We start from the raw sequence: 261,367 nt of genomic DNA, 5'->3' as shown, positions 1-261,367 counted from the left end.
CGGTAAACATGGCTAGTGACAATAAGATCTGGCTGGCCGGTAAACATGGCTAGTGACAATAAGAGCTAGCTGGCTGCTAAACATGTCTAGTGACAATAAGAGCTGGCTGGCCGGCTGGTAAACATGGCTAGTGACAATAAGATCTGGCTGGCCAGTAAACATGGCTAGTGACAATAAGAGCTGGCTGGCCGGTAAACAAGGCTAGTGACAATAAGAGCTAGCTGGCTGGCTGGTAAACATGGCTAGGACAATAAGATCTGGCTGGCCGGTAAACATGGCTAGTGACAATAAGATCTGGCTGGCTGGTAATCATGTCTAGTGACAATAAGATCTGGCTGGCCGGTAAACATGTCTAGTGACAATAAGAGCTGACTGGCCGGCCGGTAAACATGGCTAGTGACAATAAGATCTGGCTGGCTGGCCGGTAAACATGGCTAGTGACAATAAGATCTGGCTGGCCGGTAAACATGGCTAGTGACAATAAGAGCTGGCTGGCTGCTAAACATGTCTAGTGACAATAAGAGCTGGCTGGCCGGCTGGTAAACATGGCTAGTGACAATAAGATCTGGCTGGCCAGTAAACATGGCTAGTGACAATAAGAGCTGGCTGGCCGGTAAACAAGGCTAGTGACAATAAGAGCTGGCTGGCTGGTAAACATGGCTAGGACAATAAGATCTGGCTGGCCGGTAAACATGGCTAGTGACAATAAGATCTGGCTGGCCGGTAATCATGTCTAGTGACAATAAGATCTGGCTGTCCGGTAAACATGTCTAGTGACAATAAGAGCTGGCTGGCCGGCCGGTAAACATGGCTAGTGACAATAAGATCTGGCTGGCTGGCCGGTAAACATGGCTAGTGACAATAAGAGCTGGCTGGCTGGCCAGTAAACATGGCTAGTGACAATAAAATCTGGCTGGCCGGTAAACATGGCTAGTGACAATAAGAGCTGGCTGGCCGGCTGGTAAACATGGCTAGTGACAATAAGATCTGCCTCGCCGATAAACATGGCTAGTGACAATAAGAGCTGGCTGGCCGGTAAACATGGCTAGTGACAATAAGATCTGGCTGGCCGGTAATCATGTCTAGTGACAATAAGATCTGGCTGGCTGGTAAACATGGCTAGGACAATAAGATCTGGCTGGCCGGTAAACATGGCTAGTGACAATAAGATCTGGCTGGCCGGTAATCATGTCTAGTGACAATAAGATCTGGCTGGCCGGTAAACATGTCTAGTGACAATAAGTGCTGGCTGGCCGGCCGGTAAACATGGCTAGTGACAATAAGATCTGGCTGGCTGGCCGGTAAACATGGCTAGTGACAATAAGATCTGGCTGGCCAGTAAACATGGCTAGTGACAATAAGAGCTGGCTGGCCGGCTGGTAAACATGGCTAGTGACAATAAGATCTGCCTCGCCGATAAACATGGCTAGTGACAATAAGAGCTGGCTGGCCGGTAAACATGGCTAGTGACAATAAGAGCTGGCTGGCTGGTAAACATGGCTAGTGACAATAAGATCTGCCTCGCCGGTAAACATGGCTAGTGACAATAAGGGCTGGCTGGCCGGTAAACATGGCTAGTGACAATAAGATCTGGCTGGTAAACATGGATAGTGATAATAAGAGCTGGCTGGCTGGTAAACATGGCTAGTGACAATAAGAGCTGGCCGGAGGATGATGGATGGGAACAGGCTGCCAGACACCATTACTGACCTACAAAAGTATCAGCTCAGGAAATCTCCCCCATCTCTCTGCCACCAGCCTCTCTCTGCTCTGTGCCATCTCTCTGCCACCAGCCTTTCTCTGCTCTGTGCCATCTCTCTGCCCTTAGCCTCTCTGTGACCAGCCTCTCTCTGCCCTGTGCCACCTCACTGCCACCAGCCTCTCTCTGTACCCAGCCTCTCTGTGCCATCTCTCTGCCACAAGCCTCTCTCTGCCCTGTGCCATCTCACTGCCACTAGCCTTTCCGTGCCATCTCTCTGCCACCAGCCTCTCTCTGCCCTGTGCCATCTCACTGCCACTAGCCTCTCTCTGCCCTGTGCCATATCACTGCCACCATCCTCTCTGTGCCATCTCTCTGCCACCAGCCTCTCTCTGTCCTTAGCCTCTGTGCCATCTCTCTGCCACCATCCTCTCCCTGCCTTTGCGATAAGTACCACCACTATTTTGTGTAAGACTTCTACAAAGGGATTCCATAGTTTTTTTTGTTTTTTTAATTAACAGTGTTACACTATATCTGTTTCTTTCCTGTCTAAAAGGTGGCTACATAGATTCCCCTGGACTGGAGATTGGAACCAAATAGTAACACTAAGGAACTCTTTGTTAGGGATCGACCAATATAGATTTTTTTTTCAGAGCTGATACCGATACCAATAATCTGAACTTTCAGGCCGATAGCCGATAACTTACCGATAATCTGTACATTTACGATTTAAAAATAAAAATAAATAAAAAATCTACTGTTAACTGAACATGTTTATTATTTTTTTTTTTGGGGGGGGGGGGGGGGGGGTAAATGCACAAAAGGTAAATGCACAAAACATACATGCCAGTCAGAATTTTTTATGTTTTCAATAATGTGTGTGTGGTTGATGAAGTGAGAGTATTTGATTAGTGAAAGCAGTGTGTGTGTGTTTGTGTAGTGTGTATATAATGAATGCAGAGGGTGGGTTTGTGTAGTATGTGTATAGTGGATGCAGTGTGTGTTTGTGTAGTGTGTATATAATTAATGCAGTGTGTGTGTGTAGTGTGTATAGTGGATGCAGTGTGTGTTTGTGTAGTGTGTATATAATTAATGCAGTATGTGTGTGTAGTGTGTGTATAGTGAATGCAGTGTTTGTGTAGTGTGTGTATAATGAATGCAGAGTGTGTGTGTGTCTATCTCTTGCGGCCTGTGTGGAGCATTGCCATGGTAACCCTATGGCAATGATCTGACGGCCGCGGGACTTGCGAGAGTTACACAGGGGAGCTGAAGGGAATTGCTGGGAAGGTAAGTAAGAGTGTGCTGGGCCCCCCTGGACCCTGATGGTGGCTCTGGTCTGCATTATCGGAAATATTGGTATCTTTATTGGCCGATACGATATTGCTGAAAATACAGAATATCAGCCATACTCGGTCGATCCCTACTCTATGTCATCTATACCATACCCCCTGCAATCTTGGAATATATCCTTTTAAAACTATTTCTTATTTTGGTACTCACTATTCAGTATTTTATTGGCTATGCTTCCCCCCCTCAATATATTTTAGAAGGGGAAGATTGCCTAAACGCTGATACTTTTTACTTTTGTACTTGCTGTTTTTAGAAACTTGGGAAGGTTCTAGTATCTAGCTGCTTTTATTCATTGTATATTTTATATTACCTGTGCGCTCTCTTATAGTGTATGCTTGTACCATTACTGACCTGTCAGAGGGCCTGGGGGCACAGGGCGAGCATTTTTAGCCGTGGTTCAGTCAATTAAATGCACAATAAAGGAAACAAATACAAGTAGTTTCAAATCTTTCAAGATGAATTAAAATGGCTTATATTGTGTAAAAATGGGAATTTAGTCACACTCTCAGTATTTTTACTAAAGTGAAAATTCACACTGGATTTCAAATATAAATGGACACTACAGTAACCAGCACAAATTCAGCTTTAGAGACTGTCCCTGCAGGCTTTTTAATGTAAACACTGCCTTTTCACAGAAAAGGCAGTGTTTACATTGCTGCCTAGTAATACCTCTAGTAACAGTCACTCAGACAGCCACTCGAGGGGCTTCCTGGGTCAGTGCTGCACAATGTGCTCTGCTTCAATACTCTGAGTGCTCCCCCTAGACATGCATTGACTAAATACATTTCAATGAGAAAATGCTGATTGGCGCATAGCGGCCTCTTGACACACATGCACAATAGCCTCCCAATACTTTCCTTTAGGAAGGAATTGGATCTGCTCACATTGTCAAATTTAACGATCTCAGCCACGGGGTGAGACAGAGCAGTCAGCAAGACCGGCGCGGCGCTGGGAAAAAAAAAGTGAGTAAAATCATCTTTTTAAAGTAAAGAGAGGGGCAGTGACCTAACCAGTAATTTTACCACTATTGTGTCAGGAATACATGTGTATGTTCCTGATGCTATAGTGTTCCTTTAAGGCCAAAGCATAGATACCTTAGGTCACCGGCAGAGCGGAGAGACAGAGAAGAGGAATCTCTATGAGTTGGTTAGAGCTTTATAGGTAAGGGTTAGTATTTTGAATGGACACTGTGACAAACTGCCATTTGCCACTGGGCATTGGAGAGGACTTATTGCTAGCCTCCTCCCCTTGCGACTATGTTATTTTCCCTGCCGAAAGGTTTATTTGTACCTTTCTGCGGACTGTTAAAGCCATGCTACCACAGATAGCTATGCCATGGAGCCCAGCCGTATACTGAAAGACTGTATGAAAGACTTTGGCTCCATGGCGATTGAACAGTATGCATTTTTATGTCTTTTATTGTCCTTTGTCTGCCATGTGACTAATGGAGTTTTGCCTCTGTCCTTGGAGATAATTGGATTTCTTCTCAATTATCTCCAGGATAGAAGACTCTGAAACTGGTTTGGGCCGGAAAGCCATGCTTGCAGTGGGTTTTTAAAAATACTTTTGCTAACTTTTGAATCCCTGGTCTGATTCATGCCATTTTTTTAATATGTTATTCCCCTGAATGGATTGATTATGAAAATGTATGTTTTATGTTTGTGACATGTATATTTTAGAAGTTATAGAAACGTATAAAAATATATAAGTTTTAGCTTGGAGATAATTGAGTAGATACAGTAGGAAACTCAATTATCTCCCAAGCAGAGGGGAGGGAATATGTGGGTTGTAACCACTGTTTGATTGGTTAATGCTTAATTGCCTGTGGGCGTCTCCCTTGCAGGGGAGCACTGCATAAAAGCAGAGTCCCTGTCATTAAACATCAGAGTTCTTCTTGACCCTCAATACGTAGCCTTGTCTCGTTATTGGAGGGAACTGCTATATCACACTGGGGATTGCTATGCTCTGCATACTCCCTTGAGCTTTAATCACTTAGTTCTTGTTCCTGTTACGCTCTCCTTGGAGGAGAGGTCTTTCCCACACGGTCCTGAATGCTGGAGGTTCATTCAGGGTGGAAGAAAGACGGCGCGGCTCCAGTTAAGCTACGGCGGTTGTGGAGTCTGCAGTGGTTGAGGTGTCGTCTGCAGTGCGTGGAGTCCTCAGGAAGCGCTAGGAGCATCCGTCAACGGAAGGTGATCCGTTTCAGACACCTGTAGGATTCAGGAAGCCAGTGTAAGGATCGACAGAGGGGCGGGGTATGGGAGGAGCAACGGGTGAGAAAGATCAGCCTGACGGCAGCATTCATTACCAATAGTCAGAGTACAAAAGGGAATAAGAACTTCATAAGACACGCAGGTCATCAATGCAAAGTCATTATAACACATTACACAATGCCAATATCTGTCAAAGGTGGAGAAGTGTAGAGCATACCCCAACCACTGTAGTATTAGAGAAGTGGCAAAGTAGCTTTTTTTTTTTTTTAAACAGCTGGTCTGATATTGAGGCCGCTTTGATGTACCTCGTTCCCTTGATTAGCAGGGAAGGCTTCCCGCAATTGCACAGTACAAAGGGGTTACGATATGGAGGGATCCTTTCGCCCGCTACCCATGTTTGTGCGTATATTTAGTGTGATTCAAATTTAAGGTAAGGCTGTTCTGGGCCATTAAGGTATAGCAGATTCCCTCCGAGAGTTTAGAAATTATATCTTCTCCCCGGTTCTAACCGGGATGGAAGTCTGTAGGGCGTGTCTAAATAGAAATTAGAAATTGATAGAAGGAAAGAGGTGCAAGAAGAAGGGAAAGAATGTTTTAAAAAAAAAAAAAGTGTAGGAGTTCGAAAACTCAGACCAAATAGGGAGCATGGCCCCGGGGCATAACGGATGCCCCCTCCTCCCCCCCAGTCCACCATCCATCCCCTCTACCCATTCCTAAAGTCCCCCAGGATCCCCAGTCTTGTTCCGCCATGAACATAAACCATGTTTGCTACTATGGGCTTCAGTACTAAACATGTAGAAAGGTGGCAAAGTGTGCTGCCTCCGCAATTTGAATTTCCTCTAAAGTTGTTTTTGTTTTTTTACCCTTTAGCTGCTGGGGGTGGCGGGGAACCAGAGGGCTCTATAGTATTAAGAATACAGATTTGTATTCCTAACACTATAGAATCCATTTAAATAAGGCAATATGCTCTAAATCCACCAATATTACCTTAATCTAGCTCATAAGCAGTGATTTTTTTTTTTTTTTTTAATCAAATAGGTTTATTGTGCGGCCATAAATATTCTGTCATTATGTATTCATTTAAAATAGATACACATCTAATCATGAAGCTACAACCTGGCATTGTGATACGAAAAAGTAAAAGATTTGACTCCACTGAGTAAGAACTATTACAGCTGACATAATTACATACATACAGCAGGAGGGCATGGAAACAAAAATGAAAGGTAAGTAGATGCGGTGACTCAAGCAAATAGCACCCCCTTACAGTGGTCTAGAATGGAGAAAGATTATCTTCCCCCTTTCCTACACTGGACAAGGCATAGTAGTGAACCTGGGCAATGTTGATGACATATCTTATACTACTATGTAGCAGAGTACAAAGATCTCACATTGGACTCCAGAGGTACCACCATGGAAAGATTTGCAAATTAGCAGATGGGCTGGAAGACACTGAAAATGAGGCTTCTTCAACTTAGGTTTTCACAATAATAAGATGACTTGAGAAATGCAGAAAAGTTGAACCTTTACGCATGACTTTGAGATTATAATTAGGAAATACACTGCACGCATTACAGCCACTCGTTCACAAACAGAATTAAATGTTAGTCAGTTCGGTCAAGTTCTGCAGCCGAAGAGATTCTTTGAAGCAGCTCCACATTCCCCTCAATATGTAGTCTCTATCAAGATATAATCATGCTTGCGACTGCTGCAATGATGCCTGGGAGGTGTTCAGAATGTCCTGAGGAAGGCTTTCTCTGGCCTGCTGCATTCTCCGCCGTGCTCTCTGAAAGGCATCTGAAGAATAAATAAGATACTGGGTTAATATATCTTAAGAGTATATTTAAATATCGCATTGGACAGGTTGATCTTGTTATCAAAATTTAAATTACTAGGATCAAATAGAACATAAACAAATAAAAATACTAAGCATATACACAACAAGTCCCGCTGAGGTAACCGGGAACCCACGAAGTCCTCATGCCGAATTTAGTTACATAACAATCACAGCTAAGTACCGCTGAGGACAATTTGTGCGTTTGGTTCATGCGAACGGTGGCCAGAGAGCCCGCTTTCGGTTCCATCCGCTTGAAGGGAAAATGCCGAGCCAGGGGCACCCAGGGCAAGCTACTAATGGCCGTTGGGGGGCTTTGTATATGGCCTATAGTCCTGGGGCAGCTGGCTAGCTAGCAGGCTCCTCCAGGAGCTTGTGGCATAGGCACGTTTGTCACACAAACCTAATTAATGCTCCAGAAATTCATTGATTGAAATGTGCACTTTACATTCCACAAGCACTGATTATTTGATGTTTATTAAAATAATGAAAATCAAATATCTAATGCTAAAACACAACCAATGAAATTAGTTTGAATGTCTTGCATAATAAACAATTGCAATAAATCTCCACAACCACAAACCTTACGCATTCTGAGTACAAGTTGACAGTGTCCAAAACAATCCCAGACTACATACTATTTCTGAAGGCCAGTGGCCTGGAAGTCTCGCGGGGGCTACTGATTACAACACCACAGGGTTCTCTGATCACCCTTCCTTGCAGCACCTATAGAGTGACTGGGCTCTCGGTGAAGGATGCTTTCTTGAGTTGTGAGAACTGGCCAGTCTCATCACTGAAGGAGTCAGAATGTCCTGGTCAATATGAAAGGGTGACTGCAGACCACATGAAAGTATTTAAAGGGACCAGTACTTTGAGACACCTGATGTAAATCCTACAGTCAAGCTAAGAAAATAAAGGTGTGACAAACCCTGTAATTTCCCTGGGCCCTTTTTTTCTCTCCGCATTCGGTAGTTGAATCTACCGACCACCCCCTGGCTCATTTAACTTCAAAGTAACCACAAGAGTAAGTGCTTTCACTGAGCGGCCACCATTCGTATAACCGAACAACAAGTGCGCTGGAAGACGGCCATCTTGTCTCCCGACAGCAGGCAGCGGGACATAATCCTCGAGTGTCTGGAACTCTAAGCTGGACACTCTAACCCGCGAACACTGGTAAATTTGTACCAATTCCTGCTTCTATTCTTGAAAAGCCAGGAGAGCGCTGTTTGGTGAAAAGGTATGCATGAGCCAGGGAAACCGTTCAGTATTTTGGGACTACCAAAAGTGACCGACAGCTACCACTTGTCTCCACGTGGGCGGTCGGTCAAAACTTTACCCCGGTAGCGATTCGGCTGCATTCGTGGGATCTGAGTGCTATTTGGACACCTTAAGCGCTCAGATCCAGGCAATATAGGGGATATGGGACTCCTGGGGGCCCCTAGTAATATTATATATGTTTTAGGTTTCATATTTTGTACCTCTAGTCAGGGCCGCCATCAGGGGGTGACAACCGTGACAGTTGTCACGGGCCCGGCGGCCCTGGGGGGCCCGGACTGCTCTGGCAGTCCTGGGCCCCACTTTCCCTCTCTGCATACATAGATCGCGAATATCGCGATCTATGTGTGCAGCCGCGGGCCCCCGGCTCCCTGTTGCCGCAGAGGGGGCCCAGGCCTCCAGCCTCTTCTCTTCTCCTCCCTGCTAATAACTCTCGCGAGACCCGGTTGCCATGGCAACGCTCCGCGGGTCTCGCGAGAGTTATTGGAGGAGAGAAGAGGAGAAGCTGGAGGCCTGGGCACCCTCTGCGGTAACAGGGAGCCGGGGGGCCCCACCATGCCACCGGACCACCGGTGATGGAATCTCCCCCCTCCCTAGACACAGGTAAGCAGGGAGGGGGAGAAACAATTTATTAATCAATTATTTGTTTTTTTTTAATAATGTTAAAATGACCCCCCCTCCCCCTCCTCATTACAAATTTACACACACACACTACATACACTGACACAACACACACACACACACACTACATACACTGACATAACACACACACACACACACACACACTACATACACTGACATAACACACACACACACACACACACTACATACACTGACAAAACACACACTGCATACACTGACACAACACACACACACACACACACACACACTACATACACTGACAAAACACACACACTGCATACACTGACACAACACACACACTACATACACTGACACAACACACACACACACTACATACACTAACACAACACACTCTGCATACACTGACACAACACACTCTGCATGCACTGACACAACACACACTGCATACACTTACACAACCCACACTTTGCATACATTGACACAACACACTCACCGCATACACTAACACAACACACACTCTGCATACACTGACACAACACACACACCGCATACACTAACACAACACACACCACATACACTAACACAACACACACTCTGCATACACTGACACAACACACACACCGCATACACTAACACAACACACACCACATACACTGACACAACACACACACCGCATACACTAACACAACACACACACCGCATACACTAACACAACACACACACACTGCATACACTGACACAACACACACACTGCATACACTGACACAACACACACTCTGCATACACTGACACAACACACTGCATACACCAACACAACACACACTGCATACACTAACACAACACACTCTGCATACACTGACACAACACACACAGTGCATACACTAATACAATACACACACTGCATTCACTAATACAACATGCACTCTGCATACACTACACACTAACACACTCACTGCATCCACTATACTGACACACACTCTGCATTCGCTACACATTACCACACTCTGCATTCACTACACTAACACACACTCTGCATCCGCTACACACTAACACACTCTGCATTCACTACACTAACACACACTGTGCATCCGCTACACACTAACACACTCTCTGCATTCACTACACTAACACAGACTCTGCATCCGCTACACACTAACACACTCTCTGCATTCACTACACTAACACACACTCTGCATCCGCTACACACTAACACACCCTCTGCATTCACTACACATTAACACTATTTGGACACCTTAAGCGCTCAGATCCAGGCAATATAGGGGATATGGGACTCCTGGGGGCCCCTAGTAATATTATATATGTTTTAGGTTTCATATTTTGTACCTCTAGTGCCTGGGAGATAATTAGTTTAAGCAAAGTACACTCAATTATCTCCCAGACACAGAGACGCCTGGGCGTGTTTTACCATGTTTTTGCTGGAGACCCAATGCTGGGGGTCTGTGAATAAAAGTGGGCCATCTGGCCATAATACAACATTCCTGTTGTACCCTTCATCAAGTCACTACTGATGTTTGGGTATGCGAAAAAAAACAAAGGGCTGGATTTTCCCAACGAGCCTTGGATTTCGGGAGCATACGAACTAGCGTACTATGCGAACAGGCTATAATCCCTTAAGTCTCTAGCAGTTCGGGAGTGTGTGAACGAACATACTATACGAAGTACAAAGGGGTTCGTTACAAATGGTTCTCAGGATATTACATCTACTACCTATGGTTTAAAATAACTCCTAAAAACAATTCCTAGACCAAGCACACATCATAACATTCAGATTTAATTATTTTATGTTTTCAAATAACAAATACATATCGAAAAGCCAGGTCAATATACTCCTAAAACCATAGAGTATGACACACCTTGTGTTCAACCATTCTGTAAACAACATTACAATTGGTATAATCAATGGCCACAAGAGGTCAGTAGTTCTTACTCACTTTGAATATCCACTGCAGCATAAACAGTGACTATCCCTGAAATGCAACCACATAGTATACTACACTTTAATATAATAAAATAGCCACTAGGTGTCACTACTCTACGTTGAGCTTGAATGAAGTATACATTATACACAAATACTTTTGAGAGAGACAAAGGATCCTATTAGAATTCAGCCACCTGTTCTATGGTTGTCTCCAGAAGCAGTGATTCATCACCAGTGTTCCTTTTAACCAGGGGTGTCCGAAAGGTAGATCCCCAGATGTTTTAAAACTACAGCATCCAATCTAAAAAGGTATGCAAAGCATCATGGGAGTTGTAGTTCTACAACATCTAGGGATCTCCCTTTTGGGCACCCCTGCGTTAAACCTTTTATTGTCTTAGTGTTGGTAATATGTTATTTCTTAGGGTTTTTTTTTTGGTTTTTTTTAAGTAAAGTGGCAATAAAACCTTGTATTGTAACCAATTTGGTAACATGAATTAATGTACCATCCTTTTAACTCAGACAAAACCAAAAATGGACAAGAAATATAATATAAATTAGTCCTCACTATAGAAAGGCATACTCGGTCGATCCCTACTCTATGTCATCTATACCATACCCCCTGCAATCTTGGAATATATCCTTTTAAAACTATTTCTTATTTTGGTACTCACTATTCAGTATTTTATTGGCTATGCTTCCCCCCCTCAATATATTTTAGAAGGGGAAGATTGCCTAAACGCTGATACTTTTTACTTTTGTACTTGCTGTTTTTAGAAACTTGGGAAGGTTCTAGTATCTAGCTGCTTTTATTCATTGTATATTTTATATTACCTGTGCGCTCTCTTATAGTGTATGCTTGTACCATTACTGACCTGTCAGAGGGCCTGGGGGCACAGGGCGAGCATTTTTAGCCGTGGTTCAGTCAATTAAATGCACAATAAAGGAAACAAATACAAGTAGTTTCAAATCTTTCAAGATGAATTAAAATGGCTTATATTGTGTAAAAATGGGAATTTAGTCACACTCTCAGTATTTTTACTAAAGTGAAAATTCACACTGGATTTCAAATATAAATGGACACTACAGTAACCAGCACAAATTCAGCTTTAGAGACTGTCCCTGCAGGCTTTTTAATGTAAACACTGCCTTTTCACAGAAAAGGCAGTGTTTACATTGCTGCCTAGTAATACCTCTAGTAACAGTCACTCAGACAGCCACTCGAGGGGCTTCCTGGGTCAGTGCTGCACAATGTGCTCTGCTTCAATACTCTGAGTGCTCCCCCTAGACATGCATTGACTAAATACATTTCAATGAGAAAATGCTGATTGGCGCATAGCGGCCTCTTGACACACATGCACAATAGCCTCCCAATACTTTCCTTTAGGAAGGAATTGGATCTGCTCACATTGTCAAATTTAACGATCTCAGCCACGGGGTGAGACAGAGCAGTCAGCAAGACCGGCGCGGCGCTGGGAAAAAAAAAGTGAGTAAAATCATCTTTTTAAAGTAAAGAGAGGGGCAGTGACCTAACCAGTAATTTTACCACTATTGTGTCAGGAATACATGTGTATGTTCCTGATGCTATAGTGTTCCTTTAAGGCCAAAGCATAGATACCTTAGGTCACCGGCAGAGCGGAGAGACAGAGAAGAGGAATCTCTATGAGTTGGTTAGAGCTTTATAGGTAAGGGTTAGTATTTTGAATGGACACTGTGACAAACTGCCATTTGCCACTGGGCATTGGAGAGGACTTATTGCTAGCCTCCTCCCCTTGCGACTATGTTATTTTCCCTGCCGAAAGGTTTATTTGTACCTTTCTGCGGACTGTTAAAGCCATGCTACCACAGATAGCTATGCCATGGAGCCCAGCCGTATACTGAAAGACTGTATGAAAGACTTTGGCTCCATGGCGATTGAACAGTATGCATTTTTATGTCTTTTATTGTCCTTTGTCTGCCATGTGACTAATGGAGTTTTGCCTCTGTCCTTGGAGATAATTGGATTTCTTCTCAATTATCTCCAGGATAGAAGACTCTGAAACTGGTTTGGGCCGGAAAGCCATGCTTGCAGTGGGTTTTTAAAAATACTTTTGCTAACTTTTGAATCCCTGGTCTGATTCATGCCATTTTTTAAATATGTTATTCCCCTGAATGGATTGATTATGAAAATGTATGTTTTATGTTTGTGACATGTATATTTTAGAAGTTATAGAAACGTATAAAAATATATAAGTTTTAGCTTGGAGATAATTGAGTAGATACAGTAGGAAACTCAATTATCTCCCAAGCAGAGGGGAGGGAATATGTGGGTTGTAACCACTGTTTGATTGGTTAATGCTTAATTGCCTGTGGGCGTCTCCCTTGCAGGGGAGCACTGCATAAAAGCAGAGTCCCTGTCATTAAACATCAGAGTTCTTCTTGACCCTCAATACGTAGCCTTGTCTCGTTATTGGAGGGAACTGCTATATCACACTGGGGATTGCTATGCTCTGCATACTCCCTTGAGCTTTAATCACTTAGTTCTTGTTCCTGTTACGCTCTCCTTGGAGGAGAGGTCTTTCCCACACGGTCCTGAATGCTGGAGGTTCATTCAGGGTGGAAGAAAGACGGCGCGGCTCCAGTTAAGCTACGGCGGTTGTGGAGTCTGCAGTGGTTGAGGTGTCGTCTGCAGTGCGTGGAGTCCTCAGGAAGCGCTAGGAGCATCCGTCAACGGAAGGTGATCCGTTTCAGACACCTGTAGGATTCAGGAAGCCAGTGTAAGGATCGACAGAGGGGCGGGGTATGGGAGGAGCAACGGGTGAGAAAGATCAGCCTGACGGCAGCATTCATTACCAATAGTCAGAGTACAAAAGGGAATAAGAACTTCATAAGACACGCAGGTCATCAATGCAAAGTCATTATAACACATTACACAATGCCAATATCTGTCAAAGGTGGAGAAGTGTAGAGCATACCCCAACCACTGTAGTATTAGAGAAGTGGCAAAGTAGCTTTTTTTTTTTTTTAAACAGCTGGTCTGATATTGAGGCCGCTTTGATGTACCTCGTTCCCTTGATTAGCAGGGAAGGCTTCCCGCAATTGCACAGTACAAAGGGGTTACGATATGGAGGGATCCTTTCGCCCGCTACCCATGTTTGTGCGTATATTTAGTGTGATTCAAATTTAAGGTAAGGCTGTTCTGGGCCATTAAGGTATAGCAGATTCCCTCCGAGAGTTTAGAAATTATATCTTCTCCCCGGTTCTAACCGGGATGGAAGTCTGTAGGGCGTGTCTAAATAGAAATTAGAAATTGATAGAAGGAAAGAGGTGCAAGAAGAAGGGAAAGAATGTTTTAAAAAAAAAAAAAGTGTAGGAGTTCGAAAACTCAGACCAAATAGGGAGCATGGCCCCGGGGCATAACGGATGCCCCCTCCTCCCCCCCAGTCCACCATCCATCCCCTCTACCCATTCCTAAAGTCCCCCAGGATCCCCAGTCTTGTTCCGCCATGAACATAAACCATGTTTGCTACTATGGGCTTCAGTACTAAACATGTAGAAAGGTGGCAAAGTGTGCTGCCTCCGCAATTTGAATTTCCTCTAAAGTTGTTTTTGTTTTTTTACCCTTTAGCTGCTGGGGGTGGCGGGGAACCAGAGGGCTCTATAGTATTAAGAATACAGATTTGTATTCCTAACACTATAGAATCCATTTAAATAAGGCAATATGCTCTAAATCCACCAATATTACCTTAATCTAGCTCATAAGCAGTGATTTTTTTTTTTTTTTTTAATCAAATAGGTTTATTGTGCGGCCATAAATATTCTGTCATTATGTATTCATTTAAAATAGATACACATCTAATCATGAAGCTACAACCTGGCATTGTGATACGAAAAAGTAAAAGATTTGACTCCACTGAGTAAGAACTATTACAGCTGACATAATTACATACATACAGCAGGAGGGCATGGAAACAAAAATGAAAGGTAAGTAGATGCGGTGACTCAAGCAAATAGCACCCCCTTACAGTGGTCTAGAATGGAGAAAGATTATCTTCCCCCTTTCCTACACTGGACAAGGCATAGTAGTGAACCTGGGCAATGTTGATGACATATCTTATACTACTATGTAGCAGAGTACAAAGATCTCACATTGGACTCCAGAGGTACCACCATGGAAAGATTTGCAAATTAGCAGATGGGCTGGAAGACACTGAAAATGAGGCTTCTTCAACTTAGGTTTTCACAATAATAAGATGACTTGAGAAATGCAGAAAAGTTGAACCTTTACGCATGACTTTGAGATTATAATTAGGAAATACACTGCACGCATTACAGCCACTCGTTCACAAACAGAATTAAATGTTAGTCAGTTCGGTCAAGTTCTGCAGCCGAAGAGATTCTTTGAAGCAGCTCCACATTCCCCTCAATATGTAGTCTCTATCAAGATATAATCATGCTTGCGACTGCTGCAATGATGCCTGGGAGGTGTTCAGAATGTCCTGAGGAAGGCTTTCTCTGGCCTGCTGCATTCTCCGCCGTGCTCTCTGAAAGGCATCTGAAGAATAAATAAGATACTGGGTTAATATATCTTAAGAGTATATTTAAATATCGCATTGGACAGGTTGATCTTGTTATCAAAATTTAAATTACTAGGATCAAATAGAACATAAACAAATAAAAATACTAAGCATATACACAACAAGTCCCGCTGAGGTAACCGGGAACCCACGAAGTCCTCATGCCGAATTTAGTTACATAACAATCACAGCTAAGTACCGCTGAGGACAATTTGTGCGTTTGGTTCATGCGAACGGTGGCCAGAGAGCCCGCTTTCGGTTCCATCCGCTTGAAGGGAAAATGCCGAGCCAGGGGCACCCAGGGCAAGCTACTAATGGCCGTTGGGGGGCTTTGTATATGGCCTATAGTCCTGGGGCAGCTGGCTAGCTAGCAGGCTCCTCCAGGAGCTTGTGGCATAGGCACGTTTGTCACACAAACCTAATTAATGCTCCAGAAATTCATTGATTGAAATGTGCACTTTACATTCCACAAGCACTGATTATTTGATGTTTATTAAAATAATGAAAATCAAATATCTAATGCTAAAACACAACCAATGAAATTAGTTTGAATGTCTTGCATAATAAACAATTGCAATAAATCTCCACAACCACAAACCTTACGCATTCTGAGTACAAGTTGACAGTGTCCAAAACAATCCCAGACTACATACTATTTCTGAAGGCCAGTGGCCTGGAAGTCTCGCGGGGGCTACTGATTACAACACCACAGGGTTCTCTGATCACCCTTCCTTGCAGCACCTATAGAGTGACTGGGCTCTCGGTGAAGGATGCTTTCTTGAGTTGTGAGAACTGGCCAGTCTCATCACTGAAGGAGTCAGAATGTCCTGGTCAATATGAAAGGGTGACTGCAGACCACATGAAAGTATTTAAAGGGACCAGTACTTTGAGACACCTGATGTAAATCCTACAGTCAAGCTAAGAAAATAAAGGTGTGACAAACCCTGTAATTTCCCTGGGCCCTTTTTTTCTCTCCGCATTCGGTAGTTGAATCTACCGACCACCCCCTGGCTCATTTAACTTCAAAGTAACCACAAGAGTAAGTGCTTTCACTGAGCGGCCACCATTCGTATAACCGAACAACAAGTGCGCTGGAAGACGGCCATCTTGTCTCCCGACAGCAGGCAGCGGGACATAATCCTCGAGTGTCTGGAACTCTAAGCTGGACACTCTAACCCGCGAACACTGGTAAATTTGTACCAATTCCTGCTTCTATTCTTGAAAAGCCAGGAGAGCGCTGTTTGGTGAAAAGGTATGCATGAGCCAGGGAAACCGTTCAGTATTTTGGGACTACCAAAAGTGACCGACAGCTACCACTTGTCTCCACGTGGGCGGTCGGTCAAAACTTTACCCCGGTAGCGATTCGGCTGCATTCGTGGGATCTGAGTGCTATTTGGACACCTTAAGCGCTCAGATCCAGGCAATATAGGGGATATGGGACTCCTGGGGGCCCCTAGTAATATTATATATGTTTTAGGTTTCATATTTTGTACCTCTAGTCAGGGCCGCCATCAGGGGGTGACAACCGTGACAGTTGTCACGGGCCCGGCGGCCCTGGGGGGCCCGGACTGCTCTGGCAGTCCTGGGCCCCACTTTCCCTCTCTGCATACATAGATCGCGAATATCGCGATCTATGTGTGCAGCCGCGGGCCCCCGGCTCCCTGTTGCCGCAGAGGGGGCCCAGGCCTCCAGCCTCTTCTCTTCTCCTCCCTGCTAATAACTCTCGCGAGACCCGGTTGCCATGGCAACGCTCCGCGGGTCTCGCGAGAGTTATTGGAGGAGAGAAGAGGAGAAGCTGGAGGCCTGGGCACCCTCTGCGGTAACAGGGAGCCGGGGGGCCCCACCATGCCACCGGACCACCGGTGATGGAATCTCCCCCCTCCCTAGACACAGGTAAGCAGGGAGGGGGAGAAACAATTTATTAATCAATTATTTGTTTTTTTTTAATAATGTTAAAATGACCCCCCCTCCCCCTCCTCATTACAAATTTACACACACACACTACATACACTGACACAACACACACACACACACACTACATACACTGACATAACACACACACACACACACACACACTACATACACTGACATAACACACACACACACACACACACACACTACATACACTGACAAAACACACACTGCATACACTGACACAACACACACACTACATACACTGACAAAACACACACACTGCATACACTGACACAACACACACACTACATACACTGACACAACACACACACACACACACTACATACACTAACACAACACACTCTGCATACACTGACACAACACACTCTGCATGCACTGACACAACACACACTTTGCATACATTGACACAACACACTCACCGCATACACTAACACAACACACACTCTGCATACACTGACACAACACACACACCGCATACACTAACACAACACACACCACATACACTAACACAACACACACTCTGCATACACTGACACAACACACACACCGCATACACTAACACAACACACACCACATACACTGACACAACACACACACCGCATACACTAACACAACACACACACCGCATACACTAACACAACACACACACACTGCATACACTGACACAACACACACACTGCATACACTGACACAACACACACTCTGCATACACTGACACAACACACTGCATACACCAACACAACACACACTGCATACACTAACACAACACACTCTGCATACACTGACACAACACACACAGTGCATACACTAATACAATACACACACTGCATTCACTAATACAACATGCACTCTGCATACACTACACACTAACACACTCACTGCATCCACTATACTGACACACACTCTGCATTCGCTACACATTACCACACTCTGCATTCACTACACTAACACACACTCTGCATCCGCTACACACTAACACACTCTGCATTCACTACACTAACACACACTGTGCATCCGCTACACACTAACACACTCTCTGCATTCACTACACTAACACAGACTCTGCATCCGCTACACACTAACACACTCTCTGCATTCACTACACTAACACACACTCTGCATCCGCTACACACTAACACACCCTCTGCATTCACTACACATTAACACTATTTGGACACCTTAAGCGCTCAGATCCAGGCAATATAGGGGATATGGGACTCCTGGGGGCCCCTAGTAATATTATATATGTTTTAGGTTTCATATTTTGTACCTCTAGTGCCTGGGAGATAATTAGTTTAAGCAAAGTACACTCAATTATCTCCCAGACACAGAGACGCCTGGGCGTGTTTTACCATGTTTTTGCTGGAGACCCAATGCTGGGGGTCTGTGAATAAAAGTGGGCCATCTGGCCATAATACAACATTCCTGTTGTACCCTTCATCAAGTCACTACTGATGTTTGGGTATGCGAAAAAAAACAAAGGGCTGGATTTTCCCAACGAGCCTTGGATTTCGGGAGCATACGAACTAGCGTACTATGCGAACAGGCTATAATCCCTTAAGTCTCTAGCAGTTCGGGAGTGTGTGAACGAACATACTATACGAAGTACAAAGGGGTTCGTTACAAATGGTTCTCAGGATATTACATCTACTACCTATGGTTTAAAATAACTCCTAAAAACAATTCCTAGACCAAGCACACATCATAACATTCAGATTTAATTATTTTATGTTTTCAAATAACAAATACATATCGAAAAGCCAGGTCAATATACTCCTAAAACCATAGAGTATGACACACCTTGTGTTCAACCATTCTGTAAACAACATTACAATTGGTATAATCAATGGCCACAAGAGGTCAGTAGTTCTTACTCACTTTGAATATCCACTGCAGCATAAACAGTGACTATCCCTGAAATGCAACCACATAGTATACTACACTTTAATATAATAAAATAGCCACTAGGTGTCACTACTCTACGTTGAGCTTGAATGAAGTATACATTATACACAAATACTTTTGAGAGAGACAAAGGATCCTATTAGAATTCAGCCACCTGTTCTATGGTTGTCTCCAGAAGCAGTGATTCATCACCAGTGTTCCTTTTAACCAGGGGTGTCCGAAAGGTAGATCCCCAGATGTTTTAAAACTACAGCATCCAATCTAAAAAGGTATGCAAAGCATCATGGGAGTTGTAGTTCTACAACATCTAGGGATCTCCCTTTTGGGCACCCCTGCGTTAAACCTTTTATTGTCTTAGTGTTGGTAATATGTTATTTCTTAGGGTTTTTTTTTTGGTTTTTTTTAAGTAAAGTGGCAATAAAACCTTGTATTGTAACCAATTTGGTAACATGAATTAATGTACCATCCTTTTAACTCAGACAAAACCAAAAATGGACAAGAAATATAATATAAATTAGTCCTCACTATAGAAAGGCAGTAGACAAAATAAGTTCATCTCCACATATGTGCAAACATCATGTATACTCACTATATGCACTTATATCAAGAATTTCAAGAAACATTCCAGTTGTGGGAGGGTGGCTTCTTGTCTTGGCACAATAGATTAGCCTATTCCCCGAGTACCAATCACTTCTAAGATCACTGCAAACACCCCTTCCCAAAAACTTCTTGCAGAGTTTACAAAGAGCCAGAGTCAGATTCATATGGGCAGACAAGAAAGTTAGGATGGCCACTAGCATTCTCCAAAAACCTGTTGCTTATGGGGTTACCCAATGTGAAACTCTGCTACAAAGCTACCTTGCTGTCCTACCTCGTAACTGGACACAATACTGTAGCAAACCCTTACTGGGTCGAAATAAAGTCATACTGGGCACATAAACCTGGTTTGAAATACCTATTCTGGACACCACAGCATGCTCGCCCCAAGGCACAGCTGATACTTGACACTTCCACCCTGCTCCTCTGCACGTGGGATGCAGCACAACACACATTAAGCACCAGGGACCCGTATTCCTTAGCCACACCACTGTACAGCCATGTACAAGACATGGCACAATCACAGCTACACACACTTACCACTTGTACAACGGTACGCAATAGAAACCATTTATATAGAGTTACAACTCCAAACTAGAATATCTCATAGGGCTATCTTCTCCTACCTTCAACTCAAATCTCATCTGCAATAGACTACGAAGACATTAAAACCACCTACCTTAAAAAAAATGACAAAATGTGCTTAGTTACCTCTCCCAGCCAAAAAGTAATCTCCTCCATCTATGATATACTTAACTCTCAGGCAGGCTCACACAGAAAAAGCTTTGCAAAAGCCTGGCAGTAAGACTTACATAGGGAATTCCCTACTGAGCAATGGAGGGAAGCTTTCGTGGCGCACAGAGGCACTCATACAATACCAGTACCACTGGTACCTAGTCCCAGTGAGGTTAGCTCAAACAAGTGTTAGCGTTGTAGAGAGGAGATATTATTGATATTATTGATGCCTCCGAACCAACAGATGCAGCTGGGCCAGACATTAGACCCAAAAATTTACTAAACCAGTACCTTCTCCTCTGCAAAACAGGATGTTAACCATTGCACTACACGACACTACAAAGCAATTGCCGCCTCAGAATATCTGACCACTAGTAACGCAGTCAACTGAAACTTACAATGCTAACCAAAAGGGTATCTTGGCTTCATGTGTTGATCTCCTACACAGTATATAATAAGTTATATACGGATTTTAGAAATGTCATTGAAGAATCTTATTTTCACTTTATTACTCCCTCTTTCTTTTCTGTACCCCTCAAAAACCTAATAAAAATTGTCAAATTGGAGAAAAAAAAAAAAATTTAGACTGGAACAGCAACATTTCATGCCTCAATGGCACTTATCAGAGGCCTATAAAATCTGTTGAGCTTAAAGGACCACTATAGTGCCAGGAAAACAAACTCGTTTGCCTGGCACTATAGGGCCATTAGGTCCCCCCCCCACCCTCACGTAAGCCACTTACCTTTCTCCAACGCTGAGGAACTCTCCTCCCTCTGCCGACGTCAGCTCCGAATGCGCATGTGCATGCGCACGCGCACAATGCTTTCCTATGGACATCCAGCGTCAATGAGACAGCCACTAGAGGCTGGATTAACCCTCAGTGTAAACATAGCAGTTCCTCTGCAACTGCTATGTTTTCAGCTGCAGGGTTAAAACTAGAGGGACCTAGCACCCAGACCACTTCATTGAGCTGTAGTGGTCTGGGTGCCTATTGTGATCCTTTAAACGGACACTGTAGTCACTATAACAATTCCATCTCTTTGAATTGGTTATAGTGCCTGGAGTTCCCGAGCACTGTCCCTCCATTAAATGTTAAACTGCTTTAAAGCAGGTTAACACTAAAAGGGTCCCTGACCACCCATTGTCCAGCCCCTCCATTTTTACCTGTCTGCTATGAGAAAATGCACCTTATGTCTAAAATAAAATCTGTTTTTCCCATCTTTAATGTGTTCTAATAAACTGATCCTACGCTTACGTTAAATTTGTTTATGTCTTCTATCCACGGATCTCTCATTTCTCTGATCTTCCACACTTACATGCTAAACCACATAACCTCGCTAGGGGTCACTGTTCTACAATTAACTCTGTTTTCCCATTTCACATGTGTGTCCTACCTTATGGTGTCTAGACAGGGTAATGTTTGGGTGCATTTTTCACATGACATACACATTTGTTTAGTCACTGTATTGGGGATTGTGGAGGACTGCCAGAATTTCCTATTTCAGGCCAAAATAATGAATAAAATACCAACTTACCCATTTTGTGTCATTGCTATTTTAATCTATTCTCTGAAACATTCAGTTAAATGAATAAAAAAATGCGTGTTGGATTCTGTTTTAATATTTGTTTTTCCTGGGCGAGACAATCTTCCTCTATGTGGGGGTTTGTTCTATTTGCATTCAGGGGCATCTCTCTGAAAATCACAATCTTAAGGGTTATTTTGGAAGGTGACATGTAAGCTTTAACCCCTTAAGGACCAAACTTCTGGAATAATAGGGAATCATGACATGTCACATATGTCATGTGTCCTTAAGGGGTTAAAAAGCCTCGTTCTTTTCTTTTGACCTTGTTTCATAAAGGATTTTCACCCACAAAATTGCAGCTAGGCATTACGGAGGTTCTCTCTTTTGTGACACAATTCCCTACGAGTATAAGATTCTCGTCAGTTGTTTCTCAGAGATGAAAACACCTCAAGAGGCTGTAAGGAAGACCCTGCATGGTAAACACTGTTGTTTTTACATTGAGATGAAATGGTCTGCGTGACTTTAGTGATCCTTTAATAACTAGCCCTCATGACCATGTCTAGATTCATGACATATTGCAGACACATGAAAAAGCAGGTTTACTCAATAGGGCCACTTAGGAAAGGTTCCCATTGTAGCCAAAGAAAACCTAATCAATGGGGCTAAATGCTGATGTAGTATCAAATTACTGCTTAATCATAAAAACTGCCCTTTTTAGGAAAGCCTTCCAAAAACAAAAATGTCCATAACCCAGCTGAAGTGCATTTTGCGTGATGAGATCATTTAGTTTTCTCTCTCAGTAATGTTTCCTCAAGTCTGTCAAGAGAGAACTGAACAGGGGGGCGGAGCCAACAGCCGAGCTGAGCGGTCGCATGGCGGACGAGCTCCGTGCCAAAAATCCTGCTATAAGCCTGAATCCTGCCAAGAATCATAGCAAGTGGCCCCAAAAGCTGGTGCACTGTCCCTGGCGACCGGGGGACCACAAACATAGCAAACCGCCAGCAAGCTCTCAGCCGGTACTAATCGCCACGACCTGGGGATTGAGCTGCGGCCTACACGAGGCCTGCCTGAACGACATGGGGGAGACGGCCGCTCCCTCTGCCGAATGCAGCACCAACGACCGGAGATCTCCCCAGCATACTCTATCCCCCCCCCCCTGCCGGTGAGGGATATCCCGGCATAGAGTGTGACACAGGAGGGAAGCCCCAGCAGAGGCCTACCTGTCGCGAAAAACGAGGACAACCCGACATGGCGGATGAAGCATGGGACCCTGCATCTTTGCCCACTCTGGCAGAGCGGCTAGACCGCCTGTTCGACGCCTTCTGGGCCAAGCTAACCGTGCTCGATACCTCCAGCACTCACGAGTCAGCCGACCAAGCCACTCCAAACCGGGGCCGCCCAAATGACCGAAAACGGCAACGGAAACGACCTCTACGGGCCCCCGGAGCGGAGGGGCGGCGGATAAAACGCAAGCAGCGGGTGAAACGGATGACCGCATGCGACTCCACAGCCCAACATGCTACTCCTCCTAAGATCCTGTACGGGCACCCTCCTCCATACTCTGCCCCGCAACGAGCACTATCGAGACCACATCTGACCACAAGGAGCCAGGGAACAAGCTTGAAACCCACGAGGCCGACGTTTATGCACATATGCCGGACCAGGGGTCTGAAGCACCAATTCACACCTCGGCAGGGCACCCAGAGGAATCACCTCCCAAGCAAAATGCCCATGTCTCACAGCCTCACACTTCTGCAGTCCTCCTGCCTCATCAGTGCCAGATGGAATCGCTGGGATATGGAGGTTCAGCCGGCTGTGCCGCGGCGAATCCAGAGGTCGGGAGTGGGCTGAATGCCTATCAGAGACTGCCCGATGTTACCCCGCAACCACATCCTGACTCTTGGACTATGTTTTCTGCTATATGCCTTCTGTTTCGAACCTCTAACATCACACTGTCCACACTCCAACGCTGTCTGACACTTCACTCTTGTCCCATTCACACACCTCGCGCATCAGACACACTCTACTAGTTTTTCTCACTCACTCTACTTTAACCCACTGTTACTGCACGCTGTAAGTTTGCATGCCCACTACCTCTAACAAACCACTTCTATGCAAATACCTGAATGTTCCCGCTGCCCCTCTGGGACCTGTCACTTGTTGATAAGCGACATGCACGGCCTTGCTGCCTTTCACGGCCCTGGACACATTCCCTGTCCTATAGGCCTGATTTAAAAAGCCTGATTCAATTGCCTGATTTAACTGCCACATTTAAAAGCCCGATTTCAAACCCTGATTTACAAGCCTGACTTACAAGCTTGATTTACCAGCCTGATTTATGAGCCTGTTTTATCTAAGCTTGATTTATAAGCCTGTTTTATATGACTGTCTTCTAAGCCTGTTTTATAAGCCTGTTTTTCATGAATATTTAATAACAAAAAAAGTGCATTGTCTATTTACCCCTACTGTAACTAATGTCCTGAAACCTGCATATGGAATGCCGTTGGGGTACCATATGTATGACTGTGATTAATATACGCACTACAAAAATAAAGAATTAAAAAAAAAAAAAAAAAAGAACTGAACAGTCTCTGTCTCATGAGTATTGTCTTGTCCTTGACCTAAACAGAAGCCTTTATACTAGGCTTCACCAAACTCCTGCCCTCCAGAGGTTGCTGAACTACAACTCCCATCATTCTATGAATGAAATAGATAGGCTGAGAATCATGGGAGTTTTAGTTCAGCAACATCTGGAGGGCCGGCGTTTGGGGAAGGCGGCTTTATACAATATCCCAGTTTTGGTACCACCTGATTGGTAATCCCTGATACACCATTATCTCAATACTTTCGGGCTATAGCAATGCCCTTTATACATGCTTCCTCTTGAAGCTCATGGAGAAATGTCAGGTAGTCTAGAACACAGCAGCCCTAAAGTTATTAGCTGAGATTACATTCTAGAACTTGTTATTGGAACTGTATAAAGTAGGCATTTTATAAAGATTAGATTTATAAAGCACTTCACAACCTAAGATCCTGTTTAAAATAATGTCTAATCCTAGCAGCTGCCAGGCAGCTATGCTCTCAGAACAATAGGGTCAGTATGGATCCACGAACCTAGATTTCTACATTGGATTGGATGGTCAGCAATTTGTGTGAGCAGAATTTATCCTGCAATTCAACAGTTTACCACCAGGTGGGCCTGTGCTATAAAAAGAAAGTTTTCAAATCCACTCAAGTGGAACACGTACCAAGGACATTGTGAATGGAGCTTTGCTGGCTGGTGCCCCCTAGACGATCCAACACGCTCTGCATCCTTTTCCTCAGAGAGCTATTGTCAAGGAAAGATCTGCAAAGCAACACATACTTTAATGAAGAGAAGTTACTGCTCAGAGAATCAAAGAAAAAAAAAAAAAAAGTATCCTACTAATGAATACACCGTATACAAAGATGTGTTAAAATGAAGTGGTTTTAAATTACATATATCCCGTGCTATGACCATTAACACTCCAGTTAGTGTAAACTGTGGTGGTTCCATGAGGCTCAATAAGTGCAGAATCATGGAATATGTAATTCACCACATTTCAAGCAACACATATTAGCTTAAGTATTCTAACACAATGCATGTTTGGCAACTAAACAGTGTTTTTAAAAAAATGAACTATGCAATGCAGGACCAAATATGGCCAGGCTAAAAATATAAGTGAGCATTGTTGAGTTCTCAGGTTGGACAGATTAACACTTTATACTGCAGAAGTGTAGCTTGCACAGTATCTTTGTGACTGAAGAGGGAGCAGGCTAGAAATGCAGAGGAAAGCACTGGCTTTTGTCAAAGTGCTTCAAAACAGTTTGACAAAATAACAAATGAAGGGCCATGTAGTTGCTATGCTGCCTCTTAAGATGAGCAGTACATTTCACCCCATTAAAAAGCCAAGGTTGTTAAAAAGTAGCAGTCGGAATGCAAAATTACATTTTGTAAGCCATGAATTTAGTACATACACAACGAGCTGCTCTGGGATGCCAGTTTTGCAAAATGCAAGCCATTTATTAAAAAATAAAACCAATAATTTTGCATAAAGTGATCTTCAGTTGTTACTAAACAACAACTCTCATCATGATGAAGGTGTAAAATAGTAGTTCATCTCAGGAGTAATTAATCGGCAGGCTACTAAACGTATTTAAAAGCAATAACGTATAGAAAGATTATTTTTTAACATACTGCAGAGTTTAAAGAAACAGATTTACTCTTACCGCGATTGGTGTATACAATTGAATCTGAATGTTACTTCTCCGGTTGTCTCTGTCCTGAAGCCAAATCGACTGAGACGATTACCCTGTGGACAGAAAACAGCACTGAGCCCTAATAAACTACATCACGTAGATTCCCCCCGCCAATATTTGAACGCACACAATGTCAGATAGCTTTGAAATGTCTACTAGCAAGGGATGATAGTAATGTATCCATTAATGCACTAGGTAGCTGCTGGTTCACTAGTAGTTAGGAGTAGGTAGTAGGTAGTTCACTAGATGCTGGTTTAGTCTTTGATGCGGTGGCGGTAGTAGACTAGGTTTCCAACAATGAGGTGAATTGTTGGCCGAGAATGAACGACAATATAATCCATAGGAATTGCAGGATCTAAGGTTAGCGTTTACAGTCATACACATATGAGAACCAAGTGATGATATTACTGCTAAATTGGGATACAGTGGTGTTATTTGTGAAACATGAAAATTAAATACAATGTATCACATCTGCGAGAACAGTGTGCACTACCCCCCCCCCCCCCCCTGGTTATAATTTGCTTAGCCTAAGACAGTGGGGAACACTGTACAGAAAACCAGAGCTGCTGACTCCAGATTACAGACATGAATACCCATCTCCCAGGTGGAAAACATAGAACTGGTTCCAGCTTTAAAACATGGGTGTTCAAATTAAAATTGCTTTTTCAAATGTTGTGAACTGGCCAACTCACCACTTTGACTATTTACACAAAGAAAGAATTATACAAAATATCCCTTCCTCTAGGGGGGCGGAGCCTAGCAGCCAAGATGGACAGACGTGCTGTCCTTTAGCTCCAGCACGATCCAGCACAGAGAACCCTAAAACTACAAAACCCCACGCTGGTTACAGCAAACCAACCACGGAGGACTGGCCGGTAAAGAGTGGGAACAAAACGACACTTGGAAATCTGTGCCAACAGCAAAGAAACTGAAGCATATGGCTGCGAGGCCTAGCATGTGTGGTGACCTGATGCCTGGGGGAGGCGGCCGATCTCCCGACATGGGGCTCGCTCCACACGACAAACCTCCTGCCGACCCGCTACCCCCCCCCCTCTGGACCGGCGGGGGATATCCCGGTCCCCACTGGGGAAGCCTTACCTACAAGAGGGGCATCTCCCGATGCATCGACCGCCGCATGGCGCGCCTAAGATGGCCGCCGAGCCTGAATGCACAACCCACTCGGAGAGCCCTGAGATCCAAACCTGGAGAGCAAATTTCGAGAACAGATTCGATATGGTGTGCCAAGCCTTCTGGGAACGCATCCGTCAACGTACCCAGGATACCGTCCTGCCTGCAGATCCAGGGATCCCAGCTCCTACCTTGGAGGGCCGACGCGAGTCTAGGTCAAACACTTGCAAAAAGGGGAAGCCCACCAACCGCATACGCAGCCTACAGTACCCTCACAACCCGAAGATACCTCGGGCGAGCAACCCAGAAAACAGGAGACGAAAGCTCCCGACGCAAACAGGGAAGACTCTACCTGGTGCACAGAAGCCGGAGAGAGCCAAGCTCCGACGCTGCGGCCCATACCCAGCCACCAAACCGCAATATGATACCGGGCCCCACCAAGACACCAGTGGACTCATGCCCTCCAAGGTCGACAGCCTGCCACAGATAGGCGTCGGTTAAACAGCCTCATGCAGGTCCCTTGGGGTCAAGCTTTATATTAAGGGCTTGGGATATATTGACTTGCTGCTCCACCATAAGCAATAACTCTGCTAGCCTAGTTTCTCTCTCTGCCCGATTTACTGTGGGGGTGCAACCCAGTGGTTATTTTATTTTATTATATTTTATTCCGTCCTGCATCTTATCTAACCGTATAAAGCATGTATTTGTTATGTTTTACATTATTGAGCATCCATGTGAGTAAAATCCATGGCGCCCAAGCAAAGTTAATGTTCCTTACATGTAATCTACGTTATACCTATCGTGCCTAATAACTTGCATGACTTTAGACTACTATTCCCATTTAAGCATCCTCAGGCATCATCCTGTTTACTTACAAAAATGTGCAGTACAATCCCACGAATACTCTACTGTTAAATGCAAATGTTTTAAAAAAAGAAAACAAGTGCTGTGAACCTGACATATTATGTATGCTATTAGATAATCTTTTATGATGCCCAGCGCAATGTCTCTGTTAATGTATATACCCTGCAAAGCACTACAAAAATAAAGAATAAAAAAAAATAAAAAAAAAAATATCCCTTCCTCTATACACATTTGCTCTTAGAGATGTAGAGAGGAAGGCAACGTGCGTCACCTGAAAGGTCCCTGGGATTCTGGTATAGGACATGTCTTCCAGTTCTGGAGATCCGCCTATGAAAAACCTTCGGAGCTCTGAAATGGTTCCCAATTCCACAGGCCGCCACGTATGAGTAGTGACAGTATGCATTCCTGAGTACAGAATAAGTATTATTACTAATCTACATTCAGGTTATCTGTGATGGTCACGAAAAAGGAACATTGCTCCATCTAAAAGCTTGTTTAGTTACCATTTCACAGGATTCTTCAAAAATGATATATCTATACAAGCATGACATTCTACGGAGTATTAAATCATAACTTAAACGTTGATCAAATCATAACAAATTAGTTAAATACTACAGAACAATCCAAGAAGCCAAATATACAATGCATATCTACACACTTCATATGGTTAACGCAGGGCAGTCCTACACTATTAACCAAGCCAAGTTTGGACAGTCCGCGGTACACTCATATGGGGGTGAATTTCTAGCCACTCAGGCTAAATTTTCATTCATAAATGGCTAGTAGAGAATTTAAATTTCGAGCCCTGGTCAATGCATGTCTTCTGGTGTCATACGTACCTGGTCTGTCCGGTAAAACAACAGATCCATATCCTTCCACTCGATATCTCTGCCAAAAATCCAGTGACAGAACCTCAAAGTACAGAACTGGCCACTGTGGGATGTCTGAAACAGCAATAAATACCTGTTAATGAATGCACTCCATGTGGGATAGGAAGGATTCAGTATCTGTCAACTTACCCTCAGATGCCACCTCCTCAGAAAGGAATACTTCAAAACTGAAGGGATGACAGAAGTATGCAATGTTCTCCTACATAAAGAAAACAGACTGTGGTATTCCAGTGTATTAAATTGTACCATAGCCCCTTTTGTATGTTAATCTTAAATAAAACAGCAAACAGTCTTACAACCTGTGACAACGCTCCTTCCCACGTACGTTTGCCACGGACTCCTGGGAGGAGTGTAGAAGTCGGCCTCCTGCCCACCGACTATGGTTCAGGTCTGGGACACAGGTCTGGCCCAGCCGCCATTAACAGCTTTCCCTGGTTAGGCACTTTCCCTTCATCCAAACGCTGGCTCTCTGGCGGACATTCGCATGAACCAAACCCAAAAACGTAGACGCGACCGCTATGGAACTAAATTCGGCATGAGGACTTCGTGGGTTCCCGGTCACCTCAGAGGGACTTAGCCGCGAATGTTATGGAACTGTTTTCGGCATTAGGTGACCGTGCGGTTCCACAACAACTTAGTTCACGGTTTTGAACCACTTCCGCCAGGAGAGCACTTTTTGGAGGGAAGGTGTCTGAGGCTAAGTGGAACAAACACTACCTAAGAGTCAGCCGAAGCACCATGTATTGCGGCCGCAGGAGCTCCTGAACATTGACCGGCAAAAGCAAACGCCCTGGAACTATTTTGGGCATAGGACCACATGTGCAGCCGGTCAGAACATTAACACGGTTGTATTTCCTCTACACTGCATGGATCTGAGCGCTATTTGTAGAACCTGGGTGCTCAGATCAGGGCTATTTAATGATGTATTATGTGTGGGGTTAATTTATATTTTTATTATGTTTTGGGGTATTTTTATGTTTTATAGTTTTATGTTTGCCTCTCTGTTCCTGGGAAATAATTAGCTAACTGGTCTTAAACGCAATTATCTCCCAGGCCCAGAGATTCCTGGTAGGGGCTTGTGCTGAATACAATGGAGACCCCCTGCTGGGGTCTGTGTATAAAAAGGCTGTGTTTGGATGCATTAAAACAGTTGTACTCCCAGAGCTATGTGTCATCTAGTTACTGGGAAGGGTATGGCTCTAATCACTGCTTAGCACCTTGTTCCAGCTCGTGGAGGATTCAGCGGGGAAAGTTCTTGTAACGACTAGAGCTCCCAGGACTGTGTGTCGTCCAGTCCCTGAGAGGGAATGGAGCTAGTCCCCTATCCTGCTCCAGGACGGAAAGGCTCCAGGAGGACCCCAGTCAAGCCACAGCGACTGGGGTAGAAGCGCTGAGGCTTTTCCCCTGTTCCAGTTAGGAAGCGGTCCTTGGAAGAGGTACCAAGCCGGGGTACAGGGAGCTCCGTTACACAACCCTTGCTCTGTCTATGTGCCACATTTTCAGCCTGAGAGTCTAGCAGTCAAATCCTTATTGAGACTTGGTATACACGTTACCCATGGGTTAATTCTGCTCATTCTTGGATTAACTTCCAAATCAAAAAATATACAGGTCTCAAATTAACTACAAGATATTAATTTCACAGACTGCTTGAATCTATGATACAAATAGTCCCCTGTAGTTTAGCTGGCTGACCAGCAAAGTTGGCTCAGATCATGTTGGAACATACCCTTTTATGGGTTTTGGTTTTGCAGCTTTGTGTGACTCCCGAGAGCTCCTGAAAGCCAGGACTTGACCAGTCTACAAAGTAAAAGAAAAGAAAATAGATAGCCCATGGCAGAACTAAATAAACATACAGAAAAATAAAATATTTAGAGTTTGCATATGATGTATACCCTTATGTTTGGCAAAGTATAGAGCTTCTAACATATATATGCTTGTAAAAAAAACAAAAATAAAAGCTGCGCCAAATTAGACCAATAAAATTATATATTACAATAAGAGAGTAGTCCAAATACAAAAATCTTAGCTGAATAGATCTTCCTTAGATCAAAGTCTGTAAAGTGCTTGATCAGGAATAATATCCTCGCTGTCCTTCCCCAGGGGGATCCAATAATATAAAAACAAATAGAAAACCAAATAGTGTGGTATAGAAATAAAAAAAAAAAAAAAAAATATATATATATATATATATATATAAATAAAATGGTACTCACAAGGATGGAGCAGGCAAACTGCTCCTTGATGGTAGCGTTGGTGGTATGATCCCCACCGAGGATTACTTGGAGTCCAGGATAATAAAAATGCCAGGTAAGAACAAAGTATAGAGTGTATTTAAAGATGATTGGCACAATAAAAAGTGCCAATCATCTTTAAATACACTCTATATTTTGTTTCTTCCCTGGCATTTTTATGAATCTCCTGCCTCATCTTGTTATTAAGCGCTTACTCTCTTCTGTTTATATATGCTTGTGTTTCTAGCTTACATCATGTCAAAAATACCACTGCTATTTTACAGCCAATAGCAGGACTTCATAATACTAACATGTAAAATACTACCGTCATTGCATAGCCAATAAATAGCAAGACTCAATAATACTAACATGTAAAATACTACCGTCATTGCATAGCCAATAAATAGCAAGACTCAATAATACTAACATGTAAAATACTACCGTCATTGCATAGCCAATAAATAGCAAGACTCAATAATACTAACATGTAAAATACTACCGTCATTGCATAGCCAATAAATAGCAAGACTCAATAATACTAACATGTAAAATACTACCATCATTGCACAGCCAATAGCAAGACTCTAATATCAACATGTAAAATACTACTGCCATTGCACAGCCTATAGTAATACTCCATAATATTAACATGTAAAATACTACTGCCATTGCAGCCTATAGTAAGACTCTATAATCATTATTAATCAGTTGAAACATATGAGCAGGCTAACGAGATGGCTCAGTAGTTCATGCTCCAGTTGCAAACTCCCCATTACTTATTGGAACTGCAGGTTAGAGTCCTATCAGGTGAAATTAACACCCCATCAATAGCTGAAGACTCATTTGAAAACTGCTGAAATTTAAAATGTATTTTCCTAGCTAATTTAATTTTATATTCTTTTTAGGATCATTACACAAACACCCATTCTAATTATACTAAATAGTGTTCCATTTACTGTGAATCACTGATCACTAAGAGAGGGAAAAAAACCCAATAATTTCTTGACTACAGATAAAGAAATACTGAAAAATGCAGTAAGTACTTACATTTGGGCAGCTCCATAAAGAAGTGTATATAAAGATTATCATAGTCATATTTCTGCGCAGAGACTGTGTTGAAAGAAAATAAATACATAAATAGGAGGTACTTACAACACTCTAAGAACGTGATCACAGAATAGTAAATTGGAATCCACTCACCAATTTCTCCATTAATAAAGAAGCGCAGAGTACCAGCAGGAGCCTATATTGTGAGAAGATTTAAACTTGTTAGCAATAGTAGTACACTAACCAAAACAAGCTTGAATGCTAGAATGTAAAGTATATAATTTAATACATACACACACACTATTATATTATATTATATATATATATATATATATATAAAAATTATACATTGCTAAACACAAATACACACACCAGTCAAGCAATACGACTTGCTATTCCCACAGAAATCTCACTTTGAACAGCTTTGAACCAACTCAGGAAGAGGAGCAAAGCCAGTGAACCACTCATGGACAGCCATTTTGTTGTTAATGCAACTCATTAGCATGAGGTTGCTTACTGGCTTGCTACAGAGGCTTTGTGGTTACTTGTAAAGTACATACCAAAAAAGATTTGTGGTGGGAAAAATAAGTGTGGATGAAAACCCTTTCCACCTGAAGTAAGCTGTTGTATACAGCAAACACATACTACAAGGAATCCATGTATAAAGTGGAATTATGAGGCAAAAATGTGGTTCTTTGTTGAGCTCATTTGCATACACCTACCCAGAATCCCTGGTAGTAGTGAGAGCACTGTTAAAGTGAGATTTCTGTGGGAAAAGCACGTCTTATGGCTTGACTGGTGTGTGTATTTGTGTTTAGCAATGTATTAACTATCCACTTACTTCAGGTGGAACGGGTTTTCATCCACACTTTTTTCTCCCACCACAACTCTAAATATAGATACACACACAATTTTAGTAATATTTAGAAATTGCATAGTTATACATAACTATGCAATTTCTAAAAATAGGAACAAGAGAAGAGAGAATATAATTAATAATGTACAGCAATGTTAGGGTTAAGCCCATATTTGTCCAATTTAAACAAAATATCAGTACAGAACTTTACCTTTTGGTGGGTACTATCAGCAGAAAGCATAACTCTGATAAACAGATAACTATAAACCAGGCCTAGTTATTTTGGGGTTCAACTCTAAAAAAGTACCCTGTATCAAAGGTTATATAAATAGGGATGATTGGCTGCTGGCACATGAAACTTATTCAAGTTCTAACCTGCCACCAAAGGGATTTAACTCCTAAATGTCAGAGAATTGAGCAGTGAGACTGCAGGGACATGATTTATACACCAAAACTGCTTAATTAAGCTAAAGTTGTTTTGGTGACTATATTGTCCCTTTAAATCCTAAAGGAAACAGCATCAAATTAACACACGTTAGAGGTGAATTTCAAAGTTATTTTCAATGGTGTAAATTCCTAAGAAGTGACAGTTTGCCCTTAATTAGAGGCATTTTAGTGTTCTTTTTCATCACTTACTAGCGAAGAATCTAGAGTGTTTAAGATACAAGCTAGAGTAGAACAGAAATGAACAAGAGAATATATATTTTTGCTTCACTTACCATTTCAAATTCAGAACCCACAAGATTGTTCAAGTACTCCTTGTGTCGGTTGTACAGCTGGGGAATAAGGTACAACAGTTATTATCTTTGCTTTCAAACTTTTAATTATCACAGTTATTCCAGGGATAAACAAATTTTCCCCCAGGATTAAAAACAAAACCCAAAAAAACACTACTGCTTACTACTCAAAGGGAAACTATAGGCTAGGAATACTGTAGTACCCTACAGTAAAAACGCTTAATTTACCAACCTGAACCCAGCGCCGATGTCCCTCGACACTGGGTCAGGCTCAGCCTCCGCTCTCCGTTGGGGAGTGCAGAGGGAAACTATACTGTTAGGAATACAACTTTTGTATTGTTAACACTATACTATTCCTTTAAACTTTGACTTACATCATTGTATATATTTCTTTCTCGCTCCTGTTCTTCTTGGTCTACTGACTCTGAGACATGCTGCAACGTGTATTTCCACAATTCTCGCTTGTGGCCTTCCACCTCCAACCTATGGTGACAAGGGTATTGTTAGTTTTGTAATCAGATTTATCTTACATCATCCGTCACATGGGTTAATGCACTGATGTGTATCAAGAAGGTAGTCAAACAAAATGACAGCAGTTAACTATCTATATAAAAAGAAGTTTATATAGTGGCATCAATATAAACAATAGAAAACAAAAGCTTTCCCCTTTAAATTGAGAAAAAGAAATGCATTCATTAAATTTATAGTTTGCAAACTTTTACAATGCTGAAAAGAATTGGCTTACCTGTAGGGCCCTTTCAAGCCAGTGACATCAGGTTTCAATGTAATGACACCATTACCATCAACACGAATAGTACACAGGACATGTTCATTCTCCTTGCAACCATGGCTGGACAGAAAGAACATGCATTAAGTACCTGGGTCAAGATATGAAATATTAAACACCAACATGGTCGGTATGTGTGTATTTTGTGTCTGTATTTCCTCACATCCCCATTAAGACATTTATCTTTTTTTGTTTAGGACAGGTCAGACAACATATATGTATCCAAAAGAGAACACACTTTATAGTTTTGCTTATAATAATTTATAATATAAGAAATTATACACAACTGGTGAAACTACACAACAACAAAAAAAATAAAATACAAAAACCCTCCATAGTCAGTCTAACATGTTAAAATTCTTCATGTCTCCATTATGTAAATAATTTTCTGTAAGCTATAGGAAAAACATTGCAAAGAGCAAATTGTCACAAAATTCAAAACCGCTAAACAAAAGAATTTATTTGGCAACATTAGTAACATCATCACGGCACGTAAACAATTGACGCTCACGCATGTGCACTGCACACAGCTGTGAAGGGGGCACGATCATTTATTCTAATTATTTTGCTATAAATGTGTGTTTTCAATGATCTGAAAGGAAAGTCCCGGACGGGGACTGAAACACCAATCTACATGTTTTAATGATTTACCAATAAAGTAAGGAACTTATAAATACCAAAGACAGTGAGTGCTAGCCTATCACTATTTGGATATTAAGCCCTGGGCTTTCAGCACCCAGAAAAAATATTTGGAGCCTGGAGTGCAAGGAATTTCTAAATTCTGCTGCATCTGTCAAGTAAAGCATTTTGACACATGTATACCTTTGATAGTTTTTTGGGGAACTTATAGCTTTACATCAACTTAAGATATTACTCACTTTCCACTTGGAGCTAGATCTGCCATGATATACATGGTCTGAACTGGAGTATTAATGATGTGATTATTTTTTATAAACTCATCTGATGGCTTCCATGTCACCAAACGATTCCTCATTGTGACTCCATCCCTGTAATGCAAGATAGCCAAAATATTTGTTACTTATGAAATACATTTGAGCTACACTAAGAGGAAAGTCTATACACAGCACAGTCTTACAGCTGCCTTTTATCCTGGCGTCTCCGTCGTACGTTTGCCATGCGTTCTGCTAAAAATGTTGGAGACTCGTTATGAGAAGAAGTCACTGATTGACAGTGCTAAAAAAAAAAAAAAAAGAAACAACAAAAAAATAATAATCAATGTCTGGTTCACCAAAAGAAAAGAAGATAGAGTAAGTTCATATGCTAACATATGTAATAAAATCTTTAAAGGGGCTCTAAGCACCAAAACAACTTTAGCTTAATAAAGACGTTTTGATGTATAAATCATACCCCTGAAGTATTACTGCTCAATTCTCTGCCATTTAGGAGTCATATCACTTTTGTTTATGCAGCCCTAGTCACACCTCCCCTTGTTATTTTGTAGATAATATTGAACAATTCCTAACATGTGGGTGAATGCTTTATACAGTCTTTACTACAAGAGGAATGACATATTAGGATATTAGGGCTCTGTGCTGTAACATTTGAATTACTCTTGGCATGCAGAGTTTGGTAAGGCCTGGTGGCTAATTCAAAAGAAAAGAAAATGGAGCTAAAATGAGCACAGATCGGTTATGAAATGGGAGGTAGTTCCCAACTATGGGGACTAAAAATGAGCGGAAACACAAAACTAGGAATTCAAACTTAGCCTTTAACCCCTTAAGGACACATGACATGTGTGACATGTCATGATTCCCTTTTATTCCAGAAGTTTGGTCCTTAAGGGGTTAATAAACATATTTCAAAAACAGTTAACCGAAATATAAGGAGAGTATGATCAGTCCAACACCTATATAGCATCTTCAGAGGGAAGATACAGCAAGATGCTGTGAAAAAAAAAACTGCTACAATTTCCTATTCCAAAGATTATATAAAGAAACAGTGAAAGCCTAAATTCCTTGTACTGGTTGAAAAATTAATAATAAATATATAATAAAATCATAAAAAAACAGCCCAAAGAAGAGAAAGAATGAATAACTCCCCAGCATACATTAATCACTGCCAGTCCTTAAATGGGCCTTTGTGAACACCGAAAATAAGGTAAATGCTTAAAACCAGAGCTTGTTGGCACAAGGCTAGACTGTCCCTCAGTATTACAGAAATTCTATTTTACGTTACGATGAAAATAGTACAAATTGCTGGCATGGGAAAGAGAAATTAACTTCCAAAGTGATATGAAGTGATAAATCAAACAAAATGAATCAACACCCCCCCCCATGAATCAATAGAAAGTATACAATAAGAACCATGACATGCGTTTTGATGGTGAGGTGGCTCTTCAAGAGGGAGAAATGCCAGAAACACATACTCTAAAAAGTACACTCACACCACACAGTTTAGAATAATAACCAACAGAAAACTGGTGAGAAAATAATAGATAAAAAACAAGGCGTGCAGCTATGACATCCCATGGACAGGTGGGATAGCACATGAAAGTAGGTTGAGCTCCACTCAAAGGAGATTGAACTCCTTCAAAAAAAATTACTAACGTTTGCCCCAAAAGAGACAACTGACAGAAAACCATGCTGCCAAGTGGAAATACCTTATAGGTAGAGTTCTACAATCAATATACCAAATCATCAAATGTACCAATATAAATGTTATTTAATTTTTTTTAACCATTACATACCTCCTCTAAGTTGGTGTATCGATCATGGTCCGTGTATGTGAATATACGTCTGTTTTTCCGTCCACCACTACGCTCCAGGGCAAGGACATCTTGGTGATATTGTCGATCAAGAGGGGAATGGCAAACGGCATCGTTTTTATACAACTCATATTCAAACTGGGGGGCGGGGGAGAGAAAACGTAACAAAAACATAAAAACACATTTTTTTTTACAGTTTTGTATATAATTTCCCATATATAATGAATTTTAATCAAGAGTTTCACACACACACCTTATATTCTGCTGCATCGACTGAGCAAAGCAATACAGCACACCTATATATTTGTCAAGTTTTTGTGGAAAATTATAGGGCAAAATAACACACACATTTATGTCCCATAGACACTCCTGACACTATACGGACCAGCATCAAACTTTGACAGTATATAATTCTAGCTATCCCACAACTAAACAAAAACTAAAGCAGAGGCAATCCCTAGCTAATGTCACTACTGATATCAGCAGAAGGATTTCCCCTGGTCTTTATATAGTTTGTTTAGCGCTCTATATTGATGCCACTTCATCATTAAGATGTCTGCCTTTAAGCTAGTCATCAGTATTACATATCCAATTAAACGTGTCCTGCTAAGGCGCTTGATATCCTATAATATAATCATAAGTTATCCTGATGCTACTGCTGATATATCCACACTTACCGCATTTTACCAGTGCATTATCAGATATTAATGAAAAATCTCACTAGGGCATGAGAGACCCATGAGTGTGACAACATGAAATAGTGCAATATGCAGAACCACTTTAATAAACATAAGAATGGTCAAAGGAGACTGATGTGAAAATATAAAGTACCGGTAACTTGTGAGGAATAAAATAGCCGATATAAGGAAAGGGGAATGATGTTGAGGAAAGGTTACAGTTAGAGTGGAAAGGGAAAAAATGGGTCCGGTGCACTTTATGTTCTGTTTCTTGATTTATGTTGCAGATTTGGCACTCAAACATAAAAACACGTACTATCACTGTTTTATCATTGGTTTAATTTACAATGTGTTACTGACCCAAGATCAAATGGCCGGATCACATATTTTTTAAATTTAACATAAAATATGTTCAGTATCCTACGTATATTGACAAGTTATGAAGAGGTCACCTGACTAAAGAGTTTTTCCTGCCAGGAAATGACGATTTCTTCTTTGTCATCACCTGGGCGAAGATCCCCTAAAAAACAACGGAGGGGAAAAGGCAAATTAGTGGTGCCTAAAGCCCACTCTTACCTGGTGTTGGACTACAACTCTCATAATTCCTTATCAATTGAAGTCTGATGTTCATTTAAAGGGCAGTTTAAGTACCATACAGTGTGACAACACTGGAAATAGTTGGAGTTTCCCTCTTGTATTAGATATATCAATTCTGTCCACATTAGGGTGGATTCAATTGGCTGAGAGTGTCAGGGGACATTGATAACAACAAAGAGGAAGTAGACAGCGCTGCTAGAACGATACCTATAGAGGGGATTGGACCACTGTCGCCCTGGTGATTCTTACTTCTGTTGGTGCTATATAAGTGGCAATAAAAATAATAATAATATATCAATTCTGTCCATATTAGGGTGGATTTCATTGGCTGAGAGTGTCAGGGGAAATTGATAACAACAAAGAGGAAGTAGACAGTGCTGCTAGAACGATACCTAAAGAGGGGGTTGAACCACCGTCACTCTGGTGATTCTTACTTAGGGGACAGTGCCAGTAACGACTAGTGTGTGCGCGCACTGTAGTGGCGTTGGTGCTTAGAGTGACCTGTTAACCCAAAACGCCTGTACAATGAAAAAAACCATTCGGAAACTATAAAAACGCATCTCGGACATACAGAATCCAACACACTCCCTCTCTCTCACTAAACAGCGGCTTCAAAGCTCACTAAATTGTGTATTGTAACTACTGTATATCCCCATGTTTAATTTTTATTTTTTTGCCCAAGTAAGGCAAAAAAAAAAAAAAAAAAACTTTTACATTAATACAATAACAGAGCTTGTGACAGTACAGCGGTGTCAAATAGGTTAATGGTAATTTGGCTCAACCCAAACCCCATTATCCCTACAGACATCATGAGAGTATAATAACTATATATTAAATATTAATAATAATGTCCCGTCCCCCCCCCCCCTACTCACTGTTGGCAGAGTTGGCATGGAGGGTCCTGAGTTCCAGGCCTCCTCGGTCTCCATCTCCCTGGGGCACCCGGTGTACCAGGGCACTGACCGGGGTAACTCGCTGGAGCGCCACCCTGCGGACAGTCACAGTTAGACAGACAGCAGATATCAGATATTACTCCAATCACTCACAATACCCAGAGCGCGCCCAACTCACTGGATCCGCAGGTTGTTCACTGGGTCCCGGGACCGGTACACGGCCTCCCCGGTATCTAGATTCCAATCCTCCGCCATGACTGGGCCCAGCGTCCCGCTCTCCAAGGCAACCGCAGCGAGCACGCTGATTGGCGGGCGGGCGGGCGGGCGGGTCACTGGCAACGTAGAGCTCTAAACACCCTGTACGGCGCCTTGAAGCAAGCGGACGTAATCGCGGCTTGCACCAACAGCAATGAGCGGGGGGCTGTTGGACTCCAGGCAAATGGAGGTCAATACAGCTTTTGGAAGGAATATGTATGGATGGTAAGAGTGTGCCTGTGTTTTGACTACCAAACTTCCCAACCATAGGAATGCCAAATAGAGACATGTTTTCTTGGATACATATCATTGTAAGGACAACTGTCAACTCAAAATTATTTTTAATATAATAATCCTTACTTGCTGTATTGAAAGGATTTAGAGTTGTTGTTGTGTTTTTTTTTGTTTTTTTTTAAATAAAGTTGGCTGTCCCCACTTACCGACCAGGTTCCGTTCATACGATCCGGTCGTAAAAAGAAATTGGTCGGTAAGTGAAGATGTGTAAGAGAGCAGATTTATGTTCCGGGGAATCCGTTGACTAGCGCATGGAATCCTGTGAATCTGTGTTTGGGAAAACTTCCCCGAACACATATTGGCTCTACCAGACAGCCACTAGAGGTGCTTCCTGCTCTGTAAAAAGATGCTGGACGTACTCATATTTTAGGATGACCAGCGTCTTCTATATCCCCACGGAAAGCATTGATTCAGTACTTTCCTATGGTGAAGGCCTAATGAGTACATGGCATGCACAATAAGTCCCCCCTTTGTGATAATGTCAGAGGAAACTGAGCCGTTGCTGAGCTGCAGAGGCGCACCTAGGGTCTCCAGCGCCCTTGGCGAGGAGCTGTATCGGCGCCCCATCCCCCTTTTACACACAAATGCACCCTATCCTGAAAAAGTAAACATTTTTTTTTCTTTATATCAATTTCAATTATTTTCTATTGTCTGCATTTCCATAGTGAGCATAGTACTCTCATTTGAGCATAGTATTCAAATGAGATTTAGGCTAAACACGTGATATCACATTCAGAAGATTTGAAATATGCACATGAAAAATCAAAGTTCCATATATAATGCTTTCCCAATAATGCCAATGATCTGTGTTCTTGATATAGATCCAATGTGATCTTTGGTACATTCAAGGGAGCCCAAATTATTATTTCAAGTGAACTTGGAGAAGTGTGAATTAGACACCAGACACTTGTTGTTAATCAAAATAAGCCTCCGACCTTTATTTTGTCAGTTGTGTTTTTATACATTAAAAAGTAAGTGCTTACGTGCAAATACTCATAGGACAGTAGTAGGAAGGGAGTGAAAGGTTGAAAGGAGTACAGTTAAGACATAGGGATGAATGTCATGTACACATAACAGATAAGATAAGAGAAAGAACAGACTGATTTAGGAAAGACAGCTCAGGTGGGGGCTATCTGCTCTGGGAACTAGACATATATGGTCTTAAGTGTCATTTTAAGCATTCCATGAGTCCAAGTTAGCCAATTTTAATATAGGATATCTAATATGACCCCTATAAGCTTGAACCTTGGAATCAAAGTAACCCAAATGTCCAAGGTATTTCCAGGCCTGCTAGCCAAAGCCTGTGGGACTTTCATTTATTTCTTCACCACTGTTCCCTTGGACTGAGAGACCACCAGAATCAGCTGAGTAGAGTTCCTTCATTTGTTTGGTGAGGTAACATCGTAAAAACCTTCCGAAGTTGGAGCTGGAATGTAAGTTAAGGTACGACCAACAGTAGATTTGTTTTTACATAGAGAGGTTAGTAGACATGAGAAGAATCTAAAGGTTAGAAAAATGGCCATAATAACAAATATGGCTAATAGCAAAAAGTAAATTTTTTTTCTTAATTAGTAAAGTCAACCATGTTCCTAGCCCAAATGTCCAATCCCCAAAGAAGCTAGTATCCTGTTTGATATCCTGTACTAAGTCATGCAAATCTTTTTTATATGTTTATGGATCATAGTGCCATGGTCAGATAGGTTAAAACAGCACATACCTTTAATAGCTTCACAGCCTAAGTCGTGTTTCATTAGTAAGTAGTCAATGGCTGCTTTATTCTCAAGGATTGCCTTCTTATTTGCCTGGGTGTCTATAAGTAGCTCTTATAGGGCCTGGGAAGTGGCATTTAAACCCTTTGCAAGGGAACAGGCTACAGCATTAATTATTCAGGTATTATACAGTGCTAAGCCTGGGACTCCTACCATAGAGTACGCAAGGGCAGAGTATTCGAATTTAGATAAGATTTCAGGGTTACAATCTGAAGCAAGGGTGTTCTTAACATCTCTCCTGTATCTCTCCAGTTTGTGTAGCTGGGTTGTTTCAGGGATCAGGTCAGATTTGGAAAACATGGTCATGGTTAGGCGTGAGATTGCACAGGGACCTCCTGTAATGTTACGTGGGACATAAGCATAAGTAATATTTTGACAGGAGAAAATTCATCCTTTAGGGAGATTGTCAGGGTATTTATATCGGCAGACATTTTGTGCTATGATAGAAATTAAAATGTATATTGTCAGTCACTCTGAACAGACCAGACTCCATTTTGTTATTTTCAAGTTAACAAAAGACACAAGAATTCTATCCCTTCTGTAAAACTAACCACTTTGCCAGAAGCTAAGGAATGCTTAGTATATACAAACCTGTTGATAAGGAATGAGAACGGGGGATGGACAGACTGTCTAAATGCTAATGGAATATAATCAATTCTAAACCCAGACATTTGTGACAGAGAAGATTGAATAATTTTATTTTACTTTCGATCTTGTATAACGTCCCATTGTAAGTTTAGGGGTCATACTTAGTTATAACTGTCATATTAGAAATTATAGCAGAATTTCCCAGACACATAGTCCGAAGAAAGCCCAAAGAAACTGTTTGATCTGACAGAAAACGTAAATTATAGACAACTATAAAGATAAGGTAAATGACGTCAAAATAGCCACCAGGAAAAGTTAACTCTTTCCTGGATAGGTATGTTTAGTGGGACGAGACTGCCCTCTATAGACCAAATACTTAAATTGTTATCTGGAAGGTAACCACACCCCCAGTGTTTCTATTGGTCTATCACCTAGTGAATTTTCCTTTTAAAAAAGTTAAGACAAAGGGAAGAGAGAGGTATGCAGAGGAAGCAGTCGGAAGCAGGCTAAGTCAGGAGACAGAGAAAGAGACCCATGACATTCAAATTCCTGAGAATACCTACTAATCTGATGAAAATATCTTTAACTGGTAAATATACTGGTTTCATTTAATTAATCTCAATGAATTAAAATGTTCTAATAGCATGATATATGCCTGGATAAATCACGATCAGATTTCGATATTTAGAAATCTTAGTTACTAAAGAATATATAATTATGAAATCCCAATCTGCAGATGGGAAAAGATTAATTATGTATTTAATGTGACATATCAAATGTTAGCATATCGTGATGTTTATCCAGGTGTATTAATTTGCTCTAAAATAAGATAAAATATCTGTTTAGGCAAGTTAAAAATTCAGCTTGTAGAATTTGGTAGATTACTCTTATTGGATGGTTCCAGGAAATGACTAATGAGCTGGTATAAATGTTATTTTATTTAAAATCACATGAGAATAGGTCTTAATTACCTAGGAGGTCTAGCCAGCATTGAAAGGGTTATTCTAACTGTAAGCTAAAGTTTTTATGGCTATTCGCTGGAAGCTTTCTCTGTGTGAAACTTTCGTTTCTCTGTGAAGCCCATCATAAATCATTGTCTTGACAATTGCTATGTTAGCCAGTGGAATGTATTGCCATTAATTGCATATCATGTTATACTGAAAATTCATTGATTATTACCACGCATGTTACATATTATTTAATTTGTCACAATAAATTGTATCTATTTTTATAACAAATTGTGATTTTATTTATATGAAATACATTTCACTTACACGATAACGATCTTTGGGATCTGAGAATTGAAATAGTGGGCAATTCTCAACTGTTTACTATTATTATCCCATAAATTATCTCATAACTTGGTGAGTTTTGGTACATTTCATAGTGGTGCTCAGGGCTCTACCGTTCGTGGTATTTTTCCACCATGTGGGGCAAAACAGGGATTTAGTATTATGGTCTCTTGAACAATTACATGAAAAAGACCAACATAGTTCAGCGGCTGTTACATTAATTGTCTTCAGGGCTAGGGGGGGGGGGCTTGCCTGCCAGTGGGTTGAAAGCATAAGAATATAGTTGTAGAGATTTATGGGGTCTATGGGTATGAAGGTAGAGACAGCTATACGACAATATTGTATGATTTTTTTCATCCGAACCCAGAAGGGGTGGCTCGGAGCCCGGACGGTTGTCAGACAGCTGCAGCGGGTGAGAAAAAGCTTTTATTTTTATACCTTTAATTGATTCACTCTCTGGTGCTCTTTGAGGACCCTGTCCGGGTGGGTAAGGAATTTAAAAACATCTGATCTAAAGAACTTGTTTTCTGTGGGTGATATTATGGTTATATTCAGGTGGATGTTGTGTTATGTCTTGTGATAAGAATCTTGAGATAGTGGAATATATCTGTGGGTTTTAAGTCATTTTTATTGTTTGCTTTGTCATTTGCTTTATAATTCGAGTTAGAATCCTCCAAGGGCAGATCTCCTGATCTGTGTTTAGAATAAAGAAGACATTCTTAACCTCAAATCATAAATATATATTTACACACACATATTTATACTTGTGTGGTGAAGGAATGCTTGTCACCAGATTGCAAGCATAGTACAGGCACATCACATCTAATGACAAGCATAAATCAGGCCATTACACCTTACTGCAAGCACAACATAGGCAAATCACACCTTTTTACAAGCATAACACTGAAACATCACACCATATCAGTGCCGGACTGGGGATAAAAACCAGTCCTGAAATAATTTTATACCAGACAGATAGCATTGTGTCATTATACCAGCCCCATTTCATAGAATTATATTCTTGTTCACAAAAGGGAAAACCGTGTATTTTAAAACACATTTGAAGAGTGTGTTATTTATCGATAATACTGATATATACCCCTGCAGAGGGCAATATATACCCCCAGTATGTACACAAGGTTACATCTCACACACTGCCCTAAAATATATACCATGTGGCCCAAGTGTCTAACGCAGGAATCTTATACACATCATTCCGCATCACTAACGGGATTAGACAGGGATGCCCACTGTCCCCCCTGTTTTTTGTCCTATCACTAGAACCCTTAGCGCACAAAATTAGGACACAGAGAAATTAGTGGAATCCAGGTAGGCAAACTGGAATACCGGTTATCCCTATTCGCTGATGATATCCTATGGAGCAATCTCCTATTACAAGCTAAATCGATCCAAGACGCAAGCTCTACCGATAGCCATCCCAGCACAAACAATACACACACTCCAACAAACGCACTCCTTTGACTGGCGAACAAAACATATCACATATCTGGGAATTAAGATAGCCCCGACAGTCGGGGAATTATTTGCATACAATTTTAAACCACTGCTCACACAGTCCAAGGAGGTATTCCTCACACAGAAGTCAGTACACCTTTCCTGGCTGGGGAAAAACACCACAATAAAAATGGTCTTACTCCCAAAAATGTTATATATTTTTCATATGCTACCAATACACGTCCCTCTCTCATTTTGCAGGCAGCTACAGACGGTTTTTGCAACCTTCTTGTGGGCATCACGCAAGCAGAGAATCCCTGCAACCCTTTTGCACTGACACATTTCAAAAGGAGGAATAGGATTACCTAATATTTTAATATATTACAAAGCCACCCACATGGAGGCAGCAATGAAATTACATGCCCCTGGCAATGTACTCCAAAGGGTAGACATGGAGAACAAAAACTATCCTAGAGAGACAATTAGAGATCTCCTGTGGACCCCCAAATCACTACGCCCCAATGTACCACATCTGTTTCCCACCACAAAATTAGCGTTACACTATTGGGACCTCTTCCAGAAACAACATAACACACATCTTCAATTCCATCCGTATGCCCCTCTCACGTCCCTGAGCACAGTCAGCCCATGGCTCACCTTTCAGAATTGGGACATTTGGTATCTTTTCTATTGATACAATGACACAACACCACAAGGTCCTTCCCTTTCCAGAGCTGAAAAAAAATACATGGTTTACCGAATTCATATGTATTTTCCTACTTGCAACTCAAGAGCATAATTGCAACACATGTATACACATCAGCGGACCTATCTCACCCTGGCCCCATCGAGGCCCAAGAGATATGATAGGTGTCGCAAAATGCCTACTAAGCCTAAAGCTCTTTCATTATGTTACAAAACCATTATGCAGAGAATTCCACATCCAACACTTACTTTTATGGCCCATTGGGCAACAGAAACCGGGTTTACCTCGTCTGAGGCAGACTGGATTAGCTCTCTCAATGCTGTGAAGGGACATACCCAGTGTTACTCACACGTAGAAAACTAGTATAGGAAACTAGTGTATCGCTGGTACTTAACACCCAGTAGACTCCACAAAATCTATCACAATGTACCGAGTTTTTGCTGGAGGTGTGGGGAAACTGAGGGCCATATGACACACATCTGGTGGAGCTGCAAAGCCCTCCAACCACTGGGATGCAGTAAATGCCCTCTTCGTAGCTATAGACCTGTAAGGATCTTACCTTGAGAGTGGAGTCAATACGCAGAGTTAAAGCACCCTTTGCAATTATACACAGACCAAGGGGACTCTAGGTAGAAATCGCCAAGGCTGTGATCCAGTGCACTGGGGCTGATAATCATCAGTGCTTCCAAGAACGAGATACAGACAAGGGATATCCAATAAACGTAGTCAGGGACGGAACCAAGGGTCAGGACAGGCAGCAGACAGGCAAGAACGAAGGACAAGCAAAAGATCAAAACCAGAGTCAGATGAATAGCAAAACAGGAACCAATAGGAACAAATTGTCTGACAAGGATCAATAGCCAAAGCGGGGTTTATATAGGCTGGAATCAGCAGACAACAGGTGAGTAAAGTCCAGGAGTGCAGGTTCAGGCTACTGGATACCAGGAACAAGCAGTATTAGCCAATGATATGTGGAGCCAAGGATAAGGTCAATGGCTGGAATGCAGGAGACTCGGGTTTGAACCCAGCCAGGACCAAACCCACAAATATTGCGGAGGGCACGATGACAGTCGTGACAAGACCCTAATATTCAGCCCATAGATATAATCAGGTCTATTCCTGACCCTCCCCAGAGACATCCATGCTACACACAGACAACCATTTCTGCTCACCCTCCCCAGAGACATCCATGCTACACACACACACACAGACAACCATTTCTGCTCACCATCCTAGCGGCCAGGAACCAAATAGCCCTGCACTGGAAGCAACCTAAATGCCCAACTAAATCGCTCTTGCTAGATAAACTAAGACAATACTATGATGCAAGAAAAAAGACGATGCTGCAAGGTCTCGACTTGAAACAAAATATGAGACCCTCTGCATCCCTGGATATAAATGTGGCAATGTAGAAATCAGTAAGGAAGTATATATATGTGTATGTGCTACCTACACCACAGCATAGTAGAGGTCATAAGGACCCAAAGAAATACAGAAAATAAATAAAGTATATACAAAAACCTCATACCACTGCCAGGGGCGTTTTTTGTCTCTGGTTTCAAATCATGGCTTTCGGACAATCCTTGCTCCATGTACTGTGTAGCCTGATTATGATTTGATAACCCTATACTATCTCTTTATTTCCTTTTACCACTATCTCTATCCAGCTAGTTTAACAGGGAGAGAGGCTTGATAATTTAAATCATTAGTTCTGATACCGGAGAAACTGACGGAAGCGAAGCACAGAGAGATGGACACAGGTTTCTTCAGGAAGGAAGAGATTCTTTATTGGATCACCGATCGGGACTCAGAGGGACTAGCGTCACCAAAATACCACAAGTTCTGAGCCCCGGACAATAGTGCAGGCTCCTTATATAGGCACATAACTCCTCCCATATTAAGCTCCACCCGCACATTCTCTTGACCAATCAATACAAATAAGAATTAACTTCCTGCTTGACCGCATGGCTTGACCAGCACAATGGAGGAGGGGAATACTACATCCTGTATTCTTGCACATGCTCCGTACACTACTGATCGTATCTTGCCTCGTGCAACCAACTGATCGATACGTCAGCATATGCACGTACACATGCCACGTGGTAATCTCGGCCTACTAAATTTATTTTTACCGAGATTCCACCACATTCCCCCCCTTTGATGCCTCTTGATATTTCACAATTACTTGAGGCATCACTTAACCTTGGTTTGCATACACCGCAAGTTACCTTGAACCAGACCAGACTTATCTTATGATGTGAATCTTCAACACTCATCTTCCTGCATTGGTTCTCCCTGATCTAGAGCCTTATACTTATAAATTGCCATTATCTGTGCAGCAGCCTTCCTTTCTGCTATATTTTCTATCAGGCTTTGCACAGACCTAACTACTAAGGGTATAAGACACGGCAGGAGTAGACACAACATTAAAATCAGTAGGACTCCACCTACCACTGCCTTAAGCCCTCCAAACCACTCATACCAGCTACCAAACCAACTACTTGGATTATACCCTTTCCATACCTGAGTAGGCACATGCGCTAGTTTAACCATATGGCTAGTAAGCTCAGCTATTGCTTGCCCTTCGTCATCTATTTGAAGACAGCAATTGCTCAGGTTAAACTTCCCACATACACCTCCCTCTACTGCCAAAAGGTAATCCAAGGCTAATCTATTTTGGTAGACTGCTGTCCTCATCCTGGTATTATGCTTCGCTAGAAGATTGAGCGCTTGTGATGTCTCGTTAGTAATAATCTCAACCACCGCCTGTAATCTTATAATACGGTTGAGCATATAAATAGGGGTTCTATAACCAAAGGTACCATCCTCTGCCCACGTGGCTGGCCCATAATAATCTATGATACGCTGGGGAGGCCATTCATCATCTTCCCAGGCGCCTATCTCTATGGGTCCCCTTTTCTTCCTATGATTCACATCATACACTTTAACACCCAAAGTCTCACCTGTTTCAATAGGTAACAAGAAGAAGGATGGTTTGAGCATACCCAACACACATGCCCCTTCCCAGTCCTGTGGCAACTCCGAATAGGCTTTCTTACCACAGATCCAGTACAAATTTGCTGGGGCTCTCCAGGTAGATGTGATGGATAAATCAAACCACACATCCTTTAAATTGGCGTATCTAGCAAACGGGTTAGATGGTTCTGAGACATTTGAAGCCGACCACCAAGTTGTATTCTTTGTATCATCATCATAAGCTTTTTGCCCTAGACAAGTTAATTCTCCTACAGAAGTATTATACATTATTCCTTTCCTTGCTATGCAAACATAACCTATGATGGAGGTCTTTAATCTCCACTCAGATTTACCTCTAACACTCATATGATAATCGGCTTGTGTAGATATTAGTTGGTCAACTGCCTCAGAACCGGACATTACCTCCTTTGCTTCCCAAGGCCATTGGTCTCCCATGTTAGTACCTCCACACACATAGCAGTTGGTAACATTAAGACTACCGGCAATACTTTCAGCTAAATCGATGAAAAGGAATGGTATACTTGATGAGTTTGGGAGGATACCGTATCAGTCTCTATCCCTATAAACAATACTGTCCCAGGATCTAAACCCGTCCCGTATATTTGAAACCCAAATAAATTGCCATATTTGTCTAAGAACTTATCGGGGTTATTTATAAGTATATGGATGGGATTGCATTCCATAGACTTACAATATGGGCTGGTAGGCAACTTAGTCACTATCATGTCTTTGTCTACTGTCTGTCCCCAAGTCGCCCACCCCACACAAGACCAATATGGACAAAAGTTATAGTCTTTATTTGGGCATCTAGGACTCACATATTTATTTTTACTACTGGGACAAATATATTTATCATTAGACCCATACGTCCTCTCCCATCTAAGATCCCCACATACATTCCACGGCTTTCTACCACTTGATATCGCCTTACACGCATCAAATAGCAGAACACCCGAAGAATGTACGGATTCTAACACCGTCTTATTAATTAGGGTCCCCTGAGGATCTCCATTCCTGAGAGTCAACCAAATTGTACGGGGTTGATACTCTGGACTGAAGCACTTAGGTTCTCCTACTCCTAAATGGCACACACTATAGTCTATATTTAGGTATCTACATCTTGATACATCTCCTTTACACTCGTATTGTGAATGCCAAATTAGGGTTTGGGAAATATGGTTACCTGTTCTTGTAGTCTTAATGCATACCTCACAGCTAGGAGTGTCGGTACCTCTACCTTCCTGAATATAAAAATACACATAAATAAACACTATCATCAACACATCTTTCGCCGTCATCCTCAGTCTTCGTCCGTGCGAAGGCACCTCAGCTTCCAGGATGTAAGGGCTGCAGGGAATGGAGTTCTGCTCGTCTTCACAGGAGTCCCTTCGAGACTTTCCCTGGCTTATAAACTATACGTCGGTGGGCGGACAGGCTTTATTATGGCCTTCTCACTCACGCACCAAATCCCAAAAATAATAAAATTTGTAATCCACAATAATTCCTCGTTACTCCGACTGAGTAGTGCGTTTTAACTGGATCTTGCAGGGATTCTCTGGATCTGCTGTAACTTGCCAAGAATCGACTGCTGCTGGTTTAACCCTGGAGTGATGTATCCACGGAGTCACTTCGGCTACTTTTATCGCTGTAGGGGTAGACAAAAGAACAACATAAGGACCTCTCCACTTGGGCCCTAACGGTACATTATTCAACTCTTTAATCCACACTTGATCTCCTGGATGATAACTATGAACTGGGGGATAAATATTCACAGGTAATCTATCTTGTACCCATTTCTGTACCTCCTCCATAGTCTTACCCAACTCTACAACCTGCTGCCGGGTAATTCCTTCTCCCAACTGACTCAAGTCCCCCCTTAAGTTACCAAGTACGGGAGGTGGTCGCCCATACATGATTTCAAAAGGAGAGAGGCCCATCCTTCTGGTAGGGGTACTGCGGATTCGCAATAAAGCTATGGGTAAGAGAACGTTCCACTTAAGTTGGGTTTCCTGACACATTTTAGCCAACTGATTCTTAATAGTTCTATTCATTCTCTCTACCTTACCAGAACTCTGGGGTCTATATGCTGTATGAAGCCTCCACTTTATACCAAGCATATGAGTCAGTTGTTGTAGGCACTGATGAACAAAAGCTGGACCATTGTCCGATCCTATAGAACAGGGTAGTCCATATCGGGGTATTATTTCTCGTAGCAGGAATCTCACAACTTCTCCTGCTTTCTCTGTACGAGTAGGACATGCTTCTACCCAGCCTGAATAGGTGCACACAATTACCAGCAGGTAACGATGTCCACCCGATTTAGGCATCACTGTAAAGTCAATTTGTAAATCGGACATGGGGAGTCCCCCCATAAACTGGACTCTTGGTGGCTTTACTGGTCCTTGTCTTGCATTATTTTTAGCACACGTTACACATCTTCGTACAATGGCCTGAGTCAAGTTGGACAATCTTGGTATGTAGAAATGTTTTCTGAGAGATTCTTCTGTGCTGTCTCTCCCAGAATGTGTCCCGTTGTGATAATTTTGGACAATTTCTACCGCTAGTGATGCTGGTATGACTATTCTTCCATCTTCTAGCTGATACCATTTGTTCTCCAAATACTTTCCTGGTTCAGTCTTTAACCACTCCTCTTCTTGAGCTGTATAAACTGGAGTCCATTTGGACAGTGGAGTTGGTATAAGAGCAGCTATATGCCCCACATATTCCTGTCTTCCTGATTCAGCAGCACGCTTAGCTGCACTATCTGCCATCCGATTTCCTTTGGTTACATCACCATCTCCTCTCAGATGCGCTCGACAATGTATGATACCGACTTCTTTCGGCTCCCACACTGCTTCCAATAGTTGTAGGATTTCAGCTGCGTACTTGATTTCTTTGCCTTCTGAATTCAGTAGTCCTCTTTCTTTATACAAAGCTCCGTGGGCATGAGTGGTTAAAAACGCATACTTGGAGTCCGTGTAGATGTTCACTCTTAAACCTTCAGCCAATTGTAACGCTCGTGTCAGTGCTATCAATTCTGCCTTTTGTGCTGATGTTCCTTTCGCCAGTGGCCGAGCTTCTATCACCTTGTCTATTGTTGTTACTGCATATCCTGCATAGCGGATCCCTTCTTTCACATAACTACTGCCGTCGGTATAATATTGAACATCGGGGTTCTGGATGGGAAAATCACGAAGATCTGGTCTACTTGAGAATACTTCATCCATTACTTCCAAACAATCATGTTGACTTTCAGTAGGTTGTGGCAAAAGGGTAGCTGGATTTAAGGTGTTTACAGTCTCTAAATGCACTCTTGGGTTTTCACACAACATTGCTTGATACTTGGTCATACGGCTGTTACTAAACCAATGATTTCCTTTGTAATCCAACAACGTCTGTACTGCATGTGGGACTCGTACATAAAGTTCTTGACCCAGAGTGAGTTTATCGGCTTCAGCTACTAGCAGGGCGGCTGCAGCTACGGCTCTTAGACAAGGTGGAAGTCCGCTGGCCACTGCATCCAATTGCTTAGACATGTAGGCAACAGGTCTTTGCCATGATCCCAAGTACTGTGTCAATACTCCCACAGCCATTCTTCTTTGCTCATGTACATACAGGTAGAATGGTCGTGTGTGATCAGGTAGACCTAATGCTGGGGCACTCATCAAAGCCTTCTTCACATCTTCAAATGCCGTTTGCTGTTCTTGGGTCCATAAGAAGGGGTCGTGCTCTGTACCTTTGATAGCTGCGTACAGAGGTTTTGCCAGTATCGCGTAGCTGGGAATCCATATCCTACAGAAGCCTGCTGCCCCCAAGAATTCTCGCACTTGTCTTCTATTCTTGGGTATCGGTATTTGGCACACAGCTTCTTTTCTCTCTGGCCCCATAATTCTTTGACCTTCAGAGATATGGAATCCCAGATATTTGACAGTTGGCAAACACAACTGAGCCTTCTTTCTAGACACCTTGTATCCGGCCTTCCAGAGAATGTGTAGTAGATCGTGCGTTGCTTGCTGACAGATTTCTTTTGTAACTGCTGCTATCAACAAGTCATCTACATACTGTAACAATACACACTCTCCTGGGATGGACTCGAAATCCAGTAGATCTTGACTTAGAGCTGAACCAAATAAGGTAGGTGAATTTTTAAACCCTTGGGGCAGTCTTGTCCAAGTCATTTGGCGTTTTGAGCCCGTTACAGCGTTCTCCCATTGGAAAGCGAAAATACATTGACTTTCTGCGGCAATTCGGAGGCAAAAGAAGGCATCTTTGAGGTCTAAGACTGTAAAGTAAGTAGCCCCGCCCGGAATTAAAGCAAGCAGGTTATATGGATTGGGTACAACTGGATGTATACTAACAACCGCATCATTGACTGCTCTCAAGTCCTGCACAGGTCGATACTCATCTGTACCGGGCTTTTGAACAGGCAGCAATGGGGTGTTCCAGGGGGAAGTACAGAATTTTAGGATACCATACCATATGAACTTATCCAGATAAGATTGGATGTTCTTCTTAGCCTTCTGCGGGATGTGGTATTGTCTTAGGCTTACTGGATAAACCCCAAGTTTTAGTTCAATTTTTATAGGTGGAATATTGCGGGCCAGTCCTGGTGGGTTGTTCTCTGCCCAAACTCCTGGTATGTTGAATAATGACTCATCACTCCTAGGGTTTTGGCTAGTCAACGCTGTATAAAGTCGCCACTCTTCTTCCTTTGGTACGGATAATGTCATAATACCTGAAGGTCCATTAAACTTTAAGGATGTTGTTCCATTTGGTAGGAACGTAATCTGTGCTTGTAATTTTGATAGCATATCACGTCCCAGCAATTGGACTGGACATTCAGGCATATAAAGGAATTGATGTTTTACTACGTGGCCTCCCAATGTACAGAGTCGACTTTTAAGAACCGGTTTTTCAGCACTTCTTCCAGTTGCTCCTATCACAGTAATAGTCCTTCCAGATGGAGGAGCAACTAGATTAGTCACCACTGAATGTTCAGCACCAGTGTCGATCATGAACGCACTCCTTTTTCCCCCTATTGATACATCGACCATAGGCTCCGCTCGACCAAGGGGGATGGAGCCCGGTCGGTATCAATAGTCCTCCATGACCGTGTCAGCCAATCCTACAAAGTCCCTGCCTTCTCTATCGCGGGACCTTTGCGCTGCTGGGAAATACCTATCTTCCCTAACACTTCCTCTGTTCCCATTGCTCCCTCTATTACCATTACTCCCTCCGGGGCCTCCTCTACCTCTCGCTCTGCCTCTAAAGTTTCCATAACCTGTCCTAGGTCTGTCTCTCTCACACTGTTCTCTTCGAGGACACTCATTTCTCCAATGCCCTTCTTCCCTACAGTATGCGCACTGATTTCTACTTAGAGGTTCCTCATTCCACTTACTATCGCCTCTATCTGGGCCCCGTCTATCTACGCCTGCGATCGCTACCGCTAGCATGTCTGCCTTTCTACGCATCTTGCGCTCTTCCTCTTTCTTGCTTTCTGTTTCCCTGTTCATGTATACCTTATTCGCTACCTCCATTAGTTGGGTGATGGACATACCTGCAAACCCTTCTAACTTCTGTAGCTTGCGCTTAATATCTCCGTAAGCTTGGCTGACAAAGGCGGAGTTCACCATTCGGGAATTATCTGCGTCTTCCGGATTAAAGGGGGTATACAAGCGGTATGCCTCCAATAATCGGTCATAAAAGACACTGGGCGCTTCATCACTTTTCTGAATCACCTCAACTGTCTTCGACATATTAATAGCTTTCTTTCCTCCGGCTTTCATGCCAGCAATTATAGCGTCTCTATAGGCTCTGAGTTGAACCATATCAGCACCATTTACATTCCAATCGGGATCGGTGTTGGGATAATGTGTTGCGGCCCATGCTGATGGATTGGCTTGGTTTAAAGTACGGGCTTTATCCTCTAGTGCTTTAATGGCCGCTTGATTAATTCTTGTCCTTTCCTCATTGTTGAATAAAGTCATTAATAACTGCTGGCAATCAGCCCATGTCGGGTTATGTGTCTGTACTATTGAGGTGAACAGATCAGTCATAGCTTGTGGTTTCTCAGTATACGAGGAATTGTGGGTCTTCCAATTTAAGAGATCGGTTGTCGTGAACGGGACATATACAAAGACCGGGTCAGCATGTGCCATTTGGCCTGCGGCATCGATATAGGCTGACCCAGGATTCAGACGAAGAGGCATCTGATAGTGTTTTAATTGTTGGGCACCGGTCAATTGTCGGGTTTGTATGGGGCTACGTGGAGGGGCGTCAGTCATAGGTTCCAGTCGGGGAGAAATAGGGTATGGGGATGTGGGAGCTTGGTTTTGGGAAAAGGTTGTAAATAAAACACTTCGAGTCGAGCTAGATGAAGCTTGACCGGAAGTCTGAAGTGGCGCCAAATCAGGATATTCGGATTTAATGGGGGTTGGTTCTGATTCCGGAAGGGGAGATTTAGTACGAGAGGGGGTGGATTCTGTACTGGAGGAGGAAGCGGAAATGGATGAGGGTAATGAGGGGAGGGTTGCAGGACTTCCTGCATTTGCGTCACTTCCTCTTAACGGAAAGTAAGGGGGCGGCAAAGGGATCTCGGACTCAGGGGGCGTGTCCAAAATGGGCCTAACACCAGACCTAGTGGACAAACAAGTCCTAGCCACCATGAGGCGACATTGCTCCTCGTGGCATGTCTGAAGCCATTTTGGCGAGTCATTTACGGCCTGTCTCCAACAATCAATATAAGGAAACTGGCCGTAAAGTTCAGGCCTACCCGATACAGCCACGTGTAAGCGCTGTACCAGAGTTGGATCCAAACTGCCACGTGGCGGCCATGCCGCAACCAAAGTAGGCCACTCCCTAGTACACAAAGTGACCAAACGTACAGGAGACATTTTAACCCCAAAATCACATGTCTTGAATCCCTTTTTAAAATTCTTCACCATACAACCTAAGGGATCCGGAATCGTTGACTGCGACGCGCCCATACTTATCAATGGAACGTCGTTGACAACGAATACTATGCACGCGTACTATTCAACAGTCACACCCGTTTCCTCTGGCAACAGCACCACGTGGTACAGTTACCAAGTGAAACGTATACAATAACACAATAAACACTCAGGGAATTCCCGTACACACACAGCTGTTACACCAGTCACTAAATAATCAATATTATGCCCTTTGGCGAAACTATACAGTCACCCACGCTATAATTCTCTATATACGAATTACCCGTCTATAACACACCCCAGTAACATCGTCTTTTACAAATAGCGGTTACAGTACGGTTAGCATAGGTCAAAGCACAAGTTAAGGTCACAATACAATTATTAGTGGTTATGGTGTTAAACATGCAATGGACGACAATGATTAGTACTTATATACAGTGTCAGTAAATATACAGGGTTATGGTACCGTGCACTATAATACAGCAACACACTATTAACACTCTCGCTAGACGGCTGAGCTCGCGCTATCTAACAAGATATACACTTTACTAAACAATCTTTATCACATTTACAATTCCCAACTAAACTATTGGCCAGTACCTTGATGGACTACCTAAAAACAATCTACATACGTTTTGGTTAGCCACACTGCCCAAGCACCACATATAGCGAGCTAGAGGACCGAATTTACACAGACGCCTCTTAGTCGATTACTATCAAAAATCTAGTGGGTTCCAAATTTACACGCCTTCCCACTTAGCCAAGATAGGTTGAGAGCTAGCGAACCGAATTTACACAGACGCCGCTTAGTCTCCCGGTCCCTCCGACCTAGCGAACAAAATATACACCCTAGAACGCTAGTCTAGATAAGACACCGGTGTCCGGCTAGGGCTATTTACACCAGAGCCCCGCCTGACTAACAAAATCAAACGGTCTGACTAAAGAGCGTTCGATCGAGCGGTGCGCCTTCGCTCCTTCCCTCCGACAGAGGGGGCAGATTCCATACACAAATAACCCCTTATGGGCCTACCGCACAATCGGTATACCCCTAGTGGGTCTGCCGTCTAAAACAGCAGTTGTCTTACCTCCTCGTTCCTGAACCTGAGTTCACACTCATCGACGGGGACACCCCAGCACTTCTCACGTAGAGGCCGATGATCTCCTGGACAACAGACCAGTGGCGCCGAGACGAAGGGAGGTCCACGCAGAAGTTCAGGGGTGCAGCCGTAGAGAACGTGGGCAAAGATAGAACGTCTCACGCCTCTGCCTCTCAGCTACCGTTGAACGATGAGCTTCCCGGCCAATGCACCAAATGATACCGGAGAAACTGACGGAAGCGAAGCACAGAGAGATGGACACAGGTTTCTTCAGGAAGGAAGAGATTCTTTATTGAATCACCGATCGGGACTCAGAGGGACTAGCGTCACCAAAATACCACAAGTTCTGAGCCCCGGACAATAGTGCAGGCTCCTTATATAGGCACATAACTCCTCCCATATTAAGCTCCACCCGCACATTCTCTTGACCAATCAATACAAATAAGAATTAACTTCCTGCTTGACCGCATGGCTTGTCCAGCACAATGGAGGAGGGGAATACTTCATCCTGTATTCTTGCACATGCTCCTTACACTACTGATCGTATCTTGCCTCGTGCAACCAACTGATCGATACGTCAGCATATGCACGTACACATGCCACGTGGTAATCTCGGCCTACTAAATTTATTTTTACCGAGATTCCACCACAGTTCATCTTGAACTGATTTTCTTATTACTTATTCTTTCTCCTACCTCCCCCTTTATTCTATATGCTGCATGTCTGTTATGTGACAACTGGGATATATGGAATCTTTTTATTTATTTATTTATTTGTTTACTTCTTTTTTTGCTGCACCTCAGGAACCTATCTCTCATATTACCCATTTTGAGGGATATAGAGTGTGTGTGTATTACCAGTACTTTGCATTTGGAGTTTCTACTCCTTTGGATTCCTACCAGTTTTCTGGACATAGTCTGTGTGGATATATTAAGGGTTTCTGCTGGGACTGATATTTATACAGGGAGTGCAGAATTATTAGGCAAATGAGTATTTTGACCACATCATCCTCTTTATGCATGTTGTCTTACTCCAAGCTGTATAGGCTCGAAAGCCTACTACCAATTAAGCATATTAGGTGATGTGCATCTCTGTAATGAGAAGGGGTGTGGTCTAATGACATCAACACCCTATATCAGGTGTGCATAATATTAGGCAACTTCCTTTCCTTTGGCAAAATGGGTCAAAAGAAGGACTTGACAGGCTCAAAAAAGTCAAAAATAGTGAGATATCTTGCAGAGGGATGCAGCACTCTTAAAATTGCAAAGCTTCTGAAGCGTGATCATCGAACAATCAAGCGTTTCATTCAAAATAGTCAACAGGGTCGCAAGAAGCGTGTGGAGAAACCAAGGCGCAAAATAACTGCCCATGAACTGAGAAAAGTCAAGCGTGCAGCTGCCAAGATGCCACTTGCCACCAGTTTGGCCATATTTCAGAGCTGCAACATCACTGGAGTGCCCAAAAGCACAAGGTGTGCAATACTCAGAGACATGGCCAAGGTAAGGAAGGCTGAAAGACGACCACCACTGAACAAGACACACAAGCTGAAACGTCAAGACTGGGCCAAGAAATATCTCAAGACTGATTTTTCTAAGGTTTTATGGACTGATGAAATGAGAGTGAGTCTTGATGGGCCAGATGGATGGGCCTGTGGCTGGATTGGTAAAGGGCAGAGACCTCCAGTCCGACTCAGACGCCAGCAAGGTGGAGGTGGAGTACTGGTTTGGGCTGGTATCAAAGATGAGCTTGTGGGGCCTTTTCGGGTTGAGAATGGAGTCAAGCTCAACTCCCAGTCCTACTGCCAGTTTCTGGAAGACCCCTTCTTCAAGCAGTGGTACAGGAAGAAGTCTGCATCCTTCAAGAAAAACATGATTTTCATGCAGGGCAATGCTCCATCACACGCGTCCAAGTACTCCACAGCGTGGCTGGCAAGAAAGGGTATAAAAGAAGAAAATCTAATGACATGGCCTCCTTGTTCACCTGATCTGAACCCCATTGAGAACCTGTGGTCCATCATCAAATGTGAGATTTACAAGGAGGGAAAACAGTACACCTCTCTGAACAGTGTCTGGGAGGCTGTGGTTGCTGCTGCACGCAATGTTGATGGTGAACAGATCAAAACACTGACAGAATCCATGGATGGCAGGCTTTTGAGTGTCCTTGCAAAGAAAGGTGGCTATATTGGTCACTGATTTGTTTTTGTTATGTTTTTGAATGTCAGAAATGTATATTTGTGAATGTTGAGATGTTATATTGGTTTCACTGGTAAAAATAAATAATTGAAATGGGTATATATTTGTTTTTTGTTAAGTTGCCTAATAATTATGCACAGTAATAGTCACCTGCACACACAGATATCCCCCTAAAATAGCTATAACTAAAAACAAACTAAAAACTACTTCCAAAAATATTCAGCTTTGATATTAATGAGTTTTTTGGGTTCATTGAGAACATGGTTGTGGTTCAATAGTAAAATTAATCCTCAAAAATACAACTTGCCTAATAATTCTGCACTCCCTGTAGATAAGCCTCACTCTAATAAAGCTTTATTCTAAGAGTATCTCTCCTTCTAAAAGACACAGCAGTCAGGGCTTTTTTTCCCCCCTTATATCCATTTGGAGAGGCAGTGGTATGAGGTTTTTGTATATACTTTATTTATTTTCTGTATTTCTTTGGGTCCTTATGACCTCTACTATGCTGTGGTGTAGGTAGCACATACACATATATATATACTTCCTTACTGATTTCTACATTGCCACATTTATATCCAGGGATGCTGAGGGTCTCATATTTTGTTTCAAGTTGAGACCTTGCAGCATCGTCTTTTTTTCTTGCATTCTATCTATTTAGGGGTTAAGCCCCAGGAGACCCCTGGAGTCTCCAGGGCGGTACACAGTTTAGTGGGTGTAGACAGGCACTTCACCCTCGGGATCTAGCGCCTTAGTTTGTTTCTCGCTCTCCTGTTTTTTTCCCGTTTGTTTTTGGTAAGACAATACTATGTATACGAGAAGATGTCTCTCCCATCCAAGAAACGTGCTGCAACCTTCGATGCAGTGTGGAAGCCCTGGAGGAATAGAGGGTTTATTGGTAACAGCCTGAGATGTTTGAGGTGGTACTGGTAAATCTAGACACAGCAAGGTCATCGACCTGCACATAGACAGCAGGCATTATAGGGTCTGCTTAATATGTAATGTATATGTATGGTACACCAATGTATAACTTAAACCCCTCCTAGATTAGTCTTCACTATGCTAGATAGCCCATTGATTCCAATTTCTCTGTGTATTGAATATGTATGATTACATGTCTCCCCACCCCACCCTCCACTTTTTTCATTCTGTACCCCCTCCCCCCACTTTTATTTCTCATTTCATACAGTATAAAACGAAATAAAACTTTCAAATTAAATATATATATATATATATATATATATATATATATATATATATATATATATATATATACCATGCACAGGGCAATATATAGTCCCCAGTATGTACACAGTTATTTACCCCTGAAAAGGACAATTCATATATCAGGGCAGTGTGTGAGACATAACCTTGTGTATATACTGGGGGGGATATACTGACTTACCCAAGCATGCAGATTGCACTCACAGGACTTGTCCCCAGCACTCAGGACTTACTCCCCAGCACAGAGTTTGCACTCACATGACTTGTCCTAGTACCCACGACTTATCGCAGCAGTGAGATTGCACTCACAGGACTTGACCCAGGACTTACCCAGCACAGATATTGAACTCAAAGGACATGTCCAAGCACCCACCCTAACACTGAGAACACACTCACAGTACTTGTCAAGCACCCAGGACTTACTCCAGCACTGAGATTGCACTCATGGGACTTGCCCTAGGACTTCAAATAGCCTCCTGCATGCACCATGCAGAAGAAAAAGATGCCGGATATGAGATTTCGGGTGGCAACATCGCATTGGCCACGAGAATGCTCTATCACACTCTTGCGACCGTATCTGCATCTCACCACGGCCAAATTCTTTAAGGCTGCATCCCACAGCGGCCCCAGGGCAGTCCGGCCTTGCACACTAGGAGTCTTTACTGGTGTTAATACATTTTTGTTATAACTAACAAATACCTGGTTGTAACGGATGAACTCAGGCTGTCTGATGTATTTATGTGTGGTGTTATTAAGCGGTGTACATGTGATGGAGACTGTGTGTTAGGATTGGGCTGGCTGTGTGATGAGAATGTGTGTGTGTGTGATCATTTTCTGCTGTCAATGTGTGATGATTTGGGGCTGGCTTTGTATGGTGGGACTGATTGTCTTTGAATGATAGTAAGAACCCCTGATGAGTAGATAGCATCATGTAACTGGTCATCTGTGCTGCTTGTGACCTGTATAAAAGTTAGTGAATATTAAACAAACTAAAATTACTTGTTTAATTCTCATGCGCACAATGGGTTATCCTGAATACATACATATCATTTACTCAAACAGCACTGTCTGGATGTCCGCTCGGCTCACTCCCTTGGCAAACTGAAGTGTCAGCGAGGTAGGTAAGGTGTCACACCTTAGGTGTAGCCGCACTATCTGCTCCGCTAGCTCCCTAGTCCCTCTGCAATCTCCAGGCAGGGTATGGTGTGACTGCACTCTCCGTTCGCTTCTACCCCCCTTCCATCCATGGCTCCGTTTCCCTCCCTTCCATGGTTTTCTCCCCTCTCTTCCATGGCTCTGTTTCCCTCCCTTCCATGGTTTTCTCCCTGCTTCCATCCATGTCTCCCACGCCCCCATGTCATCCTCCAATTCCATCCATATCTATCCTCCCCCATGTCAACCTCCCCTTCCATCCATATCTCTGTCCCCCCCACGTCAACCTCCCCTTCCATCCATATCTGTCCCCCCACGTCAACCTCCCCTTCCATCCATATCTCTGTCCCACCACGTCAACCTCCCCTTCCATCCATATCTCTGTCCCCCCACGTCAACCTCCCCTTCCATCCATATCTCTGTCCCCCCACGTCAACCTCCCCTTCCATCCATATCTCTGTCCCCCCACGTCAACCTCCCCTTCCATCCATATCTCTGTCCCCCCACGTCAACCTCCCCTTCCATCCATATCTCTGTCCCCCCACGTCAACCTCCCCTTCCATCCATATCTCTCCCCCCCTTTCATCCTTATCTCTCCCCCAATGTCTCCCTCCCTTCCATCCTTATCGCTCCCCCATATCTCCCTTCCCCTACCATCCATATCTCCCCCCCATCCTTAAATATTTTCCTCCCCCTTCCATATTTCCCCCCCATCCTTTAAATATATCCCTCCCCCTTCCATATCCACACATGCCAACCTCCCTTTTTCACCCCTAACTTTCCCCATGTAAACCTCCCCCTTCCACAATACCTCCCTCCCTCCCAGGCAGGCAGCACTCCTCTGCTGTTTTACTTGTCATGGTAGCGGAGGGGGGCCTCTGTGTCCGGCGCAGCGTGCAGTGCCTGCATCAGAGTGAGCGCCAGGTAGTCACGTGACACCCGGTGCTCCTATGCAGTGTGCAAGGGGTAAGCCCTCCCCTGTGAGTGTATCGTGCGTGTGGCTCCCTTTTGGAGCCGCACACAACCTGGGGGTGCAAAACTCACTGGTCACAGTGACTACAGATTTTTGCGCCACCGGTTTCTCCAACCCCACGGTATGCCCATGCTGAGATGAGTGGTCACATGTTTGGTTTTTTTTTTTTAAACCCTTTCGTTTTCGCGGGGGAAAGGCGGGCAGAGAGACACTATAGTTTTAGGAATGGCTAAAACATCTTGTCATATACTACAGGTAAGGATGAGCATTTCTCAATTTTAGTTTTTTTACATAGAACTTCATTTAAAGAATATATTTCCTTTCAGCACTTGATGAAAGGATTATTATATTAAAACTTTTTTGAGGTATCAGCTGTCCTTTAAATGCATTTGTGGACACCATTTCAAAAGTTCTGTAGTATGTGTAATGCTTCAGTTCTTAGTCCACTGCTTTTTAAGGTTTAATTTTTGCTCATCATACGGAAAAAGCACTATGCAGTTTGTTGGAGTTACAGAAATGCCAATAATAATAAATCGCGCATACCTAGACATTTTATATTTATTTTTAAGAGGGCCATGTACTCAAACAGCCTAAAAAAACAAGCCGAAGTGTATTTGGACTGAACTTTATACCGATCTCATTAATTAGACAAAAACATCTTTGGATACTTACTTGCCATACTCTGCACATTTCTCAGAAAAGAAAAAAAAAATTAACATGTTAGAACTTCTCTGAAATTCTCTCTGGAAACTTCTAGAATTAGTTTGCCAATTTCTACATCTCAATATTTTGTAATAAAAGCAGCAAACATTTTTCCAAATAACATTTATTTATTAAAAATATTCTCAGTTGTGCAAAATGCACACTTATAGCTACAAAACACATCACAACAGAATGTTCTGCAGCATGAAGCAAATGGTTGGACCTCTCTGTTTTCCTATCATGAATATTTTCACTGGAGAAAATTAAGGTTTCCGATTAAGGAATAACATACGGTGAAATTGACGGATGAACTGACTAAATGGTATAGTTTTTTTTTTAAATGTATTTGGTTGCCATCAACTGTGGACATATACAATTGGGTGTTACCTATCTGGCTGCCTATCATGTTGGAAGTCCTTCTGCACATCAACATATGTGCTTTCTGGAGAAACTCTGAGGATAATAGATATGCTGGATGAGCAAGACTTGAAATATTTAAGGGATTGGGGATGCAGAGAAAATACAGGTTTTTAAGAGCAAATTACCATAATATAGATCTAAATGGATGATGATGCTGTTGATACTGAACAATTGCCTGGTTGTTATTTTAGAGTAGGCACTAGAACTGAAGTCTCTGAGTGAAGAGTAATCAACAACTGCATTGACCATCTGCAGGTCAGGGAAAGATGTATTTCTGGCATAGAAATGGTGAAAGCAATAGTGCAGTGTGGCTTCTTTTGAAGAAGGAGAAAAAAAAAAAAAAAGGGAGAGAGAAAAAAAAATTCTTTATTCAAAGCAGAACTGAGTTTGACTCTTTCCGTTGTGCCTCTGAGGCTGGACGACATTCCTTCAATTAGTAAGTGCATTTGGGTAATTACAACATCCAGCCACCAGTGCAAACATTGTCAGCTAAGGCTCTCCAAAGGCTGTCACAGCAAGACGAATAAGTGCAATTTATGGCAGAAATTAACTCTCTGAAGCAGCGGGGAGCTCTGAAGGCACATCTCGGCATACCCTCTTCAGAGGAGGGGCTCCAGAATCGTCCATCTCCTCACTCTGTCAAAATAAAACAGAATATTTTTGGAATTGCCACATTAATAAATTCTAACACATGGCTCAAAACTTCCACTTGTCCTAGCCACTGGCAAGTGAAAATTCAGTAGCCATTTAATCGCTGGTATGTGGACCATACAACCTCCAGGCTTGCAGTAGTTTGCATGGCTAGTAGCATAGGACTAGAAATTTAAGCACTGCCTAACACATTATATATGCTATATTCTGGTCACCACCTCTTTCCGCCAAGCCAATGGCAGTCAAACCTTGTGCACAAAGATATTTTAAATATTAAAAAAAAAACAAAAACAAAAAAAAACAACAATACTGTGGTTCTAGGCAAAGCACACTGGTGTTTATATGACTAAGCTGTTCTATGCATTTTCATTACATGGTTTGAGACATTCACATTGGAATACTTCAGACAAGGCTTGACCCCACTCACTAACAGATGCAAGTTATCTTGTCACGTGCCAAACCACCAAAACCAAGTGTCTTGTGGATAGACCTAATCTCAATATCTGCACCACGTGGTAACGTTCAGTTTGTGTAGGCCCATTTCCAAAACCCACATCACCCAGCATCCCCCACTCCAGTTTCTGTGTTGCCTGGGAGCATCCATACCCAGTTTTGGAATCTTCATTAATGACAAATCTTTGTGTGATTTTCGCTCTGTTAGGAATCTCATATATATATGTTCTCTAAAAAAACCACAGAAGAAAAAACATTGGCTGTTAGAGATAATTTCACATCAATAGTGAGCTTCCATCACCATTGAATACCTGGGAAGCAGAAAGGGCTGGCTCCTCCTTTGTTAGAGTGGGTGGTTCATCAATCAAGTCTGAAGAAGGCACACAGGATTCTAGAACAATTACAGACCCAGATTAGCGATAAAAGAACCATAAGCAGTGATTACATGTATGGTTGGATTACAGATAAACATAGGCAGATCTTTTATCGGTAAAGTAGAAAATATTGAGAAATAACCATGGGATTGCAAATTTTGATCAAAATAAAATCAATATATAAGGACCTGAAAACAAAGATTTAAATAAACTTCGAAATAGCCAATACTTTAATTTAGAGGCTAGTTACCAAAGCTCTCTTGTCCTAGTGTTGGAGGTTGAGAGTCTGAGTTGTGCACTGGACTCTGGGATTCACTGTGTGGTGGGCTGGGGCTAGAAGTACTGCTTTCCATCTTCAGTTGGTAAACATCTTCAAGCGAGCTCTGATTGCTGGTCTCATCTGCTGGATGGAAAAACCAAAGTAAATGGCAGACACATATCAAAACAGGATAGTGCTAATAACTCAATGTTCAAGGATAAGCTTGACCGTTGCATTTGAGCAATTCATAGTTTCCAAATAACATGTACAATTATATCGATGAAAAGGTTACCGTTTATCTACATTTATGTTTAAGAGTGATGGGTAATTTGTATAAATTCAAGGTCTGCTTTACTTAAAATGAAGTGAGTCAATCAGCAAATTTGGAGTGCATTTTAAGTACCTTGGATTGTAGGTATAGTTCACTCTGGGATATGTAGAATGTAATGGCCATCATCACAACCCTAAACGCTCATAATACTAATCCTAATCTGTAGCCTCAGCTCCCACAACCCCTAGCCTACTACCAAGACCGTAAATTTGGCATATTGCAAATGATAGGACTGCATGTTGTGAGGTCCACAGCAGGTGACTAAACCCTAAATACATCAACAAAGACTGCGCTGAAGTGGAGTTTTTCTAAAATTAATGCAGTAACATTTTGATTCACCCCAAGCAGATGTCAACATTTGAATACGATACATAGAAAATACTAAACGTCTACACAGTAAGAAGAGGGGAAATAAAATCACCTCAAGGCAGTCAGCAAAAAGGTTTGCTGCCATTTTCTTGAAAAGAAACTTCTTTAGAATGGTATGTACAAGAGTCAGTTATTGCAATTTGTTTTCAGATCGGAGGGGTGAGAATACATTGAGGCTGGAGAATTTTTCAAAAGAAGTCATATTAGCCTACATTTTGCAATTTGAGTTTTAAAGCACTACAATTTGGTATGCGGTGCGTAAACGCCGTTGTGAGAATTGTTTATTTATGTGGTTTGTCCTAGGGACCACTGCCATTCTCAGGAAAATGGGAAATTCAACAAATAGGACATGCGCTAGAAGATGGTGGACATCAGTGGGCTGAACCACAACAATAAGAATCATGTATAAGCAAAGATTTATAAGTCAAACATTTAAGCAAGGTTTGTGCATAGACTTATCCTATGTCCAGGACTGTGCTGTGGACAATAAGCATCGAGTAACGCTGGAACTTACCCTGAAATTCCAGGAGGAGGGAGGAGTTGGCAGTGGATGAAGCGCTGTTTAGAGCTGTGGTACACTTCTTGTCCTTCTGGAAACACAAAGATTTACATTAGTCATAAAAACCTTATGTATCCAAAGAGTATGGAAGCTGAAAGGAATCAACCCAAAGTAATTTGATTGCACATATGGCAACAAGATATCACTCCTCCCACAGCAACAACGCTGCACCAATATATACCTGCTCCATATCAAAGCACCTGACAGCCCTTACAGAACCCATATGCTAGCACTATCAAACCATAGCCCTTTAATCCTTAATCCCAACACCAATCAGCTTCACACCTCAGCACCCCATAATCCAGCAACATGTGCGTAATCCCCAATAAATGTTAATGATTAAAGTGTTATCCGTGACGTCACTAGGGGCAGGTTGAGTGCATAGATTAGGTGTATTACAAGGACAAGGATGAATTGGATTTTGGTATAGGGGAGTCAGTGGTACTTGCATGTTATGTTAAGGGGGGAAAAGCATGTGCAGTCTATAAAATCAGCACTTATTTTGGATGAGAACTCCATATGTGGGAGCAAGGACTAGAAAGAGTATCCTGTACATGCCAAACACCATAAACACCACTGCAAACTGTGCCCCGCCTCCAATGTAAGTAAACCTCTTTCTAATGGTTTAGCTTCTTACCAAATGGTTTAACTACCGTATATACTCGAGTATAAGCCGACCCGAATATAAGCCGAGGCCCCTAATTTTACCCCCAAAAACTGGGAAAACTTATTGACTCGAGTATAAGACTAGGGTGAGAAATTCAGCAGCTACTGGTAAATTTCTAAATAAAATTAGATCCTAAACAAATTATATTAATTGAATATTTATTTACAGTGTGTGTATAATGAATGCAGTGTGTGTGTGTATGAGTGGTGTGTGTGTGTGTGTGTTGCAGAGCCTTGGTGGGGGGGTGGGAATTTTTTTTTTTTTTAAATTTTAATTTTATTTTTTATTATTTTTTATTTATTTAATAATTAATTTTTTTTTATTATTACCAATTTTTATTTTTTTTCGTCCCCCCTCCCTGCTTGATACATGGCAGGGAGGGGGGCTCTCCTTCCCTGGTGGTCCAGTGGCATTGGCAGTTCAGTGGGGGGAGAGGGGTGCTGGCAGAGCTGTAACTTACCTGTCCTGCAGCTCCTGTCAGCTCCCTCCTCCTCCGCGCCGTCCGTGCAGCTCCCTCTGTCAGCTCCCAGTGCTGAGCTGCAGGACAGGTAAGTTACAGCTCTGCCAGCACCCCTCTCCCCCAGTCTGTATTATGGCAATGCAAATTGCCATAATACAGACTATTGACTCGAGTATAAGCAGAGTTGGGGTTTTTTAGCACAAAAAATGTGCTAAAAAACTTGGCTTATACTCGAGTATATACGGTACTTACATTGGGGTGTGCCAGGGCACTCCAGACACCATAACCACTACATACTGTTACTTATGAAGTGTTTTTTTTTTTTATTATACTTCACATTGCTACACTGTACATTACTCTCTACTGCCTGTGTAACAAACAGTCAAGACAGAGAGCAAGATAAATACAATTTTGGGAACAAAATTAATTTAAAAAAAAAAAGCTGGTCTTAATCTTTTACGGATTTACAAACATTAAAACCAATATTTGACTAGCGACTGCAAGAATTTCTTTAGGTTTCATGCCAGTAACTTTTCTGTCAAATGGTACTTTATGTCAAGTGGCAGAGTGCTTCTTACTGGCCATTTATACTTGGAAACACCACTGCAGCTATCTAGAGGACTAGATTTGTTGAGTAATTTAGAGATATTGAGCACTTACATCTCTTCCATCGATTACAGGAACCCACTTGAATATTCGCAGCGAAGTGTCACCAACGGTTACCCATTTCTTCTCCCTGAAGAGAAGCACAATATTTTAGGACATTAATATAATGTATTCCATCACAAATAGAAATCGGTTAGCAAAACTCAAAGATAGTTTATTTAAAAAAATAATTTATAAGTAAAGGTTTATTTAAAAAAATAAAAATAAAAAAACAAGCCAATAATAATTCTGCACAGAAAGTGGTCAGCTTGATAATGAAAGCTGTAAAGCACACAATGCAGATAGGTTCATTGATAGCTTTTATCCCATTGTACAGCACTACAGAATTTGCTGGCGCTATATAAATAATAATAATGATATCACTATACAGCTTGCACTAGAATGTTTATTGCTAAACTACAGCTTCCATAAATTATGTGCTGAGCAGGCCCACAGAAAGCTATCAAACCCCAATACTGCTGTAAGAAAGTCAGTGCTCCATCAGCTGATCATCTGCAATAAGCAAAGGTAGCCTTCTGGAAGACCACACTAAAACCATCATTTATATGACTATGACCTAACACATTACAGACAATGTTGTATTAAGCTGTCTCTGCCCCATCTACCTTGTCCCCATCCCAACCCATGCCCCGTATCCCTGTTCATTAAAACCCCCCCATTCCCCAAAACTAATCTTTCAGCTGATAGCTTTGCATGTTACTTTACGGAGATAGAACAGTTAATGAATGAATGAATCCCCCTATCTCAACCTCACTTTGACAGTACCATCCCTACCCTCCAAGCCATTCCTCCAGCTACTGAACAGGAGGTGGCTGCACTTCTCCTTTCCTCTCGTCCCACCACATCCCATCTCACCTCATCAGATCTCTTGCCCCTTGTCTTGTGCCATCCTTAACACACATCTTCAACTACTCTCTCCCCTCTGGTGTTGTCCCTGCTCCTCTTAAGCATGCTACGGTTGTACCTGTCCTAAAAAAGACATCTTGACCCAGCTTCTCCTTCCAACTATCGTCCCATATCCCTGCTCCCTTTTTCCTCAAAGCTTCAGGAAAAACTTGTCTCTACCCGTCTGACTTGCTTCCTCAATTCTAACTCTCTCCTTGACCCTCTTCAGTCTAGATTTTGCCTCCTGCACTCCACAGAGACTGCTCTTATTAAAGGAACACTATAGTCACCTAAATTACTTTAGCTAAATAAAGCAGTTTTAGTGTATAGATCATTCCCCTACAACAGTGATGGCGAACCTATGGCACGTGTGCCACAGGTGGCACGCCGTGCCCTCTCTGTGGGCACGCGGCCACAGGTCTGCCATCACTGCAGAGTAGGCACCTGCCTGCCCGAAACGGCAGGCGCCTACTCTGCTTCCGTGTCGGGAGGCAGGGGGAGGGATCTGTGAAGCAGCTCCCCTGTCCTCCCGCGCGATGCTGTGTGGAGCGTTGCCGGGCGTTACCATGGCAACGCTCCACACAGCATCGCGCGGGAGGACAGGGGAGCTGCTTCACAGATCCCTCCCCCTGCCTCCCGACACGGAAGCACTGCCTGCCACCACCGGACCACCAGGGATGACGGTACCACCACCGGACCACCAGGGATGGCTGTCCCCCCCCCCCCACACTTCATTAATGGTACGAAGGAGGGATGGGGGGAGGGATACTGACCCAGCAGTACCCCTACTCCCCCACAGCAGCACCCTTACCCCCCAGCACCCTTACCCCCCAGCACCCTTACCATCCCCCCAGCAGTACCCCTACCCCCCCCAGCAGTACCCCTACCACCCCCAGCAGTACCCCTACCACCCCCAGCAGTACCCCTACCACCCCCAGCAGTACCCCTACCACCCCACACACCACCCCTACCCCCCCACACACAGCACCCCTACCCCCCCACACACAGCACCCCTACCCCCCACACACAGTACCCATACCCCCCACACACAGTACCCATACCCCGCCAGCAGTATCCCTACCCCCCACACAGTACCCCTACCCCCCCAGCAGTACCCCTACCCCCCCACAGCACCCGTCTCACACACACATACAGCACCCCTACCCCACGCACAGCACCCGTCTCACACACATACAACCCCCACACACACACACGCACCCCCCCCCCCCCCCCCACACACACACGCAATTGCCGCGTTGGCACTTTAAGGAAAAAAAAGTTGGCATGTATTGCGGTTTGGGCACTCGAGCTCAAAAAGGTTCGCCATCACTGCCCTACAATTTCACTGCTCAATTCACTGTCATTTAGGAGTTAAATCACTTTGTTTCTGTTTATGCAGCCCTAGCCACACCTCCCCTGGCTATGATTGACAGAGCCTGCATGAAAAAAAAAAAACTGGTTTCACTTTCAATCAGATGTAATTTACCTTAAATAATTGTATCTCAATCTCTAAATTGAACTTTAATCACATACAGGAGGCTCTTGCAGGGTCTAGCAAGCTATTCACATAGCAGGGGATAAGAAAAATCTTAATTAAACAGAACTTGCAATAAAGAGCCTAAATAGGGCTCTCTTTACAGGAAGTGTTTATGGAAGGCTGTGCAAGTCACATGCAGGGAGGTGTGACTAGGGTTCATAAACAAAGGGATTTAACTCCTAAATGGCAGAGGATTGAGCAGTGAGGCTGCAGGGGCATGTTCTATACACCAAAACTGCTTCATTAAAGGGACACTATAGTCACCTGAACAACTTTAGCTTAATGAAGCAGTTTTGGTGTATAGAACATGCCCCTGCAGCCTCACTGCTCAATCCTCTGCCATTTAGGAGTTAAATCCCTTTGTTTATGAACCCTAGTCACACCTCCCTGCATGTGACTTGCACAGCCTTCCATAAACACTTCCTGTAAAGAGAGCCCTATTTAGGCTTTGTTTATTGCAAGTTCTGTTTAATTAAGATTTTCTTATCCCCTGCTATGTTAATAGCTTGCTAGACCCTGCAAGAGCCTCCTGTATGTGATTAAAGTTCAATTTAGAGATTGAGATACAATTATTTAAGGTAAATTACATCTGATTGAAAGTGAAACCAGTTTTTTTTTTTTCATGCAGGCTCTGTCAATCATAGCCAGGGGAGGTGTGGCTAGGGCTGCATAAACAGAAACAAAGTGATTTAACTCCTAAATGACAGTGAATTGAGCAGTGAAATTGTAGGGGAATGATCTATACACTAAAACTGCTTTATTTAGCTAAAATAATTTAGGTGACTATAGTGTTCCTTAAGCTAAAGTTGTTCAGGTGACTAAAGTGTCCCTTTAATTTAACCACCATGTACATTTATTTTATATATCCTGTGTGCATTGTATATAGTCTTGCCTTTATATCCTGTCTGTCATGCTAAAGTGTAGTTTTGCTAGCCCTGTATGTATTGTATTCACCTATATGCATTCCTCTATTTCCCCTCTGATTTCTGACTGACCTCTAACCCCTCCCTTCTTTTATTGATATGTTTGTTTTTATTTGAATAAACACCCCTTCATCTCTGTGCCTAGATACATACCCCCTCCCTCAGCTTCATTGCAAGGCTATCTGACCCTCACATATCTTTATTCAACAGCCTGATTTCAAAACTATCAAGCCCCAATACTGCTGTGAGGAAGTTTGATACCCACCCTCCCCTCACCACCGCATGCTCATTTATAGATTTAGTCACACCCAAATGTTAGATAAGTAAAAATAACAGGTGTACTCACTGCCTCTTATTAGTACACTCCTGCACTTTCTTAACCCATAAAACAGAATATTTACCCTACCTTCACCTGCTCTTGATATTCCAATTATTTCCAATTTACATTTTCCCAGTTTAACAATGATCTGTCTTCTCCTCTTTATTTCCTCCTTCTCCCGCAGTATAAAAATCTCTCATTACACCCACTTCACTCATTCCCGCATCCACAATTACATATGCCCCTCTCTCCAACACTCCCCCTGATCTCATCTCATGCTTTGTACTCATTTTTCTACTCTCTCAGTCCTACCCACAATCGATCTCATCCTAGACCCCATGCATACAAAACCCATTCACACTTCCTGTCACTTTCTCTCCTCCTGCTTCTAGCAGTTGGTGAGGTCTCTCCCAATCCAGGACCCTTTACCTTCTCTACACACACTAAGAAAACCAGAAGCCCCACAAAACCACATCACAATACCGTGCACTTTACCCTCACTTACCAACATTTAGTGTGCACTCCGGAACGGCCGCTCCGTCTGCAATAATTTAAAAACAACCATACACAACTTTTTCATCTCAAACTCACTCACAGTACTTGCACTTACAGAGACCTGGCTGTCCCACTCTGATAGCGCTACTCCTGCCTCTTTATGTTTTGGTGGGCTACAATTCTCACACTCCCAGACTCAACTGTAAAGGAAAAACCAAAGAAAAACATGTTACTTGCGCTCTATCCTTTATCCCTATGTATTTTTAAAACAAATGGAGGTCTTTTAGTTACCTCCAATGGCCATGAGAGGATTGAGCCCACCTGCCACATCAAGGCAGACCTGGGTCCTTGATGTGGCAGGTGGGCTCAATCCTCTCATGGCCATTGGAGGTAACTAAAAGACCTCCATTTGTTTTAAAAATACATAGGGATAAAGGATAGAGCGCAAGTAACATGTTTTTCTTTAGTTTTTACTATGTATTGGGGCTGATGTGTACTGTAGTCATTGCAGCCGCCCAGTAGTGATGGGAGTTGAGCGCAGGACTTTTCTTTCTGCATTTGTATTCAACTGTAAAGGAGGTGGTGTAGGCATCCTTCTCTCCCCTCAATGTACCTTTCAACCAATCCTAACTCCCCCACCGATTTTTTTTCTACTTTTGAAGATCACACTGTTCGCCTATTTAAACCCACTCCTTTGAGAATCATACTGCCCCCCTCCCCTCCTCCTCTCCCCCCACATCATGGCACCTCCTGCATTCAAATGCAGCAAGCGCCCCCAACAACCTTGGCACACCAAGCTGATTCAATACCTCCAAAAATGCTCCAGAACTGCTGAATGCGGTTGGAGAAAGTCTCACTGTGCGTCTGACTTTCTCCACTATAAATTTATGCTGCGCTCATGCAGCTTGGCTCTTTCCTCTGCAAAAGAAAATTACTTCAATACCCTCATAAAAACACTCTCCTGTGAACCCAAACGACTATTTCACACATTTAACGCTCTTCTTCGCCCTATTGTTCTCTTCTCCACCACCACCACTGAAATTCTGGTCTTTCCTCCCTCAAGTATTGCAACTCCTGTGTCTGTCTCCCTCCAAGTCAACGGTGCTACCATCAGCTCCACCACCCAGGCTCGTTGCCTAGGTGTTCTCTTTGACTCGGACCCCTCCTTCACGCCTCATGTTTAGTCTCCTCTCTTAATGTCCCTCTTTACAAAGAGCTCCATAGTTTGGGTTTGCTTGAGTGTATAACAGAGCTCCACAACAATAATGCTCACAGTAATGTGTCTTTAAACTGATAATCTGTTAACTTTTAGGCCGATAGTTTACCAATACCGATATGCTTTACATTTACGGTTTTGAAAAAAGACTATTTGTACAAAAATCTACTGTTAACTGAACATGTTCAATTTCTTTTTTTTTTGCACATTTTTTTTATTAAAGCGGCACGGTCATGACGATCTTACCTTTCCTCAATCTGTTCCTCTTCTCCCCCTCTCTCAGGATCTGTTCTTCATTCCTGCTGGTCAGAGCAATTTTCCCATAATTCTTACCTTTCCTCTGATCTCGCGATGCTTCCGGTCATTTTAGACGAAACTGCCAAATTGCGTTCTAACTGAATGAGAACAGTATGTTTGTTTGTTTTACAACGCAATTCGGCACTTTGTTTGTAACGGAATTTCATTTGAATTAATGAAACTCCGATTCAGTTTGTGCCGCGGCTGCATCTTGCGGTATTAGGGAGTTATCTTCCAAAAGGCTGAAAGACCTATATTGGTCTTTCAGCCAACTTTACTAATACTAAGTAAAGATTACTTAGTATTAGTAAATGATCTGCCCCTACTCGCTATACCGCGAGTAGGGGCATGTCTAGAAAGCAGTGAGCCGGTGGCTGCTCACTGTAAAAAAAAAAAAAATGAAAAACCTATTGGCCCCCACCCCTAAACAGTGGGTGGGGGCCATAACGGACAATCAGGGGGGGGGGGGACCTACTGTCCTCCCACCGGCCCTCACCCCTGTGCAGTGGGTGGGGGCCATAAATTACAATGGGGGGGACCTATTGACCGGCCCCCACCCTTGAGCGGTGGGTGGGGGCCATAAAGATAATGAGGGGGATGGAAGACAGTAGGTCCCCCCATTGTAATTTATGGCCCCCACCCACCGCTCATGGGTTGGGTGGGGGAGAACAGTAGGTCCCCCCCATTGTAATTTATAGCCCCCACCCACCGTGCGGGGGGGCCAGGGGGAGGAGACAATAGGTCCCGTCCCCCCCTTATTGTTAATCTCCCTTATGCTATTATGAGAGTCATATTGACCCCCATAGAGTGAGGGGGGCATTGGATGGCTTAGGAAGTGTCGGGGAGTACTGCTCCCTGACGCTTCTATTTTTACATATTACAAGGAGGGAGCTGCTCCCTCCTTTTAATAAACTGCAGGAATAAACGAACACTGATACTCAGTGTTTGTTTGTTCGTCTGAAATATCCATTCATTCATCTATCTGACGAATGAATGAATAGATGAAATTCCCGTTCGCATGCCCAAGTGTTTAACTGGGCATGTGCAGGAACCTCACAGGCTATCTAGCGTAGGCAGATGACGCGTCCCACGGGGACTTCCTCTACCCACACAAAGATGGTGGCGCCCTGAATATAGATCGGGGCAGAAAATTAAAAAAGGTAATATGGGGGGCTTAGGGGCATTTGGGGGTGACTAGGGGGTCAGTTAGATGTAGTGTAGTCGGGAGGGGGGTTAAAAAACAACAACAAAAAAACAACACGGGATTCGGCCATGACAGTGCCGCTTGAATAAAAAAAAAATATCCATGCCAATCAGATTTGTTTTAGGTTTTCAAGAATATTTACTGTTCCTTTCCCTTCACCTCCTCTCCTGGTCCATTAGTGTACCTCTCCCAGCCCTATCCCTCTCTCAATCCCTCAGTGTTTCTCCAACTTCCTGTCCTTTAGTGTGTGTGTCCCACCCCTTTAGTGGTCCTCTCCCCTCCCTGGTGTGTCTCATTACCTCTTATAGCGTGGCCAAGCGCAGCGGACCACAGTCCAGTAGCTCGCGTCCTCTCGGTATGCCTGGGTATGAGATGCCAAAACTTACACTCCCTGCTCTCCTGTACACCCCCTGAAATTTACATTGAATCACTTGTGACGACTGCTGGATTTAGGCAAAAGTTAGTCTCCACCTTTTGTCAACCTCAGACTTACCCATAAGACAATATAGTCCCTACTCAGTTTTATAGATAGTGTTGACATTTCAGTGAAATTACAATGCAATCAGCTTTAGTATTTTCATATTGATTATATCTTTATGAAATATTAAAAAGTGACAGAGCTCCTCCCAGAGGAATATTGGGCACCGTAGGTGCATGCGCAGCACTCACTAATCTGCCAATGATTCTGTCCTAGGAAATCAATGAATGCAAGACAAGCCGGCACTGCGCATGCTCGCGTCCTCTCAGTATGCCTGGGTATGAGAGGCCAAAACTTACCCTGCTCTCCTATACCCTCCCCACTCTCCTATATACCCCTCCCCACTCTCCTATATACCCCTCCCCACTCTCCTCAAATGTGAAATGGACATTTAATTTCTGATAATTCACAATTATATCAACAACCCTGAAGAACCTCCCAAGGAAAGTGATACAATGGTAATTTCAGTAATATTTTCATATGTGAATGTAGTTGTCCACGACTGCGTCGAGTTACACAATTAAGACGATTTCCAACATTCTGACGTAACAAAATGACGTCATAAAGTACGCAATGGAAGTGACGTCACGAAGACCACACACACCACTGAACGCTGTTCTCCAGAGCGGAAACCAGTTGCCGTAGCAACGACAAAAACGAGGGCGGGACCTATGCCTCCCATAAATAGTTCAGCCTACCACAGACTTTCACGAGCGTCTACGTCATCCACAGAGAGCCCGCCCCTTTCACCAGCCCCTCTGAGCTGTCACTGTCCCTCATTTTACTAGCGGTCCCATCAGGACGAGCTGCAATAGGCTGCAGCTCCTGTCAGTCAGTGGCTCCTCCAATCAGGGCTTTCCCACGGCAAGTTATTTGCCGGCTCTAGTGTGTCTGTCAGCAGAGGCGCGAGCCTCCCCCCCTCCTCCCACCATTACTTGGCGGCTCGGTTTACCCGTCGCGTCTCACCATCTGCGGACTTTCTCGATGGCCGCCATCACTTTTTTGATATCATCTTTGGCCCGGCTGCGGGTCTCGGCTCTCACTGAGCGGCCTGACATTTTCCTATCGACACCGCTGCTTGACGCCGGCGGTGGGCGTGCTTTTAGTGCATTCCGCTGGTGTCGTCACATGGAGCGAATGCACGCTAGCAAGGAGAGGGGGCGTGTCACATGCTGTCAATCATTAAATTGCCACGCCTAGTTCTGAGAAATAATGGCGCGTGCGCAGTCTGGAATGCTTTAATGACAATTCAAGAAAATTATGTAATTTCTCATACACCCGGGAATTTATTTACTAAATTCGGAATTAGAGCAAAGTAAATCCAATTTTCAAAAACTGAGGCCAAAATATCTTATTAGGAAAAATTCCCATCTTCTGCTTGCAGCCTGGTTATATTAGCCTCAGTTTTAAAATCCATATTTAATTTGTTAAAATGTGGAGTTTAGTGTACACCTCCCCCATGATTTGTAACTAATTACAATGTAATACAAAGTATCTGCCAGTATAGGTGACTGGGACCTTTGACATTTAGATTTTGTATGCCACAATTTAGAGTTTATTGAATAAACTTGTCAAAGAGTTTTTTGTCACTTGTTTTTGTTTTTAATTATCGACATGTAAATTAATAAGGGATACTAACCGTAACAAAGCAAATTCATCATGTAGTGGTTTTGGTGCATATATATATATGTCATTTGTTTTCTTGCAATGTAAAACATTGATTGCATTTGCCAAATAATGTGCCATTAAGGCTGACAGCTACTACTGTACTTTGTGATGACGACCTCTGAAAGTAGGTGTTAACATTCAGAGCCATCTCACCCAGCATGGTGACCCTAAACCATAGAAAAGCATTGGACTCAATGTGTCAAGTAGCTGTGAGAAGCATTTGATTGGCAGTCCAAAGGTTCTCCATTACTCTTCTATTACAAGTATTGGGCTGGACTAGATTATTACAGTTGACCGGCTCTGGGTTACATATACGTTTTAATGATAGTTTTTTTTTGATAATTTTAAAGTGGAATTCCAACATTGTTAATGGCAAACAACACTCTTGAAACATGTGCTTGTATGGAATTTCTCTGAAAGTGCCCATTTACACCCAACGCGCCAGGTTGCCCAGAAGCACAACAAAGTTTTTTGTTTTTTTCCCTTTACTTCCCACCCTTGCATTTTTTTTTTTTTTTACTAGGCTGAAGAATGGGGACTGCAGAGCTGATCAGTCACATTGGCATTGGCACCAACTTAACCTTAGTTCTCCCAATCCCCCAACTGGTTCTATCACTCAGTGTTGGAAGGATTGTAGTTGTTGAAATGCACCCCTAATTAAAATTCAGGGCATTTAAGCCCATCATTATGGTGTACATGAGAGCTGGGATGGCAAGCCCCTTTGGTGGAGGTGAGGCACATTTGAGGGTCATTGCATCATGGACACCATTGCTGAGATCATTAAGAACAAGGTATTTCTTGATGCGGTAGTTTGGCATCATAGAAATAGCATAGTGGTGTTCCTCCAAAGCAAGGTATTGTGGAGCCAGCCATCCCCATCTATCTCTTTTACAGTTAATCTCAGGCAGTCGTGGTGCCTTCATTAAGAACAGCAGACCCCATTATACACACTGTACATGGTAATCTGAGTGTCTACTTTTTGTTTTTGAAAACTTGTGAGGCTGTTAAATAATAGTCTGAATTACTCCTACACACCCATACAAATTCTTTGACCGTTATTCTTAACAGTCCTATGCTGTGATTAATAGCGTATTCCCCATTTTAATACTGTCTGCAAGGATCAGCTATCAGTGGGCTATTGATGGCTGCCAGATTACCAACAATAGTGACTGATCGGCTCCCACGCTGCAGGATCACCCTGGGCACCAATCACACTCTATAGTTGTCAGTTAAGGCAACGTGATCACTCACAGTTATTTGCTGTTTTATTAAAAGGGCACTATAATAACAAATCCCTGCATGTGACGTACACAGCCTTCCTAAACACTTCCTGTAAAGAGTCATCTAATGTTTACACTTTTTTTATTGCAAATTCTGTTTTATTTTGAATTTCTTACCTCCTGTTCTACTAATAGCTTGCTGTATCCTGCAGGAGCCTCCTGTATGCAATTAAAGTTACATTTAAAGAGCAGGAGATACAGACTTTTAAAGTAAGTTACATCTGATTGAAAATGAAACATTTTGTTTTCATGTAGTCTGTGTCAGTCACAACCAAGGGAGGTGTAGCCAGGGCTGCATAAAGAGAAACAAAAGTCATTGAGTAGTGAAATTGCAGAGGCATGATCTACACACTAAAACCGCTTCATTTAACTAAAGTTGTTTTGGTGACTTTACGGCATTACATTTGACTTTGGTCAGTATGGTGACATAGTATGTATCATTTAACCCCTTAAGGACCAAACTTCTGGAATAAAAGGGAATCATGACATGTCACGTGTCCTTAAGGGGTTAAAGTAATCATTTTAAGGGACACCATAGCACCCAGATCACTTCATCTCATTGAAGTTGCCTTGGTGCAGTGTCCCTGTCAAATTGAAGCTTTAAGGAAACTGCAATGTTTAGATTGCATGATTGCATGGTTAAAGTTGCCACTAATGGTGCTTCCTGCATTTACACAAAGTTTAACTCCAAGAAACAACACTGGACATCATCAGGCTGCTTATGAGGATGTCCAGCGTTTTTTAAATTCCCATAGGAAAGCATTTAAATTTTTTTTTTTTTTTTTAAGCACCAACAAATTCCGTAGTGCTGTACAATAGGTGGACTAATAAACAAGTATTTGTAACCAGGCAAGTTGGACGCACAGGAACAGAGGGATTGAGGGTCATGCTCCATGTGCTTACATGCTAGAGGGAGTGGGGTATAGTGACACAAAAGGTAAGGGTAGGGTAAAAAAAAGTAGGTTGCTAGGATAGTATTCATTGAGGGCTTCATGTTTTGTTTTGATGACAGTTTCACGAGAGGAATCAGGGAAGGAAAGCTGCTCACAGTTTCATTAATATGCTTTCCTGAAGAAGTAAGTTTTCAAAGATTTTATGAAGGAGTGGAGATGATTGGGTGAGAGTCTAACAGAGAGGGGAAGGGAGTTCCTTAGGAGCTCTAGAGAAGTCTTAAAGGCGATCATCACAGGTAGGTGTACGAACAGAGGTTAGACGTAGGTCTCCGGCAGAGTGTAGGGGCCTAGACGGGACATATTTGTGTATTGGTGAGGATAAGTAGGTCGGAGCAGCATTGTGTAGAGATTTTTAAGCAATTATCTTGATCTTAAAGGGAGTCTTATATATTACAGAAAGCCAGTGTTGGGACTGACAGAGGGGGGAAACGTGGGAGCACAAGAAGATGATGCCGCATTCATTATAGACTGTAATGGGCCAAGTTGGGAACACGTAAGACCACTGAGAAGCGGAATTACAGTAGTCAACGCGAGAGAGGATAGCGGCATGGACAAGCACCTTTACCGATCAGGAGTTAAATAGGGTAGGATGGGCACAATGTTTTTAAGATGGAAGCGCTAGATTTGGCAAACGATTGGACAGGAGGGCTGAAGGAGAGGTAAGAGTTAAAGGCAGCGAACCTTAGAGGTAGAGCAGATAGTAGTGCCATTGACTTGAAGCAAAACAGACAAGGGAGTAGCAACACTTGAGGGAGGGAAGACCATTGAGTCAATGCTTTCCAATGGGGAAGAACTAATGCGTGCACAGTACTCGCCGCGTATGGCCTGACTGACTGATGTTGGAGGAACTCGGCACTGGAATCAGGTAAATGTTGAAAGTGCTATATAACACGTTTGTGAATATATGGGGGGGGGGGGGGGGAGGTTGTTAGGTTGGGGAGGCAGAAGGGCACAAATTCTGTATTCCTAACATTAAAGTGTTCCTTTAATGCATTATGCAAAAAACGGTAGAAACATTGCGGATTAGGAAGGAGTGGCAGGAGAAAAGAACCCAGAGTATGAAAATTATTTTTCACCCTTTTCCTCCATTCCTATGTAGGTTACATCAGTTTACTCCTAATTAGCATTTACCAGTAGAGCTCAATGATTAGCAAAGCATGCTACAGTCACCGTATTTCCTTACTTATCCCATCACTCATGCAACTATTCTTCGGATCATAGTTTGGAACATCTGCTGCATAGATCTGATGCAGTGGTGTATCCTGGTTTTGTGCTGCCCTAGGCAGGCCAAAACACAGGCGCGCCACCCCCACCCAACCCTTCCCCCCCGCCCCACATTCTAAATACACACACATTCACTGACAGAATCACATACTCACTAACAGATACACACGCTAGCAGACACACAAACTCACTCACATTAACACTCACTTTATTTTTATTTTTTTATTTAACCCCCCCCCCCCCCCCAGCCTCCTTACCTTTAGGAATGCTGGAGGGTTCTACCTCTCCCTGGGGCTGCTGGTCAGGCTGCTGGGCTGGCAGCGCTGGCGAGGGAGCACTTTCCCCTGAGCTGTCTGCTCAGCTCCCTCGCGCGCCGCCTGCAGAGTGAGGCCGGGAGCCGGAATATGACGTCAGCAGCCAGCCCATCAGCCCGACCGGCATGTCAGTTAGCCGCAAGGCTAACAAGGCATTTGCCCTGGGCATTTGGGGGGTGGCTTTTTTTTTTTGCTGTCCCCTGGAAAATACCGCCCAAGGCAAATGCCTTGTTTGCCTGGCGGCTAAAACGTCTCTGATCTGATGTAACCAACTGAGATTTAATTCTGTGATTCAATAGGGAATACTTACATTTCACTCCAGTCTAGCTTCAATGCTCATTCTTTTAGTTGTTTTACCTGGTAAGGAAACATTGTAACAAATTTTCCATCTGAAGTGGTCTGGGTGGCTATAGTGTCCTTTTAACCAGTTTAAAATGCTAATAAAGACTTTTTTTGATTATTTTTTTTTTTTACACTTACGAATACAGAGTTATTCATGAAAGAGTGTATTTTAGAAAGAGGAAGTTCAATGTAAATTTAAAATATTAGACCAATTCCTTGATTCTCTATTACAGTCCAACATCTGTATGAAGACAAACCAAGCTCTAATTTATGTATGTTTGAAACACACCAGCACCACTGCAAAATGGAAACTATAAAACATGTAGCAATCAGAAATATATGATTCAACTTCACTAGGCAGGGAAAAACCTTTTAATCGGATAGATTTCAGTTGTTTGGAAGTACATTTCCTTTATAGTTGTTTACAACACAATGATAATCTCACGTTTATTAGAGTCAATTAAAAAAATGAATTTTAGAAACCATTTGTGTCTCTTATTAATAAATCACCTGACATGTTTTTGTTTCCTGAATGTGTTTTGGTGAATCCTACAGATGTGTGAGGGTCACCCCTATCCTGTCTAACTGGTCACTCATAATTCTGAGGTAGCACAGTCAGCCAGCAACGTGTGGCAGCAGACTGGAAGCTCTTTCTCTGATAAAACATACTAGGTTAACTGCAATAAATAGGTGGTGATGGAAACACCAATAAGGCACATGGCTGGAAATTCCACAGGAAGATTTGAAACCGCGAATAAATCTATTATGTATAAAAAACAAAAATTGCTTGAGATGAAAAGTACATCAATTTTTCTTTTTCATTACAGCATTCAATGCTTTCTGAGCTTCATTGATCTGCTGTTGCAGTCTTTCCTTTGTGCCTTTATTCGTAGCTTTCTTGAGCGTTTCCTTCATGTCAGCAATAGCAGCTCTGTATCCAGCTGTGTTATGGAACAAACGTATAGCACGGTCTCCAGTAGAAACCAAGAACCTGTTGCATGTATCAAAAGCTAGATCTGTGATGACTTCTCCGTGCACGGAATGGAATTCTTCCTCCACATCACCTGTTAGTGCATTGTACACTGTAATATCAGAGATACTTGAAATGGCAATGACACGGCCATCTGGAGATAATGCAATGCGGCATGGTTCATTTCCGGACCAGCTTCCTGTGTGCAAGAGATACGGGTCTTGCTGTTTCTTGTATTCTACATCAGTATTCCACAGTTTCCACGTTCCATCTTTAGATACTGTCGCCATCCTGTGGAGAGATGATGATATTGCAAAATATTCACGTTTCAAAGCTTTTATTGAGTAGAGTAAATAACATTATGTGTGATGCAGAGAAGTGCAATATTTAGATTGGACACGCAGGTCCTAAAAGCAATGCACTCACAGAATAGTCAACAGTAAAAGGTTTCAACAAAGCAGAGGAAATCTTAGCAGTGTACTTGTTATAATTAAATTCTAGGTAAGTGAACAGTAGAAGCATCTTACGATTCGGGTATGTGGAGTGGCTGTTGATCACCTTTTTTTGCGGACATAGAGATACCTGCTTGCCTATCTGGGCAGGTGGCAAGCGTATGTGCATAGGAAAGTAAAGGACAGTGGGTGTAGTCAAAGAGGGATAGGATAAAAAGCGGGATATTGTAGAATATTGACATTGATAAACAAATGTTTCTAATATTATACAAATTTAAAACAAGTCCTGCATTGTTGAGATCGTGAATCTGTAAAGATAAATAACTAATCATCATCCTTACGATTATAAGGTTATTTGTTTACTCCTTGATGCCTATTTATTGGGATTACATGGACGTGGCAGGCTTTTGCCAAATGTTTACCTGTTGTTGGTACAGGGGAAGTTGACAGAGTCTGTAAGAAATATAGCAAAACTGCTATACATACAGTATCAGTACAAGAGTATAACAAATATAAACAGATTTGCATCATAAAAAGTTCCCTCTGTACAAAAAATGAAGGGATATAATGAATGAATATTTGGCACAACTTGTGTAATAGAAACCGTTGCAAGCTATCTTTTTGAATAGCTATAATGGTCCAGGACTAACGTAGTGTGTTCTGTGTCTGTGGTGGAAATGATATAACTTTTCTCCATGCTGGCAGAACTAAAAGAAAATTCCACCTTGCTCTCCTCCAAAACCTTAAAAGGCTTTCCAACATAAAACTGGAATTTGAACACTGAATATTTGCAACTGTACTATAAGCACAGTTGCTGACCTACAACTACAACCATGATTCTATGAATGAAATAAATAAGCTGAGAATCATGGGAGTTGTAGTTCAGCAACATCTGGAGGGCCAGAGTTTGAGGAAGCCTGAGTTAGACAATAAATTCCACATTAGCACTCTAACTTAGGACGGCATATATGTCCTGAAATTGCTGGGCTAATCCACCCTTAGTGGTAGCAGTTCATCATTGTCCCCCAGAGTCCATCAGAAAAGCAAAGATTTATGTGGCAAGAGAGCTTCAATTTTTGTTATTTCCTTTAAAAAACTATTTGCAGCACACTAGGGAGTAATGCCTACAGATTCTTTGCACCATAATCACTACAATGAACTGTGGTAGCTACAGTAGTAAATCACTTTAAGTAAGGGGTTTCTTGTGGAACATTACCTGGCTAGGAGACAATGCCTTTGAAAAAAGAACAGCTCATATGAAAAAATGCTGAAAAAGTCACTTACCTTCGAGAGTCATTGGAGAAAGCAAATCCACACACACCAGCAGAATGTCCCTTTAAATCAAAAGCTCGGCATACTTCACGGAATTCTCCAGACTTCCCAAAACAGACCTCCCACACTTTCACATCGGGAGTAAATCCACAGCTTGCCACAAACCTTTTGTATGCAAGAAGAGAACATGATATCATAAAAGCACTGCATGAAATCATTACATACAGTTTTAAAGCGACTGTCACCAAAGATAATCTGCTTCTATATAACTACTTCTGTCTTACTCTCTACTACTTCTTATGTATAGCAGTTGTGAAAGGAAAGAAAATTATAAACAGTCAAGTTGACAAAACTTGACAATGGACAAAGTTTAAAGAGACGTTATAGTTATCAGAACCAGTACAGATTAAAGTAGTGGTTATGGTGTCTAAAACCTGTCCCTGCAGGCTAGTAAACCTGTCCCATTGCTCCCTAGTAATACCTCTAGTGGCAGTCACTCAGACGGCCACTAGAGATGCTTCCTATTTCAGTGCTGCACAGTTCAGCATTCATGGAGACGCTGAACGCTCCCCATAGAAATGCCTTAATTCAATGCATTTCTATGAGGAGAAGCGGATTGGCGCAGCACAGTGTTTTGCCAGGCATGCACAATAACCTCCCAAAGCTTTCCTATAGGAAAGCATTGGCTTGGCAGATATTATCAAGACTGATCATCTCAGCCATAGAGGCAGAGCCAGACGGGGTCAGCCGCGGCAAGTCTGGTGCAGCATAAGAGAAAATGTGAGTAAAAACAATTTTTTTGGCTGGGACCTAAATTGTTAATACTATAGTGTCAAGAATTCATTTTTGTATTCCTGACATTATAGTGTTCCTTTAAAGCAAGGTTTAAAAGAACAGGAACACCAAACACTCAACATTCAATAGAGCAGATTTAGTGGACCACATTGCAATGTACTGCCTCAAACAGTGGAGACTTTATCAGGAAGGCTCTGGGTGTTAGAGCCGAAGCATTACACTGCGGTGTAAAACTCTGCGCTATTAAATCGTTTTATTTTATTCACATGTTCTCTGAAAACAACTTGTTCAGGTATAAAGAGCAGAGTTGTATAAATACCGCTTAAGGATCCACTGCCCTACTTCCTCCAGAGGACACATAACCAGGAAAGCTGCTTCACCCCTCCTCTCATCCTACATTCACGTTGGTAAAGTTTCAAATAAAGAGTAAAATTCCCTAGATGCCATTGGCGCCATAAGCTGAAAATATTTAGGTGCACAGATTGAAATAGTTTAAAGCTTTTAGTATTTTTCTCTAAAAGTTTCACATTTGACAATGAAACAGACAAGTAAAAAAAATAATAATTGCAGAATTCAGTCTAAGATTGCCAAGTTTAGACTATAGGGTTAATGAGTTCTCACCTGCCACAGGGTGATACTGCAGCATATGCATTATTCATCTGGTTTGTATTGATTGTTGCCAACACGGCACCTTTCCGATCCAAAACCATTATGGTGGTGTCACTTGAGGCAGTCATCATAAACTTTCCTACAAGACAAACAGGATTAGCAAGTATTCAATAAAGACCTATAACATGCAAGCAAGCCTGCTGTAGTGGTTATGGTGCCAGGAGTGCCTTGGCACCATTCCATGGTTAGAGATCAAACCTTTTTAGCCTGGTTTGACAACCTATTGGGTCTCACGGTATGCCAGCGCCTCAGGCTCTACATCCAGGAAAGTTGTCAAAAACATGATAGAAAAAGGTTTAACATATTACAGTAGAATGGCGCCATAACCACTACAGGAGACTGTAGAGTTCCTTTAAAATAGAAGCTCATATTGTAGATAAGCTATGAGTTGGAAAATATCTTCACTTCATATGTGCAGTAGATTCCCTCCCCCTTGTTTATTAATCAAAAAAAGCTTCATGAGTATTTCACAAACACTGATAGGAAAGATTGGTTCTGTGCATTGATAGTAGTTTACAGTGATCACAATTTCCTCCTAAACGCACAGCATTTCATACTTAAACAGTAAATTGTAATTAAGAAAAAATGAATTGCAAAATTCAGGTTAAACTTGCAATGTTTTGACAATAGCTGAATTGGGAGAAAATTTCCAACTGTACCATTTTTGGGGGAATTTCAAAAACAACATAATAATTACTAGGTATGCTTGGCTCAATTGTGAAATACGGTTCACATTAATACACTGTTAATTTAATATTAACACAATAAAAAGGATTTAGAATTTCATATAATATCCAGTTTTAATAATATCCAGGTAAACTACTTGGTTGCTTGTACCTGAATTACCGACTAAACCTTTTACATTAAACGTATATGTAAATCATTTAGTTACAGACCTGTCTCAGCTACGCCAATATTAATGATGGGCGCCTTGTGTCTTTTGGGGAAGTCCTCAGGGGCAGCTGAGAAGGTAAATCCATCATCTTTCTTGGTCATCTTATATACCCTGATGGATTCTCCATTTGCCAAACAAACGATCAAGGCCCTGGGGAAAATATAAAGATGATTATGCAAAGACAAGACAACGTGGTTCATATATACAGGAAGTAAAATCAAATACACAGTCATTTACATTTGTGGATTCACAGAACAGTCTAATATTTTCTTAAAGGGACAATCTATGAACGAAAACGTTTACTCAATTTTGCAGTCTCATTGCTATACCACTATAATAAATCTTTTGATTGTTTTCCCTTAGTACAAATATCTTAATGTTTAGAAAAAAATATCCAATGAAATATACAAATCCATGCATTTGTTTACATTTTTACAATATTTTAACCGCTCATAGATTAACTTGCATCTCACAAATGGCGACCCTATTATTTGTAAGGGAGTACACTAAATGATCACGTAATTTGCAAACATTAGAATCTAACCCATGCATGCAGGTGTCTGAATTACCGGCAGTCATGACTAAACCGGACATGTGTGGCATGGTCAAACTCCACATTAGCACGCATGCTGCGGTGTTCACGATCCAAGAAGTCCTTGGTGCTCCATATTCTCACAGTTCTATCGTCTGAACAGGAAGCCAGGTATTTACCATTGCTGCTAAAATCCAAACAGGTTATGTTGCCGCTGTGTGCCTGTTGGAGAGATTAAGACACCACAGTCATCAGCCATTATTAGACACAGCCAATTTATATGGATTAGTAGTACATGGATTCAGATCAAAGCAAAATGACACAGTCATTTAAAGGAACACTCGGGGCACCATAACAGCTTCATCAGAATGAAGCCATTAGGGTGCGAGGAGGTCCTGGGCGCCTGCTTACATTTAGGGATTAAACCTCAGTTTGTGGCGCCACTGATCTCAGCCTTTCACAAAATATATTTTTCACTCTCTTTTTGTGACTGGGTAGGTACTGTGAGGCTGAGAGCATTAACTGACACTTTCAGTGCGCACAGTCCAATGCTTCCTGACTCAAAATAGAAGTGAAGAAGCAGCGCTGACTGAAGACTTTGGGGTTAAACGGTTTGTTAAGGGTTTAATCCTTGAAGGTAAGCAGACACCTGGGATCTCCTCGTACCATAACTTAATTCTTAATAAGTTACCATACCCATAGTGTTAAAATGAACACTCCCACCACGATAACAGCTGAAAGGAACACTATAGTTACCAGAACCAAAACAGCTTAATGTAGTGGTGATGGTGTCTTCAGCATGTCCCTGCAGCCATAGCACTGTAAACACTGCCTTTTCAGAGACAACTGAACACAAAGTCAAGATTTGATAGGCTGGGACTGTGGCAGTGTAGCTTTATATGTGTTCTATAGGGAGCAGTTTAAGAATACAGAGCAACATCAAGACAATTGGGACACCACCATTCCTACTATGCACACACAGCTGCTAGGATAGTGTAGATAGCCTGTAGAAATAGCCTTGTACAGGGAGTGCAGAATTATTAGGCAAGTTGTATTTTTGAGGATTAATTTTATTATTGAACAACAACCATGTTCTATAGCCACCTTTCTTTGCAAGGACACTCAAAAGCCTGCCATCCATGGATTCTGTCAGTGTTTTGATCTGTTCACCATCAACATTGCGTGCAGCAGCAACCACAGCCTCCCAGACACTGTTAAGAGAGGTGTACTGTTTTCCCTCCTTGTAAATCTCACATTTGATGATGGACCACAGGTTCTCAATGGGGTTCAGATCAGGTGAACAAGGAGGCCATGTCATTAGATTTTCTTCTTTTATACCCTTTCTTGCCAGCCACGCTGTGGAGTACTTGGACGCGTGTGATGGAGCATTGTCCTGCATGAAAATCATGTTTTTCTTGAAGGATGCAGACTTCTTCCTGTACCACTGCTTGAAGAAGGTGTCTTCCAGAAACTGGGAGTTGAGCTTGACTCCATCCTCAACCCGAAAAGGCCCCACAAGCTCATCTTTGATGATACCAGCCCAAACCAGTACTCCACCTCCACCTTGCTGGCGTCTGAGTCGGACTGGAGCTCTCTGCCCTTTACCAATCCATCCATCTGGCCCATCAAGACTCACTCTCATTTCATCAGTCCATAAAACCTTAGAAAAATCAGTCTTGAGATATTTCTTGGCCCAGTCTTGACGTTTCAGCTTGTGTGTCTTGTTCAGTGGTGGTCGTCTTTCAGCCTTTCTTACCTTGGCCATGTCTCTGAGTATTGCACACCTTGTGCTTTCGGGCACTCCAGTGATGTTGCAGCTCTGAAATATGGCCAAACTGGTGGCACGCTTGACTTTTCTCAGTTCATGGGCAGTTATTTTGCGCCTTGGTTTCTCCACACACTTCTTGCGACCCTGTTGACTATTTTGAATGAAACGCTTGATTGTTCGATGATCACGCTTCAGAAGCTTTGCAATTTTAAGAGTGCTGCATCCCTCTGCAAGATATCTCACTATTTTTGACTTTTCTGAGCCTGTCAAGTCCTTCTTTTGACCCATTTTGCCAAAGGAAAGGAGGTTGCCTAATAATTATGCACACCTGATATAGGGTGTTGATGTCATTAGACCACACCCCTTCTCATTACAGAGATGCACATCACCTAATATGCTTAATTGGTAGTAGGCTTTCGAGCCTATACAGCTTGGAGTAAGACAACATGCATAAAGAGGATGATGTGGTCAAAATACTCATTTGCCTAATAATTCTGCACGCAGTGTATGTCAGAAGCTTCTCCTAACAATCACGTACGTGAAATCAGTTACAATTTAAGTCACAGGAGTAAGCACAGATTACTGAGCATAAGAACTGGTAATAATATAGTCGCTGATCCCTATATTCAGAGGAGCCTATTTACAGTAACCACTACCGCAGGCTATAGTGGTTATGGTGCCTAGCGTGTCCCCTTAATCAATGAAAATGCATCGTTATTATTTTTTGTTTAAGATTTATCCACAAATCTATACAGTGGAAAGCAATTGTGCTAGCACAATGTACAGATGACAGAGTCCTCTACTCTTTAAAATGATGTTGTAATTATCATGACAGATTACATGCAGATAATCTAACTTTGCACTCTATCCTACTAAGCCTAAACTGATTAAAGGGACACTCTGGACCACTAAAGTACTTTAGCTTGCTGAAGTGTTTTATGTGTTAAGAGTGCGTCCTGGTGTTTTTTTTGTTTTTTTCTTCCATTTTACAAAACTTGCAGATTTCAAAAGAATTTGGAATCACGTTACACTCCCCTGGCTGTCAAACAACTAGTCCTACACTTCCTGATTTGCTTATCTCAGTGGAGCTAAAATCAAAAGGCAGGCAATTGCTCAGAGTACCTGCGCTGCAAGTACTTTTCATTGACCTGCATTAGGAAGTCAGTGATTGGGTTAGAAGGGGATGTCTTGCAAAGGTTGCAGATGAGATATCTGCAGCTTTTGAACGCTGATATTAGGGATTCCCCAATGAAAAAAAATTTGCATAATCAAACACACACATTTTATCCATTGGGGAATATCTACTAAACAGTGATTTGTATTTATTTGTATTTATTTACTGTTATTTCTAGGAAAGTTAACAAGTAGTGCATTCCGTGTAGATCACGGAAAAACAGAAAATATATTTATTTTATACACATTTGTGAATATTTATTGAAGGCAAGAAAGCCAATTTGTGCTTTCAATGACTGAAAAAAATAAATAAATAATCACCTTGAGTACAGCTGCAAGGAGCGGGTGAGTGAAGGTGTGCTGCTGAGGTTTCTCATTGCGCAGCTTATGCAGCTTATGCTTTTTGGTAGGCTGTTTCTCAGGTAAAGCTTGTCCATTTACTTTCTGATCTGAAAATTAAAATAATCAGTCAAAGCCAAACAAAGCAATGCATTAACACATAGCAAATAACAAGAAATGAACTAGCAATGTAATGCAACATCTTGCAATAACGCAAGTGGAATTGGCATATAACCAGGGTGACCAGATCCTCCACGTTTACAGGGACACATCATTAGGTCATATTTATGAAAACGCATGCAGTATGTAGAATGCATATTGTGCAGGATTTTCCATTGCCTACTACTACTTATACACCTTCTCAATTCTGCATACTACAGGGCAACCCTTTTAATGGGCTGCCCATCAATATGTGTATATAATATGTGTCCAGGAAAACATGATGGATCTGGTCACCCTGTATATAACATATGCACAGTACAGTAACCCATATCTCTACACAAAGCACCTAATTAGGAGTTACTGTTTGTGCACAGCACACGTTATGATATTCTCTCATCTAAAATAAAATGAACTTCAATAAGTCAGCACTCCAGATGTGGGCTTCGTATCCCCTGTTACGCTGCCAGCATTATGGCTCCCTGGACTAGGGTATTCTTTCTCCTGGTTTCAGAGAGCATCTATTCTTAAAGGAAGCTATTCTTTTACTATTTCCATAAAACCCCTCCAACATATGGTAACTCATACGGTACCATAGGACCTCCGAACACAATTCAAATACCAGTATACATCAGTCATATACAATACACTTCATACAACATTCACACACTTCACTAACACGCTCTCCATAAATAAAAATCAGTCACACACTTCACCATAGTCATTTGCATGTAAAGATCAATCATTCACAGAAGCAACTTACTAAAATGGAGTCCTCTCCGTGTACAGATCAGTCATACACACACAACGTACATTACATAGAGTCCTTTCACACACACAACATGTTTTATTGAGTCCTCTCCATTTATAGATCAGTCATTCATACACACAAAATGTACATATTACCATGGAGTACAGACCAGTCATTCATACATTGTACACTTTACCATAGAATCCTCCATTGTACACTTTACCATAGAGTCCTCTCCATGTACAGACCAGTCATTCATACATTGTACACTTTACCATAGAGTCCTCTCCATGTACAGACCAGTCATTCATACATTGTACACTTTACCATAGAGTCCTCTCCATGTACAGACCAGTCTTTCAGACAGTGTACAGACTACCATAGAGTCCTCTCCATGCAGACCAGTCATTCATACAGTGTACCATAGAGTCCTCTCCATGTACAGACCAGTCATTCATACAGTGTACCATAGAGTCCTCTCCATGTACAGACCAGTCATTCATAAAGTGTACCATAAAGTCCTCTCCATGTACAGACCAGTCATTCATACAGTGTACATATTACCATAGAGTCCTCTCCATGTACAGACCAGTCTTTCATACAGTGTACATATTACCATAGAGTCCTCTCCATGCACAGACCAGTCATTCATACAGTGTACATATTACCATAGAGTCCTCTCCATGCACAGACCAGTCATTCATACAGTGTACATATTACCATAGAGTCCTCTCCATGCACAGACCAGTCATTCATACAGTGTACATATTACCATAGAGTCCTCTCCATGCACAGACCAGTCATTCATACAGTGTACATATTACCATAGAGTCCTCTCCATGCACAGACCAGTCATTCATACAGTGTACATATTACCATAGAGTCCTCTCCATGCACAGACCAGTCATTCACACAGTGTACATATTACCATAGAGTCCTCTCCATGCACAGACCAGTCATTCACACAGTGTACATATTACCATAGAGTCCTCTCCATGTACAGACCAGTCTTTCATACAGTGTACATATTACCATAGAGTCCTCTCCATGCACAGACCAGTCATTCATACATTGTACATATTACCATAGAGTCCTCTCCATGCACAGACCAGTCACTCATACAGTGTACATATTACCATAGAGTCATCTGCATGCACAGACCAGTCATTCATACAGTGTACCATAGAGTCCTCTCCATGCACAGACCAGTCATTCATACAGTGTACATATTACCATAGAGTCCTCTCCATGCACAGACCAGTCATTCGTACAGTGTACATATTACCATAGAGTCCTCTGCATGCACAGACCAGTCATTCATACAGTGTACATATTACCATAGAGTCCTCTCCATGCACAGACCAGTCATTCATACAGTGTACATATTACCATAGAGTCCTCTCCATGCACAGACCAGTTATTCATACAGTGTACATATTACCATAGAGTCCTCTCCATGCACAGACCAGTCATTCATACAGTGTACATATTACCATAGAGTCCTCTCCATGTACAGACCAGTCATTCATACAGTGTACCATAGAGTCCTCTACATGTACAGCCCAGTGAAGCCTTTGACCAGCTCTTACCGGTGCTCGGTTCCGGTGTGCTGTTACCCTGTGCTTTCTTGAAGAGGAATACTAAGAGCAGGACAAGCCCCCCAAGAAGCACAGACACCGCCACGAAGGCTACCATGTCCGCGGTACAATGAGCCACGTCACACACCGCGGGAGCGCGCACGAAACTACATTTTTTTTTTGTGTCCTTCAATACAAAACTTTATTTCCTAGTGCATGGAATGTAGAGTATCTGTCACTGTTAGAACCATAGACATAGAATAGCACTTACCATGATTACATTGGGAGACAGAGCTCTGATCTAAAGGCCCTTGAAGTCTCCCTAGTGATTGGTAAAACTACCTCATTAGGATTGATTGATTAATTAATTAATTAGAGTACTGTTTATTTTTGCATTTGTTATACGGTGACAGGGCTCTATTTCCTCCTGGCTGTAAATAATGGACCTTTATATTCCATAATTTTTTTTTTTTTTTTTACAAGTAGTACCAAAGTATATAATATAACACTGTCACTTGTGGAGTCCGTGTTTTGATTTTTGCAAAGTCCCACAAGGTGACATGTCTGCTTGCATGGTGGCTGCCAAGGTGAGAAGTTGATTGTCATTGTTGCCGCCATTTTTTAATCTCCATCATTGTTTAGCTTATGGCAACTTCATCTGCTAGGAGCCCTTATCTATTGTACTCTTGTCCATGCATGAGGGTCCCAGGAGAATGCAGGGACTTCCGTAAATAATCTAACTTGTATGCAACAAGGTGGTATAGGCATTATTATATTTATTTCCAAAGCGTCAACGTATTCAGCAATGCTGCACAATAGGTGGTTTAACAAACAAGCAGTTACAACAAGATAAATTAGACGCACAGGAACAAAAGATGCCGAGGACTGTACTCAAACAGGATTATATTGTGTAAAATTATGTCTATTCCCATCAAACTGCCATTTCCCATGAAATGCAGTAGACATGTTACGGGAAATGGCAGTGGATCTCTGCCTCTCAGTTTGGTAATTACATGAGACAAAGTAGACATTGTAGGGATGAATGTGTGGGACAAAATATGAAAAATAACGTGCGTTTGTTGCACTCTTCATTAAACAAGTCAATTAGCTTGAGAACACATTGATTCATCCTGTATAGAACCCCTTCCGCTTCAATTGTAAACTTTTCGTCCCCAACCCCAAGGCTCCTTTATGATGTCTGGTTGCTGTTTACTATTCATTGTCTCCATTAATGAGGTCCTGCGTGCCCTCTTGATTACACTTGCAGTTTTTGATGTTGTCTATATGAGACATTTGCCCGCCTTTTTCTTTATTTTCTTTCTTCCTTTCATATGTATTGTATTATGGAAACATAAGTTTAAACAATAACAATTTTCTTTCAAAGTTACATGAAAGGATCATGATATTAATAAATAGTGCTGAGGTGATAGTTGTCCTTTAAATTAGAACACAGTGAAAAATCATTTTCATAGAGATTCTATTTTTATGAACAGATCAAAAGTGAAAGATTTGCTTTAAGGGAATTTATATCATTGAATAAAAGATAACTTGTTTTAACTTTTTTTTTCCATAAGATGCTCAATTATACTTTTAATTTAAGGGCTTTTGTTTATTTATTTATTTAGTTAATCTTTCAGTTGTTTAGTAGATAACTCCTTAAATTGCTATCCTTCCATGTGATTGCCATAATTAAAGGGACACTATAGTCACCAGAACCACTACAGCTTGTTCTAGTTGTTCTAGTCAGTGGTGGAATTCAGCTGACACGCACAAACCCATTTTTAAATTGTAACAACCGATCATTAATTTGGCTGTGGATGCAGAGCCCATCCACGCCAGGAAAGAAGTTGACACAATCCTGTCCAGTGGCATACTAGCAGTGTGCGGAGGGGTGGTCTGACCATGTGGTAGAGGTCTCGCACATATATGCTGGGGGCCGAGAGATTGCACAGGGAGACGCGTGGCAGAGAGATAGCACTGGCAGGTTTTTTGGATGCACATATGGCTCATTAGCATGCTATATACATTTTGTGAATTCACTGCTCTTTGGAATGATGTACAGGGTTTATTTATTTACTTTATGTAGCGGAGAGGTAGTATAATCCACAGAATCTCCGCTGGGTAACAGGAACAACATAGAATAATCCAGGCAAATCAATACAGCAGACAATAATCCCGGTAGCGTTATAAGAATCCTTCCTTCCCAAGAACTAGACGACACATAGGCTGGGAGTCAACTGAGCTTTTAATCACAGGTCACAGAATTTATGGGATTCCCCATGCAAGGGCTTTCCCTACTGACATTTCAGGGGTTGTACAGTAGGGGACTACATGGGGAACTTAACAACCTGGACATTTCTCCCATCATGCACTGCTGTACGAGAGGGATACTCCCACTAGAATATAAAGTTAAGTGGATTATCCCTCCGTACAGCAGAACCAATATTCTACATGAAAATACATAACTTTTATAATATTCGTTAGATTTAAACAAATGGACGTTCGGTAGATAGCTGGGGTCTGAGCGCACATTTCGTGAAAGTACCGTTCAGATCCCAGCTTGAATAACCGAACGCCGCACGAAACACACATTATTTCTAAGTTACATTCAAACTACCGATTGACTTTAGGGAAACACATTACCGAAGGACCGGGGCTCCCGAACGGCTTGGAAGTCCAGCGGTATTCGTGCCGCCGAGTAGCCGATTTTAGTTCCAGGCGCTCGACGACCAAATACCGCTGGGCTAACAAAGGATCCAAGATGGCCGACCGCTGCGTGGTCGGTAGCCGAACGACGGCCACCCTGAATCCTCTTAATTACCGATTGCAACAATGTTGCAATCCTTAATGGGAGCCACACGACCTCCTGTGTGTGGTCTCCCTTCGGTAGTTTGTTCGTTTCACGAACAGGTTTGAAATTCACTGTTCGTGTAACAATTGCATGAATGTTGGCGGTTTTCATGCCGCCAGCATACGAACGCTATAGTTTACCTGAACCACATTACACATACATACGCTTGGTTCTTAAAGTGGTACACACATATTTAAGCAAACATAGTTTTAAAGTGGCTGCTTTTGCCACACTTTACATTGATGTGATATACCTAGTTTGTGTATTTACTGCTCATTGGCATGATATACCAATTTTTTGCATTTACTTTTCATAGACATGATATATCAAGTTTATGTATTTATTGCTCATTGGCTTGATGAACAAGGTTTATGCATTTAATGCATTAATAGCATTCCCTTGCTGGAAAAACCTACAAAACTCCTTTTACCATGCCGGTGCAAGACTATTTTGTGCCCTAAGAGCTGGACAGCTGAACTGTGACGTGATCTGAGAAAGCCGCTCAGGCGAAATGTGTCATCACGTCCTTGTACGCACAACGTCATCACGCTATTACGTGACCGTACATAGCTCCAGTTTCCAGGAAGAACTCCCTGAAGTACTGCCTATGGTGTAAGACCGCTTATGCTAGCCGCATTTTTTTTTTATTGTACTGCTAAGGGCTATGGACTTCGCTATGGAACAGAGAGTGATAACAATTATTTTTGTGAATTTTTAATTATACGAAAATAAAGTAGTATTTTACATTCACCTGTCGTCCTGAATACCTGCCAACATCCAGTCCTGTCTTGTGGACTAAAGCTTGAAAAGTTAGAGCAGACTTCCACTGCTCTTTCTTTGTGAGTTTCATTTCATTTATTGATTTATATATTTTATACCATACAGTATTATGCTATGGTTTTTAATTTTGTCTCTTTCTATGTGCTATGCTCCTACACATCCCTGGAATGAGTAGTGTGATATTCCTACTCTTCTCGTAAGTTAGTTTAGTACATTATATCACAGTCACTTGTGAATTTGCACATGTATTTTATTATCATTGTATTTGATATTGTGATTCTATATCGTGTATTGCACTGACACTGATTTCACCTTGCTGCACTTTAAACTTTTAAAGGTATAGCACCTTTTTTAATCTTATATTTAGTTTATTGGGTGTTTTTAGAGCTTTTTGCATTGGTAAGGTGCTGCTTTACCTTTTTATATCCTTTTACACATATATATTGTATCACGTACTTATAAATTTGTAGCGCCTTTTTGCTTGTTTTTTTCTGTGTATTTTGTGCCCTAGGGAAGGTCAGCTACGTGCGCCCCCTCCCCACCCAAAGCAAAAATTGTCAACTGTCTGTTTCTCTTTCTTCTACCAGCCCCTGTGTGTGTGTCTTTCTCCACCAACTCGTTAGTATATCTCTTTTTTTCCATTCCCAAGTCCCTTTGTGTGTCTTCCCTCCCAAAGCACCTTTGTGAGTCTCTTTCTCATCCTCAGCCCCTCTGTGTGTTTCTTTGTCCCCTCGTCCCTTTGTGGTCTCCCCTGTCCCTTTTATGATCTCTCACCCCCTGCCCCTTTATGGGGAATAAAACAAAAAAGTATACACACATACATTTAAAAAAAAAAATGCTTCCCCCTCTATCATCCAGTACACACACACACATCATCCAGCACACACACACACACATACACACACATACACACACATCATCCAGCACACATACACATCATCCAGCACACACACACACATCATCCAGCACACACACATCATCCAGCACAACACGCACACACATCATCCAACGCACACACACACTTCATCCAGCAAACACACACTGCATTCATTATACACAATCTGCACTCACTACACACACTACATTAACTCTACACACACTGAATTCATTATACACACTCTGCACTCACTACAAACACACTACATTCACTATACACACTCTGCGCTCACTACAATCACACTACATTCATTATGCACACTCTGCACTCACTACAAACACACTACATTCATTATTCATACTCTGCACTCCTTACAAACACACTACATTCACTATACACACTCTGCACTTACTACACACACACTACATTAACTATACACACTCTGCGCATATCTAAAACACACTACATTCACTACACACACTGCATTCATTATACATATTCTGCACTCACTACAAACACTCTGCACTCACTACAATCACACTACATTCCTTATGCACACTCTGCACTCACTACAAACACACTACATTCATTATTCATACTCTACACTCACTACAAACACACTACATTCACTATACACACTCTGCACTCACTACACACACACTACATTCACTATACACACTCTGCACTCACTACAAACCCACTACATACACTGCATTCATTTTACATACTCTGCACTCACTACAAACACACTACATTCATTATACACACTCTGCACTCACTACAATCACATTACATTCATTATGCACACTCTGCACTCACTACAAACATTATGCACACTCTGCACTCACTACAAACACACTACATTCATTATTCATACTCTGCACTCACTACAAACACACTACATTTATTATACACACTGCATACATTACATTCATTATACACACTCTGCACTCACTACACAGTACATTTATTGTACACACTGCACTCACTGCTAACACACTACATTCATTATACACAATCTGCACTTACTACAAACACACTACATTCATTATACACACTCTGCATTTACTACAAACACAGTACATTTATTATAATTATACACACTGCACTCACTAAAAACACACTACATTCATTATACACACTCTGCACTCACTACATTCATTATTCATACTCTGCATTCACTACAAACACACTGCATTCATTATACACACCCTGCACTGCACTATATGCATAGGAATGTGATTTTATTTTTAGGGGGGGGGGGTGAAAGGGAATCTTGGGTGAGTTCCCACACTTTTTTTTCCCAGGTCTTGACCCCTGGACTGGAATGTTGATGATCATTTAAAACCTACATTTCAGTAAAATTAAGCAGTGACATTTTGATTTACTAATCCCCGCTGCACTAGGGTACAAACGGAAGCCTTAAGCAGTGTGCACAGTCCTTGGAAATTATGTATATAGGTATGTATGTGTAGGTTGTATATATACATTCTTTAATATTCTATTTTAATGAGTGCAAGTACATACATTCTTAATCTGCCATTATTTTTTACCTATCACCCTTCTAGTACCGTGTTTCCCAGAAAATAAGACCAGGTCTTATTTTAATTCCCCCAAACGTAGACAGGGCCGGCGCGTCCTATAGGCTAACTAGTAGGTCGCCTAGGGCACCTACTTAGGGGGGGGGCGCCAGCAGTGGCTTTACTGCTTGTCTGGCTGCCCCACTATCAAGTTAAATTGATTATATATAGCGGGTCGCGGCGACCGCCAGCCACATTACCGGGCACTAGGGAGCACTTACTTGTAGACTAATGTCCAGTAGAACGTCGGTCCGGCATTCACCACAGCCTGCTAAGTCACGACCCCTCTCCCAGTGAAGCATTGCGGCAGCGCAAGGGCACGTCATTCACACGCTCCTGCCCTTTGCCCTGTACGTGGGGACAAGGGGGCAGTAGAATAATAGGAAATGGTGCTTAGGATAAAAAGTGTTGGCCGCCGGGAGCAGTAAAGAAGATCGGAATGAAGAGCAATGAAGGTATGAGAGACTGCACAGTGTGTTTCATAGAATGGGTGTCGGTATGTTTCTGCTTGGGTCTGTGTGTTTGTATGGGACTGTGTGTATGTATGGGTCTGTGTGTGTGTATGTGTGTGCGTGTCTATGTATCGGTCTGTGTGTGTGTACGTATGGGTGTGTGTGTATGTATAGGTGGGTGTATGGGTCTCTGTGTGTCTGCATGGGTCAGTGTGTGTGTTTTTATGAGTCAGTGTGTGTGTGTATGTATCAGTCTGTGTATGGGTCAGCATGTATCTGCATGGGTCAGTGTGTGTGTATGTGTGGGTCTGTTTGTGTGTATAGGTCAGCGTGTGTGTGTATGGGTCAGTGTATGTAAATCTGCATTAGTGGGTGGAACGAATGGGGCAGCAAAATTTTTTTCGCCTAGGGTGGCATAAATCCTTGCACCGACCCTGAACATAGATTAGTTTACTCGCGAATGGAATCCTGCAAATCTATGTTCGGGGAAAATTCCCCGAACAAAGCTTAGCAAACTAGCGACTATTTTGGGGGTAGGTTTTATATTACGAGCATCCCCCAAAACTAAGTTAGGGCTTATTTTTGGGGCATGTCTTATTTTCAGGGAAACAGGGTACCCTCTGTTTGTTTTTTATTCTTTCTCTGAATAATACACAGGATATTTACGACCATCTGGTCCTTACCCTAAATCAGACCTATATGTGATCTGCACTCATGTCACTTTAACTGTAAAGCTGTAACAAAACTCAGTTTTGAAGTGTATGTGTTGTATTACTCTGAAATACTTTAGACTTGAGAAACAGAGGATCTCCAGAAAGCTTTTCATTCCAAAATTCTGTAAATCCAATAAAAAAATTATTATAGGCTACTAAATCCATCTGTTTTTTTTTTTACATCTACAATAAATTATATATTCATTTATGCATATGAAAGGAATTCTAAAAAAGTTAACCTGTCATGACTTTAATCCTTGGTCCCCTAACTCTACACATCTCCTAACCCTTAGTTCCCTGAATATATACATAAGGTTATTCAATAAACTCCCAATTTTTGTTAATCAAAATCAAAATGGAATGAGGCTAAAATAGCCAAGTTGTGACAATAGGAGAGATGAAGAATTTTTACAAATCAGTGTTTTTTTCCTATGTCTTGTAATTTGAACTATAATTTGCTAGAATTCAGAGTTTAGTGAATAAATTTAGTGGCCTAAAAGGCTACCCATCCCAAAAGTCCAACTTCATCTGGTCATTGTCCTTTTGAACAGCATCCTTTTTTTCTAGCTGTTTAATGACGCAGTGATCATACAAGGATAGTATATTACAACAATGTGCTATTTAGCAGCAACATTTTTTTTTTTTTTTTGGTCAATCTTTATTTTGAATTTTTCAAGAGCAAACAAGACATAAAGGAAGGTTCATGGAATTTGTTATACACATACATCAATAATATAGTTAAGGATACACTCTTTTCTCCCGTTAGAGTCTCTTCCAGTATGTGGTGCAATTGTGTGGGGTAACCCAACTCGCTACTTTATCCTCACTATATTTAGTGGTGTAAGGCCTTAATTCACATGGTAAGTATATATCACAGGCATAACAGTATGACCATGTGAACAAACAGTAATGTCTAGTGGTAGAGTCAGTTTGGGACCATGGGCTATAGCATTGGCGGCTCCCTGTGTTACCCAATCATTTGTTTTCCCATCTGTCATCCCTAAGCTACACCATTCGGTCCGTCGTCAATTTTGATTTCCAGTGCCAGAGAGGAAACATTGCAAGGATATACCTAATGTAACATCATAGTAGTATATGCTGAGTGAGCAAGTGTATATGTGTAGCAGGCAGTAGTCAGCAGTGCAGGGGGGAAGTGGAGCTTGCCGGCCGGATGGCTTGGTGGTGTGATGCCAAAGCATCTTTTGCTACCACAATTCCTGTCTTGCCATGCAATAGAGCTAGTCTCTCTGTGGCACGTCTATTGAGTGGTCAGTGTGAGCTTGTGTTCGTACCTTGGGCAGTCTATCTCCTCTCTTCGTCAGTGACTTTGGTGATCTAGGGATTACCGGGCCCTCAGCTTGCCCCAAGGGTAGCATTAGTGCTTTTGTTCTGTTTGGGTTCCCCGTCATCTTTCCCCCCTTCGTTGCCGTTGGTATGGGCTGTAGGGTCTGAGCTTGCTAACCGTCTGTGGGATGCGTCTGGCTTAGCGGCTTGGGTAGTTGGTGGTGGTCAGCAGTCAGTCTGTCTCTTGTGAGGGTCTAGGGCCCATTATGCCTCCCTGCAAGTGCCAGTGGCCATCATGTCCCTTTTACGGTTAACCTCAAGTCCCTAGTGCCCTCTACTGTTTGGTCTTTCCCGAGTCATGGTGTTTGTCCATGGTTCGGAGCTTATCTGTAGAGCCTGGGTGCGGCCCTTCCCTAACTTTTGCATGTTGACATATGAGAGGCGAGAGCCTCGACTTCGTATGCCTTAAGCCTGCATGTAGCTCCTGGGAGCAGTGTGTTCAGGGAGTGTGAAGAAGGGAGGGGATGGGGTGGACAGGGTGGGTGGGTGGTGGTGTGGCAGAGAGGGGTGTGGGGAGGGTGGGGAAGGCACAGTCGCCATCGAGGCCGCAGCCCCCCGTATTCCTCTCCACCGTCCAGCCGGGCACATCCCCGGGGTCCGAGGAGGCCCCTCAAGGTTTGACCCTCTGGAGCTTTCCCAGAGCAGCAACATTTTTAACAACTTTTTTGTGTGGATTTTTTCAATGTATATGGTATTTCCAGGGGTTGTGATGTAGATCTGCCCGAGTAAGCATATTTTCTTTTGTGCTAGGTTTTTCACTGTGATTTTTTTTGCACTGTAACCTTATGCAAAGAGATCCCAAGTTTAGCAAGGTTGCCCCAACACTCAAATTAGATTTGTTACCTTAGCTATGTTTTTCATACAGCTGTTGAGTCTGTAGCGAAAGCCACTTCGCCACTGTGGTTTGGAGGGGGCTGCTTGCCCGCCTCTTACCCTGTGACTACGGTCCCTGGTCGATTTGGCCCTTTATGCACGGTATTTGGGCATACTGTGGGTTATTGGGCTGCCCCAGGATTATGGACCCTCTCATCAGCCCATACGAAACTTAAACCCCATGGCGTTTGAACTGTGTTTGCGGCATCTAAACGCTGTTTGGATATGTTGAGCGCTCAGATCCAAGCCATCTGGGGATGGGTTGAATGTGGGGGTTCTGTTTAGTATAACAGGAGTTATGTATTTTTATGTCTTTTGGTGGTTGCTGGTAACATGTGCTTAATGGAGGCTGTGTTTGTCCCTGGATATAATTAAATCAGCTTCTCCATTGTCTCCAGGATAGAGGATTCTGGGGAACTAGTTTGAGCTTCTAAAAACCATGCTTCCAGAAGGTCAAATGCACATTTGTACTAACTTTTGAACCCCTGGTCCAATTCGTATGATTTTTGAGTATGTTGTTCCCCCGAATGGATTGATTGTGTATATGTATTTTTATGCGAATGTGATGTATATTTTGGGAGTTATGAATGTTGTGTAAAAACTGTATTTTCCCTACCTAGGATAATTGTATTTCCTGTGTGTACAGATAATTAGTTTACAGGTAGAGGGGAGGGCTATGTGTGGGATGTAACTATTGTGTGATTGGTTAATGTACGTTACTGTGTGTCCCTCTCCTTCATGGGAGCACCTAATAAAAAGGGCTGCAAGCTAGCAGCCAGAGAGTTCTATTTTTACCCTCAACTTGAGTCCTGTCTCTTATTGGGGGAATCTGCTACAAGGGATTGCTATGCTAGGCATATTCCCTTTCTATAATCACTGAGCTCTTGTAAGAGCTTGTTCCTGCTTCGTTCTGAAGGGAGATAGCTGCAGCCTGCGGTGCTTATGGTGTCTGGTGGAGTGCTTGGAGTCCTCTGGAAGCGCTAGGAGCATCTTTCAACGGAGGTACCCAGTCGGGGTGCCAGTGGATCCGTTACAGAGTCCTTAGAGCAGTCTTCAGAAGTGGCTGGGCTTCACATAGGACACAATAGTCAAAACATTGCCAGAATCAATGGAGGTCAGAAATCAGATACCAAGTTAGACAAAGCCAAGTCACGGGTATCAGAAACCAGAATAGTCTAATGGAGAGCAGGGTCAATAGCACAGGGAATCAGAAAAGTATATACACGCTATTGGGTCAAGAAGAAACCACAACAGAGCACAGTTCACAACTATTATTTATAGGTTAAGGGTGTTATTACAGTATCCAAAGCCCCAAAATGTGCTAAAAATTATGTTACTCTGTGTTACTGCATTATGGCATCGGTGCCTGTGCACCGAGTCATTAAAGAGTAATGGACACAGCCGACAGTGTCAGGGAAGCTGGAGGAGAGAGCAGAGACTTGCACTGTCAGTCTACCGGATTGGGATCACATGACCGGTGAACTAGCTAGGTTAGTGTACACAGCCTTACACTGACCGTGCAAAAAGAGTTACAAAGGAAGGTTTTGAGTGAGGAAAAGAAGAGTTCAATTCTGGCTTTACTGGCAGAGGTATATCGTGAGAATCCTTACAATTTCAAAGACCGTAAGAACAAGAACAAGGTCAAGCAGCAAACAACAAAGCTACAGATTGGTAGAGGGCTAAAATGACTCTCCACTGACCCAGATGTCCACCTCATTAGAATGTCACTCAACAACCGTAGTATGACCTCATGTGACCTACAAAAAAAAAGGAAATGGCAGCTGGTGTGAAGTGCAGTGCGAGGACGGTTCAATACGGCTATAAGAAGCAGGGTTGAAGTCATGCAAAGCTAGAAAAAAAGCGCTTCATGAATGAGAAGCAAAGAAGAGCCAGTCTTGGGTTTCAAAACACCGAAGAGGAATAGAAGAAGGTCATTTTCTCTCATTTGAATTGAATTGAGTCCAATTTTCAGCTTCCCAACACCTGGTCATCTAAAAGTTAGATGAAGTTAGATGAAGACCTGGATGGGACTACCATCTGAAGTATCTTGCACCCACTGTGACATTTGGTGGAGCAAGGCGAAATCGGGCAGATTCATCTTTGTGAGGAACGCATGAATCAAGCCACATACAAGGTTATCTTTGAGGAAAACTTGCTTAATTCTGCTCTGACAATGTTCCCTAACTCGGACATCAATCAAGGTGTAGATAGAGGACCACATATGATCCCAACCTTCTTGTGGCCAGTTGTCATTTTGTGCAATCAAATACTCCAGATGACAATATTTTTATTTCGAAGAAATGTTGTAAGTGGTTTATAGAATAAATAGAAAAATGTTATTTTACTCACATACCGATAAAAAGCAAAACAAGAGAAGCTGATCATTTTGCAGTGGCCTATGTAGTTTATATATATATATTCATTCATGCAGTATTTTAGTCATTGATGAGCATAAAGGACACGTGATAATTATACAAGATCAAATGAAAAGTGGAAGGGTAGCAAAATCCTTCTTTACCACTTTTAAAGAACACTCCAAGCACCATAACCACTGATGTTATATATTTACACAATGCCAGAACTTGTAGAAGCAATACAAGTGTTGTGCACCTACCAGAGGAAAAAGACTGGAAAGGAAATTAAAAGTGACGGTACGTATGGAAATGTCAAAAATAAAGGAGAAGAGGAGAAGAGGCTAAAGAAAAAAATCTCACTGCAGAATTATTAATCTATAAAGACATATTATCCCAGTTTATTTCCCTCAGCCATATTTGACCCAGTTCATATCTCCAGGCCTTATTCCACCAATTTATCTCCAGCCAAATCCCACCCAACACATCGCCCCCGCCACAGTTTTCAAAAGTACATCTCTCCAGTATGTCCACAAGCATCATATCTTGTTCAAATAAAACTAAACAATTATAAAAAGGTTTAATACATTGTAGATTATAGGTACAATAGAGAGGAATTCAAAAGACATAATGCAAAACACCACAAAGCATCTAAAATCAAATTGATGTTTTAATAAAATGAACACATTTAAGGCTCTGATGTTGCAATAAAACATAAATTTATAATAAAATCCACAGACATATTCACAAACATATTGAATAGTTATCTCCGATTTAATCTTTGGTGTTAGCAGTTAAATATAGGCACGCAACTGTTCTGATATCTGCATTACAGACATATTAGAAGTCCACTTGTTGAAGATGTTCAGTAGTCCCAGAGGTAAGCATCTTTGGCTTAGCTAGAAGAAGATGTCCCCATTGTCTCCTCTGGTCACTGCTTGCATAGCTTGATCAGGCATAATGGTCGGGTCAGTAAGAATGGACGTTGATGTGCTAAGATGACACAGTGAACTTGACACAGCTGAAGAGGAAGAGAAAACCAATGTTATAGATCTGTCCATCCATCCATCAACCAACCTTTTCTTCCGTTCCATCTATCCATTCTTGAAAACATCCATCCACCCATCCATTCAAATAGTACAACTACATTTCTTAGTATTTCTCAGTCCAATGACACCCATCTGATGTAGAGCACAGCACTTCAAATACTTGACTAATAAGCAACACACTTCAGTGTGTGATTTCAAGTATAATTTTGCATCCTTTCAATAATATACAGGTATTATTCTCCATACATACTTGGTCTCAGGGCCGGTAAGGAGCAGTGTTGGTCCAGCCATTCAAGGGAGGTATCTCTCAGGTCTCTGACACTGGCCGTGGAAACCATCCCATTAAATGACTCAAATAGAGGCCGTATAATCAGGCTGAACTGGGATCAGATAAGGAAAGAGATTCTACTTGTTCATATATTTTGATCGTAAAGTGATTAATCTACACAGCCTATGTTAACACCCCCCACCCCCGAAGAATAGTGAAACAACCTAAAGATTAATTTGACTTTATAGTCAAACAAATCATGCAATTTCAATTGTATCATCCAGGGCTAGGCTTTACATATTCTAAATCCTATCTATTTAAGGCGATCGTTCTTTAACCCCTTAAGGACCAAGTTTCTGGAATGAAAGGGAATCATGACATGTCACACATGTCATGTGTCCTTAAGGGGTTAAACATAAACATAGGAAATAAGTAAGATATTCCATGCCAGCTTGAGCATATGGAATATTATTGGTTCTTAAAAGATCATTGAAGCCTTGTTGCAAGTGAAGCATGTGAAATAAATTGGTATATTCAATTCATGGTCGGCCTCGGACGAGATAGTCAAGGTTATTCACAAAGTGAGAATTCAACATAAAATCAAAGTGAATTTAAAATTTAAGGCCAAAGTAGCCAAACTGGAAACATATCTGACAGTTTGGCTGTTTTACCTAGACTTTTGAATTCTCACTTTAGTAAATATTCCTGACGAGGTTACTCACTAAACTCCGGATTTTGTCTGTATGGACAAACTTCGTTGAAAATCACTGAATTCCAACCGCAAAGGCAATTCTTTTATTTATCAAAGCGAAATAATGTCAGAATTCAGTTGGACAGAGTGAATCTGCAGCAATCATCTGCATGCATTCGGCTAAATCGGTGCTTCTGCATCCGAATTCCATGCAAAGTATAGGATCCCAAATATTCACAAGGCACCGATTTTAAACTAAATAGGGACCCAATGCATCCCAGCAGGATGCACTTTCGGAAATTTTCATTTACTTGCTTTTATGTAAGTGAACAATAATTTTAAGTACTATTACTGCAAAAGACTATTACTATAATGGAGTTTTTAAACCTCCCTATTCTCCCACCCTTATGCAGCAGGTGGGGGCACATGAGCAAAATATTTCAAACTATCAACCTGTGAAATAACAGGGGATATGACAGATTGCTGGCCACAATTGAAGACTATTTTTAAGGATGTGGTTGGGGTCACAAGTAATAATATTCATGGCGGAGAAGCTACCTCCCCCCCCCAATCCAAAAACATGATGCAATAAAAAAATCACTAATCTTCTTCCCGCAAGGGCTTTTAGCAGACTGAGCTCTCATATCGGGGATAACCTTTCCATAGGGTTTCCCACGCTATGTCAGGTACTGCATCATTTGGGAAAATTTCTCATGCTATGCAATATGAATAAAATGACTAGTAAGTCACACTTCTCTTGAGACTTGGCTGCCAGAGGGCTCTGATTGGTTGACTTACTAGCCAACCAACCAGAGTACTCTTCAACCCCCCTTATATTAATATGGCTTTCTTATTGCGCCTCATAGTAAAGAGGGGCATAAGGATGGAAAGGAGGGACAGAGGGATTTGGGCCCAAAATGGAGACTGTTCCTACTAAATACCGAGACCTAGGAGATAGGAAAAGAGATAAATCTTGAGGAGGAACCTGCTGCTCTGATTCACTCACCTCATGAACACTAAAAATTGTATTTTTAAACATCAGAAGTGACTCTGTAACAAAACAACCTGTTGACATGTAAACAGTTTTGTCATGTAGACAGTATATCTAACAGAAAAAAAACTATATCAACATTTGTATCTAACCAACAAGTGCCTTATCATCAGACCCTATTTTATATGTTTTTACTGAAGAGGTCCACTGTTTCAGATTTGGTGTCAAAGAGATCACAATCACATTACTTGTTTAAAAAAAAAAAAAAAAAAAACGTATTCAAGGTTCCAAATCGAACATGATACCTCATGATTGAGAGGTAGAGAACAATTTCTAGGATAATCAGGTTTAAATCCACACAACAGAGCCCCATCTTTACATTACATCTTTTAGCCAGAAGGTGGCAGTACAAAAGTCATACAAAGGGCTCCTTTCTAGAGTTCTTCTGTAAAGCAGGTGAAAACACGTGCATATATTAAAGGGGAAAAGCCATCTTGAGCAATGCTTGACATACCAATAATAAGAAACTAGAATTTACAAATCCTGACATCCTGCCCACGTGCAAATTAACTGAAAATTCGGGAATGCACTTCAAAGTGTGCATGGTCTTAGCACAAATGCTGCTTCTAAATCATGAGGGCTAAAGATGGCTGCTACCACATACCAAGGGTAAACCAGGGGAGCACTGAAATGATTTTGTAACTTGTATTACCATGTGATTGCTGTATATCAAGCATGTCAAACTCAAAGTCTACCAAGGGCCAAACAAACAAGGTTTAAGTTTATGTGGGCCGCAAAACCCCTCTCCCCCATACATTTTCATAGAAATTTAGGTTTATTTTGATAAGTATAGTATAAAAAAAAAGCATCCCCCTCTACTAAACCACAGCACCCCCCATATACTAAATCCCAGTCCCCCCTCTACTAAATCCCAGCACCCCCCTCTAGCCAACAAGCAGACTCCACTCACATTGCTGCTGTCAGTATGCGACTCCGGAGCCCAGCCTCTGGTGTATCCCAAATGGTGCCGTCTGCACCCTGTGCCAAAGCGGATCATCCCGCTACTTCTTGACACCCTGTGAAGGTGGAGCATGTCGACGTCACATTGGAATGTGACCTGGCGTTGCTTGCCTCCGTGCACCTCCAGGTCCTCCACTGTCCAGCCACGGCCATTGCAACACTGACCGACAAACACACACACACTCACTGACTGACATACACACACACACTAACAGACACACACACTGACATACATACACACAAACAGACACACTCACTGACAGACACACACACTCAATGACATACAAAGACAGACACACACTCACTGACACAGACTCCTGACAGCAGACACACTCGCTCACAGAAACACACACTCACTCCCTCACTGACACATTCTTGCACACACTCACATTATTGGAATTATTCCTGGGGTCCAGTGGGTATCTTCTGCCTGGCGCGCAAGGGAGCAGTGAGGAGCAGGAACACTGAGCTCCCTTCGTTGCATCCACCTTCCCCTCCTTCCCGGCCAGGAGTATTATAGCAGAGTAGGCACTTGCAATGTGGGGAAAGCAGGTGCCTACTCTTCTTGGAACACTACGTATGTACTCGCGGCTCGCCGGGCCGCAAAGATGTCCATTGTGACATGCGAGTTTGACATGCTTGCTGCATATTATTTTGTCATTAGCATTACATGTAAAATAAAATGATATATGTAACATTTAATATCCAATAGCAGTAACAATGACAGTTTTCCTTTAAATGAAATTACAATGAAACATAGTTTTTGTGTGTGCATGTAATGCCCTGTAGAAGACTAGATGCAACATAAGTATTCCGCATCATCTTCTCTTTATACTGCAGACATATTTTGTACTTGATTGCCAACATATTATTTGACCTGGTTTAGCTTTCTCTAGATCTTACAATAATGTTGCATTTCCAAAAGTTTTAGGCAGACTTTTGCCTTGTGGACTCTGACACGGAAGTAGCTTATAGCTGCAGAAATGTTGGCATAACAATGTAGTTATTAGCATCTATGCCCGGGAAGACAGGGGTAAGGGAGTTCCTTTAAGGTGAACAATTTAATACTATCCAAGAGGTGATGTCCAATATTAAACTTTTCTAAGGAACATTCTATAAGATTTACTCACTAAAGTGAGAATTCAGAAAATGAATTTTAAATTTACAGGGACATTATAGGCACCAAAACAATTTTAGCTTAAAGGGACACTACAGGCGCAAGAACAACTTTATCTTAATGAAGCAGTTGTGGTATATAGATCATGCACCTGTAGTCTCACTGCTCAAATTTCTGCCATTTAGCAGTTAAATAACTTCTGTTTCTGTCCATGTAGCCCTAGCCACTCATCCCCTGGCTGTGATTCGCAGAGCCTGCATGAAAAAAAATGTTTAATTCTCAGTCAGCTATGCAAATTGAATTTTAATCACATAACAAGGCTCCTGCAAGTCTAGCAGGCAATTACAAATGCATGAGAGTAGAAATTCTTTATTAAATATAATTTGCAATAAAGGAAGTGTAAACATTAGATCTTACCTTACAGGAAGTGTTTAGGAAGGCTGTGCAAGTCACATCAAGGGAGGTGTAACTAGGGCTGTATAAACAAATTAATTAAACTCATAAATGGCAGATAATTGAGCAGTGAAACTGCAGGGGCATGATCTATACAACAAAACTGCTTAATTAAGCAAAAGTTGCTCTGGTGACCATAGTGTCCATTTAATGAAACAGTTTTTGTGTAAATATCATGCATCAGGTGCCACTACTCAATTCTCTGCCATTTACGAATTCACATTATTTATACAGCCCTAGCCACACCTCCCTGCATGTTTAAGCCAAAGTTGTTTTGATGCCTATAATAACTCTTTAAGGCCATAGTAACCAAGCTGATTTAGAGAATGCTTCCAGATCTGCAGTTTTCTTTTACCTTGAATGTGAACTTCACTTTGAATTCTCACTTCAGTGAATAACACTATATGTTTTAAATACACTGGATGGGAAAATAGATGCTGCAAATACGAGAACCTATTTTTACACCATGTTTTATCCTAAAGCCAATATGTGCTATGTTTTATAGTGAGGAAGGCAGACATGCCAGATGTCACCACTGACAGTATGAAGGATACAAGCCAGAACTTCCAGTTCTGCAAAGTTCGTGTCTTGACGTAGGCCTGGAACATTTGACGCATATGTTGGAAGCGTTGGTGTGTGACAGGGACTCCGGAGGCTGGGAGCTGCTGCTGGCATAGGCTGAATGAGAGATTGTAATATACGGTCATGTAGCCGAAAATAATTCACATACTAGGATACAAGTCCTTTAAATTGGTGTTGTTAGGCAGCTCTAATCATATAAGAACATGTGGGTAACAAATGAACCAGTGAGAATACGTTCACCAACTAATTCATCCAAAGTTCATCTCCCCTTGATGTTAGTGGTGCATAGGTAGGCTATAAGGAGACACGCATGTGGTCCTCATGGCACTGGTGCTTGTTCGTATTTTTCCGTTGGCATAATGCCACATGTATATAATGTACTAATGATTCTTACGTGGAACACTGGCATTACTTACTTGATGCTGTCACTGAGCTCCTGTATCTGGCAGCGCAAGTGTTGGGCTTCTTCCAGCATCTGAGCCCTTTCTTGTTGCAGCTTACATATATATTCTGCTGTCTTACGCAGGGTGGTTGCTTTGCTAAGCTGTGGAGACAATGTTAGCATCTTTCATTAGAGTCTTGCTCCTTCCCATCTGTACGCTCAACAGATTTTTCTTGTTATAATAGTTATATTCCTAAGACTGTCTGGCCCCTACCTTTATTTACTCACCTGATTCCAGTGCTGATCTCCCTTGGTGCTGGGTCATCTCTCCGCCACCTCCAATGTCATCCAATAGTGAAGACCTAATGTGCGTGCACAGCGAGCTCCACGCGCGCATTAGGCCTTCCTCATAGGAAAGAATTGAGTCAATGCTTTTCTATGGGGATTCCACTTATGCTGGATGTCCTCATGCAGAGCGTGAGGACGTCCAGCATTATTTAAGGGACTCAGAGTCCACTAGAATCCAGAAAGTGCCTCTGGTGGACAGCCACTAGAGGCAGTCTTATTACTGAAATAGAAATAAAGTGTGGGCCGAGTTAGAAAGGGAGGGCTTGCAAAGGCAGCAGACAAGAGATCTATAGCTCACTTAGGGTGATGGAACTACATTGTAAATTGATAGTAGCTACTAGCAGTATACACACAGCCTAGTTCTCAATTCAACCTGTGCAGCTCTTGACAAAGTGTTGCAGTTTGTGGCTTGACTCTTTCTACTTTCTACTGAGAGAACTCAGCTTATGCCGTGTGCGCGGGGTCCAAGGGTGCAGCTGCCACATGCAAAACCCAGACAAAACGAACACAGGCAAAACTGAACGTTTGCTTCAGGCTGCCTGATCAACAGCTTTACAAAATCACTGCAGTACTAAGCCACTGTCAGATCTTGGTTTAGGCACAGTATTCTCTGTGCACTATCAACTTTGCAGTTTTGCAAAGTTGTGATGGTGCTTCAAGTGCACTTTTAAAACTGTGGTTTTCTTTCTATGTTCTCAAGTTTTTAGTAGTTTTACAGTACCTTGTTGTTGTGCTGTCCATGAAGAGTTGTAACTAGACTCTGGAGGGTATCAAAACCCAGCTTAATATTACACCGTCTCTTCTGCTCAGCAGAGATGTGTGTGATACGCCTGCTCTCCACCTGAGGAAAATAACAAGAAAAAGAATAGTACGCGCAACAAGTGTTTATATTACCTAGAAGATGCCAGTTACTTCCTTTCTTAAAGGGACACTATAGGCACCCAGACCATGTCATTTTATTGAAGTGGTCTGAGTACAGTGTGCCTGTCCCCTTAACCCTGCAGCTGAAAACATTGTAGTTTTTGAGAAATTGCAATGTTTTCAATGTTTTGCAAGGTTAAGACTGCCTCTAGTGGCTTTGCATGAGGACATCCAGCACCTTAAAAAGCCGCGAGCGGTACTCACCGTGCATGACGTCGGAGCAGGTGGAGCCAGTGCCAAGGGAGCTTGCTACTGGAATCGCGTAAGTGTTTTAAGGGTTTTTAAACCTTTCACTGCCGTAAGTGGGCAGGAAGGACACGGGGGCAGAGGGACACTATAGTGTTAGGAATCCACCTTTGCAGTGTTCTTTTTGATTTACACTTTAAGTTACACTTTAAACGCCAAGATCACTAAAGCTTGATGCAGAGGTCTTGGTGCCTAGATGCCGTGAATTTTTTTTTTGGACCTTACAAACACAATTGTTAAATACAGGGGACAAAAAAAATCATAATATTACTCCTGGGATGTAAAGCATATTCACTGTGTTGCAACTTACTTTCTTGCTCTCATTTCTGCCCCAAGAGTTCGGAGTCTGTGCACAGGATACACTGAGTGAGTCATTTTGATCACTGCCTGCCAAAACAAAACAAAAATCTAATTCATAGCATTCACTTTAGTCATTGTGAAAGTGAAAATAATGCTTGGGAGAAAACTTTAAATTGTTTGGTGAATGCCGTCAGTTAGTACTCACCACAGACTGAAGTTGGTGAAAGTCTCTCTGTTTTGGGAGGAACAAGAGGGGGACAGGAGAACGATGAGGACGTGGGAACTGAAGAGCTGCTTCGAGCAGAAAATACTGGGCTTAGGAATATCGGAGGAGAATTAGCAGAAGACGGAAAACGAAGTGTACTTTGAGGGGTGGGCAGCATGAGAGTTGGCACAGAAGGGGCAAGATTTGGAAAGGAGAGAGAGTCCGACCGTCCACCTGTCTGGGGAGAAATAAAGACACTGTAAATCACACACAAAGTTTAATGCAGCAAATTATCTGACGTTTATCTATGTGTTTGGCATGCAGACATAGCTCTAAAACCTTATCAGAAAGTGAAATTTTGTTTGCTGTTACTGTGCTTATATCTTAGACTTTCCATAAATATAGTCAGAGTTATTCACAAAAGTGAGAATTTAAGGTGAATTTAAAGTGAATTTCAAATTTAGGGTTCGAAATAGCCAAACTGGAAAATCCTCTACGTTAGCAGTGCTTTCAGCTCCTACTTGGCATTTTTTACGTAATGATTTGCTATTTTGAACGTTTGTAAACATTTTTAATGCCAGCATTTCTACCTTACAGACAGGGTTCAACTTCTCTCTATAGCATAAATACTGCTCAGCCCACAAAGGGGCTTACAAATCGAATGCCAAAAAATGTACATAGAAATAGTAATCTTCCCACACTTTTCTAAGCTATGCCCTGCAGTAAGCTCTCAGCCAATGAGCTAAACTACCAGACTTAGCATCCAGCTCTTACTGAGCAGTAGAGGAGGCGGAACACAGGTGAGAGTCAAACTGTTTGAAAACTGCAATGGAAGGGTTATGGAACGTGGAGTGTTCATGTAAACTGCAGCAATTTTTTTCCTAGTTTGTTGCAAAAATGGAAGAGACTCAGACTTAGTTTTGGATCAACAGCAAAAACACGTGAGAAAGGCTGAACTTGAAGGGAGCAAGTCTCTTTTCAGCTATGTAACTCTTTTAAACGAATAACAGTTCAGATTGGGTAAATAACAGAAGTACACAGAAGTGGCATTTCTGGACTGATCCAGATTACATTTTTGGCATTTATTCATTAAACAGTTGAGAACTAACTTGCGATACTTGAAGCATGGTTGCAAAAAATAAAAAATATAGTGAATTCCTTCAGATTTGTTTTTATCACGTAAGACTCAGCATTTAATATATCTTGACATCCATGTACCCTGACTGATTTATTGGAAAGTGCAATTTTATTCATCATGGTGCGTTACTACAACAAACGATAATATGAAATTTAGTATTCTTGTAGACTACGCACTCTACATCACAACTACCAGACAATTAATACTCTAGTTTAGTTAGTATAAACATGTCTAAACAGTGAATGCATATTATTCCATACAGGTTATTGTTACTATACTTAAAATGATTATCACAACATTGCTAGCATAAACAAATCTGTCATTACCGTTGTGTTATGCCCACTTCCTCGCCGGGATGGTGGCTGAGAAGAGGAATCTGGCTTAGCTGTGGAGTAAAATACAGTGATTGGAGAGTCTGAATACCAAAACAGTTATATTAAATAAATCCCTGTTCCATCAAACATGATCCAAACCTCAGAAATGCACACAATACTTAATACAACCAGTCAACAATGGTTATGTTGCCAGGGTTCTTTTGGTTGCCCCCCATTGTGAGAAGGCAAAGTGTTTTCGCATTGCAGGGCCTTAGCTCATTGGCTGAACGCTAGCATCTTATTTGCTCTCAGCCGATGAGCTACGATTTACACTGCACGCTGAGGAATGCTGAGGAACGCTGAGGAATTTCCATGTCTCCAGCCATTTTGGTGAAGGTGGGAAGAAGCGCCTGACAGATCTCAGATAAGAAGTCAAACCATTTGAAAATGCAATGGGGGTTTATACATTTAAAACAGGGAATATGCTCAAAAATCGAAGTGTTAATAAATACAGTGGGAAAAGTATATAAGGATCCCATGGTAAATACCTTAGAACTTTCTTTAGTGTTGTACTTTTATTAAAGCACTCCTCTCTCTCTCCCTGAATATCTTTTGTTATTTAAAGCTGCGTGCTACATTGCGGGACATTTATCAAGGTTAACAAATACTGGAGCAAAATGCTTAATGTGTGTAGATATTATATTATATCACATGGTGATTGTTGCTTAATTAGCACTTTTCCTACAGAAAATAACTTATTTTGCGTTGATAAACCTGTACATCATTTTCTGGAGATATAGAATATTCACTAAAGAAACAGTAAATTGTGCTGAACTGAAAATAAAATCTGTAAAATCTAGTCAAGTTAGAAATATACCGAAGTTGCGCAATTTTCCCAACAACATACAAGGCTATTCACGTACATGGGAAATCTCTAGAATTCAAAGTGAATTTCAAATGTAAGGCGAAAATAGCTGAAATGGGGAAAAAATCCCCAAGTCAGCTATGCTTCCAGTTCAACTATTATATTACATTACTATAACTATAATAAAACCATATTTAGCTAAAACTGAAATTTGCCGTCTAATAAGTGAAACTGATAAAGTTGAGTTAGCAGTTCTTTTACTACAGAGATTACTTCATATTGAAACACTGTTTTAAGAATACATGATGTAATTATTGTTACCTGCAATATGTGGCTGATTAACATTTAGGTTCAAGGTTGTGGTGACTTCAGGTTCAGACCTTTTGGACTTGTGGCTTGTCACTCGTGCTTTGGGCACTGGGAATATGTGGGAGGAATCGTCATGTGACAAAGTCTCTGGATACACAGGGTAAATGTCTCTATGAACAGGGACTGCTGTAGTCTGGTTTAGAATGCTGGTATCAGTAGCCCCACTACTATAAGAACTGCTATAAGAATGTTTGGAACCAGGCACAGATGGAAACAGCAAGTCCTGATCTTGCACTGAAAGTGTTTGGGAAATACATTGTAGAGTTAACTGGGATCCAGAGGTGAAAGAGTCAGTGGAGAAGTTGTTGGGTGTGGGGTAATGGGGTATTGTCTTGCCTGGAGAAGCATTGCAGGGTGAAGCACAAGGCACTGTAGTGCTGTCAAAGTCAGAAGACAGAGGTGAAGTAGAAAAACATGTATCCGTCCGGGAACCATAAGAACTGTGGATCTGGAGACAAGAAAAGAGAATAATAACTACAATTTGAGCAACTCATGATGGAAGATATATAAATTAAAGGGCTATTGTAGATTAAAGTGTATAATGAATAAAGAATGAGGAACAAAGTTATAAAAATATACGCAGGTATAAAAAATAAATAAATTCAAAGAAAGAAAGAGAAGTGGTAGACGGAACAGAACAAGCAGGCTTCTAGAAAGTGGAAGAGCTTAAAAAGTTGACTAATAAAGAAAGAAGGAAAAAAAAAAACAAGGAAAAATTAGACAACAGAGGAAATGGACCTTTTAGTAACATACACCAAAAATAACAGAGCAAAAAAATTAAGTAAAATAATGAAAGGGAAAATTAAGGAAAAACACCTGTGGAATCCGATGTCCAGCAACGGCTGAGTGGGGTTGGGTGTTGGAACCCTCACTGTAGTTGGAGATACAATTATGTTCTTGAAAACACAGAGGGACCTGCTGAGAGACCATAGGTCGAGGACCACCAAAGAAATCTGACAAAGACATAAAAAAAGAGATTAAAAATCCACATTCTGATACAGATAATTCAATGTAAAATCCCTAGGGAACATGTGACATTCAATATTGCACAAAGGGTATCAGCATCATCAAAGTAGCTTCTGTTCTGGGGATTTTTCATGCACAGAAAACTCATAGAAGAACACATTAGGGATTCAGTCACACTATAAATGCTACAAAAAAACAAAACTTACTTTATGTCAATACATTGCCTTGAGTTTTAAAAGTATATTTCAAAAAAGTTTTCACACCTGCCCTCCACTCCTCTTGCTAGCTCTGATCAACAAGTAAAAGTTCTTAATGAATTATCCACAATTCTCAGCCATCCTGTGTCCAACCACGTACTCCCCGAGGTTGAACAAATATACATCAACATTTATACAGTTCGAAAGCTACCAGTAGCAATCCCAAACTCTTCAATAAGTGAACTGACTGCATTTTGGTGCGATGTTGAGAGGTAGTTATGATACAGCAAACACAGATCTTGGAGGGTGTAACAAATGGAAGAGCAGACTATTAAGAGATGGATTGATAGGCACTTTACATCTACTGTGGCTTCTGTGGTTACACGCGACTTGCAAGTAACCAAACATTTTGTGATCAGTTGAACAAAATACTACACGTGTAGAAGACACAGACAAGCCTCTACCATAACATTAATTAATACAGTTTGAATAACTTCAGAGTTGATTTTAGGACTCTAAAAGGGACTATAAAGGATGATTATGTTCTACCACGGCGATGGATGTTTTGTCTGCTGGTTTTAAACATTGTATTTTTTTTTATTATTATATTACTATTATAGTTTATTAATATATGTCATAAGAAGCTATACATTACCATAAAGGAACTTTCCATTGTCTATAATATATAGTTGATATGCAATTAAAAGTTTGTTGTTTTTTTTTTTTGGTTGTTTGTGGTTGTGGAGGGAGAGTAGGTGGGGAGGGGGGGGGGGGAGTATACAAAATCTTCAATAGAATTACTTGTTATGTGTGGGTGTCATTTACTTCTAGTTTCTAGAGAATTTCTGCAATTTTGTACAACCCTTTTCACATTTGGACTTGTTACTTCTAATCGTGGTGCAAGTAGTACAAAAATAGTTTTGCATACGAATTATCATTTTGAATCATGTATTATTCCATTGTGGTACATCTCTTCCAGGTTGCAGGAACTGACATCTAGTAAAATCCAATGAGTATTTACCCGTTAATGTTTTATAACATGCAGATATGATTGTGAACCAATGTTTCCGGTATGAGGCCTTTGTCAAGGGTCCCTTGACACAGGCCTCATAGCCGAAAGTTGGGAGCTTGTTTATGTCCACTTGTCAGGTAATATTGTACAGCAATTTTTTTTAATTTTTTTTTATTCTTCATTTTTATTGTGCATGGGATTACCACAGTGCCTCTATAGCCAACAACGGCTTCCACAAGCGCAGTAGTATTTGAACATAGATAGGTTATGCGTTAAACTTGCAAATTTTTACATTTAGTAGTTTATATAGTTGGATTGTGGTAAAAAATCACCGGTTGGAGATTTGCAATTTGTTTATAGCTCATATATGTTAGTCAGGTACGTCTAGGTTGAGTAGGTGTATAATATTGGTTAGTCTGTGAAGGTCTAGGCAGATGCTGAGGCGGTTTAAGCCGTTTATCGGCTTACGCTTGGTTGGTGGAGGATGAGGGACCCCTGTAGAAGTGCAGCACAGTAGTTCCATGGGTAGCATGGGTCGTTCCTTGGGGGTGTGGAGACGTTGTGCGTGTGGATTCGCTATGTGTAGGGCGTTACCACTGACTAAACAGGCTCCATACGCAGCCGATTGTCAGGGAGGGTGATAGCAGTGTAGCTTATTGTGTGACAGGTGGGTTGGTAAGTCCCGTACCTGTTGGCCAGCACAGACCCTACTGTGTATGGAGGAGGGGGGAGTGTTTGGGTTTGGGTCCCCCTAAGTGGTTCGCCCTTATCTGAGAGGGATGTTAAGGGGGGTTTTGGGGGTGGGTGCCATCTCAGTTCTTTATATTTTTGCCCAATTTTGGGGTGTTTGTAGTTAGCTGTAGTGCACCTTAAAGGCATATACATGAAATGAAATTGTTAAAAGTTAAAGTACAGCAATTTATTACTTTTTTCAAGATTTGTATTTCTGTATATGTTGAATTAAGACTTTTTTTGTATTATGTACCTTGATTTATCTCTGCATATCTAGCAGATTTAGCTTGGTATATGTGCCAGTATTATAGGCATACATAGATGGATTTGTATTTATCCTTCTGATTGTATGTAAATAAAATTTGGTTGTGTGGGTATTTCTTTAATCATATGATTGCTTATGCACCACTAGAAGATGTGGTCCTTTGCACCCTGTACTCTGTTTGCAAGCTGTACATTTGTTGGTTACCCCTACTAACCTTATCTTTAAAGCCCACAATCATATGCCAGGGAGGGCAGACATCACCAAAAAATCCTGGTAGAGATCAAATATGACCCAGGAAATCTGTGAGGGGTCTGATATGTCATTGGAAGACTGTGATAAACAATATAACACCATGGTCAATAAGCCATAAACACCTTATGGATGAATTACAGGCTGTAGGACATTAGGGCTCATGTCATAGATTGTAGGATTTTGGTTCTGTCGACATTATCTTTTTCACATACTACTGATAATTCCTCTATCTGTATTATGTATACATTTTGGTCTCTACGTCAGCACCATTATCTGTGAAATGCACGTTTTGTGTGTGCCCCCAATTCCCCTTCTTGTCTTTACGACATTATCTTTTTTGTCAGTGACTTGTAGTTTATATCCCTATTGTAAAACTATAAAGTATATACTGGCCGTATATAAACATTTTAGGGATTTAGCAGTTTGGCAGTTGTACCCCAGTGGAGATCTTGACAATACCTGCATTGGTTTGCAATCTCTTAATATCAGTGCAATCAGAAAACAAAACACAAGTCTTGTTGCAGACATTATCACAATGCCCTGTTAGGAAAAATGTCACGGCCAAAGGTTACCTTTGAAGTGAACCAGCCAGCTGACATTCTTGTATTAACAGAACAGGCTGGGGTTTTGAACTTGCCCTTGTTTTGTTGCAGTCAAATGAAAGGCAACAAGAGTGCAAAGAAACACTGTCGTGAAAGACAAGGAGTGTGCGTTTAGCGTTTCCTGGAATGTGAAAAACGAAATAAAAACAGATCATGAGTCGCTAATTTGCCTGGTTCACTTTTGTTTCCTATGCACTGATGCTTTTTTTTGCATTGTTGGTAAATAGTTTTCTGATGTAAGAATAGTAGCCTTATTGAGCAATCGGAAACTTCCTGCCCAATGTGCTTGTGTTTACGGTCTGCCAGTGCAGGGGAGGCAGGGGAGACAGACTCGTGGCAAAAAGGAACCTTGCGAAACCGCACGCAATAAGAAATAAGCGACTGTCACAACTGTGGGTTAACTACTTCATTACCAGACATGACCAGGAGCATAAATCCTATAGAAACATAGAATGTGACGGCAGATTAGAACCATCTGGCCCCTCGAGTCTGCCCAGTTTTTATAATACTATCTATACGAACACATTTAATAGACGAAGATATGTTTTACAGACAGAGAGTACCCTTCATGCACAAACCTCACAACAGTTCTGTTCTAGCCGATCACACGGCTTCATTAATTTGCCATTGGAGTAAATGGACCCATTGTCCCATGCCTAGCCCATAATAAAATGACACGTGTTGGCAAGTTTTGAAGTGCACGCTGATACACTAACCATGTCTAACATTGTCATGGTTATTCATTAAACCTGGAATTATTGAAGATTCACCAGGAAATTTCACATTTTAAGACCAAAAATAGCTGAACTGGAAACACATGCTGACTTGGAGAATTGCTCCTTTTCTGCTATCATGACTTCAGATTTCCAGGTCCTTTGTGAATTCCCAGCACTTCATGATTAGGTGAATAGTTCACGCAGTGTTGTTAACTAAAATATAAACTATTGGGAATTCGTGGTAAATAGAAAAGTAAAAAAAAAAGTTGGCTTTCTTTTCAGCTCCGATATTTAGGCCTAAAAGTGACTAACTCTGACAGCAGTGAGTGATGTGTGTGATTGGATCATAAAGCTCCACAGCAATGTAACTTGCAGTATTTTATAGGGTGTACGATTGTATCAAAGAGCTCAGAGCATATAAATCTCACTGTACAGTGAGTATGAATGTACTGCTGAAATAAAAGCCAGAACTCACTGTAATGGTATGCCACAGATTTAAAGGACCCCTTCACACCCACAAAGCACTCCAGCTTGCTGAAGTTGGTAAGTAGTATCCAATTCCCAAGGCACTTTAATAGCTGAAAGATTTTTATGAGAAATCTGCACTTTTAGGATTAAAAAAATGAAACACTCTGGGGGCGGGGGCTGACCACAGAGCCGACCGGTCGACAACTGAAAGATCTCCTGCAAGAATCCGCACATGAACCCACTTTTCCCGGCACAAACGGAGACCAACTGGGCTGATTAAGCCAGCAAACGAAGAGGAACACTAAGAGGAGCACAATGATAACGCTCAGGCAGCGAAACGAGCATTTTAAGCCGGACCGGCGGCAGAGGCCTACTCGACTGGAGGGAATAGGAGAGGCGGCCGCTCTCCCCCCTCCGCAATCGGGGGCCACGATGCGGGGAGATCCCTGTCTCCCCCCCCCCCCCGGACCGGCAGGGGTCATCCTGGTCCACCAACCTAAGGCAAGCATTCACCTCTGGGACGCAACCTTGAACCACGCTGCCCAGATGGCCCCACGAGGCATGGCCAAGATGGCCGACGGCGGAGCTATTAACCTGCAACAGCAGACAGATGAGGCCTGGGCAGAGGCTTTCAAGGCTAAATGGGAAGAAGTCTGCCTACGCTTCTGGTGCCGAATTGGGGCCAAGCACCCACACCCCACACAGGAATCAGCCTCACAGACAAAGAGTCCCTGTGCACCCCTTCACAAGCACCAGGATCACTCTAACGAAGCGCTGCAACCAAAAAAGCGGCCACTGGGCACGAAGACCCGGCGGACGAAGCGCAGATCGGGCATTGCCCGCCTGCAGCTACCGCACAAAGGCCAGGCAAAGACACCCAAGGCACCCGCGGGAAATGCCCACAAACCATCAGCCACTGGGCATGGTCCTGACAGCCCGCAACCAGCAAGGTATCGCTACCAGAAAAGAAGCCCACAGACAACATACACCCACCACACAGCCAGCTCAGCTGGAACAAACCCAAAGGGCAGAGACACTCAGCCACCAGATACACATCTAGCCAACACCTGCCCCTCGCCACAGTCAGGACCGGGGATGCCACAGCAGACCAGAGCCGACACACACGCGGCAGACTACCAGCAGCAGAAGCCTCAACAGGCGCTAGGGGGCATGGGCACTCCTACCGAACTCAAGTGGCTCCAACCGAGAACCGGAGTTGGGTGAACCCCAGAGACGGGGGTCCCAGAGACTTCACGCATTCACCACTGAAGACACGGTACTGACTCACGATGAGACTTTTCTAAGACACCGACCTATTACTTGCCTTATAGCCTAGTTTAATTTAGCATGTGTAACCGTTAACTTACATAGATCTTTAGATGCCTATTGTTGGCAGCGACGGCTAATAGTACTACCTAACGTTGGCAGCGACTGATAATACTATTGAAATGCTATCTTCCTGTATTCTATCTTGATTCTTGCATCATTGTCTCCCAACTACGTACACAGTGAACTAGCCTTCATGTCATAATACATAAAATGTGCATTATGTTCTCAAAGATGTATAGGCTCCATGACAGACCTATGTTATAGCAACCGAGCTACTTACCGACGCTAGCCTATTATACTTAATGTTGAAATAATCTCAATCTATAAAATGCCTAAATAGCATGATTTAAGCTTGTTCATAAATATAAAAATAGTGCATTGTATTACCATACCCTAATGCTCTCCATGTTATGTACTTTTTGTTTTGAAATATGCATGTGGATTGCCTTTGGGGTACCACGTGCCTGTATGTTACCCTCATATGCACTGCAAAAATAAAGAATTTAAAAAAAAAAATGAAACACTCACTTGGGAGATTTGTTTCTGTCTCTCGGGGGAGCTAATGGAAGTGGCAGGTGTGCACTACTTGAATGCACCTGCCTCCCCCCAACATACCTCCTTCTAAGACCACAGATCAGAATGCTGTGAAATGCGTGCATGCAGGAGGGAGAGCTTCTCAATGAGACGCCTTTGATAGACTATTTCCCAGAGAAGAGATTGTTAGTTTCTTCTAGGGAAAAGAGGTGGGCTTGCGAAGACTGCTAAGAGGTACCTCCAATGAATACATAAATTAAAATGCATGCTGTATTCATTGGAGTTATATCTACTAAATAGTGATTTCTCATTTTTGACCATTTCTGCAGTGTGTCCCTTTAAAAACACAAAATTCACAGGGGTATTTATTGGGGTCCTGTCTGGCTGTCCTGATTTTGCTCCCTGGTGTCCCGCAATCCAGGAAACATACTTGGGAAGCACAGCAACATCATTAGATGTGCTCATGCAGTGAATTGGTGCTAGGTGTTTGTGGCTGTCCAATCACAGACTTCCCAATGCAGCTCAATGAGAAGTCTTTGCAAGGCAGGTGCTCTGAACAATTGTGCAATTCAGCTATCCACTGAGCTAACCAAACCAGGAAGTCACAGGACCTGCTGTCTGCTTGAAAGCCAGGGGGTGTAACCAGGTGAATTTATAAAAGTGTAGCATTTCCAATAAAATATGCACTTTTTGTAAAAAAAAAAAAAAAAAAAAAAAAAAAAAAAGAGGACACACTCTTCACACATAAAGCTTTTAAGCATATAAAAGTGCAGTAGGATTCTAGAGTGTCCATTTAATCCTCTGGTTCATGCAATCACTGCACACAGCCTGGTTCACAAAATTGTGAATTGGGCAATGTATAAACTAATAGCAGCCAAAGTATGGTGGTTATTAGCTTACTGAACAGTTTCACTCATTACAGGGAGTGCAGAATTATTAGGCAAGTTGTATTTTTGAGGATTAATTTTATTATTGAACAACAACCATGTTCTCAATGAACCCAAAAAACTCATTAATATCAAAGCTGAATATTTTTGGAAGTAATTTTTAGTTTGTTTTTAGTTTTAGCTATTTTAGGGGGATATCTGTGTGTGCAGGTGACTATTACTGTGCATAATTATTAGGCAACTTAACAAAAAACAAATATATACCCATTTCAATTATTTATTTTTACCAGTGAAACCAATATAACATCTCAACATTCACAAATATACATTTCTGACATTCAAAAACAAATCAGTGACCAATATAGCCACCTTTCTTTGCAAGGACACTCAAAAGCCTGCCATCCATGGAGTCTGTCAGTGTTTTGATCTGTTCACCATCAACATTGCGTGCAGCAGCAACCACAGCCTCCCAGACACTGTTCAGAGAGGTGTACTGTTTTCCCTCCTTGTAAATCTCACATTTGATGATGGACCACAGGTTCTCAATGGGGTTCAGATCAGGTGAACAAGGAGGCCATGTCATTAGATTTTCTTTTATACCCTTTCTTGCCAGCCACGCTGTGGAGTACTTGGACGCGTGTGATGGAGCATTGTCCTGCATGAAAATCATGTTTTTCTTGAAAGATGCAGACTTCTTCCTGTACCACTGCTTGAAGAAGGTGTCTTCCAGAAACTGGCAGTAGGACTGGGAGTTGAGCTTGACTCCATCCTCAACCCGAAAAGGCCCCACAAGCTCATCTTTGATGATACCAGCCCAAACCAGTACTCCACCTCCACCTTGCTGGCGTCTGAGTCGGACTGGAGCTCTCTGCCCTTTACCAATCCAGCCACGGGCCCATCCATCTGGCCCATCAAGACTCACTCTCATTTCATCAGTCCATAAAACCTTAGAAAAATCAGTCTTGAGATATTTCTTGGCCCAGTCTTGACTTTCAGCTTGTGTGTCTTGATCAGTGGTGGTCGTCTTTCAGCCTTTCTTACCTTGGCCATGTCTCTGAGTATTGCACACCTTGTGCTTTTGGGCACTCCAGTGATGTTGCAGCTCTGAAATATGGCCAAACTGGTGGCAAGTGGCATCTGCACGCTTGACTTTTTTCAGTTCATGGGCAGTTATTTTGCGCCTTGGTTTTTCCACACGCTTCTTGCGACCCTGTTGACTATTTTGAATGAAACGCTTGATTGTTCGATGATCACGCTTCAGAAGCTTTGCAATTTTAAGAGTGCTGCATCCCTCTGCAAGATATCTCACTATTTTTTACTTTTCTGAGCCTGTCAAGTCCTTCTTTTGACCCATTTTGCCAAAGGAAAGGAAGTTGCCTAATAATTATGCACACCTGATATAGGGTGTTGATGTCATTAGACCACACCCCTTCTCATTACAGAGATGCACATCACCTAATATGCTTAATTGGTAGTAGGCTTTCGAGCCTATACAGCTTGGAGTAAGACAACATGCATAAAGAGGATGATGTGGTCAAAATACTAATTTGCCTAATAATTCTGCACTCCCTGTATGTCCCATTGTACAGCGCTACGGAATTTGCTGGCACTATATAAATAATAAAATAATAATAATTATGTGTCCAAAAGAACTATGGCTATTGCATAAACTACGTACTCCAAAACCTCCTGCTGACATTAGTTTATTATGGGATAAAAATCAAACCCCACAAAGAAGAATGGGGCTGATCAGTGGAGCCCCTTGCTGGTCAAGGAGAAGTCATCAAACTGCTAACGCTTGCTCTGGAAGTGTAACATTTTTTGGATTGTTATGGTAATTTTCTAACAACTTTAAATGTATTAAAAATTGGGGTAAATTCTTGTCTAGTGTGTCCCTTTGTATTTGGGCACAAGAAACCAGATAAGAATATATAAGTTAAAGCATTGCCGTGACTATTAGGAAAGAACCAAGGGTTACGAATGGGTTACTTTGTGGTCAACCCAGGTCCCTCGAGATAATCAGGGAGGATGTGGGTTAGCAACAGGCCAAGGAGGAGCAACTTCCGAAACAGAATGGACCACACCGCCCACAGGATTCTAAGTTCAATGTTACACGGCAGAATAATGTTAGAAAGCAGCAAACTCATTCAAAAAATAACAGAAGACACAGAGACACACCTGTTTCAGAATAAGATGGACATTTAAAGGGCACAAACAATACAACAATTACATTTTAAACAGTTTAATAACAGCATTTTGCTGTGCAAATGTACATATTACTGGGAATTTTTTCCATTAGTAATATACCGTGTCTCTATTATATCTTTCGTATGTTCATCTTTTTAAAAATGTTTGTATTAAACTAAAAACGCATAAATAACAATTGTCAAATAAATGTGCAAATGTACATTGGTCTCATTTTTGTGTCATCTAGAATTTAGCTGGGTTTGTGAGGGTCCCATGAACTTGACAGTTTCACAAAACCACATGTCCCATCATTACAATAGCTACTAGGGATGTGCATGGGCAAACAATTTGGTTTGATTTGGCACTTCCGAAATTTGGCAATTCAGACATTCGGAAGCATCCAAATGTCCGCATTGCCGAAATTCGGCCAAATTTTAATTCGGACTGAAACGAATTGAACATGTCTCATAGCTAAACCTTCTGAAAGTCAGCAGACAATGCAATGAATAAAATGCATAACTTATTGTTGCCCTTCGACTGCTATGCAGTCCGGGCAGATGCCGTGGAGTCACTTTACAATCTTGTTACCTCTGCTACACTTGCGATTCCTTTGGTGCTTAAATCCCAACACCAATATCATTCAAGTAGAACTCTACTCAGCAACAAGTAAGGATTTGGCCATGTGACATGCCATTCCACCACGCTATTTTTATAATGATTATTTTGGTGGTTGCTACTCTCCCTGTAAACCTTTTATTGCAATTTTTTATTTATTTATTGATGAATCACTCTCTTCCACATCTCTCTAATAGCAAAGATGACCGACTGTTTCTCTTTTTTACATTATAAATGTAAACTCTTTCTCTAGTAGTGTATGTTGTCACTGTCCATGAAAACATTTACACATTAGGTATCCTATGCAGTCAAAATGTTTTAAATAGTTTTTTTAACAAATGTAATATGAAGAAAGAGACAGGATTAGACTTGCAGGCCTGAATTGTCACAAAGAGCGAGCAGTCACGCAGGACAGAAAACATAAACATAGTGCAAACAAAATAACTGTGAAACAGTGGAAAAGACAAGCAGTACACAGGCAATATTCAGAAGTTATGTTTCAAAGTCCCCTATCCACTCCAAATCATGAATACCAGTTATCCCCTACACTCCCAAAATCCCACAGATGTCATCAGGCAAGGATCAAGTAGTCACAGCATGGACCTGGAGAAGAAGAAGCTATTGTGAAGCATATAATGTCTAATGGGTTGGAATGTTTGAATCTACCATTGTCATTAGATCAGTTCCCTTTAGGTTAAATCAGAGAGTCGGGATAAGGTAAATAATTAGAATCCCATCTGTATGTACTTGCCATGTATAACCTACAAGATGCCCATAGGGTGCCATGGGGTGAGGTAATATCAGGACCTCGCTCCCACACTCACCTACCTCACGCTCCCATGCCGCGTTTCTCTCTCACTCCAAGAGGACGCAGTGTTGGAGCGCGACTCCCCAGGAAGCGGTCGGCTTAACCCACGCTGACCACTCACGTTAATGCGAACAGCACCTCTGTTCGTGCGAAACGCCACTCACCTATACTGCAGGCAGAACTCAGTTCTTACGGACGCTGGCTCCTAAACACAGCAAAAACCGAAGTCTGTTCGTGAGAACGACGCTGCTTCCACGTGCGACCACACACAAGGTAGAACTTCAGGACAATCAAAGGACGCGCGCACGCAAACACAGAGCCCTTTAAAAGTACAGGCGATGGAGACCAGGGTGGAACCTCAATTAACAAGACCACCCACTTTTCCTATTTAAGTCGCACACACCCTTCACTCTTCGCTCATTTGTACTGTGCTCCTGATTGTGTAAAGACCTTCAGAGACTGTCCTGTTGTATCTTGATCTTAACCCTTGCCTTTATCATCGCTGCCGAACCTGTGCCGCCTGTGCCGACCTTTGTCTTCCCCAACTACTCTCTTCATCTGATCCTTTTGTACTGCGAACTTGGTCTATTGCCCTCAGCACCTATCTGTATCTTGGGCTCCGACCACTAAACTGTGAACTTGACGGGTCCATAGATGATTCCCTCCCCCCCCTCCCCCCCCCCCAAAAAAAAAAGCTCTCGTACGGTACTCTAATTTAGAGTAAGGGGAGAATATTTTAGTACTCTACTATGAAAAAAATGAGTAAAAAGGTTCTAGTGCCCTCCTAATAGATACTATATAAAAAGAAATAGCCCTTACAGTGCTGTAGGGTCCAGCCATTATACCTTTGCAGCCAATACCCCATTTGGTTTATTTTAGGAGGAGTGTGCATGTAAAGTGGTGTCTAAAATTAAGAGATAAACAGTGTTATTACAAAAGGGGTAGTAGCTCCCTAAATTTGGTACAGGATAGGGTGTTTTCAATCCATTGATACTATTCCAGCAGCTGGATTAAGAACTTCTCGGAGTTCTACCTCTCTACATAAGATGAGTTAGAAATGCTTCTCTCACAGCAAACCACAGGTCCAGGGCCATCCACGTATATCATCTACATTTACAGTTGCCATGAATATTGCCAAACTTTCCATCTTCTCATCTCCCCTCCTTCCATGCATGGACAACACAGCTTCCCAATGGGATCTCTCACCAGGTGTTTTTCATTAGTTCACCTCATAGTCCAGAAAAAAATATATATAACAATATTTCTACTCTCCGATCAGCTTCAATCTTGTTGCCACGCTCCTACAGAACTCTACTTGCCCTGTTCCTTTTAGAATAGTCCATTTATTTAACAAGATAAAATGACTATTAGTCTTAGGATGGGAAACAGGAATGCCCTCCTGGTCTATGAGATTGGTTTAAAGGCATTGAAGACCACCAGGTCAAGAAGAACTGCTATCCACATCTCACAATACCCAACCTAAATGCACACAACTTGGTATAAATAACTGAAGAACCTTTGCATATTTTATTAGCATTGAAGCAAAAAACAAAGAATATGAGAACTCTAAGAGCGGACAAAAGCTTAGAGAAACTCAGTAGCTCGCCCTTCGGTAAATTCCCACTCAGGTCTCGAAATTATTTTTGCTCACTTGTGCTATTACAGAGAGAACATATCTGAAGCTTATCAAACTGGTCCCACCTGTAAGGACAGTCCAGAACCGTAGTGCCAGCAACTTCTATCTGCACAGCTTATCTCAGCTTATTAGTAAGCTCTTATGTTTTTAGGATTCCCCTCCACACAGATAGTGGCTTTACCATATTTACCTATCCATTGCATTTAGTTTTTTAAAACTCTTTAAAATTACTAACCTGTTAACAGATATATGCCTAATAAAACAGGATGCTAAACCCAGCTAGGCTGACAATACAAATTCAAAACAATGGCATGATTTTTGACCAATGTTATTTTCCTTTCATTTGCAGTCAATTTAGTGACATGAATGTATAAGTACACTTATTTTTCTTATGCAGCATATTACCGAATGTCCAGCCTAGATCCACTAACCTTTGAACAATTATAACCTTCTGTAAACTTGGAAAAAGTTAAATAAATATAAATTTACAAACACATAATTACCGAAAATTAAAATGGTATAAATTCTAATCTTTTGTATACCTCAAAATTATGAAAGTCACATATAGAGGGAAAGGGGAGGAAAAAATTGGGGTAAACCTTTATTGAAAAAACAATTATAATTAAGGTTAAAACATGGCCGTAAAAAAATGGCCACAAAATACCAATACACACTAAGACCTAAAAGGTAGGTAACAGGAGTATCTTAGAACAGATTGTGGATGAGGAGCCGAAAGCTCTAAGGTACAAATTCTTGAAAAATATTCAAAGTGGAAGGGGTAGCCCCAGGGGGCAGGAGAGAGAAAAAAGAGGTAAACAATGTCAATAAAGACACTAAGAACCCCTAAAATCGAGGTATTAACACAAAAGGTGTGTGAATAACACTATATGCATGGGGGTGTATAAACTTATCCTGGGGAGTGCAAGGGCTATAGTTTCTGCCATTCTATCTAATCTTTTGTATACATGAAAAAGCTTTAAGAAAATGCATGTTAGAAAATACAGTAAAAGAAAATTATTTCACCGTTTCTACGGACCTTCTCACTTGAGATGAAAGTTTTAAGTCAGCATTAGTCTTTAACACAATTTTATGCCGGATGTAGATTACTTAAAAATAAGGTACAGTGTGACTTTTCTCTGTTTACCTTAAAGTATTTAAAATAAGCTCTGATTAAAACGTGGGAGAGGACTGGTGTATTAGTGTCACCATCATAGTGCAGGTAACTATTAGCAATACTTGTGTAAATTATATATGGTATGTTTTCAGAGGCCATTTGAGCATTATCTTATGGTAGAAAAACCATAAAGTGAGTTCAGAACCTTTTCAGAATAAAGATCCTTACAAAATTACACATTTTGGGGGGTGGGGCTTGACTGCAATGGCAAGTGGTCGCATGGAGCATGAGCTCTGTAGATTATCTGCTTAAATACCGTCAATCACGATACCTGTGCTGATTATCCAGACTGAATTGATGCCTGGAGGTGTCCAAGTGTTACTGGAGCGGCTGGGAGCTGCAGCCGACCTCGCCGGCAGAACCCTGCAGGCTGAATTGAGAGCTCGGCTCCCCCCCCTCTGGAATGGGGGGGGGGTCATCACCACTGCAGTCCATGATACCTACCACCAATCTGGGGGCTCCAACGTCCTTAGGTGGCGCAGGGTATTTAGTGCCTCAAAATGGCGGTAGCCAGTGCACATCCACATTCCTCACTGAAGGAAGCAGTGAGAGAAACCTTCCTTGCAGCTTGGGACACAGGCCGTAGACGCAAGAGCACATCACACAGCGACAACCAGGAAACACTCGGCTCCAGGAGACAGAATGACCAGTCTCTCACTATCTGGGCCGGACACTCAAGGGACGCCTCAGGCAGGACTTTGTCCACACACCTGGAGAACACCCTCAGGCAAAACTCTCTCGGGTTGATAACCTTTTCATCTTTCGTGCAGGAGGGACATTACCATAGTTTGCTGCAGTAAACCTCTTAAGCTGAGACGCAGGCTGAACCTGATCACGTCCTGTCTCAGTTGGAGTCCCCCAAGGCTCTGTCCTTGGTCCCCTTCTATTTTCTCTTTATACTGCCTCTCTTGGCAAACTTATTACCTCTTTTGGATTCCGCTACCACCTGTACGCTGATGACACCCAGTTATATCTCTCCTCCCCGGACCTCTCCCCTGCCGTCCTGCAACGTGTCACTGCTTGCCTTTCTTCCATCACTGACTGGATGTCCTCCCGCTTTCTGAAACTCAATCTCTCTAAAACCGAGCTCCTTGTCTTTCCTCCTCCTAATACTGATCCTCCTCTTTCACTCTCCCTTCAAGTTTGTGCTACCCACATCAGTCCATCCTTGCAAGCGCGCTGTCTTGGCGTCATACTTGATTCTGGCCTCACCTTTGAGCCTCACATCAAGCATGTTGCCAAATCCTGTAGACTCCATCTTAAAAACATAGCCCGCATCCACCCCTTTCTTGCACCAGATACTACCAAGGAGCTTGTCCATGCTCTAGTAATTTCCCACATGGATTATTGTAACCCTCTCCTGATTGGTCTTCCCAAAAGAAGTACTGCACCGCTACAGTCCGTAATGAACACTGCTGCCAGACTGATTTTCCTCTCTAGTCGTTTCTCTCACACCTCACCCCTCTGTCAGTCCTTACATTGGCTTCCTGTATGCTACAGGAGTCAATTCAAGGTACTAACTCACACCTATAAAGCACTGAACAACTCTAGCCCCTCTTATATCTCCTCACAGATCCATAGGTATGTCCCTTCTCGGTCTCTCCGCTCTGCCCGTGACCACCTCCTGTCCGTTGTCCGCACCCATACGGCCAACTCACGCTTGCAGGACTTCTCGCGGGCGGCTCCCTTCCTATGTAATAGCCTGCCTACCTCCATCAGACTCTCCCCTAGTCTTGCATCTTTTAAGAAGTGCCTTAAAACCCATCTCTTTAGGAAAGCTTATGGCCTCCCAGAGTAACCTCTACCTCACATACCTGTCTCTTGCTCTCTCCTAAAGGGCAACACACCTTATTTGACTGCAAATTCCTGTCCTAATGTGTTTTACACCCCACCTCCTATAGAATGTAAGCTCAATTGAGCAGGGTCCTCTTCAACCTATTGTTCCCGTAAGTTCTTTGTAATTGTCCGATTTATAGTTAAATCCCCCTCTCATAATATTGTAAAGCGCTACGGAATCTGTTGGCGCTATATAAATGGCAATAATAATAATAATAATCACCATGTTGGCACAACTGCCCCCATCTCCTGGACTTTCCTGCGCTAACATAACAACAGATTGTGTCTTTTCCGTTTCTTTTTAACCCCTTAAGGACACATGACATGTGTGACATGTCATGATTCCCTTTTATTCCAGAAGTTTGGTCCTTAACCCCTTAAGGACCAAACTTCTGGAATAAAAGGGAATCATGACGTGTCACGCACGTCATGTGTCCTTAAGGGGTTAAGGGGTTAAAGCATAAGAGTTTACTTTACTTTCATTTAACGTTTTAGCCTGCAGAGCATGTCAGGAATTAAGACCTAGGTACCAGTCTTTGCTTACATATGATGTGGTGGTGGTCATCCCAAAAATAACCTCAATGAGCTACAGCTGCCATTCGTTTTAACTACTGGTTCATAGGCACTTAGCTATATGCCACAGTTTGTGCGTGTTTTATTATGCAGCTACTTTTAATATTCAGGTCTTTTATTAAAAATATTCTTGCAATTCTACTTTATATAGCATTTAGAGGTGAATGTGTTACTCTGATATTGACAAACAAAAAGTGCAAATCTCTTGACATGTTATGCATCTGCAAATTGTCTTGTAACGTTAACCATAACTGTTATGTCTTTACAAACATGTCTACTAATCTAAGAAGTGCAAAAATAAATTTTAAAAATAAAATGACACGTTTTGCTTGACATTCCAATAAGGGATATGCTTAAACAGTATTTAAGACGTGTACTGGATTGCATTCATGGGATAAACTGAGAATTCACGAAGGATAATAACGGAGTTCTATGCCTCGAAATGTTCACTGATTAGTAAATCTATTAAAACTTCTATAAAACTTCACAATTATCTTTATAACTAACTGCGGTGTACTACAACTACCAAGACCCTCAGACAGCCTCCGGGAGGCTGGTTGAGAGCAAACAAAGTAGGACAGGCAACAAAATGGAAACCATTACTAATGCAAATACAACATCTTACTCCGGCAATCTGTGAACTTAGCATTACATTTAGGGCTTGAGAAAAGTAAAAAATATACGTGACAAAATTCTCTAAACAAATCAATCAACGAGTGGATTAAAAACTGACTTTCTTACGTTTGGGGCTAAAGAGCCATGCTGACTGTTTAGTTAATAAACCCCCTCAATAAAAAAAATACATAATTAAAAAAGAAAAACTAAGAAAAACAGGACAAAATGTGCCCGGAAAAGTTTATACACATAGTCTTTGTAGAAAATGTTTTTTTATGATAGGATAATCATTATTTGCAAGGGCATCTGCATAGTTTGATACCCTTTGATTTTCTACTAACGAGACCATATTTATCTATTTATCCTCATTTAGTTTAGTTTCTAACTGCTTGCAAACATAAGCAATACATTTGCCCTTTAACCCCCAGCTGTGGGATCATTATAGTAACAATAGATTGTTGAAACACTGGACATTCATTTTTTTTTTTTGTTCTAATTTACCTATATGACATGATTTTTAGGGGCTATATATGTATCTATGCAGAGCAGAGAAACCATGAAGTGAGTTCAGAACCTTTTCAGAATATAAATCCATAAAGATGACATGGTTTGCTTGACGTTCCAATAAAAGGAGATGCTTAAACATCAATTAAGACGCATACTGGAATACATTCATGGAATAAACTGAGAATTCACTAAGGATAATAACGGAGTTCTACGCCTCGAAATTTTCACTGATTGGTAAATCTGCTTCATTAAAACGTCACAATTATCTCTATTCACCAAACACTGAAAATAATTCCTCACGCACTCTGTGCAACGCAGTGAAACAGAAAACAAATCAGACTGCTTGTATACACAAGTATACAACGCTGTTCATATAGTTAATGCTTTCTGTAGGTCGATAAGAATAACCATAATTGTTGTGCTTGCGCACCGGTGCAAATTCACCCAATAGCTCAAGTCATGCGTTGCTTCTTACACTAGTGAGATAATATCTAAATTAGCTTTCACCCCTGTCTCATATGAGGAAAAAAAAGTGACAATTTGCATACCTGTGGCTCCAGCAAATACATCCAGGGGCCATAACTGTGATCCAGCCATTACCCCTACTCTCCTCTTTCTTTCCTCTTTCTTGTCTTGACTCTATTTCTATGACTTTCTCTCTCGATCTCACTCCTCCTTTTGCTCTCTTGTTCAGCGCTGCACTTACATTCACCCTCTCAATCTGTCTGTCTCATTGCAGGTGGTTCCTCATTTCTATTTACGCTGTATCTAATACCATGTGTAAGTACCCAGGAGCAAACAACAGTTATCCCATCATGTTAATAGTTGTAATGAAATGGAAAGATGGAAACACTAATCTAAACAATAATATAGTAATTGGAGCTGCTTTTATATATATATATATATATATATATATATACATATATACACACACACACACACACACACACACATATATATACATACACAAACATATATACACACACACACACACACACACACACACACAGTATAAACCAGCAGAGCTATGGTGGGGGAGAAAAATTATTTTAAAAAATTCACAGATTTTACCATTAACATGACGTAAAGTAAAATAATTTTATTATTAACACGGAGGCGAGTATTATATTGCGTTATTGTAGATTCTACCCTTCAAACTCTACACCTTCCGGTGCCAAATTTGCCGATATCAAGTAGGAGATAGGCGAACACTAGCATGGAGAAGGCAACGGGGAATCAGTGCAAAGGGCAGAAAAGCATAATTCCTGCAAGCGTGAGTTGGCTGTACGGGGGCAAGTAGCAGACAGGAAAAGGTCACGGGCACGGCGGAGAAACCGAGAAGGGGCATACCTATGGATCTGTAAAGAGATATAAGAGGGGCTAGAATTGTTTAGTGCTTTATGGGTATGGGTTAGCACTTTGAATTGACTCCTATAGGATACAGGAAGCCAATCTAAGGACTGACAGAGGGGTGAGGTGTGAGAGGACCGACTAGAGAGGAAAATCAGTCTGGCGGCAGTATTCATTACAGACTGTAGCAGGGCAATACACACGGTAAAATTTTGGCTGGAATTTAGACTTTAGAAAATTTGCATAAGGCTTAACTTGTCTTTATGTAAAAAAACAAACGGTTAGAAAACTCTTAAGTTAATATTATTTCTTAATAAACTATTTCCTATGTTCTAGCTGAGTTTGTCCTTAAAAACCATTAGGACATAATATATGCTTGTTTAGGAGTGGGATATGAGTGCTAAGTTTTTGCCTAACTTTACTCACTCATTGGACACAATGTTTCGACTCCGGCAAGGCTGTCTGTACAGACATGCACATTACAAAATATAAATGTTTTTTTAATAAAGCACACTTCTGCTGCAAAGTTCTGAAAATGAATGAATAGGCTCAGGAGGACCATTTTATTGATTTTGTTTGTAATCATTCCACTTTTAGAACTTTGCTCTTTATGAATAACTCTCATGGTGTATTTCTAAAAATACTTTGTAGAACAGTTAGATACGAAGGGAATAATCTGGTCCAAAATGTCATATGATGAACCCTAATTCTCAGTCAGAACGCTAAGTTACAAAAACAATATAGAAAGCGCTCGACTGTTAAGGTTTAATTGATGAATAGTGTGGTAGTGAAGGTGCAGGTGCTAAATGAGTGGAGACCTGTGTCTTTAGCAGGTTAACAAATACCATGGAAATAATAAATCCATAGCACACCTCAAATGTATGGTCTTAGTTAATTGAAATCCCCCCCGAGGAAGACTTTCAGTCGAAACGTTGGGGTGCTGTGGTCTCCAGCTCTGGTCAGTATACCTGTTTGCATTTTAGGGATAAGGCATTGAGCACTTTATTTGCTTTCATTACACTTTATGTGGTTATGTATTATGTGATTTTCTTGCATGTTTGCATTTTCTTACATTTGGCTGTATATGCATTATGTTAATAATATGTGTTTATTCTTTCCATAATCCTTAGTTACACCAATATTGATAAATAAAATATCACACCTTACAGGCGCTGGGTCACCACAATGCATGAAACCAGTAAAGGACTATTTATATAGCCAAACTTAAAACAGCCAGCCCTGGTGGTCCGGTGGCGAGTTCTGTACAGCCTGCAGCTCCTCTGGCTGCCGGCTGTCTCCTGTTCTCCCAAGCGCAGAATGCTGTGCGCTCTTCCTCCCAGGTCCCTCCCCCTTCCTCCGGGTTCTCCTGCCCTCTCTCCTCTAACGCAGGGCCTTTGGGTTGATAAGTGAGATCTTTGATTTCCCCACCAGAGAGAGAGACGGCCCTGTTTTCTCCCAGCGGGCCCTCTCTCTCTGGGCCGGCAGGACAGATCACAGGATCTCCCCTGTCGACCGTGCAAATGGGCATACCGGTGGGGCCCCTATGCTTGTGGGGCCCCCCGGGCAACAGCCCAGCATGCCCATGGGGAAAAAGGGCCCTGGTAAAAACTTCAACAAGACCTTGGATAATGCCCTGGCTATGACTACATTTGTATTGCCGCACTTTCCACTATACATATATATTTTTTTTATTAAAAGATTCAAAATACTGTCCTATTCTAGTTTGTCAGACACACAGACTTTCTTCCAAGTTTCAACTTTTCAAATGTTTCTAAATATATCCACTGATTAGGATAAGGCAAAACACTCAGATTCCTGTAAAACTGTATATTTTGCTTTGTAACGGAAATGCAGCCCTGGGCTTTATTCATTTCCACTTGCTATTTTACTTTGTTAAACTGCTGCATGGGGTAATAGCACAAAAACACTTTTGTCTCCCCGTTTCAAAGAACTGATGCACGTTTGAACTACACACAGATCGCAGGACAGCTTCGCACACACTGCCAGGCCTGATGGACCACACAGCGACACAAACTACATTAACTCTCAGCAAACGACAAACATGTGGCAACAGCACATAACACCAAACAGTATGATACACCCCTCAAACATGGCTGGATGCCACTGCACTAACCAATACATTAACACTGATCATCAGATACTGCACAATAATACAAGCCGTACCATGAATCTCAGCAGCAAACCCCCTTTGGTACACATAGCACATGTTAAAAAAGTACTATAAACCTCAATGCAAGTCAAGGTGTGCAGACAACACAACAGTATAAAGTGTAAGAAATTGTTATGCTGCTGTCTTGCCTGGTACCACAAATTACTTTTCCCCTCTATTTTCTCCAGATGACTGAAGCATAATTATACAAGACGTAAAATTTAAAGCAGCTTCGCCTGCTGTGTGGGTACGAAATACTATTCTACATTAATCGCCATTGAATGGCGCGGTGTGCAGTTGGACCATACTACCAGACATGTTACATTATCATCACCAGTAGGCCTGTTGTGAGGCTGGACTGTACTAAAGACTACTTAAAATAAAATATAGAAATTGTAAGTATCACTGAACACAAGATAAACCTATGTTTTCCCCAAAATCATTTATGACTAACTTATGCGGAATTTCATTGCTAAAAAGGTTACATGACCAAAGCATTGTACACAATAAAGGTCAATTCGAAGCACAATCAATTATTAACAGGGTTCTTCACTAAAGGGAGAATTCAAAGTGACTTTTCCATTTCAGCTACATTTGCCTTAAATTTTAAATTCTCGTTGAATTCTCCTGTTACAAATCGCTATTTGTAACTGGCCCTTTAAATGAGAAATTGCCCTGCTTCCCTGGATTGTGGAGAAGCCTATTTGCCAGCCTCCTTCCTTATGACTATGGCCCTGTGTGAGCGGTGATACCCCAGATGGCTATGCCATGGAGCCTATTCATATAATGAAAGACTATGGGAAAGACTTTAGCTCCATGGCAATTGAACTGTGTGAATAGGATCTGCGCGCTATTCGGTAGTTTTGTGCGCTCAGATCCCAGCTATCTGGGGATATGTGAAATGTCTGTGTGTTATGTGTAAAATGTGACTTTATGTATTTTAAAGTGTTTTATGTTGTTTTGCAACCATGTGGTTAATGGAGTCTGCCTCTAGTCCTGGTTAATTGAATTACTTCCCCCCATTGTCTCAAGGATAGAGGGCCCTGTAAAACCATGCTTCCAGAAGGTCAAATGCACATTTGTACTAACTTCTGAACCCCTGGTCCAATTCGTATGATTTTTGAGTATGTTGTTCCCCTGAATGGATTGATTGTGAATATGTATTTTTATGCGAATGTGATGTATATTTTGGGAGTTATGAATGTTGTGTAAAAACTGTATTTTTACTGTCTGTGATAATTATGTTAATCCCTTGTGTAGCATAATTATATCACAGACATAGGGGAGGATTTTGTGTGTAATTACTGGGAGTGGTTTTAATGATGTACGTGTATGATTGGTTGTTTTGTCCCGCCCTGTGGGTGGTCCTGTATTTTCAAAATGGTAATAAAAACCAGGCTGGGTGTTCCAGCACCTCAGACCTCTTCTGACCCTCAATACGTAGCCTTGTCTCGTTATTGGAGGGAACTGCTATATCACACTGGGGATTGCTATGCGCTGCATATTCCCCTGAGCTCTTAATCACTTAGCTCTTTTAAGAGCTTGTTCCGGATACGCTCTCCAGGAGGAGAGATCTTCCCCACACGTTCCTGAATGCTGAAGGTTCATTCCAGGGTGGACGGAAGACGGCGCGGCTCCAGTTAAGCTACGGCGGTTGTGGAGCCTGCGGTGGTTGTGGTGTCGTCTGCAGTGCTTGGAGTCCTCTGAGAGCGCTAGGAGCATCCATCAACGGAGGGTACTCGGTCGGGGTACACGGAGCTCCGTTACATCTCCCTTTAGTGAATAACCCTCCTAGTTTTTCACTTTATCAAAAAGCACTAATTTTCAAATCCACTGCATGGGTGAGGATGACGGCATTTGCTGTCCACAAGAGCGTGCCAATAATGAACTCTGAAAAGGCCTGTATGAAATCTGTATAAAATATGAAAATCGAGGTAATGCAAAAAAAGCCCAGATTGCATCAGCCTCGCCTTTCAGTTGCTGTTTCCTAAAATGACCCGCTCTTTATTTACAATGCAGAAGAGGAGGCGGAGGGTGGGGGACAGGCTGACTGTGAGGTCTGGGCAGGGACGCCTGCGGTTCCTCTCCTCCCACTCTCTCCCTCACATTATGCACTCGTGCTCCTGGTTTCCTCTTCCTGTCAGTCTTTTGTGGTTTATCCAGATTGAATGAAATAAAAATAAACACTTTCACAAGCCATTCAGCGGAGAAGGAAGTGTGAGGGTTATTTACATAGAACAGATTGGGCAGATAAGTGAAATAAAATGCAGTACTGTCCATGGTTGGAACTGAAGAGATAGTACAGACCGCTGGGACAATAAAAACAAAACAAACGATAAATGTAATGCTTGGGGCTCAATACTTGGTTTTAGCCATAGATCAAAAGGTGCGGGTATCTTTCCATTTGTTGGATTTAGTTAGAGAGAACCGGGAGATCCACTGTTATCGATGTCTAAAATACAACCATATCTTACAATATTTGTATTCCTCTATTAAAAAATAACAGCCTAATTATTATTTTATAGCAGGCTCTGTGTCTTTTTTGTCCAAGAATCAGTAGTAAAGGTCTCCCGTGGCCAGCATCATGTGACCTGTGTTCATGGCGTTCACTTCTAATGTGGTGCTGAGCTCCAACTTAAGTTTTGAGTTTTGCTTGTTCTTCTTTCTCTCAATTAATCAGGGATACTATAAAAAGTATTTGGAAAATATGTAGTAAAGGAACACTCCAAGCTGTAGCAGTTATGGTGCCAGGAGTGCCCTGTTGCCCTCATAGGCTAAGTAGTCAAACCGCTTGAGAACAGTTTGACAACTTATCTGGGATCCAACGAGCATGCGTTGCTGCCCTTGTGATCCTTTAATCCTCCCGCATGCCCCTACTCGCAGCATGCTGTGAGTAGGGGCATGTCGCCTAAACAGCAAGCAGCCAGTGGCTCCCCAAACCCCTAGTCATCCCCTTCCCCCCAAAAAATTCAACCCTACCTACTCCACATTAGGCCCCCCCATTATTTAATTAAGGTCCCCACCCGCTAGTCATGGGTAGGGACCTGGGGGGTCATTAGTTCCACCCATTATTTATTTAATTAAGGTCCCCACCTGGGGAGGGCACTATGTTCCCCTCATTTTTGTTATTTGGGCTCCCTAGCGACTGGGCAGCAATAGCAGCCCAGCGAGCAGCCACTGGCCTACTCGCGGCATGCGGGAGGATGTAACCTCATGGGTTATAATGCTGGGGGGGGGGGGGGGAGGGGGGAGGGATTAATATGAATTATTACAAGTAGGGAGCTGGTAGCGCTGCCGGCTCCCTCCTTGCTTTTTTTTTGCATGCGCAGTGGTATTTTAGTCGCAATGAAAGAAAACACATTTTTTTTACCTTAGTTCGTCTGAAAATGAATGGTTTACGGATTAAATTCGGAATGGACTAATTACATTTTTATTTAGTACAAATTCATTCGTACAAAACGAAAATTTCACTGGTGCACATGTCTAATAACTGGTATTACTGAGAATTGGTGGGATGACATACTTGATTTTAGCTGTTAATTGAAATAGACATGCATTATTTAGGTAGGATCCAAAAAAAAAAAAAGCGTGAGGGGTATTCTTTATAAATCAAACCTGAATTGATACCAAGAGCCGAAAAAATAGAATGTGATGATATTAAAGTCTTAAGGGTAGAAATTTGCATACTAGAAAACAGGGGACATTTATTAGTAGTATGGATATGTTACAAACCCCAAACATTATTACTGACAGGGAATAGCAACTGATACCTTTACAAAAATGCTTCATTTAAAAAAAGTCTGATTACAGTAGGATGAGGCCATCTTTACAACAAATTGACTGGCAAAAATGATTGATTGGCAAAAGCACAGTGGATAAATGAAAAGCTTTTAAACAAAGTCTACAAAAGTAAATTTCTCAATATATAACATTGGGAAACAAATACAAAAGAAGCAAATTAAATGAATATGGTTTCACCTTTCCAGAGGATCCTTTGACAACCTTGGAGATGTGGCTCTCAATGAGGCACCATTCTTTATGTATTTTAGGACTGCCCGTATCTTTACTCCTTTTGGCCCTTTATTAGGCATGTGCATGGGGAAAAATTTCGGTTCGGTTCGGCATTCCGAAATTCGGGATTTTCACAATTCGGGACTTCGGCAATTCGGCACTTCGGAACTTCGGCATTTCGGGACTTCTTTTGCAGCCGCTTAGTAGATAACTCCCTAATTCCCACGGTATTAGGGAGTTATCTACCAAAAGGCTGACAGACCTAAATTGGTCTTTCAGACAAATTTACTAATACTAAGTAAAAATGACTTAGTATTAGTAAATTTTGCCCCTACTCGCTATACCGTGAGTAGGGGCATGTCTAGTAAACAGTTTAAAATTTTTTTTTAAAAAATAAATAAAAAAATAAAATAGGGTCCCCCCTCCCGAGCCTCCACCGCTTTTTTTTTTAGGGGCCCTAAATATTAATTAGGGGGGGGGACCTAATGTCCTCCCCCCTGGCCCCCACCCCTGAGCGGCGGGTGGGGGCCCTAAATACTAAAAAAGGGGGGGAACCTAAGGTCCTTCCCCCTGGCCCCCACCCCTCCCCCTGGCCCCCACCCCTGAGTGGTGGGTGGGGGCCCTAAATACTAAAAAAGGGGGGGGACCAAATGTCCTCCCCCCTGGCCCCCACCTCTGAGCGGTGGGTGGGGGCCCTAAATACCAATAGGGGGGACCTTTTGTCCTCCCCCCGGCCCCGACCCCTGAGTGGCGGGTGGGGGCCCTAAAAAAAAGTCCCCCCCCAGGTGACTAGGGGTCCCCAAACACCTAGTCACCCCCTTCCCCCCCCCCCCAAAAAAAAATATCCCCCTACCTACCCCCCTCACCCTAAAAATAATGAGGGGGGGGCCTTTAACCAAGAATCTGTAAAAATCTTCTTTTTTCAGCCCCAAAAAAGGCCAAATAAAAAACAATAATAACCGACGCAATTAAAAAAAAAAAAAAAAAACGAGCGCAAAAAAAAATAATCCTTCTTCACCCATGGAGGGCTCCGCGCAGACTGAGCTCTGCAGGGCGGGGGGAAGGCTTATAAAGCCTTGCCCCGCCCTGCAATTAGGCTCAGAGCACTCTGATTGGTGGGTTTAAGTCATCCAATCAGAGTGCTCTGACAGGTAAATGAAGAGACTGACAGGTAAGTCTCTACATTTACCTGTCACAGCACTCTGGTTGGTTTGAAATCCACCAATCAGAGTGCTCTGTGTCATTTTACACAGTGTGGGAAATTGGAATTTTCCCACGCTCTGTAATTTGACTCATAACTCTCTGTTTGGTTACTTAATCCACCAATATGAGAGTTACAATTTTTTTTTTTTTTTTTTACAGTGAGCAGCCACAGGCTGCTCACTGTTTAATAGACATGCCCCTACTCGCGGTATAGCGCGGTATATTAGTAAATTTGGCTGAAAGACCAATTTAGGTCTTTCAGCCTTTTAGTAGACAGCTCCCTAATACCGTGGGAATTAGGGAGTTATCTACTTATTCATTCCTGTCATTACACTGACTGGCCAAGTAACTTACATTTTATATGAATGTATGTTACAGCTGAATCCTGGCTATGTTTGTATACTTTTTATTTAAACTTGTATTCAATGTAACATTCTTCTTCTTTCACTGGGTAAGTATATTAGTACTTAGGCAATACTGTGCTTCGGAACTTCGGCACTTTGACACTTCGGAATTTCGGAAATTCGGTCATTTCGGAACTTCGGACATTCGGATGTATCCGAATGTCCGAATTGCCCTGAAATTCATCCGAATCCATATTCGGATCGAAACAAATTGCACGTCTACCCTTTATTGAGGACCACTTTTTCAAAACTCTCCAAGGTGCACACCCTAAAATCTCCATAATGTTTCCTGCCAGACAAACTCCTGCACAATACAGAGGTCCTTCATGTATTGGTTGCTGCAAAAACACATGATTGCAAGCCATTGCAAGTCTACTTGTCACCCTCCCACTCAATGTGTGCTGTATTCACTTTGCTCCGCCTGCAACTATGAAGAAGATTGCCCATATGATTTGAGGAAGCACAACCAGATCTTTGCAGATATGTGCTGATTGGGATGCCGTTTGCCCCACTACCTCGACTCTGATGGCATCTACTTCAGGAAGCACATCTACTTCCTCCTTACCTGACCCCTCTGCCCCATTCAATTTCCTTTCTTTTCTTATTTTCCTTCCTTTATATTTTGTTATATAATATGATCTGTCTAGATTATTTCATCTATTTTAAAAGGTGTCATAGTAGGTGTAATGTTGTGCATCACTTGCAACATTCCACTCTACATGCTGGACATTGTACTGTGTAAATAGGTTTTTCAATAAAAATTATACATAAAAAAACAAAACAAAGTAGTTTGGTAAAAGTAAAACTCAAGTAATAAACAATAATAAAAGGGCATTCAAAACATTTAAATCACGGGGTGGGGCCTGAGTGGCATGGTGGAGAGACGTGTATTGATAGAGCTCCTGTCCTATACTGACTAATAAGCAGACTTCTGCCTAACCCAGCTTGATTTAGGTCGAATCCAGGGTTTTATCTGCTTCTTGACTTAGCTGTGAATCCCTGCAGGGCTCAAAGATTCAACGTGAGCTCATTTGTGGCACGTCTTGGACCATGTGGCCTAAGTCGCACCGGGCGGGAGAAGTGGCCGATCTCCCAGACAGGGGTTACACGACGGCAATTAATGAAAAACAGATGCCCCATTTCACACCCCTCTGGACCAGTCGGGGTCATCCCGGTCCATCCCTGGGAGGCTGCCCTGACAGAACCCTCCATCAAGACAGCCGTGTAACTACTCCACACCACAGCCAATACATACCCAGCAGCAGCCTGTGGCTCCAGCAGTGCATAGGACCCCAACATGGTGGCAAACCATGAAGAGCTTATCGATCCAGCACAAGAAAGCAAGCAAGAGGGATGCACCGCTGTCCAACACAGAGACTCTTCAACGGTCTGAGGTGCCAGGAGTGATCTGGTCCTATGAAACAACCTGTTGGCACACAGTGAGGCTCTGAGGACCGTCATTCCTCTGAAAGCCGCAGGACTCTGCGATGCCCCTAGCTGGCATAGACTGATACAGGTGCCAGGGTTGCACAAAGTAGAGCTATTGCCCTTCATCTTACCCTCACACCAAGGGGTAATTTATGTGACACTGCTCTCAAGCATCCTCTCTCTATTCTCTTGTATCACCTCTGGCCTACTCTTTACAACATGCAATCAGCTGGGGGCCTCCCTGAGAAACTTTCCTGTTAATAGTCATGTTGATGTATGCTTGTCTCGATCTTTAACCTTAAAAATGTCTGTGTCTTAGTTACACTATCTGTCAATTAACTATATACAGTAATTTGCTTAGACACGTTAAACGTAACTGGATTACTAATCTATTACACAATTGTGCTAACTTACTCTGAATGCCATGCTACTATCTTATATTGTATGTTATTGCTGATCATTGCTGTCGTGGCATCATAAACTTGTTTTGTTATCTCTGGCACAGCAAAAAAAAAAAAAAAACCATTTAAATCACAAGAGTCAATTACATCCTATAAGAAATATAAGCACAGCAACAATCTAGAAAAGGAAAACATCAAAGCCAAAGAGAGCAAGATCGGTTATATTTATATTTATATAAGTACACTAGTTCTAGAAAATCTAGCAACTAGATTTTCGTTGCAGATTGCTACCCTATTTTCTTTGTTGCACTTCCTACTCTGGGACCTGGTTTAAATTGTTGTTATATTTCGTTATAACATATCTTCGATATGGCAACCTAGCAGTATATATATTTCTATCTATATTCTAGTGGCTTTACCACTCAGATTCCTTTATCTATATAGCAATTGCACACAGCAAATTCTTTACTAATTTTATGTGTTTTTCCCCCTGTGTTCCCGTGTCTTTTAGTCACTCCAATTTTAACTGAACCCATTAAATGTTATATTTGAACAATTTTGTCTACATACGTGGTACTATTAGGATAGATCACATTTGTTTGTTTATTTTCCTATTTACAATTTTCTACAAGGGTTATCCCCTATTGTCTGTCCTAGATACTCTTTTGTATTTTGTACTCTTATTTTGTATATCTTTTGTATTTTGTACTCTTTTGATACTCATATTGTATTTAGCTTCCACCTGTTCTTTCTTCTTTGTAAACAAGGATTGGAGTAACATTTTAAAAGAAAGAAAGCAGTAAAGCCACTACATTTTTTACATTCTAACATTCATATAGTGTCCCTTTTAATAGGGTATAATATATTGTGATTCCCAGTCCAGTACGAATGAGCCCACTGATACCTATTATATTGGACACTAACTTCCTCCACTCTAAATCTATATGCACGAAATACATTTAAAAAATATAAAGAAATCATGTTACAATCTATATTTGTCATTTGTCATGTGTTTTGACAAAAACAAGCAAAACAAACAAACAACAAACAATTGAACCCTTGGTCCTTAGGTCACCTGATATATCCATGAAATCATCCAAATTAGGCTGTAAGGTTGCCAGTTCTGGTTGTATCATGTCTGCATTACCAGCGTAGTCTGGAAAGAAAGAGAAGAAATTTAAGACACAGAACAACGACCACTAAACTAGACTGGCATAACCTACCCTAGATAAAAGTTGTATATTGAAAACTGTACTTCACAACTGCAGAGTATCCCCAAAAAGGAGAACACAAATTTCTGTGAATCAACACCGTTTTTTTTTTTTTGTATTTTTTTTTTTTTTTAAATAAGAAGAATAGAGTAAATATTTTAAATCATACACATTTTAAAAAGACTTGCATAGTTTCTCTAAAAGTAAGGTAAGAATGTGTAGTGGAGGTGAATTATACTTAAAGCTTAGGAAAGACCCTATTATCATGATACCTGTTCCTCGCGGTGCTGTGCGATCATGTAATTGACTCTCTATCTCACATGAGACATTCCCCACTTATCTTTGTGATGCCTCATTCTGACAACATTGATGACATGGAATGCTTGTATTTGTCCTCTTTTATATTGTCAGTCTAAGTGAAGCTTTTTGATGATGTGTACACACTTGTGATCGCACAGCCTTCTGTAACCAATCACAACCCAGAAGGTATATGTACACCGTCTGATTGTCCTTGTTTCCTTGCCCTGTCTTAGTTCTTGTTACCCGGGCATCATGTGTTTTTCTACTGTGTATTAAATTTACTGTTCATGACCGCTGCTTCTTTGACAATTATTTTGTTTGCTCTCTGTCTGCTTGCAGATATTTCATTTATCTGTCTTAGGAACTAGCCCGGCCACTGTAAGGACTGGTATGTGTTCCTTTGTTTCCTTTGGGTTTGTGTGTTAGGGAATCTCCCTAACACACAAACCCAAGGACCAGCTACGTGAGGTAGTAAGGTCAAAAAGAGTTCCAAATAAGAGAGTTTAGTGAGTGAGTCCAGTCATTGTCCTGTAGGTGATGTACAACTGTATGGATATAGTTCTGAAAATGTAAATAAGAAAAATGGGAGATGCAGGGGAACTTGCCCTGTATTTGTGGGTGAGTTAAGATTTTATGATGATCAGTCTAAACAACTATCAATGCTGGAAAAGGAACTCTTATACCGGTTTTAAAAAATTGGGCAGACAACAGATGGTAGAAATAAGGGTTAGAGAGGAATGTGAGGAATCTGGAATATTGCTAGCTATTTTTAAGTTGGATTCTTGTAAGTTTCCAAAATGTAAACGTAAGTAACATCCTCTGGAAACTGCAAGAAACCGGAAGAAGTAACTTGTTTCATTAAGCAACTGCAGAAGGTATTGTGTTCCAAATCCCATATCAATGGCATGGCGATATCTAGCCGCCAAGTTATATTCAAATATGTGATGGATTTTAAGCTCTAGAATAAATTTAAGTTGCTGCAACTGTGACAGAGTCACCCTAATTGTTTTTCTATGCTAAGGGAAGGTGATAAATAGAGAGCATAACCTTGGCACATACTATTTCAAAAGTAGTGATGGAAGGATTGGTAACGGGTATGTTAGTTTGGGGAACATTATGCATTTTAAAAGGCATGGCCTTCCTGATATTGTGAGAGAAAGAGTGGTAAGTGAGGACACCAAGATTTTTATGTGAGAGTTGGAAAAGTGTGTGGTACTACAACCATGGGGAAGTTGTGTGAAATGTGGTCCAAGACACAAAGCTGAGATTGTAGACCAACTGACGTGATAAACTTTAATGTGGATGAAAAACCATGATGCCTATTCAGCTTGATCTGGAGAATTGGGATGTTGTTGTTTTTTTTAGCATCTGATACATAAAATAAGACATCATCCGAAAAAAGTCATGATGTCTATTCGGCTTGTTAAGACTTAAAAATATATATATATAATTTAAACTGCATTATACTACTATACAATGTATTCATTTCACTGCATTGCATGCATCATACTGTCTCATGGTTATTTACTATTCAAAATTAATTCAAAGTGAATTTAAAACTAAAGTACAAAATAGCTGAAGTTTGCTTAAATTTGCAATTCACTTTGAATTGACTTTATTTTCATTTTAGTGAATTACTCTGTCTTCTATATCAGCATACAAATATTCCAACAATAAAGGTGTTTTTATTTAAAATATTACCCTTGCATGAAACTGTACAAAAATATTGAGAGGAAAACACTGCATGCCTCCATCTTGATACACTAGCTTCACACACTAGGAAGAGGGTGAAGGGCGGAACTACCAGTAGTTCAAATGATATAGTCATTCCAAGGCTTAAATGGTCGTACCAAGGCTCAAATTATCGTACCAAGGCTCAAATGGTCGTACCAAGGTTCAAATGGTCGTACCAAGGCTCAAATGGTCGTACCAAGGCTCAAATGGTCGTACCAAGGCTCAAATGGTCGTACCAAGGTTCAAATGGTCGTACCAAGGCTCAAATGGTCGTACCAAGGCTCAAATGGTCGTACCAAGGCTCAAATGGTCGTACCAAGGTTCAAATTATCGTACCAAGGCTCAAATGGTCATACCAAGGCTCAAATGGTCGTACCAAGGCTCAAATGGTTGTACCAAGGTTCAAATTATCGTACCAAGGCTCAAATGGTTGTACCAAGGTTCAAATTATCGTACCAAGGCTCAAATGGTTGTACCAAGGTTCAAATGGTCGTAACCAAGGCTCGCCATTCACCGTGGCAGCAGTCATATGCCCCGCAACTAGGAGTGTTGCAATTAATGAGCTCTCACACTCAGAGCTGATCATCAAGCCATGTTTTCCTGTTTAAATTCCCCTCTAAAGGACCGGTGGAGCCAATAAAATACTGGATCCTGTGGCAGGCTGCACCGAAAAATACTTCGCATCAGATTTCATTAAGCAAACAACACTCCTATGAGAGAAGGGATTACAGAAGGCCTAGCTATCATGTAACCCCTGCTTTAAAGAGAGATTCTGAATTAGAACATATTTTAAGTTCTAGGTCATGTAGCACAGATTAAGAATAAAAATGTTGATTGGTTTTGGAGCGTTCAATTTTTTTTTTTTATAAATTTGTATAATATTTAAAAACACCCACCTCCTATAACCTCCGATCCAGTACCAGCACTTTATTTAGTCTACCTCAATACAAAAACAAAGCAGCTCGATCCTCCTTTTCCTACAGAGCACCGCAATTATGGAACGACCTCCCACACACTTTCAAATCTTCCCCAGGCCTAAAATGCTTTAAGAGATCCCTCTCTACATACCTCAAAACAGAATGCACATGTCATGGTTGATTATATATTTCCTACCTCTGTTCTATGTTACATTTTGTATAAATAGTTTTTGTATTTTATTGTACCCTATTGTATCAATGCAATGTTTTGTGGACCCAGGACATACTTGAAAACGAGAGAAATCTCAATGTTACTTTCCAGGTAAAATATTTTATAAATAAATATTAGAGTTGGTATGAATTATATTAGTGGACTATTATATGCTGCTGACACACTCACGTGTTGTACCCCTACACACAATGTAGAATCAAAAATAAAAATATAGATAAGGGTGGAGCAGTGATTAAGACTGACTGTATCCACTGTGCAGTTAGATCACACACACTACATGTTATAATTAACACTACATGTCTGCACGCACAACACTCACTACCATTACGCACTGCATGTCTTTATCAACACCATTCACTACACATTGGCATTCCAAACACACAACACATTGTAAATTATTTCAGGCCAAAATAATTGAATTATAAAAAGTATCCCATTATTTTCTGTTATAAGTTTGGCTATTTTGACAAGAATTTTCACTGGAATCCATCCTTTGATTGTCAGATGTATTCTGTTTGCATTTGTATACATTATGATCAACATGAAACTTGGACACATAACAGAAAGCTGGACAAAAGGACAGTAATACAAGATCACTTACCATAGTCTGGAGGTGTATATGCAGGTGGAAGGCCGTGTGTTGTAGTGAACAGGGTATCAGAGATATCGGTTAAGAAGTAATCCAGATCATACAACATTTCATCTTCATTGTGATGGACATTGTCCAATCCATGCCATCCAGTGCATACCTCACCGCTTCTCCAAGAAGGAACACCCTGCCTCAAAATAAGACAAATGATGGATAAATGTACCTTCAATAGTTACAATAAAGATTACAATTATTTATATAGCAATGCTCTTTACGATTATTTATATTCCACAGCACTGTACTACAGGCAAACAAGACAGACAAAGCTATTCTGAAATAGAATGCAAATGAAATCTTGATATTGCAATATATGGCTAATTATTTTCAAGGGTATTGCAATATATGGCTAATTATTTTCAAGGAGTAGGCCAGTAGTATATGTTTTTGGCAATGAATGAATAGAACCACTCAATATTTAATCATATATTATGCAATCCAGAATGCTTTCAAATCTATACTATTTTAATAATACTTTACTGTAATATTTTTTAGGCTATTAAATTACATGCAAAGATACCAAATGCAGAAAATGCCCAATAGGATGTGAATACTATAGCAACACGCAGTGAACAAAAAGTAAGAAAGAAAAGAGAGAGAAGGAATGGATGTGTCTTGGTGATGTTGAATCACTGGTTCTCATAAAATATATACTGCCTTAAAGGAACACTATAGGGTAAGGAACACAAACAATTATTTCTGACCCTATAGTGTTAAAACCACCATCTAGCCCCCCTGGCCCACTCTTGCCACCCTAAATATAGTAAAATCTCACTTGTATAAAAGTCTGCAGCTCCTGGCCCTGCCCCTGTTTGCCTGCGAACTTCCTCTGTCTGCTGACATCATCAGAAGTGGTGGTCTGAGCCAATAACAATAATTCCCCATAGGATTGGCTGAGACTATCAAGGAGGCAGATCAGGGGCAGAGCCAAAACAAGTCAAACACAGCCCTGGCCAATCAGCATCTCCTCATAGGAAAGTTTAGTGTCTGCATGCAGAGGGTGGAGACACTGAATGGCAGTGCTGCATACTGTGCAGCACTGCTCCAGGAAGCACCTCTAGTAGCCACCTGAGGATTGACCAGTGGAGTTATCACTAAGCTGTAATGTAAACACTGCATTTTCTTTGAAAAGACAGTGTTTACTGCAAAAAGCCTGAAGGGAATGATTCTACCCACCAGAACAAATACAATAAGCTGCAGTTGTTCTGGTGACTTTAGTGTCCCTTTAATATTTGTTATTTATATTTCTATGTCACCTGTAGTGCACCTGTCACTCACACTTTATCAGAGATTTTAACTTGTGTGCCGTGGTCTACTAGAAATAATGTTTTACACATTTTGTTAGCAGGATAATTAGCAATATGTACAAATCAAGAGTATCGTTTTGCCTAAATGTCTGGAGATGTATATTTCGTTTGCACGTTTCAAAGGGTAATTCTAAGCACCATAACACCTGAGCATTATATGGATATGGTGTATAAAGTCTCCCTGTCACAATACACAGTGGCAATTTGCCAAAATCACTGCATCTATAAGACTGCCTACTTGATCAGTGATGTCAAAGATGGAATTTTACTTCCTCCTTTGGCATCCAATATTTGTTGAACTTGTCTCCATAACCCAGAATCAGAAGTTCCTGATTGGTTGAGCTTATTTTGGGTCTGGGAAGGGACTGCCTGCTGCAGCACTTATACGTGTAAGTTCTGCAATCTTAGGAATTTTAAAGCTGAATATATTTTCTTCCTTTTCTTATCCGAAGTACATTTTACAGAATATTTACTGCAATACATTACTGGTATAATTACTTACAGAAATGTGGGTATTCTCCTGCATATTAATTTATATCATAATAAATACATACAATCTGATTATACTTCAACAGGAAATCAAAGACCAAGTCAAATTGCATATATTTTATGCATTAAAAAAAAAAGTTACCTGCAGACTATCCCAATTCCCTTTGCACATTTAAAAAAAAACAAGAGGTTTTTAGTATTACTCCAATGGCCATTAAAGTATAAGCTCACCTTTCATGTTAAGGCAAAACCTCTTACACTAACAATTCACCTTGCTTCTTTGAGTTAAAGGCAAAAAACAGTAGTGGGAGTTTAAACGCAGGACCTAATTTTATGCATTCTGTATATATTTAGTTTATTCTAAACAAGTTATGGTGATTTTATATTTAACTTATATTTAAATTAGCCTACACTGACATCATAGCTGTAATATAGACATAAATTCTTGGATGTACATACAATTATAAACATAGGTACCCATAGGTCTGACTACTATAACCATCCAGCCTTTGTAAGACAAAAAATGGCTGATGGAGTTAAAAGTGTACAAGTATTGTAAGAGCATTAGTGTTGTCTAGGTCTAACAGGACACAGCATTTCTAATGCTAGCTACAAGGCAACTAAAAGTGTGAAACGGTTTATTTCACAGTATTTTTGTAACCAATTTTTAACTTCCATTAACATTTTGTAGGTTATCAAACTATTTTATGTCACCCACCTTTTGTCCCTGAAATGGTTTTCCCTCTTGATGAAGCTTTCGCAGCTGTGAAAATAGGATATGAATGAGATTTTAGATCACTTTTAGAATTAGTGATGAACATAAACAACCAAAATATGTGCAAATAGTATCAATTGCAACACCAAAACAAAACAGTCCTGGTATAAAATGCTTCATTTAATAGATTTGTGTTAAGATGAGAAATGTTAATTGAAAGAGTTATAATCCTATCTAAAATTAATCACGTTCAAGAAAAGGTGAATATGAATGTCTTCCACATTTTGATAAAAATCTCACAAATGGAGTCATGTGGCCTACAATGGGCAACCAACACTGTTATTAGAAGCCACATTTTTAGTGAGCATGTGTCAATAACTTGTGCATTTTGAGGATTTAATTCATCAGACAATTATTGTTTTAAGCCAAAACAGGCAAATAGAAAAATCTCCCAAACTCGGCTATTTTATTTTATGAATTGCAATCCCCCTGTTGAACATCCTTAGATTCATAGTTTTGTGCACGGTTTAAACGTTCCATTTGCCACTAGTCTTTGGCAAGTGAAAATGTAGCCTGGGCAAGTAGAAATTCATCCCTGATGAGTGTGCCACAGACTTTCTAGTCTTGCAGTGGCGAGTAACTTTCAAGGGCTGGCTAGAAACTCAGGCCTTTAAATTTTAAGCCCTAGTTTAGCAAATACTCTGATAGTTTCTATTCCCTTCTGAAATATCTTATTAGCTTATATCAAAAAATTTCAATTACAATACACACTTTTAAGAATCAAGTCAATTTTATACTGACTTAAAGCAGAATTTCTTTAAAAATCCTACTGAGATTTCTATTTCACGATGTACAAATCTCTCCTGCTAAGTTCTTATCTTTACTGCTCACTCCTGAGGCGCTAATAAAGAATAAAAACAGAAGAAGCTCGGGTGTCTTACGCGTTTCTTGTAGTAAATTCTCCATTTGTTATATTCCTTCATTACTACTTCTATACGTCTCTTCCAATAGTTACCTTCTAAGACCACGGCCTAAAATATGAAGATCGGCAATTAGATATATATTTATGAGATTAAAATATATACATATAGCAGTCATATGCATTTTTAACCCGCCCCTTGTTACTTGACTAAGAGGTGTATTCGCTAAACAATGAATTGTAATGAATTTTATTGTTCAAGTTGCTTGCCTCTGGTTTCCGGTGATCATCTCCTTCTGAGCCATCAAGGGGTGTCACAAACCCACACACAGGGGTCCTTCTTTTCTCTACGTCTGAAGGGAACACAACAAACGTGAGATTTACATTATACGTTGTGGTTATTTCCTTCCAATGCCCCGAATTCCATGTAATTATCAAGAGAAATGTTGGTTGGAGAACTTCATCCTGAGTAACACAGGGATAGGACATTAAGGGGAGATGTAGTTTTGTAAACTCCCTTAATGCATCTATCATGTACAGACTATTAAAAGCACTATATAACTCATTACACAGTTTTGGGAAACAAAAAAATAACAATTGATCAACAAACCGCCTGACGCATAGCAAAAACAATATATATAGTTGAAATCTAATCATCTCTGCTGTTTTTTTTTTTCTTTTGTTTTTTTTACAATCTTTAATTTCAGATTTTCAGTTAAAAACAAGACATAAAAATAGCCAAACAGGGGGTAAAGACATTGTCACACTATTAAAGGAAAATAATCTGATGAGACAGAAAAATGTTCTCTGACAGTTCACCATAGTTTGGTAGTAATGGTAAATCGGAATACTAGATAAAAAAAAACAATGGCATTCCATGTTTATACCTTTTTGATTGTGTTTACTGGTCTGGTGGAGCCTTTGATCATTGTTTTCAATTTATGTATCCTACATTTGTAGTGGGACGTGCTCTTGAGTAGGGGTGCTATAAGAGGGATCAAGAGAGGAGACAGCAAACCTTTTTTAATCTAGTTTTATAAATGGGGAATGACGGATTGGCTGAGAGCATCAGCTGACCACTCTCTGGCCAATCAGCGTCGGCGCTGTCCAATTCTTTCTGTTTAAAGATTTTTAGAAAAAGGAAGGAGAAAGAGATTCAGCAATGGAACAAAGACTTTGGGGTTCAACCTTTCCCTAAGGAGGGCTGGACATGCCAGTCTACTAGTCTATGATGCTTTAAAATATAAGCAAAACTATAAATTAAAAATAAAACAGCATTGAACCACAACTTTCACAAACTTAACCAATTCTAAATCTTACAGACCTTCTTTTCCGCGAGCTGGCGAACTAGAGGTTCCATTCCTATAAGCCTCATAGCATGAAAAAGGATCTTTAGAAAACATTCCAGTGGAAGATACGTGTAACAAAACATTTCATTACATTGATAGATCACTGTGAGCGCACAGGAGGCAGGCAGAGCCCGGCTCCCACCCCATTTCTACGTGGTGATGTATTAATGGAATAAATGTATTTTCCATTGGAGCACTTTTCATCTAAAGATACCATGGTCCCACCATGTCCTATTATTCCCAAAAACATTATATTGCATTATGTTACATCAGGCTCAAAAAAAGACTTCAGGCAGAGAATTCCAAATCTTCATTGTTCTTACTGAAAAGAACATGTTCCTCTGACTTAGGTGATATCTCCTACCTCAATTCTAGAGTCTTGTCCTCTGTAAGTTCTACTATTGAACAGGGAACCGGAGAGCTGTTCTTACTGGCCCTGTATATATTTGTATAATGTTATACTTCTTTTGAAACTCTTTCTTTCGAGCTAAATACGTTCAGCCTAAATAAGTTCCAATTTTCTAGCCTTTCTTCAAAACCTAAAATCTACTATTCCCCTTATGAATTTTGTAGCTCTCCTCTGATACTGAGTTCTCTTATTTAAAACAGAACAACATTATCAGAGTGAAATCTTACCCCCTTTGATGCATGACAGTACCATACTTGCAACTGCTGGTGGACATTGCACACAGCTGCTAAAAACTATTCTAAGACCTTCTGAATATTGTTTTCCCTCACTGCGTAACATATAGGGTATGTGATAATTGTCCGCTACTCATTCTAAATGCATAACTTTGCATTTATCTCCATTAAATCACATATGCCACTTGACAGCCTTTGTTCTTTAATCTATCCAAACCCTTCTGCTGAGAAATAGTACCTTAACCCCTTAAGGACCAAACTTCAGGAATAAAAGGGAATCATGACATGTCACACATGTCATGTGTCCTTAAGGGGTTAAAGGGACACTTTAGTCACCAAAAACAACTTTATCTTAATGAAGCAGTTTTGGTGTATAGATTATGCCCCTGCAGTCTCACTGCTCAATTCTCTGCCATTTAGGAGTTAAATCACTTTGTTTATGCAGCCCTACTCACACCTCCCTGCATGTGACTTGCACAGTCTTCCTAAACACTTCCTGTAAAGAATAATCTAATGTTTAAACTTCCTTTATTGCAAATTCTGTTTAATTCAGAATTTCTTATCTCCTGCTCTGTGAACAGATTGCTAGACTCTGCAGGAGCCTCATGTAACAAAAATCCAATTTACAAAGCAGGAGATAAAAACTTTTAAAGTAAGTTAACATCTGATTGAAAACAAAACAATTTGGTTTTCAAGAAGTGAATACAAATACAAAAAAACAAGTCCTGCGCTCAAACTCCCATTACTCCTGGGCGGCAGCAACGACCATAGTACACATCAGCCCAAATACATACAGTAAAAACCAAAGAAAATAAGTTACCTGCACTATTTCACAAATCCCTATGTATATTTAAACAAATTGAGGTTTTTAGTTACCTCCAATGGCCATGAGAGGGTATGCCCACCTGCCACGTCAAGGCAGACCTCTTAGGTGGGTCCTAACTCACCTTCACCTTGCTTCCTTGAGTTTCCGGCAAAGATATCTCTAATGAGACAGAAAGGGGTATTTTTTTATATACATCCCTACATGCTTATTGACCCTTAATAGGGAACACATGGGATGGGCAGCAGCATTGTAACATAGCTGTGTGATACAAAAGTGAATACAAATACACAAAAACAAGTCCTGCGCTCAAACTCCCATTACTCCTGGGCGGCAGCAACAACCATAGCACACATCAGCCCCAATACATACAGTAAAAACCAAAGAAAAAAAGTTACCTGTACTCTTTCCCAAATCCCTATGTATATTTTTAAAAAATTAGGTTTTTAGTTACCTCCAATGGCCATGAGAGGGTATGCATATTAACCCTTAAAAGGGAACACATGGGATGTATATAAAAAATACCCCTTTCACAAAGGGATTCGAAAGAGGCTTATCATGTGAGATTATGTTACATATTGTATTTCCAAGAATGTTATCCTCGTGATTGACTTCTGCGCAAGCCTGTAAGTTGTATTTTACTTGCTCTACCTATCGTATGAAAAATAAAGAATTATAAAAAAAAAAAAAAAAAAATACCCCTTTCTGTCTCATTAGAGATATCTTTGCCGGAAGCTCAAGGAAGCAAGGCGAATGGTTAGAGTTAGGACCCACCTAAGAGGTCTGCCTTGACGTGGCAGGTGGGCATACCCTCTCATGGCCATTGGAGGTAACTAAAAACCTCCATTTGTTTAAATATACATAGGGATTTGGGAAAGAGCGCAGGTAACTTTTTTCTTTTGTTTTCAATAAGGCTGTGTGAGTCACGGCTAGGGAAGGTGTATCTAGGGCTGCATAAACAGAAACTAAACAGAAACTAAAGTGATTTAACCCCTTAAGACCGCAGCCAAATGTACAAGTTGTGATCCAAAAAAAACGTAAACAAAACCTGGCATTTGCGCTACATGTCTGTCCAACCGTAATTCACCTCTTTCATATTAAATGCACCCACACTTATTATATATCATTTTATTCAGGGGAAACAGGGCTTTCGTTTAACATCAAATATTTAGGTATGGAACATAATTTAATATGAAAAAATATTACAAAAATGAGAGAAAATAAGATTTTTTTAAATTTTTTTAGTTCTACGTGACATTCTAAATGTGAATGTCATAATACTGTGTGCTTTTACTGCAATAAAATACACATATTTGTATTCAGCGATGTCTCACGTGTAAAACAGTACCCCCTATGTACAGGTTTTATGGTGTTTTGGGAAGTTACAGGGTCAAATATAGCATGTTACATATTTCAGTTTTTTCACATTGAAATTCGCCAGATTGGTTACGTTGCCTTTGAGACCATATGGTAGCCCAGAAATAAGAATTACCCCCATGATGGCATACCATTTGCAAAAGTAGACAACCCAAGGTATTGCAAATGGAGTATGTCCAGTCTTTTTTAGTAGCCACTTGGTCACAAACACTGGCCAAAGTTAGTGTTAATATTTGAAAATGCAAAAAACTAATTTGAACGCACATTTTTGGCCAGTGTTTGTGACTAAGTGGCTACTAAAAAAAAAACCATACCCTATTTGCAATACCCTGGGTTGTCTACTATTGCAAATGGTATGCCATCATGGAGATAATTTTCATTCCTGGGCTACCATACGGTCTCAAAGGCAACCTGGCGAATTTTAATGTGAAAAAACTGAAACGCAAACCTTATATTTGACTCTGTAACTTTTGAAAACACCATAAAACCTGTACATGAGGGGTACTGTTATACTCAGGAGACTTCGCTGAACACAAATATTAGTGTTTCAAAACAGTAAAACGTATCACAACAATTATATCGTCAGTGTAAGTGCCATTTGTGTGTGAAAAATGCAAAAAATTTCACTGTCACTGACGATATCGTCGTTGTAATATATTTTACTGTTTTGAAACACTAATATTTGTGTTCAGCGAAGTCTTCCGAGTAAAACAGTACCCCCCATGTACAGGTTTTATGGTGTCTTGGAAAGTTATAGGGTTAAATATAGTGCTAGCAAATTAAATTCCCTATAGTTTCAGCATGGGTTGTCAGGCAGGTCCCGCTAATTGTAATTAATAAAATGACCTAATTATGTAAAATTATTACATAAATATATGCGTAGAATTATTATATATATAGGTGTGTGTATATATATATGTGTGCATATATATGTATATAATTTTTTTTATTATTTTTATTTATATATAGGTATATATTTAGTGATATATACGTATATACTTATGTATATAGATATATATTATTTCGTTCTACATGTATTTTGATATCAATATATATATATTAATTTTAAAATACAGTTCGAACGAAATTTCGCATGTTTATATATTTTTTATCTATTTATTTTGTATTATTTTTTTAATTTTTTTTAACGTATTTATATATTTATTTATTTTTTATTATATATAAATATATATATATAATAAAAATTATATATATATTTAATCAATATCATTGTACGTGTATTTTGATATTAATATATATATATATAATTATGTATATATTAATATTAAAATACATGTAGACAGTGTATGTATATTTATGTGTATATGTGTATATATATACTTAGATCATATATATAATAAATATATATATGATCTAAGTAGATATAATCTTATTTTTACACTGTTTTAACGGATTTTATTTGAATTTCAGACAGCAGGGGGAGTACCTGTCATTACAGGCACTCCCCCTGCTGGCATTGACATGGACCTCGCGATCACATGGCCCTGGGGGGCCGAAGAGGATGGAGGGGGACTCCCTGGGCTCCCAGGTAAGTCCCCCATACCGCGATCGCCGTCGTGGGATCGACGGCGACCGGGTAAGTACATAAGACCGCAGGACGTTCTATGCCGCCCTGCGGATTTTAGAGCCATCTAAATAAGGACGGCATAGTACGTCCTGCGGTCTTAAGGGGTTAACTCCAAATGGCAGTGACACTTCAGAGGCAAGATATGTACACAAAAGCTGCTTCATTAAGCTAAAATTGTTTTGGTGACTATAGTGTTCCTTTAAATAGTGAGATCTACACTGACACAACACTTTTGATTTACACTTCAAGATAATTGAGACTAAAGCATTTTTTTACAGCAAAAAACAACAACAACAACAAAAAAAAAACCTTCTGTAGATTGGAAAGGAAGTGCATCAGGTGGCAGGTTTAAGGAGTACAACTAACTGTACCCTAACCCAGCGTTTCCCAATTGGTGTTCTGCGAGAACACAAATAGGGTTCCGCCGCAATTTCGAGAAACAAAATAGGCGCCACTGATTATTGAGACGGGCAGCGAGGGAGCACTCTTCCCCTCTCAGCTCCCTTGCGCGCACCGCAGTGATGCCAGAGCCGTAATATGACATCACTCCGGCGCCGGCATCACTAAGAGGCGTGCAAGGGAAGATCACTGCTCCCTGGCCACCCGCACGCCAGCCGCTCAGCCCTACTGGACCCCAGGGACCGCACGCCAGCCGCTCAGCCCAGCAGCCCCACTGGACCCCAGGGAAATAGACTCCATGCCAGCACTCCCAAAGGTAGGGAGGCTAGGTGGAGTGAAATTTAAAAAAATAAATAAATTGTGTTTGTGTCTGTTAAGGAGTTTGTATGTGTGTTTGTCAGTGAGTGTGTATGTGTGCTTGTCAGTGAGAGTGCATGTGTGCATGTGTGTTTGTCAGTGAGTGTGTGTGTCAGTGAGTGTGTGTTTGTCAGTGAATGTGTGTGTTTGTATGTGGGTGAGAGTGTATGTGTGCTTGTCAGTGAGAGTGTGTTTTTGTCAGTGAGAGTGTATGTATGCTTGTCAGTGAGAGTGTATATGTCTTTGTATGTGTGTCTGTCAAAGAGTATGTGTGTTTGTCAGTGAGAGTGTATGTGTGTCTGAGTGTGTGTCAAGGTTTGTGTATGTGTCACTGTGTGTATCTGAGTGTGTGTATCTGTGTGTCAAGGTGTGTATCTTTGTGTCTGTGGGTATATGTCAGTGTGTATATGAATGTGTGTATATGTGTCAATGTTTTTATATGTGTGTCTGTGTGTTCATTTGTTTGTGTATGTATGTACGTACGTGGCATACGTACAGCAATCATATGTGCATACATCACAGCAATCAAACACCACCCTAGCATTTAAACACGTATATGTGCATAAATCCAAGCAAACACCAACACAACAGGCAAACACACTCCTGCAATACACAAACATTACATACAAACACACACCTTCACGCAAATGCAAACATTACATACAAACACACCCCTGTATCAAAACGCTAACATTATATACAAACATCAACTGTACACACAAAAGCACACCTGCTCCTCAGTACTACTATCTGTTTACTATCTGCGCTACGGTGCCAAACATTTTTTGGGGTTCCACGTTATTCGAGCATTATGTCAAAGTGTTCCACTGGAACAATTAATTGGGAACCCCTGCCCTAACTTATACATTGCACATAGTATATGTTTCCATAGAGGTTAAATTACAAATACCTCTACCCAGGGCATTCAGGGGCTTACAAATCCCTTTGAAACCACACTGCATCGCGTAAATTGCTCCTGCAAAGTTGGGAGTTATTCTGTAGTGATGTAGTGATGTACCTGTGTTTTACTTACACTGTATGTACCAAGCTCTCCAAATTGCATTGTTCAGGCGGATCTTGTCAGTCCACATTAGCCTTAGTCCTTTAAAATTCTTCCATTTTGGTGAGACCAGCTTTCCACTACAAAACATGCATATTAAGCGTCAGAAAAGACATGTATCACAAAAATGATAAGATAGGCAAAAAACCTAAAGACTGAAATGATGCACATAAGTAAGGAATGCATTATAAATGAAATAACACGATATACAATTCAATATTCTGTTATTTTGGCAACTTGCCAAAAACTTTGCCCTTTTCTTAAAATAAAGTAAAATAAAGTAAGTAATAAAAAAAAATAAAAAAAATTATTAGTCTTAAATTAAGTAAAAAAAAAAAAATATGGAGGTATGATTTTGCAAAAGATATTCCAAAATATCCAAATATTAAATGTAGTATTTAACATCTTATTAGATCAGTGTTTTACCCCAAATTAAGTAAATTCGGTTTTCTCATTTCATCACAACTCCATACAGCAATAAATATAATTAAAGTAAAAGCTTATTGGCAATTAAAGTTACCAAATAAAGGACATTAACATTGAATATGCTACTGTCTGTCAGATGCATTCATAAGTTAATAAAAACTAATACAAGTTATCAGTTTATATTCTCATAGCTGCACTGTGGAATTCCTGACTCTTTTCAGTTCAATATTTATTGTTGGGGCTGAGAGTGATAGGGGTTATTAATTAATGAGGGCGTTTGAAAAAGTGCTTGTTGCCCAACTATCCATCGGGTACACACAACTACTAGCTAATAAATAGGGGGATATCTGTGCATCTTTCTCTGTTTGTTGTATTTTCCCTATGTTAATATTGACTTTTGGAAGGTTCACTGAGTATCAAACAACCAAACATCTGTCCCCTTGTCCGCAGGCTAGTAAATGCAGTTTGAATAATTCTAAAGACAACATAGTCAAATTTTTGGAAGTCCTACAGTTTTAGTGCAAGTAAAAAGTTAAAACCAGTTAATCAGAGAAATACAGATACGATGCATTTTAAAAATTACACCTTTATTTCATAAGTGCCTGCAATAAGGCTACTTGTCTCAATGTTGTTGCTGGAATGTATAACCCTTTAAGCCTATATTATTATTATTAAGAAGCGCCAACAAGTTCCGTAGCGCTGTACAATGGGTGGACTAACAGACACGTATTTGTAACCAGACAAGTTTGACGCACAGGAACAGAGGGATTGTGGGCCCTGTTCAATGAGCTTACATGCTAGAGGGAGTGGGGTATAGTGACACAAAAGGTAAGGGTAGGGTAGAAAAATAGGTTAATAACAAAGTAGACAGGTGGTGGTCAAAAGGCCCAAGTAGGCACATGAACACCGGTAAAGATTCTGTGAGTCTACCCTTGATGAACAGAAAAATAAAAAACACCTTTATTGTAGGGTATAAATTCCCCAAAAAGATAAAGGAAACTTATAACTAATAACCACATCTATTGAAATAAGGGGGAGATGGTGCTATATCAATATGAGATAGGAGTGGATAATACGGTAGTTCGTAATAACATCATCAGATCCTTAGAGTATAGTTATGATCTGCATGAGGGGTGACTGATGCATACTGATCATGGTCTAAGGATCTTGTATAGAGCAGTGGTAAATGTTATCCCCTGTACAAAGAGCCCTTGCTTCATCTGTGATAGGTGAGGGAATTAATACATTTGGAATACTTCAGCGTTGACACCAGAGTGTCAACTGTACTCGATGACTCCCAAGGTCCTATCTGTAAGCAATAGGTTTTCTAGCGGGGGAATATCCAACCCATATATTCTCAGGGGAGTGAACGCTGTAGACTTGCTGATTATCGGCTATCTAGAACTTACTTGTCAGACAGTATATGACCGTTACGACAGATAAGTAGATAAAGCCTAAAAGAAAGTCTAACACACTTCCCCTAACGGTAAGACTGATAGTGAGTCGCTTAATATGGTAGGATTTGAGGTTACCGCTGTATGGACACCTCGGCCGTAGCTAGACGGTCCGTTTCGTGCCCTCTGGATCCTCTCAGGGATAAGCGTAGAGCAGACAGTACTCTTATTCAGTAGGCTCTAAGCTGGACAGTGTCGGTGGGCTGCGGTACACTGTAATAAACAGATAGACGCTGCAGGACAGATATGGAATCTATTAGTCGTACTATTCATCAAATGTACATCATATTGAGGAATCTGTAACTTAGTCTCTACAGCCTGTGTCTATACCGCTGAACCCTAAGGTTACTACTGCTCACACTGTTGCAAAATAAGCTAAATACAGAGTATAATGCTGGACTAACTGCTGGAACTGAGAGTAAAGGAATGAACTGACTGTTAGAACTGCCGGAAACTCCAACCTAATAGAAACATGAACTTTTCTGTAGACCTCCTATATATCTCAAGAATCTCCCCCCACCTAGTGAACACTCAAAGTGCTAGTGAAAAAATAATAAAAGCATAACCTAACGCACGTTTCGGCGCTATGCAAGCGCCTTTCTCAAAGGTAAGTATGACACTGACACGGGTGCTTCTTTTATATTCTGTTACCTTAGGTTGATATCCAATCCCCAAGCGCCTCTCGTTCACGCCTCGCGCGCCAAAATCCTGGATGGGCGGACACCACCATTTGGTGCCGCCCCTCCACGTCATTTCGGGGGCGTGTTTCAAAAAATGAGTGTGTGTATGAAACATACTCATATCCAGATGCTGTGCGCTACGGTGATTGTTGGAGCTTATTGACATGTATCATCCATGATCAGAGGACGGATTGTTTGTATCTCCGAAATCTTAAAACACCGCAATGTACTGTTTATATAGGGCATCGTAACGGCCCTGTGTTAAACTGACTACGGGATGGAAGTTGTTTTTAACCATTTATGGGGATATCATAGCCCCTAAATAGTGCTGAAACGGAGAGAGAAGGGAAAGGATTAATATAGAGTCAACAAAAAGATGTATGTTCCCTTATTCGATCCTTGCCTAATGATCCAATTAATGGATCAGTACGCCGTCTTTATCATGTCTTAGTCATTCATAAGCTGTCCAGTACATATATCCTTAGTGGTGAACTAAAGAGTGGTGAACCGAGGGGGCTAAGGGTCCAGACTACACCTAATGTTGAAATGAATGACCCAGCATTGCAAAAAGAATGGGAGGAAGCAGCTGATACTTGCTCCAAAAAATTCATGGATATCCTGCAAAGATTTGAAGCAGAGAGGCTAAAAACCGTGAATGAGAAAGTTAAGACAGCAATTGAGGACATACAAAGCTATAAAGACGACCCCTCTTTTGCTACACAAGAACAGAAATTACAACAAAACTTTAACAAATATCAAAATAATGTCAAAAGTCGCAAACACGGTAAATACGTAAGGGACAACGACGATTATAGAAAGGGTAACGTGTATAGACGTTTTAAAAAAACAATGAGGATGGACTCAGATCACTATGAGACATCTGAATATGAGACGTCAGACACAGATAGCGAACAAACACCCACCACCAGTAATAATCGGAATCAACAGGGCAATAAAGGAATATTAAAAAAGGGAGTGACTTTTTTAGGGCAGCCCCCTCGAGAAGGGGAAACACAGAACAACAGACAAACCAGGAACAGAGGCAGGGCACGCAGGAGGTATTGAATAAAGATATGCGAGTAGTCAACTTATCAGATACCATACTGACCGTCACTCAAACAGGGGTCTTGATGAAAGGACTATCCTTTGTCCCAATTCCCCCATTCAACCATTCAACCATTTTGAATGGATCAAAGATATTAACCTGTTTGGCAGAAGACTGGCTCTACATAAATTCTTTAAAATAAAAGATGAAAAAAAGGCCAAAGAATTGGGATTCAACCCAAGAGAATATCAATGCCTACAGGAATTAGTGACCCTGTTAGAGGATAGTGACAATACGGCGATAGCTACTCCATACACAAACCTGCGACCGAAGAGCAAATTCACCCCTAACCTAAGAGAGTTTAAGAACATCGACATGTTTGTGGAATCCACCACAAACATGATAAAAATGATCAATACCGATATGCTCACCATGAAACCTAAGGGCAATTTATCCAAAGCAGAATGGAAGGCACTCTGCAGCCTAAAAGACAATGACGGTATCATCATTAAACCTGCGGATAAAGGGGGCAACATTGTGATAATGAACAGAGCACACTACATACAAACAATGGAGAACATGCTCCTGGATGATAAGACCTATAGTATACTTACCAATGATCCAACAATCAAATACCAAAAGGAGTACAAAATACTCCTAGACCAAGCATATGATGACGGCATCTTGACCAAAGAGGAATATGGCAGTATCTTCATAAAATACCCGACCATTTCCACATTTTATGGCCTCCCAAAAATCCACAAACAGTATGAGACACTTACAGCTAGACCCATAGTCTCAGGGTCCAACAACTTTACTAGCAAGGGAAGCATTTATGTGGACAAGATATTACGCCCGTATGTGGAAAATCTACCTTCATACCTAAAAGATACAAAAGACACATTGAGGTGCCTGAAGTCATTAAAGGTACCTAAAGGATCAGTACTCTGTAGCTTAGATGTTGAAGCTTTGTACTCGTCTATCCCCCATACAAGTGGGCTGGAGCATGTTGGCCACTTTCTGGAAAAAAGAGGCCCAGAACATGATACTCACACAAAGTTCGTGCTGAAGCTTTTACGCTTCATCCTCACCCACAACTTCTTTCTATTTAAGAATAAATACTACCACCAGGTGCAGGGGACTGCTATGGGGACATCTTGTGCCCCAGCTTATGCCAACCTGCACCTGGGGTGGTGGGAAAGCAAGTTGGTATTCTCCGAAAACAATTCACGATACACAGATTTCATCTATGTATGGAAACGGTACATAGATGATATTTTAGTGGTATGGACAGGCACCAGAGAAGTTTTTGAGGAGTTTGTAACATCCCTGAATGTGAATAATTTAAATTTGAAATTCACCATGGAATTTGGAAACCAAACACTCAACTTCCTAGATTGCACTCTCACCATAACAGAAACCCTTGAGATTAAGACTACCCTCTTCCGTAAGTCCACATCAACTAACAATATGTTGAGATGGGAAAGCTATCACCCCGTCCCCCTCAAGAGGGGTATCCCAGTTGGGCAATATCTGCGGCTAAGAAGAAATTGCTCATCAACTGAGGATTTCAAGATAAAAGCTAAAGAATTGAGACAAAGGTTTAGAGAAAGAGGATACCCAATCAGATGCCTGAAACAAGCATACCAAAGAGCACTTGACAGTGACCGGGAGACCCTTTTGCAAAATGCTAAACCAGACATGGACAAACAAATCAGATGCATAGCCAACTACGACGCAGGCTGGGAGGAAGCAAAAAGAATTCTAAACCGATTCTGGCCATTACTGACACAGGACCCTCATCTAAAGGATACCATCTCCCCCAGGGTATCGGTCACAGCCAGAAGAGGGAGGAATATAAAAGATATACTAGTACCCAGTCACTTATCTATGTCTAAAAAGGCATCAAGAAACTGGATCACGGTGCAGGGTACATACCAGTGCGGGAGATGTGTAGCATGCACCTTTATTGCTAAAGGGTCTAAAACAATTACAGACTCTGCAGATACCACTACAATCCCCATAAAGCAGTTTTTCAACTGCAACACTTCCGGCATGGTATACCTTTTGACGTGTAAATGCGGCATAAAGTATGTTGGAAAAACCATACGTCCTTTTAAAAAACGAATAATGGAACATGTCCACTCAGTGACATCACACAGAGATACACCAGTCGCAAGACACATTAGGTCCCAACACAGCGATACGCCTCGCTGCATTAAATTTGCGGGCATTGAAAAGATCCAGATGGGGAAGAGAGGTGGAGACCTAGACCAGACCCTTAAAAGAAGGGAATGCTACTGGATCCACAAACTAGACACCCTATCACCGAAAGGACTCAATGAGGGGTTCACATTTACCCCCTTCATTGGTTAAGGAACCCCATAACTGTACTAATGTAATATATGTAAATATGTATATATATAAGAGTTCGTTTACCCGGAACGCAATTTTCTAAACTAACACCATAAATGTAACAAGGATATAACGTCTACATAATGCTAACATCCTATATGACACTTTATAATGACACTAGCTCTTTAGTTCACCACTAAGGATATATGTACTGGACAGCTTATGAATGACTAAGACATGATAAAGACGGCGTACTGATCCATTAATTGGATCATTAGGCAAGGATCGAATAAGGGAACATACATCTTTTTGTTGACTCTATATTAATCCTTTCCCTTCTCTCTCCGTTTCAGCACTATTTAGGGGCTATGATATCCCCATAAATGGTTAAAAACAACTTCCATCCCGTAGTCAGTTTAACACAGGGCCGTTACGATGCCCTATATAAACAGTACATTGCGGTGTTTTAAGATTTCGGAGATACAAACAATCCGTCCTCTGATCATGGATGATACATGTCAATAAGCTCCAACAATCACCGTAGCGCACAGCATCTGGATATGAGTATGTTTCATACACACACTCATTTTTTGAAACACGCCCCCGAAATGACGTGGAGGGGCGGCACCAAATGGTGGTGTCCGCCCATCCAGGATTTTGGCGCGCGAGGCGTGAACGAGAGGCGCTTGGGGATTGGATATCAACCTAAGGTAACAGAATATAAAAGAAGCACCCGTGTCAGTGTCATACTTACCTTTGAGAAAGGCGCTTGCATAGCGCCGAAACGTGCGTTAGGTTATGCTTTTATTATTTTTTCACTAGCACTTTGAGTGTTCACTAGGTGGGGGGAGATTCTTGAGATATATAGGAGGTCTACAGAAAAGTTCATGTTTCTATTAGGTTGGAGTTTCCGGCAGTTCTAACAGTCAGTTCATTCCTTTACTCTCAGTTCCAGCAGTTAGTCCAGCATTATACTCTGTATTTAGCTTATTTTGCAACAGTGTGAGCAGTAGTAACCTTAGGGTTCAGCGGTATAGACACAGGCTGTAGAGACTAAGTTACAGATTCCTCAATATGATGTACATTTGATGAATAGTACGACTAATAGATTCCATATCTGTCCTGCAGCGTCTATCTGTTTATTACAGTGTACCGCAGCCCACCGACACTGTCCAGCTTAGAGCCTACTGAATAAGAGTACTGTCTGCTCTACGCTTATCCCTGAGAGGATCCAGAGGGCACGAAACGGACCGTCTAGCTACGGCCGAGGTGTCCATACAGCGGTAACCTCAAATCCTACCATATTAAGCGACTCACTATCAGTCTTACCGTTAGGGGAAGTGTGTTAGACTTTCTTTTAGGCTTTATCTACTTATCTGTCGTAACGGTCATATACTGTCTGACAAGTAAGTTCTAGATAGCCGATAATCAGCAAGTCTACAGCGTTCACTCCCCTGAGAATATATGGGTTGGATATTCCCCCGCTAGAAAACCTATTGCTTACAGATAGGACCTTGGGAGTCATCGAGTACAGTTGACACTCTGGTGTCAACGCTGAAGTATTCCAAATGTATTAATTCCCTCACCTATCACAGATGAAGCAAGGGCTCTTTGTACAGGGGATAACATTTACCACTGCTCTATACAAGATCCTTAGACCATGATCAGTATGCATCAGTCACCCCTCATGCAGATCATAACTATACTCTAAGGATCTGATGATGTTATTACGAACTACCGTATTATCCACTCCTATCTCATATTGATATAGCACCATCTCCCCCTTATTTCAATAGATGTGGTTATTAGTTATAAGTTTCCTTTATCTTTTTGGGGAATTTATACCCTACAATAAAGGTGTTTTTTATTTTTCTGTTCATCAAGGGTAGACTCACAGAATCTTTACCGGTGTTCATGTGCCTACTTGGGCCTTTTGACCACCACCTGTCTACTTTGTTATTATATATTTAAGGGTTATCCCCTACCTAAAGATTCTGTGGACACATCTAGATCCTGCTTGTCAGGTATCTTACCATTTGCCATTTAGAAAAATAGGTTGCTAAGATAGTATTCATTAAAGGCTTAGTGTTTTGATGACAGTTTCAGGAGAGGAATCAGGGTTCGTGGAGGGAAAGCTGTTCCCAGTTTAATTGATATGTTTTCCTAAGGAAGTACGTTTTCAAATATTTTTGAAGGAGTGGAGACTGGGTGAGGGTCTAACAGAGAGGGGAAGGGCGTTCCATAGGAACGGTGCAGCCCTAGAGAAGTCTTTAAGGTGAGCATTGGAGGTAGCAGTACAAACAGAGGTTAGACGTAGGTCTCCGGCTGAGCGTAGGGGACTAGACAGGATATATTTGTGTATTAGTGAGGATAAGTATGTGTAGAGATTTGTAAGCAAGTGTCAGGATATTAAATTGAGCCGATATCTTACGGGAAGCCAATGGAGGGGCTGACAAAGGGGGGAGGCGTGGGCGAACAGGAAGATGAGCCTCGCCGCCGCATTCATTATAGACTAACGGGGCAAGTTGAAAACACGTAAAACCACTGAGAAGCGGATTACAGTAGTCAAGGCGAGAGAAGACAGCAGCATGGACAAGCACCTTTGCTGTATGAGGTGTTAAACAGATGCGCACAATGTTTTTGAGATGGAAGCGACAGGATTTGGTAAATGATTGGACATGAGGGGTAAAGGAGAGGTCGGAGTCAAAGAGAACACCTAGGTAGCGAGCCTTAGAGGTAGAGCAGATGGTAGCTCCATTGACTCCCTCCTTGCGCAGTGCTGTTTTCGCCATAATGGACGAAAAAACAAATAGTTTTTTAAAGAAATTTGTTCGAAAACTAATGGTGGCGGATTAAATTTGAGATTGACTAATTACATTTTTATTTCGATGGAAATCATTCGTACAAAACGAAAATTTCACTGGTGCACATGTCTAACCCACTCCTGACATTTACAGAGGGCCCTGTGACACCTGAATAAGGAACTGAAGTTGTCCAACCTTAAAAAGTTGGAACTCCATCTTTGTGATGGAAATTAAACATTTGAGGACCATTGAGAACATTTTTAAGATAATGAAATGCATAATATTTTAAGAACGCTAAACACTATTTGGTATCAAACTTAATTTTCTACATTCTTTTACTGGAAACAGCTGGGAACAAATACATCTGTGCATTTTTGACCAAGTGACAGTATTGTCACGAGCACTCTGCACTGATTTAGTAATCCTGATTGTCTCCAGTTCACTCTTTCTAGCCAAAAGCAAATCACTTAATCAACCCAGTACGAACCCAGTATAAACAGTAAATTGGAATTCCCACCTGAGCCCTTTTATTGACCAGCACAGAACCGCTTCACAAACCAATCCAAGCGACCTGTAAATAATGCCCACTTGAAGAGCAAAGTATAACAATATGTGAAAGAGACGGAATGGCTTGCGCCACTTACTTTTGGTAATACAGGTGCTTTAATCTGAAGCTCAGATACTCTAATTTCTTTGGAGAATTTTACTGCTTAGTAAATAAGGGACTGCATTTATTGTGCGCTCTTTCTATCAACGACATGCCTGCTACAACTCATGTTTGAACTTTAGCCTGTGATCAGGAACATAAAAGTCACAGAATAGTTAAAACATGGAGATGAACAACAATGCTATTTTAAAAAACACACTATTTTTATTTTTATTTGGTCCATTGCTTCTTAAAGGGACACTATAGTAATCAAAACCACTACAGCTTAATGTATTTGTTCTGGTGTCTAAAGCCTGTCCTTGCAGGCTGGGCAAGGAAGACACTGCATTATAGAGAAAAGCTAGTGTTTACATTGCTGCCTAGTAACATCTCTAGCGGCAGTCACTTATTTACCAAGCAATATTATTTTCCAAAGATGTTAGAGTATATTTGAGGTGCTTTCTATGTCAGGAGATGCTGATTGGAGCAATGTGGCATTTTCCTATGGGTAAGCACTGAATTGATGACCTCAGCCATGGAAGCGGGGCCAGCCGCAGTGACACTAGCGTGGTGATGGAGAAAAGGTAAGCAAACTATATTTTATCTCCAATCTGAAGGGGACGGGGGACCTAATGCTGTACTCCAGCACTATAGTTTTAAGAATAAATGTTTGTGTTCCTTTAAAATGTCATTTAACAGCCTAATATTTATATTATGGTGCACAGTGTCTCTAATACTGTATAACTGAGTGGCATTAGACACGCGTGCAGGGCTGTCTCTTCCACGAGGCTAACAAGGCATTTGCCTTAGGCGGCTATTCCAGGGGGAGTCAAAAACTTTTCTCCTCTCCACCGTCACTATAACATTAACCCCTTAATGACACACCAGTATGGTTAATATGCAGTAATGACACATACTGGTTTGTGTTTTTGTTTTGTGCGGGGGTTAAATCTTTCTATACCTGGCACTCACCGGTAGTAAGATTTAATTACTGAGCGATGAGCTGTATGTTGGTTCAGGTCTTGCCCTTGCACCCACTCACTGGCATTGGGTGGGGGCATCAAATTAAAGAGCGTGCGGTGAGCAGATCCCTGTCCACCCACCCGCCTCCACCTGTGCCAAGAAAGTGGGGCGATTACATTAAAATAAGTGCAGGGCATCCTAGAGCCCCCCATTGTGTGTACAATTAATAAATGGGTGTAATTAGTGACATTCAACCTATAATTATAATAAACCCCAAGGGGAGGGGAGATAATTTTTGGGTTGCTGAAAATGGCACCCCCTTCTATATTTTTTTTTTTTTTTTTTAATTCTTTATTTTTAGTTTGTTTGCATGAGGAATAATACATATGTGCTGGTAATGCCACGATAGCAGTGACCGGCTACTTGAAAGCACCATAGATGTGGCATTGTACAAGATTGTTATACATGTTCAACTTTAAGTAAAACGTTAGCATACAAGGTATACGGCTAGATTTACATGTCATCTGTGGAGGGGGGCCTCTCAGTCAGTTGTCCCTATGTGTCAGGACCTTGATCCGTCTGGGGTGAATTCCCCTGTGTGCGTCCTAGGTTTCGTCGGCGTTGTTCTGCTCATGGTGGGTTTAGTTGTATGAAGGTTGTGTGGCTGTCTTTTCTAGATTAACGTGGGTATTGGTGTTTGGGTTGTTTGTTGTGTGTGTCTTGCGCGTGGTGGTGGGGGCCGCTACGTCGGCTTAGTAAGGACTCCTTTCCGTCCGTTCCCCTCCCCGAGTCACTACGGGGTTTCCTGTGCCTAAATGCCTGCCGTCTCAGCGCGGATGTATTTATGCGCGGTATGTCGTCGGCGGGCCTGGTTATGGCTTGTCTGATAGCTTGTTAGTGTGTAGTCGTTGCAAGGGAGCAGGATGTGGTTTAAAGGCCATTGGGAAACGTTAAACAAGCAACAGAAAACAAATTAAAAATGAAAATGAACGTTAGCAAACACTTAAGTTGTGGTTTTTAAGTCCATAGGGATCTCGTGCGGTGTTCTCTCTCGTTCCGATCGTTGTAATGGGGTTATTGCTATCGCGGTTTACCCCGCTTCTTCTCCGCTCCGGTACTGTTCCCCTGTACTGCCTCTCCTCCGGTCGCGCCCAGGGTTTCCCTTTTCTCCATCTCAGAGGACAGTGCCTGTAGTCGCTGCAGGTCTTGTAGGAATTTTGTGGGATCATCCTCTGCTGTCAGGGAGAGGACAGTGTCTTTGAGGGTTACCACCAATGTGCCCATTGTCCCCCAGCGGTATCAGATACCCTGCGCTCTTAGTTGGCTGGTTATAGGTGTGAGCTTTCTTCTCTCCATCAGGGTGGTAAATGGGAGGTCATCGAAGACTCTGATGTTGTGGTTCTTGATGATGGTGGTGGGCGATTTTCTGGAGTGGGCCATAAGTGTCACCTTAACGGATACATCTCGGGTGATGGCAATAATGTCTCTAGGGGCATCCGCTGGGGCGGTCGGTGCCTTGTGGATTCTAAAGGCTGCCGTTATCGGCCGTGCCTCTCCGTCTCTCTTTGCCCCCATGGTCTCCGTGACTTCATTTGTGAACTCAAGTAAGGCTTCCGGGCCTACTTCTTCTGGGGCTCCCCGGATGCGCACATTCCTTCTTCGGTGGCGTGTTTCAATGGAGGTGACCGTACGTGTAAGGCTTTGAATTTTGTGTGATAGCGTCTCCATCTTTGTTCTTGTCTCCGTGAGTAAGGAGTCTCTGTGTTGTTCTCCCGTTTCTACTGCGCCTAGGCGCGTCTGTATGCTGGTTATCTCCCGTTGCACACCGGCCAGGTCGGATTTCCATACCTCCCGCAGATCCACTAGTAGCCTTTTGATGTCGCCTTTCGTGGATGGCGAGTCATCTGAGTCAGAGTCGTTTGGTAAGTACACTGCGGCGGCCCGTCGTGTGGGTCGAGAATCCTCTTCCTCATTCGAGGTGTACGATGCGCTTGTGCTTCTTGTTTCCTCCGGCGCCATTTTAGGCTGCGGTGAGCGTTGCGGCCTATCAAAGGAGCGCCTAATGTCTGGTTGAAGGGAGCCCTCCGAGCGGGTGAGTTTTTAATTTTTTCGCCCCATCTCTCTGTGGGGGGTTGGCCCTGTTTTCGGCTTAGGTTTGGAAGCTCTCTGTCTCGCTTTTGTGGCAATTTAGTGCGTTTTAAGGTGTTGAGAGCCGGAGCTCCACACAAACACGTCTTGTTCGCTGCTCTGCTAGGACACGCCCCCCACCCCTTCTATATTTAATGGTAGGTTAGGGGGATATTAGGCCCCAACCACATTAATAATATTGAAGCCCCTAACTGCTGTCCAAGGGTGGGGGCAGAAATTAGGTCTCCCTCATTTATTATTATTAGCCATCGCCCATAGGTATTAAGGGGACAATAGGTTTCCTCTTTTATTATTATTATTATTATTATTATAAGCCCCCACTCTAGGGTGGAACTAGACACCCAGGGGTTTATTATTTTAAGCCCCCACCCAGCACCCACGGGTGTGGGTTGTGTGGGACAATAGGTTCCCCTGGGTTTATTATAATTATAGACCACACTCATAGGCAGTGGCGCAGGAGCTGGACAGTAATCTCTGTACTAAAACTTCTAGTTGCCTTTGTTCCACATCCCATTATTTACATGCTGGTGCCATGTAGGTTGTACAGCAGAGTAATTCTGTTTCATTTGCTCTGCATTACAGCAAATAAACATGTCAGCCAGCTCTGTATTTGCCCGCGAGGCAATGCCTTTTTAGCCTCAGCATGAGGCCCAGGCAGGTGGCAAGGGAGCGCTGATTTGTGAGCTCTCCCTGCTTAGCTCCCTCCCGTTTAGCATAGTGATGTCTGGAGCCGGAAGGCTGGGTGGATTTAAATTAAATTTTAAAAAAAGTGTTGGGGGGGAAATGTGTGTGTGTGTGTGTGTTTGTCTGTCTTTCAGGGAGTCTGTGTGTGTATATCTGTCAGTGTGTGTGTGTCTGTCAGTGAATGTGGGAGTGAGTGTGTGTGTCTGTGAGTGAGTGAGTGAGTGTGTCTGTCAGTGAATATGTGTGTGTTTATGTGTCTGAGTGATTGTGTATGCCTCTCAATGTGTGTGTGTCTGTCAGTTAGTGAGTGAGTGTGCATATCTGCATCAGTGAGTGTGTGCATGTCGGTCAGTGATTGTGTGTGTCTGTCAGATTGTGCCAAATCAGTGAGTGTGTGTGTATGTCAGTGTATCTGAAAGTGTGTGTAAGTCAGTCAAAGGGTGTGTTAGTCCTAAACAGGAAGAGGTGTGGCATTGACAGGAAGGGGTGGGGCAAATTTAGAATAGGGGGTGCCTGAGTTCCGTCATGCCTAGGGCAGCACAGATCCAAAATACACCACTGATGTCAGCCTCACTCATGCGTATGACACTGCCCCTTTAAATGTTTGATAGCTGATTTATTACACTTGCTTGCTTCCAAGGCATATCCTGGGTAAAAAAAAAAACAAATACTGAAATCACTGAAATCAAGTTGCCAATAGAATGAGATCTGAGAATGTGTCAATAAGTGTAAAAATAATTATCATTTATTTCTATCAATAATCCACTTGAATATTAACCATTTACCCACTTGTCATGAGTGCTATATTCATGATGTAATTTTAAATTTCCAAAAAGCAGGAAAAAAATTTAGGAATATAGTTGTTATGGTAACAGGAGTCTACTGGCACAGTCCCCCGAAAAAGAGGGAGGCTGTTTTCAAACAATATGACCCTTACCTGGGTCCCCCAGGCACCCCTTATCCAGCCTTCTCATCAAATATCACTACAGCAGAAATTCCTACTACTACTACATAGTGATAGTAGGTGAAAAAGCACCAGTGGATGTTCTCAGCCAAACAATACCAACAGGAGAAAAACTGATATACCGGTACGTACTGACATATCCATATCAGAGAAGGTGGACAGACTTTAAACCCCCTGGGGACCAAGCTAAGTAGTAAACTGTACAGTTAAAAAATGAACCCCATTTTAATTCTTCTAACCTCCTTAGTCTTTCGGCGGCCAGGACATCAAGAAGACTATAAATATGGAGCAAGAATGGGGGTCAAGGGCTGCGCTTGAACAAAAGAAGTAAAAAGTGTATAAAAATATATATAGATAAAATAAGCAATAATAATAAAATCAAACTTATATATTCAGTTCCTTGCCAGGTGTACTGTTCATAGGTGTGCGCCGGGTGTGCCTGGGCACACCCTAATCCCCGCGGCACGCCTATGTATTGAGACCAGCAGGGGAGATCTCAGGATCTCCCCTGATAGCGCCGGCTCTGCTCTCAGCCTCCCCTCACCGGCTCACAGGCATGGAGGGAGGCAGGAGAGGACCCGGGGAGCTATTGCCAGCAGCTCCACCGGGTTCCTCTCGCGAGATCTGAGCGTTGCCGCGGCAACGCTCAGATCTTGCGTGAGTGAACTCTAGCCCTGCGGGGCTAGAGTTCACTCTCCACTGGACCACCAGGGATGGCAGCAGCAGAAAGGATCCCCCCTCCCAGGCATAAGGTAAGAAGGGAGGGGGGATAACTGATCTGCCCCCACCTCCACTGGACCACCAGGGAAAGCAGCAAGGAAAGATCCCCCCTCCCTACATAAAGTAAGAAGGGAGGGGGGATATTAAGTAATGTACCTCCACCCCCCACAATCACCCACACACACACACACACAGCACCCACACACATACAGCACCCACAGACATACCGCACCCATAGACATACAGCACATACACATACAGCACCCACAGACATACACAGCACCCACACACATACAGCACCCACACACACAGCACCCACACACACACAGCACCCACACACACAGCACCCTCACACACATTACACAAACAGCACTCTCACAGCACACCAACAGTACCCTCACAAACACAGACAGGACCCCAACAAACACACACAGCACACTACCAGTACCCTCACACACAAACATCACCCTCACACACAGTACATTTACAGCACCCTCACAAGTGCACACACACAGACAAACAGCACCCTCACACACAGTACATTCACAGCACCCTCACAAGCACGCACACACACACAAACACCCTCACCCACATAGTGCACTACCAGCACCCTCACACACACACAGCTTTGTGTCTGTATATACGTGTATATATATATATATATATACACACATATATATATATATATATATATACACGCCGCGTGTGCTTGTGCTTTAGGGTGCACACCCTAATGCAATAGGCTGCGCACGCCTATGGTACTGTTCTTTTACCATTTTGAGAAAACCCCAAAAGTGAAACGCGTAAATGGTTTTAATAAGTGTATTTTAATCAATAAAAGTTATTTTTGGTTACCTTTTATACTAGGACCAATTGTATACTTATTTTTATTGTATTTTATACACTTTTTCTACTCCTGGCATTTTTTATATTTTTTATATTATTATACTATAGTTTTATTATTACTTTGTATCCCGTCAAAAGAAATCCTTAGGTGGGGATAATTCCACCAGCGCTGTGGCAATAGAGCAGTACCTGTCTGCTCTATTCTTGTAAGTATAACTCTTTTAAATATATTACCTTGTTGTTCACACTGAGAGCACTATTTGCTGTTTTATATATATTCCGTGGACATCTACCATCCAATACCGGAAAGGCGGACCTATCTCCCCAGCATTAAAGAACAACGCATATCTGAGTAGGTCCTAGCCTACACTACAGGAATCCCAAGCCGGATTGACGGACCAACCATCTAAGTACATCCGATAGTGGGGATCAAACCACTAAGTGTCTTTTCTCCTAGAGCTGGCTAAAGCTCCAACAAATGTGAGTGAAATACATTTCCTTTGAATATATACCACATCTGGACATACAATATTTCACCATTGGCAGCTTTTTCTTTTCTCTTTTATTTTCACATATATGGACTACCTACCATACGGACGGAACAACACTTGAGGATTATTACTGTTTCATTACACACCAGTGAGACTGTTTCAATTTCATTTATATTTATTTTTCTATAAATCCGGATGAACTTGATTTTATTATTATTGCTTATTTTATCTATATATATTTTTATACACTTTTTACTTCTTTTGTTCAAGCGCAGCCCTTGACCCCCATTCTTGCATTTTCTTGTTTTCAATAAAGGGTTTCCCGAGGGATCTCCCTTTAAGGGTTGCTGCTTAATTGAATTAGCGCAGACTCTTCCTCCTTTTTGTTTTATAAATATGGAGCACCTACATACTCACTGCTTCCTAATTGTTCTGCAGTATCAAAAACTTAAAGCATGCACATGAATGCTAGGAATTATGGGATGTGGAATTTGGGGCTGGGGGGGGACTGCACTCACACCCACGCAGGAAAATGAAGAAATCTTCTATATATTTTATTGCTTGTGATTTTGCCAGCACAGTATACAGTCTGTGCATATTTTAAAGCAAATTTGTCATCTTCTACATGATTAGTAAATGATATGTTCATTTTAATATTTAAAATTGCCTAATTGCTATAGAAAATATCATTCATATATATATATATATATATATATATATATATATATATATATATATACACAGTTTACATGCTCTAATAATTGATATAAAGGGTTTTTGTTGTGATACATCCACTTTTAGAATATGCAAGTGACGCGAGATAAGAATCACATTAGTAGACCCCCACCAGTACCGAAGGCACTCCAACATAATAGATAAAAAAAAACAAATTGTGAAACAGGAGCTTATCACAAACAGAAAGCATGTATTACACTGTAACATAATAAAAAGCACATACTAAATTAGTACATTTAATGTGGAAACAGGTGAAAGACGATATCCGGAACATTAGATTACAGCAAACATACTGAAGTCATCCTGTTTTTTTTATTTATTTATACTTTGCTTAATGAAAATGTTTGAGAATTATAAAATAGGAAGTCAGTATCTGGCTGCTTACGTCATGGGTATAATCTCTTTGATTGCTGACTGTTAAGATGCTTTTCAATGCACAATACAAAGCACTGGTATTAAGGGCCTCACAACAACTTCATCTCAATCAAGTTGTATTAAGTTGTATTCCTTGACACTGTAGTGGTTATTGTGCCTATAGTGCACTGGGGGGCCCTAATGTCCGTCAGTAAAACTGTTGCAGCAAAAACAGAGAATATGAGTACTCTGAGAATGCCCCAAAGCTTAGAAAATTTCAGGAGCTTGCCCTTCGTTTAGTCCCTGCTCGGCTCAGGTCTCAAAAATGTTTTTGCTAACTTGTACCATTACAAAGCAAACTTCGATAAACACCAGATGAAGTCAGCGAGAGCGTGTCAGGCTGGAAACACTATTGATTATAACTTTGAACTAATATTATGGACCAAAAAGGAAAAAGGAAAAAAAAAACAGACCTATACATCATAAAACTTTTTTTTTTAAAACATACATCTATAAAAAGATACAGTGATCTGTGTAAAAACATGTAAAAAAACAACGGCTACAACAATCTCAGCTTTAGACCAGAGAGATAGTATTCAGAAAACCTTCTATATAGGATAAGATATATAATCAATAATTAGGTCTGCGGTGAGTCCCCTTAATCACATGGGGAAAAAATGGGTAAGGGGTTCTAAAAACCAGGGATAAAGATCACAAAATAATTAGAACTATCAGTCTGTGTAGCTGACCTAAACGGGCATAAAGGAAGGGTTTAGATACAAACTAAACACATTTAACTTTGTATTCTCATAGGAAAGATCCCAGTATCACAGAATAAATTGCAAACCAGTGCTAGAGCAATATAACCAGATGGACACATCTCCCAAGCAGTGAACACATTATTTCATAAATTGGAAAGTGTATCAAAAGGTAGAGGTTGTATGTATAATAAATGGGGATAGCTCTAATCTGTGCCTTCAAGGGCATGCATGCCTCTTATACCCAACACCCACCAATTCTAATCTAGATTTACATCCATAGGAGTAGCCGAATATAGAGTAAGACTGTGCTGAAAAGGTAGATTCCCCAGATGTTGTACAACTACAACTCCCACTATGCTTTGCGTGCACTTGGAATGCCTTTAGAATGGCAAAGCATCACGGAAGCTGTAGTTTTGTAATATCTGAGGATCTACCTCTTGGGCTCTCCTGTAGTAAGACAAAACAAAACAAAACAAGAGGTACTTGAACAAGTGGAATCTAATCCATAATTTATCAATGAATGTAATTATAAAATGTAATCGTCCCTGATATCACTAAGACATCCACACACTAAACTTAAGTCCTGACGACTGTTTTGTTGCAAAAATGCACTTGATACCGTTTTCTAAAAAAACAAATATACATTTATGTAAACTGTAAAAGGCAGAAAAAGTGTTTAACCTGCTGCCTAATGCCACCTCTAGAGGCTGTCACTCGGACAGCCATTAAAGAGACTTCCTGGGTTCAGTACTGCAAAGTTTGCAGGACAGAGTCAACAAATTTTGCATGGAGGCACTGAACGCTCCTCATACATTTACCGCGTATATCCACGGTTTCCAGCTCATACAGTGAGTTGACATGAACTGGACATTGGCTCATTCAGTACTGAATGATGATCCTGTTGGTTTTTAAGGGAACTTGGCATAGTTCATTAACCCTTACCCAGCACGGATTTATTGGATATGTGTTTAGAACTTTGCAGTAGTTCCATTCATCAGATAAGAATATTGCAACTGCTCCCTAAGCTAAAAGCAGTTGACCTCTATCAATGCGTGACTAGGTTCATAGCTGCAACAATTTTGGAAACTCGCTTTTATAAACTACTGTGAGCAAGGAAACAGATACAAGGCACTGTCTTGCACCACAAGTTATGCAAGGTGAAGAAATTTTATGGTATTTGGAATGTTTGAAAGCTCAAGGTGACAAGAGTTGCTCTATGATTAAAATTGCCAGGTAACAGTGGATATATAAAATATATAAGCAGATTTTTTTGTGTTAAATTTCTGAATATTGCACAATGTGTACCTGATAATAAATGAGCAACACATATACGTAAAAAATATTCAGTGACACAATGTTAATGTGACATATAAATCATATTACTGGGTAAACTGTGTTCATGTTTATCTCTTGTCAGGATACGCAAACCGGTCCGGAATACCAGAGAAACAACAATACCATAAACAGAGCCAAGTTCTGGAGAATGGAAGATGGCGTCCAGCATCTAAATTGACACAGAAGCAGAGTGAGCAGATCAAAGAGAACACAGCTCCCTCGCCGAGACTTGGGCCCCCCTATGAGAAGGGGAACACGGAGGGGGCGGCATCTAGGCGGCCCACAGTCGCTGCGACCGCTGCGACCGTGGTAGGTACGCCACTGTGGGTGCGGTATTCAATATGTAGGCAGGACAAGTAGAGCTTTGAAAGTTACATTTTTGGAGCACTGTAATAATATCAAGAAAAAATTGACAACTCACTCAGCCCCTGTCCATTGTAACAAATGTCAATATTTCAAATTTGATGCCTTTTTATGCACGGGTTTAGAGAGGGTAACCCTCGACGATAGAGAAGGTAATTTTATTAGAAAACTTAGACAAAGAGAAGGCTTTTGGATTTTTACTGTAAAAACCTTCAGCCCCACAGGTCTAAATGTGGACTTTGACATGGTATGTTTTTTATAACCACCATCTTAATATTATTTTTTATATATATATATATATATATATATATATATATATATATATATATAGATATATAGATATATAGATATATATATATATATGCATTTTTTTTGTCAATCTTTCTTTTATTGAGATGTTAGAAGAGAAAATAAAGTAATTCAGAGCAAGACAGCTTTGCAACAAGATCAACATATAAAAGGTTTGACATGCATTACTCCGAACAAGAAAGACATCTCTTGTTTTTTGTGTCTTAGTATAGATAGGTAACAGGCCATGGATCTAGATTGGCAATATGACATATTCTTACACAAGGATACACTGTCTAGACCAGGGGTAGGCAACCTTTTAGCAGCACTGTGCCGAAATAATATTGTGATGCCCCGTAGCGTGCTGGTCCTATTCTCTTTAAATTGAGATGTGCATGTTGCCGTATTCTGCTTGTATTATTTATACTGCAGTTGCTTTGTATCGTTGCATTTGTGCATATATGGGCTATTATATTGTCTATGTTCATGAGTAGTTTGTGGTATCGTGTATGATTCTTATGAATGTGGGCTGTGTATTGGGGCTGCTTGTGGAATTGTCAGTGTGGATGGTAGTGTGTGTATGTGTGGGGCTGTTTGGGATATTGCATGTGAGAGGCTGCATGCAGGGTTGTGTGTATGTTTGTGTGTGGGCTGTTCGTATTTGTATGAGGGGAGGCTAATTCTGCAGGTCTGTGTATATCTAGCAGTGTTGGTGGCTTCCCTGGAGTCCAGTGGGGACCAGGTTGGCCAGGTACAGGCCAAGGACAGGAGCTGCAACAGCAGCTGCGGGCTGCTCTACTCCAATGAGGGTTCCCATTCACACGTGCTGTAATGAAGTGATCTGAGATCAGTTCCTCTACGTGCTGCAATGCGTACATTGAGGATTGTCCTTCACCCCCTTTTCGTATTAGCAGATATCTGAAGTTTCACTGGGGCTCCTGATAGGCCAGAGCCTGTTTGGCTCAACAGCCTTGAGTGCCGTGCAAAGACACCTCGAGTGCCGTGCATGGCACACGTGCCATAGGTGGCCTACCCCTGGTCTAGACTAATGCAGGTAAAGTGATTAGGTAATATCAGGCTAAACAGTTTGTTGTCACAGGCTAAAATCAAGACTAAAAAGACTAACGACATGTGAAGTGGAGGTAGACATTAAGATTCAGAGAGCAGGTTATGGGCGACTGATAGAGTGAATCATGACCTGCAGTTTTACTGTATAACGTGCTCGGTAGTGACTCAATGAGGAAACCACTGGTAACAAGACTAAACCTCATGGTGCTGCAGTACATTAAAGAAAAAAAATCAACTAGGACTAAAAGGAACTGGCGTAATGCTAAATAATATTAATAACTTTTGCATGACATGAGATGGAAACCAAAGTGGCGTCCGCCCGAGTGGGTAACCATAGAGTAGTAGTGTAGAGTCCAGAGAAATATGGTGCTATCGGGAACATGGAGAGCGGCCGTCTCTCCCCATCCCTGCCTTGCGCAGGCCGCAGTTGTGGTCTTCCATGGATCTTCCGCCTACCGCCAATATTGGTACCAATTTGTAGTGCTCGGGGCACTCAGGAGATCGTAGCCCACTTTGGAGCCGTGTAAGGCGAGAGTTTTTCATATTTTTCTTATATTTAACCATTTTAACTTATTTATTATTTTGTATTTATTTTTTTATATTCCATGAATATTCAGGTCCACTGTTTTACTTTGTCAGTATTCATAATCTCACCCTCATCCCTCCTCCTAGGGGGTCCCTCCTATTCACTTCTTTTTCTTAGATCATACCTTTTTCATATTTTGCATATTCTCTCTTGCATTTTTCCACATTTAATAGGTTCCAATATTGTCAATACTTTTCTAATGTTTTTTTAAAATAATTTTTAACACCCTTTTCAGATATATTTCAATGTCATTTGTTTTGGTTATAATTGCTTCCGCTATATTAATACAATAATTTCCCATCTTTCATTTTATTTTATTTTATCTTTATGTTTAACCTTTTTTTTTTTTTTTTTTTTAAATTCTTTATTTTTGCTGTGCATGCAGTAACAACAGGCTTGCAGAGCCACAACAGCAACTGCAGGCTTTTTCATAGCATTTTACAGTGTGGCGGATTAAACAGCACAATTTTTTTTTTTTGGGAACAAGAATGTAGGTGACATTTGAACATCTGTAGATTATTTTTTACATGCTAAACTAAACAGGCTTATACGTATTTCGTTACGGTAAGATTATGTGACACATATGGCATTACATTCTTGTGGAGTACAAATAGTTATATATATGCCAGGATTATAATTGTGTGAATTCTTGCTTTAGTGCAAAAACAAAATATGCTTGTCAGATAGAAGTCAGATAGAAGAAGGAGGGACACAGTGGGAAAACATTGCATGGTAGACATCTCAGCATTGGTTGCAAGGAGTAGTGCATGCTAAGAGGTTATAGTGTAAAACAGATATGTTTGAACTATTATGCCTAGTAATTATTTCGTTGGAGAAAAACAAAAGGATAAATGTAAGTCCCGTACTGTCCCTCAGGGTGAAGGCTGGCAGGATAGACAGGTGGCTGCCGATTGTCCCCATTGCGGCGTGCTCGCTCATGAGGCACCGAGGGTTTCCATTTAGCCTATGCCCATTGCAGTGACTGGTTTCTTGCCTGCAGTGTTCGTCTCAGGGGCACCTCTGGGCCGGGAGTCCGCTCTTGTTGCCGTAAGTGGAGTGTGTAGCTTTGCGGCTTCTCGCTTTGCAGCAGCGGCGTGGAGGGGATGATAGAGGCTGTGCCATGCTCTGGTACCCGGATCAGGTGAGTGGCTTGTGTGGAGACCAGGTTGTGTGGTTTTGCTCACATGTATGCGTGGGCCGTTGTGTTTGCCCATGTCGCCGGGTGTCGCTTCCCGCCCAAGGGGTCGCCGGTCTTTGCGTATCATGGCGGCCTGTTTAGGTGCTCGCGGGGGGTGCCTGTAGTGGAGGCGGCGTGTTTTAGGTCGGATCCACGTGGCCACCAGCTTGACTGCCAGTCTATGAGCCATTCCGCGGTCCCACAACACTGCCCAGAGGCTCGCGCAGAGCCGATCGAATTCCTGTAGAGGGTTCGCGGCATTTTGGGCGTGCGTGTTCCGTTGCTTGGGTTTACGATGGGCGGCCATCTTAGCTGTGTCCCTGCGGTCCGGTGCTTCTCAGTGGGGTATTCTCGCTTGTGCGGGTGCTGTGATGTCCCTCAACGGCAGGGGGGGGGGGGGGGGAAACCGGGGTCCCTTTCACCTCTATGTGCCACAGCAGTGTACACAACCGGGAGACCGGCCGTATCTTCTCGGCTGCGCCCGCGGGTAGGCCCAAAGATGCTTCAGGGTACGACCTCCGAAATATTAGTGGTATGCCTTAACAAGTTGTGTCCCGTGCTTGTAGAGGTGCTCCAGTAGAGTCTTTGCTTGGTTTCTCGGGTGGGGAATCGTTAATTTTTCGGTTTTAGTGAGTTTTTCCAGGAGCTCTCTCTATGTGCGACTTGTCTGCATGGCGGTCAGGCCCCGCCCCCCCTATGTTTAACCTTTTGACCAAAGACATGATAGTCTATACAGGTGATACTCGAAAAATTTGAATATTGTGCAAAAGTTCATTTATTTCAGTAATGCAACGTAAAAAGGGAAACTAATATATGAGATAGATGCATTACATGCAAAGCAAGATAGTTCAAGCTGTGATTTGTCATAAGTGCGATGATTATGGCTCACAGCTCATGAAAACCCCAAATCCACAATCTCAGTAAATTAGAATATTACATGCAATCAATAAAACAAGGAATGTACATAGAACAATATCGGACCTCTGAAAAGTATAAGCATGCATATGGACTCAGTACTTGGTTTGGGCCTCTTTTGCAGCAATTACTGCCTCAATGCGGTGTGGCATGGAAGCTATCACTGCTGAGGTGTTATGGGAGATCAGGATGCTTCAATAGCGGCCTTCAGCTCTTTGGCATTGTTCGTTCTCATGTCTCTCATCTTTCTCTTGGCAGTGCCTCATAGATTCTCTGGACTAGAAGGCACCTCTAGTGGCCGTCTGATTGATGGTCACTACAGCTGTTATTAGGCAGCAATGTAAACACTTTTCTCTTAAAAGATGATGTTAACAGCACTAAGATGCAGGGACAGGCTATAAACACCAGAACCACTACATTAAGCTGTAGTGGTTCTGGTGACTTTAGTGTCCCTTTAACAGCTAGAACATCAGTGTAACTAGCTCCCGGCACGCAAGTGCAAATATTCTACAGAATCCCACCACCATTACCACTTCTTAAAGCAGAATGCTGGTTGGAGTAACCCTTTAGTCCATGGGTCCTCAAACTCCGCCCCCCCCAGATGTTGCTGAACTACAACTCCCATGATTCTCTGGCTATCAATGTAATTCAAAGAATCATGGGAGTTGTAGTTCAGCAACATCTGGGGGGCCGGAGTTTGACGACCCATGCTTTAGGCTCGGTTCAGTGTGTTGTGACTGTAAAAATAATAATATCCGACTTAACATTTGCACAAACTATAAATGCTGAGGAGTATGACACCGGGATCTCATGCATACAAAGGTCATTACTGCCAATCCAACATAAAGATACTTGTAATACGTTATACAACCTTCAAATTCACCTATTAAAGCGGACATGCCACTATTATTTCATTTTTAGCTGAAATATACTAAATACATTTAAAATCCTGTAAATTGTGTTTTCAGAGCCACTATCCTTCTCTGTGTAACTGCTTGCAGGCTTGCTTTTTCACTGCTGGGTCACTTGTGTCACTGATGCATTATTACACATTTGTGAGAATGAAGACTGTGCAAAGTTGATGTTGTCATTGGCATTTTCCTGGCATTTATTTTACATAACTGGCGATTATGCATTTTACAAAAACCTTGCATAAGGATAGGAGTTAGGGGGTCTAAGTCTTTCATAAAGACACAGACACATCTCCAAAGAAATACTTTACTTAATATACAATTTACTTTTTTTTTTTTTTTTTTAAATAAAAATCCAAAAAGTGATATATCCACTTTAATATTTGACTTCCTTTTAAATGGACCTATAAAGATTCACTTCAAGCCTTATAACAGTGTTGAATTGTAATAATAGAGGATAGAACATTGGATAACCCCTTCTACATGTGCAACAAACATCCACCTCCTCACCTCACACCTCGCAGCCCCAGACATGAACAGTATTGTCCTATCAGTCAATTTTAGAGTCTGGATGTTGAGCTTGTTGCTCCATTAAGCTTTTCACTGCTGTAGATTATTATCCCATTAGTCCTTAGATAAAGCAGTCCTGCTGAATATTCCATTAGCCCTTCCACAACAGACTTGTTGAACTTTGCTCCACTAACATCCTCAATGGCAAAGATTAAACATCACAGGAAAATCCCCCCCTCTGTTAGTCCAATTACTCTGCAGAACATCGCTCCATAATCACATAGCCTTCTAAAGACTGCTGCACCAAGTAAATTGCCAAACTAGCCCATTTCATTCAAAACATCCGTGTTAATGCTTAAATCAGATATGGCTAGTATCTGACACACCAGCTGCTGTGAGCTTTATGTACAAAATGTCCCATGATGCTTTATCATGCTAACATACATACCTTATCACCTAATAATACAGTTATGGCAAACCTTCAGGGCTCCATTTATGGTCTATATTCCCAACCAAGCCAATCCATGCCACTGTCCATTGCTGCAAATCAATATTAATAACTGTATGTTGGATACCTGACACAGTGGGAAAAATAGGCCACAACAACTGTTAACCGTTAAGCAGTGTGTCTAATTCCAAACCAAGTGGTGTGCCCAGTTCCTAACCTTGGGGTCCGAAAGGGGTATACCCATTTTCTAACCATGGGTGTCCAAAATCAGTGTATCGATTTCCTAAACCAGAATTGGCAAAGCAGAGTTTACCAAATCCTCACTCTAAACCTCTGACTCTAAAGATTAACCCTCTTAATACCAGGCTCACAGCACGCAGCCAGTTAAATTGCACTCCTTGGTTTAACCCTCTGCATGCCATGCTCACAGCACTCAGCCAGTTAAATGACACTCCTTAGTTTAACTTTCTGCATGCCAGGCTCACAGTACCCATGTAGTCAGTTAAATGACACTCCTTAGTTTAACCATGTGCATGCCAGGCTCACAGTACCCATGTAGTCAGTTAAATGACACTACTTAGTTTAACCATGTGCATGCCAGGCTCACAGTACCCATGTAGTCAAACGACACTCCTTAGTTTAACCATGTGCATGCCAGGCTCACAGCACCCATGTAGTCAGTTAAATGGCACTCCTTAGTTTAACTCTCTGCATGCCAGGCTCACAGTACCCATGTAGTCAGTTAAATGACACTCCTTAGTTTAACCATGTGCATGCCAGGCTCACAGCACCCATGTAGTCAGTTAAATGACACTCCTTAGTTTAACCATGTGCATGCCAGACTTACATCACTCATTTAGCTAATAAATGGCACTCCTTAGTTTAACTCTCTGCATGCCAGGCTCACAGTACCCATTTAGCCAGTTAAATGACACTCCTTAGTTTAACCATGTGCATGCCAGACTTACATCACTCATTTAGCTAATACATGACACTCCAAAGTTTAACTCTCTGCATGCCAAGCTCACAGTACCCATTTAGCCAGTTAAGTGAAATTCCTTGGTTTAACCCCCTGTATGCCAGGAAGGGACAGTCAGTAGCAGCCCTTACCTGTATGCCAAGCTCATGCACTCAAACAGCCGGGTAAGCGTGGGGTCAATGTTCCCCTTGGCCAGCTGCTTGTCATGGCTGTGCGGTGAGGACACCATGAAGTGCCCGCTGTGGATGACCTGCAGATGCAGCCGCGGCCGCAGTCCCTCTGAGTCCGTGTCAGAGTCCGAGTCCTGGGCGGCCGCTGGGAGCTGTCCAGGGTTACTGCTGCCTGCCATGACGTTCTAGAACCTCAGCAAAGGTTAGTGAGGGAGAACCTGACAGCACGGGACACGCCCACTGCTTCTTCCACCAATCAGAGAAAGAGCGGAGACCCTCCGAATGCAAGAACTCCAGCAAGGAAATAAAAATATGGATACATATCTGGATAGCCACGCCCCCTTCCTGGTTTACTATTGGGACATGGAAACCTGTGCTCTTAAAGGCACACCTACCCACTGAGCACCAATAACCAGGCCTTCACTGACAGCACATACATACATACATGATACATACATACATACATGATACATACAAACATACATGATACATACATACAAACATACATGATACATACATACATACATGATACATACAAACAAACATGATACATACAAACAAACATGATACATACATACATGATACATACATACATGATACATACATAGTGGGAGTTACATTTTAGTCAGTGTGTATCAGTGTGGCAGTTGGAAAGAATAGTTAGTGGAATGTTGCAACATTGATGGAAGATATTTCATACACTTACAAGATTAAATAGTGTTAAACAAATATAAATGTAATAAAATGCAAATAAACTATAGTGTATTATATATACTTGTGGACCGGGCTGTACCACCTGCTTCCTCTCAGAACTTTGCCTATTAACAGTCTTGGACTTGCATTGAGCTGCATATGAATTCTGCATACTGCCTGGCTATATAACTGCTGAACCTAATGAATTCTAGTGGGCCAACAGAGAATGGCCAGTCTAGTCACACTATTAATCAATGGGTATAATGCATTAAATTGGGGGGGGCGGGGCCTGACAGCGGAACGGAGCGGACGCATGTAACTGTTGCTCCCGCATCTAACTTTGCCTAAAGCCGAATCCTGCTGAACAGAGGCGGTGACCCATTGTATAGAGGCTGTCGAGCGATAGAGCATACCGAGCCCTGCGAGATGATACCACACAAGTGGCCTTCTGCTCCGGTACCAACCTACACGATATTGCGGCCTACAAGCATGACGGCGGCGGGGGAGACGGCCGGTCTCCCGCGGCCTAAACAAACAGCGCTGCAAAGCCCGAGCCACCGTTCCCCCCCCTATGGACCGGCGGGGGTTATCCCGGTCCCCACCAGTCAGACACACATGCCTGCACAACCAGCGACCGCCCACTCAAGCCTGAGAGCCGGCGGCTCCAGGCCTAACCGCATGGAGAGAGAAACGCAACTCACAAGGCCTGCACTCGCACAATATCAATATACAAACCTGGACCTGATATTTGAACAGTTCTGGGTCAAACTGGAACGACTATTCACAAGTCCCTCCTCGGCTCACGGCGACTCAACACGGGGAGCGGGCAAGCAGTTGAATGGGCCTGTCCCGGGCAACACGCGCTCTCCTACCTTCACGGGGCGTGCTGAATGCCCACCCAGGCTGAGGGTCACAAGGAGAGTACCTCCACAGCATCGACCACACCGCCGGAGGCCTGACCGTCGCTGGCGACGGCAGAACACCAAGGCTCTCCGTGACGCCCATATAGGGAAAAACTCGGCCACCACGAGTACCCGAGTTTGTGACACCTGGATGCAGACCCCACACAAGGCCTGGAACCAGGGGGAGGCCTTGCCAATTTGGCAGCCCGCCGGAAATCTACACACCTTGCAAGCATCAGCTCCCTCAGAGCCACGAAGAGGAATAGGCTGAAGAAGCGGTCCGTGAACAGCACCCAAGCCAGGGAGTGACTATAACACCCAGACTGGCACCCAAGGGGTAACGCTGCAGACTCAACCTTCAGAAGTAGACATGAATAGAGACCCTTAATGGACTGATATTGGCAATGCATAAGCCCGACTCAACCCCCCCCAAAACGGAACATGTGTGCCCTACGGTGGCGATAAGCCTGACATTTAACTATACAGTAAATCTATGTCTGTGTTTTTTTTTTTTTTTCGTGCTTATATTCATGTATATACTATGAGTATAACTTTATATTATTATTTAACTTTAATCTTCTTTTTTTTTTTTTTTACTTATTTCATTTTACATAACTTAAGCCGACATTGAGTTTTCCATGCCTGCACCACTATAATAAGGCTGTATCCTAATGTAAGCGTTTGCCGTAGCACCTACTACCACTGCACAGATGCAAGATAAGCTTGTCTATTATAAAATGCTCGGCTCCTTACTCAATCACATATAACCCAACTCATACTTTGTATATACTCTCTCTGGTAGAGCTTTGCTTTGCTTTGTCTTGATTAACACGACTGCTTTTGTTTAGCTCTAACAGATCAGCCTTAGCTCATGACACTCAGCCTATACGTTCCTGTATAACTGCTTATGTTGATAAGATAGCACCTGTCATATAGTACCTACTGTTAACCTGTTAAATTGCGTTCCTGTTTACCGACTCACAAAAATATAAAAATGAGGCAATACCATTATGGAAATGTAATTCATACTGTTTTCGCTGTACTAATCCAATTTGATGATTACCTACACATTTCCCTTTTTCTATTCTGTATCCCTCACAAATGCCTCAATAAAAGAAAGATTTACGAAAAAAAATAAAAAAATAATGCATTAAATTGGAATGAGCTTGCCTAAAATTCACAATTTACTTTTAAACTTTCTACAATTTCATTAGAATGACTAAACTCAACAGTGCATGCAGGGAATGAGGAAAGTTGTTATGACTCAAGTGTATTTCTTGCTCATATGACAAAATAATACATCAAAAAGGTAAACAAAGTTGTTGTGTAATCTTTTCACTGCAGCTTTTAAAGCAAAACTGTCACATATATGATTTTATTAAAGACACGGAACTCATATTATGCATATCTCTTTCTTTATTACTCTCAGCAGCAAAGATAGAGAAATATAAATATATCAAAATGAAAGAAAAAACTGTATAGGCATACAGGCAACCAATCACATAAGAGAGGAAGTGACTATACAAGGCCTGTGTCTCCCACAATCCCCCTCTTTCGTTGCTGCTCTCAGACCAGCTAAGTATCGTGCTCCTCTTATGGATTTATGCTCTGAATGTTTGCATTATTATTTTTGTTTTTCTACATGTCTTTTGATAAATGCTGTGTTTTATAGTGTTCTACACTGTCTTTCCTTTCTGGTGGTGTGCCTAGTGGGGATCCCCCCTCTTTTTACTTATGTTTTTCTCCACCGGGGAGCTTCCTCCCCATGCTCCCCTGTTGTTAGGTTACCTTGTTCTGGGTAGCGCGCGCGGACTTCGGGCGCCGGATTGCCGCGACACTCTGAGCCGTCCACGGCTCTCTCCTCGCTCTCGCGGTCTGCCCGTGTGAGTGAGGTGCTCGCGCCCTTTCTCTGCCGGTGTGCTACCCGCGATCGGTGACTGCCCGGCTTCCACGTGCAACGGCCATTTTGGAGGCAGTTCTTACTCGCGGCCGGTATCACTGCTCCCTGCTACTCGCGGTCGGCCTGCTGCCACCCTCGCAGGTCTTTGGGTCCCCTGGGCACACCAACTGACAGGTTGTGTTTTATATCTTTTACCATTACTGCAATCTGGGTGTTTTCCCTATATATTTCACAACAATGCATGACAGTATACTGTATATTGATTTCTTTTACTTCCTGTTATAATGTATATATTTTTTTTTTTTATTTTTTTTTCCCCTATGGGTTACTCAACCCTGTTGCTTTCCTACTCAATTTGGTTCAGGGATTTTTATATTGTTATTGTAAGTGTACCTTTGCTGCGTATATGCAGGATGGAGATGGGGGGCCTGAGGGCCTTTCAGAGGCCTTTACCCAGGATAATCCTGGGGGTTATGTAGCCTCCCAAGAGTTTCGGGCTCTAATAGACACCACTATGGAGTCATCCTTACAGAAGGCTTTTGCCTCTGCCATGGGAACGGTGTCCTCATCGTTTTTCCCAGTCCTTGCTTTACCCTTTATGGCGGCCCCCACCTTCCTCGGTGATGGGACTTCCCCGCCTGCCCTTGCCATGCCTGGAGCCCATAAGGTGAAGGCTGCGGCTAAACACGTCGACTCCCACTCCTCGATGCAGGTTCTACCTGCCATGATAGACACACTTGAGGCGGTCACAGAAGGCGCGCCTCTCACGCGCAAAAGAGCCCCTGGCCGGGCTAAAAAGGCTAGACGGTGGAATCGGGCTAGAGCCCTTGAAGAAGGGTCGGATACCGACCGGGGTGCGGAGGCTGACTCAGACGTTATGGGGCATGACTCTTATGAGTCGGGTTAGGATCTACCCCATACGGGTATAGCCCTGCTGGGACCTCTGCCACTACAAGGGGTCCTTTACTTGGCCCCTCTGGGGACAATAAATCGCTGTTGGATCCACAGGGCAACCCCTGTTCGATCCAGATGACATACGTCACCGCCGATCTGCTGAGTGGGAACCCCCAGGGCATTTCACCCAATATGTTGCACGGAGCATGCACCCCCCCCATTTCCATAGAGGGCCGTAATAAATTTTGCGCTGCATGCCCCAGGCCTTACCTCCCGCGCTCGGCCTACAGGACCCCTGATATTGACCAACAGGTCGCACGATTGTTTAATGCGGCTGACTGGGAACCGTAAAGGGGCCTGGCCTACTCCCCAATGGGATGCCAAGATAGATTTAAGTGCCCTGGGCCCTTTGTCGAAGCTGTATGAACTTCTGGATGTCGCTAGGCATGGCGACTTGGCCCTGGATGTTGATGTGGCCATAGGATGGGTCCAGTGGGCTATTTGTCTTCTGAGGGATGCAAATACCGTTATGTCAATGAGGTGACGTGAAGCGATTTTGCTAAAATCGACCCCGAATCGGCTGCCATGCTGGTGGCGAAACCGAGCTTATCTGACGATGGGATGTTATTTGGTACTACCTTCATGAAGGACCTGGGGTCATACATTTAATCCTTTTACGGACATTGGTAAAGCCCAAGCCGATATGAAGAGCATGTTTCAGTCAAGGAAGGGTTATCACCTCGAGTTTGTATCTCTACCTGTCCAACTATCTGACCCCAGAGAATTGTCCCTTCCTTTGGGACAGGACGAGATGATTTCCGCGGAAATCGGAGGGTTGTTGTCAAAGGCACCATAGAGGAGTTGCCGTTTGCCACCCCGGGCTTTACGAGCAGCCTCTTCCTGGTACCAGGGAAAGGGGGAGATGCCCGTCCGGTGATTTTCTCCGTCTCCTCAACGCGTTTCCTCCGATGCCAAAATTTTCAGATGCAGGGCATACATTGCCTCAGAGACCTCCTCCGTACATCGGAATGGCTGGCCATGCTAGATCTGACGGACGCATATTTTACTGTACCCATCGCGATGGATCACAGAGACTACTTCCACTTCACCTGGCACGAGAGGCGGTGGCGTTTTACATACCTACCTTTCGGTCTCCCCTCAGCTCCTTGGTGCTTCACCGAGATCATGAAACCGGTGATGACCTCTCTTCGTACGCCTGATTATTTGCCTGGATGACATTCCAATCATGTCCCAGTCCAGGGATCAGCTACGGATCCATGTGGAATGGACGATCAGTCTGCTCCGGAACTTGGGATTCGTGATCGGCTGAGACGAGTCAATCCTGACCTCAGCTCAATCGATAACACTCTTAGGTTTCACGGTGGATTCCATTCGACAACTTCTTTATCTACCGGAATCTGGGATGAAGGCCATCCAGGAGGGGCTTTGACGAGCTTTTCGGGTGTCGGTGTTGTCCATCAACCAATTGGCAAGGATTATCGGTCTACTCGCAGCCTCCAGTCAGGCGGTCTTTCCGGGTCCGTTACATTACCGAGCCCTCCAACGGCTCAAGAGTCGCACCTCCGATCAGGTCATTCTTACGAATCCAGGATACGACTGGGCGAGAAATCCAAGGGCAAACTGATGTGGTGGTTGGCGCACATGGAGGCTTGGAACGGAGGGGCCATTTTCGGTTCCATTCCAGACATGGCGATAGGGTCCGATGCCAGCTTAAACGGCTGGGGGGGCTCGGTGTGGCAACGCTTCCACAGGAGGCAGATGGTCCGAGGTGGAGAGGTCCTTACTCTTCAACTGTCTGGCACTCTTGACTGGAGCTGCAGGAGAGGTAAGCGCTCGCTGCCAGCCCCCAGTCTGTATTATGGCAATGTAAATTGCCATAATACAGACACTGACTCGAGTATAAGCCGAGTTGGGGTTTTTCAGCACAAAAAATGTGCTGAAAAACTCGGCTTATACTCGAGTATATACGGTATGTATTATAAAATAATACAGAAAAAAAGCTATACTACATGTTATTGTTTATTTTCAATAATTAATGATTCCTGATAATATTCCTCAAATTTCCATGGCATGCACATATATAATGTAAACTTTGTCCCCCCTCCCTGCTTGATACATGGCAGGGAGGGGGGCTCTCCTTCCCTGGTGGTACAGTGGCATTGGCAGTTCAGTGGGGGAGGGGGTCTGGCAGGAAGCACTTACCTCTCCTGCAGCTCCTGTCAGCTCCCTTCTCCTCCGCGCCGGTCCTTTCAGCACCTCTGTCAGCTCCCAGTGTAAGTCTCGCGAGAGCCGCGGGGTCATAGTGCGGCTCTCGCGAGACTTACACTGTGAGCTTACAGAGGAGCTGCACGGACCGGCGCGGAGGAGAAGGGAGCTGACAGGAGCTGCAGGAGAGGTAAGTGCTTCCTGCCAGACTCGCTCCCCCCACTGAACTGCCAATGCCACTGTACCACCAGGGAAGGAGAGCCCCCCTCCCTGCCATGTATCAACAAATAATAAAAATATTAATAATAATAATAAAAATAAATAATAAAATAATAATAATTAAAAAAAAATTAATATAACAAAAAAAAAACTATTAACCCCTTAAGGACTGGACTGTTTTTGCTATGTTGTACATTTGCGACCAGGCTTCTTTTTACACTTTTGTGGTGTTTGTCGTTAGCTGTAATTTTCCGCTCTCTCATTTACTGTTCCTATACAAATTATATATTGTTTTTTTCAGGACAAAAGGGCTTTCTTTACATACCATTATTTATATAATCTCATGTAATTTATTTTAAAATAAAAATAAAAAAATATGATGAAAAAAATACATGTTTTTTGACTTTTACTTGAAAAATCTTTTACTCATCTACAAAAGCGAATAAAAAAAACTGCTAAATAGATTCGAAATTTTGTCCTGAGTTTGAAAATATCCAGTGTTTACATGCTTTTTTGCTTTTTTTTTGCAAGTTATAGGGCTATAGGTACAAGTAGGATATTGTGGTTTCAAAACATAAATTTTTTCAAATTTATCAATAGTGACATTGTAACACTATTATCTGTCAAAATTCTCTGAATAACACCCCACATGTACATATTTTTTTTAAAGTAGACAACCCAGGGTATTCAATATGGGGTATGTCCAGTCTTTTTTAGTAGCCACCTAGTCGCAAACACTGGCCAAAGTTAGCGTTCATATTTGTTTGTGTGTGAAAAAGTAAAAAACTAAATTGAACGCTAATTTTGGCCAGTGTTTGTGACTAAGTGGCTACTAAAAAAGACTGGACATACCCCATTTGCAATACCTTGGGTTGTTTTCTTTTGCAAATGGTATGCCATCATGGGCGTAATTCTCATTCCTGGGCTACCATACGCTCTCAAAGGCAACGTAACCAACCTGGCCATTTTCAATGTAAAAATATTTGACCCATATATTTGACCCTGTAACTTTCAAATACGCTATAAAATCTGTACATGGGGGTACTGTTAAACTCGGGAGACTTTGCTGAACACAAATATTAGTGTTTCAAAACAGGAAAGCGTATCACAACAATTATATCATCAGTTAAAGTGCTGCTTGTGTGTGAAAAATTTGAAAAAAGTCACTTTCACTGACAATATCATCGCTGTGATAGCTTTTACTGTTTGGAATCACTAATATTTGTGTTCAGCAAAGTCTCCCGAGTAAAACGGTACCCCCCATGTACGGGTTTTAGGGTGTCATAGAAAGTTACAGGGTAAAATACAGTGCTAGCAAATTAAATTCTCTGCAATTTCGGCCTGGGTTGGCAGGCAGGTCCCTCAAATTGCAATTAATACATTATTTAATTATGTAAAAATATTACATAAATACGCACGTAGAATTTAAATATATATGCACATTTATATATTTGAAGTCTACGTGTATATTTATATAATTATTTATGTAATTTTGTATTTAAACAAATGTATATTTCGTATTATTTTTATTTATTTATATATACATAGATATATATACAATTTCATTCTAACTGTATTTTGATCTAAATGTATATATTTTAATATCAAAATACAGTTAGAATAAAATTTCATATAGATATATAATTTTGTTTAAATTTTTTACTATTATTTAAAAAAAATAATTTAATTTAATTTACTTATGATTTGTATTTTATAATAATATATATATACACAATATATATAGTTAGTATATATATTATATATATATACGTGGGTAATTTAATTATAAGTGTATTTTTATATTAATATATGTACATATTAATATAAAAATACACTTAGCATGACATTATATATATGATAGATAGACATATATTATATAGATATAATATATGTCTATATATAATATATATATACACATATATAATAATTATTTTTTTTAATTAACATTAACTTTATTTATTTTTTTAATGATTTTACACTAGCAGGGAGACTGCCTGTCAGCACAGACAGTCCCCCTGCAGGCAGCACATGGACACCTATTGTGACCATGTGGTCGCCCTGTTGAGTGATCACATGGCCCCAGGGGTCCTAATTCACCATGGGGAGACTGTCTGGGCTGCAGGCAGTCTCCCCACAACGGGAGCACCGCCGATCGCCACCGGGGGAACGACGGCGATCGGGTAAGTACATCTTAAAGTTAGGACGGTTCAGGACCGTCATCGGTCGGCAACGCAAAAATGCCGATGACGGTCCTGAACCGTCCTAAGTCCTTAAGGGGTTAAAATGAAATAATACAAAAATAATAAAAATGCCCACCCCCACCAAGGCTCTGCATCACACACTCAAACACTACATTCATACACACTGCACTCATACACACACACTGCATTCATACACACACTGCATCACACACACACACACACACACACTGCACTCATACACACACACTGCATTCATACACACTGCATCACACACACACTGCACTCATACACACACACTGCATTCATACACACTGCATCACACACACACACAGCACTCATACACACACACTGCACTCATACACACACTGCATTCATACACACTGCACTCACACACACTGCACTCTTACACACACACACTGCACTCATACACACACTGCACTCATACACACACACTGCACTCATACACACACTGCACTCATACACACACTGCACTCATACACACACTGCACTCATACACACACACACTGCACTCATACACACACACACTGCACTCATACACACACTGCACTCATACACACACACTGCATTCATAAACACTGCACTCATACACACACACTGCATCCATACACACTGCACTCATACACACACACTGCACTCATACACACACACTGCACTCTTACACACAAACTGCACTCATACACACACACTGCACTCATACACACACTGCACTCATACACACACTGCATTCTCATACACACACACTGCACTCATACACACACACTGCACTCATACACACACACTGTAAATAAATATTCAATTAATATATTTTTTTTAGGATCTAATTTTATTTAGAGATTTACCAGTAGCTGCTGCATTTCTCACCCGAGTCAATAAGTTTTCCCAGTTTTTTGGGGTAAAATTAGGGGCCTCGGCTTATATTCGGGTTGGCTTATACTCGAGTATATACGGTACATACAAACATACATATAGATTGTAAACTCATTTGAGCAGGGCCTTCTTCACCTGTTGTCTCTGGTATATTGCGTATGTAAATGACTTGTTTTTAAATATCCCATTTTATAATTGTACAGCGCTGCAGAATATGTCGGAGCTATATAAATGCTAATAATAATAAATACATTCATATAAGTAAATACAGCTTCTCATTTCTCTGATAACTCCTATCCTGTGGGGGAAGCCATCTGTAACCCTCTTTGGTTAGAAGCAACATTTATTTGATCAACTACAACTGGCTCTCAATTGACTGTAATGTCTTTGAGAAAAGTCTTGTTTCTAACCAAAGAGGATTACGTATGGCTGCCCCCTTAGGGCAATAGTAAGCCAAGAGAAATTTACTTTTATATATCTATATATGCATTGCAGAATATTATAAAACCAGGCTATATTACATGTCATTTTGAAAGATTGCATTTAAAGGGTTACTCCAAGAACCATGACCACTTAAGTTATTTAATACGTTTAAAAAAACAAACAAACACACACAGTAGAGGACATTTTTTACTCCTGCTGTAGGTATAACAGTAAGCAATATAAGCCAGCATACTCTTGGATAATTATGTATCTTACACAAGTTAACAGGACAAAGTACAGTACAAGTGTCTCATTCACAAGGGATTCTGCTTTATACCAGTGACTGAGTGACCTAAACATATTTAGATATCAGATGGTGGTAACCGCAAATCTAAAATAGCACACTGTTTTTTTCTTCTTTTGTTTTGTAATTATTTAAAGGGACACTCTAGGCACCCAGACCACTTCTGCTCATTGGAGTGGTCTGGATGCCAACTCCCACTACTCTTAACCCTGCAAGTGTAATTATTGCAGTTTTTTATAAACTGCAATAATTACCTTGCAGGGTTAACTCCACCTCTAGTGGCTGTCTATTAGAACTTGCTGGCATTTCGGATCTGGACTGCCCGTATGGGTGGGACCAGTCTGATATGCTTCAGATATGTTCTCTCTGTAATGGCGCAAGATGAGCTAAAACCAGCTTGAGTTCTGCTGTCCGTTCTCAGAATACTCTTGCGACCCGTTTTTTTCTCTCCATAAGTTTAAAGGGTAATCCAGACGTGGACCCCTTGCTCACGGTGCCTAGAGAGATATCAGCTATGCCTCACTGATGATGCCTAATAAGGTTGAAACGATCGTCTGGGGTTGCTGTATCTCTCGTGCAGAGAGAACTTGCTGGCATTTCGGATCTGGACTGCCCGTATGGGTGGGACCAGTCTGATATGCTTCAGATATGTTCTCTCTGTAATGGCACAAGATGAGCTAAAACCAGCTTGAGTTCTGAGCGGGGACCCACCGAAGGGCAGGCTATTTCAGCTGCTGTCCGTTCTCAGAATACTCTTGCGACCCGTTTTTTTCTCTACACCAGATATGAGTTGCACTGGTGTGAAGGAAACTGACTGCTATTATATTACAGTCAAAAAAGTTTTTTGTTTTTTTTAAATGCAAGCTATTGTGACACCATATATGAGTGGTGGCACTGGGCAAGTGGGCACAGTATATGCTGTGAGCCTGACAAGCACGCTGTCAGGCAGGCAACTGCAATTAGATTACACAGGAAAAAAAAAAAAGTAGACTGATGTTCTAGCTCTAAAAAGGGCTTTTTGGGGTGCTGTCCTTACAGCAGAGATCAGATGAGTCCTTCAGGACTGTAGTGGACACTGAATACACTAGCCTAGCTATCGATTTCCCTATTAAATCAGCAGCAGCTACACTGTCCCTCCTCTCACTAAGAATGCAGCTTCCCGGGGCGGGGCCTAGCTGTCATGGAGGAAAGACGCACTTCGTGTGATCTCCCTCAATATCTCACTTTAAGCAGCTATCAACAAGCGAATTTCACCCCAGAAGGGGATGACCCAGCAATGTTGCTCCTACCTGACCGACCTGACATGCTTAATAGCGGTCAGGTAGATGGTAATCAGTCACACGGGCAAACAAGACAGGAAAGGGTTAAAGATAAATTCAGAGTCAAGAACAAAGCCATGGTCAATACCAAAATAAACAAAATAGATCAAGGAACACACTAAAGGGTACTGACACAGAAACCACGATAGGACAAAGTGGATAGGGCTAGGGAAGTTTAAATATCCTTTAACATTTGATTGGCCAAACGTTCGTGTGTTGGGGTGCTGGAATGACGTGGGCCAGTGGGAGCCTGAATCAACTTTTGGCTCCCACTGCCCCTTTAAGAGCGAGCTCGTGACTCGAGCTGTGCTCCTAGTACCAGGCGGGCCACGTGACCGATCACTGCGGTCAGTGCACGCGGCTAAGTCAGAAGAGGAGATCAAGCCGCATGCGGCTCGTGTGGAGGCAGGAGTGATCCAGCCACGCGCGGCTCAAGCTTAGGAGCCAGTTCGGTCCCAGGATAAGGTAAATACAGCCACAACCACGTATCCCAATCACACACCTTTCCTAACGTCCTATCCCATTAAAAGCATATTACCGCGTATTTAATAAAACAGATAGACCCCCTACTTTATCCAAGTCACTGATCGATGGTTCGATATTCTGAGCCCTCTCTGATTTACTGTACACGACTATTCGATATTCCCACAAATTTTATATAGCATTTTATGTTTGTTTGAGACCACCTTAAAAATATTGGATATCGCTAAAAATCATGATCACTATATACTTTCTCTACAAACCTCTAAAACGAACCAAACTACTCATCCATCCGCTATACCACTTTATCCCACCTAGAACTAGTGCCCAGTTAAAATACTTGACTCTTACTTACCCACACTCAGTCATGCCACACACATTTCACCACTACTCTCACTGAATCCCTCTGACTACGGCTAACTTCATCTTCTACATCAGAACACTACTCCTAAGATTGGGTTGTATCCATAGCCCTTTAGAATAGGGCTATGGCTACTGGCTATGGGGGGATAATGTATAATAAACACAGGTTACTGGCTATGGGGGGATAATGTATAATAAACACAGGTTACTGGCTATGGGAGGATAATGTATAATAAACACAGATTACTGGCTATGGGAGGTTAATGTATAATAAACACAGGTTACTGGCTATGGGGAGGATAATGTATAATAAACACAGGTTACTGGCTATGGGAGGATAATGTATAATAAATACAGGTTACTGGCTATGGGGGATAATGTATAATAAACACAGGTTACTGGCTATGGAGGGATAATGTATAATAAACACAGGCTACTGGCTATGGGGGGATAATGTATAATAAGCACAGGTTACTGGCTATGGGGAGGATAATGTATAATAAACACAGGTTACTGGCTATGGGGGGGATAATGTATAATAAACACAGGTTACTGGCTATGGGGAGGATAATGTATAATAAACACAGGTTACTCGCTATGGGGAGGATAATGTATAATAAACACAGGTAACTGGCTATGGGAGGATAATGTATAATAAACACAGGTTACTGGCTATGGGGAGGATAATGTATAATAAACACAGGTTACTGGCTATGGGAGGATAATGTATAATAAATACAGGTTACTGGCTATGGGGGATAATGTATAATAAACACAGGTTACTGGCTATGGAGGGATAATGTATAATAAACACAGGCTACTGGCTATGGGGGGATAATGTATAATAAGCACAGGTTACTGGCTATGGGGAGGATAATGTATAATAAACACAGGTTACTGGCTATGGGGGGGATAATGTATAATAAACACAGGTTACTGGCTATGGGGAGGATAATGTATAATAAACACAGGTTACTGGCTATGGGGAGGATAATGTATAATAAACACAGGTAACTGGCTATGGAGGATAATGTATAATAAACACAAACACAAACAAAAAAAAATAATAATAATAAAAAAAAAGAATGCAGCTTCAGAATTAATCTAAATTGTATGCTGTCTAGGAGGTGGGAGGGTATGGGAGGGAGGGTCTGCTGCTGATTGGCTGGAATGTGTCTGCTGACTGTGAGGTACAGGGTCAAAGTTTACTCAATGATGACGAATAGGGGGCGGACCGAACATCGCATATGTTCGCCATCCGTGGCGAACGCGAACAAGCTATGTTCGCCAGGAACTATTCGCCAGCGAACCGTTCGGGACATCACTAATCACACGTTATCTTTAGAAATGTGCTTTCAGCTATTGCAGTTTTTCTACATATTTCCTTCCTTGTATCCTCACGGGCTTGGCACTAGGTTTGAGGCACTGTGCTGGCCAACCACGTGACCTCAGGAACGATATCTTTACAATATTCATTCATCCTTTTTAACCCAAACCTCGTTCCCGATGACTGTCATGACATATTTACATATACATATACGAGTCTCACAAAACAATGCTACAAGATACTATCTCATATATTGTTTTGTCAAGCCACTTTGTTTTATTTATTTTTTCAACAAGTTGTTCTGAATTGGAATTATGTTTCCTTTACTATACCCATAAGGTGTAACATAATGTTTCAACATTTTAATTCTCAGTTCCAAAACAAATACTCAAATATAAGATGCTATCAGCCTATGGGTAGAGATGAGCAGGAAATTGTTTAGTGTACAAGAATGTATCCTTCCTGCAATTCTGAACTATGATTAGGAAGTCTGCTTTAATCTAAACGTAGCTTAGCTTTTATAATGCTGAATTTCTAATCTACACCTGATAGCGCACGTTTTTACAGTGGCGTATGATATATATATATATATATATAGAGAGAGAGAGAGAGAGAGAGAGAGAGAGAGAAAGTATTGGTAAACAGTCCATAACGGAAAATGTAGATTGAAAGACGCTTTGCAGTCCTATTGAGACCTTTTACCCACATGGATCTGCAGCTAATATGTATATTTTTGCCTATATGTGTCTTTATCTTTATTACACGTTATTTATTTTTGTCCATTAATTATGCTGGATTGTATCTGCCCTTCGTTTGCATCCCAGTCCTTGAGTAGACTAAGAGATTGCTTTTCCACTATTAGTTGAGTGTTGATAATTGCCGGCAGTGGAATTCACTTTTGGATGACCCATCGATGTGCCAGAACATCAAATGGCATAAAGAGACTTATGGAAAATAAATAGTTTGACCTATGCAATGCTTAGTGAATATTCCCTTAGACATACACAGCTATATATATATATAATGTTACAGGGTGTCAGTCTCGTGTCCTGCTTTCTATTTCTGGATTTCTTAGTACGTAGTTAAAGTATTACTGCATACATGGCTTGAAAGACTGGATGGTCAGTAGGCCTGATTATAATACAGGATACTCATGCTTTGAAAGGGCACATTCTTTAAACATACATTCATATTTTTCCCTGGTGCCTGTCACCAGTTCTCCCTGTCTTTGATAATTTAATTGTGTTCCTAAATTAAAGACTGTCATGTGCATCAGTTAACAGAAGACTAACTAGCAGCAATACGTAATGTTATATGGAAAATGATACTTTCGGTTCAGAGACTCCTATGATTGGTTACTTTTTCCATTGCTGAGTACACCCCTAGACAAACTGTGTTTTATATATACGATGTACGACGCATTAAACCTTTGAATGCTTATTGATACAATATCTGTGTGGTATGATTCTTTAAGTATTTCCAGCAGCTAGAGAGTTAAAAAGCAGAATTGTGGTAGGCCGTGGCAGCGTAAGGGTTTTGCATCCTAACAGAGACTATATATAAAATGGGATTCATACACACCTCGAAACTATGGAACTTGTGGCTGTTACTGCAGTTGGTTTTGGTTGTTATTGGCATCTGTGTAGGGATAATTGTACCTCCTTGTTGTAGAAAAGATATTACTTACAGTAGTTTTTTTTTTTTTTACAAGTAGTATTTGAATACCTTACTTTACTTTTTCATCTACTAACTAAACTATATATGAGATCTGCAGGCCACACCATTTATTGGATGTTTGCGGCTTTGGGGTACAAATCATTGAGCTTATCTTGAAGCAGTTATAACATTGACTCGTTGCTTCAATTTCTGAATGACGGTTTTGTGAGATTATTTACATTCCTGTGACAGACAATCTGCTTTCCCAGGTGAGTTAGTTTTAAGGGATTTTTAAATTTTCAAGTTAGTTATTGTTTATATTTAACTAGTATGTACCAATTAGCTTTATTACTGTTTCTTCCTAAAAACCAAAAAATAAAATAAAAATTAACTTTTTTTTATTGGAAAAAATGCTAAATCCAATGAGTTGACCCAAAAAAATTGCATATATTGAAAAATTACAGGGAATGCAAATGAACTATCACCATTTGCATACACAACGCTTCAAGTGATAACAATGGAAAAAAAGTATTTAAAATCACACTTTAGTTAAAACTAAACTACTGTAGCTTGCTGAAATGCTTTGTTTGTGAAGAATGTGTCCTGACTCTTTCATAAATTAGTTTGCTTACTCCCCCCCCCCCCTCCCTCCCCCCCCCCCCCCCCCCAGTGGCAATAAGAGCACCTGCCTTGCAGAGACTTCTCATTAATCTGCATTGGGAAGTCTATGATTGGACATCCCCAGAACGTCTGGGCTGGAGAAGAAGGGGAGGGCTTGCAAAGGCTGCAGACAAGTGTACTGCACTTATATTCTTTATTTTCACTCTCACCTCTCTAAAATAAAATAAAAAACAAAATCTATATATCCCTCTGCTCACCTGTCCCTGCTGACACCATTTTCATTGCTCCCACTTAACTTCCCTCCCCTCTCTTTTCATCCCATGCACTCTACTTATACCTTTGCAGCCTATCTACACCAACTCTTTCTAAATCCTCTAAATACACCTCCTCTCACAAAACTTTTAAATCCTACTCCCACCTTCTCTTACTCTCTATCCTTCAACTCCTAGCAACTGGTGATGTCTCTCAAAATCCCAGTCCCACCTCTGCAAAACCACCATGTGCTAACTCCAGGAATCACAATAATCTCGTACCAATCTCATGTCACTCTTCCTTTAAATCCTCCTTCCATACTGCCCTCTGGAATGCACGTTCTGTTTGCAGTGTTACTAAATCCACTGCTGTGCATGACCTTTTCATCTTTCGTTCCCTAGACTTACTAGCCTTAACAGAAACATGGCTCTCTCCTTCTGACACCCCTACCCCTGCCTCTCTATCCTTTGGTGGTCTTCAATTTTCCCACAACCCAAGACACTCTGAAAGCAAAGGTGGTAGTGTAGGGTTTCTGCTCTCGCCTCACTTCTCCTTCAAACCTCTACCCACCCCCCTTCCCTCTCTTTCTCCTCATTTGAATTTTATTCATTTCGTCTTTTCAAACCCATCTCTGCTAACATTGCCATTATCTATTGTCCCCCTGGTTCCCCTCTCCTCTTCCTTGACCACTTTGCTGCTTGGCTTCCCTATTTCCTCTCCTTTAATATTCCATCCCTAATTCTTGGGGACTTCAACATTCCCATTAACCTACCCTTGTCCTCAGTAGCCTCAAAACTGCTTTCAATGACCTCCTCCCTCGGGCTATCACAGTGGGCTAAGTCCCACACCCATGTAGCTGGCAATACCCTTGATCTTATTTTCTCTCATGAATGTACAGTATCTAATATCTGCAACACTCCATTTCCTCTCTCATATCACCACCTCTTAGCATTTGCTCTCAATAGCCCCCTATCCCATCATCCTCAACCTAACCCCCTTCAACTAAGAAGAAATCTGAATTATATTGACCTCCTGCAGTGATCATCTAATATTGATTCCCAATTTCTATCCATCCCTACTTTCTCAAGTCCCTCACGGGCTATCTCCTCATATAACACTACCCTCACCTCTACCCTGGACGCTGCAGCCCGCTCCAAACATGCACCTTGAGGAGAACACGCCCTCAACCGTGGCACACTAAATCAACATGCTACCTGCAGAGATGCTCCCGTTCTGCTGAACGCTGCTGGAGGACGTCACGCTCCCAGTCTGACTTCCTCCACTACAAATTGATGTTCCGTTCATACAGCACAGCCCTTGCCAAACAGTCATATTTTTCCTCTCTCATTAGCTCATGCTCCTGCAATCACAGTTGTCTTTTTAATACCTTTTACTCCCTTCTTTTCCCTGCTGTGGCCACCCTCCAAACTAACTTTACAGCCGATAGCTTCGCATGCTACCTTACCGACAAGATTGAGCAGCTAAGGGAAGAATTCTTCCCACCTTACCCCTCTCTTTCTCAACCACACCTAGGCAGGGCCGGCGCGTCCATAAGGCGGCACAGGCGGCCGCCTTAGGGCGCACCGGCTCCGGGGGCGCAAGATTTCAGTGACCGGCAGGAGGGAAGCTCTCCCTCCTGCCGGCCACCATCTCCGCCCCCAGTGCGGCAGTGCTGCGATCAGGCGCTGCGAGGGAGCTCTAACCTCTCTGCTCTGCTCCCTCGCGCGCTGTCTAGTGATGCCGCGGGAGCCGGAATATGACGTCATATTCCGGCTCCCGTGGCATCAGCAGACAGCCCGCGAGGGAGCAGAGCAGAGAGGTTAGAGCTCCCTCGCAGCGCCTGATCGCAGCACTGCCGCACGCCGCCCAGCAGCCCCACTGGACCCCAGGGAATGATCCACACCAGCTCTCCAGGTAGGGAGGCTGGGTGGATATTATTTATTTATTAAAATAATTTGTGAATGTATGTGATGTGTCTGTGTGTGTGAGTGTCTGTGTTAGAGTGTCTGTGTTAGAGTGTCTGTGTTAGAGTGTCTGTGTTAGAGTGTCTGTGTGTCTGTGAGTGTGTGTCTGTGAGTGAGTGTGTGTCTGTGTGTGTGAGTGTGTGTGTGTGAGTGTCTGTGAGTGTGTATGTGTCTCTGTGTGAGTGAGTGTGAGTGTGTGTCAGTGTGTGTGAGTGAGTGTCTGTGAGTATGTGTCTCTGTGTGTGTACGTGAGTGAGTGTATGTGTTACTGTGAGTGACTGTGTGTCTGTGAGTGACTGTGTGTGAGTGTGTGAGTGAGTGTATGTGTGTCTGTGAGTGTGTGCGTGAGTGTATGTGTGTGCGTGAGTGAGTGTATGTGTGTCTGTGAGTGTGTGCGTGAGTGTATGTGTGTGCGTGAGTGAGTGTATGTGTGTCTGTGAGTGTGTGCGTGAGTGTATGTGTGTCTGTGAGTGACTGAGTGTGTGTGTGAGTGAGTGTATGTGTGTCTGTGAGTGACTGTGAGTGTGTGCGTGAGTGAGTGTATGTGTGTCTGTGAGTGATTGTATGAGTGTTGCATGTGAGTGTGTCAGTGTATGTGTGTGTCTGTCAGTGTGTGTTTGTGAGTGTCTGTCAAATCAGTGAGAGTATCTTTGTCATTGAGTCTGTGTGTGACTATCAGTGTGTCTGTCAATGAGTGTCAATCAGTGTGTGTGTGTCAGATCAGTGAGTCTCTGTGTTTGTCATTGAGTGTGTGTGACTGTCAGAAGAACACTAAGGGACAGGGTAGGGAAGGGACCAATAATGGACGGGGAGAGGGGCTGGTTAAGAGGCACATAGGTGAAGATGTTATTTTTGAATGGGGGGGGGAAATACATCTTCGCCTATGTACCCAAAAATCCTTGCACCGGCCCTGCACCTAGGTAATGCCTTTCCTACCCTTCAGACTTTCTCCCAGGCTACTGAACAATAGGTGGCTGGGCTTCTCCTTTCCTCTTGACCCACCACTTGCCCGCTTGATCCTGTCCCGTCTCACCTTATCAGATCTCTCTCCTCTTGTCTTGTGCCTTCTTTAACACACTTCTTCAACTGCTCTCTCTCTCTTCTGGTGTTGGCCCTGCTGCCCTTAAACATGCTACTGTAGTACCCATCTTAAAAAAAAACATCTCTTCACCAGTCCTCTCCTTCTAACTATTGTCCCATATCCCTGCTCCCTTTTTCATCAAAGCTTCTGAAAAAGACTTGTCTTTACCAATCTGACTTGCTTTCTCAATTCCAACTCTCTCCTTGACCCTCTCTGGTCTGGTTTCCGCCCCTTCCACTCTTCTGAGACTGCTCTTATTAAAGTCACTAACGACCTAATCACAGCTAAATCCAAAGGGCACTACTCTTTACTAATTCTTCTTGACTCCGTCTCTGTGACTCTGTCCTCTCTTGGTTTTCCTCCTATCTCTCCCAACGCTCATTCACTGTCTCTGTTGGAGTCCCCAAACGCTTTGACCTTGGTCCCCTTCTATTTTCCCTTTATACTGCCTCTCTTAGCAAACTTATTAACTAATTTGGATTCCAATACCACCTGTACGCTGATGACACTCAGATATACCTCTCCTCCCCGGACCTTTCCCCTGCACTTCTTGCCTTTCTTCCATCTCTGATTGGATGTCCTCACGCTTTTTGAAACTCAATCTCTCTAAAACTGACCTTCTCCTGTCCGCTGCTCGCACCCGTACGGCCAACTAACATTTGCAGGACTTCTCACAGATGGCACCTTTCCTTTGGAATAGCTTGCCTATGACCATCAAGCTCTCTCCTAGTATTCAATCATTTAAAAAGTGCCTCAAAACCCATCTCTTTAGGAAAGCTTATAGCCTCCCAGAGTAACCTCTACCTCACATACCTGTCCCTTACTCTCTCCTAAAGGGCAGCACTCTACTCTCTCCAGGGCCGCCATCAGAAATTTTGGGGCCCCTAACACAGCTCAAGGTCTGGGCCCCCCTTCAAGCCCGCCCACAGGGCCGCCTCCAAATCCCGGCAACAGGAATACACACACACTCTAACAGATACAAATACTGAAACAGACATACACACATGCATACACACAGTGCACAAACACTGGCATACACACACTGGCATACACACACTGGCATACACACATACACTGACATACACTGGCATACACACATACACTGGCATACACATACACTGGCATACACATGCACTGGCATACACACACACTGGCATACACACACACTGGCATACATACACTGGCACACACACACACATACACTGACATACACATACACTGGCATACATACACACTGATATACACATACACTGGCATACATGCACTGGCATACATACACACTGACATACACATACACTGGCATACATACACACTGATATACACATACACTGGCATACATACACTGGCATACATACACACTGATATACACATACACTGGCATAAATACACTGGCATACATACATACTGACATACACATACACTGGCATACATACACTGGCATACATACACTGGCATACATCCACTGGCATACATCCACACTGACATACACATACACTGGCATACATACACACTGATATACACATACACTGGCATACATACACTGGCATACATACACACTGACATACACATACACTGGCATACATACACACTGACATACACATACACTGATATACACATACACTGGTATACATACACTGGCATACATACACACTGACATACACATACACTGGCATACATACACACTGATATACACATACACTGGCATACATACACTGGCATACATACACACTGATATACACATACACTGGCATACATACACTGGCATACACACACACTGGCATACACATACACTGGCATACATACACACTGATATACACATACACTGGCATACATACACTGGCATACATACACACTGACATACACATACACTGGCATACATACACACTGATATACACATACACTGGCATACATACACTGGCATACATACACATGATATACACATACACTGGCATACATACACTGGCATACTTACACTGGCATACACATACACTGGCATACATACACACTGGCATACACACACACTGGCATACACACACACTGGCATACACATACACTGGCATATACATACACTGGCATACATACACACTGATATACACATACACTGGCATACATACACTGGCATACATACACACTGATATACACATACACTGGCATACACACACTGGCATACACACACACTGGCATACACACACACTGGCATACACACACACTGGCATACACATACACTGGCATACACACATACACCTCATTTTCAGCCACCCTCCTCTCTTCCTTACCATTTCGTCACAAGAGGATGGCTGGCGATGATGTGAGTCGGCTGCCTCTCCTCGCGGCCTTTCTCTCCTCCTTCCCGCGCGGAGTAAACTGGGAGGAAATGACCGGACGTCACTTCCTCCCAGCAGCACTTGCTTCCGGCTGCATTTTTTTTTTAAAGGGGCCCGGTCGCGCTATTGGGCTCCATCAGCGTGTGGGGCCCGGTGCAGATGCACCGGCGGCAGTTCCGCTGATACACGTGGGGCCCGGGCGGCCGGGCCCCCCAGGGCCGCCGGGCCCGTGACAATTGTCACGGTTGTCATGCCCTGATGGCGGCCCTGACTCTCTCCTCCAGCTCTGCTTCACTCCACCTTGTTTGATTGCTACCTCCTGTCCTGTTGTGTTATACGCCCCACCTCCTATAGACTGTAAGCTCGTTTGAGCAGGGTCCTATTGAACCTATTGTTCCTGCAAGTTTTTGTAATTGTCTAATTTATTGTTAAATCTCCCCCTTTGATAATATTGTAAAGCGCTACGCAATATGCTGGCACTATATAAATACCAGTAATAATAATAAATGGGTATATAACTATATAACTATATAGTTGTACATTTTACGCTTAAATCTTTGTATAAATTGTACACGCAATTGTTATATAATTTTTTTAGTCACACAGGAACTTACAGTATTTTATTTTTCATTGATTCATACAAGTGTAACTGAGAAGTCTTTTTCACATTTTGTATAATTTGAGCGCTACCCTTTCCTTTAACTTGTTATTTTTTGGGTTGTTGTTGATTACCACAACTTTAAGGTCAGTGCTTTTATTCCCTTAAAGGAGTGCCTTTTCACTCATATTGGCTTAATTTCGATGTTTTACCTTCGCCTGCTATTCTAGTTTTATATATGCACATGAGTATAGTTTTTATTATGCCTATGAGTTTGTACCCTACTGGTATGAAACTTGTTAAAGGGATTCTCCAGTGCCAGGAAAACCTATTCGTTTTCCTGGCACTGGAGGACCCTCTAGTGTCCCTCTCCCTCCCACCCCCCATCCCAAGTTGCTGAAGGGGTTAAAACCCCTTCAGTGACTTACCGGAGTCCAGCGCCTATGTCCCTCGGCGCTGGATCAGGCTTCGCCTACTCTCCTCCCCCGTTGACGTCAGCCGGCGGGGGAGAACTAATGCACTTCTATGGGGATTTCGACAACGCTGGAGGTCCTCACATAGCGTGAGGACATCCAGCGTCGTTTTAAAACACTTTTCGTGTTCTACAAACACGGAAGTCTCCTTTAGTGGCTGTCTAGTAGATAGCCAGTAGAGGAGGACTTAACCCTGCAATTTAAATATTGCAGTTTATGAAAACTGCAATAATTACACTTGCAGGGTTAAAGGTAGTGGAAGTTGGCACCCAGACCACTTCAATGGGCAGAAGTGGTCTGGGTGCCTGGAGTATCCCTTTAAGTGTCTGTCCTCTTAGTCTAATGGAGGGCACTTCTGATTTGCCACGCCACTTTTTGTGTTTATTTTGTAATTTTATAATAAACGGTACTATTTTATGCCTTCATTTTCGAGATTTTTTTTTTGTGCGTGTGTGGAGGGGGGGGGGAGTTGATTTTCAGTCCAACTACTCCTGTGATTTTTTTTCGTCTTTCACAGCTTATAATTTTGGTTTCAATTTTTATATATATGCATTGATACACAATGATAAACTACACAAATACAGCTCAGATACCATTGCTGATATTCTGGTGTTTTTTTTTAGACATCATCTTCGTTTAGGAATTTAAGTCACAAAAAGTCACAATATTATAAAGAAACAAATATGGCTACAGTACTGAATACATAGTATACAGTAAGAAAAACATGTAAGAGTAAATAAATCCAAAACAAGAAAAGGGGAAAGAAAGACGCATACCTGTAGGTTATTCACAAAATCAGGAATCGTGGGAAATGGCAAATTGCATTTTCTACTACAGATATTTTTGCCTAAAATGTACCATTCCCTTTTCATTTCATCACAAATCCTACTTTAGTGAGTAAAATCATAAGCAATGGATCCAAATATAAAAAAAGAAAAAATAGAAAAACGGATTAGTATTAATGAAAAGATAAAAATAAAACAAAAAAAGCTAATAAAACATCAGGATATACAGACCAATAAATTGTAAAATAAAACCAAATGATGTTGAAGGTACTACATAATGAAATGTCACAATGAAAAGAAAGAGGAAGTGAATTAACCAGTTCAGACTTGCTAGTTGGCTAAATGCATATGTTTGAATAATTACGGTACTACAAATGGTTCGAGTAACAATTTACAACTGTGAATGTACTTTGGAACTTTCATGAAAGATACTAAACTCTGCAACTCCTTCTCTTTGCTTTTTTATTTAAATACAGTGAAGGAAAAACATATTTGATCCCTTTCTGATTTTGAACGTTTGCCCACTGACAAAGAAATTATCAGTCTATAATTTTAATGGTAGGCATATTTTAACAGTGAGAGACAGAATAACAAAACAAAAAATTCCAGAAAAATGCATTGTCAAAAAAGTTATAAATTGATTTGCATGTCAATGAGTGAAATAAGTATTTGACCCCTTTGACTTGGTGGCAAAACTCTTGTTGGCAATCACAGAGGTCAGACATTTCTTGTAGTTGGCCACCAGGTTTGCACAAAGAGGGATTTTGTCCCACTTCTCTTTGCAGATCCTCTCCTAGTCATTGAGGTTTCGAGGCTGATATTTGGCAACTCGAACCTTCAGCTCCTTCCACAGATTTTCTATGGGATTAAGATCTTGAGACTGGCTAGGCCACTCCAGGACCTTAATGTGCTTCTTCTTGAGCAACTCCTCTGTTGCCTTGGCTGTGTGTTTTGGGTCATTGTCATGCTGGAATACCCATCCACGACCCATTTTCAATGCCCAGGCTGAGGGAAGAAGGTTCTCACCCAAGATTTGATGGTACATGGCTTTGTCCATTGTTCCTTTGATGCGGTGCAGTAGTCTTGTCCCCTTAGCAGAACCCCCCACCCCCAAGCATAATGTTTCCACCACCATGTTTGAAGGTGGGGATGGTGTTCTTGCAGCATTCCTTCTCCTCCAAACACGACGAGTTGAGTTGATGCCAAAGAGCTTAATTTTGGTCTCATCTGACCACAACACTTTCTCCTCTGAATCATTCAGATGTTCATTGGCAAACTTCAGACAGGTCTGTAAATGTGCTTTCTTGAGCAGGGGGACCTTGCGGTTGCTACAGGATTTCAGTCCTTCACGATCTAGTGTTTTACCAATTGTTTTCTTGGTGACTATGGTCCCAGCTGCCTTGAGATCATTAACAAGATATTTTTTATGTGTGTGTGTAGTTCTGGGCTGATTCCTCACCGTTCTCATGATCGGATTGGCCCACCGGGATACCGGGAAATTATTGCGGCGGCACACTATAGGAAGGAGGGCTCTAGGGACACATGAAGAGCTGGGTGGGTGGCTATAGGGACACATGGAGGTCTGGGAGGGCTAATAGGACACATGAAATGCTGGGTGGCTAATGAGACACTTGGGAGGGCGAATGAGATACATACAGGGCTGGGAGGGGGCTAATGGGACACATGGAGGGCTGGGGAAATAATGGGACACATTGGGGGCTACTGAGACACATGGGAGGGCTAATGAGACACATACAGGGTTGGGAAGGGGCTAATGGGGCAAATGAGACACAATGAGGGCTGGGGGGGAATGAGACACATGAAGGACTGGGAGGGCTAATGAGACACATGGAGGGCTGGGGGGGCAAATTAGACACATGGAGGGCTGGGAGGGGGCAATAGGGACACATGGAGGGCTGGGAGGGGGCTATAGGGACATATGGAGGGGCTGGGGAGCTAATAAGACACATGGGGGTCTGGGGGTGTAATGAGACACACGGAGTGCTGGGGGGATGGATTGAAACACATGGATGGCTGGGGGGATGGATTGAGAAACATGGAAGGATGAGGGGCTAATGAGACACATGTAAGGCTGAGGGGATGGAATGAGACACATGGATGACTGGAGAGGGTGGAATGAGACAGATGGAGGGTTGGGTGGGGGTAATAAGACACATGGGAGGCTGGGAAGGGGGCAATAGGGACACATGGTGGGCTATTGAGACATATGGAGGGTTGGGGGTCTAATAAGACACATGGAGGGGCTGAGGGAGCTAATGAGACACATGGAGGGCTGTGGGTAATGAAACACATTGAGGGCTGGGGTATGGATTGAGAAGCATGGATGGGTGTGGGGGTAATGATACACTTGTAAGGCTGGAGGGAGTGGAATGAGACACATGGATGGCTGGGGGGTTATGAGACACATGGAAAACTGGAGAGGGTGGAATGGGACACATGGAGGGCTTGGGGCTATAGGGACACGTGGAGGGATGTGGGGGGGGGGCTATAGGGACACATGGAGGACTGGGAGGGGGCTATAGGGACCTGTGGAGGGGCTGGGGAGCTAATAAGACACATGGAGGTCTAAGGGTGGTAATGAGACACATGGAGTGCTGGGGTGGGTGGATTGGGACACATGGATGGCTGGGGGGATGGATTGAGAAACATGGAAGGATGAGGGGCTAATGAGACACATGTAAGGCTAAGGGGATGGAATGAGACACATGGATGACTGGCGAGGGTGGAATGAGACAGATGGAGGGTTGGGTGGGGGTAATAAGACACATGGAAGGCTGGGAAGGGGGCAATAGGGACACATGGGGGGCTATTGAGACATATGGAGGGTTGGGGGTCTAATAAGACACATGGAGGGCTGGGGTAATGAAACACATGGAAGGCTGGGGGGTTATAAGACACATGGAGGGCTGGGGGGATGGATTGAGAAGCATGGAGGGGTGTGGGGGTAATGATACACATGTAAGGCTGGAGGGGATGGAATGAGACACATGGAGGGCTGGGGGTAATGAGACAAATGGAAGACTGGAGAGGGTGGAATGAGACACATGGAGGGCTGGGGGTAATGAGACATATGGAGGGGCTGGGGAGTAAAAAGACACAAAGGGGTGTGGGGAGAAATTGACAGAGTGGCTGGGAAAGGAGAACAGAAGACACATGGAGGAGCTGAGGAAAACGAACAAGAGACACACATAGGGTCTGGGGAGAATGAGACACACAGAGGAGCTGTGAGGAAATAGACACACAGAGGTCTAGGTAAGAGACCCACAGAAGGGCTGGGGAAGGGGAGAATGAGACACACAGAGGAGCTGTGGGGAAAGAGACACCCAGAGGTGCTAGGGCCTGGGAAAGAGACTCACAGAAGAGCTGTGGAAGGGGAGAAAGAGACAAAGGGGCTTAGGGAAGAAAGACACAAACAAAATGCATCTTCACGTGTGTCTCCTGCTCTCCCTGTAACTCAGAGTTGACCGGTAAGAGAAAGACATCATATTACAGGGACACTGTAGTCACCAGAACTACTACAGTTTAATGTAGTGGTTCTGATATATATCTATAACCTGTACCCAGGGCCGGACTGGGAAAAGAATTCGGCCCGGGCATTTTTTAATTACAGCGGCCCACTAAAAAGGGGGCGGGGCCAGATAGGGTGTGTTTTGTCATCACCAATGACAAGCACGCCCCATCACAAAGTGAGCATGTTGGTTCAAATGCTCTTCCAGGGTAGACCATGCGCAGAGCTCTGCTAAAGAGCTCTGGCAGGTGAAAAAGACCCTGTATTTGTTCTGCACAGCGCAAGCAAATTCAATAACATGCTTGCACAGTGTTTGCTTGAAATTTGTCTCTGGTGTCTCCATAGTTGGGATACCAGGAGACAAAAATGCTAGGAAAGCATATTGTGCAGTTTGTGTGTGTAAGGGGTGTAGTGTGTGTGCGAGAGGGGTGCAGTGTGTGTGTGTGTGAGGTGTGTAGTGTGTGTGAGTGATGGGTTTGCGTGAGGGTGCTATGTGGGTAAGGGTGCTGTGTGTGTGTGGGTGCTGTGTTTGCGTGAGGGTGCTAAGTGCGTGTGAGGAAGCTGTGTGTGTCAGGGGTGCAGTGAGTGTCAAGGGTGCAGTGTGTGAGGGTGCTGTGAGTGAGGGTGCAGTGTGTGTGTGCTGTGAGTGTCAGGGGTGCAGTGTGTGTGTGTGATGGTGCTGTGAGTGTCAGGGGTGCAGTGTGTGTGTGTATGTGTGTGCTAGTGAGGGTGCTATGAGTGTCAGGGGTGCAGTGTGTGTGTGTGTGTGTGTGTGCTGTAAGTGTAAGGGGTGCAGTGTGTGTGTTATGAGTGTCAGGGGTGCAGTGTGTGTGTGTGTGAGAGAGGGTGCTGTGAGTGTCAGGGGTGCAGTGAGGGTGCTGTGAGTGTTAGGGGTGCAGTGTGTGTGCTGTGAGTGTTAGGGGTGCAGTGTGTGTGTGCTGTGAGTGTTAGGGGTGCAGTGAGTGTGAGGGTGCAGTGAGTGTCAGGGGTGCAGTGTGTGTATGTGTGAGTGAGGGTGCTGTGAGTGTTAGAGGTGCAGTGAGTGTCAGGGGTGCAGTGTGTGTGATTGTGTGAGTGAGGGTGCTGTGAGTGTTAGGGGTGTCTGTGAGGCTGATGTGACTTGGGTGATTATTTCCCCCCTCCCTGCTTACCTTATGCCTGGGAGGGGGGATCCTGCTGCTCCTGCCGCCATCCTTCCCTGGTGGTCTTAGTGGTGAGTGAACTCTAGCCTGTGAGGCTAGAGTTCACTCTCGCGAGATCCGGAGTGTTGCCACGAGAGGAACCCGACGGAGCTGCAAGTTAGAGCTCCGACAGGCTTCCTCTGCTGGCAGGCTGGCTCCCTCCCTCTCTCCCCGCCGGCGACCGCAATATCCTGCATGTGGGCCAGTGAGGGAGATCTTTGATCTCCCCACTGGCCTGCCATGGACTACTGCAGGGACGGCGCTCGGATAGTGCTGGCCCTGCAAAGACCGCCAGGGGAGATCCTGTGATGCCCGATGGCCAGTCCGGGCCTGCCTGTCCCTGTAGGCTAAGCACTGTAAATGCTACCTTTTCAGAGAAAATTTAGTGTTTACATTGCTGCCTTGGCACATCGCTAGTGACAGTCACTCAGGTGGCCACTAGAGTTGCTTCCTAATCCTGCATGCTCTGCATGGAGGCGCTGAATGCTCCTCGTAGAGATGGATTGATGAGGAGAGGCTGAGTGGTGCAGTGAAGCGCAGCATTTTGCCACACATGCGCAATAGCCTTCAAATGCATTCCTATGGGAATTCAATTGGTGTTGTCTGAGATCATCCAGTTGTAAACCAAACCCTAACCCCTCTCGCACACACACTACACCTCTTACACACACACACTGCACAATATGCTTTCCTAGCATTACTTCGAAATATACAAGATAATGTCAGGTTTTTTTTTTTCTGCTGTGCAATAGCATACATTCACAATTTCAGTTCAATAACCAAACTTGTCTTAATATGTCAAGGAAGTTGGACTGAAACATAGAATATATGGAAATGCACGTCTGCTTACAATAAATCCGCTCTTTTGTTTATTTTGAAGTCATATGATTGCTTTCTTTCCCATTTGAGTGACAGTTTTCAGTTTTAAAGTTTTTTTTCCCGCTTCTATATCGGCACACTATGCTGGCGCGATACATTATGGGACTGGTATATAATTTTTTTCCAGGACTGCTTTTCATTCTCAGTCTGGCCCCGGCGGCAAAATGCCACCCCTGTCAGAGTGCTGCCTGGAGCCGTGGCTCTACTGCGGTCTATGGACGGGCTGACCCTGTATGTATATATGAGACAGTGAGTAAATGTAAGTAATAATCAGTGAGGGTGAGAAAACAAGACAGAACACACAGAGAGGATAGAGAGTAGGAAAACCCTCTCCACTCCGTGGGATAGTAGTGCAGCGCTATATAATGAAGTTTAAAAGGAAAAACTCTCCCTATTTGGAATTGGTTGGGTAGTTCAACTTGATTATATATACATACAAAGAAAAACATAAATAGAGACTAAATAGTGCAGAGTTGTTATGACCAGTAAATAGAATTTTCTATAAAGTAACAAACTCACATGCTAATGAGCCTTTTCAGGAATAGGCGAGGTTCAGGAATCAGTGAGGGTGTGTAATAGAGTGTGTTTAATAGCCAGTGAGTGTGTGTATAAGCCAGTAAGTGTGTGTGTGTGATTAAAAGCCACGAGCCAGTGAGTGTGTTTGTAATAGCCAGTGTGTGTGTGTGTGTGTGTGTGTGTGTGTAATAGCCAGTGTGTGTATGTGCGTGTGTGTGTGTGTGTAATAGCCAGTGAGGGTGTGTGCAATAGCCAGTGTGTGTGTGTGTGTAATAGCCAGTGAGGGTGTGTGTATATGAGCCAGCGACTGTTTATGTGTCAGCAAGAATGTGTGAGCCAGTGTGTGTATGTCTATGACCCGCTGTGTTTGTATATGCCTATGTATGAGCCAGTGCATGTATGTAGTTTAGTAAAACTTTGACCTTGAGAGTGAATATGTTTTAGTGAGTGATAATGTGTATCAGAGAGTGATTCCATTCCTATAAATTGCTTTTTTTTTAACATTTGAAAAAAAAAAAGCTGGCAAAGGCATGGGTAAGAATGGTAAAAGGGGGGCTAATCGACACACAGGTGTAGGTGTATTTTGGAGGGGCAAAAAATCCTTGCACCGGCCCTGCTGCAAGGTGCAATGAAAGGTGACTTATACTTACCTGATCCTGTCCCTTGCAGCCGCAACAATGGTCTTTCTGTCGGTCCTCTTTAGGCAGGGGCCCATGTCAGTGTTGCAAGAGACCAGGAACCTCTATACACAGAGTCTTTTTCAGTGATGGGAAGAATGAAAAATCTTGATGAAACTAGCATAGCCTTTTTGTCAAACATTGGAAAAATACTAAAATAAAGTCCTTATATTGTCTTAGTATACCCCTTGACTGCATTAGGATTTCAATGAAATATTTAAAGGGACACTATAGTCACCAGTGCAACTACATGTATTGCTGACCCTATAGTGTTAACACAACCATCTAGCCCCCTGGGCCCCTCATGCCTCCATAAATATAGTAAAAATCTTACTGTATTCAAGCCAGAAGCTGTAAATCTGCATGCTGTTAGACTCAGGAAAAACAAGCAGTCTGCTGACATGTGATAGCCTGACCCAATCACAGTGCTTCCCCATAGGATTGACTGACAAGGAGGCAGATCAGGGGCAGAGCCTGCATGATTCAAACACATCCCTGGCCAATCAGCATCTCCTCATAGAGATGAATTTAATCAATGAATCACTTTGAGGAAAGTTGAGTGTCTGCATGCAGTGGGAGGAGATACTGAATCACAGGATGCTCGTGCACAGCAGATCTGAGTGGATGGAGGCATATTTTGCCTCCATCAACTCAGAAGTCCCTGTGGTTCACTCTGAGTGACTGCAACTGGAGATGTTCCTAGCTTTCAATGTAAACACTGTATTTTCTCAGAAAATACAGTGTTTACATGAGAAAGGCTGCAGGGAGCTATATTTCTCACCTGAACAACCTCATTAAGCTGAAGTTGTTCAGGTGACTATAGTGTCCATTTAATATTTATGAAATACTCATTGTGGATTGGCTGACAGGGCTGCTTTAAGTTCATACTTACTGTCCAAGAGATCCTTTATAGATCCTATGCTTCTTTTGAAGTGAAATTAAAGCTTTATTACAAAAATGTCAGCAGGAAATAAGAACTTCTAAAGTAAACACACTGTGCTGTACGATCCAATTGAAATGAAACCTTTTTTTGTCATGTAAACTGCGTTGGTCATATTGGAGGTGTGACTAGGGCTGCATAAACAGATAATAAAGTGATTTAATTCCTAAAAGGCAGATATTACAGGGGCATGAATTATATAGCAAAACGATTTCATTCAGCAAAAGTTCTTTCGGTGCTTATCATGTCTCCAGAGTATCCCAGTATAGCATAAAACACATGTCTCTATTTTTGCCCTCTGTCTTTACTAACGTAAACTGCATTCTGCAACGCAGACTACAATCACTGAACAGGTTAGCCTGTGTTGAAGTGCATTATAGTACCAGTAGTTTCATGTTTATATACACCCATGATAAGGGATTTTAAACATATCTGATCATACTTCTATAGTCACTTGCCTACAGTCCATGCTATCAAGATTACAACATGCCTACCAACATTTCAAATAGACAAAAGGAACACTTTAATTTTAGGGTGTGAGTGGAGCGTGGCCTGGGCAGGGGCTGTTCCAAGAAATATCAGGTGACTAATAACAATTTATGCAACTAAAATGTAATCCAGAACAAGAACAATGCATCTTATTTACACAGAGTGATTTCTAAACACATTTATTGCCGTTTAAACTACATCACAGTCAGTATTATTGATGTGGAGCTCTGTTATACTCTGACACATAAGGGATATTAGGATAGAAAAGAGGAATAGGGAGATTTGGGTCAGAATAGGGACCGATAAATAGTGACACCTGGAAGGTATGTTATAATCTAACCTTATACCACCATAAAAGGGTTGTGCTGTATTCTTAAATATACTGGGCTGTCCTGGAATATCCTGGAGTGTTCTGAAGTAGTCTGACATATCCCTGATTTTCCCTAGTATAATGGGATATTCTCAAGCAGATACAGCCTGGTAGTGATCAAACAGAAGTTGCAATAATAAAAGGAATGTTGAATCCTGTCTGGAATATTACATATTCCAGACAGGATTTGCAAAGTTCCTATAACATTTTTTATGTAATCTGAGATAAAATTAAAATTTCGTAAATTCTATTTAAAAAATATCTCAGCATGTACACGCTTTGTGGAAATTCTGATATTCTAATATAATTGACTTCCTAAGCGAGTGGAGAGCACATTAATGTCTTTGACTGAATTTGAGTGCTGATTTCAAAGAAACCTCTTCAAAGTGCTGATTTTCAAAGAAACTTCAAGCACACGGTAGTGGTTATGGTGCCATGAGTGCTCTGCCACCCTCGTAGTGTAAGGAGTCAAGTTTTAGAACTTGCCTTGGGCCTGTCAGCCGCAAGAGCTACTGTTAGCTCTCTAGAGCTCAGCCGTGAAACGCAAGGCTAAATCATTGGCTGCAAGTGTCAGCCAAGTCCTGCACCACTGGCTGAAGTAGTGGAGGCAGGGATTAGTACCCAGCTGATTCCAGGTAAGAATTCAAGCCATTCTAAAATGTTTTGAAAACTTACACTGGAGGGACACCAGGGCCCCCCTTGAACAATGACCCTAGAGCAAGGCTGCACAACAGGTACATCTCCAGATGTTGTAGAACTACAACTGCCATAATGCGTTGTCATTCTAAATGCATTCTAAAGGCATGCAGAGCATCATGGGAGTTGTAGTCCCACAACATCTGGAGATCTGTTGGGCAGCCCTGCCCTAGAGGATCTAGGGCTTCTAGTGCTTAGATTGTTCCTTTAAGTAGAAATGTGTTTTTTTTTTTTGCAGGCTGTGAACCCGTTAATGAATTTTAAATAAACAGGTGTTGTACATGATTTTCTTCAGATAAACTACCGTATCTTGTTGAAGTGTGTTTTGCCCATGGTTTGTACTTAATATATCTGTATGTAGTCACATGATCTGCAACCCAGTTACATCAAACAGACAAAATAAGTACAAAGGTCCCTGGGAACAGCTGGGACAAACACACCAGGCTAAAGCACATGTGGAAACAAGTTAACTCTTTCACTGCCAGGCTCTTTAGTGTGCTTATGCATTGGAGAGAAGAATACAGAAATGTTATCATATATATATCTCTGTGTTTTTGTTTTTATTGTATCTTCCTCCTTTGGTTTTATATATATATATATATACACACAGTACTGCGGAATTTGTTGTTGTTATATAAATAACTATAATAACATTTATAAAACATATTAGTCCAGTAGACAGGATGCCAAGAAGTATTGCAGTATGCAATGATACATTTTTTTTAAATTATTCTTTATTTTTGTGGGTATGCAGGTATTAAATTCGTTTTACAACATGTGTGCAATGATACATTTTTATGTAGCACAGGGCTTCCCAAACTTTTATGGGCAGAGACCCACTTTTGTAAACGGTAATTTTTCGAGACCCACTTGCTTTTAATGCATATTTTAAAAATGAACACCATGGCAATCCGCTTTAGAGGCATATAATTGGCACACCATGGCAATCAGCATTAGAGGCCCACAATTGGCACACTATAGCAATCTGCTTTAGATGCATACAATTGGCACACCATGGCAATCAGTTTTAGAGGCATACAATTGGCACACCATAGCTATCCGCTTTAGATGCATACAATTGGCACATCATGGCAATCAGCTTTAGAGGCATACAATTGGAACATTATGCCAGCTTTAGATGCATAAAACTGGCACACCATGGCAATCAGCTTTAGAGGCATAAAATTAGCACATCATGGCAATCAGTTCTAGATGCATAAACTTGGCACATCATGGCAACTTTAGGTGCATACAATTGGCACGCCATGGCAATCAGTTTTAGAGGCTTACAATCGGCACACCAGGGCAACCAGCTTTAGATGCATAAACTTGGCACATCATGGCAATCAGTTTTAAAAGCATACAATTGGCACACCATGGCAAACAGTCTTAGATGCATAAACTTGGCACATCATGGCAGCTTTAGAGGCATACAATTGGCACACCGTGGCAATCAGCTCTAGATGCATACAATTAGCACAGAATGGCAATCAGCTTTAGAGGCATACAACTGGCACACCAGGGCAATCAGCTTTAGATGCATACAATTGGCACACCATGGCAATCGGTCTAAATGCATAAAATTGGCATATCATGGCAGTTTTATAAACATAGAAACATAGAATGTGACGTCAGATAAGAACCATTCAGCCCATCTAGTCTGCCCACTTTTTAAATACTTTCAGTAGAGGCATTTTAGAGGCATAATTTGGCATATCATGGCAGTTTTAGAGGCATAATTCTGGGATATCATGGTAGTTTTAGAGGCATCATTTTGGCATATCATGGCAGTTTTAGAGGCAGAAACTAGGCACATCATGGCAATCCGTTTTAGAGGCATACAACTGTTTACTCACAGACTCAGTCAGAATCAGAAGTGCTGTGTCCTGCTCTTTCATCCAGGCACCTCATGTTGATTATTCCACTGGTGGAACTAATGTAGAGAGGGCCCTGGTGCAAGTATGTTTTCTGGGCCCCCTCTAGTGCAAGTGTGGTCAAATGGTAGATCCCCATTTGTCAGAGAACTTCAACAATGCTATCCCAGCTGGGGATCTACCATTTGCGCATCATTGCAGGGTTATATTTGTTTGTTTGAGAGTTTTATTGTAAGCATGTTTTTGTATAAAGTATATGTGTGCATGTATGGGTGTATTTGTATATACTGTTGCTATTGGAATGTAGTGGTGTAGTTGTGTTTAATGTTTGCGTCTGAATACAAGGAGGTTTTTATGTAGTGTAGGACTTTAAATACAGGTGTGCTTTTTGTGTGTAGTGTTGGTGTTTGATAGAAGGGTTGTTTGTATATAATTTTAGTGTTTTAATACAGGGCTGTGTTTGTTTGTAATGTTTGCATTTTAATGCAGTGTGTGTGTAGTGGATGCAGTGTGTGTATATTGTCTATATAAAATATACATATACACAATGAGTGTTTAAATGTAAGCATGTTTTTGTATGGAGTATGTGTGTGAATGTTGATGTTTGAATGCAGGTGTGCATTTGTGTGCAGTATATACACATACATACAGAGACACACAAATACACACACTGACACAGCGGTACACACAGACACACACAATGACACCTAGTTTCCCACACACAGATACACAGACACTCATGTACACACAGCTACACGCTGACACACAATACACACAGACACACATGGACACACAAACACACACACACACACAGTGACACAAAAGGACACACAGATTTACATACACACAGAGACATGAGGTGAGGGTGACAGTGTGTGGGTGAGATGAGGGTGACAGTGTGGGAGGGAGTGTGTGTGTGTGTGTGTGTGTGTGTTCTGGTGACAGTGTGGCGGGGCAGTGTGAGGGAAGAGTGAGAAAGGGTTACAGTGGGTGGGCAGAGGGAGAAAGGGATAATTTGTGGGGACCAGGGGGAGAAAATGCTACAGTGGGGTTACAGTGTGGGGAGGGAGGCAGGGAAAAAAGGGGTAACAGTCTGGGGAGGGGGCAGGGAGTGAAGAGGTTACAGTGTGGGGAGGAGGCAGGGAGTGAAGGAGTTACAATGTGGAAGGCAGGGAGTGAAGGGGCTACAGTATGGGGAGGGGGCAGGTAGAGAAGGGGTTACAGTGTGGGGGGACAAGGAGAGAAGAAGTTGCAGTGTGGGGGGGCAGGGAGAGAAGGGGCTACAGTATGAGGAGGGGGCAGGGAGAGAAGGGGTTACAGTTTGGGGAGGAGGGCAGGGAGAGAAGGGGTTACAGTATGGGGAGGGGGGAGTGAGAGAAGGGGTTACAGTGTGTGTGGGGGTGGGTGGGGGGTGGCATGGTGTGTAGGACTGTGTCCTATCTTTATTTAGTTATTTATTTTTTCAATTTGTAATTTATTGAAGTTTGCACACACAAAATACAGTTTTTTCGCGGTATTAGAGTAATAGGGTGATAAAGACAATGAATCAACAACGTCATATATGAGTCAACACATGCGTTATGACATCTTTAAGTGCAATATGGGGGTATGTCATGTTGGAGAGACCTGTGGTGACAGGCATCATAAGTAAGCGTAATCTGTATCTGGATTGATGTATCCTTCTGCACTAGGTGTCATTGAGTGGTAAATAAAAGGGGCTGAAACAGATGAACGTAAAATAATCACAAACGTGAAGGGAGTATAACATAAAGCATTCAGCTGGTGGCTTAAGGGTATGTATGCCTTACTAAACCACGGCTAACATGTTAACTACATCTAAGCAAGCAGCCTAATGTGCCTGTTGGTGAATTCCGCATCTTGTGGGCTTATGGGGTTACATAGTGTGGGGTGTTAGATGTCTGGCTACTTTTCCATGTGGCGGCTGGAGAGGAGAAGGGAGTTAGCAGCATGTGAGTAAGTACTGGTGTAGAGTGTGGACCTTGTAGACAGGGCCGGCCTTAGGCATTTGGGCGCCCTGTGCAAAAAATCTTCACAGCGCCCCCCCCCCCCTCCCCCACTCCTTACCCCTTCCCACACACCCTGTCACACACACACACAGAGGCAGGCAGACAGCCATACACACACAAACACACTCAGGCAGTCATACACAGACAGCCACACACAAACACACACACAGACATAGAATGTGACGGCAGATAAGAACCATTCGGCCCATCTAGTCTGCCCAGACAGTCACACATAGGCAGTCACACACAAACACACACACACACACACACAGGCAGACAGCCACACACACAGCCACACACAAACACACAGGCAGACAGCCAAACACACAGAGGCAAACAGCCACACACACACACACAGTCACACACACACAGACAAACAGTCAAACACACACTGTCAGACAGCCACACACACACAGTCACACACACACTGGCAGACAGTCACACACACACACGCAGACAGTCACACACACACACACACACACACAAACATAGGCAAACAGTCACACACACACACAGGCAGACAGCCACACACAGTCAGACACACACACTCACTAACAGACAAACACACTCACAGACACACACTAACATACACAGACACACACTAACATACACAGACACACACTAACATACACAGACACACACTAACAGACACACACTAACAGACACACACTAACAGACACAGACACACACTAACATACACAGACACACACTAACATACACACACACACTAACATACACACACACACACACACACACTAACATACACACACACACACACTCACCCACATTAACACATTTTTTTAAAATGTATTTAGACACCCCCCCCAGCCTCCTTACCTTTGGGAATGCTGGGGGGGGGTCTCTTCCTCCCTGGTGGTCCAGTGGCTGCTGGGCTGGGCGGCGGCGCTGGCGGGCGGCTGGCGAGGAAGCACTTCCTCTGAGCTGTTTGCTCAGCTCCCTCGCGCGCCGCAGAGTGAGGCTGGGAGCCGGAATATGACGTCATATTCGCCGCCCGACCGACCGCCCGGCATGTCTGTTAGCCGCAAGGCTAACAAGACATTTGCCTTGGGCATTTGGGGGCGGCTTTTTTTGCCGCCCCCTGGAAAATGCCGCCCAAGGCAAATGCCTTGTTAGCATTGCGGCTAACAGACATGCCGTGTGATCTATGCGGCCGCAGGGCGCCCCCTGCACCATGGCGCCCTGTGCGGCCGCACAGCTCGCACACCCCTAAGGCCGGCCCTGCTTGTAGATGGCACCCATAGATGTGGTCGTAGGGGTTATCAGGTATGCTTCTTTTTTGGCTTTGCCACTGCAGGACCCCTTTTGAGTGTCTGCTGAGCTCTGTCTTCCTCGCTGCAGGTCTGGGTAGTGTCTCTGGTGGACAGGTTTAGGTGCTGGAGGAACGGAGCTCGATCATCTGCCAAGGCTAGGGTGAGTGATTGGTCTCCCTTCAGGACTTGCAATGAGCCGTCAGTCCCCCATCTGTAGCAGATCGTTGCCTCTCGGAGCTGTTTTGCTACCGGTTGTCTCCCACTCATCAGTGCTACAAAAGGGATGTCCCCGTAGGTTGTCACATTATGCTCCTCAAATGGTATATTATTGAGTTCCCTGGAGCGTGACAGTATCGCCGTTTGCACTGCCATGTCCCTAGTCACGACTATGTTGTCCCTGGGTCCGTCGCCTGGGGGCGGCTGCTGCTTTCCGAACTTGGTCCTTGCCGTCTTTAACGCCTATTTTGGCCTTCAGTCTCTGTGCAAATGGCAGTTGATCGTCCACCTCCAACGGTTTCCAGGATGCCTCGGAGGCGGACATTCCACTTCCTGTGTCTCGCTTCCAGTGCTGTGACGGTTCTGGTGAGACTTTGGACCTGTTGTGTGGGGGACAGGGAAATAAAGTACACATGGGGACATCCGTTTAAGCTGGTGGTGTCAGGATCGGGACAGGGATCCAACACGCAGAGTACAAACAGTAGCCAGATACGTATACCGGACCTTAGAATGGCCGGACTAACGTAAGTAGTACAGTAGAGAATGGTCAAAGACAAGCCGAGGTCGAGGGTAACAGAAGACAGGTAAGCGAGAGACAAGCCGAATCAAGGGTAACAGAGATAAGCAGAGTAGAGCAAACAAGCCGGGTCCAAACCAAAAGGGATAACTAGAATACACTAGCACTGAGTGACTAGAACAAGCTAGAACCACGACAGGGCAATGAGCAAATGGGAGAAGCAAGTTTAAATACCCTGGCTCGGAGGGAGAGACACGCCTCCGACGAGATCTGATTAGTCTCTTCAGGATTGAGTGACAGGTCGTTCCGGGCTGGCTTCATGACGTCGGTTTCCGGACGTCCTGCTACAAAAGGAAGTGACTCCCTCGCGGCCGACGTTTACGTGACCAGGTGGACCGCGAGGAACAGAGGAAACAGCCCGTCCGGACGGATAGACGTCTAAGTCTCTACCTCTCTCGGAGGTAGAGACTTCAGGTACCCTGACAGTACCCCCCCTCTCAGATACGCCCACCGGGTGGAAGGAACCGGGACGAGATGGGAAGCGGGAGTGAAACGCCCTGCGGAGACGAGGAGCATGAACATCCTCTTGAGGTACCCAAGTCCTCTCCTCAGGACCATATCCCTTCCAATCGACCAGATATTGTACTCTCCCCCGGGAGATTCGAGAATCGATAATAGAGTTAACCTCATACTCCTCCTGACCCTCCACCTGAACAGAGCGAGGAGAGGACGTAGTGGAGGAAAATCTGTTGCAGACTAGTGGTTTCAGCAATGAAACATGAAATGAGTTAGGGATGCGTAAGGCAGTGGGAAGAGCTAGACGATACGCAACTGGGTTAATCCGAGTCAGCACCCTGTAAGGTCCAATATAACGAGGAGCGAACTTCATGGAAGGTACTTTTAAACGGATGTTTCTCGTACTCAACCATACTCTATCACCTGAAACAAACACCGGAGCCGCCCTTCTACGTTTATCGGCGTGTTTCTTAACCAGCATAGAATTGTGCAGAAGAATTTGTCGAGTCTGATCCCACAACTTCCTCAAATTGGCAACATGAACATCAACCGACGGTATCCCTTGGGAAGGGGAGGCCGAGGGAAGAATAGATGGATGAAAGCCATAATTCATGAAGAAGGGGCTTGAATGAGTAGAATCACAAACGAGATTGTTGTGTGCAAACTCCGCCCAAGGAATCAAACCAACCCAATCGTCCTGGTGTTCAGAAACAAAACAACGTAAATATTGTTCAATTTTTTGGTTGGTGCGTTCAGCAGCTCCGTTAGACTGAGGATGATAGGCAGAAGAGAAATTCAATTTGATACCCAGTTGAGAGCAGAAGGACCTCCAAAAACGGGAAACAAATTGGGAACCTCTGTCAGATACAATTTGGGAGGGTATCCCATGTAAACGAAAAATCTCCCTTGCGAATATCTCTGCCAATTCAGGTGAAGACGGGAGTTTAGGCAGAGGAACGAAGTGAGCCATCTTGGTGAATCTGTCAACCACGGTGAGTATGACAGTCTGTCTTTTAGAGATAGGCAAATCGACAATGAAGTCCATAGCTAAACAGGACCATGGTTTCTCTGGAACCTCTAAGGGATGCAGAAATCCACATGGAAGCGTATGAGGTTGCTTAGTCTTAGTACAGACCTCACAAGTATCGATGAAATCTTTAATATCCTTACGCAAAGCAGGCCACCAGAAATCTTTGGAGATTAAAGCATACGTCTTGCGAATGCCAGGATGCCCAGCTACCTTGCTGTTGTGGAAACACCGTAACACTTCCAGTTGGAGAGCAGGAGGAACGAAGTGTCTATCCCCAGGAGTCTGTTTAGGAGCTAGATGTTGTAACTTCATGATCTCGGTAAGCAACGGAGAATGAATCCTGAGATTCGTGTTAGCGATGATATTACATTTAGGAACTATCGAGGAAAGAACTGGCTCAGCTACAGTGGACGGTTCATATTGGCGAGATAGAGCATCGGCTTTGGAGTTCTTAGAACCAGGTCTATAAGTAAGCACATAGTTGAAGTGAGTCAGGAATAGGGACCAACGAGCTTGCCTGGAGGATAGGCGTTTAGCCTCCCCAATATAGGACAAGTTCTTGTGGTCCGTTAAAATAGTAACAGGATGTAAGGTCCCCTCTAATAAATGCCTCCACTCCTTAAGAGCCATAATGACCGCTAACAGTTCCCTGTCACCGATGTCATATCTGCTTTCAGGACCAGATAGTTTCTTAGAGAAAAACCCACAAGGGGTTAACGGTTTGTCCACCCCTAACCTTTGTGACAGAACAGCCCCTACTCCCGTCTCAGAGGCATCGACCTCGAGTAGGAACGGCAGAGTCGTATCAGGATGAACCAAAATTGGGGCAGAAGCAAAAAGTTCCTTGAGCGTCTTGAAAGCAACAAGAGTCTCAGTAGACCAGGTCTTAGTATTAGCCCCTTGTTTGGTCATATTGGTAATAGGCGCAATAATAGAAGAGTATCCCTTAATAAAGCGCCTATAATAATTAGAGAAACCAATAAACCTCTGGATAGCTTTGAGTCCCTTAGGCAATGGCCAATCCAAAATAGATTGGAGTTTGTCAGGATCCATCTTAAAGCCTTCCCCAGAAATCACGTACCCAAGAAAGTCTATCTGAGACTGGTCAAAACTGCATTTCTCCAATTTACAGTATAGGCCATGTTGCAGAAGTTTGAGCAATACCTTTCTGACTTGTCTGTGGTGGGTCTCAATCTCCCTAGAGTGTATAAGTATGTCATCCAGGTATACAATGACACAATCATGTTGAAACTCCCTAAGAACTTCATTAATCAAATCCTGAAAGACTGCCGGAGCATTACAAAGACCAAATGGCATAACCGTGTATTCATAGTGACCATAACGGGTATTGAACGCTGTCATCCACTCGTGTCCATCCTGGATTCTCACCAAGTTATACGCCCCTCTGAGATCCAACTTGGTGAAAATTTTAGAGCCCTTTAAACGATCAAACAGCTCGGTAATCAAAGGAATGGGATAGGCATTTCTGATGGTTATCTTATTCAAACCCCGGTAATCAATACAAGGTCTCAAAGTACCATCCTTCTTTTTAACGAAAAAAAACCCAGCCCCGGCGGGGGAAGAGGATCTCCTAATGAATCCTTTTTCTAGATTCTCACGAATATATTCCTCTAGAACTGAGTTCTCTTGAGTGGATAGAGGATATACATTGCCCCTTGGAGGCATAGTACCAGGTAAAAGCTTAATTTTACAATCAAATGACCTGTGTGGAGGTAAGGTATCGGCATTCTTCTTGTCGAATACTGCTTTTAAGTCCTGGAAGATGAACGGTATCTGTCCCTCTGTAGACTGAGTGGAACTACCCGGTGTGTTTATTACAGCCAATGGTGAAACCTTGCGTAAACACTTCTCCTGGCAGCCCTGACCCCATGAGAGTATCTCCCCTAACTCCCAATCGATAATAGGGTTATGTCTTTTTAACCATGGGTACCCCAGGACTATGGGAACAGAAGGGGACGAAATGAGCATAAGAGATAAATTCTCCACATGTAGGATACCAACATTTAAGTTAATGGGTATGGTCTCACGAAAGATAACAGGGTCCAGTAGTGGTCTACCATCTATGGCCTCAACGGCCAAGGGTGTCTCCCTTAACCGGGATGGGAAATTTAGTGGCAAAGGCTTGGTCGATAAAATTCTCAGCAGCTCCGGAATCTATCAACGCCATAGCCCTTACTACTTCCTTCTCCCAAGTTAAGGAAACTGGTAGCAGAAGCCTGTGATCTTTATAATTAGGAGTAGAGGACAAAATAGAAACACCCAAGGCCTGTCCTCTAGAGAAACTTAGGTGCGAGCGTTTCCCGGGCGGTTAGGACAGTTCGAGAGTAAATGACCTCTGGCTCCACAATACATACATAACCCCTCCCTTCTCCTGTGCTGTCTCTCCTCCTCAGGGAGGCGGGTATAGCCTATCTGCATAGGTTCAGGAAGCAGAGAGACCGTGGAGTCAGGGCTTGGAAATGCGGGGGTTAACCTAAAGGAAGGTCTCCGGTTCCTCTCTCGAGTGTTCTGTCTCTCTCTTAAACGTTCATCTATACGAGAAATGAATGAAATTAAATCCTCTAAATTTTCAGGAAGTTCTCTAGTAGCAACCTCGTCAAGGATTACATCTGATAGCCCATTCAAAAATACATCCATATACGCCTGCTCATTCCACTTGACTTCTGACGCCAGAGACCTGAACTCTAGTGCATAATCCACAAGTGTTCGGTTCTCCTGTCTCAGGCGCAACAGTGATCTGGCTGCATTAACCTTTCTACCTGGAGGGTCAAACGTTCTTCTAAAAGCAGCTACAAATGCGTTATAGTTATATACTAACGGGTTATCGTTCTCCCATAGTGGGTTGGCCCATCTCAGAGCCTTCTCAATGAGTAAGGTGATAATAAATCCTACCTTTGCCCTATCTGTAGGATAGGAGCGAGGTTGCAATTCAAAGTGGATACCAATTTGGTTTAAAAAACCACGACATCTCTCAGGAGCCCCACCATAACGTACTGGTGGGGTAATGCGAGAAGAAGCACCTACTGTGGCTACCTCTAGGCCTGAACTTACAGGAGAGATAGGAGTAGTACGTATCTCCTCTGGTGGGTTATTGGCACGAGATAATAACGCCTGTAGCGCTAGCGCCATCTGATCCATTCTGTGATCCATGGCTTCAAACCTAGGATCAGGAGAAGCAAGCTGACTGTTTGTATTTGCAGGATCCATTGGCCCTGTCGTAATGTCAGGATCGGGACAGGGATCCAACATGCAGAGTACAAACAGTAGCCAGATACGTATACCGGACCTTAGAATGGCCGGACTAACGTAAGTAGTACAGTAGAGAATGGTCAAAGACAAGCCGAGGTCGAGGGTAACAGAAGACAGGTAAGCGAGAGACAAGCCGAATCAAGGGTAACAGAGATAAGCAGAGTAGAGCAAACAAGCCGGGTCCAAACCAAAAGGGATAACTAGAATACACGAGCACTGAGTGACTAGAACAAGCTAGAACCACGACAGGGCAATGAGCAAATGGGAGAAGCAAGTTTAAATACCCTGGCTCGGAGGGAGAGACACGCCTCCGACGAGATCTGATTAGTCTCTTCAGGATTGAGTGACAGGTCGTTCCGGGCTGGCTTCATGACGTCGGTTTCCGGACGTCCTGCTACAAAAGGAAGTGACTCCCTCGCGGCCGGCGTTTACGTGACCGGGTGGACCGCGAGGAACAGAGGAAACAGCCCGTCCGGACGGATAGACGTCTAAGTCTCTACCTCTCTCGGAGGTAGAGACTTCAGGTACCCTGACAGGTGGCGTTCAAGAATGTCGCGACGCACACCTTGATACCGGGCGCTGATCCACAGAAATTCCTCCGGGACATACGGGTGGACCCACCGCGAGACTTCACCTTGCAGCAGGAACCCATACCCGAGCTGGACACCTTGGCCGCGGAATGGAGGACCACGGGAGATACAGAGGGACGCTGAGCCGAAACCCCTGAGGGGGGGACCACGGGACCTCTGTGAACTTACATGTTAACCGAACTGGGACTGGGGAATTGGCAGTACCTTACGGGCTTAAGCCCTGTAAAGGGGACAGGGGGCGCGGGGATAAACAAAAAACACGAGTCTATTACCCACAGGTTAGACACCCGGGGCCTAAAGGCAACCCCCAGGCGTGGCGGGGACCGACGGACACCCGATTATTGGTGTCTTCGTTCCCCCAACCACAACTCCCTCAGCAGCTGCAGAAGGGGCCAGACACTAAGTGACGAAAATTAGTAAACTGGGAAGGTATGCAAGAGACATGTCGCGCCACACACTCCACACAACACAACCTTAAAGGGCTTACTGCAGCTAGGCCCCCCCCCCCAAACAGACCCATGCGCCCCCCACAAATCAGATCATACAACAAAAGAAAACACATGCTGGGAAAAGACAAAAAGCAGGGGAGGAGGGGGACAATGCAGGCATCATTGCCCAGGACAGACGCTGAACCCACAGAAAGGGACGGGGTGACGGCAGCCAAGGATAGACGGAAACTTGAGCTCCCTAGGAGCGAACAGAGAGCGACGGGGTCAAGATGCTTGGGACGACAGGGGAGGGAGGGGTATGGTAAAGGGAAAATTCACTAAGGGGCTATATCAGGGGCCTTGCAATGGAGCACGGTGGATCGGAGACAACCTCGACCCTGTAAGGAACACACAATGATGGCCTGCAAGGGGGGGGGGGGGGGCACGGAGTTACTGCCACACCTCACCAAACTATATAACCACTTCCTACAGGGAGGCACCCCGGACCGGGACATGGCCATAGCCAACATAATTTACTACCCAAACCTGAAAAGGACTCTACCCTAGCCACCAATTACAGGCCTATCTCCCTAATTAATTCGGACCTCGAAATCTTTGCGAAAATCCTGGCACACAGACTGGCTCCCTTACTACCCAAATTAATCCACCCGGATCAGGTAGGCTTCATACCGGGATGCCAGCTGTACGAAAACACCCGCCAGGGGGTAGACCTGATGTGGCACATGGCAAACACACGATCACCATCCCTGGTCCTCTCGCTAGACGCAGAGAAGGCCTTTGATCGGGTGCAATGGCCCTTCATGCTGCAACTGCTCCACTCACTGGGCTTCCCTGACTCCTTCATCACAGCAATACGAGCACTATACACAAACACACGGGCACAAACCATAGTGGCGGGAGCACCTAGAATCCCCTTTGAAGTATGAAATGGAACACGACAGGGCTGCCCACTGTCTCCATTATTATTTGCACTTGTCCTAGAGCCATTTTTACACGCAGTTAGAAATGACCCTAATATTACAGGGGTACAGCTTGGGAATTATTTAAGATAGCAGCGTACGCAGACGATGTACTCCTCACACTTACAAGTCCACGCCAATCAATGGCTCACCTAGCGGGACTTCTACAAACATATGGGGACGTGTCAGGATACAAGATCAACCTCACCAAATCCATAGCACTACCTTTCCACATGGCCGACCAAGACATACAACAGATCAGGCACACACACCAAATCAAAATTAACACGGAAGCTCTCACGTACCTGGGAGTGAAGCTAACGGCAGACACCAACACACTGTTTCATCTAAATTATACACCCCTATTTGCAAAACTAAAATCCGATTTGGAAAATTGGACAGATAAACCCATCTCCTGGCTCGGCCGCCTACATTCGATAAAAATAAATATCTTACCCAGACTGATGTTCCTATTTCAAGCGCTCCCAATTAAAGTAACCAAAAGCGACTTAAAGGACATACAGAGGGCAGCGGACGGGTTTGTATGGCTGTGGAAAAGACCTAGGATAGCCAGAGCCACACTGAACAATCCGAAATGGAGGGGGGGACTGGGCCTGCCACACCTCCACCACTACTACGTAGCGGCACAGATAGCCCAAATAGCACATTGGCACTGCCCCATAGACCAACGTAGATGGGTGGACATTGAAGCACTAATGACGGGTGCAGACCTCCCGCAGTTTCACATTTGGACGCCAAGGGAACACAGAGTGCTCCTGAGGACCAGGTGTCCGGCCATTCTCAACTCCATTAGCATATGGGACCGATTTGCACAAAAATATAAACTAGCGGACATCCCCTCACCAATGACACCGGTACAGCGCAATAGGGCATTCCCCCCAGGGATAAGGGCACAAGACTTCAAAGGCATAGAAGCAACAGGCTTACAGAGATATACACACCTCTACATGGATGACCACTTAGTCTCATATGAGCACCTACAATCCCTCGCCCCGCTACAAACCCGCGACTTCTTCCGGTACATACAGCTGCGAGATTTTGCGCAAACAAAATAGGTTAAAACAGCTGCGGCGAAACCCCTAACCTTCTTTGAACAAATATGCCTGAAAGAAAAAATGCCAGCGAAACTAATCTTGCAGCTGTATAACCACATATGCACAGCATCGGGAACATGGGGAGCCCAAACATACACGGATAGATGGGAGGCGGACTTGGGGGAAACATTGGAGGGGACAGACTGGCAGGACATATGGGAGGCAAATGCAAAGGTGTCTATCTGCACAACACTGCAAGAACAAGCTTTCAAAATAATGTTACGGTGGTATACCACCCCAGTGAAACAATATCATATGAAACAGAGTCCTACAGACACATGCTGGCGGCTGTGCAGAGAGAGGGGCACATACATCCATATGTGGTGGCAATGCCCTAAGATACAGGAATACTGGGGAAAGATAGTAGACTTATGCTCACAAATTTTACAACGACAACTGACACCGGACCCATGGGCATGCCTCCTCTCAAGACCCACAGACGGGCTCCACAAACACGACCAAAGACTTTTAAATATGCTCTACCTAGCCGCTCGAAGACCGATAGCGCAACACTGGATAAACCCCAAAACACCCCCACTCACCCTGGTCAAGACAAAAATTAGGGACAACTACTTAATGGATAAAATGACAGCTCAGGTGAGAAATACCACCAACACGTTCCGGAAAATCTGGGCCACATGGGAACAACACGACATCTAAGACAAATAGAAATTACAGAACCGGATAGCGAAATCTCACTCGTGCTTTTGAACTACAGTGGAACCTCGGTTAACGAATGCCTCGGTAAACGAAAAACTCGGTTTACGTATAAAAATTCATTTAAAAAAATGCCTCGGTTTACGTATTTTTTTCGCAATACGTAATAAGTGTCCCAGTTTATAGCTCCGCCCCCTGCATACTGAAGTGTGGGTAGCACGTGAGTGTGTAGTGTGGAGGTGTTGGAGAGGTTTTGGAGCCATTTGCAGCAAGTTGTGGAGCCTTGTGGAGCCTTTTGGAGCCATTTTCAGCAAGTTGTGGAGCCTTTTGAAGCCACTTGCAGCAAGTTGTGGAACCTTTTGGAGCCATTTGCAGCAAGTTGTGGAGCCTTTTGGAGCCATTTGCAGCAAATTGTGGAGCCTTTTTGAGCACTTTGCAGCAAGTTGTGGAGCCTTTTGGAGCCATTTGCAGCAGGTTTTGGAGCCTTTTTGGTGCATCTCAAGAAGTGGAAAGGTAGGGAGCTGAGCTTAGTTGTTTGCATGCCTTTTACTGTGTGTTGATGTGTGATGTTTTAAAACATAAAGTTGGATGTTTGAAATGTTATTGCTTGATTAATCATGTCCCTGTACAGTATTTATGCCTTTAAAGTGCACTTTATAAAGAGTTTTGAACAGATAAAATACTTTATTTGACTTTTTTCTCACCTCCGGAACGCATTAATTGGTTTTCAATGCATTCCTATGGGAAACCGTGTTTCGGTTTACGAATTTTTCGCAATACGAAACGTCCCGGAGAACGCATTAAATTCGTAAACCGAGGTCCCACTGTACTTCTTTTTATTTTATTTTATTTTAATATGGTTTATTATGTTATGAAATGTTACACTGTATGTGAAAAGAGAAAAAAGGAAAAAGCTGACAGATACTGCAGCAATAGACACCTCAACCGGCCTCTGCGCAGGTCACAGGCTACGAAACTCAAAAAGTTACCAATAACACTGTATTGCGTGCATTCATACCTACCGTTGAATCACAAAATAGGCTTCTGCGCAAGCCACTCATTTTCTTTTGAAACCGGTCAGCATGAAAAATAAAGAATATATAAAAAAAAAGGAAATGGGTTGAATGGGAGGATGAATCTTAAGCATTGGTGTGAGGAATCTGGCAACACCTGTGTCAAATGCCCACTTATGGTTAGTAAGGGCAGATAAAGATGACACGTGAAGCTTTAAAGTATTAAAGCTTAATCCTTTAATTCAGATTGTAAGAAATCCAGGATGTCCTTAGTGGATGGATTTTGAAAATAAACCATCGTCTTAGAAGTTGTCCAGGTAGAAAAAGCATCCCAGACTCGACAGTGTGGCTGAAGTGGAATGTTTCCTGGTCTGCAGGAGAGTGTCAATGACTGCCGAAGAAAAACCTTTATTATTTAACCTTTTCTTTTTAACCTCCATGCTCTAAATTTGAAGGACAGGGGGTCTGGATGAACCACTGGGCCTTGGTGAGAGAGATCTGGAACCTTGGGAAGAATATATGATGGTTCTATGCAAAACTGAGGAGCAGGGGAAACCAAGACATGTGAGGCCAAAATAGAACAATCAGGATAATGCTGGTCTGTTCTTGCCAAATACATCTCAGAAGGGGAAATAGTAGAGGAACCGGGAGGGGGTGGAGTATCCCAGATTGAAATTCCATTTGCATGTCATGGAATTCCTCCCCTCGGACTGAGGATCATAACTTCTGGAAAAGTACTTGGAGACATTTTTGTTGCATGAACTTGCCATCAGATCCATCTGTGAAAGCCCTTATTTGGCAATTAGGTATTCTGACGGTCTATAGACATCATCCACTGGCCTAGGAACACCACCTTGAGGATAGATTCCATTTTGAAATTCCAAATCCTCGGGAATCCATTCAGTCTGTGAAGGTCTAAGATTGGTTTCCAATCACCTGATGTTTTTTTGGTGAGGAATAGGTGAGAGAAAAATCCTGGAGCTTAAGATCGGGGCAGAGCTTGAGATAGGGGGCGGAGCCAGAAAACTATAGTCCGTCCCTGGGAAATCCAGGGACGGACTATAGAAATGAACCCAGAAATCCCAGCATAAAGAAAACCAGACATAGAATAGAAAAACAAAAAGCAAAAAACAAGAAAAACTAAACAAGAATTGTAACAAGAGTACTGTGTACCAGAAGCCAAGGTCAGACATCTCCACAAAACAGAGCAGGACGTGACATAACGCCCCTTTTAAGGAGCGAACTCCGGACACTCCAAACAGCTCCTAGGCAGAGACCAGGAATGGTGAGCGGATCCTGCAACGAAGTCCTCTTGACTTCCACAGAGGCAAGGATCCCCCACCGGAAAGGCCTCCTGCATAGGAACCACAGGAACTAGAACAAGGAACCAAGCATCACAAGAGAACACCTGAAGCGACCACCGTACAGCTTAGCAGATCAACCTCCTCCACAACAAAAATAAGGAAGCCATGTCCAGCAGACTGGTCCAGATACAGGAACTCTTGCATGCCGAATAACCAACAGGAACTAGAACAAGAAACCAGGAACCAAGCATCACAAGGTAACACCTGAAGCGACCACCGTACCGCTTAGCAGATCGACCTCCTCCACAACAAAAATAAGGAAGCCATCTCCAGCAGACTGGTCCAGATACAGGATCCCGTGCATGCAGAATTCTAAGACAGGACAAGACACAAACTGAGCAGAACAGGAAAGCTGCAGGGTCCACTCCACGAACTCCAAGTGTCTACGGCCATACTGTCAGGGTGGCGGTCCGGTGCCCGGGACCCAGACACTATCCAGGCGGCGGTGCAGGACCGGGACCTAGTATGCCTGATGTTCAGAGTAGGAGTCACAGTGTGGAGGTGGATTAGCAGGGTCACCGCACGCCCCCTGGTGTTGAGTCCCAGCGTTTGTGCAGCCACAACCAGAACCCTGAATAAGCTTAAAGGGACACTCCAGGCACCCAGACCACTTCTGCCCATTGGAGTGGTCTGGGTGCCAACTCCCACTACTCTTAACCCTGCAAGTGTAATTATTGCAGTTTTTTATAAATTGCAATAATTACCTTGCAGGGTTAACTCCACCTCTAGTGGCTGTCTACTAGACAGCCACTAGAGGTCACTTCCTCCTTCATAGCACAGTAAACCTGTGCTAGAGCGTCGCTGGACGTCCTCACGCTGTGTGAGGACCTCCAGCGTTGCTCATTCCCCATAGGAAAGCATTGAAATTATTTTTCAATGCTTTCCTATGGGGAGACGTAATGCGCATGCACGGCATTGCCACGCATGTGCATTAGGTCTCCTCGGCCGGTGGGCGGGATCAGTTTCGCCCACCGGCCGACGCAATACAGAGGAGGAGCGGCGCGGAGAAGGAGACAGCGGCGAGGGACATCGCCGCTGCCTCAGGTAAGTGACTGAAGGGGTTTTCACCCCTTCAGTAACTGGGGATTGGGGGGTGGGAGGGAGAGGGACCCTCCAGTGCCAGGAAAACTGATTGTTTTCCTGGCACTGGAGTTTCCCTTTAAGCGGATTCCAGGAACTAGGAGCTTGGAAATTAAGCAGACCTCCCAGGAGCTGAATAGGGAGGCTCTGCAGCAAGTTTGTATCCAATACTAGAAACAAGGCAAGACTAGAGATAGGCACCAAACATGAAAACAAGACAGAACTAATAGAACCCAGAACCAGAGAAGGATAGTAAGCTAAACCCAGAACATATACACAAGACATGAGGAAAACATGAACATAACATGGGCATGACTGGACAGAACTGTAAATGGACTGGGTATACAAACTAAAACAAGACAAGATAACATAGGCAAAACAAGAGGAGAAATAACTACCATGTTTCCCCGAAAATACACCCTACCCCGAAAATAAGCCCTAGCTGAATTTTCGGGGTGGGCTGCAATAAAAGCCCTACCCCGAAAATAAGACCTAGGCATTGCACCTTTGCGGCCCGGCGGGACTTCCTTCTTCTATGAGGAGGAGGGGGAGGAGCGTTGCGGGCCGCGGCATCGCGCAACGTGATGACGACGCGCGCAGCGCTGTCAGTCTGCCTTCACGGATCTTCAGCAGAAGGATCCATTTACGGCGGTGAGGCACCAAGTGGTCGGACTCGGCGGGCAAGGAAGGCATCTTTGAAATGTGAGTAGATATTTTATGTCTGGGACTGAATTAATTAATGGGGGCGGTGAATTAATTAAAGGGGGGTGAATTAATTAAAGGGGGCGAATTAATTAAAGGGGGGGCTGGATTAATTAGAGGGGGTGGATTTATTAAAGGGGGGGTGAATTAATTAAAGGGGGGGTGAATTAATTAAAGGGGGGTGAATTAATTAAAGGGGGCGAATTAATTAAAGGGGGGGCTGGATTAATTAGAGGGGGTGGATTTATTAAAGGGGGGGTGGATTAATTAAAGGGGGGTGGATTAATTAGAGGGGGTGGATTAATTAAAGGGGGGTGGATTAATTAGAGGGGGGTGGATTAATTAGAGGGGTGGTGGATTAATTAGAGGGGGTGGTAGATTAATTAGAGCGGGGGTGGATTAATTAGAGGGGGTGGATTTATTAAAGGGGGGTGGATTTATTAAAGGGGGTGGATTAATTAGAGGGGGTGGATTTATTAAAGGGGGGTGGATTAATTAGAGGGGGTGGATTAATTAGAGGGGGTGGATTTATTAAAGGAGGGGTGGATTAATTAGAGGGGGTGGATTTATTAAAGGAGGGGTGGATTAATTAGAGGGGGGTGGATTAATTAGAGGGGGGTGGATTTATTAAAGGGGGGTTGGATTAATTAAAGGGGGTGGATTAATTAAAGGGGGGGTTCAATGTACATACCGGTACCGTAAATAAATAAGCCCTACCCTGAAAATAAGCCCTAGTGTGTTTTTTGTGACTAAAATTAATATAAGACCCTGTCTTACTTTCGGAGAAACACGGTAAGTACTACATATGAAAATCATGGGGATTTAGTCACACTATATGATCATACATTGCATAAGCCTGCCAACAACGCCAATGTACCCCATATCTGGCAAGTCCTACACTGCCTAATATATGCTAAAACAACCAAAGACATATATAGCACTTACCTGCAAGAAAGGGCAGAAGCCTTGAGGAGCTGCCTGCAGGAACTTTGAAACAAAGGGAATGATGGAAAACAAACGGGTGTGGCAACATAAAACAAACATTTAAATGAATCCAAGAGACTGGGAAATCCAGGGACGGACTATAGGAATGAACCCAGAAATCCCAGCATAAAGAAAACCAGACATAGAATAGAAAACCAAAAAAACAAGAAAAACTAAACAAGAATTGTAACAAGAGTACTGGGTACCAGAAGCCAAGGCCAGACATCTCCACAAAACAGAGCAGGACGTGACAAAGAGATGGGTTTTAAGGCACTTCTTAAACAATTAAAGACTAGGGTCCTGCAAGCATGAGTTGGCCGTACGGGTGCGAGCAGCAGACAGGAGAAGGTCAGTATAGATACAGAACAGTAGGGGACTAAGGAAAGAACCTTGGGGAATGTCAACAGAGAGGGGTTGGGGAGAAGAGGCAGAGACAGAGAAAGAAACACTGAAAAAGTGCTGGGAGAGGTAGGAGGAGAACCAGGAGAGAGCAGTATCCCTGGAGAATCGGAAGAAGCTGTTGATGATCAACAGTCAAAGGCAGCAGAAACATCAAGGAGAATTAGGATAGAGTAACGGGCGCGAGATTTAGCAGCGATTAAATCATTGGATACTTTGGTCACAGCTGTTTTAACAGAGTGACAAGCTCGGAATCCAGACTGAAGCGGTTCAAGCAGAGAGTTGGATTCGAGGAAGTCTGTCAATCTTGCATACACATCTCTTTCAAGGATCTTGGAAGCAAATGGCAGTAGGGATATAGGGCGGTAGTTGGATGGGGAGTTGGGGTCAAGGTTGGGCTTTTTCAGAATCGGTGTTATGGTTGCATGCTTGAAGGGTGAAGGAAATGTGCCAGAGGAAAGGGAGAGATTGAACATTTTAGAGGAAGAGCAAGAGAGGGAGACAGAGTACGGATGAGATATGAGGGAATACGATCTAGGGAACAGGTGGTAGGGTGGGAGGACCGGAGCTGTCAGGGCTCCGCGGGCAGCGGTGAGGGGCGGCTGCAATCCTCTCCCAGCACTCACCCTCGGTCCGTCGCTACCCGTGGTCCCCTCTCCCCTTACCGGTCAGCGAGCGGCGTCCTCTCCTCTTGACACGCCGCTTGCGTCCTCCTCTCCTCCTCCCAGCGGCAGCATGTCTAACGCTGCACGCTGGGAGCCGGCACTGTTATCAGAACGCCGGGGTCACTCACGTGACCCGGCGTTAAAGCGACAGTGCAACAATCACAGTGGGGGGTATAGATATCCCCCACGTGTGTTTGTTAATTCTGATTGGAAGTTATCCAATCAGAATTAAGATAAGGTTATAAATACTTACCTTTCCTGTCTCTCAGTGCCCTGTTGTGGTCTTTGCTTTATAGTATTGATTCTGAACGTGTGCTTTCTGGTTATGTACTCTCTGGCTTGTTATACTGACTTTGTGACTTTCTCCTACCCTTTGACCTCGGCTTGTTTCTCGTTATTCTGTTTTCTGGTTCCCCTTACTCGGCTTGTCTCCTGACTATTCTGTGTGTGCTTAGCCCGGCCACTCTAAGGACCGGTACTGCACACTTTCTGTGTGTGTGTCTGTGTGTGTGTTAGCGTGTTGGGTTCCCCGGAATCGTGACATTACAACAGGGCCATAATGGAACCTGCTGACATACCCCAGCTCCTAGTTAATCAGGAGGCTAGAATGGATGGCTTGGACCACCGTATGGATCAGTTTGCTCAAGCTTTACAGACCATACTGGCTCGTACTGCACACTTGCAGCCTGCCGTCCAGGAGGCGGTTGCTGCTGTGCCCGAACCCATTGCCACTCCAGTACCCGTTCCTGCTCATGTAGTCCATATGACACCGCCACAGCGCTATAGTAGTGACCCAGCTTTGTGTCGTGGTTTCCTCAATCAAATTGACATCCATTTGGTAATGAATCCACGTTCCTATCCCACCGACAGATCCAAAATTGCCTTTTTGATAAACCACCTGTCCGGGAGAGCTTTAGCATGGGCAAACCCCATGTGGGAAAATATGTCTCCTATGTCCTTTGCAGATTTTTTGTCAGCATTCAAACGCACGTGGCCATCACTCAAAAAAGACGTGGTAGATTATGTGCAGGCTTGCCGTGTCTGCACACAGTGTAAGTCCCCTAATGTTAAACCCCTGGGACTCCTTATGCCCCTATCTGTACCCAAGAAACCATGGACACACTTGTCAATGGACTTTATTGTGGATCTTCCTTCATCTGATGGACAGGCAGTAATTTTGACTGTAACGGATAGGTTCTCCAAAATGGCGCACTTCATTCCGCTTAAGAAGCTACCTTCTGTGGTTCAGTTGCTCAGGTGTTTGCCAAAGAGGTGTTCTGCTTGCATGGTATACCACAAGATATTGTATCTGACAGGGGCCCTCAGTTTGTCTCTCGGTTTTGGAGGGGCTTTTGTGCTGAGATGGGGGTCTCCTTATCGTTTACTTCCTCCTATCATCCGCAATCTAATGGAGCTGCCGAACAAGCAAATCAGTCTGTGGAGTTGTATTTACGCTGTTTCACGAATGCACACCAGGACAACTGGTCCCATCTCCTTCCCTGGGCTGAATTTGCCAGGAACACTGTGTCTCATTCTTCTACTGGCGTAAGTCCTTTTATGGTGGCTTATGGGTTCCAACCCGCTGTCCTTCCCGGTGTGTTCTCCGACAAGGGAATGCCCGCTTTGGACGAGCACCTCGCCTCCTTACGGAAGATGTGGGATCAGGTCCATGCTGCTCTTTGTCGTGCTGCTGCTGCTCAAAAGAGATTTGCTGATCGTCGTAGGTGTGTGGCTCCTTCTTATGCTCCGGGTGATAGGGTTTGGTTGTCCTCTAGGAACCTCCGCCTTAGGGTTCCCTCGATGAAGTTCGCGCCCAAGTTCCTTGGTCCCTATAAGGTGTTACGTAGGGTGAATCCTGTGTCCTACTCCCTGGCCTTGCCTCCTTCCATGCGTATACCTAACACCTTTCACACCTCTCTATTGAAGCCCTTGCTCTGTAATCGGTTCTTACCCCTTACCGGTCCCCTTACCGGTCAGCAAGCGTCATCCTCTCCTCTTGACACGCCGCTCACGTCCTCCTCTCCTCCTCCCAGTGGCAGCATGTCTAACGCTGCACGCTGGGAGCCGGCACTGTTATCAGAACGCCGTGGTCACTCACGTGACCCGGCGTTAAAGCGACAGTGCAACAATCACAGTGGGGGGTATAGATATCCCCCACGTGTGTTTGTTAATTCTGATTGGAAGTTATCCAATCAGAATTAAGATAAGGTTATAAATACTTACCTTTCCTGTCTCTCAGTGCCCTGTTGTGGTCTTTGCTTTATAGTATTGATTCTGAACGTGTGCTTTCTGGTTACGTACTCTCTGGCTTGTTATACTGACTTTGTGACTTTCTCCTACCCTTTGACCTCGGCTTGTTTCTCGTTATTCTGTTTTCTGGTTCCCCTTACTCGGCTTGTCTCCTGACTATTCTGTGTGTGCTTAGCCCGGCCACTCTAAGGACCGGTACTGCACACTTTCTGTGTGTGTGTCTGTGTGTGTGTTAGCGTGTTGGGTTCCCCGGAAACGTGACAGGAGCAGAGCAGAAACCTCTTCCGAATGAGCATAGAACAGCGGAGGGAGTGGGGTTGGCTGATGTATTGGAGGGAGGTTAGAGATCTCTTCCCTGATTGTAGAAATCTTCTCAGTGAAGTGAGTTGCAAAGTTTGAGGCGGATAGGGTCAAAGGAGGAGGGGGAACAACAGAACGAAGGAGAGCATTAAAAGTGTGAAATAGTAATTTGGGTTCACAGGAGAGGGTGGTTATGAGGGTATTGAAGTAATTTACTTTTGCAGAGGAAAGAGCCAGAGTGTAGGAGCGCCATTTATAGTGGAGGAAGTCAGGTGCAGAGGGAGACAGCGTTCAGCAGTTCTTAAACATTTTTGGAGATTTCAGGTCAGCTTGGTGTGCCAGGGTTGTGATAGATGGAAGGGGGGAGATACATGGATAGAAGGGGGTAGAGACGTGGATTGAAGAGGGTCTGGGAGACATGGATGGAAGGGAGAATGAGAGACATGGGGGAGAAAATGGAATGAAGGGGTAGGGAGGTATCGATATAAGGGGGAGGGGTCATAAGGGAGAGACATAAATGGAAGGCAGGAGGGAGACGTGAAAGAGACATGCAAGGAAGGGGGGAGACATGGATAGAAAGGGGAAGACATGGAGTGAGAGATATGGATATAAGGAAAGGGGGACATGTGGGTGAGATATAGATGGAAGGGAGGGAGACATGGGGGAAAGATATGGATTAAAGAGAGGAGAGACAAGGATAGAAGGGGGAGGGGAGAAGAGACATGGATAGAAGGGGGTTAGAAGTGAGTGGAGTGGAGAGTACAGGCATACCTTACCCTGCCTGGAGATTGCAGAGAGATTAGGGAGCAAGAGGAGCTGACAGTGTGGCTAGAGTGACACCTTACCTCCCTGGTCGGGACTGCAGACAGTGGCAATACTACTGAGAATTTAAGCATTTGAGTAAATTATATGCAAGGATTCCATAGTGTGTGCATGAGAATGAAACAAATAATTTTGTCTTTTGTTGGTGTAGGATTCACCAATTTTTATACAGGTAACAGGCAGCCCAGATGAACAGTTACATGATGATATCTACTCACTACTATCACACAAAAACAAACACAGTTAGTCCCTCCATACACAGGCAGCCAAAACCATAACAAACACAAGCAGTCCCCATCACACATTGACGGCATAAAATTATCACACACATTCTCATCACACACAGCTAGTCCAATGCTAAAACAGTTTCCATCACACGTATATCACACACAAATTGTAGCCATTACACTAGGTCAGCCCAAAACGCAGTCCCCACAACACCAAGACACCCCAAAACATCACTTGAAGTCCCCACAATACTCAGACAGGCTGAGGTCATCGTTCACAACCAAGGTATTTGTTACCTATGGTCGTTGCTGCCACCCAGGAGTAATGGGAGTTTGAGAGCAGGACTTGTTTTTTTGTATTTGTATTCACTTTTGTATCACACAGCTATGTTATAATAATATGCCTTGACGTGGCAGGTGGGCATACCCTGTCATGGCCATTGGAGGTAACTAAAAACCTCCATTTGTTTAAATATACATAGGGATTTGGGAAAGAGTGCAGGTAACTTTTTCTTTGTTTTTTACAAGGTATTTGTTAGTTATTAATAAATGTAGTGACAGCAGTATGGACTCCTGTTTGTAATATGGTGCAGGGCCAGACTGCCCTGGGGCCGCTATGGAATGCGGCCTTTATGAATTCGGCCATGGCCGCTTTAAGAGTTCAGTCATGGCGGGATGCAGATGCGGTCGCAAGAGTGTGAGAGAGCACTCTTGATAGCAATGTGATGTTGACTTAACCTGCCGGAAATCTCATATGCAACATCTTGTTCCTCCTGCACAGAGTGTGCAGGAGGCTGTTAGGAGTCCTGTGGCAAGTTCTGTGAGTGCAGTCTCTGTGCTAGGGTAAGTCCTAGGTGCTGAAGCAAGTCCATGGGGTTGCATTCTGTGTGTTGGGGTCACTTTGTCACGACATTGCAATAGGGCCATGCACTCTGCAGGTGTTAACCCACACAGACCAAAGTATGACTCACGTTTTGAGGAGATGGACCACCATATACGCCAATTTGCCCTTCCGTTGCAGACATTGATCAATTGTACCTCACATCTGCAGTCAGAGCAGAAAATACCTGCCCCTGTCACTAACACCTCACACATGGAGGAAGCCACTATAGGTACATCTTCCCATATGACTTCCCCTCTGCGCTATGAAGGAGATCCAAGTACATTCTGTGGTTTCCTAAAACAAATTAGCATACACTTTAAACTCCAGCCCTGAGACTATTCTACCAACCGAGCCAAGATAGGTTTTATGATCAACCTTCTGGTGGATAGGGCTTTGGTTTGGGCTAATGGGAGAATGATAGCCCGTTGGTGTACAACTATGTGGAATTTGTGGCCGCTTTCAGGAGGACTTTTGATTCTCCAGAAAGAAAAGCAAATGCAGCAAAAAACCCTCTTTCATATGAGACAGGGGTCTCGTTCTCTGGTGGAATACACCTTAGAATTCTGCACTTATGCAGCAGATGTACATTGGAACAATTAAGCTTTTGTTGACGCTTTCATGAATAGTCTCTCTGATACGTTGCTGGATGAGGTTGCAGCCAGAGAATTACCGGATAAATTGGAAGAGCTAAAACGTATTTATCCCATATTGATGAACGCCTTAGACATAGACACAATACTAGGGACAGACCTAGGAGAAACTCAGTACGTATAGCCCTAACCTTTCCTTCATCTGATACAACTACTATGGCCCTTCCAGAACCTATGCAGTTAGAGCTCACTCGGTTATCAGAGGCTGAGAAATAGTACAGAAGGAAAGAAGGACTGGGTCTGTACTTGGAAAGAAGGGCCATCTCCGTTTGGCCTTTCCCAACCGGCCATAAAACTCCCAAACCTAAGCCGTCTTGGAGGACAGGCCTTGCGTGTAATTCACATGTCCTCCTTTAATGAAAATCAAGAACTTAGGCTTCTACTATCTGGAACATTACAATGGGAAGGGATGAAAGTACATACTCTGGCTCTCATCAATTTCTGGAGCAGCAGAGAACTTTGTTGACGCTACTTTCGCTAACACCTATTCTCTCCCATTAAAAGAAAGACCAACACCCTTGGCTGTAGAGGCCATAGATGGTAGACCACTTCAAGATCCTTTATCACTAAGGAAACTATACAGTTTCTCTTGACAGTAAGTGTTGTACATCAGGAAGTAATAATTCTACAACCAATAACATCCTCTACTTTCCCTATTGTTCTTGGATTTCCTTGGCTCACTAAGCATAATCCTGTGATAGACTGGGAGAAGAGGGAGATTATAAACTGGAGTGACTCTTGTATGAATGGGTGTGTTGCTAAGGTGAGATTCATTTGTCTTCTAAACGTTCCTACATGGAGTCTTTGACTACAGAGCTATCAGATGATTATCTAGATCTAAAGGCAGTAATCGAACAAAAGGAAGCAGAGAAACTACCCACGCACTGTCCCTATGATTGCGCTATTATTTGCTTCCTGGGACGATGCCACCCAAAGGTTCAGTTTATCCTTTATCTGCCAAAACAAATAAGGTACTAGAAGAGTACGATAATGAGAACCTACAAAGGGTTTTAGGTTTTATAACCAATCCTTCTTTGCGTGCTGGCGCAGGTTACGTTTTTGTTTCAAAGAAAGAAGGGGATTTGCGACCAGGTATTGACTATCGGGGATTAAACAAAATCACCATACGTAATGCTTACCCAATACCTTTAATAACAGAGTTATTTGATAGTGTAACGGCACCCCCAGGCATAAAAGGGATTAACAGCCGTTTAGTAGATCTTCCCTTCCAGAGACACAGGCACAGCTACTGTAGACACCAATACAGCGAACCGGAGAAGCATATGAATGCCGTAAACAGCTGAACCGGAACCATACGAATGCTGTAAACATCCGAATAGGAAAAAACATACGAATAGGTTTACACTCCTAGCAGTCAAACTGGAACAGCATACAATAAATCCCCCCAAGAACGAGACAAGGCTCCGTTTTGAGGGTCAAGCAGGAACAGACAGAGCTGTGGGTTTATTGTTCTTATATACACATTAGTACCACCCACAGGGTTTTGGAAAACAACCAATAAACAGGTACAATACACTCAGACACTCCCACACAAAATCCTCCCCTCTGCCTGTGATACAATTACCTTACACAATGGGTAATGTAATTATCACAAGCAGAGAAATACAGTTTTTCCACATTATTCATAACTTTAAAAGTATGCATCACATTCACATAAACTTACATTTTCAGAATCAGCATACTTCAAATACGAACAAAATCATCCACATTGGTCCATTGGTTCAAAAGATAGATTGAAGTCCTTTGTGACCAAAGGAAGCATGGCTTTTCTGCCCAAAACCAGTTCCACAGAGTCTTCTATCCTGTAGATAATTGAGAAGTAATCTAGGACAGAGGCAAAACTCCATTAAGCACATGGCAGTAAAAAACAATAAAATACACAAGGTTACATTTATTACATAAAATACAGACATGCAACATATCCCCAGATAGCTTAGGTCTGAGCGCATATTATTACGAACTGGCGCTCAGACCACACACATACAGTTCAATTGCCATGGAGCCAAAGTCTTTCCCATAGTCTTTCACGAATGGGCTCCATGGCATAGCTATCTGGGGTATCCCCACTCAAACAGGGCAAGCACCGAATGACCCGGCTTTCATGTCTTTGCAGGGGAAAATCAAGCGTTTCAACATGCGGCCATAGTCTAAAGGCAGCAGGCGGGCAACCAGGCTCCTCCAATGCACAGTGGCGAGATTGGTCTCGTCACAGATAGGTTAAAAGGTGCATCGGTTTTCCCCAAAGTAGATCTGAGAGGGGCTTTTAACTTAATCCGTAGAGGACATTAGGAATGTACGGTTATGTCATTCAGTTTATATAATGTTCCACCTGTCATTCAGGATTTTATGAACAATGTTTCAAGGGATTACTTACATGAATTTGTAATAGTCTATTTGAACAACATCTTAATATATTCTAAGAACATGGAGATGCACCATAACCATATAAGGCAAGTCCTATCCTAGTTATGGGAGAATGGACTATACTATACTGCAAACTTGAAAAGTGCCTATATGACAAGAGTGAGGTTCAGTTTTTAGGTTATGTCATCTATGGTTCAGGGTTTCAGATGGACCCAAAGTTCTACTAGTTCGTTTGAAAGCCATACAATGCTTCTTGGGATTTGCCAACTATTATAGGTGATTCAAAAAAAAAAAGTTTTCTTCTATTACGGCACCTACCACGTCCATGACCAAAAAAGGGAAGACACATCAACAATGGACACCAGAGGCAATTGCTGCTTTTGACACACTGAAAGCTGCTTTTTCGCTTCAGCACCCATATTGACTCACCCTGACCGTTCTCGTCCATTTATGTTGGAGGTCGATGCATCAGAGACAGGTGTGGGGGCTGTTCTTTTTCAGACACCCCTGGATGATCTACCCCTTCATCCTTGTGGTTTTTATTCCAAAAAGTTGTCTGATACCAAAAGAACGTATGACATAGGAGAAAGAGAGTTGTTGGGCATAATCACCATTCTGAAGGAATGGCGTCATGTATTAGAGCAGTTGTCCCCAACCCAGTCCTCATGATTTAGAATTTATGGATTTCCCTTTTTTATTCCAATGGAGATGCTGACAAAACCTGGACTATTGGTGGTCCATGAGGACTGGGTTGGGGACCACTGTCTTAGAGGGTTCTTCTACCCCAGTTACTATGCTAACAGATCACAAAATCTATCCTATTTCAGAAAATGACACAGTCTCAGTGGTCTTTTTTCTTGTTACATTTCAATTATAGGGTGACGTATAGACCTGGGTCCAAGAACACTAAGGCCGATGCTCTGTCTCATCAGTTTGAACCCCAATCTATTACCGGACCTTAAAAATCGCCAATAATTCCTACGGAATGCATATTGGCCACAATTAAAATCGAAAAAAGATCAGACTTGATAAGAACCCTAGAGAATCTACACGATCACAAATCTGTGCTCGCATGTAATATATTCTGCAAATGTGTGGTTTACTTATGTCATTGTCTAAATCATGGTCTAGTCTAGCAATGGATTTTGTGGTTGACTTACCGGCTTCGTAAAATAAGCATGTTGTGTTAACTAGACATGTGTACCAGCGAAAATTAAGTTTCGTACGAATGATCTCGTACTAAATAAAATTGTTATTTGTCCATTCCTAATTTCATCCATAAGCCATTTGTTTTTCGGGCGAAATTAGTTAAAAAACAATTTGTTTTCGTCCATGAGGACGAAAATAGCACTGGCATGCGCAAAAAAACAAAAAAAAAACAATGAGGGAGCCGGCAGCGCTACCAGATCCCTCCTTTTAATAAACTTTAACCATTCCTACCCCCCTGCATTAAAACCTATGGGGGTTACTATGACCCCCATATTAATAAAAGGGAGGTTAAATCCGTGAGTAGGGGCATGTCGCCTAAACAGCATGGGAAAATTCCAAAGAACTTTCCCACGCTGTGTAAAATCAGAGTGCTGTGACAGGTAAATGTAGAGACTTACCTGTCAGTCACTTCATTTACCTGTCAGAGGACTCTGACTGGTTGACTTGGAATCAACCAATCAGTGTGCTCTAAGTCAAATTGCAGGGCGTGGGAAGGCTTTATAAGCCTTTTCCCCACCCTGCGGAGCACAGTCACAGTCATATTTTTTTAGCGTCGGGATTTGTAATTTTTTGGGGCGTATTTTTTTTGGGGGGGCGCTCTGTTTTTTTTTATTTTATAAGTTCGACGGGTATTATGGATTTTTATTTGGCTTTTTTGGGGGCTGAAGAAAGAAAAGAAAAAAAGATATCTAATGGTAAGTATGAAATGTTGTTTTACATGGTGTTGGTTTGATTCCCTTTTATTCCAGAAGTTTGGTCCTTAAGGGGTTAAGGTCCCCTACTCTCTATGCATTTAATGCAGACACAGAGTAGTATACTATGGCAATGCAATAGTGTAACAGTATATTAATACAAAATGCACAATAAATTGCAACAGTTAGATAATGTATCAAAAATATGTATCAAAAATAATAAGTCTCTTCATCTGGAATGGCCGTAAACCCCGGGTCCGTAGAACCACACTCTATGTCCCTAAGAAGCAAGGAGGTCTAGGACTACCAAACTTTATCCACTATCATGCAGCAGCCCAACTGGCCCAAATTCAACAATGGCACGCACCCCCGCAAACTAAGCGGTGGGTAGACATTGAACACACTATATTTGGAAGAGACCTCCCATCCCTCTACATGTGGGTCCCCAGACCCCATAGACCACTGCCCCCCCCAACCGCCCCAACCATCACTCATTCCATAGACCTATGGGACAAGCTACAGGATAAATTTGACCTATCCTCATTCCTCTCCCCTATGACCCCAATATGGAGGAACAAGCTATTCCCACCTGGACTTACCCCAACACATTTTGCCAGCTTTGATCAGAGAGACATAGAGAGACTAAAGCACCTATATCTACACAACAAAGTGATCCAATTCTCAGAAATCAAAGACGCTGACACACTGACGACATTCGACCACTTCAGATTCATCCAATTACGGAGCTTCGCCTCCAATCCGATGATAAAACAAGCAGGCACAGCAACACTCTCCCGATTTGAAAAAGATTGCATGCAACACCCGACCAGAAAAGGACAAATCTCCGACCTATACACGACCCTAGCGACTCACTCTACCCAGGTCATCCTCCCATATATCGCGGCATGGGAAAAGGATCTGGGACCTCCAGGAGAAAACACAGACTGGGCAGAGATATGGGAAGCTACGGCAACCATATCTATCTGTGTAACACATACGGAACAAGCATATAAGATGCTATTCCGATGGTACCTCACACCTAAGCGACTAGCAATTATACACAAAACACCAGACACTTGCTGGAAACTATGCGGTGAACAAGGCACGTTTCTCCACTGTTGGTGGACTTGCCCCAAACTCAAACCCCTATGGACAAAAGTCACAAACCTACTGTCCAAGATACTGCATAAACCATACCCACTAGACCCCTGGGCGTTACTGCTATCAAAACCCCTGGATGACCTCACAAGAGCTGAAAATAAACTTAGCGCTCGCATAGCCCTCGCAACTAGGAGAGCAATAGCGGAACTATGGTCGACTCCCCGAATCCCATCCCCGACAATTATCACGAAAAAAATCTTAGAACACATACAAATGGACAAACTCACATCCCTACTACACGACACGCCTAACCGCTTCCACAAAATTTGGGACCCGTGGATTGAGGGAGACACATCTTTACCATGGTAAAAGCAATAAAACAAATAAGGGAATTAACACCCCTGCAGCACCCCAAAAAGCACGAACAGGGAATAACCCTATAACCAAGAGGAAAAACCAGAGCATGTATACCACCGAACCCCTTCGGACCGGGGTCCCGTGCCTCGCCCTGCCCTATACACGACCAAAGAGTTCTCAGTAGGGACAAACCACCCTAAGACCAACCCACTACTCCTGACCCCACCACCTCACCATCTACACGACAAGTACCATATATGGCTACTCAAGCCCACCACACACCAACTAGGGAAGACAACCGAGATGGCAGAACAGAACTGCCTACAGGCACGACCTCCCTATCCCCTCCCACACAACCCCCCACCTGCTATGCCACAACCACACACCTCAGTACACAACCCGACGCATAGCTTAACTATAGGAGGATAATGAAGGACAACGTGAACAAAACCGACAGGGCACCCCTACCCCCGACCCTTTCTATTTCTGTAACCCTCCCCCACCCCTAGAACTAATACAATCCTAAAAGGTACGCACAGAGCAAAGATATCGTAAAGAATAACAAATATGGTAACTGAAGATGTATCGTACCTAACATAATGTTTACGTATGCTTGTCACCAGTTTTCGTGACACAATGTGTACGACTTGTATCAAACACGTTATTACCCTAATCCCTTCTTTTTTTCTGTACCCTTTCCCTAAAGATAATGGAAAATCATTCACATAAATAAAGAATTAAAAAAAAAAAAAAAATAATAAGTCTCTAGGACCTCAGATGGGTTTAGAAACAGTCCTTGGAAAAATTCATTAAATATACACAATCCTGGCTTTATATCCCACAATTCCAGTGGAGTCCAGTGTATGCAATAAAAATAAGATGTAAAAGGTTATTTTCTGTAATAAAATTCCTTTGATTAAACAAACATAAAAAAAAAAAAAAAATACAGTGAGTATAGTTAAAAAAACAGTAATTGACTCTTTTTCAACTCTTGTTTTTTTAAGTACACTCACTGTATTTTTTGTCGCTGTTTAGGCGACATGCCCCTTCTCGCGGCATACCGCGAGTAGGGGCAGGCGGGAGGATTTAACCTCCCTTTAATTAATACGGGGGTCCTAGTGACTCCTATAGGATTTTAAAGCGCTGCCAGCTCCCTCCTTGCTTTTTTTCCTGCACATGCGCAGTGGTATTTTCTCCGTGCTGTGGGGGTTAATTTCCCTGCAGCACGGAATCTATTAAATGAAAGGAAAAGGTAATGCATTCGTATTTGTCCTTTCGTTTCATTTATATTTTGTATGTAGGGCTTTCGTTTACGTTTTAGTAAAAAAAAAAAAAAACATTTTTTTCGGCCGAAAATGTATTTGTGCGAAAGCGAATGCACATGTCTAGTGTTAACCATCATTGATAGATTCGTGAAGATGGTACATCTCATACCTTTGTCTAAGTTACCATCCTCTTCTGAACTATTCACAGTGTTTACAAGAGAGGTTGTTCGTTTACACGGATTATCCACAAACATCGTTTCGGATAGGGGTCCACAATTCATCTCCCAATTCTGGTAAGCATTAGGTAACCAATTAGGTATTCAGTTTAATTTTTCTTTCTCCTATCATCAACAGTCTAATGGTGCTGCCGAAAGAATGAACCAATCCCTTGAACAATACTTACAATGTTTTATATCAGAACATCAAGACGATTGGGTTGGCTTACTTACTTGGGCTGAGTTTGCTCACAATATCAGAGTGCACGAGTCTACGCAACACAGTCCTTTTTATGTAAATTATGGTTTTGACCCAGTTGTGTTTCTAAGTTCTTTCTCTCCTACTGGTATGGTAAGTGTGGAAAGACATTTAGAGGAATTAAAAGAGACATGGCTAGTAGTACAGCAAATCCTTATTCACAGGGCTACTCTCTAGGTATGTGCATGGGCAAAAAATTTGGTTCTGTTTGGAAATTCGGGTAAGTAAAAAAATGTGTCTGCTTCCGCAATTCGGACCAATGGCATTCGGTTCGATTCGGCACTTCGGAACTGCCGAACTTCAGCACCCAAATGTCCGAATGGCATGAAATTCGTATGAATGTACAACTTTATATATCCTATATAATAATTGGCTAAGGATGTTTGTCCGATGCAGTCATGCGCAGTAGAGACTGCGCAAGACTGCATGGGACAAACATCCCATGCCAGGCAGCAAGGGAGCAAAGTACTTACTGTGCCCTTGCAGCACATCTCCCTCGCATGTTCTTCAGGGTCCGCTGGCAGCCGAAATGTGACGCGTACAGGATATGATGTCATTGCACAAAAGGAATTAGCTTATTGGTCAAGATTCCTGTCATCATTCACATAATTTTCCCTGCCTCTCTCTTGTTTTTGCCACTTTTCAGAATCACTTCGGCACCTCAGAGCTTCGGCACTTCGACGCTTCGGCAATACCAAACTTCATCAATTCGGACATTCGTAAGCATTTGAATGTCCGAATGGAATGAAATTCGTACGAATGTACAACTTTATATATCGTATATAATAATTGGCTAAGGATGTTTGTCCGATGCAGTCATTAGGAGTAGAGACTGCGCGAGACTGCGCAAGACTGCACAAGACTGCATGGGACAAACATCCCATGCCAGGCAGTGAGGGAGCAAAGTACTTACTGTGCTCTTGCAGCACAGCTCCCTCGCACGTCCTTTAGGGTCCGCTGGCAGTAGCAATGGGACGCGTACAAGATATGATGTCATTACACAAAAGGAATTAGCTTATTGGTCAAGATTGCTGTCATCATTCACGTAATTTTCCCTCCCTCTCTCTTGTTTTGCCACTTTTCAGAAAACAGAATCACTTCCGCACCTCAGAGCTTCGGCACTTCGACGCTTTGGCACTACCTAACTTCGTCACTTCGGACACTCGTAATCATTCAAATGTCCAAATGGCATGAAATTCGTACAAATGTACTTCTCTCTAAAAGACAAATGCGGATAGACTTTGTGGTGCTAATCCTACTCATGTGGAGGGTGACAGGGTATGGCTTAGCACAAAAAACATCAGGTTGAAAGTACCTTCTATGAACCTCGTTACATTCAGAATTCTTCTCAACCCTGTTTCCTACAACTGCCTTTGCCTTCTTTTTTATGTATCCCTAACATTTTCCATGTTTCTCTATTGAAACCTTGGTATGTAATCAATTTACTAGAATGGTGCCCAGGCCTTCCTCTATACAGTTAGATGCCCAGGAAGAATATGAAATTAAATCCATACTGGACTGGAGAGATCATGGGTGGAAGCTTCAGATGTCCACCCTCCTTGTTTACTCCGTTCATTTCATGTTCGTTGTCCTGATAGGCCTGGTCCTTCCCGCCAAGTGGGCGGTCCGAGAAGAGGGAGTACTCCCGCGCACCCTCGTGCAGGATATTCTGTTGGCGACTCCTCCCGGTGTGGGTACTGCATGTCAGACACCAGTCGTTCTGATCACGCCCTCTTTATGGCGCGGCACATGCGCGCTGACATAATTGTGGCAATGCTGTGAAAATTCTATTTATTCAATGCCCCCTGACATTTTGGGGGCGTGATTTTAAAGCAAAAATGCTCCCATATAAACAGAGCACCTTTTGCTTTGGTTCAGTGCCCTATTATCATTCACTTGTTGTACCCAGAAGTGCTATTGAGTTTCCTGATGAGGTTATCTGGTATTTTTTGACTTGGCTTGTATTTGGACTATTCTGTTTTATGGTATCCTGACCCTACCTCGTTTTCTCGTTTATCCTGTTTTCTAGTTTCCTGACTCAGCTATTCCTTATCATTATCCTGATCTCTGGTTTTCATAGACTTTGGCTATTCTTTGACTATTCTCTTGCTATCCACTTTAAACCCGGCCATTCTGAGGTCTAGTAATATGTTTTCTCTATTTAGGGTTGCATTCTGTGTGTTGGGGTCACTTTGTCATGATACAGTTTTGGGGTAAGTCCTTTGTGCTGTGGCAGGTCCTGTGAATGCAATCTAAGTGTTGGGGTGAGTGCTAGGGCAAGTCCTGTGAGTGCAATCTCCATGCAGGGATAAGTCAATATATGCCCCCAGTGTATACACAAGGTCATGCCTAACACACCCTGATATATTTACTCCTGCACAGAGACAATTCATATAACCTTGTACATATTGCTCTTTGCATGAGGTATATATCAGGGCAGTCTGTGAGATATAACCTTGTGTACATACTGACAGGGCCGGATTAACATAGGGGCTGATGGGATTTTTTTTTTTTTTGGTATTTTAAGGCACAGCCGGTATTTGAGACTGCCTGGCCGTGATGGTATTGCAGTAATACCGGAAATACAAATGCGAATATTTTTCTCAGTATAAACAGAGATTACTCTGCAATACCAGCACCGGCCAGTAGGGGTCTCTGTGTATGGAGAGAGATAGGGATAGGAAGTTAAAGCATCTCCCTGCCTCTCTCTACTCACTGATCCGCGGGGGAGCAGCTACACAGCACAGAGTCTAGACAGCAGCTCCCAGCCTGCAGAGACAGACTCTAGCTCATATGTGAAGGATTGGGGGAAAGGCAGCAGGGAGACATGGGGACACTGAGACACTAGGTGACACTGTGAGACATGGGGACGCTGAGACACATGGGGACGCTGTGAGACATAGGTAGACACATTGGGACACGGAAACACTAGGGACACAGTGTCTCCATGTCTCCCAGTGTCCCCATGTCTCCCAGTCAGTGTCCCTTAGTCTCCCAGTGTGTGTGCCTCTATGTCTCCCAGTGTCCTCTTGTCTCCCAGTGTCTCCAAATGTCTGTGTCCCCATGTGTCCACATGTCTTCCAGCCATTGTCTCAGTACCCCCATGTCTCCCAGTGTCCACATGTCTCCAAGCCAGTGTCCCTAGTGTCTGTGTCCCCATGTCTCCCAGTGTCTGTGTCCCTAGTGTCTCCATGTCTCCCAGTGTCCCCATATCTATGTCCACAAGTGCTCACCTGTCTCCCAGTGTCCCCAAGTGTCTGTGTCCCCATGCCTCCCAGCCAGTGTCCCTAATGTCTTAGTTTCCCCCAAATGTCTGTGTCCCCATGTCTCACAGTGTCTTTGTCCCCATGTCTCTGTGTCCCTAGTGTCTGTGACCCCATTTCTCCCAGTGCCCCCAAATGTCTGTGTCTCCATGTCTCCCAGTGTCCTCATGTCTGTATCCACAAGTGACCCCATGTCTCCCAGTGTCCCTAAGTGTCTCAGTGTCCCAAAGTGTCTCAGTCCCCCATGTCTCCCAGTGTTCCCAAGTGTCTGTGTCCCTTGGTCTCTCAGTGTCCCCATGTCTCTGTGTCCCCTGGTATCCTAGTGACACAGGACACACTGAGACATAGGTACACTGGGAGAAATGGGGACACAGACAGTGGGAGACTAGGGGACTGGGCGACATGGGGACACTGACACTGTGATACATAGGGACACTGATGTCAGGCTGGCCTTCCAATCCTTTGGACAGACATGCCCCCTTTTTCGCGTCAGTGGCCCACCCTTTTACCCCGCCCATTGACTTCCTGCTTCACTGGACGCTGCTGTTAGGAGGTATGGATTTACTTGAAAGATGAAAGCATAAATTAGAGAGAGATTAGCATAGAGTATGTGTTTTCGTATAGCTGCATCCTTTGAGTTTCCCTCCAACACCAACTCCATCAGATACATGACGCTTAAAAGGTATGACTGTTTTACTGTTTTTGGTTGATAAGATTCCGTAATTAGGCCCCATCATAATTGTCAGCACCAGGCCCACTAGGCTCTTAATCTGGTCCTGCATACTGAGGCTATATATTTTCTTGTGCAGGGATATTTATCAGTCTTTTCCAGGACCGGCCTTTGGTGTGTGCAAACTGTGCTAACGCACAAGGCACCATGGCAACAGGGGCGGCTGACACAGCTCGCAGTCAGTCACTCACAGGCTGGCCCAAGTAATGCAAAGTGTGTGCAGGCGCAAGTCAAGTACTGAAGAGGGCCTTGGCCGGACAGCACTATTTCATAATGTGGAGGAGAACTGGAATGTGGAGGAGGAGCATGGGGGTGCGCTGCTCCACGTACTGTCACAACGCGATATAAATAATCAAATAATAATAATAAATATATATGTAGGGTTCACAATGTCTACTAGACCACTAACTACTGGCAAGTGAAAATGCAGCTTCTGCGAGTAGAAATTCACTCCTACTGAGTGTGCCATGGATCCTTCAAGGTTGTAATGGCAAGTAACTTGTAGACTTTTCTAGAAACAAATAACCTGACACTAGTGGTGTATCTATATGTTGTTCCCATATACTGCTATTGATGTGGGATTATTAAAAATCTTTATTGTACTTGTATTGAATTATTGTACTAACTCCATTTTAACCTTATACTTCTTCAATCCTCCATTTTGTCCTCCTAACCTGACTTCTTCAATCCTCCATTTTGTCCTCATGACTTAACTTGTTCATTTTAAAAATTCCTTACGTGACTGAACTTCTCAACCCAATTAGTATAGTAGACAAAGACTGTGTTCCCTGCAAGGACAAGCACCAGGAGTTGCTGGCTACTCCTTAAAACTTGCTGGCTACTCCTTAAAACTTGTAAGATAGTATAGTTTGAAGGCCACGAGAACACAGTAGTAATGAAATGTTCTATTCATAAGAGACCTTGCACCTGGACATGAAGCCTGATACCATTGACCGTGTAAAATGACGCTCAAGACCCCCTTATCCCCACCCGTGTCCAGAATAATCCCACCTCTGGTGGGTGGGCACGGGACTAACCTCTTAATTTTTTGAACCAATAAGTAAGACACTAACCCCGACACTTAACAATTAATCCAATTGATGATGTTTATTTGCTGATATTCTAATAATCAATGATGACGCAAAATGCCTCTTAAAAGGGCCTGCGCGCCCGCTTTTACTTCACTTGCCAATAAACTTTCTCGAAGTTATTTTAACCTGAACCTTGTGTGTCAGACTTAATTACTTCAGCGTATATACGCAACTCAGTTTTATTGATTTGGACAGGAACAGATAGACATTTAAACATTTTGGTTTACTTTTAAAAAGTACCATAACAACTTGGCGCCCAACGTGGGGCACCAGGCTATGTCCGGCCGGTGAGCCGTCCTAAGGAAGACAAGGGTGGACGGAGGAATCCAGGGGGAAGGAAAGGAGATTGATCACCTCCAGGTACACGGTAGAGACTTCTGCAGAGCCACCGGTATGTTCCGGCCCCTTTGATTGACCCGTCCACGTGTCTGTGACTGCTTCCCGGGAGGACATCAAAGACAGGTAATATCTTGCCCGGTGTCTCGTTACTCACTTGTTTACCTGCATTTTAGTCTATCTGTTGCCTGGGTGTGTTTGAATTGTTTGCCTGTTTCCCCATTTTGAGATAAAGGGGGGGTGGACCTGCAGGGGATTTGCCTGGGGTTCTGTCTTGCTTGTTTTCCCCTTTTTGGGATAAAGGGGGGTGGACCTGAGGGGACTTGCCTGGGTCTTCAGTTTGTCTGTTTATCTGTTTGTATTTTACCCCTTTTGGGATAAAGGGGGGTTGACCTGTGGATGCGTTCCTGGGGGTCTTCTTTGCCTGTTTACCTCTTTTAGGAGCCTCGTGGCTGTGGCTGTAAGGAAAAAGAGGATTGTTGGAACTGTGGATTTTGTGTAGACTCATAATTTCCTGTGATCCTTCTTGTGACACTTTGAGAGCCCAGCTAGCCTCATTGTGCACGTGGTAACCCACAGTTTCGAGTACTGGGGCTAGTGGAATTCCAAGTTTGGTAACCACTGCCCCGAGTGCTGAGGCTGGGGGGATTCCAGTTTTGGTAAACCTCAGCTTCGGCTGGGGGGGATTCCAGTTTTGGTAAACCTCAGCTTCGGCTGGGGGGATTCCAGTTTTCTTTTGGTAACCACAACCCTGAGTGCTGGGGCTGGTGGAATTCCAGTTTTCTGTTTATTTGTGGTAGGGGACTTAGTCTTGTGGCAGGGGACTCTGTTTCCTAGGGGGATTCAAGTAGGCATTGCTTGTTTTCCGCATCACGTGGTAGTGAGACTTATAAGTGGGTTTTATAGGGGCACTACGGGAGTGAGGATAGAGGTGGCCACATTCTTGTGGGCTGCTGTGACGAGGGAGGCATATGGATTTCGGACCGGTGTTAGTTGTTATCCTTGGCCGCTGGTAGTAAGATACTACGGGATTGAGGGAGGTGACTTTGGAGTAAGCACACGAGTAAAGGAAAGGAATTACTGTTGATTTCATTTGAACTGTGATGCATGCACTGTATTTCAACTGTATTGTTGTCTTGTTTGTTTTGTTTAATAGGAGTCTCATGAACTCCTGTGTCTGTCTCTAAGGATTTTCCTTGCCTTTCATCTTTTCTGTACTTCCTATATTATTATACTATCCACTCCCATTCCTCTTAAAAGAGAAGTGATTGGTCACACACTTCTCACCTCGCTCCAATCCGTGTCTACCACCCCGGGTAGGCGGATTCAGTGACTAGTCTACGTTTTGGGAAGACGCACCTGAGAAAGTCCCACGGTTCTCGGGTGGCAGTCGAGCATTGTAGAC

General features: G+C 42.6%; 4 protein-coding genes across 9 annotated transcripts; all 4 read right to left on the bottom strand.

Annotated features, from left to right (window-relative positions):
- Positions 1-14,678: 14,678 nt before the first annotated feature.
- MKS1 (MKS transition zone complex subunit 1) lies at positions 14,679-40,180 on the bottom strand. Its single transcript, XM_063443735.1, has 18 exons — positions 40,050-40,180; positions 39,854-39,966; positions 38,834-38,901; positions 37,687-37,842; positions 36,076-36,173; positions 35,858-35,986; positions 34,938-35,042; positions 34,567-34,675; positions 34,175-34,231; positions 32,753-32,795; positions 32,600-32,662; positions 31,048-31,118; positions 29,451-29,520; positions 29,271-29,375; positions 28,703-28,836; positions 26,410-26,492; positions 25,410-25,507; positions 14,679-15,444 (listed from the first exon to the last, which is right to left on the bottom strand). Exons 1-18 carry the CDS (start codon positions 40,124-40,126, stop codon positions 15,341-15,343), a joined length of 1,683 nt encoding a protein of 560 aa, XP_063299805.1. The 5' UTR covers positions 40,127-40,180; the 3' UTR covers positions 14,679-15,340.
- Positions 40,181-63,622: 23,442 nt separating this feature from the next.
- Positions 63,623-77,211, bottom strand: BCL7B (BAF chromatin remodeling complex subunit BCL7B). 6 transcript variants are annotated; one of them, XM_063443697.1, is made up of 7 exons: positions 77,044-77,211; positions 68,718-68,793; positions 66,886-66,958; positions 65,663-65,815; positions 65,350-65,429; positions 65,192-65,268; positions 63,623-64,570 (listed from the first exon to the last, which is right to left on the bottom strand). In XM_063443697.1, the coding sequence occupies exons 1-7, from the start codon at positions 77,133-77,135 to the stop codon at positions 64,534-64,536; spliced, it is 588 nt and encodes a 195-aa protein (XP_063299767.1). In that variant the 5' UTR covers positions 77,136-77,211; the 3' UTR covers positions 63,623-64,533. The 6 variants fall into 6 exon arrangements, with proteins under 6 accessions (XP_063299767.1, XP_063299751.1, XP_063299758.1 ...); XM_063443681.1 differs by having other exon boundaries at positions 66,886-66,961; positions 77,044-77,209; XM_063443688.1 differs by having other exon boundaries at positions 65,663-65,812; positions 66,886-66,961; positions 77,044-77,206.
- Positions 77,212-82,212: 5,001 nt separating this feature from the next.
- On the bottom strand, positions 82,213-93,365 carry TBL2 (transducin beta like 2). The gene is made up of 7 exons (XM_063443669.1): positions 93,223-93,365; positions 90,706-90,833; positions 87,481-87,665; positions 86,913-87,061; positions 85,969-86,095; positions 84,565-84,717; positions 82,213-83,119 (listed from the first exon to the last, which is right to left on the bottom strand). The coding sequence occupies exons 1-7, from the start codon at positions 93,326-93,328 to the stop codon at positions 82,663-82,665; spliced, it is 1,305 nt and encodes a 434-aa protein (XP_063299739.1). The 5' UTR covers positions 93,329-93,365; the 3' UTR covers positions 82,213-82,662.
- Positions 93,366-105,683: 12,318 nt separating this feature from the next.
- MLXIPL (MLX interacting protein like) lies at positions 105,684-188,304 on the bottom strand. The gene is made up of 17 exons (XM_063449546.1): positions 188,021-188,304; positions 161,207-161,313; positions 153,909-153,991; positions 153,661-153,750; positions 152,723-152,767; positions 150,164-150,338; positions 146,244-146,324; positions 117,107-117,243; positions 116,243-116,738; positions 115,069-115,127; positions 113,605-113,842; positions 113,410-113,486; positions 112,654-112,773; positions 111,619-111,746; positions 111,175-111,298; positions 106,331-106,460; positions 105,684-106,052 (listed from the first exon to the last, which is right to left on the bottom strand). The coding sequence occupies exons 1-17, from the start codon at positions 188,236-188,238 to the stop codon at positions 105,931-105,933; spliced, it is 2,430 nt and encodes an 809-aa protein (XP_063305616.1). The 5' UTR covers positions 188,239-188,304; the 3' UTR covers positions 105,684-105,930.
- Positions 188,305-261,367: the final 73,063 nt, after the last annotated feature.

This window comes from Pelobates fuscus, chromosome 1 (assembly GCF_036172605.1).
Source record: "Pelobates fuscus isolate aPelFus1 chromosome 1, aPelFus1.pri, whole genome shotgun sequence".
NCBI lineage: Eukaryota > Metazoa > Chordata > Amphibia > Anura > Pelobatidae > Pelobates > Pelobates fuscus.
The sequence above is the reverse complement of the archived record's forward strand: the minus strand, read 5'-3'. Positions and strand labels throughout refer to the sequence as shown.

Excerpts from the sequence above, each read along its gene's own strand:
- MKS1 (XM_063443735.1), bottom strand. The coding sequence starts at position 40,126 with ATGGCGGAGGATTGGAATCTAGATACCGGGGAGGCCGTGTACCGGTCC. Across the intron at positions 39,967-40,049 it reads GTGAACAACCTGCGGATCCA|GGTGGCGCTCCAGCGAGTTA; the intron begins GTGAGTTGGGCG and ends GACTGTCCGCAG. Across the intron at positions 29,376-29,450 it reads TGAGGAGGTGGCATCTGAGG|ACATCCCACAGTGGCCAGTT; the intron begins GTAAGTTGACAG and ends TTGCTGTTTCAG.
- BCL7B (XM_063443681.1), bottom strand. The coding sequence starts at position 77,135 with ATGTCAGGCCGCTCAGTGAGAGCCGAGACCCGCAGCCGGGCCAAAGAT. Across the intron at positions 65,430-65,662 it reads ACTAGGACAAGAGAGCTTTG|AATCCTGTGTGCCTTCTTCA; the intron begins GTAACTAGCCTC and ends TAATTGTTCTAG. Across the intron at positions 65,269-65,349 it reads CAGCCCTTTCTGCTTCCCAG|AGAACATATATATATGAGAT; the intron begins GTATTCAATGGT and ends TGGTTTTTTTAG.
- TBL2 (XM_063443669.1), bottom strand. The coding sequence starts at position 93,328 with ATGGTAGCCTTCGTGGCGGTGTCTGTGCTTCTTGGGGGGCTTGTCCTG. Across the intron at positions 86,096-86,912 it reads TATTGGCGTAGCTGAGACAG|GAAAGTTTATGATGACTGCC; the intron begins GTCTGTAACTAA and ends TTTGTCTTGTAG. Across the intron at positions 83,120-84,564 it reads TTCTCCAATGACTCTCGAAG|GATGGCGACAGTATCTAAAG; the intron begins GTAAGTGACTTT and ends ATCTCTCCACAG.
- MLXIPL (XM_063449546.1), bottom strand. The coding sequence starts at position 188,238 with ATGGCAGGCAGCAGTAACCCTGGACAGCTCCCAGCGGCCGCCCAGGAC. Across the intron at positions 153,992-161,206 it reads GAGAGCTTGGTACATACAGT|ACGTAGAGAAAAGAAGGACC; the intron begins GTAAGTAAAACA and ends TGTTCCCTTCAG. Across the intron at positions 152,768-153,660 it reads GAATTTACTACAAGAAACGC|CTGCGAAAGCTTCATCAAGA; the intron begins GTAAGACACCCG and ends CTATTTTCACAG.